Source organism: Microtus pennsylvanicus, chromosome 1, assembly GCF_037038515.1.
Source record: "Microtus pennsylvanicus isolate mMicPen1 chromosome 1, mMicPen1.hap1, whole genome shotgun sequence".
In the NCBI taxonomy this organism is placed as follows: Eukaryota; Metazoa; Chordata; class Mammalia; order Rodentia; family Cricetidae; genus Microtus; species Microtus pennsylvanicus.
Genome location: NC_134579.1, coordinates 211,657,945 through 211,938,726, shown reverse-complemented (window position 1 = coordinate 211,938,726; position 280,782 = coordinate 211,657,945). Strand labels below are relative to the sequence as shown.

The 280,782-nt window shown below is 47.8% G+C and overlaps 4 protein-coding genes and 3 pseudogenes across 8 annotated transcripts; 5 read left to right on the top strand and 2 right to left on the bottom strand.

The window, feature by feature from the left end:
• The first annotated feature begins 47,341 nt into the window (after nucleotides 1-47,341).
• LOC142842773 (U6 spliceosomal RNA) lies at nucleotides 47,342-47,442 on the top strand (annotated as a pseudogene).
• Nucleotides 47,443-84,433: 36,991 nt separating this feature from the next.
• On the top strand, nucleotides 84,434-125,958 carry Ezr (ezrin). Its single transcript, XM_075950606.1, has 13 exons — nucleotides 84,434-84,586; nucleotides 105,136-105,219; nucleotides 108,682-108,777; nucleotides 109,750-110,024; nucleotides 110,508-110,591; nucleotides 111,403-111,549; nucleotides 117,497-117,593; nucleotides 122,007-122,170; nucleotides 122,342-122,472; nucleotides 123,228-123,388; nucleotides 123,690-123,782; nucleotides 124,684-124,935; nucleotides 125,056-125,958. The coding sequence occupies exons 1-13, from the start codon at nucleotides 84,575-84,577 to the stop codon at nucleotides 125,218-125,220; spliced, it is 1,761 nt and encodes a 586-aa protein (XP_075806721.1). The 5' UTR covers nucleotides 84,434-84,574; the 3' UTR covers nucleotides 125,221-125,958.
• A 447-nt stretch (nucleotides 125,959-126,405) lies between these two features.
• Sytl3 (synaptotagmin like 3) lies at nucleotides 126,406-194,154 on the bottom strand. The gene is made up of 16 exons (XM_075959296.1): nucleotides 193,932-194,154; nucleotides 181,672-182,246; nucleotides 179,147-179,365; nucleotides 166,474-166,538; nucleotides 155,112-155,163; nucleotides 154,016-154,085; nucleotides 152,242-152,320; nucleotides 149,146-149,270; nucleotides 145,260-145,394; nucleotides 138,626-138,804; nucleotides 136,732-136,834; nucleotides 131,295-131,465; nucleotides 129,823-129,928; nucleotides 128,923-129,028; nucleotides 127,744-127,949; nucleotides 126,406-126,650 (listed from the first exon to the last, which is right to left on the bottom strand). The coding sequence occupies exons 2-16, from the start codon at nucleotides 181,779-181,781 to the stop codon at nucleotides 126,541-126,543; spliced, it is 1,836 nt and encodes a 611-aa protein (XP_075815411.1). The 5' UTR covers nucleotides 181,782-182,246; nucleotides 193,932-194,154; the 3' UTR covers nucleotides 126,406-126,540.
• Nucleotides 150,392-152,112, top strand: LOC142837802 (GTP-binding nuclear protein Ran-like; annotated as a pseudogene).
• LOC142842596 (ran-specific GTPase-activating protein pseudogene) lies at nucleotides 167,030-167,867 on the top strand (annotated as a pseudogene).
• Nucleotides 194,155-202,000: 7,846 nt separating the features above from the next.
• On the top strand, nucleotides 202,001-207,992 carry Dynlt1 (dynein light chain Tctex-type 1). Of its 2 annotated transcripts, XM_075950588.1 has the most exons (5): nucleotides 202,001-202,088; nucleotides 204,245-204,286; nucleotides 206,949-207,072; nucleotides 207,423-207,500; nucleotides 207,808-207,992. In XM_075950588.1, the coding sequence occupies exons 1-5, from the start codon at nucleotides 202,062-202,064 to the stop codon at nucleotides 207,876-207,878; spliced, it is 342 nt and encodes a 113-aa protein (XP_075806703.1). In that variant the 5' UTR covers nucleotides 202,001-202,061; the 3' UTR covers nucleotides 207,879-207,992. The 2 variants fall into 2 exon arrangements, with proteins under 2 accessions (XP_075806703.1, XP_075806711.1); XM_075950596.1 differs by lacking the exon at nucleotides 207,808-207,992 and having other exon boundaries at nucleotides 207,443-207,498.
• Nucleotides 207,993-210,768: 2,776 nt separating this feature from the next.
• Nucleotides 210,769-270,831, bottom strand: Tmem181 (transmembrane protein 181). 4 transcript variants are annotated; one of them, XM_075950570.1, is made up of 17 exons: nucleotides 270,346-270,577; nucleotides 243,825-243,928; nucleotides 236,397-236,452; nucleotides 234,129-234,219; nucleotides 232,314-232,435; nucleotides 224,655-224,765; nucleotides 223,680-223,760; nucleotides 222,037-222,136; nucleotides 221,418-221,548; nucleotides 221,146-221,237; nucleotides 219,511-219,568; nucleotides 217,474-217,576; nucleotides 217,070-217,121; nucleotides 215,689-215,771; nucleotides 214,646-214,735; nucleotides 213,606-213,672; nucleotides 210,769-212,830 (listed from the first exon to the last, which is right to left on the bottom strand). In XM_075950570.1, the coding sequence occupies exons 1-17, from the start codon at nucleotides 270,474-270,476 to the stop codon at nucleotides 212,752-212,754; spliced, it is 1,551 nt and encodes a 516-aa protein (XP_075806685.1). In that variant the 5' UTR covers nucleotides 270,477-270,577; the 3' UTR covers nucleotides 210,769-212,751. The 4 variants fall into 4 exon arrangements, with proteins under 4 accessions (XP_075806685.1, XP_075806693.1, XP_075806669.1 ...); XM_075950578.1 differs by lacking the exon at nucleotides 270,346-270,577 and adding an exon at nucleotides 259,641-259,758; XM_075950554.1 differs by lacking the exon at nucleotides 270,346-270,577 and adding an exon at nucleotides 258,946-258,991.
• Nucleotides 270,832-280,782: the final 9,951 nt, after the last annotated feature.

Here is a 280,782-nt window from a genome sequence, read left to right as displayed (position 1 = left end):
AGGTAGGGTGTTTGCTCGTGCTGGCGTAGAGCCTGGGACCTGCTGAAACTTGGTGAAAGGATAATGTTGCCCCAGTAATGCAGGCAAGCAGGCAGCTTGGTGCCCTCAGCAGTTACCCAAATGGCTTTGCTTTTTGTTATCCCCCAAATATCAACAGGACAGTGGCTTCAATGACTTGCAAAGGTGTTTACAGTCATAGTCCTTCCTGCAGGAGGTTGATGCCATGAAAATTATCAACTCTCCTTTCCCCTATACCATCTAAAACAACAACAAAACAAAACAAAACTATTTTGTCTATTTGAGTGTGGGGAGTGGGTGTGGAGTCAGCTCTTTTTCTTCACCATGTGGGTCCCAGGGATCAAACTCAGGTGACAGGCTTGGTGGCAAGTGTCCTCATCCTCTGAGCCATCTCATTGGCCCCTACCTGTGGTGAATCGTCTTAGCAAAAGCTAACACATGACTATTGACACAAACACACAAGATATGGTTCTCACCTCAGAGGAAACAGAGATGGCGTACTCTAGAGCCAATTATGAGTGGCCACCGCCCAGGAAAACTCCCATTGCTCCAAACACCATGTTCTAGGGTAGTAACAACTTCATAAAGGGTTGTTGGTATTACCGTTGTTCTAGAAGCCCTAAGACAGCTTTCTTAGAGTTTAAAAGAACAGTCCGTGAGACTTTCCTGATGGGAATACCTGAGCAGCAGCTTGTTCACTGGGTTCCTCCTTGGTTTTCTTTTGTGACTTGTTTGTTTATTTGGTTTGGCTTTTTTGTCTGTTTGTTTTTTGTTGTTGGGGTTTGCTTGGTTGTTGCTGCTGCTGCTGTTGTTGTTGTTGTTTTATTCCAAGACTGGATTTAAGAGTGTGAACCCAAGGTCTGCTTTTAAACATGTTGATGATTCTTGGAGTGGTTAATCAATGTGAGGCCCCTCCAGAATGGCTTCTAGACAGGAAGAGGAAAAAGAAATGATCCATCAATGTTTATGCTAAAACAAGAGTGGGCCTGTCTTTCTTGGTTGCAGGTCGGCACTATAGTGTTGAAACTGAGCCAAGATCACGGTACGCTATACCTGGGCTCATGAAGTTTTTATAGTAACAGAACAAAGAAAGTCATAACTCAAGATACCTTTCAAATACATTAGTGGAAACCTCAGAAAGGCAGGTTATAGCAAGTTGAGAAATCTCTGCCGTAGGTTTGATCTGCTACCCAACGACATCCTTAGCTTTTGAATTTGTGGGAGCTAGTTGGCGTCTCATATGTTCACACATCCCCCAAGGGTTTATGTGATGTGAGGTCAGACAACATGGGCAATGAACAGTTACTAAGGGAGCTGCAGGTAGACCAAGGGGGTCTGGCTCTGTATCTAACAATCCAGTTCTCCATAGTCTCCAAATTCTAATTGGTCAATCAGCTTTATAGAAGAATCCTCATTGTAGATGTGTTTTGTGTCAACTCGACACAAGCTAGAGTCATCAGAGAGGAAGGAGCTTCACTTAAGGAAATGCCTCCATGAGATCCAGCTGTAAGGTTTTTTCTCAAGTAGTGATCAATGGGGGAGAGTCCAGCCATTGTGGGTGGTGCCATCCTGGGCTGGTTATCCTGGGTTCTATAAGAAAGTAATATGAGCAAGTCGGGGAAAACAAGCAAGGAAGCAGCACTCCTCCATGGCCTCTGCATCTGCTCCTGCCTCCAGGTTTGTGTCCTGCTTGAGTTACTGTCCTGAATTCCTTCAATGATGAAAAGCAATGTGGAAGTGTAAGCCAAATAAACCTTTCCTCCCTAACATGCTTTTTGGTTATGGTGTTTCATCGCAGCAATAGTAACCCTGAATAAGATAATGTGGCTCTTCTTCCTCCTCCTCCTCCTCTTCCTCTTCTTCTTCTTCTTCCTCCTCCTCCTCTTCTTCCTCTTTTTTATCCTCCTCTTTTGTTTCTCTGGAAGCTTGAGTTCAAATGGACAAGTATTCACCAAAGAAACCCTTATTGTAAAGATCCATCTGGGTCAAATCTCTCCCCCTCCCTTGGCCTCATTGCACTTGCCACATTTCTCTGTCTCTCACTGTCCCAAGCAAGGTCAGTGTCAGGATGTCCTTATGGAGGAGCTAAAATCTCCCTTCTCGGATTGGAACCCAATGGAGCAAGGACTGTGTCCTCCGGGTCCAGGAGCCAGCCTGCCCACCCCCTCAGCCTGCTCCATCACAGAAGGGGGAGACCAGCAGTCTCAGCAGAAACCTGTTCTTTAAACCAAGGACTGCTTCAAGTAGATTTGTGTGGAAAAGAAAGCACTTCAGCCCCACCCACCCACCCCACCACCAATGGGCAGGAGAAGGACCTGTACTGACTGTCTGGCTGCCCCTGGAGCTGTAGAAAAGGTGGAATTCCCCAGACCTGCAAGCACAGCAACTGGGCAATCCACCTCACCAAGACTGCTCAGTAAAACCAAACATAAAGCTGGAAACCAATTTCTTTAAACAGTTTTTAAAAGATCTGATCGATATTCATGGGAAAGAAAAAGAGTAAATTCCTATTCCTCTTCCTCTCTTTTTTCTACACACACACACACACACACACGCCCACACGCATGCACACTTTCTAAAACAGAAAACAAAGTAGAGAAATCCTTTATTTTATCATTTTACTTTTTTAGATAGGTCTCATATAGCTTAGAGTGGCCTTGAACTATTTTTAGCTAAAGATAATCTTCAACGTTTGATCCTTTCTCTGCCTCTACCGTACTGGGGTCGCAGGCATGGGCCACCATGCCGCTTTATGCAAAGCTAGAAACCTAGCCGAGGAAACCACACACAGTGATTACGGACTCTACATCTCCAGCCCCAGGACTCTATTGTCAGTAGAGAAATTTCCAAGCAGAAATCTTTTATTCCTCACTCCTGCGTTCTCTCAGAAGCCCTGGGGTCATCGTGATGAGACACATGGCAGCCATGTCCAGCCTGGTGTCCTCAGAGTCACCTTCTGAGCCACAGGACAGTCCATACTCAGCAGCCTGCCCAATGCTTGGACTGCAAAGAAGTACCTTACAGCATGCATCAGGAAGGAGAGAGGAGCAGTTGTGCACTACAGCGCAGAGGTGGAGAGGCGGCCCCTCCCGAATCCTAACGTGATCTGACACTAACACATCTGGAGAGCCTAATTAATAGCTAACCAGCTCACACTGGGGAAAAGTGGAGTTTTCCATCAGACTGGCTAACACTATCTGATGCCAGTGAGCTATAATGAAGCTGAAAACTCAAGAGAGTGTAGGGAAGGAAGGCTAAGTGGGAAGGGGCAGAGGGCACACGGCACAACACAACATTAGCATCCTGGTGGCGCACATCACTAAAAGGCATCAGCCGACATCTTTGAAACCCAAAATTCATGAAAGCATGGCGTTCTCCGCCTTGATGGAACCACTCCATGTGAGAAGAATAGCACAGACCACGGAGAGCAACCGCCCTCAAACTCACTTCCAAGAAACCTTTCCAAGGCCTCGGATGTAAACAGCTGGACCATCATTCAAGACCCATCCGCTCAGCCCTCTGGAAACAAGACTCCTCGGGAGAATGCTCCCCTGCGCCATGGACAGGATGCAGTGTTCTGGACCTCATTTATTTTACATATAAACAGCCCTTTTTGAGAACTGTGTGCTTAGTATACACTGCTGACAAACGCCACGGTGGCATTGTTTCCATCCCAGAAGGTTCTAACAGTGCAAAGGAACTTCAGGATAACAAGCTCCTAATAGGGGCTGGAGTGAAGGCTTGGAAATCAGGAGAACGGGCTGCACTTCTGAGGACCTGGGTTTGGTTCCCACTGCCCACAGGGCAGTTCATAATCGTCTGTAATTCCAGTTCCAGGGGATTCTGAAGTCCCTTTCCAGACTCTGCAGGAACTGTATACACATGGAACACATGCATACATGCAAGCAAACACTCATACACATAAAACAAAATTTAAAAGAAAAAAAAACTCATAATAAAATGTCCTCTGCTTCCAAGTCCTAAATGCAAGCAAGGAAAAAGGGTGCTGCAAAAACATCATTAAATTCTATTTTAAGGACCTGGAGTCAGAGGAAGAGGACGTATTAAACCAAATGGGAACAATAAAACCCAGTGGGTTGGACAGCACAAGCTGGCGATGCATCTGTACAAAGAAGCCAGGCTGTATGGTTTCCTAAATTCTGTCTTCGTGGGAGAAAGCAGCATAGTGGCCAAAAGCCTAGAATGCACGCCAAGGGCAAAGGCTTGAAAGGAGGAAGACAATCGTTATGTGGTGGCTTTGACTTCGTCTTCAGAGTCCTCAGGCTTGCGGACCAGGTCCCATCTGGAGGCACTAAGCACACACGTGTTCTGACAAACAGAGATGCCGGGGACATTTTCCGCCCCTCTCCACCTTCTCCCCTACCCTTCCCTCTTCTACTTCCCTTCTCCCTTTCTATACTAATTAAATATGATTTAGCCTGAGCTGCTTTAGGTAGAGATCAGTGAGCCTTCTGTCACTGCGATAAAACATCAAGATCAAGATCAACCTGAGGAAGGAAGGAAGGAAGGAAGGAAGGGTCTGTTGCAGCTCATGGTCACAGCTGTCACCCAGGGAAGTAGGGCGGGGGCTCAAAGCAGGAAGCTGGAGGCAGGAACTGGAATAGAGGATGGAGGAACTCTGTGTACCGGCTTGCTCCCCATAGCTTGTTTAGGCTGCTTTCTTATATAACCCAGGATCACCTGCCCAGGAACAGCACCACCCACACGGGTCTGGGACTTCTCACACCAATCACTAATCAAGAAGATGCCCCACAGACCCACCCACAGGCCAATCTGATGGAGGCAGTGCCTCTTCCCAGGAATTGAGGGTCCCTCTTCCCAGGTGACTCTAGCTCATATCAAAGTGATTGAAACTGACCAGCACAGTGGTTTCCCCTGTATATACCCTTTTGGATTCAAAGCAGATGCTCTTGGGCCCATTTAATTCAGAGACCTTGAGGAAGGGCCTGTGACAGTGGCCCTCGTAAAGACGACTTGTACCATCCCTTTCCTGACTAGACCACTGCTAAGATCAGAGCCAAGTAGTCTAGGGTTTCAGATATCAGACAGGACTGGTGACTCTGTGGGTCTAAATGAAAAAAGAGACAAAAAGGGAAGGAGAGGACATGGCTGCTTCCAGGTCTGGTGGAGGAGAAAGTTCATTGTGGATGAAATGGAAAGCACAGGCAGAGGTGGAGCAGTCTGGAGGAGTTCAGAGTGGACACAACCAGGCTGTGTGGGGAGAGGAGAAGGAACCGGGGAACTGAGGGAACTGGGGCAGCAGCTGGAGGCCAAAAGTACAAAAGGGACAGGTAACCAAAATGCCTCTGGGGGAGGGCAGCGCAGCCGCTAGGCTGCAGAGTTCAGGGTAGAGGGCTGGGGAAAACCTGAAGGTCAGGTCCACTCTGATATGTTAAACAGGCACCTCAATCCTTTGCTTAGGGTTTGAAACTTAACAACACGGAGACTATGCAGGCACACAGCACATATTCACACACATACATACTCACACACACACACACATACATACATACACACACACATACACACACATACATACATACACACACACATACACACACATACATACACACACACACACATACACACATACACACTCACACACACATACACACTCACACACATACAAACACACACACACATACACACTCTCACACACACATACATACACACTCACACACACATACACACTCACACACACACATACACACTCTCACACACACATACACACTCACACATGTACATACACACTCACACACACATACACACTCTCACACACACATACACACTCACACACACATACACACTCTCACACACATATACACACATACATACACACTCACACACACATTCACACATACACACTCACACACACTCTCACACACACATATTTAATCCAATGCTCTGACCATCCCAGGTTCACATTCCCAAAGGCCCATGAGTAGGTTGCTAATGTTGCTTCACAGTGTTGCAATTTATAATAAAATAATTCCACACTAGCCCAGAATGGAGTATAATAAAGGTTTATTTATTTAGGAGTAGATTCACAGAATTGGTAGTGAGCTGCAGTCGTCTGCATGAGCGGGAAACTGGAATCAAATCCAGCAGCCAAGTACCCCCCCAACCCACCCCCACCCCCACCCCATGCAGGTCCCCCCCCCCCCCCCCCCCGCTTCATTTATAGTACATGAGACCACGCCCAAAAGTGGGCTGGTATCTTAAAGGCTATTGGCTGGAGGAGTTCCCACAGCACCACAGAACAGGTGTTCCCAAGTCTTCTCTGCTGCCGACTAGAACCAGAGACACTTCACAAACCTACACTACCAACCTGTTCCTATAGAGGTGAACTTGGCAGGCCTTGTTGGAAGCCTTAAGGGTTTGGCTGCCTCCTGGGATCAAGAAAAGGAATGATTGTCTTTTCCCTTATGGTAAAACAAAGTGTTTTAACAACGTCTCTTGTCACTCATACCTAGACTCGGATGGCGACCACGACCTTCCCTGGCAGGCTGCAACTGCTCTGTCAGTGTAGAAGAAACAATGAAGGCTCTTCAGAGTCCTCAGGACTTCTGCAACATTGGGGAGGACACTGGTCTCAAGTCCAGTCGCAGAAACAGTGGAGAATTGTGCCTAGCGCTGATGGCTCTCAATGGATGGGAGTGATTCTGACCACACTGAAGAGTCTGGAATTCAGAATAACAGTCTGGATATTGATCTGGTGTTGTAGGGGAGGGAGGATGAGGGGTTTACTTAGAATGATTGATTATCAACTGGCAGTTGATTCTGGATAAACTGACCTAAAAAGGTTCTTGCTAAATCTAAGCACTTGGACATATCTAGTTGGAGGAGCCTGGCTAGTGTTTGGCCAGGAGGGAATCTCTGTCACACGCCTCTCTCTAAAGGACCATAGCAGCAAACCTTTCTTCCTCACCTGGCTCTGGGGGCTGAGCCGAGAAGGAGAGAGTAGAAACCAGCATTGTTTCTCTCAGTAACTATCATGGACTCTACCCTCAGTTAACACAAGCAAGATTCCCCTCACCCTCTCCGCAGCACTTACAGTGCTCTGGGGTGCAGGGGCTCAGAACACAGGAGAGGCGAGATGGGCAGTCAGTAGAATGAGAAGTGATTGACAGTAACACTAGCTAGCATACATCAAGCATGTTCTCTGTGGAATGTTCCACGTGAATCACTTTGTAAATATTGACCTGTAGAATCCTCCCCCAGAAGAGCAGGGGTTTGGGCATGTCCCTCGCTCCAGGCCTCCAAGGCATGACCAGTAACACTAGGATTTGAACCTGTCTCTGTGAATGCCAGAACACAAGGAGAGAATAACAGAGGAAGGGAAATAGAAGTCAGAGAGAGAACAGGAAAAATCCAGTGACCCTGGTACCCACTAAAGACCAGTCTAGGTAGACGCAGACCTAAGCTCTGTCTACAGGACGAAGACGGAGCCTCGGAGGGGCTGGAAGATGACAGCAAAGGTGCCATCTCACGGAAGCCTGGTGGCCCAAGTTAAACTGTACCATGGAGAAAAATGTAGGTCCATGCAGAAAGAGGAGGATGGACACCTCCGCTAAGAAGCCAGACTGCACAACTGGAGCCAACCGAAACAAATGCTTTGATGTGGAATTTCACTGTAGGGCCAAATAGAAAGAGGAAAGCCACCAGGAGCCCAGACTGGGAGTCCTCTTCCCACGAGATGTAGCAGACGTCACCGGGCATGAACCATGCTTCCCAAATCTGCCTCTTCTCCAGAGCCCCTCCCGTAGTATCCTTAGAACAAAGGCCACACTGTTGGTGCTCTTGATGTCCCCTAACTGCTGCCAACATGCTGAAGCGCATTTGCAAGTATAATCTGACCAGCCGTGTGCAGCAACTCTGAAGAGACAAAGCGCGCCCTGTGACCACCGCTTTGGGGTTCCTGGGCCCCCACGGACTGCAGTCACCACATTCTGCACTGCTCCCGTGACTCCCACAGGCTGCCGACAACATGATGTATATATATAACACACTCTGCAGGGAGACAGCTTTCGGGCGCACTCCCAGCCCTCCAGACCTGTGACCTCCATCCCGATTGCTTGCTAGTCTAACGAAACGTGTACATATGAGGATGGACTTCCATCTCCCTCCCAGGGCCCAGCAGGAGGTGGGCTGTCCACCCCAGGCCCACAGCTTTAGGCAGCAGCATGACACCAAACAGGACAAGATGCCATTTTTACCAACAGAACGGTGGTCAGATTTCCCTGAGATCACCCTGAACTACAAGAAAGGTCAGGAACCAAATTCAAGACAAAGAAAGATGACTGGAGACCACGCCCGACCCCAGCCTCGGCACCATCGTCTCCTCCAGGAAGTCCACAGGCTGGAAAGATGGAGACAATGAAAGAAGAAAGCCTCAACTACAGGGGTAAACTGAGGCCTGGTTAATCGGACTCTTTGAATAAGACCCCCAGATTATCCTTGCTCCATTAAAGAGAACCGCTGTCTGGCATTTCATAAAATGGAAATGAATGGAAAGTGTGCATTCAAACATAGTTTACACTGAACGAAACTGACTGAACATTTAAGAATGAAAACAATAAAACTGACTTCCCCGATCTGTTTTTTTTTACTTTTTTATTTTTTTCTCCCTCAGCACTGGGAGGGAGATGCCAGCACTGAACTGAGCTAGAGAAAGTGTGAACTACAAAGGAGGGGAGGGAGGCCTTTAATCCCCTGTCTGTGAGAATTACTGAGCAAAGGAAAGAACAGGGGGGAAAAGGAAAGAAAGAAAAGAAAACAGGGACTGGGAGTTTGGGGCTCTGACCTAGGTCACTAATACCTGGTCTTGTTCCTCGCTGTCTCTCAAGGTCACCATTTTCCCACCTGCAAAGCCCCTTCCTCTTGCAAACCGACCTCGGGAAGGTCAGCGAGATGCTAAGGTGGCACCCTGGCCAGGTCTCTAGGGTTCGCTGCCATGGCTTTTTAGATGGTAATTCTATGGTCTACTGAAAAGCTTTGAAAAGAGGCTCTTAAGTAATGAAAGAACCCGAGGGGGTTTAAAGTCCTGGCAAGCTGACACCGTTAGGTCCCAGAAAGGGACAAAAGCACGCTGCAGAACGGGTTTGGCCTGAAACTGAAACCGCTCGGAGAAGAAAATGTTTGCAATGGAGACAGGTGTCACTTCCAGAGGGGACTCGTGAAGGGCCGGTTTCCCAGTACAGTTTATTTAACTCAAGAGGTTTCACTCAGGCGATGTCTCATCATCCCAGACACCAGAAAGAACTGCCAGAAGAGAAGGCAATATTTAAATATTTAAGATTTGTGTTCAAGCAACGGAAGTTTTCTATGGTTGCATTCAATACATTAAAGTCTGTTGTGGAACTGTTCTTAACCACTCTAGTCCACATTCCAGTCTGATCATGGGATTCTCTCTCGTCCTGTCTGGGAGACTGAAGAGTTTCCAGACAAGTATTTGCTGGTCAAGGGTTGAGGAAAAGAGGATCTGTTGACACAGTGAGCAACTGAGCTGGGAGGACACACCAAGAGGATCCTCATAGGGGCTCCGCCCAGGCTCAGATGCACCAGCCATGGGACGATGTGTTGGCATCCCCAGCCACAGCAGCTGCCCCAGCCACCCCAGCTGCCCCAGCCACCCCAGCTGCCCCAGCCACCCCAGCTGCCCCAGCCACCCCAGCTGCCCCAGCCAAGTCCCTCGAAGGCAGGAAGGGTTCAAATGAAATCTCCCTCCCTCTCTCTGCTGCACCCCTTTAATATACTTCCTCATGTTGTGGTGACCCCCCAACCATAAAATTATTTTGTTGCTACTTCATAACTGTACTTTTACTACTGCTATTAATTGTAATGTAAATAAATATCTGATATGTGACACCCCCCCAGGGGTCGTGACCCCACTGGTTGAGAACTGTGTGGGCAGAAGTGCTCACTTGGGAGAATACAAAGCAGGAGCCAGGAACTCCCTTTGGGTGCTCCTGCCTCCTGCAACAACTTCCTAGAACAACTTCTTTGAGGTGAGGAGTCCCTGCTCTGCCTGGCCAGTTTCTACTCGGTATATTCATCATTGTCTCAGCTTAGGAAGAAACCTACAATCATAGGAATCAAGCCAGAGATCAGAGTCCTGAAAACTGACCCTTGCGGCCTTCAGGCAGAAAGGCTCAAAGGCATTTTCTGTATATGGCTGAGGACATGAATCAAGGCCCTTATCTCTGAACTGGTTGTTCCTTTTCGGTCTTCTGTCTTTATTCCTTTTAATTCCTTTCTAAAGAAGTTACCAAAGCTGCCTTTAGAGAGTTAGGACAATGGTCTTTCTGGCTTCTGCAAGCTGAGTGACTGTGGCAGTTAAGTGTCCCAGTCTGTGTTTGCCACCCTAGCTCTGGCTCACTCGGTCTGCTGCTACTTGTCACTCTTCCAACAGACATCTTATCCACCTTCAAAAAGACCAACAATTCATCTGCTTCCTATTTCCCACTAAGTTACGGTGCATGAATTATTTACATTTAACCCATTCTGTTGCTTTTAGTTATTTGCTTTGCTTCAGTTGCCTTTGGTTGACTTTAAAATTTACCACCTAAAAGATGTTACACTTCTGCCCATGCAGTTCTCAACCAGTGGGGTCACGACCCCTAAGGGGGGGGTCACATATCAGATATTTATTTACATTACAATTAATAGCAGTAGTAAAATTAGTTATGAAGTAGCAACAAAAGAATTTTATGGTTGGGGGGTTCACCACAACATGAGGAACTGTATTAAAGGGGTGCAGCAGTTAAGCCAGATACTCTCAGACTACAGTAAGTATTGCTTTTTGTAAATCCTCTGACATGCCACTCCTGATGATACTGTCTTGTGGATTGTCTATGCCAACCTCCCACCCAGGTCTGTGCAAGTGGGCCATGACTTTCATGTCAAAGGGCCAAAAATTCCACCTTCCAAGTTGGGTGGGTAAGGAGGTGGGAAAGAGCTGGTGGAGGAGGAAAATCATAATCAAAATATATTGTATGAAAAATGTTAATAAAAAGTTCCACCCACTAATCATGCTAGTGCCGCCATTTTCTGAACACGTGTCCTGTGATGAGCCGTGGAGTTGGATAGTGCATGTGAAGACCATCCGTCTCTTCACATTTCCCGACCTCCAATCACCTTGCCCCACACAGAAAGCTCCCCTGCGTCTTTAGCTCATAAGTAACCCTAACCCCTGACCTTGGAGAAGCACATTTGAGACTTGCTGTCCTGTCTCCTCAGGCTTGACTCGTTCATGAACAAACCGGGTTTAGTACTGGAGCCATGACTGGGCTGTGGGGTTCTGTCATAGTGGCCCAACTTGAATAAGACCGCAATGCGAATAGTGGTATGCACTAGTAAGAGCACTGTTCTTTTTGTACTTCACTGTATGACTCCTGCGGAGCCGCAACAAAATGGTGAAGATGTCTCACTTCCTACACAAGCCTACCACTACCATACAGAACAGTGAAACAAGACGTCAGTGGGGGCTGTCTGGAGGGATGGGAAAGTCATCTTCCCAGAGAACTCCAGGGAACCTCCAGTTTCTTCCACATTCCTCCTTCAGCTAAGCCCAGGGCCATGCCAATTCCACTGCCCTCGCAAGTCCAGTGAAGACATCCCCAAAGCCATCAGCAATGTCCATTCCTGAGGTTTGCCTTGGTCTCTGTTTACCTGACTCATATGGGTAAATTTCTTCCTAAATTATCATGAGCTGAGAAAATAGCAGAAGGGATGACAAGGGAGGGAGGAAGAAAAGGAAGAAAGAGTGGGAGAGGGAGGGAGGAGATACATAGACGTACATGAGAACCCCATGGGATTATGGATGATATTTTTGTTAGTTTGTTTTCTAATTTTTAAAATTACAAACATGCATTGCTTTTTCAAGAAAAAGGAAGGCATTATGTGTTTCTCGCACTTAAACCACATGCTGTTGCAGGAAGTGCACACAGAACTCACCAGCTCTCAACACATCCTGTTTAGTTTTGATCTGGGGTCAACCTGCCCTGCTCTTGGGTGATTTAAGTAGTTTCAGATTTCATATTTGTCCATGAAGGCAACATAGGTGAAGCTCTGGAAGAGGGTGCGGGCTCTGCAGCTCTGCACTCAACTGGGCAAAGCAATGATGAGAAGAGTGACCACCACGCTACCAGGGAGCTGGCTCTGCAGACTCCTCAGACTGATTTGAAAGCACTTAGAGAGGGGTGGGAGGCCCCCAAAGGCTCAGGGTCTACGGAAAGTCTCATTTTGTGTTTCTAGATTGAACCAACTGCTTCAAGTGGTGGTGATGACGGCACAGGCGAAGACCCACTTGGTGCCATAAACTTACTTCACACAAGCTTTCACGGACCTTACCGCTCTAGATCCCACTGCAGCCTTGACTGAACTCGTGTCCCACCACGCGAACTGCTTCTGCTTCCCTGTCTCTGCTTAAGATGGCCCAGAGCTGCTGCTACGATTTTAAGTCATATAAACATTGATTAATTCCCATTCTGTACTCAGTTTATGATGATGGAAGTTACAAAATAATCCCACACTAGTTCAGAATTACATACAATAGAGGGTTATTTATTTAGGGGTAGACTCACGGATCACAGTCCTAGATCACAGTCTCTGCATGAACAGGGAACAGGAACCCAATCTAGCAGCTGGAAGCGAGAACCGGAAGTGAGAGAGCAAGTGCAGGCTTTACAGCTGCATTTATAGTATAAGAGGCCACGCCCAAGTGGGCTGGTATAAAGGCTATTGGCTGAAGGAGCTCCCACAGCACCTCCCCCTTTTGTTTAAATAAGAGAGTTCCAAACCCAATACAAAACTATATACACTAGGAACAGGTAACAAGTACAAGATTAGAATTACAACCAGTATAAACAATATTAAGCAAGGAACATATGCTAAGTGATTTAATAAACATTCTATCCTAAGGAGTCTAAGTCTTGTATTAGAAATGGCTTGGCTAGATGAGAAGAAGACAGTAACTATGACTATCTAACCTTCAAACCCATTGAAGGCCTGAGAAGGGAGCCTTCTGTATGCTGTGAATTTCATTGGTTAATAAAGAAGCTGCTGGGGCTAGAGAAATGACTCAGTAGTTAAGAGCGCTGCTTCCTCTTCCAAAGGTCCTGAGTTCAATTCCCAGCAACAACATGGTGGTTCACAACCATCTATAATGGGGTCTGGTGCCCTCTTCTGGCCTGCAGGCATACATGCATAATACTAAGAATACTGTATATATAGTAAATACATCTTTAAAAAATAAAGAAAGAAGCTGCTTTGGCCTGAGATAGGGTAGAGCAGAGCTAGGTAGGAAAAACTAACTGAATGCTGAGAGAAAGAAGGCAGAGTCAGGAGAAGCCATATAGTCCTACCAGAGACAGACACGGGATGGTGATACACAGATTAATAGAAATGGGTTAAAATGTAAGAGCTAGCCAATAAGAAGCTATAGCTGATAGGCCAAGCAGTGATTTAATTAATACACTTTCTGTGTGATTATTTTGGGGCTGAACATCCTGGAACAAACAAGCAGCCTCACACAACAAGCTTAGTAACTGGCATTGCTGTGGCCAAGTGCGACCAAAGAGATTTATTTTTGAGACAGGTCTCATTTAGTAGTCCTGGCTGGCCTAGGATTCCTCAAAATAGCCCAGACCGACCTTGAATTCATGACAGTTATCCTCTTTCAGCCTTACAGATGCTAGGATCACAGATGAGAGCTGTGCCTTGTGCCAAACAGAAAACTGAATGTGGCTTGGGAGACTCCAAGAGGTTTCCTTGAGATGCCAGGTAACAGAGTCACAGGAAGATGCAAACCACTGGGACAGACAAGACAATGGTTTGTCTAAAACTCAGAGGCAGGAATATGTTAAAAACAATCTGTCATGAGCAGAAATATTTACAAGGACTTTTTCCTCTCAGAAGCTTGATTAGATGCTTAAGACTTTGGAGAGAACAGACAGGAACTGACACTTCTGGGGTAAGACGGCCGACTGGAAGCTACCTCTTTGTGACCCAGTAAAAGAAAAGCATCAATATAATTAAAAATAGACTCCATCCCAAAGAAAGAGAAAAAGCCTCAGAAATTCATAGACTCATCAGATAGCTGGAACAGCATGCAGAGAAACAGGGCAGGGCACCAACAGAAGAAAGCCAGGCAGAACACAGCTCCAATCCTGAAGCTCCCTGAGAGGGAGTTAAGGAGAAACTTCACCCAAAAGATAAGCCAGGCAGGCCTGGTGAAGAGGACACCTTTAATGACTCAGTGACCTGAGGCTGTGGTGGGCAGGAGACAGACTGATACGCCACGTGGAGAGAGCTTGGGTATAGAGTTTATTTAATGGGTAAGGAGATTATGGAAGGAACAAAGAAATAGAGAGAGATAGAGGGAGAAACGGGGAGAAGAGGAAGGGGGAGGGAGAAGCAGTAGTTATCTCTTCAGAAGAGGGATGGACAGAGCGAGAAGGTGGGAGATAAGCTTGCCTCTGCAGGAAGGGAAAGATTGGGAGTGGGTGAGGCTTGTCTCTTAAAGGGACAGGGTACCTGGGTGAGAGGGCAGCCCAGCAGATTACAACATCACCTACAAGCCTCGAATCCAGCTGTGTTTTTTTAATATTTATTTATTTATTATGTATACAATATTCTGTCTGTATGTATGTCTGCAGGCCAGAAGAGGGCACCAGACCTCGTTCCAGATGGTTGTGAGCCAGCATGTGGTTGCTGGGAATTGAACTCAGGACCTTTGGAAGAGCAGGCAATGTTCTTAACCACTGAGCCATCTCTCCAGCCCCCCAGTTGTGGTTTTGACAAGACAAGGACTTCAAGTAAGATGGTCGCAGTGGAGGGCTGAGGCCAGGTACTTCCTCATTTTGCTTAAATATTTATTTATTTAATGTACACATGTATTTACCTTAATGAGTTTGCATACATCACAGGTAGGCAGGAGCCTGTGGGGGCCAGAGAAGGTGTTTGATCCCCTGGAGTTACAGGCAGCTGTGAGCCACTATGTAGATACCGAGAACTGAGTCCTCTCCAAGAGCAGTAAGGGCTCTTAAATGCCTAATCATTTCGCCAGTGTCTCAGGCACCTTCTGGAGAGATACCCTGTTGTTCAAAACTGAGCTATCTTGGAGGTTTGAGAATAAGGCAATCCCAAGTTGGGGAGCCTAAATTCAACCTGCCACTGTGCCAGGATGAGAGACAGCCTTAGGAGGAAGCTGTGGAGAGGAGGAGGGCCTGGTACCGACAAACAGAACAGTAAGAACAAGAGACTTGGCCTAGACACTGAGGGAGATAGGGGAAGATGGCTTCCCTCTTGTCTGGGATCAAACCTCAATGACTGAGAATTCCTCTGCAGTCTGACTGCTCTAAGGCTAAGGTCAGTGAATGGATATGCCCTCTAATTTGCCACGAGACTCACTGCTATAGAGCAAAGACTACTTGTTGTGCACAGCCACATCCCTCTAGAAGGCTGATTAACTCTATCTAGAAGGATTTGACAAGACAAAAACAGAGTCACCCATACAAACTCCCCTGCCATGGTTGCTTCCAACATTCCCAAAGCACTTGGAAGACAACTCCAAAGCTAGAACACCAGCTACCCCATGAGGTTAACACTAAGGAGTCTTGAGAGAGTGGAAGGGTCTGCCCAGCCCACAGATTTGCAAACTGAGGTGTGGTTAGCAGTGACCTCTGTATGCAAAGAAAGGAAGGTACTAAAATGAAGGCATGTTTGGCAGGCACTAGACACTTGTCTACCAGGCCTTTCTAGTGAAAACTCGTGGGGAACAACAAGAGTCCACAAGTTCCAAGGTCTCTCCTGCCCTGTTTAGGGGGGAATCCCCCATTTTCAAAGGATTAGAAAGAATCCTCTCTGATACAGTAACTTCAGTTCCTCACTCTCACCTTTATGTGCATCATCCAAACTAAAACTCAAAGGAGAAACTGAAGAATCATTGCGTCATTGAAAGACACAGAAAGGATATTTTACAATTTCTAGAATCAAATCAAAGTCAAAACACTAAAACCAGAACTTTTGAGACATAGCTAAGGAATTCTAAGAGGATAAATATGAGTGTTTACATTATAGTATGTCAGAGAGATCGCAACTAAATAACCTAATGATGCAACTTAAAATCCAGGAGAAAAAAAGAAAAAAAAAAAACAAGAACAAGCCAAATTGGAAAGACATTAGGTAGCAAGAAATGATAGATGAAGAAATTAGTGAAATGGAAACTAATAGAACAGTACTTAAAATATTTACAAAGGTGGTTTTTTAAAAAAAGCAGAAATTGACAAATCCCTTGCCAATCAAACCAAAAGAAAGAACAGGCCAGAATGAATGAAACTTATGAAAGTGGGATGATATAATCCATTCCAGTGAAGAAATCCAGAGGATTATTAGGGAATACTTTGAAAACCTAAGTTTCAAAAATCTTAAAAACTCTATAGAAATAGATAAACACCTAGAAACATATGACCTACTAAATCAAGAAACATATGACCTATTAAATCAAGAAGTTACAAACAATTTAAGCAGATCCATAATAAAGAACAAGACTGAAGCAGTAATAACAGTCCCTCAACAAAGAAAGGCTCAGGACCAGATAGAGTCACTGGTAAAAATGTATCAAACCTTTAGAAATAATGTTCTTGAAACTGGTCCAGAAAACAAAGAGGGAAGGAATGTTACCAAATGCGTTCTACAAATCCAGCATCACTCTGACATTAAAACCAGACAAATGCTGTGAAGGCTGAAGTTACATTTTAAGTTTAAATTACTGTGCTTAAGAGAGCAATAGACAGACAGATAGATTGGTATGTAGGTATGTAGATAGATAGATTGATTAATAGGTATAGATAGATAGATAGATAGATAGATAGATAGATAGATAGATAAAATGTCTCTAACCTGTAAGCCCCACTTGCCCAAGGACAGATAACTCCCCAGAATGCTGGAGCTATTGTTCATGTAAGATAACAAGTTTTCACTTCTGTAAACAAGACTGATTGTTCTAAATGCACAGGCTGTGCTTGACCAGTAGAGGGGAGGGATGTAGGCAGGGAGTACATCAACATGTATGCTTTTCCTGATTGGGTGAAGGTGGGTATTAATTCTAAAAATGGGAGGAAAAAGACCACTGACTCAAATCATCATGGCCAAATTCATTAAAGTAAGCAATTAATTAAAGCAAGATTTTTTTGTGGGTGTGTGGTTTTTCAAGACAGGGTTTCTCTGTAGCTTTGGAGCCTGTCCTGGAACTAACTCTTGTAGACCAGGCTGGCCTTGAACTCACAAAGATCTATCTGCTTCTGCCTTTAAGTGCTGGGATTAAAGGTGCATGCCACTACAGGCAGGCATAAAGCATAAAGGAAGATTTTTTTATTAGTATATATGGGCTGTCTCCCCCTAAGGTAGGGTTTGTGAGGCCAACATTGTATCTGAGGAAGACAATGCTTTTACAGCTCAGGGGTAGGGGGGTTCCAAATGGGGAATTTGGTGGGCAAAATAGGTGGGGTTACAGGAGTTAATTTTAATGACCTCCTGAAACAAAGACATGGTTGCAAGCTGGGCATAACAAGGTAGCCATAACATCAGGTAGCCAAGGATGCTCATATAAACTTTTGAAACAAAAGTAGGGTTGCAAGATAGTTTTAAACAACTTTTGAAACAAAGATGTGGCTGCCATTCTTGGAACATGCAGTATAGAACCATTGTAGCTAAGGTTACAGGTAGGGCATAGCCCAATCCTTGTAAAACAGAGGTTTAATCATAAACAGGAATGAACCTACTTAGTTTGTCTCTAAGATGGAGGCAGAATGGTTCTTCATGGGAAGTACACAGCCTTGTGAGGTTTGCCTTTACAAGCCCTTGTCTAATATAATTTGGAGCAACACTCTGGGAATCCCAGGCATGGGCCTGGCCATTGTCCATCATCCTGGCCAGTATTTAATAAAGCTTGTTCACAAATTGTGGCTTTAGTTTCACCTGGCAGGATTAACAGAAAAGAACTGTACATCAATATCCCTGATGAATATTCATGCAAAAATCCCAATAAAATCCTTGCTGTTATGCTTAGATCACAGAGTCCCCCCCCAACAAAGTCCCCCCAAAACCAACTAGGACACTGAGTCCTGTATGTAAAAGCAAAGAACCTTTATTCTTACACAAGTTTGAAAACTCCCGTCTCTCCAATGTATTGGAGTGATCAGAGAGCCCAGAGCTCAGTATAAGTTGGGTTTTTATAGTAGCAAAGATGGGGGTGAGGAATTTCTAAGGTTTAGGACCCCTGATTGGCTGACATTTGTCTAGGGGTGTCCTGGTGAAAAGAGATGGGTGTGTGCTGGGAGGTGATCCTACAATGGTTGGAATGTTAGGAATTTCCTTTGGATGGTCTGTTCCTGGGTGGAGCCTGGGTAATCTCAGTTTGAGGTCCAGGTATTGCCTCAGGGCAAACTACTGAGACTCTGGCCTCTAAGGAGCTTGTCACAGCTGGGTCCTACTCTTGCAAGTGGAGTTCAAGACATATTAAGAAGGTCATACAACACAGCCAAGGTTGGTTTTGGCACAGAGATGCTGGAAGATCTTGTAATGAGGGAACTAGACTCTACACAGGAGAGAAAGCACCTTGGGTAGGGGCAGCTTTAAAGACAGTCACTATGAAATCAGAGCCATTGAATTTTCGTGTTTAACTAGACATGAGTGGTCCACAGAAAGGAAAGAATCAAAAAGAGTGAGACTATAGACCCAAGAAATTCAACCCACCTTCCTATTCCTTTCACATCACATCACATCCACCAAATATTGTGTTGAGATTTTACTATGTGGCAGACCCTGTGCAAAAGAGCTGGAGGGAGGAACCAGACGGTGGCACACACCCTTAATTTCAGCATTCAGGAGGTAGAGGCAGGAAGACTAGGAGTTCAGACTACATAAAACACACACACACACAGAGAGAGAGAGAGAGAGAGAGAGAGAGAGAGAGAGAGAGAGAGAGAGAGAGATCTGCCTTAGAGACTAAAAGCCTAAAGAGAAAGAGCAAAGCAACAGGCAGCTGTAAATGCTCAGCTCTGAGCACACCAAGTTGTGGGCCATAAAGGAAGGTCTCTAATCCCACTTGATGAGTATTGCCATCTACACCCACACCCCTGGCTTTGTCAGCACCCTCTGGCAAGGCTTCAGAGAGCTGAAAGACTGGAAAACATTCAAGGAGCCAGGATCACTGAGGAGACGCCTCTAGGTAGATGGACTCCCTCCCGGGAGCTGTGGTGGAGGATCAGATGGCCCCAGGCACCACTAGTGTGATTACGTCTCTGCTTCTCACCTCCCTCCTCCCACTGTGCAGGTGTTGCTGAGAATCCCAGCTGGGGGAGCTGGGAATGATGATTTAGTACACACTCCCTTATTTTGCAGATATGAGACTGCCTTGGCACTGTCTTCATACCTCCCCACCTGTTCTGCCAACAAAACTATGCTGGGTCATTGGGAAGTGAACCGATAAATACTTATTAGTGTGCTAATGAAGGCACAGCCGCTGCTAAAAGCTGGTAATGAATTCAAGTGTCTTTTCCTTCTAGGGTCATTTACATTTTATAACAGAAACTTTTTCCAGTCCTTGATAACAACAACAATTACAAACCAAAACAATAGAAAACCAGGGAAGAATGAATGCCCCCAGGTGGAGAGTTTAGGTATCTGCCTATTTAGAGATCTGTCTGCTACAGGGAGTGAATGTTTCTTAACTTTCACCTCCCAATCCAGGCTTTCTTCCCTTGACCTCTAAATCCAGCTGAACCTCGGCTCAAATCCTTTGCACAGGGACCACGCACACTTAAGCTGTAAGGAGCCTGTGAGGGGTTAGAGGGAGGAATGCAAACGACACCAGAGACCAAAAGGTGAAGAGAGCCCTCTGTCTTCCTAATTCTGGGACTGGAAGCAATTTTCTTTTCTTCTTCTTCTTCTTCTTCTTCTTCTTCTTCTTCTTCTTCTTCTTCTTCTTCTTCTTCTTCTTCTTCTTCTTCTTCTTCTCCTTCTTCTTCTTCTTCTTCTTGCTTTATAAATAACACCATTCAAAATTTCCACCTCCTCTCATTGTCCTCCCACTCCCCCTTCCCTCTCCCCCTCCAGTCCTAAGAGAGGGCAGGGTTCCCTGCCCTGTGGGAAGTCCAAGGTCCTCCCCACTCCATCCAGGCCTAGGAAGGTATGCATCCAAACAGACTAGGATCCCAAAAAGCCAGTACATGCAGTATAATCAAATCCCAGTGCTGGGCTGGAGAGATGGCTCAGAGGTTAAGAGCACTGACTTTACTTCCAGAGGTCCTGAGTTCAATTCCCAGCAACCACATGGTGGCTCACAACCATTTGTAATGAGATCTGGTGCCCTCTTCTGGCATGTAGGCACACATACAGACAGAACATTGTATACATAATAAATAAATCTTTAAAAAAAAATCCCAGTGCCATTATCATTGGCTTCTCAGTCAGCCACATTCAGAGTCTGTTTTGATCACATGCTCATTCAATTCCAGTCCAGCTGGCCTTGATCAGCCACACTGTCTCAGTGGGTGGACGAACCCCTTGCGGTCCTGATCCCAGGTGTCCATGGGAATGTCTCCAGCTAGGTCCTTGGGCAGCAGAGGAGAGGGTGCCTGAACTGGCCTTGCCCCACTATCACACTGATTATCATCTTGATGGAGATAGAGACAGAGACCCTCATCAGAGCAATGGACTGAGCTCCTAAAGTCCAGTTGAAGAGCAGAAGGAGGGAGAAGATGACCACGAGGGATTGGTCCACCCACTGAGACACTGTGCCTGATCTAATGGGAGCTCACCAAAGCCAGCTGGACCGGGACTGAACGAGCCTGTGATCAAACCGGACTCTCTAAATGTGGCTGCCAATGGGGGCAGACTAAGAAACCAATGATAATGGCATTGGGACCTGTTTCTACTGCACAACCTTCATCTGACAATGGATGGAGATAGAGACAGAGACCCACATTGGAGCACTGGACTGAGCTCCCAAGGTCCAGTTGAAGAGCAGAAAGAGGGAGAAGATAGAAGCTATTTTCTAATTTGAGGAATGTAATATCTGTGTGCATCAGAGGTTGCCATCTATTGATCTGGGTCAGAAACCCTATGAAGCACTGAAAGACGTGTCTTCTGTTTCACAGAACTGGAAGCGGTGGGTCCTTGAGGAAGGTTCCCTAGGTTCCTGGTCCTCCCTAGACTGTCCAATGTGTACAGGACCTGCCAAGGGGACAGCGGGAGGGAGCCAATTCGCACTCAATTTACTGTGTTCCAAGACATGGCTAGTCAACAACAGCTCAGAGAAAAGAGCTCTGGCTTTTATGATCTGGCCAAAGGAGTGGATATTGACAAAAGAACCAACGTACACAGAATTTAGGGCCTCCTGCCTCCCTGGAGCCAGCCAAAGCCTGAGTTAATGTCTCAGGAAATAATAAGGGCCCATGTGAGATATGCTAACCGACACACATGGGTGGGTGGGTCAACCTCATCCTTCCAAGTCCTTTGCAGGGTGCCACTCTCTGCATCTCTATTTACCGTTGTACACCATTCCCACACAGTGCATTAAGGCAAGAAATTATTTTTAAAAAGGGATTGGGAGCCAGCTGCTCCTAGGTGGCTGCTTACTGTGTTGACCTAAGGCAACTGCAACACTGTGAGGACGCCAACGACCCAGCATGAACTGTGAGTTTTCCCTTTTGTAAAAGGAATTTATACCAATGAAGGACATTTTCTCTGGTGTACCAGGAAGAAGGCAGCTTTCAAACAGCTTTATCCATACAGGCTCTTGCCTGCTTTCTAGGCAACTTTGGTACACCATGCACTTCCTCCCCAAACTTTCTAATCATGTCTGTTCCTCTCTACATGGCAGGCTCACGTATAAGCCTCAGTGTCTGGTTACTCCCTTGAGTGCACAGTTTTGTCGGACTCCCCACAATGCATAACTTTGTAATTTAAATAATGCTTTTTCTGTCAATCTGTCTTCTGTTCAGTCAGTTCTTTCATAGCCACAGAACCTGGAAGGGTAGAAGCATGCTTTCATGTCCCACAAAAGAAGGGTAATGTTTGAGATGAAGGATGTGAAAAATATTTAGAGATGACATGCTTATAGAAATAGAAAATAAGCCATAATCAGGATTATTAAATAATTGTGGGGCTAGAGAGATGGCCCAGATGTAAGAGCTTTGCTGCTCTTGCATAGGACCTGGGTTCCATTCCCAGCACCCACACAGTGGCTCACAACCATCTCTAACTCCATTTCCAGGGGATCAGTGCCTTCTTCTGACCTCCCAGGCACCAGGTAAACATGGAATGCACATACATATGCAGGCACAACACTCATACACACAAAATAAATAAATCTAAAGAACGTTTTTCTTTGTTTTTTGTATTTATTTATTTATTTTTGAAGATTTCTCTATGTAGCCTTGACTGTTCTGGAACTCTCTCTGTAGACCAGACTGGCCTCGAACTCAGAGATCAACCTGCCTCTACCTCCCAAGTGCTGGAATTAAAGACCCAGGCCACCACTGCTGCTTGACTGTTCTGGAACTCTCTCTGTAGACCAGACTGGCCTCGAACTCAGAGATCAACCTGCCTCCACCTCCCAAGTGCTGGAATTAAAGACCCAGGTCACCACTGCTGCTGTGGGACAATGCTCTTGTACAACTGAAAAGATTTGTCACTCGTATTAGTTTAATAAAACAGTTTGGCCAGTAGCCAGGTAGGAAGTATAGGCAACCAGACTAAGAGAATTCTGGGAAGAAGAATGGCAGAGATGTGTAGGGCCCGGGTCTATCCCTCCTCCTGGGGTTCATCTTGAGGACAGTTTCTGGTCAGACATTTTGTTGCATTTCCCGGCTTTCCTGTGCTCCCTCTGCCCTGCCTGTTTACTCCACTTTGGGCATGGTAATTTCCCACCTGCCTGGGGGGAATTCCATTGTGCAGCAGCTAGGTATATAAGGTTTTTCCTAAGCTTGAATAAAGGGCATTTGGCTGATCTCCTCACAAATGACCCAGGTCTTGTGTGTTCTTTCCATCTCCAGGCCCTTGCCCAGCTCGCAAACAGTTCAGTGGTTCATGAACTGTACCTAGAGTAAAGCAGGCTTTACGGAGATGCAGTGGTCAGCCAGATGCAGAGGAAGCAAGATGAGAATGCCTTACTAAGAAAAGGTAACAAGCCACATGGCTAAACATAGACAAGAATTATGTGTTAATTCAAGTTATAAGAGCTAGTTAACAATAAGTCTGAGCTAATAGGCCTAGCAGTTTATGATTAATATAAGCTTCTGTGTATTTATTTGGGATTGAATGGCTGCAGGAATGGGTAGGACAGAAACCTCTGCCTATATGCTGCTTGGCAAATTTTAAAATAAATAAATGCATCAAAGTCACAGGCTATACAATGTTTTAAAAAAAAACTTGTATTTCCACATACCAGTAACAAAAACTTTAAATGAAAAACAACAATTACCGTTCATAATAGGATCAAAACATAAACATCTGGAAATAAATCTAGAGAAGCGATGTACCCAAGCTCTCCACTGAGAAGTGCAGTACATTTCTCAGAGGAATTGGAAGCCTGAGTGAAACCACCTAACTGGACCACTCTGTGGGTAGAAAGAACAGTTTATTAGGGGATTAAAGTGCCAGGCTGCCTCAGAGGGCAGAGCCTAGCAACTGGAGGGGAAAGCAGTGTCAAGAGGTGGGGTACAGGTCAAAACAGCCTGGGCACTAGCATGGGAAGTCTGAACTGGGTTAGGCTGTTTGGGTTGATCAGGAACTAAATGCCCTTGGCAGAGGTAGCTGACTGTTAGAGGCAGGTAAGGAAAGTAAGAGCCTTCCTGACAAACAGAAACCACTTGCCCCAGATCTGTGAGGATATTTGAAATAAAAGGGTTTGTTGACCTGCTCTTTCCAGATGCTAGCCCGCAGAAGGGCCAGTCCCTGGGACAAACTTCCAAGGACTACCAGCAGTCCAGGCCACGCAGCAATTGGGGAAACACCTACTGGCATTGAACTAAAGCATTACTGCAAAGAAATTTTAGAAAAGGAAGGCAAACACTCTTGCTGTGAGAAAAGAAAGCTTTGGGACAAGATGTGACCATGACCTCTGCACTGGCTGGGGTCAACAATATGTAAAGTTTATACATAAACTCAGTCAGTGACCTTGCCCTGAGTGTCATTTAAGTCAGGATCTCAACAGTCCTTTCTTTGGTCTGTAGCTGCTGACTACTTCCTATATCCCTAGGCCTCATCCTCCAACCTTTGTGATTAAACTGGGAATTTTTCCATTATCAAACATTGATAAGATATTAGTGTAAGTGAGGCTTAGGGATGTTAAGTTTTACATGCTATTCCTAGAACAACCATTAAAAATACATACAAAGAAACATGGGAAAATTAAGATGGCATACTACAAAATTATCATAATCAATAATAAGGCAAGAAAAGAGAAACTGAGGAATAAAGAACAAAGGGGATAAGTTTACAAGAAACAATAGGATAAATATAGTCTAACTCCACACATCTCAATAATCAAGTGTAAATGACATAAACAGGGACCCTAATTTTTCTTTAGAGGGCTAGATGCTAGGCATATGGTCTCTGTTGCAATTATGCTCACCTCTGCTTCTGTAGCTGAAAGTGACCAAAATAATACATAAGCAAACAAACATGACTGACTTTTATAAAGATTTATAACCCTTGGTATAAAGTAACCAAATAAATAAAAATATTTAATGAAAAATTATATGCTATCTACAAAACAACCAATCACAAGCACACATACATAACCCACTTTAAATTAGATAAGAAGTTTAAAAAGAAAAGGAGAGAACAGATATATCAAGCCAGGCAGTGGTGGCACACTCCCAGGACTCGGGAGGCAGAGGCAGGCAGATCTCTATGAGTTCGAGGCCAGCCTGATCTACAGAATGAGTTCCAGGACAGGCTTCAAAGCTACAAAGAAACCCTGTCTTAAAACAAACAAAACAAAACACCAACAGACAAGTACTAACCAAAAAAAAAAAAAATTCAAATAACTACAAGTAATTACTTGTGTATAAAATGTCCCCACAGACCCAAGATTCTGTATGTCTGTTTGTAAGATTTATTTTAAGTGCATGTTTGTGTGTATCTGTGTATGGGTATGTGCAAATGAGTGCAGTTCTCCTGGAAGCCAGAGATGGCAGACCCCCTGAAGCAGAAGTTACAGGTGGTTGTGAGCCACCCTATATGGATGTTGGAAACAGAATCCAGGTCTTTGCAAGGGCAGTACCTTGGTCCCTAGCTGGTCAGGTTATAAAAACCAGGGGTGGGGACCTTGCTGCACAAAGTAGGCCACTAAGGGCATGTTTTAGAAGTGACACCTGGTTCCCAGTCCCTTCTGTCCACTGTGAGTGGATGAGTCGGCCACATCCTCCTGCCTCACCACAAGCCCAGAGCCAACAGTGTCAAAGACTAAAAACCCCCAAACAAGCAAGCCCTGCAGATGGTCCTCTCACCTATACAGTCACACATTGTGTTCACATCCACGCAGATTTGTGGGCAAGAAAGATTACCAGAGCTAAAAAGCAGCAACACTGTTGAAAGCTGTTCTCTGAAGTCCCTCTCATTTCCGAGTGTCTTGTGACTCACTGTGGCCATGACTTCCTTGGAACCTGAATATCTTTTCAAGGATGTTTACACAGTGCACACCACGAGGAAAACATGGGCTTCTCTCCAGCAAAGAGCGGGTTTGTTTTGAATTCATCTACAGTGGCCTTCTGCCCATCATAAAACTCTGTATGGCTTCCCCAGTGTCAAGAATCCTCTCCCACAATGCACTACTGCATGGAGGTGTCATTTTGTCTCCTCTGGGTGGGACTCAAGGAACTGATACAAATGCTGACACCACAGTTGATCCCGTATGACTCATTAAGCCCCGACTTTTTCCAAATTGCTGATGTCTTTTCCAGAGCCCATGAGACTGTGGGACGATCAATGGAAGGAGCACACAGGGAGAACCCCATACCTTCCTCATTCATGCAAGCGAAAAAGGAGTCACTACATTAAGAGCCACCTGAACCCACATGCACCTAAGAGCTTTAAAGTGTCGGAAAAAGGAAAGTGGAGAGTTCATCACCCTTCTTTGAATATCAGTAAGGACACCAACCTGAAAACTGACATTTGTATAGTTCTTCAGCCAACTCTTTCTTCCCAGGGATCAATACCCAGGATGGACCATCAAAAAGAACATGGTTTCAAAAGCAATCTACAGATTCAATGCAATGCCCACCAAAATCCCAGAAAAATTCTGTACAGAATTTGAAAGAATGGTACTCAACTTCATATGGAAAAGCAAAAAAACACAGGATAGCCAAGACAATGCTGTACAATAAAAGAACTTCTGGAGGCATCTCAGTCCCTGACTTCAAACTCTGCTACAGAGCTACAGTACTAAAAACAGCCTGGTATTGGCATAAGAACAGACAGGAGGACAAATGGAACCAAATTGAAGACTCGGATATTAATCCAAACACTTTTGAACACCTGATTTTTAACAAAGAAGCAAAAAATATCAAATGGAAAAAAGAAAGCATATTTGAAAATGGTGCTGGCATTACTGGATATCAACACTTAGAAGAATAAAAATAGATCCATATCTATCACCATGCACAAAACTCAAGTCCAAATGGATCAAAGACCTCAACATAAAGCCAGCTACACTGAACCTCATAGAAGAGAAAGTGGGAAGTACATTTGAACACATTGGTACAGAAGACCACTTCCTAAATATAACCCCAGTATCACAGACACTGAGACCTCCTGAAACTGAAAAGCTTCTGTAAAGCAAAGGACATGGTCAACAAGACAAAATGACAGCCTACAGAATGGGAAAAGATCTTCACCAACCCCACATCAGAAGAGGTCTAATCTCCAAAATATACAAAGAACTCAAGAAATTGGTCATCAAAAGAACAAATAATCCAATAAAAAAAATGGAGTACAGACCTAAACAGGGAACTCTCAACAGAGGGTTCTAAAATGGCTGAAAGACACTTAAGTTTTAAAATGTTCAACATCCTTAGTCATCAGAGAAATGTAAATCAAAACAACTTGAGATTCCATCTTACACCTGTAAGAATGGCCAAGATCAAAAACATTGATGACAACCTATGCTGGAGAGGTTGTAGGGTAAAGGGAATACTCCTGCATTACTGGGGGGAGTACAAGCTGGTACAACCCCTTTGGATATAAGTGTGGTGATTTCTCAGAAAATTAGGAAACAACCTTCCTCAAGACCCAGCAATAACACTTTTGGGTATATATCTAAAGGATGCTCAATCGTGCCACAAGGACATGTGCTCAACTATGTTCATAGCTGCATTGCTTGTCATAGCCAGAACCTGGAAACAACCTAAATGCCCTTCGACCAAAGAATGGATAAGGAAAATGTGGTACATTTACACAATGGAGTACTACACAGCAGAAAAAAACCATCTTGAAATTTGCAGGCAAATGGATGGTTCTAGAAAACATCATTTTGAGTGAGGTAACCCAGACCCAGAAAGACAATTATCATATGTACTTACTCATAAGTGGTTTTTAAACATAAAGCAAAAAATAAAAACAGGCCACAAATCACAATCCCAGAGAATGTAGACAACAATGAGGACCCTAAGAGAGACATAAAAGGATCTAATCTACATGGAAAGTAGAAAAAGATGAGATCTCCTGAGTAAATTGGGAGCATGGGGACCTTGGGAAAGGGTTTAAAGGAGAGGCAGGGAGGGGAGCAGAGAAAAATGTAAAGCTCAATAAAAATCAGTAAGAAATAAAATAATAATAAAGAAAAGAAGATAGTTTCAAAAGAACTGATGTCTAAGAAATCTGGTAAGAGAAAGGTAGCTAGAAAATCTCTGAAGCTAAAGTTTCAACTGTAATGGGACCTGTCTTAGAGAGTCCCATGTGTGGGTTTTATTTCCACAAATCTCTCAAGGGCTGCAGCCCACGCAAGGAACTGCACTGAGAAAGAGGGTCCCTGTGGCACAAGCCTGACTCCAAGGCAAAGTACTATAAAAGACACTCATCCCATGTGGAGGAACGACAGTCAATCCCTGGCTTTCCTTTCTCAGAAAAAAAAAACCTTAAAGAGGGGAGGAGGGGAAAGAAGAAAGCAGGGAGGTAGGAAGGGAGAGAAAGAGGGAGGGAGGGAGGGAGGGAGGGAGGAAGGGAGGGAGGGGGAGTATGTCACATTTTTTAAGGTTGTGTCTACCTCTAGATCTGGCCTAGTTCTCTCTGGATTGTTTTTCCTTAAAATTATTCTTATGGGTGTGTGTGTGTGTGTGTGTGTGTGAGTGATATGTGGAGGTCAGAAAACAACTAGTGGCAGTCAGTTGTGTCCATCATGTGGGTTCTGGGGCTCAAACCATCCCATCATGTTTAGTAGCAAGCATCTTTCTTCACTGAACAATCTAGTGGGCCCTCCTTTCTGCTTTCTGATCCACTACCATGGGAACAGCCACCACCACAGACCACCACTTCCACAGACAGAGCCACTGGGCCCTGCCATTCCTGCTATGAGGGACTAAAACCCTCTGAAACAATGAGTCATAAGAAACCTTTCCTCCCTTAAGCTGTCCTGACTTAATGACACAAAAATCAGATAAAGTGTAAGACAAGAAATAACCTCACATAGCAATAACTCGCATGAACACAAATGCAAAGTACACATGGAATACAATAATTAAAGAATTACACATTAAGTGGAATTTATCCTAGTGCAGTATTTGAAAACCAGGATGTAGGTAGAAGACTGCTTGTTTGTTCCCAGCTGTCCAGACTATGAAATAATCACTCAAAAACTACATTATTTTCAATACGGTTTGGCCAATAGCTTGAGTGTATCGCTGGCCAACTCTTATATCCTAAAATAACCCATTTGTATTAATCTGTATATCACACATGGCTATGGCTCATCAGGTAAAGTTCCACCCAGTGTCTGTCTCTGGTAGGGCTATGGCTTCTGACTCTGCCTTCTTTCTCCCAGCATTCAGTTTAGTTTTCCCCACCCAGCTCTATTCAGCCCTATCACAGGTCCAAAACAGCTTCTTTATTAACCAATGGTATTTGCAGCATACAGAGGGGAATCCCACATCACCAGGGAGTATCTGAACAAAGACTCCATCAACTAGTACAAAAGAGACATGTGACAAGATTAAACACACATTCCTTAGTGGGAACTAGTGAGGAACTGAACCCAATAAACACAACACTCCTCAGTGTGTTAGAAGCATGGTTCTCAGTTTTTATTTGGACAGGCAGGATCTTTAAGTGGGAGGTCCTTACATGAACTGAGGCCAAAGCCTCAAAAGGGATTTTGGGTGAGATGACCTCTTGTTCTGATAAATATGATGTCAATCTCCAGCCAAACCAACAGGGTCTCCTGATCTTGAATATTCAATCTCCAAAGTGAGTTAAATAAACCCCTTTACTTTATAAATTTAGCCCACCTTGGGTATTTTCTTACAGCAATAAGAAACAGACTAATAAAAAAATTAGACTAATACACACAGTCACAAATGCCTATAACTAACATACTAAATGTTGAGACTGGATGTTGTACTCCCCAGAAGACCAGGAACAAGGAGAGACATCCAAGTCACACCTCCTAGCCAACGTCACAATGTTCCATCATGAAATAAAGCACTAAAAGTTAATATAAGTTACAAAGATTGGAAAGGAGGAAAGAAAACGATCCTCATTCTCAAACAAGGTAATTGTCTATGTGGAAAGTCCCCGGATTCAAAAAACCCTTCCAGAACAGACAAATCAGTCAACCGTGTTTCAAATATATATAAGGTCGACACTCAGAAACAAACCACATTTCTTTAAAATAGCACATAACATAACACACTTAGGAATGAAAATTAAGAAAAAAATAGAGAGAATGTTGCTTTAAAACAGCATAAATCTAACTAAGCAGGTAAAAGAACTATATGAGGAATACTTCTGAATGTTGAGTGAAGAAATAAAAGGCAACCTAAATAAATATACAGACACATTACAATCACAGAATAAAAGACTCTGTGGTTGAGACATCAATTCTTGACTAAGAGTGTAGTTCTGTGGTAGTGTGTGCTTAGACCAGTGGTTTTCAACTCATGGATTGCGACCCCTTGGGGTTGAACAATCCTTTTACAGAGGTCACCTAAGACCACTGGAAAAGGCAGATAACATGATTCATAACAGTAGCAAAATTACAGTTATAAAGTAGTAATGAAAGTAACTTGATGGTTGGGAGTCATCAGAACATGAGGGACTGTATTAAAGGGTTACAGCATTAGGAAGGTTGAGAATTAGGAAGGTTTAGACAAAAAGATGCCCTGGGTTCAATCTCTAGAACACACCACCAAGGAAAAAAATGTCAGTTCCCATATAATTGGTTTGCAAAAAAAAGATTTTTTTTTTAAAGACAAGCCTGTATTTTCTATGGAAAGCTAAAGGAAGTAGCATGTAGAAATAGCTGAGAAAGAACAAAATGGAGCTCTCTAGGAATGTCTGGAAAGCCACAGTCTTCCAGACGCTGCGGGGCTGGAGGAGGGACAGATGGACAGGTTAATGGAAAATCCCCAAAACAAATACTATGCAGTGGAGCCAAGGGACTTTTCACAAAGTCAATTCAGGGCAAGGATCACAAACGGAGACTGTTCATTTGCTTCCCAGCTGCTCAGACCCAAATAATCACACAGAAACTTTATTAATTACAACACTGGTTGGTCAATGACTCAGGCATATGTCTAGCCAGCTCTTACATCTTGGATTAACCCATTTCTATTACTTTATGTTTTACCATGAGGCACATGGTTTGTTACCTCTTTCTTCTTGGGCAGCTACATAGCCTCTGCCTCCTTCCACAGCTACACAGTGCCTCTCTGACTCCATCTCCTCTCTCTCTCTCTCTCTCTCTATATATATATATATATATATATATATATATATATATATATATATATATATATATATAATCTTTCTCTGTTTGGATTTCCTGCCTGGCTTTCCTCTGCTAAGCCATTGGCCATTATTCCTCAATCAATAAAAGCAACACATATACAGGACATCTCACATCAAAGGATGACTTTCATTAACTAAGGATGTGTGTTGCATCCTGAACACACAAAGAACTCTCAAAATTCATCAGGAAAACAAACCAGTGTCTTAATTTGGTTTCTGTTGCTGCAAGGAAGGACAGTGTTGACTTCATCTTGCACTCTGCAGTCCATCATGAAGGGAGTCAGGGCAGGAACTCAAAGTGGAAACCTGGAGCCAGGAACTGAAGCAGAAACCATGAAGGAACACTGCTTAATGGCTTGTTCTTCAGGCTCACATTCAGTTTGCATTTTCACACCTCCCAGGAAGGACCACTTGCCCCAGGGTGGTACAGCCCAATCTGTTGGAGGCATTTTCATCAACTGAGGTTCCCTCTTCAATTTGTGACAAGTTGACCAAAAAAAAAAAAAAAAAAAAAAAAAGGAAGGAAGGAAGGAAGAAAACAAAGCTAACCAGCACAGCCAGTTCTTCGGCAGGGTTGGGGGCATGGGGATGAGCTGATATGCTATTGACAGAACCCAGGGCTTGGCCTACACTCTGTTATTTGACTACACCCAAAGCTCTTGACCTGACTTTTTAAACTAATGTTAAAAGGCTTGGGCAAACCTTTTACAATGAACACATGGGGAATACACATGTGACATGGCACTCCACACCACCTGCCCTTCCAAAAACGTTCCTTAAAACCATGAAATCCCAGGCTGGAGAGCTGGCTCAGCTGTTAGGAGCTCTGGCTGCTCTTCCAGAGGTCCTGAGTTCAATTCCCAGCAACCACATGGTGGCTCACAACTACCTGTAATGAGATCTGGTGCCCTCTTCTGGCATAAAGTTGTACATGCAGATAAAACACAAATTAAAATAAAATGATTAAAAGTCATGAGATTCCCGTATGAGCCGTTAGAACGGTTACAAAGAGTGGTGAGTGACGACAGTGCTAGTGAGGACACAGTGTGTTACAGCTCTGCCCGGGGTGGGTTCCCCCATGTAAGTGTTACACTTCTGAAGAGAAAGGTGTCCTTGCAGTGGGGCCAAAGTCACATCACACAACAAACCTCACACAAGAGATTTATTGGGAGAAAAAAATGAGGAAGATGGCTGCTTCTGCTCAGGAGAGAAGCAGCAGAGAACTGAGAAGACAGGGTTTATATAGGGTTTCTTGGGGAGTGTGTGAAACTTTCCAGGGTAAAGATTTCCAGGGTAAGGAATTGGTGGGATTTCAAGCTCAGGAATTGCTGGGTTTCCAAATACTGAACTTAGGCTTTTTTACTCTGTAGGGAGAGCAAACAAAAACATGTCTTTACATGACAACTGTTTCTGGCAATTGTCCTAACTGTCATAAATGAGACTGTAATTGTGTTGCATGCCTGTAATTCCCAGCGCTCAGGAGGCTGAAGTAGGAGGGTTTTGAGTTCAATGTCCGCATAGGCTAAATATCCAGAGACTGGCAGAGTGAAGGGGGCAGGAGATAAGCAACTCGAATTTCTTTCTAAAAAATGAATGAACAGTTACAATCATACTATGGAATATTACTGAGCAACAAAGAGAGAAGGACTGTTGAAACATGAAACAGTTGACAGATCTCACAGGTATGAAAGAAGTCAGATCTGAAGTAATCACCGTCTGATACTTTTTAAAGGAACTTTCTGGGGATAGGCAAAACCAAAGCAACAAAGAGGAAACTGGTCTTTCCAAAGGCTACGGTAGGAATGGAGTGTCTACATAGAGGGGGCACTAGGGCATCCAGGGTGAAGGGCTGGAATGGCGTGTCTACATAGAGGGGGCACTAGGGCATCCAGGGTGAAGGGCTGGAATGGCGTGTCTACATAGAGGGGGCACTAGGGCATCCAGGGTGAAGGGCTGCTCTAGATTCTGATTTGTAATGACCACACTGTTTAGTGTATATGTGAAATTTCATAGAATATGCATGTCTTTTTGTTTTGTTTTTGTTGAGACAGGACTTCTCTGTGTGGTCCTGGTTGTTCTAGAACTCACTGTGCAAACCAGGCTGGCCTTGAACTCACAGAGATCCACCTGCCTCGCACTAAAGGCATGTGCCATCACCTGATTGTGCTTCTTAAAGGCATGGTTATTGCGGTAAAGTTTTAGAAACAAATTAAAATATCATAAAATGTACGGGCATGGGCTGAGGATGGTTCCATGGTGAAGTATTTGCTCTGCAAGCTTGAGAACTGCAATCGGATCCCCAGAACCCATGCAAAATGTGGGCATGGTGATGTACTAAGACTATATGCAATCCCCAGCACCACATGAAAAGTCAACCTAAAACCCTAGCACTATGGGGATTTGAGACAAGAGGAGACCATTAGGGCTTCCCACATGCCAGCCAGCTCCAGGTTCAGACCCTTATTTCAGGGGAACAAGGCAGGTAGTAATAGCCCTGAAACAAGACAACAGCCTCCTCTGTCACACACATGCATGCACACACACACACACCACAAATACAACACACTCATATACTACACATACACACTATCACCACACATATCACATCTGCCACACACATACACATACATACAACACACTCATATACTATACATACACACAATACACCACACACACCACAATCTGCCACACACACAAGCACACATATACACTACACATACACACAACACACAATACAAACATACACCACACACACACTTTCAGTGGTAATTTTTTAAATCTGTGTATTTTCACCAAGACTATATGAATGTTCACAGCATCTTTATTCTTAACTGTCCCAAAATGAATATAATCAAAATATCCACCAATGGTAGAAAGAATTAACTGTAGCTTATTCACACACTAGAATACCATCAGCGATAAGCAATCTATAAAAACTAGTGGCATATATAAACATGGTTGAATTGTAACAGCATATTGAGTAACATGAAGCAAACACAATAAAGCACATGGCTTGATTACAGTTGTATGAGGTTTAAGAACGGACAAACAGCACTGCAAGTCCGAGTAGTGATGACCTGGGGATAATGGTACTGGTGGGAAAGGAACATTGGGAAACCTGGAATGTTTTAATGGTCCAGACCTTGGTCAAGGGGCTAATTCCTTTTCTACTCCTATGCAGATGTTTACATGGCTGTCTTCTTAAGATCTGTGGAGTTTATTGTGTGTAAACTGTGTCTTTGAAAAAATAAAGATGGAGAAAAATAGAAAGAGAATGGAGGGAAAGGCTCAAAAAAAGGGGGGGGGGGGCTCGTGCAATGCCCTGCATCATTCAATTGAGTTAATGTCATTAAATATATCCAGAAAATTACAATTGCTCATAATTTCTTTCTTTCTTTTTCAAGACAGCGTTTCTCTGTGTAACAGCCCTGGCTGTCCTGGAACTCCCTCTGTATACTTCATATAACTGTAATCAAGCCATGTGTTTTAGTCTCTTTTCTGTTACTCAGTATGCTGTTAAGACTCAACCTTGGATATGCCACTAGTTTATAGACTGCTTTCGCTGATGGTATCCTAGTGTGTGACTATACTGCAGTTAACTTGAACCGGCCTCCAACTCAGAGATCCACCTACCTCCCATCATAATTTCGAAATATATTAGAATTTCACGTTGTTGGTATTCTGTTCTTTCATTTTCTTTAGATTTATTTACGTGGGTGAGTGGGTTTTGCTGCATGTGCAGTACGGTGCCTGAGGAGGTTAGAAGGTACATGGGACCACCCCTGTGAACCCTGAAATTGGAGTTATGAATGGCTGTGAGCAACGTGGATGCTGCGCGAACCGGACTCATTTACTTAACCTCTGGGCCACTTCTCCAGCCCAATAACCTATTCCTAAATATTTCACAGGCTCCCTTATAAAGACATGTTTAAATGTTCTACAGATAACGGGGGGGGGGGGGAGTTGTGAGCAGGGGCTGCGGGGCAGTGACGTCACAGACCGGATGATGACGAAGCCCAGGTGAGAAGTGAGCAGGGCTCAGGGCCTCTGTCCTTTCTCACCCTCCAGAGCTCAGGCCTCCTCGAAAGACCTGGAAGGGAGCGGGAACGCTCCCAGGGTGGAGAAGGGTTTGTCTTTCCGCAGAACCGGGGCGGGGCGCGTTCCCACCGAACGCGCGGCTACCACCCGCGCTGAAAAGCGGCCTGGATGACGCAAGGCGGCGGCGGCCTTCCCTCTGAAGCCAGAAGGGAGGCGGGAGAGCTTCGAGTGCGCGCCTGTTACTCACTCACAAACCCAAAACCGCCAGTGTGTGCAGTAATTTCCGGGTCCACGTCAGGCGGAAGCAGGTGTGCAGTGGGCGGGGCGGAGGGCCCTCACCTGCGCGCGCAGCCCCGCCCGGCGCTGGCTCTGCGCGGCCCGCTCCCGCCGGTCAGTATTTATACGGCGCTATTTTGGTCGCGTGCTCTGATTGGCCAGCCGGGGTGACGACACGCCCCTTGCGCCTAGAGGTGGAAGCGAGAGTCGCCGGACGTGTGCTTCCGGCTGCCTGGTCCGCACCGCTGTACCTTTGTGGTATGTGGGGCGGCCTCCAGCTACTGAGCCGTGTTCTCGTGGTCGTGTCGCCATAAGAAAATCTGTGTGTTCCCGGGGCCTGGCAAGAGCCAGCCTCTCCCTTCGGGGGGCAAAACTTACCCAGACATGAGCCCAGAGCTACCTTAAATCGTCTGTCTGCCCGCCGTTTTCTGCCATCCTTACTTGGCCTTTTACTAAGCCACCAGCTAATGTCCTGGCCTCAACATCTGCCAGTTGCGAGTCTTTCCCCATTTCCCTGGCCTGACGTGGCGCCTCGCGTAGGCATAACAAAGTGTTCTCATTTCTACCCCAATTTCATACGGTGCTCAGGGCAAACGGGGACTTTCTGATTGTGTTCTGCTTTCAGCCTGTCCATTAATAGGCCTTATTATGTGAGTATCAAGGCATGTGAATGTCTTTCCTGGACAGACAGGTTTCAAGTGGTGTTGAGTTGGTGACTAAGCGAAGCGCCCATGTGAGTCACCAGATATCCTTAGGATACTTCTAAAAAGCTGGTGAGATGGTTCAGTGGGTAAAGGACTTTGCTGTCCTACCATGAGGACCTAGGCGCGTCCCCAAACTCTGCTACCTCCGACTGTATGCCAGAGCTCTGAAGACAAGACCAAAGAATCCCGGAAAGCTTCAGAATCAGCTGTCCTGGCAAAGGCACCTTAGAACAAGGAAGAAACCCTGTCCCAAACAAGGGAGAAGACGAAGATAACCTACGTAGCAGGTCATCCACTGATCGCACCTCCGTTCACATAAATGCACGCGTGCGCACACAGATTTTGTTTGTTTAAGATTAGAGAGACTATTGGGTAGCCTCTACTCTATATTGGGTGGGAACTTTGCTTTAAAAACATTCTGTCAAGGAATCTTTCTTTCTCAAAATAAGAACTACCACTCAGGGGAGTCGAGCAGGTTGGGTCCTCAGGGACTTTGTGAATACACAACCTTGAAAATAATTGCATTTGAATGCAGGGAGGAAATGTTGAAGAAACATTCAGAATTTAGAACTGATGAGTATACATCATCTAAAAAATGACAACTCTTGGGACTCGACGGATGGCTCACTGTTAAGAGCAATTGCTGTTGTTCTAGAGTACATGGGATCGACTCAAAGTACCACATGGTGCCTCACAACCGACTATAATTCCAGCTCTAGGGGCTCTTACGACCTCTTCTGGCTTCCAGGGGCACTGCACACATGTAGTGGGTAGACATACATGCTGGCAAAACATCCATCCACATAAACTAAAACAAAATACCATTCTTTGTGTATTTGCACAGTGCCAAAATGATGAATATTTAATAGCCCTTTCACTTAGCTTGTAATATAGATGTTATTGTCATAATATAGATTTTTTTAAATATTTATTTATTTATTATGTATACAATATTCTGTCTGTGTGTATACCTGCAAGCCAGAAGAGGGCACCAGACCTCATTACAGATGGTTGTGAGCCACCATGTGGTTGCTGGGAATTGAACTCAGGACCTTTGGAAGAGCAGGCAGTGCTCTTAACCACTGAGCCATCTCTCCAGCCCCTCATAATATAGATGTTATTGTGTCCCTTTCCCAGAAGGGGTTTACATATCTTGATAGAAATGTCATGTTAATATGGAGCCATGCTAAGGCCTTTTGACTCCATATACCTTCAACTACTAAAATGTGAAAATTTTCTTGCTGTTTTTGTTGTTTGTTTATTTCGTTTTGTTTTCTGAGACAAGGTCTCACTATTGAGTAGTTCTGGCTGTCCTGGAACTTGATCTGTATACCAGCTGACCTTGAACTCACAGAGAGCAACCTACCTCTGCCTCTGAAGAGATCAAGGCCTGCGCTACCACGCCTGGATGTTGTCTTACTTTTTTATTTCATTGGATTACAAATACCTAGTTGCAGGCTGGAGAGTTGGCTCGGCTGGTAAGAGTACTTGCTGCTCTCAGAGATGAATAAGATTTAGGTGCCAGCACCCATGTTACACACAGCAGTCCCACTGTAACTCCAGTTTCAGGAGATGTCACCGTCATCTGGCCTCTTTGAATACCTGTATGCAATGATACATGTACACGCACGTAAAAACAAAAACATTTTTAACCTTTTAAAAACAAAACAGGTATATAGTTTGCTATCTGAGTTTAAGGCTTGAACTGTGTTTTAAAGCCATTGAACCACTTAGAATATTCTTTTTAAATATTTTCATTTTATGCATGAGTATTTTGCTTGCACATGTGCATGTGTGCCGCATGTGTACAGCTACCTCCTGCGGAGTCTACACGATCTCTCACATAGGCTGTGGCACACGCTTCAAGGAAGAGTGCCCGCAGAGAAGGTGTGTGTGCTGGGCTTCCTACATCAGAGCCCTTGCACTTTTGGCATTACCTGCTTATGTTCTAAGGAACACAGTCTGGTTTCTTCTGGAAGGGAAGACAGTATGTTTAAGTTTCCAGAGTCTACTGATGAGCCATTGCCATATACAGGAGTACATGATGCTAATGGAGGAAGATGGGTTAACATTCAAAGGAAAAAGGTTTCCAGATTTAATCTGGTGCTTAGTAAATAATGAACAAAAGGCAAACTTAATTAAGCAATTAAGATAGATTCAGCAAAGATGGGATAAGGATAGAAGAGAGAGATGAATGCCTGTAACGTCTTGAGATTGGTTTTGGGGAAGGTTTGAAAAGGAGTTAGAAATATGGAGGAGAAGGAAAGCAGAAGTTCTTCTGCATAGATTGCAGAAATATAAAAAGACTGTAGACGGTGTGACTATTAACCACAACTGATTGCTCTTAGCTCAAAATGTCATGAACTCATAGCCTGGATAAAGATTTATATCGAAACTAATGCCAAGCCATGTCTAGCATGACCAACTGCAGACTCACACTGGGGACATCTCTCTGATGAAATTTTATTCTCATGTATCTGATATAATGATTCTAAGAATAATCTGTATCACATGAAAAACAATACATGATGTTAAGCAATTTTTTTCTGTATAAATGATGTATCTCATGCCTAGTAAAGGCACATTCAGATGCAATTCCTTTGAGTTTTGTGTCTGTCATTTGCGACTCCTTACCCACCTATTCCTGAGCTGAGCTGGTCCATCGCAAAAGTGCATGCCTTATACCCTCAGAAGCTGCAAGAGAGGATCTGATCCCTGGAAATGGAGCTACAGAGGGTTGTTAAGGTCTACAAGAAGTCCCATAAGAGACCACCAGTCCTGTATGCAATCAACAAGAGTGTAGTGATGAGGTGAGCAGGCCTGCTTTTCGTCCCGCCCGGCTCCCGCACTGCTACCTTTACACCCGAAATGACAACACACAAATTGTATTCGCAAGCCCCTTCGCAGGATTAGGGGAGTTCCAGCTGTGGCGAAGTGCACTGTGAAGTGATTGGGCATAGACCCTTACTGGTACAGGAATCGTTTTATGATTAGGCATAGACCCTTACTGGTACAGGAATCGTTTATGATTGGGCATAGACCCTTACTGGTACAGGAATCATTTATGATTGGGCATAGACCCTTACTGGTACAGGAATTGTTTTATGATTGGGCATAGACCCTTACTGGTACAGGAATCGTTTTATGATTGGTTCATGACATCTGGTCGGCAACTGTGTTAGTGTCCGGGGTTGCCTGGGGTCTGTGTGACCGAAAAAAGCAAGAACGGTTCCTGCTTGTGACTGGGAAGGACCCTGATTGGCTACTGGGCTGGATGTACTCCCTGAGGGTCTGGTTGAAGCCAGACACGAGTCAACATGGATGGTGAGGTAATATGGGGCAGAGGTCTTAGCAAACTGGGTCCTGGGGAAAAAAATAAAATAAGCAAAAAACCAGTTGGCCCTGTTAGGGTCAGTCCTGTTATAAGAGGGGACAGCCGCTTGAGTTGTGAGATGCTGTGTGAGTGCTGGGAACTGAGCCTGGGTCCTCTGCAAGGGGAGTAAGTGCTCTTAACGGCCGAGTCATCATCTCTCCAAGCAATCCTATCTGTTCAATAAACAAATGAAAGCATTTTTAGTTCCGTTTGTTTGCTTACTTGCTTTTTTTTTTTTTTGAGACAGGTTTCTCTGTGTATCCCTGCCTCTCCTGGAACTTACTCTGTAGACCAGGCTAGCCTCGAACTCACAGATCTGCCTGCCTCTGCCTCCCGAGTGCTGGGATTAAAGGCCTGAGTCATCACTTCCTGGCCATCCTAATTTCTTAGAGCAGCTGGTATCTGGATTTGACAAAACGAATCCAGATCCAAACTCCACAGTCACCTTCAGTGACCATCTGTTTTCCACTGAAATGACAAATTATTCCTTTGTCTTCTTTGCAGTGGCTCCCGCCACTATAGAGGTTACAGAGAGCCCTATGCTCTGTTCAGCATGGTGCTGTGAAACATCAGAGGTTGAAGCCACGGTGGTCTTCCTTTTCTCCCAATGTTGTTCTCCTGTGCTCCCTCATCTGATTTACCTGGAAACTAAGTCCAAGGCAGGCACAGTAGGAGTTGAGATCAAGAAGACATCTGTCCCGCTGCTGATGTAAGAGGGACAATGACCAACAATATATTAAATCTGCAGGACAGAGTTTTAAAAGACCTTGGTTTCTTCTGTGGTCACAGCCTTGGAGACGGAGCTGTTTACAGAGTGACCTCAGATCCGTTTAGGATTAGGAACTAGGAAGCAAATGGGTCATGAGAATGACTTTCAAATATTCTATGCTTTCCTGCTACCTGACAGAGTTTCTGTGCTCTGACTACAATGGAGGAAGCTAAGGTGGGAGCTGCCTGGTGAAAAGCCTGTGTTTAACCCCAACCTCCCTTCTGTCTGGTTTTGTATTGATTTCCAAACCTCTGAATTTCCATTTCCTTATCTGTAGCTTACTTACTGAAAAGACTGACTGAGTGAGGCCTTTGACACTCCTAAATTAGTGAATGACATGTCTTGGCACTCACAACTGTGAGCTCTCTCTCTTGCCCTTTCCTCTGAATGATTAAGAAGAAAACATATCTGAGTTGTGACCATTGCATTTTTATTTTTTGTTCCTTCTACAGAGACACAGTCATTAATTGTGCTAGCAAATGGTTTTGGCAAATCTATCAGGCATAAGACATTTGGTATTTTAAATTAAAAGTTATATTACAGTTCTCTATTGCTGTGAAGAGATACCATGACCTCAGCAACCCTTATAAAAGAAATCATTTAATTGGGGCTTGCCTACAGTTTCAGAAATTTAGTCCGTTATCATTATGGTAGGGAACACGGTGGCACATAGGCAGACATGGTGCTGGAGAAGGAGCTGATAGTTCTATATCTGAATCCACAGGCAGCAGGAAGAGACAGCAACATTGGACCTGGCTTGGGCTTTTGAAACCTCAAAGCCTACTCCTAGTGACATACTTCTTCCAAGAAGGCTACACCTACTCTAACAAGGCCAGACCTCCTAATGCTTCTCAAATACCACTAAGCATTCAAATCTATGAGCCTATGGGGCAATGTTTAGTCAAGCTACCACACAGCTATTCCTTTATTAATGTCTGCTTATGTGTGGGGGCTGTGATGTGTCTGTAGAGATCTAAGAGCAACTTTGGGGGATCGGTGTTCTTCCTCCACCATGTGGATCCCAGGGATAGAGCTCAGATGTGAGGGCAAGTGCCGTTAGCTGTGAGCCTTTTCACATACCGTATTTGTTAATCTTTAGTAGAACTTAATGAGAACATTCTAGCCAAAGGGCCTGCTTGACAAACAAAGAGCCTGGTTTCCTCAGGAAAATAAAGGTCGCCTTTATGGTAATGCTGTGTTTTCTTTCTGTTCTGTGAGTCCAACCTTGTAACGTTTCATGAATATGACTCAATCTGGCAAGAGCAAGGACATACAAAAGGAAACAAAAATTTACTAAAAACAATACACAAAATAACAGAACAGAAAACAAATTTTAACAAAAAGTAAAGATGTTCTGTTTAGTATAAATATAAATACAAATGCACACACTTCAGAGGATGTTTTTTCACCATCAAAGCTATTAAAATTTTTTGCCAATTGATTTTGCATAAGAGATATAAAAGAACCGGGCAGTGGTGGAGCATGCCTTTAATTCCAGCATTTGGGAGGCAGAAGCAGGCAGATCTCTGTGAGTTCAAGGTCAGCCTGATCTACAGAGTGAGTTCTAGGGCAGTCAAGATTCTTTCACAAAGAAACCCTGTCTCAAAAAAGAGAGATAAAAAATTGTTTCCAATGTTGCTAATCAAAGAAGAGACTTAAGTCTTTCAACCACCAAACTGTAAAGCAGGCAGTGTCTATGAGTGGGCATGGTGAACACTGGGTGGTAGTGGAAGTTACCAGCAAACTTGACAAACTTGAGATCAAGTCTGTGGTGGTTTGAAAAAAAATGGCCCTCATAAAGAATGGTACTATTAGGATATTTGGCATTGTTAAAGTAGGTATGGTCTGGTTGGAAGTGTGTCACTGTGGAGGTGGACTTTGAGGTCTCATATATGCTCAAGCCACACCCAGAGTGACAGACCACTTCCTGTTGCTTGTCTATGAGATGTAGGACTCTCCGCTCCAGCACCATGTCTGCCTGCATGCCACCATGTTGGACCATGATGATAAGGGACTAAACCTCTGAAAATGTAAGCCATCTGAATTAAATGTCTTCCTTTTATAGGAGTTGCTGTGGTCATGGTGTCTCTTCACAACAATAGAAACCTAAAACCTTACTCTTGCTTGGTTACTCCTTTCAGACCGTGTCTTTGCTGGTGACTGCAGACCACCAGACCCTGAATTTCTTGTAAACAACTTGTTTTTCTTTGCTCTGAGAAGCCTGATGGCAGGGGAGTGGGTGCTGATGAGTTTGCAGCTGAAAGATCTGGGGCGTGGCCAGAGCCCTATATAAGCTGCCCCTGAGCACAATAAAGTGGACATTGTTATCTCAAGGATGTCCCCATGGCTCCGTCTGTCTGTCTGTTTCTGTCTGTGTGTTTTTAAATTTTCAGCCTAGTTCCCATAGCGCCTATCGAGTAGAGTATGGAACAGAACGGGTGGAGTTTTACATGTCTTGTCCTAAGTAATTCCATTTCAGAAGAGCAGTTGACTCGGTTGTGAATATAGATGCAGAAGCACAGTGACTCTGCATCTCGCTTGTGTAAGTTAATAGTCACTGTCTGTCCATGAGACACAAACTGATAAGATAGCTTTACAAATAAAAAGAGCATCAACTATGAATTTACCAGATTAAATCAAGAACACATGGGTTAATAAAACCACATCAGGAAAAAACTGGCCAGTGAATTTATTGAGCACAGTAAGCCAGTCAGCATGCAACCCCCTCAACTGGACCTGTGTAGGAAACACAGCTTATCCTGGTTATGCTAGCACCCACCGGCTATCATCAAACCATCTGGTGCACAAGTGATTGGCTCAACAAAGGCCAAATTTCCTGATTCTGTCCTTGGGGCTTCAGCTGAGCAGACCCCTTCCCTACCTGACTTAAGACTATTTGAATTGTTGTGGGTGTAGATCCAGCAAGCTTGGAGCCAGCTCTGTAATTGAGTGTTACTCAACTAACCAACTACAGTGACCTTCAACTCTCTATTCCCGTAAGCCCTCTGAGCCCTACAACAGTGGTTTCTTTTTACTGTGTATCTCTGGCTAGTCAGGAACTCACTTCTTGAATTTAGAAGACCCTTATACCTGATTCAAGATGTATGCCACCATGCCTGCCCTCCCCACCAACAGTTTTAATTAACCATTTCTAGTCATTTTGTAACCTATATACTATTGTGTAGAGTGGTGTGTTCTCAGAATTAATATTATTGATTAGGATTAGAGTAAAAGAATCCATTACTGTCAATGGTCTTAAATACTAAATGTAATCAGAAGTATTTGGTGAGTTAAGTCAACAAAATTGATGTACCTTTTGAATTTTTTTGTTGTTCTGACATTGTAGAAAGAAAAATATGCTGATTTGTGTTTCTGGCATTGCTCAGTCAGGACACAAGCCTTTACCTATCAGTGACAGTTAACCTTGCTTGTCAGCTTGACTGGATCTGGGATTAACTAAGGCACTCACATCTGGGAAGGTCTGGGGTCTGGGAGAGTCTGAGGGTATTTACAGCGAGGCTTAGAGGTGACCAGAATAAAGAGGTCAGAGGGAAAGCAGGCTTCTCCTTACCCATCTTTGCTTCCTGCTGGTGATTGTATCACCTCTGTTGCTGCATCTTCCATCACCATGGGAACCCAGTTTCTTAGGACTTGCAATGTGAGCTGAAGATCGGGAACTTTAGTGCCAGACTGTGGCAGAGGCATCTGTAGACTGAGCGGCTACTGAGTCTCAGCCTCTCTGGCATATAAACCAATCTATTAAATTTAATATTCATAATAAGCATAATATAATCCAGTCTAAATAATCCCCCCATTTAGTATATACTTTGTTTTATAAATTCTATCCTTCTAGAGCACCCTAATACAATATCCAAATATGTTTTTAGTAAACTGAACAGAAACATATAAAATATTAACTAAATGGTTTGAATGTAAGTGGAATAATTTTTGCCTGACTCAACCATGTGACTTGTACAACATATATTTAACACCCATGTGCTTATTTGGATCATTTGATTCCATCTGTTGAGCAGCCAATTCAATAGAAAAGAAATGAGACAGGCTCACTTCTTAGACTATATTATCGAAACTTTTAGTTTTAGCAATCTTGCTCAAGATTTGTATTTTAGTGATGAGAAATTAGCATCCACCATATAATAACTGACAAATAGTTAGCTACCAAAAAATAGTGACCCAAACAGAACATGAAATAAAACAAATACCCGGTGCCAATATGTCTTCATGGAATAATCTTGGTTTTCCTTATAACTCACGTCTTTGTGGGCAGTGGTTTGAGGCGTTGTTTGACTCAAGTTATTTCGTGTTTGTCATCGCTCCAACCAGGTGCTGCTGTTGAAAACCGACACTTCCTCTAATTCTTTACTGACGCGTCAAAGAAACAACATTTTGTTGTTGTTGTTGTTGTTGTTTGTTTGTTTGTTTTGAGACAGGGTTTCTCTGTGTAACAGCCCTGGCTGTCTTGGAACTCACTAAGTAGACCAGGCTGGCCTTGAACTCAGAGATCTCTCTGCCTCCCAAATGCTAAGATTAAAGGCCTGTGCCACTACTGCCTGGCAACAGGTATTTTTGTTGTTGTTGTTTTGTTTTTATTGGTTTTTTTGAGACAAGGTTTCTCTGTAGTTTTGGGTCCTGCCCTGGAACTCCCTCTGTAGACCAGGCTGGCCTTGAGCTCACAGAGATTCACCCGTCTCTGCCTCCCAAGTGCTGGGATTAAAGGTGTGTGCCACCACTGCCTGGTTTAAGAAAACATTTTGTTGATAAAACTGAGAAGTAGTAAAAGCTTGCTTTATTTTTTCCTAAGCAAAAGGACACAGTTTTCACCTTAGAGCTCAATCTACATTAATTTTTGTTTAATGTATTTGTGTATGTATACAACTTGAAGGAGTCACTTTTCTCTTTCTACTATGAGGGTTCCGGGTGTTGAACCGAGGTTGTCAGGCTTGATAACGATGGCCTCGCCTGTTGGGTCATCTTCTCAACCTCCAATCTACATTTTAAGTAGACTCCTTAGAAGCATTCATCCATCCTACAAAGGACTTTTGATCTTTTTCTGTGTTCCAGGTGTATGCTAAGGATTGTGACTTGTGGCTCCTGTTACAGAAGGGCAGGGGTTGCAGCCCATGGGGGTGAGAGAGGCAAGCAAATCACACACAAGCAGGAACTAAGTATCCGCACAACGTTGAAAGGATGGAGGAGGCAATGGAGATTATAGACAACACCATGCACAAAGCCTTGGGATCCTGAGTGTCTGTGATGAAGCAATTAAACAAAAAGTGGCTTCAGGCCTGTAGTAAAAAGGCATTTGACCTCATCCTGAAGGCAATGTGTTATCAGAAAAGTCACTTCCTGGAGACTGCTAAATGACAGGCATGGAGGAGGACCGGATGTGGTGGGCAGGGCTCCCGAGCAGTACTACTGTTCCTAGTAGCTTCCTTCCCTATGGTATTTTGATTCTCTGTAGTGTACTTTGCTCTCTACTTTAGGACTAGAACTTGAGGTAACTTTGTAGGGCTTGGGGGCAATCATTCTGCCAGAAATCATTTTCCTGAAGAGCAAGCAAATGCACCACAGCACTGGGGGTAATTATCACATGAAATACATGCAGCTCCAATGCTACTGACATGCAGACTTGGCTTTTTTTTTCTCTGACATTACAAAGGGCAAGATGACCCTTTTGTCACCTATCCAGGAACTTCACTGAAGGCTCTAGCTGTGGAGGTGGCATTACAGAACACCACAGTCACCGAGGGGGCACCTTCTAGCACTAACACCACAGGTTATACAAAGGGTTCCTTTTTAAAAGATACACCTATGGCACATCTAGATTCTCTAAGAACAACTCTCCGTGATGAACATATGCCACAGAATCCATCGGAATGAAAATCAGAGGACTCATGAAGACTCACTATGCCTGCCTGGCATGGGGAAAGCCAAAGCCCCCTTTAAAGGAGGGAGTCTGTTTGTTTGTTTGTTTGTTTGTGTGGGTTTTTTGTTTTCATTTTTTGTGTTTTTGTTTTTGTTATGTTTTTGTTTTGTTTTGTTGAGAAAGAGTTTCTCTTTATACCCCTTACTGTCCTAGAACTCACTCTGTAGACCAGGCTGACCTTGAACTCACAGAGATCTACCTGCTTTTGCCTCCCAAATGCTGGGATTAAAGATTTGTGCTACTACCACCAGGCAAAGGAGAGGATTCTAATGGAGGAATTTCCCAGATCAGATCAGCCTGTGGACATGCCTAGAGGGAATTACCTTAATTGTTCACTGACAGGAAGGACCCAGGCCATAAAGGGTGGAATCATTCCCTGGGTTGGTAGTCCTAGGTTGGATTAGAAAGCTAGCTAACCAGGAAAGGGGGGCAATGTATCAGCAAGCAGTGTTTCCTCCATGTTTACAGCTCCAAGTTCCCACCCCGATGTCCCGCATTGCTGGACTGTGGCCTGGAGTTGTAAGGCAGCATAAAACCCTTTCCTCCCCTAAGTTGCTTTTGGTCGTGGTGTTTTATCAAAGCAACTGAGATGAAACTAAAACGATCAGTAAAAGTACAAGATAACCTTAGAATAGCGTGGTAGAGTTAGAACATCAGGAAGCTCCCAAAGTGTGATGGAGATTAGTCAGGAGGACACAGACGCCAACCTGAATAATGTGCTTTCATTAGCCGAAGCTGGGAACAGTCCAAAGAGCAAATGCATCATGGGGACTGGAGAGATGGTTCAGTGGTCAAGAACACAAGAACAAGTGGTCCTTGCAGAGGACCCAGGTTCTTTTTCTAGCAATCAATTTTCTCTGCTTTCAACCATCCTTAATGCTACTTCCAGGGGATCTAATGCCATCTTCTAGACTTTGCAGGCACTGTATAAAACAGACATACAGGCAAACACTTAAAGACATAAGGTAAAAATAAATAAATCTTAAGTATAAATAGTTATATATGTAGCAGCAAAAAATTATAAATCCATTGAATATATTTGAAATCTGTGAGTGCATAGTAAGAAGATAGATAGATGATAGATACATAAATGATAAATAGATGAATAGATAGATAGATAGATAGATAGATAGATAGTCTTACTCAATCTTACAATAGCATGCCAATCAATGATCATTTAGCACATACTCTGGCAGCACATATACTAAAATTGGAATGATACAGAGAAAATTAGCATGGTCCCTGTGAAATTGACATGCAAATTTGTGAAGCATTCCATATTTTAAAAAAAAAGAAAGTCACCATTTAGTAGCCTTTGTAGTAATAATTAAAGCAAGAGACACCAGCAGATCCTAAATCTAGTGCAAATTTGATGAGAAATGGGCCATTTGCATGGTCTCAAGTCCCTATTTTAAAATGAAAAGAGAATAAGTTCATGGTGAAAAAGTCTAACCTAAAACCTGAGACAAGCAATTAAAGCTAACACTATTGTCCAGCTACTTGGGTAGACACAGCCAAATTTGGGGACCACAGCACAGCCTCCCAAATAGCGCAGAAATCATAGACAAATGGAAACCATAGAAAACCACCACAAGCAGCCAGGCGGTTGTGGCATGTGCCTTTAATCCTAGCACTCCTGAGGCAGAAGCAGGTAGATCTCTGTGAGTTCAAGGCCAGCCTGGTTTACAAGAGCTAGTTCCAGGACAGCTCAAACTGTGCATAGAGAAACCCTGTTTCAAACACCTCCCCCCCCCAAAAAAAGGAAAAAGAGCCGGACGGTACTGGTGCACACCTTTAATCCCAGCACTTGGGAGGCAGGCAGGTGAATCTATGAGTTCGAGACCAGCCTGGTCTACAAGAGGATAGGCTCCAAAGCTACAGAGAAACCCTGTCTTGAAAAACAAAAACAAAACAAAACAAAAAACAAAAGAAAGAAAAAAGAAAACCATAAGCAGTTCCTGAAAAACACATGGTTTGCCAAGAATCGGAAGGTTCCAGAAGCTATAGGCCAAGTGCCAAGGCTATGGCACTTGCCATTGCTATCCAGACCCTGGTAAATCCCAAGGAAGTCAAAATTGACAGTGCTTTAGCCACAAGTTCAATTAACTTGTCCACATTGCCCACCCCAAGCTGCAGAAGCACCTTACATCCCCATTGCATGGGTGCCTGCAGCACTAGCATCTCCAGCTCTGCTGGCCAGTGCCAAGGCCAAGAACCCTGGTCCCCATGAAGACTCTGGGACAGAGGTCTTCGCCAATCCCTGTGAGAACAGAAAGACCACTATCTTCCTGGGCTATTGTCTACACAGAGCTGTTATCCCTAAATGCTATTTGTGTAAATAAATATGAACCAGGACCTGTGGAAAAACATAAATAGCATTGATAACAGCCAGATGGAATCATGTTCCATCTGATAAACTGCAGTAACAACACCAACCGCTTGGGTGAAATTTCTACCCAAACACTTACTGACAATTAGGAAATATCAGACGAGCACAGACTGAAGAAAGGTCTACAGAATCTCTGATCTATTGTCCTCAAAGATGCTAGCGTTCTGAGAAACAAGGGGAGACCGAGGAATGTGGCGGGCTGACTCTGTCGAATGCCAGGGATCTGTGGCTTTGTTAACCAGTCAGACCCATTGGTTCAGGGATCACGGTTCACATGCAGAGAACACGCAGCAAGGAATAAAACCCCGGAGAAGAGCTGTGGACTTCACACTGGAGTCTGTAGAGTCACGTGGGAGAGCGTAGCAAAACGATGGGACAGTGTTTCTCTTATCTGTACACTGGGAAGTGTCACCTATGACCCCAATGGATGACACACTGGGTGTGTGTGGGTGCCACTGAGCTAAGTGTTACATAACTTCCCTCCTGGGAGTCCCTGGCCTCTTCCTCTGCTCCTCCCTGAACGCACTCCCCTGTAGGTCCCTCCCGGTTCCTATTGCTGGAGTTGCCATGGCTCTCAAAGGCCGTTGTTCTCTTAGTTCCTCGATGTTCACAGGACCAGGTTTTGGTTCCTGGTGGTACAGAGGGACATTCCTCAGCTAGCTGCAATGTTCCTTTTCCTTCACTTCACTGCCTCCTGTCCCCACTCCACTCCAGCCAAGCTAGTCGAGGTCACTCCCCAAAGGCCTTGCTCTTCTCTCCCCTCTCTGCTTTCTCAGGATTCTCTTTTCCTTCATGTCCCTTCCTCTTGTCTCTCTCTGGAGAGAAAAATCAACTTGCTGTCATCTTCCTCGCTTCTCACAGTCCCCCTGTCCCTTGGGCATGGTCAGGGAGCCTAGAACCCACCACTCCCATGCTCACTTCCAACACCCTTAATTTCTGTAATTTGACCCCTAGCAATCACTTCCCAGTGATCAGAAAGCAGTCAGAGGCAGGGGTCACATCCTCCTCAGGCCGGCAAACCCACCACACTGGGCTATGTCTGCTGTGGCCGGTCCTCCATCGTTTCTATTGGTTAACCTAATGGCATTGATAATAGCAACAAGTATTCTATTTACTATTTGTTTGCCAGTCCCCTATCAGGTCATTTGCTAAATGCATCCATGACTCAGGGTGAGAGGAGCAACCTACCCTTCCCTCCAGTGTGATGACATCTTTTATGGCACAAATCTCGAGGGAAGTCCATAGATGGGAGGGCCTTCTAGCGCCAGTAAACTTGGCTCACTGGAGTCACTGCCAGAGTGGACAGGGAGTTCTCTCTTAGGCGGGGCTCCCCAGGAAGGTGAGGCAGGTGTGGGGCTCTCTAGGAAGGCATGGGGTCAGGGACAACCACTGACAGGGAGTAGGGCTCTGTGCTCAGCATGGAACAGTACCTGGGAAACAGCAGTATCTGGCCAGTTCCTTAAAGATCAGATAAAGAACAGGAGCAGGAGGCAGAGAGATAGCACAGTGGTTAAAGTGCTGGCTGCTCAAGCGTGGGGACCTGAGTTCCATCCCCCAGAGCCCATGTACAAAACCAGACGTGATGGTGCATGCCTATAACCCCAATGCTGGGGAGGTAGGGACAGGAAGAGCCCTGGGGCCTCACTGGCCAGCCAGCTTAACCAAATCAATGAGCCCCAGGTTCCAGGGAGAGTCTATCTCGAAAGAAAAAAAGAAAAAAAAACCAAGATAGATTAAAGTCTCAGCCCTTCACAAAAAACTGCAGGCAGCTAAGGAATGCCAGGAGTGGGAGAAAAAGTCTTTTTTCCCAGGGAAGAGCACACCAAATGATTACCCAATACCAGGTGCTCAGCCCTGAAAATATACACACAAATAGCGTTATACAGACTGAGCAAGTTGCTTTACACACACAACAACAACAACAATGAAAAAAGAGGTCATGAATTTGAGAGGCAACAAGAAGGGATATATTAGAAGATTTGGAGAGAAGGACGGGAAAGGAGAAGTTATGTAATTATATTATAATTGTAAAAAATAAATTAATTATAGCCAGGGGTGGTGGTGTACACCTCTAATCCCAGCACCAGAAGGCAGAGGGACGTGAATTTCTGTGAGTTTGAGGGCAGCTTGGTCTACATAACAAGTTCCAGAGTAGCCATTATGTAGAGAGACTCTGTTTTAAAAACCTAATAATAATGATGATGATAAAATATAAAAAATAAAATAAAGTGTAAAGTTTTTAAATGTAAAAATTTTTAAGTTGATAAAATATAGTTTGTACTTTAAGTCTATCAAAAATTTAAAACCTATTAAATATTATAATATATATTTGTTTTTCAGGATCAAAATAAATGTTATCAATATGAAAAAAAAGAGTTTGGCTTCGGAGGTAGGACATCCCAGGTTGACCTCTGACCCCCCCCCTCACATGCACACACACAACAGACACAGTTAAAGAATAAAGAAAAGGGAGACACTTTGTCTACTACCATCCACTTAACAGACTCAAGTTTCATATACAAATACATTAGAAAACAAAACAAAACATGGAACATGGCCAATTGACCGAAAGATCGTTCGCTCTGCCCTGCTGGACAGGAAGAAAAACGTAAGGCTGAAACCTGCCAGCGAGTTGGAGAAATAAATCACTTGTGTTTAGATTCCTGTCATGCCATTGTGAGCCTGGCTGCTCCTCCCCAGCAGGGTCCGTCTGGTGCCTGATACCTCCTGGGCTGGTTATCTGTCAAAGGGAATGTTTGGAAGATGTGTCTGTCCACCCTCCGTTGCCAGCCCCTCAGCACCCTTGTTCCTGAAGCTCTTGCTCTTTTGCAGAGAGCTAAGCTGGGGAAATAGACGTTAGCTCACCCATGACTAAAGAGTCTTTGTCCTAAGCTGGGCCCCCCTCTTCTTACAGCTCTCCCGCTCTGTTTTGTGATGTAGACAGCCTGCCTTTCTGGGCAGACCAGCAGAGCAATTTAGATTGTTTTGGTGGCATTTCGTTGTTGTTGGTTGAGTGGTTTGTTTCATTTTTGGCATTTATTTATTTATTTTTGTCTTTGAGACAGGGTTTCTCTGTAGCTTTGGAGCATGTCTTGGACTAGCTCTTGTAGACCAGGCTAGCCTCAAACTCTGTAAGTAAGATAGCCAGAAACTCCTGATCCTCCTGCCTCTCCTTTTCCAGGGCTGGGATTGCCTGCTCTGATTGAGTTCTGCTCCGTGCAGAGGCAGTGGATTTCCCTTGGCCTTGGGGGACAACGCTGCTATATCCACCCATCCCAGAGTCATGACTGTCCTGCACCCCAAGAACCACAGGCAAGGAGAGGACGGCAGATGCCTCAACAGGAAGTCATGGGGTATAGAGTAGGCTGACCTAGAGCATAGAAGCCACCAGGAGACCTGCCTCTCCACACACACCCCTCCCCTTCTAGTAACAAGAGGACAACAGTCCTAACAAGGGTTCTTTCGATGGCTCACGACCTCTGCCAGGCTCTAGAGTTAGCACGTTGTTACATCACTTGGTTCAATCCTCGCCCCAGTCATTGGGGACTGGGGATTGTGTCCCTCGTATTTCCAGAGAAGGCTGAGTGTGAGTGAGCCTGCCTAGTCTCCCAGCTACTAAACAGCAAATTCGGTCACCAAGGCTTGTTCTGCCTCCTCTTCTCCTCTCCAGGGGTCTTGAGTCATCTCATCCTTGGCCTTGACAAGACAGTGACCGGCGTGCATGATGAAGACGCATGAGGTCACGTATCGGGTGACCTGGGGTATCCTTATCACCTTCTCCATGCAGTCTTATAACAGTACACCATCCAACCCCTCCTCCAGGAAGCCTTCCCTGCTGCCTGCGCACAAGGAGGGAAACCCTTACTTACCAAACCCTCCCAGGTTCTTTCTTGGCCCCTTTGATATTCAAAGAAGAGTTCAAGGCCCAGAAGCCTTGGCACTGACTGGTTGAGATACCAGACCCTCCTTGAAACACGTATCTCTTGGTGTGTACATACATGTGTGTACATGTGGACAAGTGTGTATGGAGGCCAGAGGTCGGCCTCTAATATCTTCTTCAATTGCTCTTCACTTTGTTTTTAAAATATTTGTATTACTATTGGCTTTTTCTTTTCTTTCTTCTTTCTTTTCTCTTTCTTTCTTTCTTTCTTTCTTTCTTTCTTTCTTTCTTTCTTTCTTTCTTTCTTTCTTTCTTTCTTTCTTTTTGATACACAGTTTCCCAGTAGCTATGGAGCCAGTCCTGGAACTCGCTCTGTAGGCCAGTCTGGCCTTGAATTCACAGAGATCCACCCACCTCTGTCCAGCACTACTGTCTTTGAGACAGAATCTCACTACATAGCCCTGGCTAGCCTGGAACTTGCCAAATAAAGTAGGCTGACCTCAAATCAAAATCTGCTTCCCTCTGAGTATTGGAGGTAAAGGTGTATGCCCCTACCACCAAGATATTTATATATTTTTAATTGCGTGCATGTATGCATTCGTGTGTGTGTGTGTGCACATGTGTTGTGTGCAGGTACATCTAGAGGCCAGAAGTGTTAGATCTCCTGGAGCTGGAATTACAGGTAGTTGTGAGCTACCAAACATAGGTGCTAGAAACCTAACTTGGGTCCTCTGCAAGAGCAACATCTTAACTACTAAGCCATCTCTCCAGCCCCTCCATGTTGATTTTGAGACAGGGTTCTTACTTTTTTCTGGAGCTGGCCCATTAGAGCAGGCTGGCTGGAGAATGGGCCCCATCGATGCCCCTGTCCCTGCCTGCCCAGTCCTGGAATTGCAGGCACACATCACCATATCCAGTTTTTCACATAGCTTCTAGGCCTCAATCTCTGGTTCTCATACTTGACTGATAAGCACTTGACTGCATGAACAGTCTCCCTGATCCTGAAACCGACATCTTAACAAGACTCCAGATGGGACCAAAGCGCCTTGTATTCCGAAGTCTGTTTCCCGATACACCAGAGCCTTTAACTGCCAATCCTCTGATTCCAGAGCTATCTGCTTGTAGGTCCTTCTTTTTTGTTTGTTTGCTTTTGTTCTTCAGGGACTGTAAGTGCTGAGCCGGCTTCTGCAAAGTCCGAGTCTGTCCGGATTGCATAGAGGCTAGAGCAGACCTGGCAACAGGAGGTCCTCGTCGGCGGAGTGATGGATCACAGTTCCATAGACGGCGGTATGTTGTCAACCAGACCTTGATGTCTCCAGGCCTCTCAGGTCCCACCTTCCTCTGGGTCCTGAAGGCACGTAGGCAAGCTTTGCTTTTTGTCGGGCCCTCTGAGATACAGTTGGAGTAAGATGTCACACCTTGATTTTTTTTAATGCCCAAAGAGCCCAGGCCCAAGCCTGGCCGCCTTCACTAGGGCCACCTCCCTGACCTGCTCAGGTGTCCCAGGGGCACTGAAGGGGCTGTGCATTCTTGGCAGCACAGCCCCCACTGAACCCAAGAGGGAGCCACCTCCTGCAGGCTCTGGAATTTCAGAACCCGGTTCATAAAAGACTTTATAGGAATCCTGTGGTCTCTGCCAAGCTGCTGCCTGGATCCTGCCCTATTGTGCTTCTGCCGAGCTGTCACCGCCTCTTAAACAGCGCTCCCCCTCTCCTTTTAATCACTTATTTAACGTGTGCACCGGCCCTTGTAGAGAAACTAGCTATTTGCTCTTTCTCACTTCCTGTGAGAAGGGTGGGGCCCACCGGCTGCTCGCTCCGTGACAGTTGCTATGATTGAGTGTGGGAGTTAGGCCTTCTGCAGGCAGGGGAGTGAACCGAGCTGTCTCTGGAATGCGTGTAGGCCATGCCGACCCGAAGGGCTTGCTGATAAAGGGAAGAGCACGTAGTGCGTGAGTGTGGTGTTCAGGGCACACCTGTCGTGAGAGTGTTGTGTGTGGGAAGTGATGTATGTGTGTGTGTGTGTATGTGTGTGTGTGTGTTGGGTTGTATTACGTGCCTCTGCCTTCTTCCCTTGCAGAGGTCTTTTGTGTTTCGGGTGGTCTTCCACACGGGCAGAGAGTAGACTTTTCTCTCAAATGATGAGAGTCAGCTCCTCTCCTTAGGTGCAGGGGACGGACTCTTGGTAGCTACAGTAGATTTCACGGTGTCTTTTATGGCTCCCTATGAAGTCCAGTCCCAGGCTTTAAGGATATGAGTCTTCAGGGGTGGGTCTCAAGCCAAACCCAGAGAAGATAATCTTCACCTCCGTACCATCTCAGATCAGGACAAGGTGAGTCCTGGTGTTGAGCTGGACCTGTGCACTGCCTCACATGGACGAGACCTTTGAGCCTTGGGTCATGTGAGCCATCAGGCCCATCCCAGAACAAAGTCAAGGAGAGCGCAGTTATAAAAGGCAGTCTTGATGAATGCCCTGGGAAGGTACTCCTTTCCCTTCTTGATTTAGAGGCAGAGACCTAGAAGGGATAGGAGTATAAATTCTGGACCTCACCAATCTAGAACCAAACTCAGTTCTGTCACCTACTACGTACAGAGTCCTTAAGCAATTTATTTAACCTTTCTGTGCCTTGCTCTTCATCCACAAAGAAGTATAGTAGAATCAAACGCACGCGCGCGCGCGCACACACATACACACACACACACACACACACACACACACACACACACACACTCCATGGGGCTTCTGTGAGACTCAGGGGGGTTGGCAAAGAGTTTAGAACCCCAATGCCTATTAGCCATGACTCTTGGGGACTCTGAGTCTTATAGTCCACCAATGACCTGTTAGGGCTTGCATTTTAATCCTCTGAAACCCCGAGGGTAAAATTCATCCATGGAATTTCCTACACAGCGGAAAGGAAGTAAGACCGGCACACATCTTATTTCCGGCTGTGCAGACACCTGTTCAGATGATGTGCTGAGTGGCAAAGCTCTAGCTCTGCTCCAGGAAACACACACACTGCCCGAGGGAAAGACACTGACCCTATGGACAGCCTGTGAGCCTGTGCGCATTCCTTACGCGGATGTGTGGTGTTGGGGATGGGACCCAGGGCCTCGGACATTAGCTGAGTAAGCCGTCGGCCACTGAAGTACACCCAGGGCCTAAACCTTTCTACTTTGGTAACTCATTCCATGAACTTAAAACTAAGAGAATATTCACATTCTGAATGGATACCTGGGAAGTTTCTACTGCTATTTCTACCTAAATACATGGCTTGATGAAGACAGGACAAGACAGGATCCCAAATGAAGTCTGTGGAGATTCGCTTCTTGTTGCACTCTTAATACCAATGGTCACACTGTCTCAGAGCCTCAAATCTATTTAAAGAAATCCACGGGGCCGGCGGTAGTGGCGCACGCCTTTATCCCAGAACTTGGGAGGCAGAAGCTGTAGATCTCTGGGATTTTGAGGCCAGCCTGGGCTGTTACACAGAGAAACCCTGTCTCAAAGAAAGAAAATTAATAATTAATCAATTAGAAAAATAAATCCGTGGAACTGAAACACAATACTATATTAATCATTTGTGCATCCACTCCTTCATCTAGCCAGCAATTATTTATTAACACATTGTATGTCAAATATTACGTTGGAGGGTACTAAGGTTGTAAGGACTTCTCATAGATATGATACAGGGGTTAATAATAATACATAACATTTATATTATGATAAAAATCAATACAAGAGGGCCCAGGCAGGCAATGAATGGTTCAGTGAGTGAAAATGCCAAGCCCTGGTCTCTACATAGCAGAAGGAAAGAATAGACTTCAGCAAGTTCTCCTCTGGCCTACGCACATGCGCACAAACAAATAAATGAGGAAATAAAATTGTAATTAAAAAACAAAGAAAGAAGGAATACTGTTAGTGGCAGCAGGGAGACACAGCCCAGCACAGGCACCAGCAGCTTGAGAGTTCCCTTCCCCCTTAGGGACCTCCACTCAGGAAAAGATGGAGACTGTATTGTTTAGACAGAGTGACACACAGGGAAAGAACACACAACCCTAAGGAATGGGTGTGGCTTTCTAGAGAGTCAAGCTTAGGTGTTTTTAGAATGGCTGTATATAATTGTGACATTTTATTCTTTCTTTTCTTTTTTTAAAATAATTTATTTTTAAGTTCATTGGTGTTTCGTATACATGTATGTCTGTGGGAGGGTGCCAGATCCTCCGGAACCCGAGTTCTAGAGAGCTGTGAGTGGCCATGTGGATGCTGGGGATTGAACCTGGGTCCTCTGTAAGAGCAGCCAGTGCTCTTAACCTCCTGTCCAGCTCCTCATTCTTCCCTTTAAATTGAATTTTCTATTAGATATTTAGTTGCACTCATTCATTCATTCATTTTTTTTGAATGTATGTCTGTGAACACGCAAGTCACGTGTGGAAGTCAGAGAACCACTACAGAACACAGTTTCCTCCTTCTGCTCTATCCCTGGGTCTTAGGGCTGGAGCTCAGGTCTCCTTGGCTTAGCATTCACCCCATCCCTGGGTCTTAGGGCTGGAGCTCAGGTCTCTTGGGCTTAGCAGCAGGAGCCATTATCTACTGACCCATCTTGCCTGATCCTGTGACTTTCAAAGTTACATTCCTCAAAGGATACCATTTACAAGGTTTAAAGATTAAGCAAAGCTTAAAGTTTAAAGAATAAGTAAAAATTCAGGAGTTGGCTTCAATCTGTTTTTGACCTTAGCAGCCTTTTGTTAATGAAATTGTAAGGTGGTTTTCGTGAGGAGTGCTATGTATATTTAGGGATGAGAGATGAGCACAAACACAAGAAAATTCAGGGCCACAAACAATCTCCACCTGAGTAAGTATGGCTCCATTGTCCTTAACAGACTTCTTTGAGGTACCATTAGGCAAACACACACTGTCTCTGGAAGTATGTCTTAGTTAGGGTTTATGTTGCTGTGACGAAACACCGTGGTCAGAAGCAAGCTGGGGAGGAAAAGATTTGTTTCATCTTACAGTTCATAAATCCATTAGCAAGGGAAGTCAGGACAGGAACCTGGAGGGAGGAGCTGATGTAGAGGCATGGAGGAGTGCTGTTGACTAGCTTGCTCAATGTGCTGTCTTATAAGACCCAAGACCACCAGCCTGGAGTGACACCACACACAGTGAGGTGGGCCCGCCCACACATCAATCATTAATCAAGAAAATGCTCCACAGATTACCCATAGGCCAATCTGGTGGGGGCACTTCTCAACTAAGGTTCTCTCTTCCCAAATAATTCTAGTTCAGGTGGCGTTGACGTAGAACTAGCCAACACAAGGCAATTTTGACTCTGTAAACTATATTGAATTTCCTCGGCTGTCAGTCATTAGGACAGGCTGACTGGATCCTATGGTGAGGGGCTTCAGTGCCTTCTCATGCCCTTTCTTTTCCCCACCTCAACACGCCAACACATTTACAACACACCTTCAGTCAGTGAGAGGCTCAGAGGCACTGCAGCAGCGGTTAGAAGCTTGGAGACAACCTCTCCCATGCAGGCCCCAGTCAGGCACGAACAAAAGGAAGAAGCAGCCTGTCCCCTCAGGCAAATGATTTCTATGGTGGTGATGTAAAACAAACAGAAGAATTCAAGAATAGAACAGCATTCTCTTTCATGAGCCCTGTTTACTATACTACCACAAATTCGTGTAAACTGTGTGTACTTCTTGTACCAAGAAAATGCTCAGCTTTCATTAAACAAGAAAGAACACTCTCATTCTTGAGAGGAAAGGAATTGTTTTCACATAAAAACCATTGCCTAGCAACCAAACAGCGACTCACACACCTTGTTTCCTGCCGTGGCCGCACAGCCCCACCCTCTCGCTGGCTCATTCCTGCTAACTCACAAACGTGAAGGAAGATCTTTTAATAGGATCTGTGGTGGCTGTTACTGGATTTTAAGTTTCTAGAGTAAAACACCAACCAGTGTGATCTTCTGCCAGTTCCTCCTCATGCAGTCACACGGCGCCTCTGGGAAAGCCAGGGCATAGCAAGGAGGAGGAAGGACCTTTGGGCTGGATTCCTCTTTCTGCGTTTTTTCAAAGCCTGGTGGAGGCCTTGCTCTTTGCTCTTCAGCCTGGGGGTAAGGGAATCTTTCTTTGGCTTCCTGCCTTGGTGTGGAAATGGAATCCCACACTAAAAGCACCACTTCTCAGAGTCAAAGCCCAAGTCCCTTCCAGTACCACAATCATCTCATTGCCTGGTGCTAAGAGTCAAAATGAGTAACCCGTCTCCCCTCCAAACCTACTGTACAACAGAGCCCATGGGACTCAATGTTTGGAAGTGAAGTTGCTAACCAACATTCTATAGAACAGAGTGTATCCAGCGGTGTGAGTCACAGGCCAGTCACTTCGCCTGTGGACCTCACACTGGGTGTGCCAGCTGCTGTAGGTTGACTCAGGGCTTAACCCCTCCAAGTCTGGGAAATTCCACTCACCTGCTTTTTCCACGAAGTCTCAGACACGACTGAGCGGCCCCGAGGATATCTGTAGGAGGCAGAAACGGCCAGCCAGGAAAGGTGGAAGTGCGTGGCTTACAGTTATCCCGCCATAGGTTTCCTCTGTTGGTAGGGACTGTAACGGAGGGGAAATGCAAATTTTAGCAGTTCAGCAATTAGGCCCAGCAATTAAGTGTGACTTTCAATCTAGCCATGTAGGCAGTTTTAGATTCAAGAGAGTTCAATATTCCCTGAGATCACATGAGTCATCCCACCATTCACTACCTCTTGGCTTTGCCTTCCCGTGCGATAGGCGAGCACCCTATCGCTGATACACCCTCAGTCTTGATTGCTGTTTTTATCACCGTCACCGTCATTGTTGCCATACTGGTGTGTGTGTGTGCAGTGCGTGTGCATGCACATGAGCATGCAGTATGTGAGTGTGCATGTGAGTATGTCTGTGTATGAGCGTGCAGAGACAATACCACCACGAGCAGACGTCGGATGTCTTCCTTCATTGCTCTTCACCTTATTGCCTTGAGACAGGGACTCTCACTGGACCAGAATCTAGCCACTCTGGCTAAGTGAGCTGGTTAGTAAGCTCCTGAAGTCTACTTGGGTTAGCATGCATGCATAGCCAGGCTCAGATTTATGTATGTATATATGTATGTATGTATATATGTATGTATTATGTATGTAAGTATGTATGTAGTAGAATTTGAACTCAGGCCCTCACAATTGCAAAGCAAGTGCTTTTATCCACCGAGCCATCTCCCCAGCCACTATGAACTTGGTTGCTGTTGTCAGTTGTTTATTTGAGATGGGCTGACCTAGATCAGACTCACAGAGATTTGCCTGCTTGTGCCTCCTGAGTTCTGGAACTAAAAGCTTATGCCACTCTGCCTGGCCCTGGTTTAAAACAGGTGCTAATTTGCGCTTTTGCTTGGTCAGTTTCTCAGGCCTCCAGGTCTGGGTGTTAGTTGGAGTCACGTGGTCTGCACATCCTCAGGTCTGGGTGTTAGTTGGAGTCACGTGGTCTGCACATCCCAGTCTGTGTATATCCATCCAAGTGTGTGCAGAGGTTCTCTTGTGTAAGCAGTGGCCTCAGAGTGCGTCTGACCCTGCTCACCAAAGACGCAGATTCCCCAGCCTCTTTGTGACATCATGATTGTTGTTTTCTTCCTATCTCGGGTCCCCTCTTTACGATCAGGCTGGTTGGTTTGCTTCTTTGAGAATGGGTTTCTCTATGTAGTTCTGGATGCTCCGGAGCTTGCTGTGTAGACCAGGTTGGCCCAAAATTCACAAAGATCCTCCTGCTTCTGCCTTCTGAGTGCTGGAATTAAAGGTGTGTGCTATCACACTCAGAAACAATGTAATTATTTTGGGGGGAATGGTGGGGGGGTACAGTTCAACCCATAAAGGTTGGGATAATCTATCTATTTTAGTCAAGCCTTCTCCAGAAAGTGAGTCAAGCTTGAGGAGACTCAGGAGGGATTCTCTAGTCTTTCACTCCACGTTCCAGAGCGTAGCAAACAGGGAGCTGATGGACAACTTAATTAACTAAATCCCTCTAGTTCCCACTGCTGTCACCAACATGCATAGCTGCTCCCTGCCCCACTCGGGAGAAGAATTGTGCTTCCCTCCACACCCCTCAACAGGCATATGTTAAAAGTCCCACTGACCTGTTTGGAGACAGGGTCTTTACAGCGCTCATCAAGTCCAAAATGAGGTCATAAGGACAATTCTAATCCAATATGGCTGGTGCCACAGAAGGATAATTTTGGACCTGGAGTCACACAAAGAGGAAGGGAATGTGAGACACGGGAAACGATGGCCATCTCCATGATAAGGAGAGGGGCTTGGGAAAGACACTTCCCTCAGGAAGAGACATGCTATTTGTCTGGGACTCTAGAATGGCGACAAAACAAATCTCTGTTACTTTGGCGGGCTAGCCTGTGGTACTTCAAACACTCCACACATTCTTCATTTGTTTGAGTTCATCTAAGTGGTAGCTATGGTATGCTACACCTGAGGATACAGAGGAATAAAACACATGCCCTACCGTTTGGAAGAATGGAGAAATACTGATCCTGGGTTCTAACAAGAGTTACAGCATTTGGAAAAAATAGTATAATATCAGTGAACTTGGGCAGGGTTGGTATATATGTGGGTGTCATTGTAAGAACCAGTTTTCCTGTTTTTAATTAAAAGGTATTTCTTTATTTGGAGAGAGGGGCTTCCCAAGTGTCGTCATCCATGTGTGGATGGCAGAGGACAGATGCAGAAATTGGGTCTCTCATTCCTGCCCTGTGGATCTAGGAGCCTGGATTCGGGTCATTAGGTTTGTTATTGTTATTATTATAGTTGTTGTTGTTATTTATTATTGAGTTTTTGAGACAGGACTTCTCTGTGTATCCCTGGCTGTCCTAGAACTCTCTCTGTAGACCAGGCTGGCCTCAAGGACCCACCTGTCTCTGCCTCCTGTGCACCACCATACCTGACCAGAGTTGTTTATTATTATGAGATTTTCCCTGTGAAAATCCAATTTCCTATATCACCACTAGGATGTCTCCTGAATACCCTAGTCACTGCATAATCTATTACAGATTTGGAGGGCTTGTCAAGAAATCCAGCCCTTTCTTTCAGACAAGCAGACAGTAGCTGACTGGAGACAACTACGTCACAGCGCTAAGCTAAGGATTTTCAAAACCTTAGCTTTTAAGCTAAAACTCTCTGAATTCTGAATAAGTCTGTTCTAGCTTTGTTTCTGTTGCTGTGATAAAACACTCTGGGTTTCTAAAGCGACTTAGGAAAGCAAAGTGTTTATTTGCCTGACTCTTATGGGGGGCACAGTCCACCACTGATGGAAGTCGGAGCAGGAATTCAAGAACAAACTTGAAGGCAGAAGCCATGGAAGAATGCTGCTTGCTAACTGGATCCTTCTGGGTCAATTAACAGTCAAGAACCCCACCTCACCTCGCACCCCAATATATTTATCCATAGGCTAACCTAATGCAGAAAATTCTTCAGTTGAGCTTCCCCGCTCAGGTAATTCTAAATTTCAGCAAGTTGGTATTTGAAGTCAACCATCACATGCTTTGAAGAAAGTCCAGGGCAAAAGTGCACCTTCCTACAAGGTCTGTAATTGACCTGCCAAGTGTTTAGTGGGCTGTGCTCGGATAAGGAGGATTCTGAGCCCAGAAGCCTAGGACACGGCACACACGTAAGTGTAAACAAATACTACCAGCTGCAAGATAAGTAGGAGCAGAGGAATGTGCAAAATGCTATCAACTACGCACAACCAAAGGAAATAGAAGGCTTGCACAGCTACCCCAGTTCCTCACCTTTTGGCAAGCGCAACAACTAGAGGAGGAAATAGAGGCGAGATTTACCCATTGTCCAGCAGCAGAACAATTAACTTGATTTTGGCCTTGCTGAGGAAGACATGAGTTGACAGTCCCCAAGTGATGCCAACTCTGGAGCAAATGGCATCCTGGTCTTCCCATGCCCTAGTACCTGCCCCTCTTCTGCCCACCAGCGTCTCTCCCAGGGTATGATTCTTTCGCTTTATGGATGGTCTTTTGGATTGTGTTCCCCAGGAGTGATGGGCTGGAGTTCCTAACTTCTCTGGCTTGATGGAATCTGCCATGATTTCTAACTTCCTTAAAACTACAAAACAAAACAAAAAAAATTTTTTTTAATGTTTAGAGTTTGTAGGAAGTAAGGCAATCAGAAAACTGTGATCAAAAGCTCTACTTTCCCTTTAGGTTTTAGTCCATATAATGCAGCTATTTAGAAAATCTAGAAAACCAGGTATGGAAGCACTGCAATCCTGGTACATGGGAAGAGGACCAGGAGTTCAAAGCCATCCTTGGCTATGTAGCAGACTAGAGGTCAACCTGAGACACACAAGACCCTGCCTCAAGAAGGAAAAAGAAAGAGCGGAATTTCTTTTTATGTTAACACCACCAACAACAACAAATGTCAATTCTGAAAGAAGGAGAAACCGTCCAGGTGACCTACAAGTGACCAAGCCTCTTTGGTCTTCAAATCCTTTTCCTTAGGCCACAGGAGTGGCTCCTCAGTCAGTCATCTCTGGAGTTATAGAGAAGTCAAATCATCATCCATTCACTCATCCCACCAATGCTCACAGGTGCTATTCATTCACGCATCCCACCGATGCTCACAATCGCCATTCATTCACTCATCCCACCGATGCTCACAATCGCCATTCATTCATGCATCCCACCAATGCTCACAGGTGCCATTCATTCACTCATCCCACCAATGCTCACAGGTGTCATTCATTCACGCATCCCACCAATGCTCACAGGTGCCATTCATTCATGCATCCCACCAACGCTCACAATCGCCATTTATTCACACATCCCACTGATGTTCACCGAATGTTTTCTGTTGGCAGGAGCTGACGAGGCCCTAGGGTGATGGCCAAGGATGCTCAGGCAGTTTGCCTACTCTCACAGGATGTGCATTCTAGAAAACAACGCAGAGCATGGACACGTGAGCAAGCCTATGTTCCATAAGTCTGAGAGCACTGAAGCCGGAAAGGGGTCAGGGCAGAGGGGAGCTGTCCTGATGGGATGAGCAGGGGCTTTCTCATTGGTCTTATTCAAGCCAAGAGCAACATCATTTCCTCACAGAAGGCATCGACTATTTCCCAGCTTTGGAGCGGCTCATTGCAGCCACACGAGTTCAACATGGATTTGTCAATGCAGAAAAGTTTTTGAATTATTTATTTTTTACACCTTATGCTTTCTAACAGCCAGGGTGTGTGTGCGCACGTGCGTGTGTATGTGTGTGTGTGCATGTGTGTGCGTGTGCATGCCTGCACACTCTAGGTGAGAACCTATGTAGATCTACCCAAGGGAATAAAATTTGCTGGGTGGTGCCCTGGGAAAATTTCTTAGAAACAAACAAAGTCCCTATGCTTGGGCCACTGGCCTGGTGCCCTTTCCCCTCTGCAGGCCTTAATACCAAGGTCACAACATTTCTCTTATGTAAAACACTGTGCATGCCTTAGGCTTCAACATAGCTCTGGTTGTCCTGGAACTCACTCTGCAGACCAGGCTGGCCTCGAACTCACAGACATCTGCCTGCCTCTGCCTCCTGAATGCTGGGATTAAAGGTGTGTACCACCACTGCCTAGTGGCTTCAACATTTCTATGATGGTCCAAATTTACATCCAGGTTACAATTGGCTATGGTGAACTATTATTAGTTGAGATTATTTTTTTAATTAAAATATATTATTTTTCCCTTTTCTTTTCCTCCCTCCAACCCCTCCTGTGTGATGTGGGATCTCCCTCTGTATGCTGTGATTACCATTAATGAATAAAGAAACTGCTTTGGACCTATAGCAGGGCAGAATTTAGGTAGACGGGGGAAAACTAAACTGAATTCTGGGAGAAAGGAAGGCAGAGTCAGGGAGAAGTCATCGAGTTGCCAGAGTCAGACATGCTGAAACTTTACCCGGTAAGCCACAGCCACATGGCAATACACATATTAATAGAGTTGTGTTAAATTAATATGTAAGAGTTAGACAATAAGAAGCTAGAGCTAATGGGCCAAGCAGTGATTTAAATACCATGGTTTCTGTGTGATTATTTTGGGGCTGAGCAGCAGGGAACAAACAAGCAGCCTCCTTCTACACCTGTGTGCCTCCCCACTTGCTCTCTTTCAAATCTGTGGCCTCTGGCCTCATATATATATTTCTAAATATAGAGAAACAACTTGCTCAGTTCTATAACATTACTTGTATGTATATGACGTCAAGGCTAACTACACTTAGCTAAGTTTTAAAATTTCTTTCTTCCTTCTTTACTGCCTTCCCTCCCACCTTTTTTCCCTTTCCCTCTCCCTCCCTCTTTCCTTCCTTGAGACAAGAACTCTCGCTCTGTAGTCCAGACCGGCTTCAAACTCATGGTAACCTCCTTGTTGTAGCCTCTCCGGTTTTGAGGTATTACATCAGGCCACTTAATTTTCAAATGAGCTTTCTACCATATGGCATTTCTTGGCATTACCAGGCTGACAAATTAATACTTAAGGGACTATTTCTTTTTTTAAAAAAAAAGTAGAATTGAGTCTTTTCGGAGAGCTGAGGAAGGCTGCTCAGTCAGTGTCTATGCAGGAGGATTCCCATCCACCACAGCTGGGTCGCTAGCTCAGAATTAGACCTGTGGTTCCCTTCAGCTCACACAGTCCTCTGACAGAGACTGGTGGGCAGACGAGCAGTCCAAAGCAAACACTCTTTCAGATGAAGGGGGAAGTGCTAGTCAGCAGAAAACAGAGCCTCTGTGCAGAGCAAGGTGTGCTCAAAACCTCCGAGGTTTGGCCCTGGATTGCCATTTTCCCCTCTATTCCCCACTCAGTTGTAAATTCCTTGAAAGAAGGGAATGGGGTCATTTGACTATAGTCTTTTAGGTCTCAGTTCTCTTTTGAGCAATACCTTCCAAGCACTTAGCTGGCTCTCTTTGAAGGGCTCTTGAAATGAATGCTAGGTGATACCAGCAAGAACAATTACTTACAGTAAGAGAGAGATATGCTCTATTTAGAGGCCACTAACTTTCAACTCAAACCACTTCTAAAACCCTTGGTTCTCTTCAAGGCAGAATGAGAGTCTTAAGTGTGATCTTGACATAATCTTGTGTCCGTAAATTATAAGGTATTTCTGTCTAGACTTGTCTATAGTTTGCACCCACCAAGCACAGGGTGATTAAATTTGCCTATTTTTGCCCTTAGTAACAGAAAATAGAGAAAAAAAAATAACAACTAACATTAGAAAACTGTTTGTGTTAAAAAGTGTACAACACAAAATTTATCAACTTAACTATTTGTGTGTGTGTGTGTGTGTGTGTGTGTGTGTATACAAGGGAGTACACTGACATTTGTGTATGCATGCATCTGGAACACAGAGGTCAGTCATGCATCTGGAACACAGAGGTCAGTCTTGTTATTGCTCCTTAGGCACCATCCACCAAGACAAGGGTTAGTCTTGATTATTGCTCCTTAGGCATCATCCACCATTTTTTGATATAGGATCTCTCACTAAGTGGGATAGGCTGGTGGCCAGTGATCCCCAAGGATCCTCCTGTCTCTGCCTCCCCAGGGCTGGCATTACAGGTATGTATCACAACACAGAGCTTTTAAAAATGGGTCTGGGGGGGCTGGAGAGATGGCTCAGTGGTTAAGAGCATTGCCTGCTCCTCCAAAGGTCCTGAGTTCAATTCCCAGCAACCACATGGTGGCTCACAACCATCTGTAATGAGATCTGGTGGCCTCTTCAGGCATACATATAGACAGAATATTGTATACATAATAAATAAATAAATTTAAAAAAATGGGTCTGGGGAATCAACTGAAGTGTCTGTGTGCAAAGCAAGCACTTTACCCACTGTGCTATCTCCTAAGCACCATGCTCTGTCTTTTTATGGGTACCCTGGTGTCAAACTCAGGTCCTTGGAAACTAGGTGAGAACACCCCCAGATGAGCTATCACCCCAGCATTCTATCTTAACTGTTCTTAAGTGTGCATGCCAGTAAGACTCAGCATTTACACGCTGTTTTGCCGCTGATTCATAGGACTTTCTCCTACAGAACTGAGAGTCACCACTGGTCAGTTCTTTTCTCCTGAAGGCTCCTAGCCCCTCTGTACCACCATTCATCTAAGAAGTTAACCATGGCAGATACTGAAGTGCATTGTGAAGTATCAGAATGTCTTCCCTTTGCTGACTGAAGAAGATTCTCTCCACATTCTCTCTATCCATCTAGGTATTAAAAGACATTCTGATCGTCTCTACTTCTTGTTATTATCACATATTAGTTATTTTTCTATTGCTGTGATAAAAAAAAAACCATGACCTGGGAAGCTAACAGAAGAAGGAGTTTATTTGAGCTTATAGTTTCAAAGGGTTAAGAGTCCATTGGGCAGGAAAGCACAATAGCAAGCAGCAGGCATAGCCTGGAACAGAAACAGAGGGCTCACATCTTGAACTGTAAGCAGAAAGCAGAGAAAGAAGAGAGCAACACTAGGAGTCGGTGAGGCTTTTTGCCCTCACCCACGTTGACTTACTTCTTTCAGCAAGGCCACATTTCCCAGGCCTTTGTCTTAGTGTTCTATTGCTGTGAGGCGACACAATGACCTCTTTTTTATTTTGTTTTTTGTTTTTGTTTTTTGAAACAGGGTTTCTCTGTGTATCTTTGGCTATCCTGAAACACTCACTAGACCAGGCTAGCCTCAAACTCAGAGATATCCACCTGCCTCTGTCTCCTGAGTGCTGGGATTAAAGTGCTGACCACAGGCTGACTGGTTGACCACATCAGCTCTTCTAAGAGAAAGCATTCAGTTGGAGCTCACTTACAACTTCAGAGGTTTAGTTCATTGTCATCATGGTAGGGCGCATGACCACATGCAGAGAGGCATGATGCTGGAGAAGTAGCTGAGAGTTCTACATCCATATCCACAGAGAGAAGGGGAAGGGGGAATGGAAGGAGGAGAGAGGGAGGGACTGGGCCTGGTTTGAGCTTTTGAAACCTCAAAGCCCACCTCCTAATCCTTCTCAAGTAGTGCCATTCCCTGATGACTAAGCATTTAAATATACAAGCCTATGGGGGCCATTCTTATGCAAACCATCACAGCCTTTCTAAACAGCAGCACCAGTTGGGTACCAAATATTCAAATACCAAGACCATAGGGAACAACTCATTCAAACCAAAACACATGAGGATTATACAGCACTTGTTACAGCAACCGGTTTTCTTCTTGGTAGTATTTATGGGGAGGTCAGAGATTAACTTGTGGGTTTGGTTCTCTTCTACCATGTGAGTTCCTGGGATCAAACTCAGTTCGTTATGCTTGGCAGCAAACAGCTTTACCCACCAGGCTGTCTCACCAGGCCATGGTCCATATTTAACTGATAGCTACTTTACTTCAGTCATATACAAAAGCTCTGTCTTGTATATTTCTCCTTCCAACTACTATCCATATCACAAATGATATATTCTTAAATTTGTATTTATTAACATACCTTTATGTAGTTATTTTTTAATGTTTTTATGGTTATTTAGTTATTTTTTTGACTATCACAAAAGTTTATTTAGCAAAAAGTTTCATATGGAAATGTACATGATCTAATTCTATATCACAGACAAACGGGCCCTTTGGGGAGAGATGCGGACTGCTTTGCTGAGCAGCCCTGGTTTAGACCCTTTCCAAGGCTTCTAGCCTGATGGTGCTCTTTCCTTGTGTGAGCGCTAGTCCAGTGTTATTCTGCTGCCTACTAGTTGCCCTCTCGACACGCTCATTAGTCACAAGATTCATAGAGGATCAAAGTCCCCCCCACCCAGTATTCCTTTACAGCCTGCCACCATCAATGACACATTTCTTCAGCTAGGAGGGTGGACCTAGCTCATGGCAACCCCTCAGCAGGCTCAGCATGGCAGTGGCAAAGGTTATTAATTTCTAAATTCTATACTAGAAGCAAAAGTGATTTGCACGCCACCGTACTACAGTGTTTGGTGTCTGTTTATATAGTACGTATCCTCACCACAGCTCTTCATTATTCCTGTGCTTTCCCATCGCTCTGCGAGCTTTTGGTTTTTCTTGTTTTTGTTTTGAGATAGGGTTTCTCTGTGTAACAGGTCTGACTGTCCTGGAACTAGCTCTGTAGAGCTGCCTGGCTTTGAACTCACAGAGATCCACCCACCTCTGCCTCCCTGAGTACTGGGATTAAAGGCCAGCACTGCCTGACAAATTCTTTACAAGGAAAGAATTTGTGTTTTCTGTTGACTTTTGCAGTACTCAAAGTCCGGGTATTCAGTGATAGGTGGGAGGAGGGTGGGGTGAAGGTGGGGTGAAGGTGGGATGGAGGTGGGGTGAAGGTGGGGTGAAGGTGGGGTGGAGGTGGGGTTCTTAAAGATGCTGCTGTCTCCTTCACAAATGTGTCATCTTTTCCTTCAAGGTGCCCAGAGATTCGTGCTGGATTTTCCTCCCACCGAATTTAAAGTCACACAAACCCAGTCCCTGAACTCAGCAAAGACAAATCCCAACCTTTGTGCAGTCAAAAGTTGTAAGAGCTCAGAGCCTTGAATGAGTTTTCCCTCTGTGGCTATGACTCTCGGTGGTTACACACTCCTGAGTCCTGTCAAAATGCCACACCTCTCGAGATCTTGTCACCGTGAGCCCTTGGCTGGAACCAGCCTGGCACAGTCCTCTATGTTGGCTCATTCATTCCAGAAATCGCGTGAAAGACTTAAGCAGGAGGATCGTTTGAGTCCTCGAGTTGGAGGTTAGCCTAGATAACACGGTAAGGCTCAATCTCAAAAATAAATAAATAGAAACAGAAAGAAGAAGAGAAGAAAAGGAAAGGAAGAAAGGAGAAAAGGAAGGAAAGGAAAGGGTAGGGAAGAGAAGGGAAGGGAAAGAAGGGAAGGAAAGGGAAAGAAGGGAAGGGAAGGGAAGGGAAGGAAAGGAAAGGAAAGGAAAGGAAAGGAAAGGAAAGGAAAGGAAAGGAAAGGAAAGGAAAGAAAAGAGGCCGGGGATGTGTTATAACCCAGTTGGTAGAGCGGAAAACCTAATTTTCTCAAAGTTGAAAGCAGTTATGTTATGCAGACAATAAGAAAATTTATGATCTTTTTTAAAAGTTTATTTTAGACTTCAGTGTTATAAACAAACTCAAAGGCTTGATGATAAAAATGTATTGAAACAGTTTTTATAGGAGTTCCCAGGTTCACTTGAAGTATCACAGTGGAACTGGAGAAATAACTCAAAGACCCACTGTTTGCCTAACATGGACGAGGCCCAGGCTCAATCTTCAACACTGAACCCCGAAACATTGTGATATTATGAATTTTGTAAGCGTGGGCACCTACTAAAAGTTATATCTCACCCCTCGGTGCCATCCAAGGCACAGATGAAGATTTGGGTAATTCTTAATCTGCAAACTAAATGTTCCCCATAACTTCTCATTGATGACATTATGGGATGACTTTTGCACAAATTATTCAGCCTTCTGAACGTAGAATCCAGCATTTTCCAACACGCTGTTAGGACTACATAGACTGTGTGGTTCACTAGAGGAGGCGACAGCGTGTCCCGTAGAGCTGTGTTCTCTTCACTTGAAAAGCGCAAACACAACAAATACAGGCAGAATCAGAATACAGGCATTTTGTCTCAGTTTGCTTTGTTTTTATTGAGGTCTCACTATGTAGCACAGTCTGGTCCTGTGCTCAAGAAATCCTCCTGCCTCAGGCACCTAGCAGCTAGGGCTATGGAAGACTGGGAACCCGAAGGCAACCATCAGTTTGTGAGGGAGGACCCAGAACACCAGCTGGAGCTGGCTTTCCTCCCAAGCTGTTCACCTAAACTTTGTTCTTTCTCCTTATCCGGCTGCATCTCTCTCATAGCAGAAAGGGACTTTGGGTGCACTCTTTATTACCCTCAGGAATGTCAGCTCTTTATTCTTTGACCTCATCACACTTTGGACCTCTCTCGGGTTATCTCTGTGCTTCTGATCCTTAACCCTCACTAGCTGGAAAATTTGAATTGAATAATAAACTTCCTAGGTCTCCAGGTATGTTATTAGGTTCTACCGTGCTGTTTCTGAAATGGGTTGTTTCCCATGCCACATTCTTTTCTTTAGTATGTTTTAAAAATTACATGTATTTACTTACTAAGAAACACAAATGCCGTGACATATATGTGGAGGTCAGAGGGCACCTTATGGGAGTTAGTTCTCTCCCTCCACCATGTGAGTCCCAGGGATCAAACTCAGGTCATTGGGCTTAGCAGCAAGTGTCCTTACTGTAGAGCCATCTTGTCAACTCCAGGATGAGATGATCGCACTACCACTGGGAAAATGTCTTAGTCAAGGTGTAAGGAGAACATGTGGGGTCAGAGTTTGTGTTTAAGGATGGGAAAGACTTCAAAGGAGAGGCGAGGAACTTGGGGTATTAACGAAGCATGGTGAGCTAACGGGTGACCAGTAGCAGATTAATACCAAGCCTTATGCCCTTACTTCAAGCACTAATTAGTAAATTAGTAGATTACCCACTCCCCTTCCTGGTTGTGGCAGTGGAAGCCAAAGTGAGGCTGGGGAGTGCTCTGCTGGCCTTGGCACGCTTCGGAAATGTACCGTCAGGGATACAGCTGAACATAAATATTACCAGCTGGCATTTGCATCGGGTTCTCTGATAGGGCAGATTTTATCACCCCACGCGACAGAATGGGACTGTTGTTGAGGTCACCAGGCACTCGAAGATCCAGATCTCTGATTCCAAATGCTGGGTCCGTCCTCAGCCCTTTCGGTAAGAGAATCCGGGTCTCCATGGAGAACAGGAAGACTCAGGGCTGGACAGTATACTTTGGTGCCACCTTGCAGTCCAACCTGAGACACATTCCTTCAAAAGAATGCCTGGTTCTCCTGCTCCAGTTTTCTAGGCGCACACACACGCACACGAACACACACACACACACACACGAACACACAAACACAGAGGCACACCTCACCTCTGAGAACAGACAGTAGGTAGAGTGCAGAGTCCCTGCTTGTCCTACCGTTCACATTTCCACAGAGCCAGCCAGGATTCCATGCTGTGGGAGTGGGAACCAGAATCTCACTGCCATCAAAGTAGGGACGGGCCTGTCACAAAACCACCTCGGGGATTCCCACGGTTCTGGAGATGGGAAAACGTCCCTGGGGCTTGTTGGTCACTGCTGTTTTCTCTGGGGAAACCCAGCAGCTCAGGTGTCTTGCAGCTGCCCACCTAGTGTCTATCAGAGGGAGGGACACAGACACCGGTGGCATCCAGCATATGATCGGGCACTCGCTGCAAATGAATGGACTCTAATAAAGACTATAATTCTAGGTATTGTGGTGATCGACAGGGGATAAAAGACAGCCTGCTTAGGGACCCTGCTCAAGTGTATCCGGGGGAAGGCAACTCCACATCTGCCTGATACCAAAACCACCTGGCTGCAGTCCAGGACATTGGTTCTGAGACGGATCTAGACTTACGGAACCTAGTTAACTAAAACCAGATTGTGTGGTGGGGAGGGGGTGCATAGGGAACCAGTTCAGTCAGTAAACCTGAGTTCAACCCCCAGAATCCACACACACAAAATGCTAGGCATGGAGACACACACTCATCATCCCATGGTGGGGTGGCAGAGACAGGCAGATTCCCAGGGCTTCCTGGTCAAACAACTGAGTCTTCTTGGTGAGTTCCAGGCCAGTGAGACACCTGCTCAAAAATCCAGGTGGATGGTGACTGAGAAATGACACCGAGGTTGTCCTCTGGCCTCTACACACACGTCTATATGTGTATAAGCATGTCCACATACACACATACAAATAAATAAGTGACTATCAGATGTGGGTTTAATTGTGTTGGTGGTTTAACCTCCAGGGTGTCAGAATGTGTATTTGGACACAGGGTCAATGAAGATGCTAAGGTACTGTGAGTTCTCACTAGAGTGTGTTCAGCCCTTAGTTCAATTGTGCTGACATACAGAGACACAGAAGAGAGATGACAATGAGCCACAGGGCCGTGAGTGATTGGAGCAATACTGGAACTGTCCAAGAGACTTCTGGGGTTGCCAGAAGCTGGAAGAAGCTAGGGTGGATTCTCTCCCCCACGTTTCAAAGGGAGTGTAGCCTGCAGACTCGTTGACTCCACACTTCAGGCATCCAGAGCTACGGAAAGACATAGCTATTGTTTAAGCTGCTAAGCTTGTGTGCTTTGTTATTGACACCTGGAAAACCAACAGGAGGCAAAGACCAGGGCTGCCTGGAAAGAGCTACACTGCAAGAGTGACAGGAGCTTGGGGTGGCCAGGAGAACAGGCGAAAGCGGGTGCAAGATCTGGAAAGTTGTCTAAAGGAGAAGCCAGATCCTGGACGGGAAGAGGCCGGGACCCACGGGTATGCAGAGCGCACCTGGGTGGAGGAAAGGTCCAGAAAAAGCAGAGCAGCTGGACTGTCCACAATGGCTGGGGAGAGGGAGCCCTGTGTGACTCAGACAGAGGAAGGGTGTCACAGAGGGCCGTGGGCTCTCCACAGAAGACTGGTAGGGAGGTAGGGAGTCAGAGGGCAGCTGAGAGGCTGTCTGGTCTTCCACATGGGCTGACACTTGCTCACTGTGCTGAACTACCTCATTTGGTCGCAGGACCTGTTCTGTTCTCTCTCTCTCTCTCTCTCTCTCTCTCTCTCTCTCTCTCTCTCTCTCTCTCTCTCCCCGTTCTTCCCCCTCCCTTGACTGGGGATCGAACCCAGGAGCTCACACATGCTGGTCTACCGCTAAGCTACATGTTCTGGCAGTGGTACTTGTCCTTCTTGAAGCCTGCGTCTTTCTGCTAGACAACATGAAAATGACCCACGTTTAGCCCCCATGCCGTCTGTGCTCCCCACCTCCGCCGTGTTGCAGGTACAACAGTGTGGTCCAGGGAGAGGCCTTCCATTCTTTTTGCCGGTCTTCTCAGAGGACCCACAAAGAGTTCTGCTTCTGCGCTAGAGGGTTTGACTTTGACTATGAGCCTGTAGCTGGACCTCTAGACCCCACATGAGCCACATAGACAGCGCCCATGTCTGTGTCCTTTGCACACTGGCTAGGCCTCCCTTCTTGGACTCTTTTGGTACCTGCAGCTCTGCTGTCCCTGGGTCTCTCTATCTTCAGGGGGCCAGGCTCCGTTGCAGGCCCCACCTCTTCCTAGCACCTCCCAGGCTAGGCTGCCCCAGAAGCTACTGGCCTGTGAGATGTTGCCGGAGAACAAGCAGACACACTAGCAGATCCAAAACACAGTTCCACCTGCTGAGTCAGGGCTGTTCTCAATAATAGGTCACATGGAAGCCATGCCTGACCTAAGCCAGGCACTTAGGGAACATCTGTGGGTTAAATGAATGGACCGAGAGGTGACGTGTGAAAATTAACGTGGTTACCCAGGGCAGGGGAAACGAGAATCTCCATATAACAGTCAGATACAGTCAGGGTGATGGGGGAACTTAAGTGGCTGGCTCTGTGATGGTGACAAAAAAGAGTGCTTTGCTGACTGACAGGCTAGGTCCAATCTTGGCTCTCTTGCTCCTGCCCGTGGGTCTCACGTAAGCTACTTAACCTCTATGCCCTGAAAGATGTTAATATTCACCTCTCAGAGCACCCAAGGAGAGCAAATGAGGAGCGGGTGACTTCCCGAAAGTTCACGGTGATCTGCAATCAGGGCATGGGTCATCAGGTGCAGGGCTCTCCCTAAACGCCGATTCCTGGAAAAAGGAATAAAATGCAAGCCACTATTGCCCAGGTTCTCAAAGCCCCAGGGCACCTGGGGACTGGATTTACCGAGCACACACCCTTGTGTGGCCAAGAAAACAGGTTCCATAGTCAGGGCCATCCTGTACCTTGCACAGAGTCGGCATTTAATGAGAAGGAAGAATGCCTGTGTGAGAACACAAAGGCTAGAGGCGCCAAGGACCAGATCTAAGGTCCGAGGTGAGGAGCAGATGTGGAAGCACAAAGCCAAGGCTGGGTCACCCCAATGCATGTCACAGTGAAGTCCCAGATGTCAGGTCCAGAACGGCCCTTGGGGTCTGCACGGCTCAAGCTCAGGGATGGGGGTTTGGGTCTATGGCAGTCTGGGGAAGCCGCAGTGGAGGGGTTGGGGAGCTGGAAGAGAAGAGATGGCCATAAGTGGAATTGTGAGGGATTAGCCAGGGACATGGGTTGAAGAGAGAGGAGAGAAGCTGGGTGTAGCCTTCACGAATGAGGAGCACCTACCGAGTACTTTGGGAGTGACTTGGCTCTGGGGCCTGCTTGGCAGAGGCCTCAAAGCAGGAGCATTCTTGTGCACCTCCTTGAGAGGCTGTGCTGTGGGCAAACTGCACTGTGCAGGAAGGGAACCATGTGACTCCATCACAAGATGGGCAGGCAAACCTAAGGGAGATGCCGCGTAGCTGCCAAAGGAGACAGACGCCCTGGAACCTTACCGGCAAACCACGATTCTCGTGGTAAAATACAAAACAATAGAAATGGGTTGATTTAAGTTGTAAGAGTTAGTTAATAAGAAATCTGAGCTGATAGGCCAAGCAGTGATTTAATTAATACAGTTTCTGTGTGATTATTTCAGGTCTGGGTGGCCGGGAAACAAATGAGCAGTCTTTAGCAACACAAACCCACTCATTCTCTAGGTTGCACTAGTTTGAATGATGTATGGCTATCTCTCCATGACACTCTTGTGGTCATCTGCTCTATGGAAATTCTCGAGTCCTGAGAGACATGCTTGCAGAGATGGTCTTGGCATCAGTAACCAGAGGAGTTGGAGGTAGACCCGATTGTGGACCTGGGAGGAGGGGCAGGGGAAGGGTGATAGGTGCACACACAAAGGATGATGCAGACATGATAAATAATAAATTCCATAAACCCATGGCACCATGGGTGGGCAATGAAAACAGTGATGAGTCAGGCGTGGGGAGATATGAAGGAGATAGAATCCTTCACCTTCATCATTTATATAACCCAAAATATATGCATAAAAGTTTGTAGAAGATGCTTAGGAACAAAATATGCATTAAGCTACATTAAATAATTACAACAGAAAGAGATGAACTCAATTTCAACAGGTGGGCTCTCCCAGAAAATACCTGCCGGGGATAAACATGCATGGGTTAGCTGGTACCCTAGCTCAGTTGCTCATTCATGTTTGTTTGTTTTGTTTCACTGAGTCAGGGTCCTGCTGTATAGCCCAGGCTTGTCTGCAACACTAGATACTTCTGCTTTAGCCTCACATATGTAATTGCTGTTTGCTGAGAAGTCTTGGAGCTATGAGGAGGCTCAGAGGAAAAGTGACCGCAGTGCTGGGCTAAGATGACTGAACATTCTCTGTGTCAGACATGTCTTCAAGGAGCCAAAATCTGCCTTGCCCTAGAGTGTCACTGATGTAACTAAACATACACAGGGAGATTCAGACCAAGTGAATCTGGCCTGAGAGGGTTTGAGAGCTGGTGCAGTATTTAGTGAACAGAGTGGGCGGAGGGGAGCTTAGTCCCTAAGTGGTATTTTAAGAATGGAAAGGTAGGAGTATTGAAGGTGGTGGTCCTGACAGAACATGCAAGATGCCAGAGAAAGAGGAGGTGCAGTTTAGATAAATCAGAGACAGGACTCTGAGATACCAGAACACCAGGGTGAAAAGCCTTATTGCTGGAGAAAGCCTTGAAGAAGTTTCTGTTTTCTCTGGGCTATCCTGGTTGATCCATGGCCTGGACACAGCCCTTGATGGGTAATCTTTCTTCCCAGCTCTTGGGTGAAGAGCCAGACAGAGGCGCGTGTGTGTTGCAGTTTGAAGAGGCCTAGTAGGTAATGCTGCTGCTCCTGACATCTTTCTTCCATCCCAGCTCTGACACGCGGCCCTAAGGCTTCGCTGCTGATAAGGCTGCCACTATGGAACGTGTGTAAAGGGACAACCTCAGAACTGAATGGCAGAGTGGATGAGGGTGCCTCCTTGTCAGCAGCAGCCTTGATCTCCTGCATTGCTTTGTGGGAAGTGGCAGAGGGCCGGCACCATGGCTCGGAAGACTTGAAGAGGCCAAGCAGTGCTGGAAGGGGCTAAGAGCCCTTGGTGCTCGCTCCGAAGGGTAAAGGACAGACCACACAGGCGCCAGAGGAGTCCTCCACACAGCATTAGGAAGGGGCCGGCATGCTATCCTCATGGGCTCCTTCACAGTGACCAGCTCATCTCCCTGAGGTCTTCCTCAATTAGAAGGTCTTCTATGTTGCAAGTTTTGGGAGATGATAGACAGGCTGTAGAAGTTCTGGAATGAATCGAGGCCATCAGAGCTTGAGAGTCCCATGACCCAGTCTGGCCACATTCCTACGGGCTTCTCCACCCACCGGTTTGCACGGTCCCATCGCTGTCTAGGAGGAAACCAGGAAACCACTCTGAGATGCAAAATAGCCTTTTGTTTGTGAGTGAGCAACTTTTCTTTCATATATATTTATGATATTTATGAGTGCTTTTTCTACACCACGTGCATGCCACGTGTACACCTGGTGAGAAGCAGTCAGGTCCCTTGGAACCACAGTTACAGGCAGTGGCAAGCTATCCTGCGAATGCTGGGAACCAGATCCTGGGTCCTCAGCAAGAGCAGCAGTTAAGTACTCTTTACCACTGAGCCATCTCTCCAGCCCCAACTTTATCTTTTAAAGAAATAATTTTCAAAATGAAAGCAAGCCCCAGGAAATGTGTACCCAAGGCCCCCAGTTTGTTACTGGTAGATCTAAAAGAAAAACATGTAAAAAAAAAAAACTGCTTAGGTAGGTGTGCCTTGAGAAGAAGTCAGCTGCCTGAGTGTGTTGGGCCATCATTCCGCTGGTCTCTGAGTAGGTTTCATCACTCTGCAGTGAGACAGGCAGATGGGACATGTAGCAGTCACGGGAACAGTAGCCATTGCTGCCAGTCTGAGGACACAGGTCGATCTGCTGGCAAGATACTTCTCCTTATATAGTGTTTGAGCACACAGCCCAGGTGGAAGCTGCCAGAGAGAAAGACCCATGGCCAACAGTTCAGGCTAGTATATACCACAAATGAGGGGAAATTCCATCCTTGGATATTCCTAGATCCAAGGCCTCGAATGGCCAGCAGTCTTTGGTAATGCCGAGAACAGAGGGTCTATGTACACGGGCCAGCGGCCAGCCGCCTCCCTAACCCCCAAGAGGAACAGCCCCTGCTAGTGGTGTTGCCTGGGAGTGCCAAGCATGCCCTGAGAGACACATTGGACCCAATCCACACAACAGATGCTCAGTCAGGGCTGTGGAACATACACAAAGGATGCACACACACCTGGCCTGCTCCCATGCTTCATCTGGCTAGGAGAGCACTTTGAAGGAAAACCCCAAAAGGTTCAACTCGTTGCCAACATTTAACAATTGAGAGATTTCATATAAAAATCACGGTTTCAGGCTTTTTGGGGACTTGGGACATTGGCAAGATAGGGCCCACATTCTAGCTTGACAATAGCCCTCCCAGTCATCCTGTTTCTCCAAGTCCTCAGGGTCTTCAGTCTGCCCGCGTCCTTGTCTGTCACCACGCCAGGGTCTGAAGTGCCTGCCAATACTCACAGTTACTGCTGGGGCAAGGGCCAGACCCAGTTCCTGGAGTTTTTGGGCTCCACCACCCACTGTCCACACGTTCCTGAATAAAATTCCCAGGGTCACTTGAGGCCCCAGCCTGGGGATTGCCTTGGTAATATAAATCGGCCAAGTGACAAGGCCAGTTTCTTAGAAATGCAGAGGAAATCTGGTAAACTCCAAACAGCCAAAGGCCAAACTGCAGTGACGAGTAGACTTCAGGGACTTCCCCTTGCAGCCAACCCACAGCTTAAGAAGAGATCCACATAGCTCAAAAATATTTGTCAAAGAAATACGCGGCTGTCTGCAGTGTGTTTCAGCCTAGGCTAAAGCGTTGCTTAAAATGTTAACAAAGATAAGCCAGGTGGTGGTGGCACTCGCCCAGAGGCAGGAGGATCTCTGTGAGTTGGAGTCCAGCCTGGTCTACAGAGTGAGTTTCAGGACAGCCAAAGATACACAGAGAAACCCTGTCTCAAAAAACAAACAAACAAGCAAAAATATTACGAAGATGAATTCATTCTGGAGGGAGTCCTTAGGATCTAAGCAAATCACACCACATGCAATACATGCCACAGATTTTATTTGCTGATGTGTCAAAAAGATTTTATTTTATTTTAAGTTAAAAAAATTTTAAGCCTGGTGGTAGTGGATGCAGAGACAGGTGGATCTCTAAGTTCAAGATTAGCCTGTTCTACAGAGTGAGTTCCAGGACAGCCAAAGATACACAGAGAAACCCTGTCTGGAAAAGAAATAATAATAATAACAACTAGAAAATCTCCAAGGCTGCATGTCAAGTCTCAGGATCCAGATAGCTAGCTACATGTCTGATGAGCCATCAACGGCACCACAAAGAATACAGTGTTCTGTGTTTCCTTCATTTCACAGATCTTCTGCAAGGCTCCAGGCATCAAGATACCAGGACTGATGGCCTCACCTTGGGGCTGGGGACAGAAGAGACTCACTTTAAAATCTTAATGCTTATGTACTTAATAACTTTTTAAACAAAATCTGGAAAATATTATGTTTCATGTAAACAAACCTCTTTCCATATGGATATGTCCACAGTAAAGACATGATGTCTTTAGAATACTGATGGTCCTGGTGAGGGCTAAGTAGGCTTCATCTAGAATACTTTTTCAAATCTGAAGATAATGGGATGAGATATTAGTATCATTATATCTATAAATAGTGGGCACGTATCTGTAGACTGAATTCCCTTCTGGAATTTTAAAATATTAAATAGCAAAATAGGGTCTGGAGCGATGGCTCAGTGGTTACAAGCACAGGATGCCTTTCTGGAGGACCTGGGTTCAATCCCCAGCACTTTCTGTGGTTCCAGTGCCAGGGGATCCAATGTCCCTCTGACCTCCAAGAGCACTGCCTGCACGCGATGCACAGAATAGATGCAGGCAAAACACCCATGCACACAACAAAAGAATTATTAAACAAAGGGTGAAATAGTGTATTTTCTGATAGTAGAGAGAGGGTGTATGCCCTTGTCCTGAGATCGTCAATCCACTCCCAAGCTGCACTGCCTGCCCTGGGAGCTCCTGAGGAATGCGCTGGTGGTGCCTGCGAGCCTAGGTGCTGTGTCTGTTTAGTGTCATCCTTGTGACTGGCTGTCACTACCTGCCCCGGGGAAGCAGACTATCAAGCTTATTGGAACCCAGGGGTGGGGCTGGGGCTGTAGTTAAATTGGCAGACTGCTTGCCTAGTATGCAAGAAGCTGTGGGTTTAGTCCCTAGCACTCCATAAAGCTAGGAATGATGGCAAAAGCCTGAAATCCTAGCACTTGAGAGGTAGGGGCAGGAGAATCAAAACCCCAAAAGTCAGTCTGAGCTGCACAGCAAGTTCGAGGTCAGCCTGAGCTATGTGGGACCTCAAGACAACCACAGAACAAACAAAACACAAAATGAGGATGGGGGAATGGCTTAACAGGGAAAGCACTTGGCATGGGAGTATAAACATGGGGGTTTGGACCCCCAGAACCCAGGTAAAAGTAGACAGAGTAGTCTATGATCTCAGCGCTTCACAGGAAGATGAGACACAGAGAAGACCACGGAAGCTCATAGGCAGTGTGGGCAAGAGGCCACACCTTAAGCAAGGCAGAAGGTGAGGACCAAGAGCCAAGGCTGTCCTCTGATCTTCATGTGTGTACCATGGCACGGCCACTCCTGGGCTCACACTCGCGCACACAAGATTATACATGTAGTCACACACAATGGTACCAAAAATAAGCAAACAATGAACACAATAAGAATTGTAATGCAGGGACCACAAGGGGAACCTAGAAAACCTCTAAGCACACACGTAAATTATCGTTAACAATTTGGAAAGTCAAGGTGGTTAAGGAAAGACTTCTAGTCATCACCCTTAGCAGACAGGCAGGATGGTGTAAGGACAGTAACCTAACCTGAGTCCCCAGCTTTGGCAGTAACTAGTAGTGTCTGTTCATTTGCTATGATACATTGCTTGAACATCCGCAGGGCTGCAGGTCAGCAACCAGACAGACAGGAGTGTTGACTTTGGTTGGGGTGAGAGGAAACAGGGGTAACTGCAGAGCAGCCCTGGGCTGGAAGGGAGCACTGCTTCTGGAAAGCCTGCTGGGACGTGCTCCCCAGAGCCAGGCCTTTGGGTGAAGACTGGGGGGGCAGAAAACACAAGGCTGCTAAATAAGGCTGTTTGCTGAGAAGGGGTAGGGGAAGGCTTGAGGAATGGGGACCCCTTTGGGGAAACCAAGGTCAGAGGTGGAGATGCGACCAAAGCCCTGGGGCCTGACGGAATGACCTAGGAGGGCGGCGTGTCCGATGAGGGCCTGGTCTAGGCCACAGTGAGCCAGGAAAGTCTGTGGAAGGATGGAGAGAAGAGTGAAGGCAGAGCAGAGAACAAAGAAACCCAGAAGTAAATGGAGTCTGGACGGGGGAAGTCTGCTAGTAGAAGGAGGACTCTTCATGTCCCCAGCTGGCTTTCTCATAAAATGAGCGTATCTGAACACATCTGACTGGGGATTCCTCCTTCTCCTAGTTGTACCACAGGCTAAGAAGCTAGAATATCTCTTTTCAAGACAAGGGAAAAATTATGAAAAGACAAGAAAATATTATAATATCAGAAGACCTGGTACTCTTTTCTATCAAACTTTTAATGATATTTATGCAAATTGTTAAACGAGAAAAACAGTTAAAAAACAGTGATGGGAAGCATTTTTCTTAGCAAGCGTGCTGTCAAAACTGACCCCGGACACACCCTGGCTTACTGTCCAGGAGAACTCCCTACCACGCTTTCTAGACATTAACACACACTTGGACACAGCTGAGTGGCACCCTCAGGCTGCTGAGCCACCTTCTCAGCCACTGGCTTAGAAGGGACCTGTTGCCCTTCCAGAAGCCAGAAAGGGAACTTTAATGCTATCAGGAATTTACACGAGCAGTTCCTGGGACTTTATAAGATTGCATTTCTCCACGGAACATTTAGCTAATGAAAAGCTTGCCCTGGGGTTACGTTTAAAGAAATTTCCTGGTCCTAGAAAGGATGCAATAGAAGACATGGGGGGCGCCACCTCGACAGAGTATTGCCAATGCTGGAACTCCCCTCCACAGATCATCTCCCTGTCTGCAGGCAGAGTCCCCCGTCTTTAATTTTCACCCAAGGTTAAGTGCTGAAGGAGTACCCAGATCCTTGTTTGGCCAAGGGCGCTCAGCCTGTATTTGTTTCCCTACCGTTTATTGACTGCCCTTCCAAAGCTGGAGATTGGCATACTCTCTGCAGACTTGCCTTAATTGGTTGAGATTAACCCGGCACCTGTCTGGAGACAGGCTCTCAGGTGGTTTGATACAAAGACTAAAGGGTATATCAGAACAAGTGACTTCTCAAACTACATATGGCCAAGGGAGGCCCTGTCTGGTTAGCTTTAACCTTGCTTGAGGAACTCCGAGCAAGGTGTCCTCCTGGCTCCTGAGGACGACATGTGATCAGGCCCCCATGCCTGAAAATCAGAAAACCTAAAATATGGCTTCAGTTGGAGTAAGTGGCCAGATGAATAGCTGGTGGGACAGTACCCATGAGCCCTCGCTACACGGCTTTCTCTTGGCCTTCAGAGGCACTGATTATCCTGTTATCCAAACACTACTTTCAGATAGAGTTACAGGCCCCCAAAGGGTAAAGAGCCATGTAAGGTAAGTATTTCACATCAGGGTCCTATTGTTAATATATCCTAAGTCAGAAGTTCTCAAAATTACGTGTGTATCCCAATCACCAGGTGTGGGGTGATAGGATGGTGGTAAAGACACGGCTTTCTAGGCCACCTTTCCATAGACTGCCTTGCAGTTCAGACCCCTAAAAGTGCTGGGCTGAGGGAATTCAAGTCGGATAGAAAGAGATGACCCCTGACACATCCGTCTAAAACAATCATTAGATGTAATATATGTAGGGGGAAGGAAGTTTTTCCCTGTACAGTAACTGTACGTTTTAGGGTTTATAGTAATGGGAGATGCATGAGAAAAGTATATACAAAATATGACTTGGTGATGCTAATTTATCTGAGAAAGCATATACATATGTCGAATATGCATGCGTGCTCTCCCCATGTGACTGACTCAGCAGCTGTAAGGATTCTGCAAGATGTCTACAGATGTGCACCTCTACCATAGGGATGAGGAGGTGGCCTGGACGCTGGGTTGCGTGGCTTGCCCAGTGACCAGCTGGGAACTGCTGAAGACAGAACACAGCTTTCATTGTTTGTTTCTAAACCCTGTCATCGTTTTATTTTTACTACACCGTACTGGCTGTTTTTCAAAATTTCTCTGGAGGGTAAGGTTCAGAAAGGCTTCTGAAGGCCTCGGGCCACTGCTACTTCAGACTGTAAACTGAGTAAGATCAGAACTGGATTAGATGCAGGCACTGTCAAGGCATGGGGGAAGAAGGCAGCCAGGTGGGCTGGGTCAGGAGTATGTCCAATCTGAGATGTTCTTGCTGTACGTGCTCTGAACATCCTCCATAGTTTATTATTCATGATATGATTTTCATTTTAATAAAAAAGAATTCCATCTTTCAAGGGAATGGACTGTGCTGATGAGAGGCCATCCAAGCCACGGCCCCAGTCTTTGCCAGGCCCCTGACATGCCTAAACATGCAGTCCCGAGCATGTGACCCCGCAACAGACTGTGTAGCACTAGGATTCCAGCACTAGGCTAAGTTCGTTTTCGTCTACAGCTGTCTAGGTGTTACTCCTACGGTCCCTATTCTACAAATTAGGATACTAAGTACCAAAGGACCTCCTCCCAGTCACTGTATACTCTGTCCTGGAATGGAGCTGAGTGCGTTTCACATCCAATCCATCTATTCCTTGTGACAACCTCATGGAAGAAGTGCCATAAAATAGGGCAGTTTTGCCGATAAGAAAACCAAGGAATCAACCCATCCAGTCCCCATCCTCACCCCATGCTAGCACCGGAAAGTTACCGGGGAGCAGCTCTGGTCTCAACCTTCACCCAACACCAACCACCTTCTCAACCCCCGGTGGAGCTTACTTGTCTCAGAACCAGACTTTGAGAATCAATATTTTGATCACAGCCTAACAAATGCGACAGATCACCAGGGAACACGTGCCCAGGAGTGTTATGGGGCGGGCGTGGGTGAGTCCCTTTGGGGACTACTAGAAAGAAAAAAAAAACTTTCAGAATTAGTTTAGGTCTTCAGAGGCGACTCCCCGCAGAGTCAAGTCCAGTAAGACGGCACAGGAGTTCTCTAAAACATGCGGGAACGGGGTCTTCCACGGGCGGGTCTGTCTCGGAGGCTCCGCAGGCCACGTGCACGGGGACCGGGGGCCGTGACCACTGTGAGACCCGGCCGCCCCACCCACGAACGGCCCGGTGGCCGCCGCCCCACCACGTGGAGGTGCATTTCCTCGACTCCGCTCGGAACGGCTTGGCGCACCACCAGCCCCCTCCTCTCTCTGCGCTCGCCAGCGGCCCCAGACTCCGCGGGGCCGTGAGCCAGGGCGCGCGGCGGGAGGCCCCCGGGTCCCGTTCAGTCCGGACCCGCCGGGCCGCAGCCATCTTGGCGGGCGCACCTCGCTGGGTCCCCGCCCCGTTCGGTGTCCCGCCGCACACGCTCCCGGGCGGGGTGGAGGAGGGGAGGGACCACCTGTGCACGGGGGGGGGGGGAGTAGAGTGGAGCCGGAGCCTCGGTGCGCACCTCCGTCCCGGGGCCCGGCGAAGCGGGACACGCCCCCTCCCGGCCGCTCCCAGTTTGTAGGGGGAAAAAAAGAAAAAAAGTGTTTCTCTAAAAATGTCCCGCGGTCGCGGTTTCAGCTCTAGGGCAACGGTTGCTAGACGAAATGAAACTCTCCCGAGCTCGGCCGCGCGCCCCCGCGCCCCGCCCCGCCCCGCGCCCGGCCCGGGCTGGGCGGTGACTCAGCCGGCACCGCCCGGCCGGTTCTTAAGCTCGGGGCTGCGGGGCGCGCTCAGGGCTTCCCTCCGTTTGCTGGTCCCGACGTGTCTCAGCTGCCGCCGCAGAGCCGACTTTCTGAGGACCCACGCAGCCACCAGCCAGCCAAGATGCCCAAGCCAGTAAGTCATCGGGTGGCGTGCTCCAGGCTGGGCTCCCCCCCCCCCCCCCGGGAGTCACCTCTCGCAGGCGGCTCAGCAGTTCTTTTTTTTCTGGTGAAGGGCGCCGACCGCCCTCTTGGTACCTGGGGACGCCTTTGTGGTACTCTTTAGTCACCTTTGCTGGTGCTTTTCGGTCGCTGGCCTCTCCTCCGACCTCCCCCACCCACCCTCGGGTTTTCCGACTGCTTTAAAAGTGTCTGCTAATGTAACTTCGAAGTTTCTTAACTAGTGCAAATCGCACGGAGACTGGGGTGGCTTCTTTACAACCTACACCTGTCCGCCCAGTTCCTTCGAGCGACCGAAACCACTTGCAACCCACACCTTCCTGGGCGATTTGAAGGGCATTTGGGAGGAGAGAGGCTCTGTGTCTGGGGTAGCCTGGTCTCAGCCCTTTCTGGGGAGGCGCGGCCGGGCTAAGCAGGGTTTTTGCTGGTTGCAGCAGGATCCCTATCTCGGACAGGGTTAGCCATGGGCAGATGAGGTAGTCCCAGAGGCTTGATAAGAAGGTTCACTGGGCTCTGGTTGTGAACTTGGGCTAATTAAGCTGTAAGCTTGCCTCTCTCGTCTTGAATCTGATTGTGTTGAGATTGCTGGCGGGACGGGGTTGGGGGTGGGGGAGAAACAACTAGGGTGGGTTCTCAGGGTAATATATTCCACCTGCCTTAACCCGAGGGGCTGGTGGCTGGATAGAGGGAGAGTTTTGGTGTTTTTTTTAAAGTTAAGATGGAGAAAATAAGATTAACAAAAACGACAAAGATATAAGGTATTTATTCCTAGTCTCTAGAGCTTGTGTGCTTTTGCTACTTTTCATTTTATGCTCTCTGAAAGGAGGTTCTAATCTAGAAATCTTATTCTTAAAATGATAATTGATCCGGACATTAATATAGTTTTTGGTCTGAGTTATTCATGAGAGAGTATTTTTAACCCCTACACAAAATGCATTTCAAACTCAGAGTGACTCATCCGTACCCTACAATGCCTGTGCTATAAAACTGGCCCAGGATGTCTTGCTCTGGTGGGGAGGGGGGTTGGTCAGTACATTAGTTCCCGGTGTGGTTTTCTTGATTTCATTAAAACATACAGAGATAGTGCCAGGGAGGAAAAGCCAGAGCCTGTTTCCAGTCACTCCTTTTCCTTCTCTCTTTACACACTGCAATTTCTCTTTCTCTTCTTTTTATTTTCTTAATTATAAGCTATACATAGCATATAATTTATCCTTATAACCAGTTTTAAATGCATAGGTGAGTGGCATCAAATATATTGTTAATCAACCATCACCATCGTCCATTTTTTTCAGCGCCACTATTTGACACTCCAACACAATCTCCCTTTCCCCAGACCCCGGCAATCACCTTACTAGTCTATCTCCGTGAATTGAGTGTTCTAGGGACCTTCTGTGGGTGGAATCTTGTTACTTGTTCTGCCTCGTTTCCATTAGTATGGAAACTAATTCATAATTCCAGACACTGCCCTAGGTCAAAACTGCTCACTTGTAAGGTTCTCTCTCTCTCTCTCTCTCTCTGTCTCTCTCTGTCTCTCTCTGTCTGTCTCTCTCTCTCTCTCTCTCTCTCTCTCTCTCTCTCTCTTAATGGCTGGTATGTTTCAATGTTGTCCTGGTTTAAAGGTCTTCTATGTTAAGAACTTTGGTCTGAAGAGGTAGAGAGTCATCCAGCTGAGGAGGTGTGCACTATCAGCTGCAGTAACAGAGTAACTTTTTTGAAGCCACCGCTCCACAATAGCCAGAGTTAACAATTTCCAGACTGCTGAGAGGGCTCCTTTGAGGTGCAAGGTGCACGCCTGCTGAAGGAAATCCCATCCTGCCCCCTTGCAGGGAGGGGAGGATGTGAGCTATGGACTGCGAGATTGGGTGCTGAGAATAGCCTCGTGGCCATCTAAGGCTGTTGAGGGGAAACTGGGTTTGTTAGTTTAGTTTTTTTTTTTATTGTTGTTGTTGTGAGGGGATTGTTTATTTCGTGCCTGGGTCAATGTTAAATGAAGCATCCACCAGCAAACTCTGTAGGTATGTCCTTTAAACAAAAGGTTATTGATTCTATTGAAGCCAAAAAGGAGTGTTTCCTTGGGTAGCTTGAGTGAGGAGGACAATCCTGGTCAGCTACGGGCACATCTGAATGGCTGGTTTGGGCCTTCCATGTGGTGGCTGACTTCTTCTCCAGACTGAGCCAGATAACTTTGTTCATAAAACAGTACAAATGACATGATATTTAGACCCTACTAATTCAAAGGCCGGGTGTTTCTATGACAGCAAGCAGGGTCCCCGGCACAGAGATCAACATGGTTCTTTCCCCGTGGAGACTCACAGTCTGGCTCGCCAACCACGACACGACTTAGCCACCCCCCCCTTCCCTTGCTTTCAGAGAGGGAAAGATTCCCCAGTAGAGTGCAATAATTAAGACAGCCTTCGGGTGGAGTGAGGTGTGGGGAAACCTGTGATCCCCTGGATCCACCGCAGCCCGCTTGGAAAGCTTTGTAGAGGGGTCTGGTACCCGAGGAAGGACAGCTGTGGCCTGCTGTCTGCTCTTGAATTTTCCATGGTCGCTTTGGAGCTCCCTCTGATAGGACTGAATGGACTTCCAAGGAAGGCAGTCCGGTGCTCTGCTCATCTGGTGTCAGGATTGGACGCTGTGTAGTCTCCTTGGAGACCGACCGGGTTGAGTTGGCATGAGGGGCTGGTTCAGGAAGCAGTTGCTGCCCAATCTTTTCGGGCAAGGTGGCCTGGGAGCTCCTCTCTCTCCCTCTCCAACCTGCTATCCTGGTCTGGTGGGAAGCTGCAGGCGAGTCTCAGAGAGAAGGGTGTTGCCTTTCAAGCCACCATCTCAAATATCTCAGAACTGCCTCTTTGCCGCACCAAGATGCCTCATGTCCAAAGTGGGGGTGTGGACCTTTCTAATGTAGTAGATTTACCCTTGGTTAAAACTTGAAAGTATGTTTGAATATCTACTGTGAACTAAAGCTTTCTGTCTTGCACTGCTAAGGACTGAACCCAGGGCTTCATGTGTGCTAGGCAACTACTCTACCACAAGCCAAGATAATTTCTGAGATCACCATACCTCTTTGGTAATATTGCTTTTCACTTGATATTTTAACAGGAACAGACTTGTAATGAGTAGACCGATAGGTTTTAAGTACACACGTGTATGCGTGCATATACCTCTTCATTGAGAAGAAAGCGGGCATGCTGCCCCACCCCCGTCCCTCTCACCCAGGACAGATGGTGAATTAGGTAGCTAAGGTTTTGGCGTGGGGCAGTGAGAAATGCTGGCTGGGGTTACTGATCTGCCGTCATCACACAATAAGACACCATGAATATTTATAGCTCATCCAGGAGTGAGCAGACCTTTGCTAAGTTCCCGTGAGAGGTGTTAGGGCACTGGATGGCAGATGTAACCCCAGTCATTGGGCAGACAGCAATCACAGTCAGCGCTGAGCTGTGACCCCGCAGTTGCGGGCAGGGGTGCTGAGCACTGAGGAGTGAAGGAGTGCTAAGTGGGAGCAAGCACCCTGGCCCCGCAGTGGGAGGAATTGGGGTTCCAGTTGGAGCCTGGTGTCTGTGCCGTGTCAGCCATACTCCGGCATTTTATTTATTTATTTATTTTTTAAATTTATTTATTAAGGATTTCTGCCTCCTCCCCGCCACCGCCTCCCATTTCCCTCCCCCTCCCCCGATCAAGTCCCCCTCCCTCATCAGCTCGAAGAGCAATCAGGGTTCCCTGACCTGTGGGAAGTCCAAGGACCACCCACCTCCATTCAGGTCTAGTAAGGTGAGCATCCAAACTGCCTAGGCTCCCCCAAAGCCAGTACCTGCAGTAGGATCAAAAACCCATTGCCATTGTTCTTGAGTTCTCAGTAGTCCTCATTGTCCGGCATTTTAATCTTAACTCAGGTCTTGACCTTCTGGAAGGAGTCCATGGTGCTGCAGCCTGGACTGGGGAGGTGAAAATGGAAAGCCTTATTGGTAGCTTTGGCTACACAGGATTACAAGGCCTGGGTCAGGTGGCCTTCTGGGTTCTGTCTTGCAGAGATGAATGGGTGCTGCGGGATGGTTGAGAACCTGCTTTTGTACATGTTAATAAAGTTGAAAAAAAGGTTTTATTTTCTTAAAGTCTGACCTCAATCTTATATTGCTGTTTTGGACTCTGGCTTGTGACGGAGGTGGGAAAGGGGCCCTAATTCCAGAAAGACAATGCTGGCTAGCTCTGATGCGAGAGGGCAGCAGTGACTTGGTTTCTCTCTGCATGGGGTCCAGGAGCAGAGCTTAATTTGGGGCTGGGAGGGCTTTCCCCTGTGAATCTGTTCCTTTTTCCTCTTGTTCCTTCCACACTGGCCTCTGTCAGTTGCTGTCCTCAACAGTGACATTGTGATTTCTTAGCAGAAAGTGGACTAACTAGTGTGTTTCTACCTAGGGAGAAGAGAACAGCACCACCTAGTGAGCTGAAATTCTTTTTTCTTAAGTTTTGAGACTGGAACTCCTGTGGCTCTGACCCTTTGGCGACACCTCTGGCTCAGTGTGCTGGGTCTCCTTGGTGGCTGCCTCTGTTCTCCTGTATGAAGCAGCTAGATGCACAGTCGGCTGTAGCCATCAGGAAAGCACACTGAGTCTTCTTTCTTTTCAACATTAACTACATGTGCACTTCCCATTGATTCTTAATTAGTTTTTAATTCGCGCTATCACTGTTGAGGTATGAAATGCTTGCGGAAGAGCCCAGAGGTTTGGTCATCTTTCCTTACATGCCTGCTTTTGACATGCAGCTGTTGACTTTGGAATAAAGATGACATTTTCGATGTTGGTGGAGCGTTCTCTTGTAGCCCAGGCTGCCTAGACCTTGCTTTGTAGCTGAGGATGACCTTGGAATGTCTGTTCCTCCTGCCTCCAACTCCCGAATACTGGGGTTTCAGGTTCGTGCTACCACACCTAGTGATTGCTGAGCTGGGACCAAACCCAGGACTCTGCACACCAGGCAAGCACTCTACCTACTAAGCTATATCCCCAGTCCAAGAGTTTTTTTAACTAACCAGTCGGTGGTTAAGCACACTTGCTGCTCTTGTAGAGGACCTGGGCTTGTTTCCAGCACCCAGCATGGCAGCTCACAACCTCTGTAACTCTACCTCCAGGAAAGGGGACACTGTCTCCTGGACCCCTCGAGTACTGTATGATAGGCAGGCAGAACACACGTACATATAAGATAAAGTTAAAGGACCAAGCACAGCGTTCGGTTACAGCGTGACTTAGAAAGTACACTGCTCTACAGACCTCAGTTTGTCTTCTGGAGTATAAAAGATTTTAAGTGCAGAAGATGATCCCTAGGGTAAACTGAGGCAAGGCTTGTGTTTGTGAAGTGCAAACGGCTAATCTTACATGCTTTACGCTTTGTGGCTCTCGTGTGCACTTCTCGGAGTGACTTCACAGGGAAAGAGCCACAGGAAACATTAGTAAAAACGAATCCCCTGTCTCTCACATCTCCTCTCTTCAGTGTCCCCTGGGAATTCTTGTCTCCTGCCTGTGGTGAGTTGTCAGGTGCCTCTGTGGGCCTGGCGCCGGGTGTCAAAAATAGTAACAGTGGCTTTGTCTGGGAGGAGTTCTATAGAGCAGGTGAGTGTGGGCAGAGGTCATAGGGAGTGAGGTTGCCCGTCCCCCCCTCCCCACCCCTACATTGGCCAATTGCTAGGGGCCAGATAAGGGATCTGGGTTGAGCGCTGAGAACATTTCTGGCCTCAGGCTGGTTCCACTTTTTTTCTTTGTTTAGTTCAGTAAGGCCCTTTTACATGCTATAGATAGATGGTAATACTGTTGCAAAGGAAAGGAAAACTTTATGAACACATTACCCTTTTAGTTTAATATATTTCAGAGAACAAACTTTAAAGGCAAAAACGAAACAAAAAAAAATTAACTTCAACTCTACTTTCTCTGATGGAAGTAAGGGGGAGACAGGTGTCCCTCGAGTGGGACCACACTGGTCAGCACAGGCACAGCAGATTTTTGCCTAGCTTTTGTGAACTCGAGGTCCTTCTCCACAACCGGCTTCTGTTGTTTTCCTTCCCTTTTGCCCAAGAGAAGGTAACCCAGCATTGCTTGGGGACGCTTGGCACAGCAGATGGTGGAGGTCTCTGTTCTCACTTAAGGAGAGGACAGGTGACCCATCACACACACAAGCCAGTGGTTTTTTTTTTCTTCAGTGTCACAGCTAAGAATATGTTTGGGGTTTTTGAAGCCTTGCTTTTAAACATCAGCAAGTGTGGGTGTAGATAAAGCCCTCAAAGCCTGAGGGATTTACTCTCTGGGCCTTTACAGAAAAAAGGACCAATCCCTTACCTCAGGATAAAGGTAACTATTGTCCAGCTTTTGTCAGACCTTGTGTATATTTTATGACTAGGCCAATATTTGGAAGGAGAACCGTTCCTTTGGTTCTGGTTTTTACAAAACTCTTCTCAGAAAACAAAGGACCCGGTTTTGTTATTTTTGTTTGTCTTTTTTTTTTTTTTTTTGTCAGTAGCTTCTAAGTGCGACCCTCACATGTCCTGAGCACAGACTCCCATGGGGAAAACTGTCACAGAGTGCAGGCAGCATTGGGGCTGAAGTACTATTTTAACAAGGCTGGTGTTGGTGGCAGCTCTTTGTTTCGTAGGGAAAGTGGCAGTATCTTGTGTCACCTTCTAAGCCATTGTCTGATGACAGATTTTTGGCACATGCTAAGAGCAATTTGTACCTGATATTTGAGTTGGAAAGAGAGTATCTGTAAATGTGTTGCTTTTTTATCATTGAAAACTTAAAAATTAAACCCAGCCGAAATGACAGCTACCCCTTGCCCTCTTCATTTTATTTCCTAGACTTTAGCTCTGCCTATCCTGATGTTTGGTACCTGTTTATCTATGCCTTTCCTGGCAGTACAGTGAGAGGTCAGGTGGCTTAAAAAACACTATCTGCTTCCAAAAAGACCTTTTCATTCTTGCATGATTGGCTGATACATAGGGAATAGTAGAGTCGGTACAAGCTCACCTCTCACTGGGTGCTTCCACTCTCTCTATGCCTTTAAACAACAACCTACCTGCCTGCTTCGATGGGCCAAGGAGATGTGTGTGTGTGTGTGTGTGTGTGTGTGTGTGTGTGTGTGTGTGTTTCACATACTCAGCCTTGTGTCTGAGCCTGGTGGGTTCTACTTCAACTACAGAGTTCTCATATAATCGAGAGAGTTCCTGCCCCATGCTGGTCATTCCTTTCCCTCCAGTTTAGACAGCTCACTGACCTAGGGGCAAATACAGTTTGCTTTTGCTCTTTTGCTCTCGTGGTTAGTACTGCTCACACCCCTCCAAAATACAGTGTTTGTCTTGGGGTCTCAAGTCCTGAGAATACACCGACTAACAATAGATGGCCTTCTAAGAGATTGGATCCCTGTTGCCTTCATCCCTTCCATAGTCACCACATCATGGCTGACCAGTTTCCACCTGCCGTGCACTCTAGCCTTTCCTGAATATGCCCCACCCTCCGTCAGTGGCCAAAGGCCATGGCGCGTTAGTATAGGCCTGAGATAGCCTGTCTGCCAAGAGGCCACAGGGAGCAGTGGTTTCCTCCGCCCTTCCCTAGGGTAAGGCCTACCTGCTCTCAAGAAGGGTTGGTGCATGATGGGGGTCGGGGGTGGAGAGAGATTCTTAATAAGATGTGGAAAAGCAGGCAGACAGCTACTGCCTATGTTCGGGCTTTGTTAAGGGATAGAATTACTTCTTATTTATTTATCCGCTTTTTGGGTGAAATGTCCAGAGTGGACAAGACGTGATGGCTTTGTTTGTTCTTGTAAGTCACTTGTTGTTAGTGAGCTTGTCTTGAGTGATATTCCTCTAAGACTTTGTTTTCAAACAGATTTGGTGGTGGGTGTCCATCAGCATCTTCTGGGTACCCCGAGACATGACACGTCCATTGTTTCTCAGATGCTGTGGGTCAGAGACATCGGGCCTGCGTCTCCATGGTAGCATCTGTAGAGAAAACGGATGTGGGGATGACGTGGTCAGCACAACTCAGAGTAGGATCTGTCCTTATGGACCCGTTGCTGTCCTTGCTCTCACTGAGATGCACACACAGTACATGGCTGTTGGGGTGAGCATCCCTCGGTAGCCTTAGCCAGGGAGGTAGGGCTGGGACATCTTCCTAAGCAGGGCGGCAAAATGTGTTAGCTGGACCATAAGAGAACCATCATGGGGCTGCATGCTGGGGTGGATGGGTGGATGGGATTTGAGATCCTTAAAATACACAATATCCATCCTCCCTTCATCTTCCCTTCCTCCCTCCTTTCTCCCTCTCTCCATCCCTCCCTCCCAGATGAAGCATTCCAGGGAGTCAGTGGTATCAATATGAAGGAAGAGCATGTGGAGTCTCCCTGTAGCTTTCCTTCTTTCTATCTTTTGTGACTGTTTCCGTTGTCTGTAGGAGAGTTTGCATCTTTAAAGTTTGTGACGGGAAAGGAGGCAAGATGGCTCAGCAGGTCAAGGAGCTTGCTGCCAAGCCTGAGGGTCCGATTCAAGTCCATCCCCAGGTTCACATGGTGGACGGAGAGGAGGAGTCCTCTGAGATCATACACAAGGCACACATGCATGCATGCACGCAGAGGCACACAATAGCACACTAACACTAACTAAACCTTATTACAGATGCAGATAAGGGGAGAATTCTTCACTTTGTTCCTCACCAAATGTCGGCCTCTTCTTCCAGTTGGAAATCCAAACAGCAAAGCCCCTGGTGCTGGGATTCTGTCTCTGCACATAGACTTAGCGTGCTGAGGGTTCTCTGGAATCCCAAGTGGCGTCACGGTTCTGTAGATGACCTGTGTGTGCCGCTCAAATGAATAACTGGTATCATTGCACCCGGGCCTTCATCTTCCCCTCAGCACATATATTTGTTAAGGCGATCTGTCATCAGAATTGCAGTTGGCATGGAAACCCCCAAACTGTAGGTTCCCAACTATACCGGTTTTAGAGTATAGTTTCGAGACTCGGGGCGGGAGGGAGGTGTTGTGGCCCAGCACAGTGTCCTGTCAGTGGTAACAAGGCTGCAGAGTATACAGCCTGCTGTTCTTACCCCCAGTCCAGTACCTGTCTTCACAACCCCTTTGTGGCACTCGGCTGTGACAGCATGCAAATCAGAGAGTTTGTTTTAACTTAATATAACTTCAAAACGAGAGAAGTTTTAAAAATAGAAGTTTTTCTTTTTTTAGTCTGCTTATTTTTTTTAAATATTTATTTTATTTATTTATTATGTATACAAATTCTGTTTGTATGTATTCCTGAAGGCCAGAAGAGAGCAGCAGACCCCACTACAGATGGTTGTGAGCCACCATGTGGTTGCTGGGAACTGAACTCAGGACCTTTGGAAGAGCAGGCAATGCTCTTAACCTCTGAGCCATCTCCCCAGCCCTAGTCTGCTTATTTAAGCAGATTTTACAACATACCTATTTACAGTGAGTTTCTTGCTTTAAAAAAATAAAAAGCTTTTGGAAGTCTGGCTGTAATTGCTGGAGGCAAAATAAAAGACTTCATAGGCATAAATTCAAATAACCCTTATCTAAGCCTCTTATAGAAAAAAATGTTCCCTAAATTGCAAAATATTACTGCTCGTGTGGTCTCAGAAATCACACTGGATTTCACTGTGATTGGCTTTATTGTTTCGTCCCTAGAACAACAGGTTAGCAAAGAAATGGGGCGATCTGACAATTTCATTGTTTCCCCGCCGCTCCTCCTCCACTGGACTTTACAGACTTCTAAATTTACAAAGAAAATAGTACATTCCAGGTGGGTTTGGCTGGCAGGCCTTCCGTGTCCTGTGTTGTGTTCAGTGGGGCGTGTAGTGGCCATCTTGGCTGCCCTACCTTTGTCTTTCCAGGGCTAGTCAGTTGGTGTGTGTAATCAGGCAGGTATTTCAGTGAGCTGCATCCAAGCTGACGTATGTGTCATGTAGCCAGTGAAATGTCACAGGATCCAGACTCCGCTGGTTTGATAGCTAAGAGAAAGTGCCCTTGACTGAGAATTTATTTTGTCTGCCTTGGTGGAATGAGGGATGTGTGGGTTGTGTTTCTCCTTAGCAGCAGGTAAAGTTCTTTCATTGTCTCTCTTCCCCTCCCCTAGAGGTGATCTCTGGGAATTCTTGTTTGATTCCCATGGAAACCCCAGGCTGGAAGGCTGGAAGAGATGGGCACCCACTTACGGACAGGCACGCACAAAGCATACAGATGCCAGGCACCAGGCAGCCCTGGCGTAGACTTAGCAGTTCAGAAAGTGTCCTTTGGGTTGCTCTGCCCACAGGTCCTCCTGCTCTAGAGCGAGCTGGAGGGGTGTGTGTGTGTGTGTGTGTGTGTGTGTGTGTGTGTGTGTGGTGTGTGGTGTGTGGTGTGTGGTGTGTGTGTGTGTGTGTGTGTGTGTTGCTTGTGGGGAGGGCTCTGCACAGCCTGTTCCCAGCCAGGTTTTGAGGTGTGTGTGTGTGTGTGTGTGTGTGTGTGTGTTGCTTGTGGGGAGGGCTCTGCACAGCCTGTTCCCAGCCAGGTTTTGAGGTTGTGTGTGTGTGTGTGTGTGTGTGTGTGTGTGTGTGTGTGTGTGTGTGTGTGTGTGTTGCTTGTGGGGAGGGCTCTGCACAGCCTGTTCCCAGCCAGGTTTTGAAGCAGAGAGAGCTAACCCTCTTTTTAATGGGAGGCTCAGAAAGTTCCCTTCTGGTTCTAAGGTCAGATTTTTTTTTCTCCTGATCGTAATGAGTACAAACAGGACTGGTTTGTCCGCTCTTTGTGTTTGTTAAGCAGCCTTGGTCTGACAGGAAGTGGGTCTGGGGGCAGGAAGTGGCTTACTTTCTGAGACAGAAAGGAGCTATTGAGAAGAACTTGAGATTTCGTTACATGTTCTCGAAGTTATGGGAAAGCCTTAGCCCGTCTGAGTTTGTCGCCATTTTCAGTCTGGAATTTAGTAATACAGACTTTTCAATCCAGAGGCTTAAAACCATCGACCTAGACACAAGCTCAGATAAAGCATGAGGACTATACAGATAGGAGTGGGTTTTTTTGTTTGGTTTTTTGTTTTTGTTTTTTGGAATTTTTGTTTTGTTTTTTCTAGACTGGGTTTCTCTGTAGCTTTGGAGCCTGTCCTGGAACTAGCTCTGTAGACCAGGCTGACCTCAGACTCCTAGAGATCCGCCTGCCTCTGCCTCCCAAGTGCTGGGATTAAAGGCGTGCACCGTCACCGCCTGGCTACACCACATTTTCTAAACACTGAAGAAGAGCAGTGAACTGGGAGAGAGGACTGCTTGCTCCTTCATGCAGTCAAGCTGGCTCCTTTGGCTCTAACCTCTGTGGTCACATTTTTCGCTAGTGATTAGTGCTAGGGCAGACGCTAGCCAGGATGGTGCTGAAAAAGAGGCACTGGCCTGGTGGTGGATTGGTCTCCTTCGTGCTACCCCCAGAATTCTGTTCTTCCACGTGCGGCCCACCTTGACTTCCCCTGTCCGTCGACCTTACTGTTGGGAGCCACACCTGTCCCCAAGAATAGAGTCTTCTTTGGAATTTCTGATCCTGGCCTGGGCTCCTGATGTTGCCACTAGTTCTCAATGACTTTATATTTCTGTGAGCGGTGTGACTAGCGTTCACGGTTCCTGGGAAAGTTAGAGAAATAGCCGAACTGTAGACCCGCACTTTGACCTCTGTGGAATGGCTCTCTGCTTGAGTGGCAAGTGGACTTGTGTCAGCTCTGACATTGGACTTTATTATTGTTATTACTTAGGCAATAAAAAATACATATCCTAGGACTGTGTCATCGTATGGGAATTTTATTATTCTGTGGACATGCATCTTTCGCCTTGCTCTGCTAGAGACCATGATGCATACAGACCTTACCCCTTGCCTAGCCAACAGTTTTTGGAGTAATTGACCCAAGGCTGAGCTTCCTTTTGTGTATTTCTTATGGCTATCAAATAACCAAATTCTGTACTCTGCCCACCTTGTCGGAGTTCCGGAGTCTTGCCTTTGCACACAAGGGTGGTTAAGGTTTGCTAAGTTACTGGTAATGTTTTACAGAATTTGGTTATTTGACAGCCAGCATTTGTGTAAAGTGGCCACTGTGTCTTAGCAGATGCTACAAGATGCTTTTGCAGAGACCGTTGTTTGTATCAAGAAGGGACCAGAATTCTGAGGACTAGAATGTGGGCCCCTCTGTCTCATCTACCCCCAGGGCCAGTGATTTCCATGAAGATCACAGTTAGCTGGTGCCACCTTTATCATGTCAGGCTCTTTCCCGTGAGCACACATTGTCATTGGCTTCACCCCTGAGTAGAGTTGAGTTAATAAGTTCACACACAGCCCTGTCTCACCCAGGGCCAATACATGCTACAGTGTGGCTTACACCCCAGAGGAACACTATGGTTAGTGTTCAGGTGTAGCTGTGCACACTTCTTAGACCATTGGGAAAGGTTGTGGCTTAGATTTCCTCCTCAGGTCAGACCCCATAGAAAGTGTATTTCTGCGTATTTCCTTCAGCAGGAGCAGGCCTTGGAGGCCGGGGAGTCCGTTAACGTAAGGGTGTGGAATGACCAGTATCACTGGAGTGGGATACAGAACAGAGGACCGAGTCCCTGTTTCTGTCTAGGGAGAAGCAGGACCCAAGGAGAGCCCGTCTCTCACCCCTGCCCTAGAGGGACAGACCTCTCAGTCCCAAGGGCTCCCCCTGCCACCGCCTGAGGTGGGAGTGGGGTGGAGTTGTCTGCTGCTGTGGCCGGCCAGTTTGTGTGATTGCTAGTCCTGCCTTTCCAAGAACATTTGGATTTTTCATTTAAAACTCAAAGTTAAATGTTTTAGTTTTTGAAATCAGTCTCCTCTCATCTTTGTTCCGTCGAGCTGACCATACACAGTCTGGCTCGAGTGACCTTACTCTTTTGCTGTCCTGTTTGCAGTCAATCACTGAAGCAGCGGGGAGCAAACTAACAAATAAAATGCTTACCCAGTAACTCATCCAGTGGACTGAGACAGGGATGTGTCCATACAGTGGAATGTCGTTTGGCAAGAAAAAAAAAACGAAGCACTAATACATGTTCAACAGAGATGATCTTGAAGACGTGCTAAGTGGTAGACAGGAGATTTCATCTATCTGATATGCCCAGAGTAGGGAAATGATAGAGCCAGAAAGTTATAGAGCAAGGTTTGGGGGCCTAAGAGTAGTGAGGGGAGAGATGCTAGTAAACACCATGTTGATTTTTGAGGTGGTTGAGAACATCTTCAAAGCAGCTTGGCTATGGCAGTACACACCTGGAATCCTTGACTGAGGCAGGAGGATTGTGAGCTGAGGCCAGCTGTTCTGTGTAGCAATACCCTATCTAAAAAAAAAAAAAACACCCTAAAATTTGACAACAGTGTGTATGTGTGTAATTCAGTGAATGATAGAAATCCCAAATTGCACATTGCAAATGCGTATAGTTTACGGCATGTAAATTATATTTCCTCAAAGCCTGACAAAAGCACTGACTCAACATGGAAATGAAAATATAGACGTGGCTCATTTATCCAGTCAGGTGACCTGAAACAGCAGATGAGCGATGGGGATGTTCATACATCCTCCTTCTGCGGGAGAGCAGGTCCATGTCCCTTCCTAATCAGAGCACTTCCAAGCATTTAAAAGGTCCTGCCCGAGTCCGCAAGGTTGTCCGAAGTTGCTGAAGTGGCACTCCTGGCTGGAATGTTGGACCTCAGCGCTGACATTTGCCGTGATAAGAAAGGCTGGACTCTCAGCACAATCTTGGGCCCAGACTGAGCTCTGAGCCCAGATAGGTGTAACTGGGTGCTACCTTACCACCCAATCCCCTGCCTGAAATCCAAACATTCAAATACCACTTTCTGAGTTTCCTTTCTGTGCCATGGCGTTCCTGATACTTGAATATAGATGAAAAGTCACTGGGGACAGTTCACCTGTAGTGCTACAGCGAAGTTCAGTCTGCTCCCTGAAGGCTGTGTCACGTGACTGTATGGAGGATTCAGTCTAGAATTTATCCCTGTGTCAGAACTTGTATTGATATGTTTGTGCTTACTCTGTAAAAGGGAGTGTAGAAGCCGGCCATGGTGGCGCACACCTTTAATACCAGCACTTGGGAGGCAGAGGCAGGTGGATCTCTCTGAGTTTAAGGCCAGCCTGGTCTACAGAGTGAGTTCCAGGACAGCCAAGACTACACTGAGAAACCCTGTCTCCCAAAACAAAAGAAACAAAAGTGAGTGTAGTAGAAATCTTAAGCTAAGGTCAGGTCTCCCTGTGATGCTACCCAAAGGAAACTTGAGCCACCAAGATTGATTTACCAAGGCCAGAGAAAGCCAGGAGATAATTTGACAGAAGTCAAACTCTGCAATTACACGTTGAGAGATAGGATAGATGGTACAAGGTTTCATTGTCAAGTCCATCTGTTACCCCCCGCCCCAAGACTCTTAGACATTTCAGATAACATTTTGATAATTAAACTGTAAAAATCCAGCAATTGTGTTTTTCAAAATGCGTTCTGAAAAATCCTACATCTTTGAGATGCCCCTGGGCAACAGGGACTGGGAAATCTAGCCTGGGCATCCTTGGACTTTTCAGTTTGCATTAGCTAAACAAAGGAACAGTTACTCCACGTTCACAGGACCTTAAGAAATGGCCCCACCCCTGTCTTCCTATTCTCTTTAAAAGTCCATAACTCTCTAGAGAACCCCCAGCCACTGACATGGCCAGAATACACCCAAGACAGATTTCAGACTTTAATCATGGTCCAAGTTGGGAATCACTACAGCTGGGGGAGGGGAGCGTGTGGGTAAAAGATTCTGACCTTTCTGCCCAGTGACTGAGGGACCAGCAAAGGGGAGGCTGGTTTATTTTGCTAACAGGGTAGCTGCTACTGGTTTATTCAAAGCAAAACCAGGTTGAGTGATTAAGTCTTTAATCTCTGAGACACAGAAGCAGTCCGGCCTGCTCTGTGGCCTGTCTGCCTAGAAAGGTCACCCCGAAAACTGAAATAGGTGTTCATGACCATGTCCTCCTGGCTGCTTGTTACTCGGCTCTGTTGTTACTTTTTTCCCTGGTCAAGCGATGTTATTGGCTGCCCTGTGTTCCATTTGCATGGCCCTAAGACAACAGGCCATCTGCACCCTCAGTTCCTGTGTCTCTGGACAGACCTCATTCCCCTGGACCAGCCCCAGCCAGCTGAGAACATTGACCTAGCTTGTGTCAAGCCTTTCAGATGTGAAGGGAGGCAGGACCCAGGTCCAGCCTTCTGTGGATCAGGTGACTTAGGCCCAAGGACAGACAGTATCCTCTGCTCTAGATTAAAGGACCCAGTCCATGACACCTTAATTTTATTTATCTATTTATTTTGAGGTAGGGTTTCTCTCTGTAGCCTTGACTGTCCTGGAACTTGCTCTGTAGACCACTTGACCTTGAATTTACAGAGATTCTTTTGACTCTGCCACCCGAGTGCTGGGATTAAGCACCTTCGTTCTTGCCAGTGTTCCAGTGATGCCTGCATTTGGTCTGCCCTCAGAAACTCTTGACTTGGTTTTAAGAAATATGAACCCCTGAGCACGCTGGGGGGGGGGGTGTTCAAGGCCAGAGGATCGTAAGTTCTAGACTAACCTAGGCTATATACCCAGACCTTGTCTCAAAATAACAAAAAGAAGACATAGGTTCCTAGACTCTGAGGCTGACAGGCATATAAGAAGCAGTTCCAGGGAAACTGATGAAGCCCACCTGAGGAAGAGGACGGGGCGGGTGGCTCATGGTGCCCACAGATGCCTATACATCCTCAACGAGCACCTGAGGAAGAGGACGGGGCGGGTGGCTCATGGTGCCCACAGATGCCTATACATCCTCAACGAGCGTAGGATGTGGGAGGTGCCCACCAGGAGGGTCAGGCCTGTTCATCTCCTCAGTTCTGGGAACAGTAGGTTTAAGATGAGCTAACCTAGACCAAGAATGACCCCCAGAATGCTTTGGAAAGATTTATTAAACCCAGGGTGGGTGGAGTCAGGTGGGTCAGGCCACCATTCAGTACTGATCCCAAATAAGGCGCGGCTCAGGGGTCCCCAAGAATGCTTGCCAAATGCTAGCTGCTTTTCATTAAAAGCAAAAACAAAACCGCAAATTTTCGTTTAAATTTAGTTTTTACTGACTAGTTTCACCCTTATTTTTTAGAAATGAGATTTTAGTTTTAGGCGGTTTGGTTGAAATAAAACGCTGCTCCGGGTTCTGGCAGCTAATGACGAACTGGCCCTCCCCCCGAAGTCACTCTCCGGCACAGTGCAGCTGTCAGGGCCACTCAGTAGGATCAGCGCGAAGCATATGTGTGTTTATTAGAAAACCACCATGGTATTGTCGATACCATGCTGACCTGGCTTTGTGTCCAAGACAGCCTCCCTTTAAACAGATTTTTTTAATTAAATTTAATTAATTAAAATTTAATTTAAAATAATTAAAATTTAATTAGATTGATTTTAAAATACATTTATTTGTTGGGCAGGGAGGGCGCACATATACCACTGGTGTGCATGTGAGAGGGCAGAGGTCGTGTTGAGGGAGTCTGTTCTCTCCTTCCACCGTGTGAGTCTGGGAGCTCAAATTCAGGTCAGGCTTGGTGGTGGGTACCTTTCCCTGCCGTGTCAAGGTGTTCCGAAGTTCTGACGGTAGGCGCTCTAGAGAGACTCCCTACTGCCAGTCTGGAGGGTGCTGCGCATCAGTGCAGTTGAGTGTGTTGGTGAGTGAGTTGAGTGTGATTATGTCTGGTTGCTTAGGGATTTTAACATCTTAGAACCCCAGGTATGGACTATCTTACATCAGCTTCAGGATTGGGCACACAAGAGACACATTTATGTCTCCCTCCCTACCACCCTCCCAGATAGGGACGCATGCTTTAGAGTGCTTTGGCAACCCTGGGATAAATCCTACTCTTTTTTGGATGTTGGGGTCAGATTTTAAGTGACTGAGGTGTATGTGTGTGTGTGTGCAGTGTATACATATACAAGTGATTATGCTGACATCAATATTGGTAATTCTTGGGTGCAAATCCAGGACCCCAAGTCGTAAGAGCTCCGAGCTACACCGCAGTCCTTCAGCGTTGCTCTTACGAGCAGGAGATGTAAAGTATCCAGACAGTGACCTGCCGCGAGCCCTCTGCTCCCCATCTCTGTGTGCAGTTTGGAGTTGCAAGTCAGTTGAGTTCTCGTGGGACCGTCCTCCTGTCAACGGGACATTTTAGTTCTCCTTTATTTCTGTGGCATTATTGCCATTCAGACACCAGATGCGTCCGCTTCCTCTGAGTTCATTAAAAACCGTATTCACCATACAAACCCAGCATCAGGGGAACACAATGGGAAGGCAGGGTGTCTTCGTTTGTTGAAGCCTGATTTTTCTTAGGGTCCCATAATGTGAATGTTATTAAAGGTCACATTTAAATTTTGATGGAAGTTTATGCTGTGCTGCAACATGTTTTAAAGATTGATAAACTGATAACAATCCTACCGGCCTTTTTAAACACAGACTAGGTCAGTGTGCGTAGCCTAAGGTGGTGTGTGCCACGTTTGGGAAATCTGTGTGGTTGGGGAGATGACCAGTGACTGGGAGCATAGGTGTTTAGAAACTGATCTTAAGAGACATGGAAGGATCTGCTTGCTTGGGATGGTCTCGTAGAATGACCACCATGCTGTCCAGATGCCAGCAGCGTCCCCAACAGATGCGCTGCTGGGCCATAACTGCTGAGCAGCGTGAGCTCATCAGCCGAGAGCAGTGCAGCCGTGGACAGTGAGGGCCCTGCTCGTCTGCTGCAGCCATGGACAGCAAAGGCCCTGCTCGTCCGCTGCAGCCGTGGACAGCGAGGGCCCTGCTCGTCCGCTGCAGCCGTGGACAGCGAGGGCCCTGCTCATCTGCTGCAGCCGTGGACAGCGAGGGCCCTGCTCGTCCGCTGCAGCCGTGGACAGCCAGGGCCCTGCTTGTCCGCTGCAGCCGTGGACAGCGAGGGCCCTGCTCGTCTGCTGCAGCCGTGGACAGCGAGGGCCCTGCTCGTCTGCTGCAGCCGTGGACAGCGAGGGCCCTGCTCGTCCGCTGCAGCCGTGGACAGCGAGGGCCCTGCTTGTTCTCTGCTCTGCTGCCCTGGTAGCTTCCACACACCTGGGCCAGTCTTGAGTATCAAGATTGTGGATACACCGTAGATGAATCTCTATGTTTATGTTAATACTGACTTGGCATCTTTAGGGAGGACAATTTTGTTTGTTGTTCGTCTTTTGCTTTGTTTTTGTTGTGGGTTTTAGAGACAGGGTTTCTCTGTGTAGCCCTGGCTGTCCTGGAACTCTCTCTGTAGACCAGGCTAGCCTCCAACTCGGAGATCTGCCTGCCTCTGCCTCCCAAGAGATGAAATTAAAGGCATGTGCCACCATCGCCTGGCACATTTTAAATTTCTAATAAAGTGTTTCATGTAGTTTTCAGAACGGTTGATACTAACTGCATATGTGTACATACATATGTGTGATGTGGTAGATGCGTATGTGTATGTATACCTGCTAAGGCCTGAAGTTGATGCTGGTGGTCTTCTAGATTGCTGTCCACTCTATTTATCAAGGCAGGGTCTCTCATGGAACTCCAGGCTCTCCAATTCCAGCTAGTCTGGGTACCAAACTCTGGTCCTCATACTTTTCGGCCAAGCTCTTTATCCACTGAGCCGTCCCTACTGCCCACACAGCATCTTTTTTATGGTAATGACTGGCTTTGGCTTCTGGAGATGATCTCTCCCCATTGCCCTAAGTTTAGAAAGCCTTGGTCCCGAATGTTCTCTTCATCCAGCCTGCTCTTCCTGTATTGGTCACTGAAGATCTGGTGACTTGGTGTTGGGATGTTTGTTTAGTTTATGATCTCCCAATGTCCCCTCTTTTAATTAAAAGGAGAATTGTTATCAGGAAGTGACTACCACTCTAAGTTTTAAAAATAATACTAAAATACAAAATGAAGGTTTCTTTACAGCGAATTCTAGTTCTTCAACTTGCAGATATGGGGAGGTGGTTGTTTTTGGAGGGGGGGTAGTTGGGGATTTTTCTTTGTTTTTGTTGTTGTTTTAATCTGGGGAATGATGCCTCTCTCCTGTGTACTAGAGAAGCCAGATAGCGAGGCTCTGGGCACCTGGGATCATCCTTCGGTTTGTCCAGTCTTTAACACTAGTACAAACCTTTTGTTTTCCCTCTTCCTTCTTGGTTTTTGTTTTTATATTTTAGACAATGTCTCACTGTGTAACCTTGAGACCAGATTGGCCTCAAACTGAGAGATCTGCCTGCCTCTGCCTCCCGAGTGCTAGGATTAAATGTCTGTGCTGCCCCAGCTGGAGAGAAAGCAGACAAATCCTGTTTCTACTGAAGGAACTTACATCTGGTGCTTACTCTGTACTGGTGCATCCTGTATCTACTGGATTCTGAGCTCTCTGGGCTAAGTGCTGTCCTCATGACAGGGCCCCGTGCTGGGAAGAGACCCCTCTGACTGTCTGAATCACAGCTGCTGTGTGCTGTGGTCTTTCCCCGTGGAGGGGTGATAAGGAAGAGATACTGCAGTTTCCTATACTTAGTCAGCCTAGGTATTCTCAAGTGTAAAGTATGAGAACTGTCTTTTTTTAATTAAAAAAATATATACGTGTATACATACACAGCCTGCGTGTGTGTGTGTGTGTTACCCTGGAGGTCAGAAAGGGGCATTAGATCCTCTGGAACTGAAGTGATAAGTTGTGAGCCATGATGTGGGTGCTGGGGAACTGAACCCGGGTCCTCTGTAAGAGCAACAAGTGCTCTTAACTGGTGAGCCATCTCTCCAGCTCCAACTTGTTTAAAAACAAAAACAAAAAACCCTAGTAGGGCGAGAGTAGAAGCATTTTAGGGCTTCCCCATCACTGGGATCACCTAAGCAAGGGTACCATTGATGCAGCTTCCACTGCCTTCCCCTACATCTGTCCTGTATGCCAGCATTCATAGACTACACCACCTGCCTGTCCCGGTTTTAACTTTAGACGTCATTTTCCCTTTTTCTGCTTCATAGTTAGCATCTTAAATGGTTGCCTGACGTTTTGTCCTCTTTGGTTTTGATGTTTACTTGTTGCATTGTTTTTCTGAGTTCCTAATGTTCCCAAACTATCAGGTGTGTGGCCTCTCCTCCCTCTGCATTTCACCTTGGTACGAGCCTCCGGCTGGGACTTCAAGAGCACTGCCTGCCTCAGCTGACTCTCGTGGGGGTTTTAAGATTTTTGCAAACATGCGTGTGCTTTATTGAGGCAGTAAGGCTGCATTTGAGCCCAGACCCTGTACTTGGTGTGACTTCAGTCAGCTGTCCTCGTTTAGGACCTGTGGCATGTGTTTTGTGGTTGGCATGAGGACAGATGTTAGAGAGAAACGTGTGCGGCAGCCGCGTGGCCAAGCAGCTCTAGGCTTAGGTGGGAGGTCGTGGAGGCCACCAGGGGAAGAAAACACAGGGAGATTCAAGTTTCTCCTCCTGTTTTCCAGATCAACGTTCGGGTGACCACCATGGATGCCGAGCTGGAGTTTGCCATCCAGCCAAACACCACCGGGAAACAGCTTTTTGATCAGGTCAGTCTCCGATATCGGGACAGGGAATTGACCACTCATGAGGAGTGGGTGAGGGGCCAACCCTTTGGTCTTCTAAGCAGATAGCGTGTTTTGTCACTTCAGGTAACAGATGAAAGGGGCCTTTGAGAAAGTGGAGCACTGTTTAGATCTCATCCGCCGTGACACGCCCGTGACGTCGGGTCTTTCTGTTAAGTAGCTGTTAGCTGATAACACTCAGTAGATATTGGGGTTTATCATAGCAGTACTGCTATAAACACAGTTTTGTTAAATGGTTCAACCCTTCCCAAAGTGGACTAGGAAACGATGCCTAGTGTTGTTTAGCAGCTGCGAGTCACGTGCCAGCAAGCTCTTCACAGCTCTGTTAGGTTCGAAGACCCCGTGGTCTTCATCGTAACTGCTCATTCTTTTCACTGTTACAAATCCGTGAATTGTGAGCACAGTGACCTTGTTCAGATAAAAGACGATGTGAGGTCCCCTTTTTAAAAGGGATTTCCAGAACCTTTTAAAAAAATGAACAACAACAACAAAAGCAGAACCCATTCTTACCTCGAGGACCATACAGGTGGTCAGCAGCCCAGATGTGGCATCCAAGCCAGAGCTGGCCAGCTCTTCTGCAGTTCAGACAGAGGCAGCTTTGCTAACGTGAGCATCCAACACCTGGAATGGTTCTCAGGGTGTCAGTCCTGTGGTCCCCCTCAGTTCTGTGAGGAAACAGAATGGCCTACATCTGTTTCTTAAGAAAACACTTCAGGTAGCTGGCCCCAACAGGCAGTTTCACCGCAGAACACTTGGTTTTGGAAAGCAGCTTTTCCAGAATGTTCTACATTACTCTCACATAGAATGGGGAGAAAGGGTACCTCTTGTTCCCATCTCTTGGTAGGTCCTGGGAAACCCTCTTTGCCTCTTTGTTCTCTGCCCAATTTCTTAGACTAAATGGGCCCAGACAATGGTGAGGGATGCACCAAAGATACCAGCTCACCCTTGGCATTCAGGCCCTCAGCGCAGTCTGCACAGGCTTTGCCTGGAGGTAGCAGGGCAAGCGCGTTCATGTTCCTGCGCCTCCTGAAGCTTGAGGTGGATGGGAGAGATAAATGAGAGCGAACTCTCGAGAGCAGACAGGGGTCTGGGTCACAAGGCCAGAGGTGAGCCACACAACACCTGACCCAAGAGCTTGCTGTCCCAAGTGGCCCCACTGCCCTCTGCATTCAAGGTCCAGACCTGAAAAATGAGCACTGGTGCTGGGAAGGCCTGGGAAGGGAATTCAGCACTACTGCCCACTCTCGGGCCAGGCTTTTCCGAAAAGTGAGCACAGGGTAGTGCCAGGTGGCTCTACCTGCGGCAGAACCCTGGGTGCCAGGGCGTGCCCAGACCTGTTCCGCAGGGCTGGCGGCCAGTCACCATTGTTTGGAAGGTGTTCTCTTCTAGTGAGATTTAAGATACTTTCTGCTCTGGGGTGAGGCTAGATTAAGGATGAAATCTAAAGGTCACCCCTGAAAGTTTCCCAGAGGAAGCTGGGCACAGCTACTAAGTGCCGTGTGGCCCTTGGCCTGGTCAGTTCTGGCTCTCGAGCATTGCTCGTCCTTGCTGGCAAATGGGTGGTGGGGCCACCAGCGACATTGCTTCCACAGCAGAGCAGGAAACTGTATACACGGGGAAAATGAGACTACAGTCACAGATCCGCGGAACGAGGCCTGTCCCAGAACCAGACCCTCCAGCCCAATGGAGCCAGGGGAAAGAGACCCCGAGACATCACCCCAGCATCCTGCCACTGCAGCAGCCTCTCCCCTCGCAGTCCAGGCTGCAGCCTGTCCCTGGACTAGCTGGGGCTCCATGTAGAGCAAGAGTTGGCATTGGATGTGCTGTGGGGACAGGAGGCATGGGACACAGCACTTCAGCTGCTGCTTGGTTGACTGATTCAGGCACCCCTGTCCTTGTATCTTAAAAGTCTGTCATCCAAACCCGTCCCAAGGCAGAGGTGAGGGTCAGCCCCCGAGCTACTGAGACCCTTCTTTGGCTGAAGCTGAGAGGTGAATCACAGGACCGTGAAGGCAGTGGAAATAACGACTTTGTGGGAGTGCGGGATTCCCCTATGGGAGGACCATGGTTTCAGAATGTACTGAGGGAAGGTGTTTAACCTGCCCTTGGGGGAAGCCCATCCTTTAAAATAAAACCGCAGAAGCTCATTCATTGAGAACAGTAAGGAGGGGAGTGTCAAGTCAGGGCAACTGAGAGTGGTGGCCTTGGCTACACGGGATGCTTGCAGACTGCCTTAGCCATCCACACAAATGCAGGAGAGGACTCTGAGTGGTGGCCTTGGCAGTCAGTGGAAGCCTAGAGCCCTGGAGAGGGAGGTCAGATGAACAGGAAGTTCTCACTAGCTGCACAGGACCAGGCTGAGGTTGCAGTTGGGCGGATGAACTGCAAAGGGTGGATTAGAGCCAACACCCGCTTGCTATGTATGTAGGACTTTGTTGTGCAGCCCGCGTCACCTCAGATGATAAGGCGCTGGTTTGTGCAGAGTAGGAAGTTGGCAGGGGTGGACGGAGAGTCCTCTGCACTCAGCACAAGGGAATGGGCTTCACGAAGTCCTGGGGGCAGAGTGTGTGGAGCAAGCCAAATTCCCCTCACACCATCCCTGATAGAGTCTTGGGGTGGTGCATCCCCACTGTTGTGTGGGGTGTACGAGCAAGGCAGCCCATGACAGTTCATAAGCAGAGATTCTGGAGGTAGTAAGCATTTGCCCCTCTACAGAGGAGGGTGTCAGGTGGCCAGGGTTCCTCGTTGCCCTGTGTGTATGGTTTCTCTTTTTAGGGAAGATGAGACATTTCACAATGTAACCTGTGATGGTCCCTAACTCACACCCTTCTTGCCATGCACCCCTGAAAGCTGGGATCTGGTGTGTACCATCAACACATGGCTTCCTAGGTGGTTTCTGGTGTGTTCAATCAGTCTAGTCTAGCGTGTCGTTTATACCTCCCAGGAACTCCTAGAAGGACAGGTTTAATGTTTCCTGTCATGGCGTTTAAAACTGCAACATCTAAGGTTTAGGACTTAGTTCTCTTATGTGTGGGGGTGTGAGTATGTGTGTCTATGTGGGTGGGGGGGTGATTATTTCCATGGACCACGTGTGGTGCTGGTGATTTCCAGCCATCCCCCTGCCTGAGCATCCTGATGCAGGGCAGTATGCCTAGACATTCCTGAAGGTGGGCTCTCCGTTCTGTGTGCTCATCCCAGCCAGCCCGAGCCTGCAGTCAAGGGTAAAGCTTACAGATTCAGGCTAAAATATGTCACTTATGCTTTGACATGACATCTGGGCCAGAGGTTGTGCTCGAGACTGCCTGTTTGCCGTACCAGTCAGAGTCCCGGTCTCTGGGGACTGGTGAACACATGGCGGGGGCATCCACTGGCTGGCGTTGCCTGTGTGAGGGTGTTTCTCATGGTGGGCCTCTCGTTCTCCCACAGGTGGTAAAGACGATTGGCCTCCGTGAAGTGTGGTACTTTGGTCTCCAGTATGTGGACAATAAAGGATTTCCTACCTGGTTGAAACTTGATAAAAAGGTAAGTCGGAGTTCACCATCTGCAGGCCATTAGTTAACTGGTCATCAAAACCAGAATGCCTCCACCGTGTCTGCTGTGGGAGCTCCTTCCCTCTGTCAGCTAGCAGGCATAGACCCAGCATATGTCTTTGTCTTTGTGTTCCTTGTTATTTGTGTAAAGACTTTTATAGACAGAGGGGCTGCAAGCTTTCAGGAAGGTAGAATCAGATCTTGGCACTCCTCCCCTTGAGTCCCCTGTTGGGGCAGGTAATAGCTAACTGCCTTGTTTCCCCCCTCCTGCACCCCCCATGAGATTAATCTAGAAATCATGAGTCACCTACCATATTGTCAGAACCTGCTGTTCTGTTTGAGTCTGCAGTAAATTATCTTCTAGCTCCGAAAATTTGGCAACGTCACTCATAATAATGAAAGCTAAGTGTGTTTTCTTCAGACCCTTGCAGGCTGTGCTGTTTTTCCTCCACCTCATTTTCCATGTCACTGCAAGGAGGGCGAGAGGGGTCAGTTCATGGTCCAGGCACAGGCTGGCTTGGGGCAGGTCCCAGCGTGAGGACGTGGGGTCATTCCTAAATGAGCTCTTTGGAACCGATAGCACTGACCCAAGAAATGGCAGAGGGACGAGCGGTCCTGCAGCCTAGTAGCTGGGTTTCCAACAGAGCCAAGATGCTTTAGGCTGACATCACAAGCTACAGTGATGGATTAGGGGTTAGGGAATGTGCTGAATTGGTAGAATGCTTGCCTAGCATGCATGAAGCCCTGTATAAACCAGGCATGGTGGGTCATGCCCGGAATCCCAGGTCTCAGGAGGCAGAGGCAGGAGTATCAAACTCAGGACCATCCTCCATAATGCAGCAAGTCCGAAGCAGGCCCGGGACACTCTCAGATGATAAGAACAATACTTAGATAATAGCGTTTGGATCCCTGGTGTTCAGGAATGAGCTGGAGTTGGTACTGAGAACTGCCTTCTGTCCTATAGGTGTCTGCACAAGAGGTTCGGAAGGAGAACCCCGTCCAGTTCAAATTCCGGGCCAAGTTCTACCCCGAGGATGTGGCAGAGGAGCTCATCCAGGACATCACACAGAAGCTGTTCTTCCTGCAAGTCAAGGAGGGGATCCTCAGCGACGAGATCTACTGCCCCCCGGAGACAGCTGTGCTCCTGGGCTCCTACGCCGTGCAGGCCAAGTTTGGAGATTATAACAAGGAGATGCACAAGTCTGGGTACCTTAGCTCCGAGCGACTGATCCCCCAGAGGTGAGCCTCCGCCGGCCTGGGAGGAGGAAGCACTGTCAAGTCACTTAGTCTGGGAGGCTGGGACTTTCCTAAGTGCTCCTTTAGGACTGTTCTGAGCCAGTCCGCTCCTCTGATGATAACTGAGACACTGCAGGGTCACTGTGTCCCTTCCTCTTGTGTCTGATGGCCAGGCCCCCTTCTGACCAGCCTACTTAGCTCTGCCTGGTCTACAGTAACCTGGCCTCTGGCAAGTCTATGACCCCTTTTGGAAGAAAAGTCATTTAAAATACTGTAAAAAAGCTTACAGTGGGATTGGGTTCTTTGAAAGGCTAAATCTTCAGGCTTATGTTCCAGAAAGAAAACCAGAAAGTAGAAACAACCCCACATGATTGTCTCATTCACAAGAACAGTAGGGGTGAATGCACGTAGGAAGGGGCCTCTTGGCTCACATGCCACAGCCCTCGAGGTGACAGCCCACCCTGCATCTCTCCTTTTGAAACCTAGAGTCATGGACCAGCACAAGCTCACCAGGGACCAGTGGGAGGACCGGATCCAGGTGTGGCATGCAGAACACCGAGGGATGCTCAAGTGAGTGTTGCCATTTTCCTCTTACCTTCTCATGGGACTCCAGGTAGCACTTCCAGAGAGGTCAGCGTTTGGTCTTTGTGCTTGGTGACATACAGCACAGACAAGTGGGGTCCCCTTGGGGGGGGGGAATTTTAGAGTTTTGTTTTTTTAAACAAGGCCTGGTGTTCTTGTCTGGGGTAAGAAGCAACTCAGTTTAAGCCTCAGATGCTAGCTCCAGCCATCCCTTCAGAGAAAATCCTGCAGTGAGGTCATTACCTTCAACACTACACAGAATGTAAACATGGCCCCGGGTGAGATCGGCCATAGATCTCTGAGGGACAGAGGCCTGGAGGCTTCAGGGTGCTCAGGTGAAGATCCCAGTCCCTGCTGCTGGCCTCAGCCCTCACTACTTTCTTGCAGTGTGGGACTCGGAAACTACGTGCTGCATAGTCCTTGAGTGGCCAAGAGCCTTTAGAGTCCTTTGTTGGGATCTCTGGTCATTCTGTGAATGCAAGAAACAGGGTTATCCTAGCAAGAGAATAAAAAAAAAAATCTGTCTCTTTAGAAACTAGAGCAAATCAGTTAGCTCTCCTTGAATGTGTAGAGCAGGTAAGTTACAGGGTTCAGGATCGCACAGACTCCTGTCAGGGAGCTGCTTGCAGGCCTAGCCCATCCCTACTGCCTAGCTGCCTCTGGTTGCTCCAGGCCTTGCCTCCCTGTAAGCCATGCCCCCACTGTCCTTTGCTGGCCTTTATTCCCAGCATCTGCAGAGGCTCGTGTGTTTAGTGTGATTTATTGCTAACCACAGAACCTATGTTTTCTTTCCCATTAGGGACAGTGCCATGCTAGAATACCTGAAGATTGCTCAGGACCTGGAAATGTACGGGATCAACTATTTCGAGATCAAAAATAAAAAAGGAACAGACCTTTGGCTTGGCGTTGATGCCCTTGGACTTAATATTTATGAGAAAGATGACAAGTGAGTTGAAATTGATCATTGGTTTTAACTGTGGGGTAGCAGGCCTACAAAGCCAAGGAAATGCCAGGTGTGTGTGTGCACACATGCTCGTGCGTGTGTGCGTGCGTGCGTGCGTGCGTGCGTGCGTGCGTGCGTGTGTGTGTGTGTGTGTGTGTGTGGTGTGTGTCGAACAGTGCGGTAGCTTGGTGACAGAAGTCAGTTGTACCTCCAGTCTGTTCTGCAGCACGTGGAGTCTGTGGCAAGGGAAGGCCCAGCGTGCACCAACCTTAGGACCCTGAGCCCTGTGAAGCAGAGAGGGTGGAGCTAGCTTTTAGAGGACTTTCCCCCTCCGCAGCTATTCCTAGGCTGTTGCTTAGCCAGGGTGGACTCCTGGCTCAAGGTTTGTGCTAATCCAACCAGGAATGTTGGTGATGCCAGCAGACCCTCCAGGAGTCTGTAAGCAGCAGCAGCCTGTATGTAGGAACAATTAGCTAAATCCCCTGAGCCCACAGAAGGTGTCTAATTGCTTCACAGGCATCTCGTGCAAGGTCTGCTAGCAGACTCATAGAAAGAGAGCCGCCTGGCGCCAGGAGTCTCTTGTCTGCCGCAGGTGTTCGCCTGCCCGAGTTGCCTTTTTCCCACCAGGGGAAATCAGCCGGCTTTAGCAAGGGTTGCCTGAGTGCAGAAGCTGGGCAACAGGAGTGTGCCATGGTCTTGATGTCAGCCTGGAGCCCTGAGGTGCAGACAAGCCCTGTGAAGTGTATGAGGATGTGTCGGCCCCCCCTTGTCTCACCCTGCTGCCATGTCTCTGCGCAGTTATCTAAGAGAGTGGCCCTGCTGGTAATAAATGATATGTACATAAAGCATCCAGCTAGTGGCCAGGCATGGTGGCACACACCTTTAATCCAGCATTCAGGAGGCAGAGGCAGACAGAGGTCTGTGAATTCAAGGCCAGCAGGGGCTACACAGTCAGACCCTGTCTAAAATATAAAATAACCCATTCAGAACGTCCCAGGAACCCTAGACGCGGACTGTGGAGTGTGGAATGTTTCATGCTTGCTTTTGAACAAGTGTGCTTGGTGCGGTGTTGGTAGAGAAGCAAGGGCAGTCTGAGCCACAGGCGACAGGTGCTCTCGGCCCACAGGCCCTCCTCCGTGCCAGGACTAGAGGCTGGGGACTCTGAGGCACCACCATGCCGAAAAGCCGGGCCTGGGGTCAGAAAGTGAGCACCCAACCCTGGCTGTGGGAAGCTGCCTCTGCCTTTTAGCTCCGTTTGTGAATGGCCAGATTTTGTAACAAGCCCTGGCAAGGGCTGTCCAAACAGGTTTTTCCAGCTGTAAGAAACAGCCATGGGCAGGAACTTGCTGATGTCAGCTTGTAACCAGCCTAGCCCACAGAAATGTTGCCTTTTTTTCCCCCCAAGTAAATTTTGAACTGTGCCCTACTGGGGTCCCCACCCACCCCCAGGCTCCTTCCCATTCAGCAGCCAATGCAATTCCCCTGGTGGCAGCGCTGTGACTTCTAAAGGAAGCACAGCCTCTCTACAGAGGAAAAGCATTGAGGTTGAGACCCAATCGGTTAACAGCCAGGTTTTCTCCTGTTTGCAGTAGCTACAGGAGATTGTTCCCCCCTCCAAGGGACCAGAGCTCTAAGGCCCTGAGTATTGAATTGCATCCTTCACCAATAGAACTAGTGGTAGGGATTGGGTATTCTTGATACATTGTTAATAGGGCAATTTGATACACAAATAAACATAGATATCTTTATCATAGTCTTTTTGAAATTAAATGGGCTCTGGCCGGGAAATGCCTCCCAGAGACCCCCTTCTCATGGTGTACGGCTTAGGACAGTGGGAGCATAGGTAGTGAAAGCCTGTGTGTGTCCCCCTTCTTTAATCCTTGGCTCGGAAGGAGGGGTGATGGGCTCAGAAGTCCAGCTGAGCCGGACTGTAATTGCTCCTGGCATTCCCCTACCAAAGCTGTCCTGACACGGAAATCAGTGAAAACTAGGGACACTGAGGAGTCTCCCCCCTTGGCGTCAGCATGTCAAGCCGCCTCACTCCACCATGAAGCGGTGGTGTAGGCAGCAGTCCTGACTCTTAAAGACTGGGTCCCGGGGGAGCTTGTGGACTGGTGGGGACATCAGTCCATCTGTCCGTGTGGTCACTGAGGGTGACTTCACAAGCGTGCCGCTCTCGGCTGGCAGCACCCTAGCCTGGAGCTGGTGTGTCTCACCGTGAATTATGGCATCCGTACTTGTCCCAAGAAATGAAAACCAAGATCACGTACTATGTTTTGTTATCGCAGTAGGTTTTGATAGAAGATTTAAGAATAGTAAAATGTAGACTTGTGTTTATTTGCCGACTTTTGACAAATGTGCCTGAAAAATCCCAAATCATATCAAGACGTAGAGTATTTATCATCTCAGCTGGGCCCTTGTGGCCTTTAATCCCAGCACTCAAGAGGCCGAGGCAGGTGGATATCTGAATTTGAGGCCAGCCTGGTCTACAGAGTGAGTTCCAGGACAGCATGAGCTACAGAGAGAACCCTGTCTCAAGAAACCACCCCGCCACTCCCCCCCCCCCCCAATATCTCCATTGCTGCTGATTTTGGATTTAAAAAGTTTTAAATATCCTTAAAAAAATTATTCCCAACTTAAGTTTAAAACAGTACAAAGAATTCCCCTATACCTTTTACCCATCTTCCCGCTAGGGTGACCACCAGGGCTGGTGCTCATGCGGACGGTGGCGCTCTGTGGGTCTCATTTCCACATGTCCCAGCAGCCGGTTTCTGCTTCTAACACCCAGCCAGCATCAGCACCGTGCTTCCTTGTCTCCTGGCTCCTCAGCACTGCTGGCCTGGACTTTCCACTGACTTTCTAAAGCCTTCAGCTTCGCAGGGCCAGGGTTTGCTCACATCAGATTGGAGTTTTGCCCTTTGGGCAAGAATCCCATAGAAGGGCCTGAGGCCTTCCACAAAGAGCAGCAGGTAGTGTCCGTGGGTCCAGCCCTCAGTGGGAGCCTCCACTGCCATGTCCTTCTCAGTTGGCAGTATATTTTAGGGAGATTCTGTGAGACTGAGCTTACTGACGGACTCTATGACATTCTGCTATTGATTCTGATGTCCGTGGGCGAAACCTTCATGAGATTATTTCTGTGTTATGGCAGTCTGGGGGAGGGGAGGGGAGGGCAATCTCACACAGATACACATAGCTCGAAGGAGCCAGTTTCTTTCTTCCATTTACTCGGCTCTGTATTAAAATGAAGTGTGGGTACTTGTCAGTGGTAATGTTGTTCACTTTATTACTCAGGCTGTTTCAGATTCGGCCTGTAGGGGACCTTGGCATTGGGACCTGCATCCTTTCCAAGTATCCCCATTGTGCTGAGGGTGTCCCTATCCTCTCACATCTCAAGATGCCTCAGTCCAGTCCTGTGTGTGCCCAGCATCCAGCCATCTGCAGATACTTCTGTGTTTTTGGTAGAGGCTCCCACGTTGCCATCATCAGCCGCCTCCAGTTCCAGCTTACAAGTCACCCAGGCTACCCTAGAACTCACCACTCTCCTGCCCCTCAGCTTTCCCGGTGCTGGGACTATTGGCATGTACCACCTGTTCTCTCCCACCCCTTTCTAAGTGACACATACGGGCAGTCACAGGATAAATCCATGGCAGATAAATCTCCTTGGTGAGCCATGCCCATGTGATCTGTTTGGACAGGGAGAGGCAAAGAGGGTGCTTGTAGGCTTTCGTTTTCCAACTGGTTAAGAATGAAAGGGTGTTCTTTAACTTAGAAGTGAGTCACAGCTACCATGTTTAACATTGTGCTTTGATACAGCAATTAGGCTTATGAGTGGCTACGGGATTGTCGTTCATGTGAGCTTTCAAAGTCTCCAAGGCCATGTTGGGCCCAGCCTTTGGAAAACAGGTGCCTGTTGAGCTTGGAGGCCTGTCTTTTCTGGGTCAGAGACTAGAGAGACCTGTACAGACAGGAGCTGTGGGCCAGAGCCCGGCCTCCTTGGGTTTTAAGGAGCTGAGACATTGATCCAGCCATGTGGCTAATGGGTTGAGTAGCTGTCTCCCGGTTCTTAGTGCTTCTGTGACCAGCTTTGTCCTCAGAGTCTGGAGCAAGTGCTCCAGAAGCAGCTGCTTGTCATTGCCATGTTTTAGCTTTTCTCTGTGTGTATGTGGGGCGGGGAGACACAGGTGGAGGATGCTGGGGACACACACAGGTGGAGGATGCTGGGGACACACACAGGCGGAGGATGCTGGGGACACACACAGGCGGAGGATGCTGGGGACACAGGCAGCAGATGCTGGGGACGCAGGCAAGGATGTTGGGGACACACACAGGCAGAGGATGCTGGTAGGCGCAGGCTATGGCTGTATTTCAAGTGTTTTGAGACTATATTGCTGAAAGTTACGTGTATAGGGTAACGATAAAGTGACAGACACGCCGCATTCGAGTGACATGATGCGTGTTAGCGGTGGCCGCAAGCATAGGTGACAGAGTTGTGAAGAATGAGTTTATACCAAAGGCTTCCGCCTTGGACCACCCTGGCCTGTGGCCTACATCGCTTCTGCAATTGTGCCGTGACTACTGTGCCCTGGAAGCCCTCTTGTGGCCTTCGGATGCTGCCTTTTGTTTTTGATCCAGCCTTTGCTGCCAAAGCAAAAACCCGCCTTGCCCATTATGTTGTTAGGCGCTGGATGCCACCCCAACCCCCAGCCTTGCTGTGATTGCTGAAAGTAGGAACTGTAGGGGACGGCTGGTTGATCTTTTTCCCTCCTGTTAATTCTCATTTTAGGTGTGTGTGTGTGTCCAGAAGCCAGAGGACATCAGATCAGGAGCCCTGCTTGATCACGCTCCACTTTATTCCCTTAAGACAGGGTCTCTTGTTGAGCCTGAAGCTAGTCTGGTTGCCAGTGAAACTTAGCAATCGTGTCTCTGCCACCACAGTGGTTACTGATGCCTTTTATTTATGAGTTCTGTGGATTTGAAGTCTGGCCTTCACACTTGTGTAGAGAGCCATCTCCCCAGCCCAGGGCTATTTTGAGGGCGGTACTTGGACAGTAGTTTCAGAGTCTGTCCTGTGTTGCTATTTCTGGTGCAGCACTGGAAAGAAGGGTGGGGACATAATTAAGCGAGCAGTGTGGTCTTGACATCTCTTGATGGGAAAGCCAAGATTCAGCCAGTGATGTAGTAACATTGAGTAGTAGGACCATACAGGGCTTCCGTGTAGTCTCAGAGCCACCTGGACGGACACAGGGCAGCATCTAGCAAGGTAGGAGCATGTGCTGGATGAGAGCCAGAGGCACAGAGTCCGTCTGTCCTGCCCGCTTCCATTAGTCAGTGGCTTCTCTTTGTGATGGAGGCTTATATGGAAAGCAAGGCACGTTTCTATAAAGCTAAAAGGTAACGAGGATCTAAATAACCCTGACATGGTCTGTGTCAGAGAGGGAAGGAAGGGGTCTGGGGGAGAAGACAAGGAAGCGTGTTGCCGCTCAGAACCCCATGTTGAAAGTGTAGTTTGAGAGCTGGAAGGCTACTCTCAGGTGAGTAGAAACAGTTGACATGTCTGAAGCGAGAATTGGTTGGCCAACAGGAAATTAATCAGACCAGCAGAACGGAACCAGCTGTGTGAGAGCTTGAGGGGAGGGTCGCTGTGTGGGGATTTGAGGCAGGAGGCTCCAGGCAGGGGGTCAAATAGGACAAAAGGGTATTCCAGATTAAGAATTAGCTCTTAGGCAAGATGACCAGGGTGCTGTAACACAACTTCCTGAAACTGAGAAAAATGCCGGTGTGGCTGTGTCAAGGCTGGACCTGGGATGGCAGAGACTGTTGAGATGCGGTGTTTTACTAATTATGGACTTGCTTTATGTTTTAAAGAGAGATTTGCTAAGGTCTCTCAGTCCTAGAGTGCTCATGAGTCCAGACACCTAACCAACTGCTGCTTTTCTTCTTCTATCCTCAGGTTGACCCCAAAGATCGGTTTCCCTTGGAGTGAAATCAGGAACATCTCTTTCAATGACAAGAAGTTTGTCATTAAGCCCATCGACAAGAAGGCCCCTGTAAGTTCAACTGTAGACCCGGCTACTGCTTAGAGGTCTCAGCTAGCTGGGTTTTCAGAACATTGAAGCTCCTCTGTGTCCTAGGAAGACAGTGTTTCTCAGAGTTCCCTCTTATGGAGGCTCAGAGACCTTTGTGCCACATGACTGACCACCACAGTGGGAGGTTGTTATGGAGACCAGATGTGTCCATCCAAGTTAGATGATATAATCTCAGCCTTCATATGGAGAAAAGGACAGTTCTCAGTCATTGACCTTGACCAAGTGATAATAAGCATTTCCCAAAATGACACACTTCTGCCGTGGCACACCCAACTTGCCCAATGTTCGTGTAGGCAGCCAGCCTACCCCTCATACCAACTTGTGGGTGCAGCTCATGCCAGTGTCTCCTTGGTAGCTGGTTGGGACATAGACAATGAGACTTTCAAATCCAAAGGACCAAAATGTGACTTTCTGTACCTTCTTGGGCTGAGCAGTTAAGAAGCGATCTAGCGTTTCAGAGCATGGCGGCTCCCCAGGGCTTCCACTCTGCCTCTTGTTTCTTCCTCACACCTTTCCCCGTGGTCACTCATCACATGACCTTCACTTAAGCAGGTGCTCTCTGCCCATGTGGGAGGGGCAGAGTGTAAGAACTGAAAGGATCGGTGTATTGTGGGACTTCATTTGGGTTTATTCTGTCAGCATTTAGACATTTAGCTGACGTTAGCTCAGAATATTAAAGACAGACATATAGACACAACTACAATATGGAGGAAATGGCCAGAATTCTGTTTTCTGGGTTTTTTTTAAATCATAATATTTTTTTTTCCAGAGCTTGCTCTTTTTACTACAGTTATAGATTGGGAACGACTAGGTCCCCGCATCTTTTGTCCCTAGTCCCAGTGGGAAGCTTAGGGAGGCAGGCGCAGTCATGCGATCCACTGCGGAATGGCAGACCCCCTCAAACGCTCCATGCTGCTGCCGTTGCTTTCCCCACACACGGGCTCGGCTGCGGGAGTTGCCAAGTCAGCAGGGCTCGCGGCTTGGCTCAGCTGGCGGAGGTATTTTCTTTATTGAAATGTGCCCTGCTGTGTGTGAGCTTGTGCTCCGCCTCCGCAGGCGCTCACATAGTTCTTCAAAATCAAACTGTGTTTAATGCAGACTCGGGCTCCATGGTAACACTCCCATCAGTGTGTGGTCCCACCAGCTGAGGGCTACAGCAGTTCCACGTTTTGTGGGCAGTGAGGTGGCGTGGCTCGAAGAACAAGACAATTCTAAAGGAGGTGGCTTTCCACCCAGTGTGGTGCTTACACGCTCTCAGACCTTTCATTCCAGCTGACAGGAAAGGAAGTCTCAGGGCTAGACTGTTGAAGAGTGTGTGCACCCACAAACACATATATGTTGGTCAGATTGAATTAGTGCATGCATGTTCACTACTGGGCCACCCCATGGGAAGCCTCACTTAAAGAAAGACGTAAGGAGATGACTCAGGCAGGTGCTTGCCATGCCAGCTTGAGGGCCTGAGTCTGGATCCCAGCACCTTCCTGAGGGCAGCCCCAGTGGTTAGGGGAAGGTTGAGATAGCCAGCCCGTCTAGCTGAACTTCTGAGCCCCGGGTTCACAGAGACCCTGCCTCAAAAAATAAGGTGGAGAGTGATTAAGATTCCTGATTGATGCGCCTACCCTCAACACATGCACCACCTCCGCTGCGTGCACCCCAGGAGCCTGTGTGCCGGGACTCACCTGTGGCCATGGACAGCTGCAGTTCTACACTGTGAGGGAAAAGCGGTAACACCAGGCAGAGAGTAGGACTGTGAGTCTGGCAGTGAGCGGGCTGAGGAGAGGGAGGCGCGTATTAGGGAGCTGAGGGGCAGTGGAAGAGGCAGTGTCCCAGTGACCCTCCAGATCTTACCGGGGCTGCCGTGTGGCCATGCCTTGCGTCAGCATTTACTTTGGGCACAAGAAAACCACATTTTCAAGTTAGACTTTGATGTTAAAGACAACAGAAACCCTGATGGTGAAGGAGGTATAGGATTTTTTTCCTTGTTGCAGCCTTGTGAAGGGAACCCTGGGAATTTAGAGAACCTCTCTAGAGGACCAGGCCAGAAGGCAGCTTCTCGCCCGCCAGCTCACAGAGATTTGGGGCCTCATTTTGGCTTTTGGGTGGGATCTCTGATCTTACTTCCCTTTCTGCTTGTCCAGGCATCCTGTGAAGGGCCAAAGCAGTCCCTTCCCTTCAGACCAGGTCCCCCCATTCCTGTAGCATCCAGGGAAAGGGAGAGAGCTCTCAGGCAGCTGATCCATGGCGTTTGAACTGTTAGGAAATGTCTGGACTCTGCTCAGCTGATTGCTCAGGGCAGCCTTCTCAGGAGCCCCTCTGACATAACAAGATGGAGCTTCCTGGGAGTGTAGCAGGGCTTGTCTCCTTTGCCTGACAGGATTTGGGGTGTCTTGGGTTCCCTCTTTCTTAGTCTTTTTGTGCCTGATGTCTGTTTTAGGACATGGGCTATCTGTTGTAAGAAAGCTCCCCCTGGTCTCTTCTGTTTTGCATTAAGATGCAATGTGGGGACTTGAACTCGGAAATCTTTAGCTTTGGGGACTTGAACTCGGAAATCTTTAGCTTGGAGTCATAACCTGCTTCTTTCTAAGGTACGGGTGAAATTCCCTCCCCTCACCCACGTAGCTGCCAACTGTTCTCTCTCTGAATGTTTGCTAGTGGTTTCTGGGTCTTTTTCTTACAGGCAGGGTCAGGGAGTCTCGTGTCCGCCTGTAGCTCTAACTCTTGAATCTAGGTGATGGGTGTTTTCTAAAGGGGAGTTGGTACATTTCTCTGCACGTACTTGTGAGTCACAGTGGAATGTTTTTTGGGCTGTGTGCCTCTGAAGCCATAAGCCAAGGTTGTTTCCTCTTGTGTAATAAGAGATAGGTAGGTAATAAAAATTCCTGTTTCTCTCAGCTCAGTGGGCTCCTCCCTGGGAAACTCAATGAGTTAATAATCAGTCTGAAACCAGAAGGGAGCCCCACCCAGGAAGTTGAGGGTTTCAGATGGCCTCATGCAGACAGGGGAACTAAACGGGCTCCCCTTGGGTGTGTCACTTGGCTAGTCCAGCATGCTATCAGTCTCTAGGGTGGCTGTGGGTGGGATGCACACTGCTGTGTTTCCATCACCTTCCTTCCAGATGGCTGGAGGAAGCCACGAGGCATTTCCAAATAGGCCATGTCTCCCCTCTGTCACACAAGCTATCGTGGAAGGACCAAGAAGTTAGGAAGTGAGGTTGTGTGTTGTCATTGCCCTGGTTTTAGGTCCAACAATGAATTTTCACATATTGGATGGATTTTAATTCTATTTTGTATGTTTCTAGTAACACGTTTTACGCCAAGAATAATTAGTTTGGGGTTAATCTATAACTATATAGATGAGATACTGTTAACATGAGTAACAAGAACACTGTTCTCCAAGCACAAGCCTGTCTGCAGTTCCTGCAGACAGAATTTCCAAATACCATGCTCTGCCCCAAGTACATAAGGCATAAGGCAGCTGGCACCGATAAGTAGCCACTGCGTATGGAGCCAGTGTTTACTGTCCCAGGTACTACTCGAGTCCTTTATGAACAGTCTCCAGTTTAGTCCCGTGACATTCCCACTATATCGTCACCCTCATTCCCTGACTCTGAGTGATGGGTAACTTGCTCAGGGTTGTAGGACTCAGCAGTAGTGGCGTGTATTAACCGGCTATCACCCAGCTACTATCTGTTGAGCACCGGGAGTTACTGAGTGTTGATTTGGTCCTGGGAGACAGATGAGTAGACAGCCACTGCTCTCAGGAGGGAGCTGTGGTCTAGTGGGGGTCGGATGCAGAAGTAGGCAGTGGAATTGTGTGAGTGACATGCTAGCACGGTGGCCCCGAAACAGGCCTGGGGTCACTGGGTAGATGGGGCTGGACTGACACCCCCTTTGAAGGTGCTGAGACAGTGCATCCTTGGCTCGGGAATCTGGAGCAGTGGAGATCGGGGCAGTGAGTAGTGTGTGCATAGTGACGGGCTGGGCAGGAGGCAGACAGCTCAGGACCAGGAATGGAAGGATGGTGACAGCAGGGGCTGGGGAAGCAGACACCAAAACATAATACACTAGGGGGCCCGTGATGACCACCCCCCTGCTTTCTCAGGACAGGGGAGGCCTCTTGATAGAAGGCCGTAGACCGAGATTTAGTGTGTACAAGCCCACGCTAGGCATGCCACGCATAGACCACAAATATGTATGCGAGTGGATATACACGCGTGCTCATACACAGACCACACACACGCCCCATGGGGAGTGAACATTTCTGGCCCCATCCTCTGTGGCATTTGGCCCGTTCGAGAAGGTTCTGGAAGTCTGAAGTGTGGTCTTGGGAAAGGAGGAGCTGGGTTCAACCAGGCCACCCTGTTCTGTTTCATAGGACTTCGTGTTCTACGCCCCACGCCTGAGAATCAACAAGCGGATTCTGCAGCTTTGCATGGGGAACCATGAGCTGTACATGCGCCGCAGGAAGCCCGACACCATCGAGGTGCAGCAGATGAAGGCCCAGGCCCGGGAGGAGAAGCACCAGAAGCAGCTGGAGCGGTGAGTGGCCAAAGAGCCCGGGCCTGGACAGGAACTGTCCCTAGGAACCCCTGCCACCAGTGTGTCATCAACCATCCAGGCTCCCAAGAGAACAGAGATGTAGCAGGCCGGCAGCTGTGTCCAGGTCCAGGGCTGCCTGCCTCATCCTCCCCTTCATCTTCCCTCTACCAGACAACAGTTGGAAACGGAGAAAAAAAGGAGAGAAACCGTGGAGAGAGAGAAAGAACAGATGCTGCGGGAGAAGGAGGAGCTGATGCTTCGGCTGCAGGACTTTGAGCAGAAGACCAAGAGGGCCGAGAAAGGTCAGGAGCTCGGGCTGCCCGCCCCTTCCCACCCCACCCCACCCCACAGTCATACTGGGGTTGGCCTGCAGCCAAGAGGGGACTTGATCAAGAGTGTCTGTTCAACACAACCACCTAAGATAGATGACTGTGCCGTCATTGAGATTAGACAGCGGTCCTGTGCTTTAAATGTCTGCGCCTGTCATATTTGATTTTCCACTACTTTCCTGAGACTGTTTAGTGAGAGGTAGAGGCAGCCTGCAGTCAAGCTCCAGTGAGGACAGAGATGTGGGACACATTACTCCCACACCTTTTAGACTCAGTACCACATCCCCTTAGCACATATTCAGCTGCCACAGCCAGCTTGTGACACCTCCACCATCCGTCCCTGGTCACAGGAGCAGCCCTGCCCTTATAAGACACTTAGAATAGAAGGGAGATGGTGTTTGCTGGGGCCTGCGAGATCCCAACGGGCCGGTTCTGTGTCTGAGCCAGTGTGCAGATGAGGTGGAGCTGGTGAGGGTGCTGTGGGGCCATTAGGGTGCAGCGGGTGCACCCAGGGACAGGGTGTCGTCGGTGGTCTCCACACACTTAGGTCATCAGCAGGAATGAGCCCTGAGGTGTCCCTGCTCACAAGCCCTTGACTCAGTCTAGGACTCGGGGGTTTGGGGTTCAGTTTTCACTCAGTCTCCCTCAGCCTACTGGAGTGGGAATGGAAGGCTGAGGTCATTTCTTGCCTGGGAGTCTGAGTAGTTCTGACTCCATGTTCCCTGCAGAGCTCTCGGAGCAGATTGAGAAGGCCCTCCAGCTGGAGGAAGAGAGGAGGCGAGCCCAGGAGGAGTCTGAGCGTCTGGAGGCCGACCGTGTGGCTGCCCTTCGGGCCAAGGAGGAACTGGAGAGACAGGCACAGGATCAGATAAAGAGCCAGGAGCAGCTGGTAGGATTGCCTGGTTTCAGGATGCTGAATTATGGAGAGGCTGTTCCTGGGGAGCCAAGCAAGCGACACCTGCTTTGCAAAGCTTTCGGCTAGGGCTGTAAGCAGATCTGCAGCCGCAGGGAGCGGGGTGGGCTGGACGCATGTGCATCCCCAGTCAGGGAGGTGCCGGCAGGGTCTCCTGGCCATGAAGGAGGGGGCGCAGGCCATCGCCGGGGAGGCCATTCATTCCTGTCGGTGAATGTTGGTTCACCGATGGATTCTGCCAGAAGGATCCTAGGAGTGACTCCACCCTCTCTTCCAGGCGGCCGAGCTGGCAGAGTACACTGCCAAGATCGCACTGCTGGAGGAGGCTCGGCGGCGCAAGGAGGACGAGGTGGAGCAGTGGCAGCACCGGGTGAGTCTGACCCCGGAGACCCTGCGTAGCCATGGGGTGGGGGAAGCCTTGCGAAGGGCTCTAGCTCAGCTGCAGGTCACATCACAAGCTTCTGGAACCTCTCAGAACCCTTTGCAGATGGCTTCTCTGTTAATGAGATGGAAATCTTGACCTGGTTGAAGAGGTAGAACAGCAGGCCAGCGTTGCATTGCCTTAGCAGAGGAACAAAGGCCTGCTTATTCCTTTCCTGCCTCCCACGCGCTTCAGCCTTGATCAGACACCCTAACTAGAATGAGTTTTTGATTCTAATTGCTTGGGTGCCCCCCTGCAGGGGTCACGGAGCTTTGAAGCAGGATGTGACAGTTGGAATGTCCTGAAGAACCTTGTAGGGCTCCAGGCTCCTCAGACTGGGCAGCAGCAGTGTTGTGTCCTGCCTAGGGTCAGTCAGCTATGGCTGAAAGAGTGCCTGGATCCACCTTTATCCCCATGTCCTCCAGGACATCTAGGTGATACGGTGTTTACCATGGACTCAACACTGTGCTTTGGTAGGCCCCTTTCCCACATGTCCTGCTTCTAGGGGTTCCTTTCTGGGGCTGCCCTGGGCCTGTATCTCCCATCTATACCATATATGTTCTCCAGCCCATTGCAAGCAGGTGAAGAAAGCCATTTATTTATAAGGCTTCTTTAAGAGGAAGGGTGATGGTGGCTGAGGATGAGACGCAGGCACAGACTCTCCCGGTGGTGGTGCTGCCAGGCTGGAGACTAGGAGTCTAGGTGGAAGACATGGTACTCAGAGTGTCCAGACTCTGCACTTGGGAGGAGAGTCAGGATCTCTAGGCTCCTTACTGGTAGGCCATGCCACTTCTTACAACACAGGCTGTGGGAAAGAGTTCTCATTTGACCTGTGGTCTCCTCTCCAAAGGCCAGAGAAGCCCAGGATGACCTGGTGAAAACTAAGGAAGAGCTGCACCTGGTGATGACGACTCCGCCACCTCCTCCACCCCCAATGTACGAACCGGTGAATTACCACGTACATGAAGGGCTGCATGACGAGGGTGCAGAGCCCATGGGCTACAGCGCTGAGCTCTCCAGTGAGGGCATCCTGGGTGACCGCAACGAGGAGAAGCGGATCACCGAGGCCGAGAAAAACGAGCGCGTGCAGCGGCAGCTGCTGGTGAGTGGGCGGAGGGTCTTCCCTCCTGTCCATCCGTATTCTCATCTCCTGGTCACTCCATGGGATCACTATGTTAGCATCATGACAGGTAGGTTAACAGATCCTTGCTTCATGTTGCAGACCCTGAGTAACGAGTTGTCCCAGGCCCGAGATGAGAATAAGAGGACCCACAATGACATCATCCACAACGAGAACATGCGGCAAGGTCGGGACAAGTACAAGACCCTGCGGCAGATCAGGCAGGGCAACACCAAGCAGCGGATTGACGAGTTCGAGGCCATGTAAAGGCCACGCCACACCACGACCCAGGGTGGAGGGCACCTCATGGCAGGGGTGTCACCTTGGCTCTTTAGTACTCTTAAGTCTAGAACCCCCCTTGACAGGTTCCAGTCCCTCAAAGAGCAGTTTTGGGGCAGAACTGTTCTACACCAGGTCCCAGTGGAAGCCCCCCTGGTTACTTCCAGTTGTATCATAGTGCCAAACAGGCCAGATTTTTATGACAGTTACCGAATCACTTCCTGTTTTAAGCAGGATTACAGTGGATTTCGGATACCTCTAAAGGCTAAATAACTTCAGGCTGGCCCGTGTGACACAAGGTTCACCATCAGCAGGGACCACACTGCGGCGCACACCTGGGTGCCATACTTTTTCTAGTTTTGAAATGAGCTCAAATCGATTTTGTTCTTGATTTCTATGAAGGATCCATCTCCGTGTTCTAAGGGGTGAAAATGATTTTGCAATTTGAGTCTAAAGCACGCTCCCGCACAGTTTCCTTCCTCCACACCGCTGGCAGAGTCCCCGGCGGTCCTTGAGAGCGTACGGTACAGGACCCTCCCGCTAGAAAACTTGGTTTCCGTGCTTGCTGTTAGCGTACATTGTTGGACTTCTACCTAATGATCTGCTATAGAGAATAGTATTTATATAAAATGATAATATGGGTTTGTAACATTAGTTCTCAAAAGGGAAAGTTTGTTCTGTATATTTTGTTACCTTTTACAGAATAAAAGAACATTAAGAACCGTGTACTCGAGACACTTGATCTGACATGGGGCAGTTGGAAACCAACTACTGCAGTAATCATGTCTGTACATAATGTTGGTGGGGTTTTGTGCATGTAAGTGCGCACTTCAATTTCCTGTCGGTTTCTCATTTAAAAAAATACACCAAGAGCATTCACACTCCGACCCGTCTATGGTGAGCGCCTCGTTCCTGCTTTGTGCTACCCTGTCCTTTTCAGATGTGACGTCACCACACCAGACCTATGCACAATAAAAGCTCTCCGAGGCCTTGTGTCTGCTTGCATGGGGTCTTTGGAGACATGCCCAGCACACTTACCAGAACGATGTCTTGGCAGGCTCCTTCACTGGGAGGCTTTCCACAGGAAACAGGCAGACAACACTAAGCACACTCTTTTCTCTGAGACACACGCGAAGCACAGAACTTTTGTTAATGATGAGAGCCATAGGCCGCTGCTGAGCATTTATTGAAATCAGGACACTTCTGGTCAGTAACCTCCCCAAGTGGCCATAACCACACAACTGCAGTCGGTTACTGGTGCCCCGGTGGGTCAGATTCCGCCATGATCTGTCGGCCTTTGGCTTCACCTCAGTGCAGGACGAGGGTCATGTCTGTCCATAAGTTGGGACTGGACAGGACTTTCTGCCATTGAAGTTTGGACTGTGAACAGGAGTCCGTACAACCCACAGCGCCTCCTTCTGCAATGAGATAGTAGGCGGTGGGTGAGAGCGCCCCTTTCCCCTTCCTAGCCTTTAAGAAGGGCGCTAAAGAGAAGCCCCTTCTCTCCCTAAGAGGCACCACACCCCTGCACAGGAGATGTGAGGATGGTATGTGCTGGGGTGTCCTCAGAGTGGAGTCTCCAAAGCCTAGGATTCTATGCTTGAAAGTGGTGGTTCTCAACCTGAGGGGTTATCAAAGACCATCAGAAAACACAAATACTTACATTGTGATTCATAACAGCAGCAAAATTAGAGTTCTGAAGTAGCAACAAAAATAATGTTGTGATTGGGGGGGGTCACCATATGAGGAACTGTATTAAGGGTTGCAGCGTTAGGAAGGTTGAGAACGCTGCTCTAAAGGAGAGGAAATGAACTCCAAGCTTCCAGTTCTTCTCAGTGGGAGTCATGGACCCTTAATTCTGAGGTCAAAGGTGGGCTGGGGACCCTGTTCTTTCACGGAAAAGATTTCTCAGAGGAAGGGTTTACTCTGAAACATTTGCATCCTAAGGAATGCAACTCCAGTCTCGGTTAGTAGCTCTTAGCTGGCGCTCAGCGAGAGATGCCAGTGCTGCCTGGGGAGGTCTTAGATGTGGGAGCCGCGCTGAGAGAACAGAACTTGCCCGCTCCCAGTAGGAGGCTGTCCATACAATGCCAGCAGCCCCCTTCGGGGTGAGCTGTGCTGAATGGTGCCCTTGTCTGCCCCTCAGTGACGTCCTTCCAGATGTATGTTTGGCTGGGCTGAGATATTTTTCTTAAGGAAATAATCCTCTTATGACTGACACCAGGACAAAAGTAAATACTGTCCCTTGCCTGTTGTGAACCCTAAAGCTTTTGTTTCTTTAGCTGATCCAAATCTGATTTAAATTGCAGAAATAGTTGGTGGTATTATCTTCTCTGGTGTAGTTAAACCTGGATTTGGGGATCCCCATTAATGACGGGACAGGGCAGTTTCAAAGCCAGCCGAATCGTCTACTGTTGAAATCGGTACCCACGTCGGGCAGTCACTAAGGACATAAATCTGTGATTTTCACCAATAAAGTCTGGGAGACATAGAGCCACAAAGTAGACTTACTTGTACCAAGCCTGGCTCCCCCGAGCAGGCGGTCACTCATGCCAAAGATGGCCTGGTCCCAGACAGTCAGCTCCAGGCTGGACTGCCTCAGCTGAGAGCTGCTCACACCATTGAACACGAAAGAGTGCTTCCATTGGGGACAAGCCTGCTTCTTCAGTACTGGGGACTTCACACGCAACTTTTGCTGGTTTGGCAGAGTGAGGCAGCTGAAGAAGGAAACAGGAAGTTTTAGGCCACAGCCCAGCGTGTGACCCCCTTCCTCATTGGTACCCATTGTCACCTAAACCCATTCTACGCTGAACTGGGTTAGGATCGAGGCCTGTCTCCTCCCTAGAATTCCTATTTCCTTTTAGGGCTGGATCCCACCTCAGGTATTTAGGGTAAGTTAGAAATCGGGGGGGGGGGGGGGGGAACGTGACCTTCACTGTGAGCTCTCCTCACGGCCACGCCACCATTGAAACCAATGCTGAGGGACCAGATCTCTGTATATCCATGGCTTCATTTTGTTCCAGTCTTAGGAAGATACATTCAGAAAAACTAAATTGCCCTAGGGCGTACACAGTAGTAGTAGCAAGGGGTTCTATCCTGACAAGCCACCATTTTTTCCCATGCTTCAGGGACTGGGGTTCACGCCTTTATTAGTGTTTTCCTCTGGGGACACGGACACCGGTAATGGCTGGAATGGCAGAGTGACCATGTGATGCTTAATGCAAGACCAGGTGCTGAGCTAGGGAAATGCTAACTGAACTTCACACTCAATTTCAAAACTGATTACTGGCCTATCAAGAACTGGCGAGGTCTGGGTTCCTGTTTAAAATGCGCTCTTCCCAGCCGTGCCACGCATAACCAAACCTCATCTCTTGGAATGCTTGGTCCTTAAAAATGTGCTTTGTTCGATTTTCTTTTTAATCTAATTACTTTGTTATTTTGTATGTGCATGCATGTAAGAACAAGTGCACACGCCACACGTGTTGGACACAGAACAACTTGCAGAAGCTGGTTCTTGCACTGTGTGGTTGGTTCCAGGTCTTTATTCACTGAGCCATCTCACCAGCAAGCACTATTTTAGATTTTCATAGGAAAGCTAAATAAGATGAGTTCAAATGGTCTATACTTTTTGATGTTTCCTACAGATTTTGGACCATGCTCAGTATATACTCACTGGTATCCAATACCTACCCCTTAACAAAAGAGTTTAAGGTACCATCCGAACGCACGGGTAAATTCTTGGCTCCCAGCACAACCAAACAAAGTTGACCATTAAGCGATAACTGACCTCCCGTGCCTGGAAGGAAAGTCAGAACTCGGGTTAAGCATATTTTTCCTGATATGTTAGTGTACAGGACCAACAGTCAGAAAGCGGTAGCTCCCTGAGAGGACCCACAGCCTCACCGGCTTTGCCCACACATTTCCTGAGGCAGACAGAATGGAAGAACCAGTAAAATGCCAGGAAGGTGGCTGTTCCACAGAGGACTGGGGAAACCATGGCGAGAAAGCCGTCAAAGCTGGTCGTAGCCCGTGCTTTGAGAAGGGAGCCATACGCTGCTGAGCTAGGTCCTGGCAACCTCTGGCAGGTACACGCTGCTGGCCCTGGGAGCTCCAATTCCTGCCAAAGTCACTGAACGACCCTTGGTCGTTTATGAGTCTTCCCGTGTCCTTCTCTACCCTCGGTATCTGCATACCTTATATTATCTAAGTTAAATAGTTCCAGGATCTGCCCTTCACCCACTCCATCCTGACCTCTCTCGGCCTCCAGCTCCCAGGGCCCTAGAAGCAGTCTTGGTTCCGGAATTCCCCATGTGTGCTGCTACAGTGGCCCCCTCTTCAACAGGGCCACCAGAGACTGGCGGTTAGGAAGGATGAAGTGTGCACTGGAGGCCTCGCCTATTCTGGTCACCCACGTACAGGGCCTGGAATGTGGGGCCAGTGGGCAGTGGGAAGTCTTTTGCCTACCTCAGACTGCCTGCTCTCTGAATTTTGGGCACAGTGGGAAGTCTTTTGCCTACCTCAGACTGCCTGCTCTCTGAATTTTGGGCACAGTGACACATACAAAAGCTCACGGGGCTGGAGATCACTCACCTTCTTGGGCCTCCTGGAGCTTTTTTGGCCCTGCAGGAAGGACCAGTTTGGCTCGAACAGCAAGTTCTCCATTATTCTGAGGAATATTATCTTCGTATTTCTCAGCCTGAGGGTGAGAGGCAGAGCTCAGCAGAATCTTGCCCCTGCATCTCAAAACCACCTGTGCCATGCAGGTTGTCCCACCCCACCCCGATAGACCCTCTCAAAGCCTAAGGATGGAATGGGGGTGCCTGGTGGACTAGCCCTCTGTCTCCAGATTCGTTGCTGCCACCTCAGCCCCTCAGCATGGGAGGAGCAATTCACTACCTTAGCAAGTCAGAAGCCATTGGGAACAGCGTGGCCCCAGGGAGGCCTGGACAGCACTGGGCTTGAAAACCCAAGATTCATCTCCATCCATTAGCCCGCTCTAGGTCGGTAAGGATTGGAGCTACCCTTCTATGCCAGCGCCTCCTTCGGGCACCGAGGGCAGAAAGGGTGGTAGACTGCTTCTAAAACCTTACATGAGAGCTCTGTAGGCCATGGTGTCTAGCCCTGTGAGATACCGTTCAGAAGTGACTTCTCGGGTCCTGAGTGACTGCCAGAAAGTGAATGGAAAGCCCAGAGAGGAGAGGGTCCTGAATCTGACAGCCCTTCGTCCAGGTGTGGAAAGTGTGCTGAGAGGGAAGGTCAGGGTTGCCGCCACCAGAAGCGAGAAGCAGCCCTCAGGGTACCCAGGACTTCTGGAAGCCTGCTTGGGCCAGCTAGCATCTGCACTGAAACATTCAACAGGCCCTTCGGTGCCAACTGGGGCAGGGACACTCAAGGTCTAGAAAGCAAGTCCCAGCCCGAGTAGCCTGGTGCCAGAGCCCCATGGCAGCCTGTTGACATTCATACCCCATTCAGTGACAGGGTGCTGTGCTACTCCCAGCTGGCATCCCGTGAGGTGACTTAGCGTGGCACTCTGCTGCTGGCCCATTCGCCAAAGGAGGCTGGGCGGGACCCTATGGTAGCCAGTCAGAGATGTCCTAGCCATCTTCATGCTGCCAGTGTGTGCGTGTGCGCATGTGTGTGTGTGTGTGTTATCCTTTGAAAAATGAGTTCATAGTGACTAGGTGCTCTCAGGCCCTGTGTAGTTTGAATAACAAATGTCCCGCCATAGGCTCATGAATCTAAACTATTAGTGCCTAATTGTGGCACTGTTTGGGGAGGTTACAGAGCCTTGGGGATGTGGGACCTTGATTGAGGAAGCATGTCACCGAGGTGGGCTTTGAGAGTTTAGAACCTCAATCCACTTCCTCGGGCTTGCCCTTGAGGTATGATCTCCAAGCGTCCTCCCTGCTATGACAGACTATCCACCTAGAACCACACACCAGAACCAAAACATACCCTCTGTAAGTGGCTTCTGGCCATGGTGTTTTCTCACAGCAACAGAAAGGTAACAAATACAGCCCCCAAAATACAGCCCCCCAAAATATAGCCCCCCAAAGACACACCTTGGCCCGAAGTGGATACCACCTGGCATTCTGGGTCGAACTGTCCTCAAAGTCCCATGTGGCCAGAGGAAGGATCACTTCTCCAAGAAACACCCTCCGGGCAAGGGTGCCTAGGTGCCACACAGAGACCTGCAGCCTCCGGGTCACCAGCTGGGCGAGGTCTACCTGATACTGCAGGTGCAAGAACAAGATTGTCAGCTGGGTCTTCTAGAACCACCCCCAGGCCTGCGTACGTTGAGCCCTGGGACTCAGCTACAACCAGAGTTCAGATGTAGTCAGGGTGAGCCAAGCTGAACCTCGCTTCCCCACGGTCCAGTTCTCATCCCCTCCCATCCCTATTCTCACCCATCACCCTTTCCTGTTTCCCGGATGAAAGTCCTTGCCTAGCCCAGGACTCTGGGAAACCAAACCATGACATACCCTTACACAGGACTGCACTGCCCCAAGCCAGTGTTATCCCAAAATACTAAAAACCAGACTTTTGATTTTTTTTATTAAATGCAGGGGGACCATAGCTGGGAATCAAAGATGTATTTGATACACACCAAGTCCTACAACCCATCCCCAGTAACGCAGTAAAATAAAGAAGCAAGCAAACAAAGGCAGGCACAAGATTCCAGAGCAGTATAAATCATGGATAGAAAATACTTTGGCCTCCAAGAGGACAAGTGAGGTCAATACTGTGAGTCACTTAGAAGGTAGGTGTGCCCCCCTCGGTCCCGAAGCCATCAGCAGTGAGTGGCATCGCCACCCACGTACCCAGCCCTGAGCTCTCCCTGCTAATAACCTTTGCACCCTCCTGCCAGCGCTAGCCTCGTGGCATGGTGTGAGCAGACGTGCTCACACTGAGGGGACGTGGACAGTCTGGCTGGATTTTGCATCCACTTTCCCATCTCAGCGCCTTTCTTTCCCTTTGAGGGACAAGATGGGAAGGAAATGGGGACCAAGACGCTGTGACCAATTAGCAGAGAGGTGGTGGTGAGGGGTGCTGTCCCCATCCTACCATCTTCTCTTCCCTCTGGGCTCCACACGCTCTTGAGCCACGTACATTCCCGTTCCACAGCCCCTGGCTCCGTTTTCTCTGCTTTCCAAATCCCTATTTCCTTTCTGTTGTTGTTTTCGTGACGAGGTCTCACTGTGTAACTCCGGCTGTCCTGGAACTCACTGTGCCGCCCACCAGGTCTGGCCTCTAACTCGGAGATCACCTGTTTCTGCCTCCCAGCGCTGTGATTACAGGTACAGGCACTACACCCAGCGCCCTGTTCCATTTCTCCCTCTGTCAGACAGACAACTAAATCATCCTGCTGACTCCTTCTTTCCCGTTCCTCAGGAGCAGTCGGTTACAAGCCCTGACCACAGGGCTGGCTTGCTGCCCTCTGAGAAATAAGGCTGTTCCAAGAAGAGCTAGCTAGCTACAGGGCCGTGGTGCAGTGGGTCCTCAGTGTCACCTGAGGCCATTCCCTAACGGCTCCCTCTGCAGCCCCTTGTGGGTCTCCCTGGGACACTCAGGCCTGAGGACATTTCCTGGGTCCTCACTGGCTGCTCACCCCTATCTGATAAACAGGACTGTTCTCCTCCAATAATGAATTTACTGTGTTGAACAAGAACTACCTTGTTGGACTATGTCTCTAAAGCCTGCATCAGTGGCCTGAGGCTACTGTAGACTATGGGGTCTGACACATTAACAGCTCAGAGAACATGAACAGACAAGGACCAAATCTGCTGTCTCCATCCCCTTTCTGATTCCCAGAGTCTCAAAAGGAGTTAGAAACCTCTCCAAGCCCAGAGGGCCCCAAGAAACACTCTGTCCAGAAAATGATGGCAAGTGGCTTTTAGAGCCTCAACTTTGTGTGTCTGGTGTATGTGGGGGTACACGCTGTATGAAGTATGTATACATGGTGTGTGGTGTGTGTGTGTGTCTGTGGTGTATGCTGTACATGGTCTGTATGTAGGGCATGTGTGTGTTTGGAGTGCGTGTGTGCATGTGTCTGTCTGGTACGGTGTGTGCTGTATGCAGTATGTGTGTGTTGTGTGATGTATGCTGTATATGGCGTGTGCATGTGGGGCGTGTGTATATGTGGTATGGTATGTGCTATAGCATATTATTTGTGTAGGTGCACAGGCATATGAAGATCAGAGATTGATATTAATGTCAGCCTCAATTGCTTTCATTTTTTTCTGTTTTTTTGTTTTTGTTTTTGTTTTTTTTTTTTGATTTTTCGAGACAGGGTTTCTCCGTAGCTTTTTGGTTCCTGTCCTGGAACTAGCTCTTGTAGACCAGGCTGGCCTCGAACTCACAGAGATCCTCCTGCCTCTGCCTCCCGAGTGCTGGGATTAAAGGCGTGCGCCACCACCGCCCGGCTTGTTTTCTGTTTTTTGTTTTTATTTTTGAGACAGGATCCCTCAGTTGAGCCTAAAGCTGTTTGACTAGGCTAGCTGACCAATGAGCTCCAGGGATCCTCCTGTTTCTAGTCCTGAGCACTGAAGTTACATACATGTATCACGACTGCTTTTTATATGGGTACTGGGTCCTCAGGCTTATGTGGCAGGTACCTTGCCAGCTGAGCCATCTCTCTAGCCCAAGCCTCAATTTTGATACACAGACTTCTATAAGACAGATGCAATGAGGGTAGAATGGCTGCCACATTCTACCCTGATTACATCAACCCACATTTTTTTTTCTCAAAACCAACTGGAGGTAGCTCTCACAGCCATCTCCCCTTGGTTTTACAAGCCTGCTGGATACCAGACCCAGAGGGAGGTGAAACGCAAGGTTCCTAACAGGTTTTTTAAAAATTAACCTGGCAAGCGGTGGTGGCGCACGCCTTTAATCCCAGCACTCAGGAGGCAGAGGCAGGTGGATTTCTGTGAGTTTGAGGCCAGCCTGGTCTACACAGTGAGTTACAGGATAGGCTGCAAAACTACATAGAAAAAGCCTGTCTCAAAAAAACCAACCAACCAAATGACCTGGAACTCACAATGTAGACCAGGCTGGTCTTGAACTCACAAAGATCTACCTGCCTCTGTCTCTCTAGTGCTGGGACTAGAGGCTTGCACTACCATGCCTGCAGGAGTTTCTTTAAGAATAAGTTTGGTCTGCGTTAGAACACTATAAAATTAAGACATTATTCTTTCAGATAGATCTAAAATATCCCCTAAGACCCTAAAACATGCCTAACAGACTATGATTGTGATTTCTTTGACATTGTTCATGTAACTTAAATAAGGCAAGAAAGACTTTTAAACTGAACTATATAATTAAACACTTATCTAAAAATAGTTCCCACCTCATTTCTTGAGCCTCCTCAGTCTTACATAAAATACCTTATCAGCCTTATGATGAATATTTCAATATCAACCTAAAATGTACCAGCAAGCAAGTAGCCTGCAGACTGGCTGCAGCGGCCCACACGTGGGTGGCCAGCAGAGGAGTCTGGGGGAACAGAGACTTCAGGCCCTGCCTACACCTGCTCAGTCAGAATCTGCACTTTAAAAGCAGAACAGGGGATTCCAACCCTTATGAACTCTCCAGGACAGCCTCTCCAGTGTGAGTTCCTGCTAAGCTTCCTGACCTCCCCAAGTCCAATTTCCCACTGGCAGATGGAGATTCTAATACCATCCTCAGTGTGTACATGAAGCATTTGGCCAGAGAGAGGCCCAGGGAACAATGGCTATTATTATTATTATTATTTAATGAATTCAAGGCTCTGTGCCAGCCCCCACATGGCCCCTGACTGCTACTCCTTGCCAAGAAAGGCAGACAAAGCCCTTGCCAGTGCCAGACAGCAGGGCTTCTGAGCTGCCAGTCGTGGCTGGGGTTTCCACAGGTCCAGGCAGCCCATCTGGCTGGAACAGTCACAGTCCATGCTGGGACTTCCTCTACTTCAAATGAAATTATGAGGGCTTAACTCTGCTCTGAAGCATAATTCTGTTTCTTAGTAGCACAGAAAATGAAGACTTAAATAATTCCTTTATAATTTTTTCTGTCTTTGTATATGTGTGAGGGGTGTATATGATGTGTGCACGATGGGTGTGTATATGATATGTGTGTGATGGGTGTATATATGACATATACATTATGGGTGTGTATGATGTGCACATGATGGGTGTGTATAAGATGTGTGCACGAAGGGTGTGTATATAATGTGTGTATGAAGGGTGTGTATAAGATGTGTGCGTGATGGGTGTGTATATGATGCACACATAATGGATGTGTATATAATGTGTGCACGAAGGGTGTGTATATAATGTGTGCACGAAGGGTGTATACGATGTGTGCATGATGGGTGTGTATAAGATGTGTGCATGAAGGGTGTGTATAAGATGTGTGCATGATGGGTGTGTATATAATGTGTGCACGAAGGGTGTATACGATGTGTGCATGATGGGTGTGTATATAATGTGTGCACGAAGGGTGTATACGATGTGTGCATGATGGGTGTGTATATAATGTGTGCACGAAGGGTGTGTATATGATGCACACATAATGGATGTGTATATAATGTGTGCACGAAGGGTGTATACGATGTGTGCATGATGGGCATATATATGATGTGTTACAAAGAGCATATATATGATGTGTGCACTATGGGTGTGTATATAATGCATGCATGAGGGGTGTGTTTATGATGTGTGCGTGATGGGTGTGTATAAGATGTGTGCAAAATGGGTGTGTATAATGGATTGCAGGATGGGTGTCTATATGGTGTGTGTGTGTGTGTGTGTGTGTGTGTGATGGGTGTGTATTTAAAATGTGTGTGCATGAAGGGTTTGTATATTGGGTATGTAGGATATATCTCTGCACATGAATGTATTTGTAAGTACAGGCACTTGCATGGACACCTTTGGATATCAGAGAACAACCATCTACTTTGTTTGAGACAGAGTCTCTTGTTTTGCCACTGTGTCCACCAGGTGTCCTCCACTTTTTAGGGACTCCACTGTCTCCACCTCCCATATTGCTGTAGGACACTGAGAGTCTGGCTTTATGTAGGTTCTCAAGACTTTACTTACTGAGACATCTCCCTGGTCCTATAACTGTTTTTTTTTTCATAAAAAGAAATGAAACCTATGGTTTTCATCTATTCTAATAAAGAGGTACTTCTGTGGAGAACAAAACCCAGGAATATCACTCTTGGGACCCTCTGCTGGAGAACGCCTCTCTGATGTTCAGTCTTTCAAGTCGTTCTGTGCCCAGTTGTTAGCTTGAGACCTGTGTCTTCTTAGAAATCATTAATCCAGAGCTGTGTCCGAGTCTGGCAGAGGACAAAGGCCGATGTCTGCCTTCTATCAACTTGGCACTGATTGACATGAAGAAATGTATAGATGTCTGCAATTATATTTAACTGACTCAAGAGTTTCAAAGAGGCATGCTGACCTCTGACCCTAAACCCAGCCTGGGATAGGGAAGACTCAGGAATCTCTGGCCCACAAGTACCTTCAAGGTTTCCTCGAAAGTTGGGTCCAGAGTGTTCTTTTGGACTTGTGTCTTGCGCTTCCCTTGGGATGACCTGTCAGGCAGCAGGTAGGTCTTGATGTACCTAGTGGGCAGAGGCAGAAGAACAAAGGGTGAACTCAACATGGAGTGAGCAGAGAGTTCAGGGAAGTACAATGTAGCATCAGTGGGTTTTCTGGCCTGCTTCCCTGCTGGAGCTTGAGTTGATGGGCAAGATTTGCATCCTGACTTGAGTAGAGAGGGAGAGAGAGAGAGAATGTAAGCACCTTCACATGGAGGCCAAAGGTTGTTTGATGTCCTCCTGAATTGCCCTCAACCTTATTGCTTTATTATTATTACTAATGTTATTAACAACACAGGGTCTCTCTTGTTGAACCTGGAGCTCCCTGGCTAGGCTAGGCTGTCTGGTCTGCAAACCCCAGGCCTCCTCATGTCTCCATTTCTCTATCACTGGGATCACAGACATGCGGCACCGTGCACAGCTTGTTACACAGATGTTGTTGGGATCTAAACTCGGGTCCTCATACTTGCAGAGCAAGCCCTTTACTGACCAGGACATGCCCCTACAGGCCTCAATGTGAGCGATCCCAGTGCAGTATGAGTAACTTCGGATTTACACAGCTTTGCTGAGCACTGAGTGTGTAAAGAGCCTTGGCCTTACTCTTGGGTCCTACTAGAATCTGTCCCTGTTCCTCATCTCCCGCTTCATGATGACCATATGACCGCAGAACCTGATGTTCCATGTACATGCCAGACTCCCTCTTTCCACCTCCACCCATTGCTACCCCTGGACCCTCAGAACTAAGGAGGAGAATAGAAACTCATGACTCACACTTAGCTTTGGCTCGGAGACCTCAAAGATTATACTCTTTCCCACAAAAGATCCCGCTTCTGAACCCACGTAAGAGAAACGGTTCACCTGCATTCTCTAACTTACCTCATCCCCTAATGATCATGCTGTTTGAGATTGATTCCCTCCTCCGCTTATGGAGCTTTGATCCCTCCATTTCCCTATATATCATTGTACTGTATTGATCATCACTGTTCATTAGTCTCGAAAGACTCTTTGTCTTAGTTTTTGCTATTAGAGTCTATAGTCCTGATACACGAATGCATTGGGCACAGAACTAAACATGACAGGGTACATGGTAACTACATCCCCAGCCTGTATGCATGCTGTCAATTTTAATAGAACAGGCCAAATTCGATCTCTTTAAAATAAAAGGGACTATTTGGAAGCCTGACTTGGTGGCACACGCCTTTAATTCTAGCACTTGGGAGGCAGAGGGAGGCGGACCTCTGATGTTAATTTTGGTTTTCCTCTATGAAATCAGCCTTCCAACACCCTTTACTGGGCATCATCTCTCTTCCTTGATTGGCTAGAGCTCCCTGACACACACTGAATGTTTTGCCCCTAAGTTTCAACTCCTGTGTGTTGGAACTTAACTCCCATGTGATTGTATTTGGAGGTGGTTGGGTGGAAGGATGGCCCTCAATGAGATCTGTGCTCTTAGAACGGAGTCCTCAGAGAGCTGCCCTTCCCTGCTTCTCCCATGGACTGACAGGCACCGGTATCCATCTGTGAACCAGGAGCTGGCCCTCACCAGACACCAGCTCTGTCAGCCCCTGGGCGTCTCGGCATCCACAACTGTGAGGATAAATTGCTGCTGATTCTTAGCCATCCAGTCTCTTGCCATCTGTTACAGCAACTCAAGTGGTCTAAACACCCCTTGAGCATCCAAATTCCCGTATATGCTCAGGCCTATAAAACAGGACCTTGATCCTCTATCGACCTATCTTCACCTTTGCATCAGCAACACATCCAATGTTGTAATGCCAAACTTCAATTAAAGCAAAACAAAACCCAACAACTTACGGGTTGCACTTCCTCTTCTTTTCCTCTCCGTAGGCAAGGTTCTTACAGGTCTTGATGTGTATTTCTAAAGAACGGCTTTTAAAGCAGTAACGGATGGCAAATTCGATTTCTCCAGTGACATTAGCCTTGTCAAAATTACCCATCTCCGTGCAGGTGCTGTTAATACTAATTAAGCTTCCCTGAAATCAATGGCAGATATAATAAATTAACTCACGGTTAATAAATAGTTTGCCATTCTGTTCTCACGGTAAGTCACAATTCACGCAGAGCATGCAACCCAACTCACGCTAAGCTGATATGTGCACCCGGCATGCCCACTGCTAACCCACGTTGCCACCTGGTGACTCCTAAGGTGACCAGGCATCCTCAGGAGATCTTGTCTCCTTCTGTCTCTGCCTGGCGATAAAGGTTACCCAATCTTTACCGCGGGTCACCAGGATGACGTGGACTAGCTCATGTGCCATTCTTTCACCGTAACTCTTGGGCCAGATGGCATCCACAGCTGGACGGTGTATATAAGGCGGCAGTGAGACTAAGTGACCGAGGCTAGAATCAGACAGTTAGGAAGAGGCCTACACAGAATGACTCGTGCGGACTGTGCCAAGACAATAAATTATCCTTAAGTTTTATGGGCACCTAAAATAAAAATGAAAGCACCTTCAGATATTAGCACACTCTAAGCTTAAGTGATACCTGAAGGACTGCATCCCAGGATGCTGTGCCTAAAAGATTAGGTCATCTCATCATTATTAAATTTGCTTAGACAACCGTCACCATTTGTGAGTAGTTGTGCCAGTACTGCCTTTAGAGGAACACTAAATAATTTCTGCTTCTCATACCCAACCAGCTCCTCCACACCATAAAACTCCCAGAAAAGAAAGCAAGAAAGTCTACAACAGAAAGCCATAACTGGCAGAGAGAGATAAAACCCAAACCAACTCAAAGGGCCAGGAACCTGCCTTAACTAATGCCAAGAATACAGAGAGCACTGCCACACCCAGCCCCAGAAAAATGTCGCCTGACCGTACCCTGTGATGGTCAGATGGAAAGCAACCTTAGCCAGTATACATTCAAAGATGACACACGGGATGGGAGGCGCGAGAGCGAGGGAGCGAGGGTTGAAAACGAAGACGGGAGATGTGAAGAGGGGTGGGCAAAAGACGTGAGCTGCCGAAGGAAAGAGCTGAAGAATTCTAGTCACTACGATAAAATTTTTGCTGGGACTGTAGCTCAGAGATAAAGCACTCGCCTAACAAAGCAGAAGGTGTTCTAGGTTCGAGGCCCAGGACTGGGAAAACCTCAAAAGGTCCTTTGCCTAGAACTCAGTCCAGGAGAGAGACTTTGCCCCACATGGAGTTCTCTGGAGGCGGCTGATAACCCTCCCAAGAGTTCCTTGTCTGGGACTCAGTTCTGTTTTCTCTGGAGCCAGAACAGAACTTCAGAGCAAGCAGCCAGGTGGTGGTGGTGCACACCTTTAATCCCAGCACTTGGGAGGAAGAGGCAGGTGGATTTCTGTGAGTTTGAGGCCAGCCTGGTCTGCAGTGAGTTCCAGGATAGCCAGGGCTGTTACAGAAATCTGTTAAAAAACAAATAAACAAAAACCCGAGTAGTAAACTTGAATCAACCAAAAGGTTCCGGCCCCAAAGTACAATCCAGACCTGATTCCTGTCGTAGTCACTGGTTCTGTCTGCCTTCGAAAGGCCAACTCAGGGCAAAGCAAAGACCATACACCCGTCAGTGGCCAGAGACCCCCTGAAGGTCAGAGGTCATCTACTATCACCTCAAGCTGAGTCCTGGGCCTGTCTATGTCACAAAGGTAGAAAAACTAGGAAAATGACAGCTATGGTTTTTTAAAAGTGATACATTCTGTTAGCCAAGAACACAGGGAAAATTATTACACAGTGGGTTAGCCGGTGATAGGCAGTCTTTTGTTCTGGCCTGAGCCCTGCTGGCTGTGTGGTCTCCAGCAATTTTCCTCAGTTTCCTCATTTGTAAAACCCGAATCTCTTTTATAAGGCTATGACAGTTCACAGTTACAAAACACAGAGGCTTAGAACCCGGTCTATGGGAAGCGCCCAAAGTGTGTGTGTCTGTTGTAAACTCTGCACCTTCGAGGGCCCTTTGCAAGCTGGGTGAACCCCTTCCTTTGTTCTTGTCTTCTAGGCTGTGAAGTGTATACAGCATTTAAACATCATGTGTAATGCACAAGAGTAGTTTAAAAAAAAATAACTGCAATGATCTCATCTCTCCCCACTCGCGTGCTAAGAAGAAAAAACACTGGGCTGGGAGGGCAATGGCTCAGCTGCTGCCATGAGCGAGTGTGAGGACCTGAGTCGGTAACCCTACCTCCCACATAAAGCTGGGTGCAGTAACACATCTGTAATCTCAGTGACCCTACAGGCAGAGACAGGAGGATCCCTGGGAGCCACCAGGCCAGCTAGCCAAGCATAGGCAGTGGAAACAAGAGACCCTGTCTCAAACAGTGTAGCTTGGGTGATGAGGATGACACCTGAGGGTATTCTGACACACGCATATGATGACACACACATGCCTCTGTTCACAAGCATGAGCGCGTGCACATGCGCACACACACACTCACCAGGATCTCTGAGACGCCCTACAGCCCCTCCTTTAGTTAGTCCCCACCCTTCCTGAGTACCAGCTGCTTCAAAGCTGCTTGCTCATCAACTTCATTTTTCTTTATGGTTTCATTAGTAATATCAACTCCCCTCCCAAACAGTCTGCCTTATTCTGGTGTCCGCACAGTTAAAAGCATTTCGTGTGCCCATGAACTACAGCTTGTTCTCTGTCTGGTTGCTGCCAAACTTCCAACATTGAAACAATCATAAACAGCGCTGCCCTGGGCAACCACACGTGTGGGGCAACATTTAGGACAGGCTTTAGAAGTACTTCCCATCCGTTGGATTATTCGAGAGACCCTGCAGGGGCAGGAGTGTGGCTCAGCGGTAAGGGGTGCGTTTAGCATGCACGAGGCCTGTGGCAGAAGCAGACACCTCCAGGCTTTTGAATATGTGCATGTGTCTCCAGGGAAGCTGCAACAATTTCCATTTGCCATGTGGTTTTCAGATGCCTGCCGCTCTGGGCCCTTGCCTTGCATTTTTAGACGTTATTAACATCGTCCCAAAATAGGATTTTGTTTCAGTTTTGCCCTGATTCCACTACTTGGGAGGTTAGATGATTGTTTCTATTTATTCCCTGTCTCTATGTGTAAGCGAAGATTTTACAGGCTTTTTCTAACCAACTTCTGGTTTCTCGGAGTCATGAATTTCTCCAGGAAGGGTAGGCCACATATCTGGACACGAAATAACACAGTGGTTATTTGCCTTGTAGAAGTTTGAATCCCTTAGACAGATATTGCTTCGGTTTAAAAGAAGACATTACAATTAAGAACAATCTAAACTCACCATCATAACTTTGAAGAGAATACGCCACAAAAAAAAAAAAAAATTAGGAGCCGGGCAGTGGTGGCGCAGGCCTTTAATCCCAGCACTTGCGAAGCAGAGGCTGGTGGATCTCTGTGAGTTCAAGGCCACCCTGGGCTACACAGCTAGTTCCAGGACAGCAGCTAGGGCTGTTACACAGAGAAACCCTGTCTCAAAAAAAAAAAAAAAAATTAGAAGGGATGAGAATGGAGTGGCCTACTGAGTTTGGAGTTTATCATAAGAAAAACCCCAGCACAGTGTCTTCCTCCTTAGCTCAGAGTCATGGCCCTAACACTCTTTTAAAACAGCTAAGTTTTTGTCTATGATGTGTATGTATGAACACATGTTCATGTGAAGGTGCACATGCCACAGCACATGTGTGAATGTCGGAGGACAACTTTGGGTGTCAGCCCCTGCCTTCCCCTGTATTTATACCAGGCTAACTGGCCCTGAACTTTTGGGGTGCTCTCATGTCTCCGCCTCCTATCTCACTGTAGGGGTGTTGGGATTATAGACTCATACCACAGCATCTGGCTTTTATAGGGTTTCAGAGATTTGAGCTTGGGACATCATGATTAGTTTTACTCACTGAACCATTTTCCTCTGCCCAACCTTAATACTTGATCAGCTATAGGAAGAGAAGAAAGAAGGACGGACGGTGTGGGTAAGAAAAACCAGTTCGTACTAGAACGCAACAAGCCTGTGGGTCATAGCTGCTATTCTGTGGTCCCTGGGTTAGTTGACCCCAAGTTCTACAACCCCTGCAGGACTCTAGTAAACTACCTACCCCTGAACTCTCAGGTTGCTCAATTGTGAAATGGACTAACAGTGGCCAACATACAGCCACAGGACATGAGAAGCCATCGGTGCAGGTTCTCGGAGCTACTGACCCTGTCATCTGGTGAGTGTTTACCATGAGTCGCTTGAGTGTCAGACATCGCTCCAAGGACTTGGGAATTGCATTCTAACGATCAGCTGATGAAAGGCAGGTAAGTGAGGTGGATCTCAGGTAGAAGATGCTAAAACATGAGCCAGGAGCAGGTGAGTGAATGGGAACTGACAGGGTCCTCTCTGAAAAGGAGCCTCCAAACAAAATTCAGAGAACTAGGGAGTGACCTGGGAAGTCTGTGTGTCCTAGGCTTGAGAGCCAGTGACTGACCACGTGGTTGAGTGATGGAGCAACGGGAGGAGGAAAGCAGATGGGGTCAAAGCAGAATGGGGGCAGGTGCTCAGGACCCTGTGGACCATCTCAAGTGTAGAGACATGCTGGCTCTGGAGCTGCGTGAGCACCATCCTGTTCCAGGAAGGGACAGTGAGCCAACTCTAGTGGGATGTCAGGAGCTGTGTGGACACAGCCCCTCAGGCTCTCTAAGAAGTGAGTTCAGCTGGAACTGTGTGGACACAGCCCCTCGGGCTCTCTAAGAAGTGAGTTCGGCTGGAACTGTATGGACACAGCCCCTCAGGCTCTCTAAGAAGTGAGTTCAGCTGGAACTGTATGGACACAGCCCCTCAGGCTCTCTAAGAAGTGAGTTCGGCTTTGTTCTTCTGGATCATGGTCCTTTTGAGTCAACATCAGGCTCCTGCTGGCTCATTCCCAGAGTCTCCCTGCTCCCGGGCCGCTCTCACTGCCTTGAGTCCACCATAGGAATCCATACTAGAAAAGAAGGTTCTAGAGCCAGCCTTGCCCGCCTGATCTTCATGGAGAAGTCCTCTTGACTTTCATCTTTCTAGACTATTCTAAAACACAAGCAGCCCTTGGTGTTAAGCCAGCCTCACACACGAGCACTGAAACCTATGATATGAGGAGGTGAGCAGGTTATAAGCCTTCATGAATGGGGTTAACTTAGAAAACAGGCCACAGGGAGCCCCTCACTATTTCCACCAGGTGAGCACACAGCTTGAAGATGCCTATCACAAAGCAGGAAATAGGCCCATAACAGCCCGAGTCTGCCATCGCTTGATCTTGGAATCCCATCTTCTAGAATCATAAGTAAATTTCTACTGTTTTCAAATTACCAAGTCAGTGTTGTTCTGTGATAGCAACACAGAACCAATCAAAACAACTGCTAATTGAGGCCTCAGGTTCCCGCAAAAAACTCTAGGCCTAAGTAGCATTAGGTTTGTTTAGCAAATGAGTCAATAGGTGACCCCACATGCAGTCTAGAAACAGAGTAGATTCGAAACATTATGAAGCCATCTTGAAAAAGAATACACCTTAACCTTAGCCCTCCAAACATAAAGCAAAGTTACAAACAAGACAATGTGGCCGTGGCCTAAACATAGACCTAGTCACCAGGGGACAGAGTCTAAAACAAGGATCACCACCTAAGGGTGGCACCAAGCACAAAGGGCTGGGCCCTCTTCTGGTCATTTATCAAGAAAATGTCCAATAGACTTGCCCATGACCCAGATTCATGGAGGCGGTTCCTCAACTGGGGTTCCCTCTTTCCAGATGACTCCAGACTGACAAAAACCAGCACAAGGACCAGTTACTGTCTGAAGGTATAAAATGTTCTCAACAAGATGATATTTTTAAAAAGGTGAACAGAAAAGATGGCTTCAATGTGTTTTGAGGCTTTCCCTAGCTCCAAATCGACATGAAAATCACCACCACCTCTCCGCTTACCTCCAGTGTTGACCACAGACCATAGTCTATTCCTTCCCTTGGGTCTTAGTTACTCTTCTATTGCAATCACCATGACCAAGAAAGTTTACTGGGGGCTTACAGTTTCAGAAGGTGAGTCCTTGACCATTAGTGGGGGGCCATTACAGGCAGGCAGGCAGGCAGGCATGGTGCTGGAACAGCAGCTGAGAGTTTACACCTGACCCACAAGCATGAAGCAGAGAAAGAGCTAACTGGGGATGGCAGGAGCTTTTGAAGAAAGCCTGCCACTGGTGATGTACCTCCTCCGACAAGGCCATTCCTCCAAATCCTTCCCAAACAGTTCTACCAACTGAGGACCAAGCATTCAAATATATGAGCCTATGGGGGCCGTTCTCATTCAATGCACCATGCCTTACCTACCAGGCCAGTTGGATGATGTCTGGTTGGTTTCTCTTTTCTGGTGCTGGGGATTCAACAGAATTGGGCCGTGTGCATGCTCTGCCTGTACTCTACTGCCGAGCTCCATCTCTAGTCCCTGGTGGCTTGAGAACCACACCTTTTACAAGAGTATTGGGACAAGACTCACGTGTCTCAGGCCTCCAGAAAAGACAGCGCTGTGTGTTGGACTGGACGGGAGAGTGCCTTGCTTCAAGACAGGACTGGGAGGTTGCTTGGGATCTTCTTGATGGAATGCTTTCAGAATATCGGGTGAGCTGACCTTCTGGAGAGGGTAAAAACAAACATAGCCCACTGTCTCACGTGACCAAAGAGGCCAGCAAGCTCAGCCAGCATCTGTGAAGTAATGCTTCTCACACACAAACTTCTGGCTGCTGCACAGGAAGACACACTTGTGTTTGGATCAATGCACCCTACACACCAGCAGGACCCTAAAGTAGAATCGTTAGGGACCACTGCCAGCATGGACAGGTGGGCTCCTATGAGTTATAGAAAGTACTAAAAACGTTTAAATTCTGGCTTTAATAATAATGTCATGAAATTACATAAAATATAGTATTCATACTGAAAAAATTTTTACTTCTAACATGCCCATAAAAAGAAAAAATAAGTCTTTAGATTGTATTTATTCCCTTTTGGTAATAATTAGTATTTCTTCTATCGTGTTACAGCAGTATTCCTCAATAGCCACTAACCACATGGGGGTGGAGTCGGTTCAAATCAGCTGAAGTAAAATACGATAAACTAGGTTCCCAGCAGCACCATGCTGCGAGGGAGCCTGTGCAGTGGAGACTATGAGGCCAGGACGATGGAGCCACTCTGCACTTCCTTGCTTGGATTCCTCAATCCTCACAACTCAGACATCTTCTGGGCTGGGACTGCCTGGGAGGCTCTGAACCAAGGACTCAGGCGGCAGGGGAGGGGCATCCCACGGATGCCATGTGACACCAACATTCAGAATACCAACAGTGAGGCCTAAGGGAACCTGAGATACCCTGCAGGGGGCACATTTCAAACAAGTGAGAAAAGAGCACCTCTCATGGCTGGCACTTCAAGTAGGTTTGGCCTCCTCCTTCTGACCACACTGTCCTCTGCCGGCTCTCTGCCCCCAAGTCCTCATCTTTAATGGGGACAAATCCTACAGAACTGCTCTAAAGATGAAGAGCAACATGGTCTCTCTGCAGAGGGCAGTGCCCGGCATGAGGACTGCCCTTGGTCAGCGCCACCATCGGCGCTAGCTTCGTCTGATCTGGCAAGTGTGCCATCTGGAGTTCCCTTCCTTGAAGCCTCCTCCTTCAGACCTTCCCTTGTCCTCAGGGTGGAAATGAAGCAGCCTAGAAATGAGCAATATCTGAACGTAGGCTCTACTCCTGGCACCATCGTTCCCTAGATGTGAGCTGCTGGTTGGTCGGCCTCTGAGTCAAGATCAGGTTTCTGACCGTGGTCATGAGAGTGAGTCTATTCTGTGGTTAGATAGGCAACGACAGTGCCCAGAACCAAGGACTTTAAAAGAGGACTTTGTGCTAGCCCCCACCTGCCGTGGACCCTGTGCTAGCCCCCACCTGCCGTGGACCCTGTGCTAGCCCCCAACTGTCTGTGGACCCTGTGCTAGCCCCCACCTGCCGTGGACCCTGTGCTAGCCCCCACCTGCCCATGGACCCTGTGCTAGCCCCCACCTGCCCGTGGACCCTGTGCTAGCCCCCACCTGCCCGTGGACCCTGTGCTAGCCCCCACCTGCCCGTGGACCCTGTGCTAGCCCCCACCTGCCCGTGGACCCTGTGCTAGCCCCCACCTGCCCGTGGACCCTGTGCTAGCCCCCACCTGCCCGTGGACCCTGTGCTAGCCTCCACCTGCCCGTGGACCCTGTGCTAGCCCCCACCTGCCCGTGGACCCTGTGCTAGTCCCCACCTGCCCGTGGATCCTCTGCTAGCCCCCACCTGCCCATGGATCCTGTGCTAGCCCCCACCTGCCCGTGGATCCTGTGCTAGCCCCCACCTGCCCGTGGACCCTGTGCTAGCCCCCACCTGCCCGTGGACCCTGTGCTAGCCCCCACCTGCCCGTGGACCCTGTGCTAGCCCCTACCTGCCCGTGGACCCTGTGCTAGCCCCCACCTGCCCGTGGACCTAATGTTAGCCCCCATCTGTACACTTGAAAAGGATGGCTCCAGGGAGCCACTGTGAGCAGATATGTTTGCACTTGAGAATTTTAAAGCCCTGTCAGCTGAGCACATCACAAATATTTGAGACATGTGTCACTGGAAAACCATCAGCATCAGTAACTGTTTATCTCCCAAAGCTCAGCAGAAAGGTATCAGAGACCCCACATCTCATACTCGGTGAGATCAGTGATGTGGGAGTCTGTGCATCTCACACCTAGTGAGGCCACAGTGATGTGGGAGTCTGTGCATCTTACACCTAGTGAGGCCACAGTGATGTGGGAGTCTGTGCATCTCAAACCCAGTGAGGTCAGTGATATGTCTTCATATGTCTCTCAGTGTAAAACAGGGCTACGATGGAGGAGGGTCATCTGTCTATCTGTTGCTTTCGTTGGCTAATTAATAAAGAAACTGCTTGGCCTGATAGGTCAGAACATAGGTAGGTGGAGACGACAGAACAGAATTCTGGGAGAAAGAAAGCTGAGTCAAGCAGACGCTATAACTCTCCTCTCCAAGATGGACGCAGGTTAAGATCCTTCCTGGTAAGCTACCACCTCGTGGTACTACACTCATTAATAGAAATGGGTTAATTAAGATGTGAGAGTTAGCCTGTAAGAGGCTAGAGCTAATAGACCAAGCAGTGTTTAAAAGAATACAATTTGTGTGTTATTTCCGGGGCTAAGGTAGCCGTGTGGGAGCTGGGCAAGAACGCAGCCACCGTTCCAACTACAGGGCTACATTTAATCTCCAGTTTGTTGGATTGATAGTGGTTCTCAACCTTCCTAATGCTGCAACCCTTTAATACAGTTCCTCATGTTGTAGTGACTCCCAACCAGAAAGTTATTTTCATTGTTACTGTATAACTATAATTTTGCTACTGTTAAGAATAGCAATGTAAATACTTTTTGGAGACAAAGGTTGCCTCAGGACCCATGACTTGAGAATCTCTGCTCTAGAGCAAGTTCTAGAAGGTTAAGTTCTCCACCATTACAAAAAGGACAGTCTGGGGATATCAAGGATGGACTCACAGGCATAGAAGAGGGACACGGGTCCTACAGAGCCCACAGTTAGACTGGAAACAACAGGTGCTGGCACCTGCCTGCCAGGTCACCTGGGCTGGATTGGAACCCAAGTATTTGACTCCAAAGTCAGCATTATCTGGAGTTCAGTGCACCTGCTTTTAGTTTAACCCATTCAGTAGAGGGCATTGTGATGTCCTCCCTACCTGCTCTCCTTTCCCAGTGAGCTCTCTCGCTTTAGACCCCAGGGGAGGAGCTGTGCTCCTGCTCCCTCACTCTGTGCAGAGCTTATGTGTTCACTTTCCACCAGAAGCCGAGCCCAACCAAAGGCTTTTTGCCGTGAATGTAAGTTGGAAGGCCTCCCCATGAGAAGAGACTTGTAGATCCCAGAAAATGGGAGGCCAGCCCTGCAGCTGAGGCCTGCTTTTGGTTAGCACTGAAACCAGAAAGAAGCAGCCCTGGGAGCTTGGGACTGGGTAAAAGTCTGTCGCTGATCTAATTCTCCATGGTGATCTTGAATCATCATTATTCTTTTCTTTTTCAGGGGAGTCTCACATTGTTGCTCAGATTGGTTATAATCCCTTGATTCAGACAAACCTCCTGCCTCAACTTCCCAAATAACTGGGGATGCAGGCACGGGCTAGATCATCTGGCTTGACCTCAAACTCTTGCTTCCTTTGGTCAGGTGTGTCTGAATACAGATTATACCTACTTAGGTTTTCCTGGCCGATTGAAGCTTTCTATCAATAAAAAAGCAAATGTAGAGGGCAATAAGCCAGAAAAGAGGATATGAAGAGGACACGAAGGCGCTAGGCGCAGAGGCCCAGCAGGTCAGTGCATACCCTGGAAGTAACATTGACTGCTGTGTCAGACTGGCTCCGCCTCTCCGTGTGGACCACACACTGCCTGGGATCCATAGCGAGAAGATGCTTCTCTGAAGTCATATCATTCTGGGACTTGGAGAGCTCTAGAAGACAAGGGGTGACAGTTGGGAGTATGAGATTTTGCCAAGACGTACAGATCCTGGGGGACAGGCAGACAAGAAAAGACGACTAAGCAAGGGTGGCAGGTCCACAGCAGAACAAAAAGCACTGGGTGTGACTGTGTGCCAGAGGCAGGAAGAGGAAAGGCTAGCCCCTTCGAAGGTCCACACTGGCCGCATGCCTCTGTGGGCAGCCATGGTCAAGGTGGGGTTCAGAGGGAAATTCTCGTCCAGCTTCCCTGTGCCCCAAACCATTGTATGGTCAACCACCTGTCCTGAAACAGACTGTTGGCCGAAGACTTTCTCTTGTGACTACAGGAAGGGGGAAGATTAGAGACGGCCTGAGGCTAGAAAGAGTACTCACACTTTGGGTTTCTCAGTACACTAGTGCCCAACCTTTTGGCTTCCGTGGGCTGTGCTTGATGAGGGACACACTTGGGACACAATGAACAAAGCATAAGGGAGGGAGCCCCACACAAGTGAAGGCTCTGTATTCCATCCAGATTCCTCCTCAAATCCAGATCCCCTTCCCAGAGCTCCCCACCCGTCTTCATAGCCGTACTTCACACTCTAGAGATATAATTTGAATTACTTATGCTACTTTAAAATGTTTCGTTAGCCACATTAACAGGTGACATTAACTCTGCACTTCATTAGACACAATATTCAGATTGTCAAGATAGATTGCGAATATTAAAGTTACTTGTGAGACCATCCACCAACTGTACAATTCTCTGGAATCTAGGATGTCACTCACTCCAGCTGTGCTCCTTGCCACTGTCCCCTGGGAACTCCTGAGCATCGTGTGCGCCAGCCTCCCTCTGTCCACTGGTCCACACACGGAAACATCCGGATGATCCTGTGCTACCATTGCCTGGTGGCTGCCTGCCATCCGCACTGTCCAGGGAGAGCGTGGGAGGTCTTTCCTTGACATGGATTCCTGACCTGCTTCCCGAGCCAAGGGCACCCAGTTTGCCAGTCTTGCTTCCTAGCCACTCTTCTTTGAGAGCCACACCACCCCAGCATTCTCAAGTCTACCGTCCAGAAGTATCCTGGGGGGCATCAGTTGTCAGCAACTGGAAAAGACCAGCATATGGCAGAGATCGATGACAGCCACCTGCAGCAACCTGGATGCTAAGGGCACAAAAGACTCTCAAGTCTGGCCATTGGTAGGCACCATCTGCCATCTGCCTGCTCACACTACTTTGGGGCTGTGCCTGTTTGGCCCATTTCAAGGGCCCATTTTCAAGTAGAGAAGAACCTGAGAAGTTTGGAGTTCTGACAAGTATCTCTCTACATCAGTAGGATTGGTGGCGTGTGGGCAGAAAGAAACACAGTTGGCTCCCAAGTAAGAGTCAACCCAACCCCCTGTCTGTCTGCTAAGGGGTCTCATAAAGAACTAGAATCTTTCTCCTAGGTGCTTTGGACCACACTGGCAGACAGAGGGTGCCACTCTGGGGCAGCATTCTCAAATCCTGTGGTTCCAAACCAACTTTAGCATCCTGGGCCACGAGTTCAACCCACGAGTTCATCAGGTAACATCTAAGGCCTCACAGAAGCTTCCCCACTTTGCCATAATCCAGCTCCCTGATGTTTCCACCAGTGAATTTGAAAAGTGCTCTTGATTGATGACCTTCCTTGTATTGGTACCACAAAACTGCCACGAAACCTTTACTGCATCTCATTGTGGGATTTGGGGTAACCTGAGCCACGCATCTTTGTCTGCAGAACAAACTGACCCTTATTCCCTTTGGAATGAGAGCGGTGTTTCTCACGTGGACGTGGGGAGGGGTCTGATTTAGAAGACTGTCATGGGACTAACACCAGCTTTTCAGAGAACAGACCGCTGTCACAGCCAGGCTGATATCCTCAGAGGGGCAAACAGGCCCTTGAAAGTCAACTATTTCCTCCTCCTGAAAGAGACCCAAGACAGCCCACTGCTGATGGGAAGAGCCTGGCTTTCATCTCAGCTGTGTGGTGGGGCTTGTGTGGAATACTGATGACTAATTTAAATCCAGTTGTAGTTGGCTTGGAAGCAATAACAACAATGAGACCATCACAGGCAACTGCAGAAAGTGGGCGGTAAATGAAGACAAAGAGAGTGGAGACCCTTCTGGAAGGATTGCCACGACGGCTGTCCAGGGAGAGCATCAGGTCCAGTGCAAGCTTGTCCTGGTGGGCGACGGCAGCACCAGGAAGTGCCACTTGACTGGCGAATTTGAGAAGCTGTCTGTAGCCACCCTGGGCATGGAGGTGCACCTGCTGGTCTTTCATGCCAACAGAGGACCCATCAGGTTCAACATGTGGGACACAGCCAGCCAGGAGTGGTTTGGGGGCCTGCGTGATGGCTACTACATCCAAGCCCACTGTGCCATTATAATGTTTTATATATCGTCAAGAGTGAGTTATAAGAATGTGCCTAACTGGCATAGAAATCTGGTGTGTGTGTGTGTATGAAAACATCCCCATCGTGTTGTGTAGTAACAAATTGGATATTAAGGACACAAAAGTGAAGGCAAAATCTATTATCTTCCACCAAAATTAAAATCTTCATTATGACATTTCTGCCAAAAGGAACTAGGACTTTGAAAAGTGTCTCCTCTGGCTTGCCAGAAAGCTCACTGGAGTTTGTGGCCATGCCTGCATTGAAATTCACCAGGAAGAAGAATGGACATGTGGAAGATACTGGGCTTGCAAAGCCAGAAAAGCCAAGGTTTTGGATTTTGCTAGGTATTTTGTGTTTTGTTTTCATTCCTCTGGAATCCTTTGTGCTGCTGAGCTGGGAAGGTTTGGGCAAGACAAGCAGGAGTCAGAACAAGGCCAATAGACCGAAATGGCGCCTGCTCTCCTCAAGGAGCCAGAGGCTGATCCACTGACCCACGGCTTTCCCACCTGCGGCTGCCTGGGCTGACCTGCACAGGGCTGGATAGAAGAACACATCCTGAGTATCACTTACTTCTCATCTGGGTGGTGACAGACAGAAACAAGTTTTCCACGGACTTATTAAATCCTCTGAAGTGACCAAGTTCCTGTAACTAAACAGACACGGGACAATGAGTTGTTAGGCCACCACCTGTGTTTGCCCCACCATCTCCAGGCTGCCAGCCCCCAACACTACAAGCAGGAAGGGGTGGGAAGGGGTGCAGGTGGGGGTACAAGTGTGCATGTTTGGAGGGGACAGGGCACAGCCCCCAGGAAGTAGACATCCCTGGCACTTAGCCATCTTCCTCTGTGTTTTGCAGCCTTGTTAAAGGACGGAGCGCTATCAATAGGTAGTTCACACGACGACAACTACCTCTTAGGATGACTGACATTTCATTAGCTCAGAGCTAATCAATCACTGCTTGTTTGACCTTCTTTTCCTAGCCCTCCACAAATTCTATGTAGAGGGTACAGGATGTGGGTGACATGGGGGTTGAGGGTACCATAAGAGGGAAGGTGACTAGCGTAGGGACAGAGTACTGTCTCCCAAAATGGATCATAGAAAAGGAAAAACAGTAACTTTATTCAGATCTCATCCATCCATCTACCCACTCACTGTCTACCCATCTATCTAACTATCCATCCATTCTTTATCCACCTACCTGTATGTACCCAACCACTCATCTGCCTACCTATCCATCCATTCATCCATTTATATATCCATGTATCCAATGTCTGTCAACACACCCATCCATCCAGTTTCTACTTGTCTATCCACCTGCCTCAACATTCTATGTACCCATCCACTCACCTACTCAACAATCCATGCATGCATCCATTATCTATGCTTCCATGCATGCACCTACCCAGCTACCCTTCTACCCACCTATCCGTCTGCCCACCTATCCATCTGCCCACCTACCCTTCTGCTTACCCACCTACTCACCTATCCATCTACCCACCTATCCACCTATCCAGCTACCCATCTACCCACCTACTCATCTATCCATCTACCCATCTACCCATCTACCCACCTACCCATCTACCCACCTATCCATCTACCCACCTACCCACCTACCCATCTATCCACCTATTCATCTACCCATGTACCCACCTATCCATTTACCCAGCTACCCATATATCCGCCTATCCATCCTTCCAGAGTTCATCCATTCACCCAAAAATATGTCCTCAGAACACAATCCCCAAGGTGTCTGTGAACTTGGAAAACAGCGAACATGTTTCCATCGCTCAAATGGTCATGTATATTATCCCACGTAAGACATAACTGCTCCCTCTAATGCGCAGATGGATGCAGGTAATCAAAACCATACAATTCCCTGGCACTCCAGTTTCCAAGCACACACAGACACATCCTGCATGGGAGACAGAGTTATTTCCACTTCTCAGGTGGAGAACCAAGTAACTGAGATCCCACAGCTAAATTCTTTGGACAGAACTGGTTCTGGCCCCCCTAGAGCCAGCAAACACTGACTCATCCCCACAGGCACACCACTTACACACACACCCACAACCTGCTGTGTACACATGTCAGACCCACACACACTTAAAGGCACACTACAGAGGCGGGGATGGAAGCTGTGACAAGAGCCAGGACAAGATGTCTCAGGGCACGAGCAGAAGGAGCCAGCTGAGACTGCAGATGGTCCCTGGCAACGGAATGAAAAAGAAAGCATTTTTCAGCTCCAGCTCTAGGTAAGTTAGGTCCGCTGGCACAATTCTCCAGCATCCTCCCCTGGCCTTCCTTCCCTGCTTCCCACCCAGGGACCCGCCGACAGACAAGTTACCCTGCCAGGGCTGCCGCTACACTGGCTCTCGCTGAGCGGTGGTGGCGTCGGAGGGACCACAGAGATTTTGCTGCCAAGGAAAAAGACAATAATGCCTTAGATCTATGTGAGTTACTAGTTCACATGTATTCAAATGTGTGACTTTACCATTCGAGTGCTTAGCTTTGTTTGGGTCTAATTCCCTTTTAAAGAAAATGGCCCAGCAGCACGGCTTGGCCCTGCTTTTCTCAGAGGGACATAAAGGTTTCATAACTCGTCACATTCTGAAGCCACTAGGGGACCCTGACTCCCACACTGAGCTGCTCCTGGACCCATGCTTCATATGTGGAGTCCTATCTGGACTCTGTATCCTTAGTACAAACCACACCAGCAGAAGGGCCAAATGTGAAGCGGGGAAAACCAAACAAAAAATTAAACATACTTTGAGAAAAACTGGAAGCGTGAGCTAAAAGAACCAATGGGGACTGGAAAAATAAAGTAAGAAGCTGGTGTGGTCACAGCCTGTAAACCTAGTGCTGGGCAGGCTGAGGTAAGAAGATTGCCAGAACTTCATGGCCAGGCTGGGCTTCATAGCCATGACCAGACCACGAGGCTACATGTATAGGGAAGGAAGGGGAAAGTCAGCGCCCGTGGGAATTCTCGGTGCAGCTCACTGCCCTCAGCAGGACAGGAAGTGCGACTCCTGCTGGTTCAAGGCTGCAGGGATTCAGAATCCTGCGCAGAGGTCACCATTTCTCAGAGCACTGGTCATGGGCAACAGGTATTTTCCCCCCCACAGATATATTAGGGATATTCCCGGCACCCGGGAAGATGCCAAAGGAAGGGAAATAAACACAACTGTTTGGTTTAGAAGGTCTCAGATGCACCATCAAAAATGATATTTCATTTTTTACAGCATCGCAGGAAAAGCTGAGGGGGAAACACTGTGTAAAAACAGGATTGCTAGAAGGTTCCTCATAAATCTGGAAGCTCATCTCAATCTTTTCCAAGAACTTTTGAATTTTTTGAATCGTGTTCCCAAGCAGTGACCTCTGGAGGTCTGGACTCATGAGCTCTTTCAGGACGTCCTCTGAGCTCCGCTGTCCCAGGCACTCACCTCAGCCTCTGATAAGATTGCAGGAGCTTCGCCCCAGCCGTCTCATGTTTACCTGGAGGAGAACAAGCCAAGGGCAGTCAGGGCTGAGAACACGCTGTAGGAGGCACAAACACTGGCATCAAAACACTACGATTATTCTAATTTCACTTCTTGGTATTAAAAAGAGAGAGATCCTTTTGGGGGGTGACAGAATGCTCAAAGTTGGGCTGCAAAAGACAGGTGAAGTGGCTCAGCAGGCAAAGGCCACCAAACCCACAAGGTGAGCTTCATCCCCAAAATCCACAGGGTGCAAAGAGAGACTACTCCTCCAAGTCATTCTCTGATCAGTACCCTCATGCCTGGCACATTCATGTGTGTGCATGAATACACGCACACACACGCGCGCGCGCGCGCGCACACACACACACACACACACACACACACACACTCACCCACACCATTAATCAACATAGGGCTGAAGAAATGGCTCAGCAGTTAAGAGCACTGATTCATCTTCTAGAAGACCTGGATTTGATTCCCAGCGCCCACATGGCAGCTCAAAACCATCTGCAGCTCCAATTCCAGGCGATTCAATGCCCTCTTCTGACCTCTGTGGGCACACATGCAGAGCACAGACATACACACAGGCAAGACACCTATACACAAAATATAAAAAATAATGAACATAAAAACATAATTCTAGGGAGCTGGAAAGACGGTCCAGTGGTTAAGAGAACTGGCTGTTCGCAGCACCCACATGGCAGCTCACAACTGTCTGTCACTCCAAGATCTGACACACTCACACAGATATACATGCACATCAATGCACTAATGTACTAATACACAATAAACTAGACATAAATAAATCATTTAAAATGTAATTCTGGATGGTGGGGATTATTGTGTGGCCTTCTATCCCTGGAGAACCACCGACTTGTTAACTCTCCTACACACCCCACAATCCATCATGTCTGGGACTGCTTCTATGAGACGCTAATGTTGAATTAGATTTTCTAAATCTGGGTAATTTGAAACAATCCTTTAAGTCCCCCAGTTCCTTTCCCCCAGGAAACGCTGCCTACAAAATGCCCCTTGTGATGAAGACTTAAGCTAATCTCTTTAAAAAATGTAATCTACTTATTTCTAGTTAGTGACTAATAATTTCCCAGAGCAGACCGCACCTGCCGTAGTAACCCTTTTTATTTCCTCACGTACCACTACCCCCCCCCCCCAATACAACTCTGCCTATCCGTGGTCCTGTGACCACAGTGGTTCTTAGCTACCAGCAAGGAGGGGGGATGGGAGGAACTACAGTATGGGAGCATGTTGGCAGCTCATGGAACTTTCTAGAACCTCCACGCAGCCTGGCCCACCAGGGCTCTGGGAGAGCAAGACTGCTCTTGTGTTGCCTGGAAGATTTTAATTCATTGCACAAATCTGGATAGCAGTGCTTCTTAAGGACACAACGGCAGAGTGGGGTACTGAGAACAGCGGGCAGGCAGGGGCGCCTCTAGGAGGGACAGACAACACCTAGCGTTAACCCTGATGTGAAGCTCCAACCCTCGAAGCAGAACGTACCTCCAGCTCCATATCTGTAGCTGGGCTGCCTCCAGAAGAGACTGGAATCTTAAAATCATACCTAAAGGATTTTTGTCTTCTTTTGTTTGAGACAGGGTCTGTGTAGCCCAGGATAGTCTGAGGAGATCTTGAACTTCAAACCCTGGTACAGGACTAACAGGTGTACATTACTGTCCCTGATTGTATGTAGGGTAAGGGCTCAAACCCAAGGCTTCCGTACGTGAGGCAAGCGCTCTACCAACTGAGTCCTATCCCAGCCCAAATGTTTTGAACCTCTGTGACTGTGTATATTTTGGGGCTTCATAGAAGTGTTCTAAAATAACTTGGGAGCACCCCCAAAGGCTGGTCCACCAAGAAGAACTTCTCCAAGGCAGAACAAAAGGCCTCTCCCAAAGACAGGCAGCTAAACTGTAAAGCCAGAAGGCAACATATGGAGCCCCCTCCCCCCATCTACAAGAGCTGCCTCGATGGCAGTGTCTGAGTAGAAACAGAGAGAGCCAACTTCACTGCACGGTGATGGTGGACAGGGAGGCAGAGGAGAGCAAGGAAAGGGGAGAAAGGAAGACGAGAAACTGGCACAATGCATACCCAGAAGGACCCCAGCCAAGACACAGGACAGTGAACTCCAACACCCACTTCCCCTAGCCTGGGTTACCTGCTTGACCTTGGATGGCTACAAACCCAGCCCTGAGGCACGACCTCCAGGGCTGCTGTTCTCCTACACCCCCAAATCTGATGCTATCATCTGTCGTTCTAGGCCTAAATCACAAGCCCTACGTGGTGTCCTGGGTGTTCTTGCCTCGCCTGGGCTCCTCCGTGCCCTACAGCCCTTGCTCTTTCCACTCCAAATAGCATATCGTTTCTTCCTGCCTCTCTGGTTTACCTAGCCTGCACTTGACCTCTGCCTCCACAACTACTGTGACCCCACCTCTCTTGGGGCTGCTTCCACCTGCATTCCTACCCCTGATCCCTACTGCACAGCTCTCTACTAATCCCCAGCCTGGCCCTCCCCCATCTGCTCCCATGGCCACAGGAAGTGGCCTTGCTGCTGTGTCTGGCTCTCTGCTGCCCCCTGCAGGCTGTGGCAAGCTGTGGCCCAAGACCAAATGGGAAGCACTTACTGAGGGCTTCTGCTTGGAAAAACAGCCCTGACAGTTACTGAAGGGTACGCAGCTGTGTTCTGACAAAATGTTATGGACACTAATGTTCTAATTTAATATCACTTATATGATCACAAATATTAACTTAGGGGCCAGAAAGATGACTCGGTGGCTAAGAGCACACCGAAGACCCAGGTTCAGGTCTCCGCACCTACGTGGTGGTTCACAAAACCTTCTGTAATTGTAGTTCCAGAGGATCAGATTTCCTCTTCTGACCTCCGTGGGCACCAGGAATGCATGCGGTGCACATTCACACACAATACAAAACACCCATACATATAAAGTAAAATAAAACTTTTAAAAAAATTCTTAGCTTAGCATAAGTTTGCTTCAGGTCCATGTGTCGTATGGCAGGGAAGTGGGGGGCTACCCAGAACCTCAGATCCACCCTCACTGTGGATCAGAACCTCCGTGACATGAGATCCCCAAATGAGGCTGATCAGGTGCACACAGCAACTAAGGCACATGGCCCCATGTGTGGCTTTTATTGATCCCCTGTTCACCCCCATTCCTCTCGCTCATTGCTTTTATTCAAAAACTTTTATTCACAAAGTCTTCATTCTGTTACTGTTATTGTTGTTGTTAACACGTTTCCAATTCCTGCAGTCTTCTGAGGAAATGTGTTCAGAGGCCGTTTCCTGGACCTCAGGGGAGTCGGGAGCAGCAGGACTGGAGAGGCCTGCAGCCTGCTTAGCTGCAGCAAAACCAGCTCCTATGGCCTGGGCTCCTTGCAGGACCATGCGATTGATCCTGAGGGCAGCTGACACACACACCAGTTTTAAATTAGAGGAATGTTCTTACTTTGGTCATGCTATTCTCCCCTTTCCCCAGGTAGGAAGACTATATGGAGATGGCTAGGTAGCAATGAGGCAGGGCTGGGGTGAAGCTTCTAAAAGCCAAGGACATGCCAGAGGCTGCCGGGAACCACCAGAAGCTAGACAAACACGGGGAAGTGTGTTCTCACGGTCACCTTGGTCTTTCTTGGGGTTTCAGCCTCTGAAACAACTAACAATAACTCTCCATTACTTGGAGCTATGAAAGTAACAAAGGCCTTATTGTGGTGTCCTAAGAAGCCAGTCTAGAGACCATCTGTAGTCACCACCTTCCTTTCCAGGGCCCCCTGATGCCTCTTCTGTCCCATGCACTTGGTCCTGGTCAGGTAAGCTTCCCAGACAGACACACTGCACAACACACTTCGTGTTCTTCCTGAGCGTCTCTCAACTGAAACTGGACCTAGTCTGCCCCTCCTGCTCATGTCTCACAGGCTGTTTATTTACAGCGATATGAGGACTGTTGTGTGCTGTTAGCTTTCACCTCACACAGCCCAGAGTCACCTGGGTAGAGAATCGCAGTTGCGGAATTGACTAGACCAGGCTGGCCGCTGAGCCCGTCTCTTAGCATTGCCTTGGTTATTAATTGATGTAGGAAGGACCCAGCCCATTCTGGGCAGCACCATTCCCTAATTTAGGGCCCTGGATTGTGCAACCCTGAAGAAAGCCAGCGAGGTGTAAGATGAAAACACGCGAGAATGCATTCATTTCTCTCTGCTCTTGCCCGAGGATATGACGTGACCAGCTGCTTGAGCTCCTGCCTTGACTTCCCCTCGGTGATGGTCTGTGACCTGAAATTTTGAGCTAGATAAACCCTTCCCCCACCTAAACTGATTTTGACTGTTCTATCACAGCAACAGAAATAAACCTGGAACAATGAACAACCAACCATCTTTGAGAGGCTGGTCTCTCCCAGTGGTGACAGCACAGACCCCGTGCCTTCCCCATAGGAAGTGGGTGTATGTTCATAACTGCCATTAGAGTGAGAACTCAGGAGAAGGTAGCCCATACAAGGGGTGGTGGTTATGAATATAATGTTGACAGGAACTGACACAGACTTCATAGTAATCTGAAGGCTCACTGAGTCTCCCTGACCAACAACTCAAAAGCCATAAAGAAGGGGAAGAGGCGGGTGAGGCAGGAAAGGTATTGGAGAGTGATCAGAATTATAGGCATTTGTAAAACTGCAAAAGAATAAATGAAATTGATTTTTTTAAGACAGAGTTTCTCTGTGTGATAATCCTGACTGTCCTAGAACTTGCTTGGTTGACCAAGCTGGCCTCAAACTCACAGAGATCCGCCTACCTCTGCCGGGATTAAAGGCGTGTGCCACCACTGCCCAGACTAAACAGATTTTTTCTTTTTAATGGAAAAGAAAATCAAGAACCTGCTTTGGAAGATTACTATCTGCAGACATTGGGTAAAAGCAGAAAGTTTAAAGGTCCGGGTCTTACTTTACCTATTGATCATGAAATCTGATTATCTCTGCTCTATCCAGCTTGGTAGGACCAGTCTAAAGCTCAGGGCCCTGACAGGCACCCAGCCTTCTGGGAGCAGCATTCTTAGGACCATCCCTCTGTGGTGTCGTGTCTGCAGGCTTTCCTCTTAAGGGGAATATCAAGAAAAAAAGCAATCAAACACAGGATCCTATCTTTTCTTTAATATAAGAAACAGAGGGCTGGAGAGATGACTCAGTGGTTAAGAGCACTGACTGCTCTTCTAGAGGACCTGGACTCAATTCCCCAAACCCACATGGCAGCTCACAACTGTAACTCCAAGATCTGACACCCTCACATGTGCAGGCAAAACACCAAAGCAAATAAAATAAAAAAAGAAATAAGACATTTTATCTCTGGAAAATAAATGTGATTTCACTGAAGATACTAATTAGTAGGAGTGTGAACTCATGGGAACTGTGAGTGAGTGTTACAGAACTAGCCTTGCTGAGTCTGTCTGACCTATCTGACAAATGGGGTGGGTGGGTGTTCACTGACGGAACAGAGGAGAGGACACACACACGGTCTTGAGCAGAGTTGTACACACTCAATGGAACCTATCTCTTTAAAATTCTTATTTGTTTAGTGTGTGTGTGTGTGTATGAGAGACAAAATTTGGGAGTCAATCCTCTCTGTGAGGAACTAGAGACCAAACACAGGCCATCAGACTTGGTTGTTGAACCATCTCTCCCCAGCCCAACTAACCATTGTCCTTTCTGTACAGAGATGGACCCCAGTGCCTCGTGCAGGCCGGGCAAGCACTCTGCCATTGAGATGTCTCCCCAGCCCCTCTGCTGCTCTTCATTCATGAGCCCTAGCACTCATTCTGTCTGCAGAATCCTGTGACAAGACAGGTTCTGGCTAAGCTGCCTAGGTAGAAGCACAAGACTCTTAAAAGTTGTTTGAAAAATTAAATCCTGCTTGCTACGGAAGGGGATAAAGATCCCTGCACTTCCATAATGACCAACTGCAAAACTCATCCTGGTTTGTGATTCAATCGGCTACAGAGACAGTTAGCTGAGGGAGGGTGGAAGGCAGCCACCCTAAGTCATTTTATTTCCAGGTATTAACAACAGAAGTCTGATTATTTACAGATAGCATTTACCCTCTTTTTTTTTTTTTTGGTTTTTCGAGGCAGGGTTTCTATGTGGTTTTGGAGCCTGTCCTGGAACTAGCTCTTGTAGACCAGGCTGGTCTCGAACTCACAGAGATCCGCCTGCCTCTGCCTCCCAAGTGCTGGGATTAAAGGCGTGCGCCACCACCGCCCGGCCATTTACCCTCTTTTAACTTGAGAAGAGTTAGTATTAAAGGTACTGATGCTGCTTTCTGATGTGTGTGTGCACGCACACGTGTGCATATGTACATGTGTATGCACGTGTGTGTGTGCACGCACACGCATGCATATGTACATGTGTATGCACGTGTGTATGTGTGTGTGTGTGTGCGCGCGCATGTGTTTGAGACAGGATCTCACTGTATAGTCAACCTCAGCCTCTTGAGTGCTGGAACCACAGACAAGCACACAGCCTTTCATCTATTTTACACACACACACACACATACACACGCATGCGCGCGCGCACACACACACACACAAAATACTCAAGGGGTCAGGTAGTCCAGGCTTGCATCAAACTCACTCTGTATCTGAAGATGACCTTGACCTTCTGATACTCCTGCTCCTGATGCCTAAATGCTGGGATTACAAGCATACACGACTGTGCTTCAATTTATATGGTGCAGATTCATTTTATATGGTGCAGAAAAGCTACAATTGGCACCAAAGTAAACATGCACTTCCAGCAACGAGCCAAAAGGCGGCGCCAGGAATAAACATGACTTCCAGTTTCAGATTCCAATGACTCAGGAAAATGTCCATCATGATTAACAGAGACACTTCACTAGTGGCTCTAAAACCCACAGTGCTCATAAGAACGCCCTGGCGACCTGCCTAACACGACCCCGTGAAGCCCCACCGGCCCACCTAACACACCCCAGGGTCTCACTGAACTGCACCATTAGTGTGGGAAGCCAGGAGCTGTAAACTTGAAACACTTTCAGCTGGTCGTGAAGCCAGGGTCCCAGAAACCAATGAAAAGCCTGCACGCACCAAATACTGCGGACAGCAGATCCAGAGGGAACAATGCCAAGACAGCCAGGGAAGGCTCTAAAGACACGTCAGAGCTGGGAATGATTCCGATGAGGACAGAAAACCTCAACAACACTGGAAAATCAGGGGCTGGGGAGATGGCTCAGCGGGTGAGAACACTGGCTGCTCTTGCAGAGGACCTGGGTGCAGATCCGACACCCACATCAGGCACCTCCGGTTCCAGGGGATTCAACACCCTTCTTCAGACACTATTATGTGGTACATATACATACATTCGGACATACACATAAATAATAAGTTTTGTTATTATGATTATTATTTTGGTTTTTAGAGACAGGGTTTCTATGTGTAACAGCCTTAGCTGTCCTGGAACCAGCTCTGTAGACCAGGTTAGCCTCAAACTCACAGAGATCCGCATCCGCCTGTCTCTGCCTCCTGAGTGCTGGGATTAAAAGCGAGTGCCACCACTGCCTGGCATAAATTATTTTTTATAAAAGCCACAAAACTAAAAGTTTTAGAAAATGTAGTATATCCTCAGAAAAAAAATAAGTGAGCCGAGATAACTAAATTTTTATACTGTGTGTGTGCAGAATGAGGAACTGGAGCTCATTTTTGCTTATTTTTAAACCTTTTTGATGCACACGGTCTATATACACAGTGTGTGCATGAGTGTGGGGTGCACAGGTCTATATACACAGTGTGTGCATGAGTGTGGGGTGCACACGGTCTATATATGCAGGGTATGCACGAGTGTGGGGTGCACACTGTCTACATACGCAGTGTACACATGAGTGTGGGGTGTGCACGAGTGTGGGGTGCACACCGTCTATATACACAGTGTATGCACGAGTGTGGGGTGCACACCTTGCACACTCACAGCTCTGTCAGTCCCCATCATGTTTTCCTCAGACAGGTTGTCTCACACATCTGGAGACCCGTGGCCTGGGAGCCTTAGTGATCCTCCCCCTAGTCCTGGGGCTGCAGGCACAGACACGGTCACACTAGCTTTCTGTGTGGGTTCTGGAGACTTTGAACCCAGAAGCTTATAACTGAGCAGCAAATGCTCGCTGAGCCGTCCTGCCAGTTCTCTTGTCTTTTGAGAGGTTGGCACAGTCAACGTTACCACAACCTATCTCTACCACTCTTTATTATGACTCCATCTAGTCCGCTTTCACGGGAATTTCGGTAATGTTGATCTTAAATGGCACATATCGAATAGAACCATTAAGGGAGAAATAAGTAAAGCACATAAAAAGGGAAATGGTGCTGAGGGCGTAATGATCCCTGGAACAGTAGCTAAAGATTAAACTCGGCTCTAGGTTTCCAACGATATAAAGGAAAAGCACCAAACCTTAGCCCAAGTTGTGAGCTTGTGGATAGAATACAGCCTTTATCGTCAAATAGCCCTGCCTACCCAGCCCACAATCATAACTTGGCTGAGCAAATGGTGGGGACATCTGAGGGAGGATGAGCTGTGGTCAGCAGAAACCACACGGTCCACGATGTTTAAGTATCTGGAAAATATCCTTCACGAAGTATTGCACAGAGAAATACCAGGTTAAAACGAAAGATGAATTGCTCTAATCACACGAATATCATAGAAAATTATCATCAATCATTTTTGTGCCTAAGTCTCTTGATTCACGTGGATAATTAAACATTTTAGAGCATTTTAATATAGTGTGTGGGGGGGTGTCAGAGGACGGAATTGAACTCAGGTTGCCCACATGGGGAAGGGTGGGCAGAAACAACGTGTAACAGAACATTAGCAACCATTCCCTGAGAGAAGCGGCTCTGCTTCTCACCTCGCCACCCTCCCTTTCCTGCTCCTCCTCTTCATCTCCAATCCCCTCCTGAACCCTCTTCTGATGGGAGGCTGAACTCAGGGTCCCACACATGCCAGGCGAGTGTTCTATGAAGCCTTATCTCCAGTCAGCCTCCCTTTCCGATTTTTGAATGGATACATAGTACTTACATCAAAACAGAAGCATGAATGGAATCTGATATCACGCTTCCAAGAGGCCTAGAGTATTGGGAGAAGAAAGCCGGCCCGACCCGCCAAGCACACCAAGTGAAATGGCTTCCTAGAAGGTGTGTTGACAAAACATCACAAACCACTCCTAGGGAGTCACACAGAACTGCCAAGACCTCTTTACAAGATGCTCCTCACAGTGGCCTGCCACGTGAAAATCAAATAAAAGGGTATAATGCCTGCCAGTAGGGGACAAGTTGAACCAATTGCTGTCATCGATACATTTCCGACAATGGCTGGGGTGGTTTGAAGAAGAAAGGTCCCTCATAGGCTCATGTATTTGACTAAGTGGCCCCCAGCTGGTGATGCAGTTTGGGGAGGCAATGGAGCCTTGCTGGAGGAAGGATGTGGGTGGTGAGGGTTTCTAGTCTGGTCCCATGCCCTATTTGCACAATGTCTCTCTGTTTCCTGTTTGTGGCTACAATGTGCTTAGCCACCAAACTGCCCCTGCCACTAACCATGCATTGTCATCGCTGCAATGATGACCTCCACCCACCTGGAACCACGTGCCAAAATAAACCTCTTCTCTGAGACAGGGTCTCACTGTGTAGCCCTGGCTGTCCTGGTACTCGCTCTGTAGACCAGGATGGCCTCAAACTCAAATATCGGCCTGCCTCTTATCTCCTGAGTGCTGGGATTAAAGGGTCCCACCATCACCACCTGGCCAAACCCCTTCATCTTAAGCTGCCTTTGCCTTGGTGTTTTACCACAGCAAGAGAAGTAACAAAATGTCATTCCCACCCCCAAGTCCTTGGGTCTCATTCATGTGAGCCCAGCACGCTACCACTAATATAGCCCCAGGCACTAATCTTTTAAACTGACTTATTTAACTTGTATTTAGCGTTATTATCTTTTGTGTGTGGATGCGTATATGTGTGTGGGAGCCATGCACTTGCCATGAGTGCCTGTGAAGTTGGAGGAACACCTCTGGCATTAGTCCTCACCTCTGTCCTGTTGGGAGGGAGGGAGGGAGGGAGGGAGGGAGGGAGGGAGGGAGGGAGGGAGGGAGGGACCTGCTAATTACCACTGCACACAGGAGACAGCTGCTATTGGTCCTCAGGTGTTCCCTGTCTTATTTGATGCAGTCTCTCTCACTGGCTCGGAACTTGCCCGATAGGGTAGGCTGGCTACCCAGCAAACCCTAAGGATTTGCCTATCTCTGCCTCTGTAAGGATTACAAGCTTGGACCACATGTCCAGCCTTTTTCTGAGGTGGGTTCTGGGGCCGGAGCTCAGGTCCACATCTGCTTTATCAACTGAGCCCAGCTCTAAGCTAAGTAATTTTAATTCAGGATCACGAACAAAACACTGGATGAAAAGATTTCAAAAAGATTTTTTAAAATGAAAATATAGAAAAGCACTTGCAGAGAGAAATGGAAGCGCACAAAAGTGCCTTGCAACAATCACAGAAAACCAGGCAGAAGGCAGCTGCTGCACGGCAGTCCAGAACAACCCCAGAAGCTGGAAGCCTGGCAAAGCAGAGATGGAGTGAGTTAGACTGGGCAGAGCCTCAGGCAGAGGTAACCAATCGACTTGGTTCAGAACAGGAATGCTCAGACAGATGGAAGGGACAGACCAGCTGTCAGGGCCTAGGCGCCACACACTCAAGTCCTGGGAGGTCGCTCCTGTGGTCTGAGGTCCTGTATTAGGTCCCAAGAAGCCAGATCAAACAGAAACAGAGTCACTCATGCTAAAAGGCCTAGGAAGAAGAAAGATCCCAAATAGACAGACATCCTGGAGACGAAAGAGTCCTCTTGACCCGAGTTGCATACGTCAGCCCTTACAACCCATTTACAGCAATAAAGGAACACTCACCGTGGGTTTGAGTCCTCACCAGAGTAAGGAAGCTGAAGTAACTGGGTGCTAGCCACTGAGCTTGTCCCTGCCTTGCAAACCCCACTCTCTGCCACTGCTTAGGGGTGACTGCTTACGGTGAAATCATTTGATTTTTGTACATCGGAGGCTGCCTCGGTTTATGACGTGCAAGTTAAAGCCAGTCAGATCCATCACTAAAAACACCGTCATTTCATGGTTTGACAATTCCAACACCATGAGGGTTTTTGACTTAGAAACAAACAAAACAACAGCAAGCCAACAATAACCACAAAAATAACTCAGTACCAAATACTTTAAAACTAGAAAGGATCATCTTACAGGAGCTAAGGTGTTAGAGCACTTACCTTCAGTTGGAAATTTCCGGGCACGCTCTTCAAAGAACCATTCTCCAGTTTTGATTTTCACATTTCTGAAAAGCAAAAAGAAGTATTTTCTTGAGAGCAGGCTTCACTCTCCAGCTCAAGCTGACCTAGAACTCACTGCGCAGAGCCCAGGCCTCCCGCTCACAGCACGCTCCTGCCTCAGCTGCTCGTGCTGAGGTAACAGCTGTGGGCCATTAAGACCTTACAGATACCTGTTTTTTAAACAATAGTGTGATTTTTGTATGGGCGCTTTGCCTGCATGTGTGTCTGTGTGCCACATGCGTACCTGGTAACTTCCGAGGCCAGAAGTGTCAGATTCGTGGGAAATGGAGTTAGAGGCAACTGTTAGCCGCCGGGCCTGCCCCTGCCCCTACTCTAGGTAGCCATGGACATCCAACCTTTTGGCTTCTCTGGATCAACTGAATGAACAAAAAAGGTCTTGGCCCACACATTCCGAAGTATCCAACCCCAAGGCCAGCTTTGAATGTGGTCCCAACACAAAACTGTGAACGTACTAAAAATACTCTGTGTGGGCGGACGGGCGGGAGACGCCGGCGCCAGACGCGGAGGAAAAGAAGCTGCGACCAGCCGCCCGGAGGCCGCCGAGCCAGCAACGCCTGAGCCAGTCGAGCCGCCGTCGCCGCGCCCCCATGGCGGCCACCAAGGACAGTCATGAGGACCATGATACCTCCACAGAGAATGCAGATGAATCCAACCATGACCCTCAGTTCGAGCCAATAGTTTCTCTTCCTGAGCAAGAAATTAAAACACTGGAGGAAGATGAAGAGGAACTTTTCAAGATGCGGGCAAAGCTATTCCGGTTTGCTTCAGAGAATGACCTCCCAGAATGGAAGGAGTGAGGCACTGGTGACGTCAAATTCCTGAAGCATAAAGAGAAAGGGACCATCCGCCTTCTCATGAGGAGGGACAAGACTCTGAAGATATGCACCAACCACTATATCACACCAATGATGGAGCTGAAGCCCAATGCTGGCAGCGACCGTGCCTGGGTCTGGAATACTCACGCCGACTTTGCAGATGAGTGCCCCAAGCCTGAACTGCTTGCCATCCGCTTCCTAAATGCTGAGAATGCACAAAAGTTCAAGACAAAGTTTGAAGAATGCAGGAAAGAGATTGAAGAAAGAGAAAAGAAAGGACCAGGCAAAAATGATAATGCTGAAAGGTGGCTGAGAAGCTGGAAGCCCTTTCTGTGGGGGAGGCCAGAGATGAGGCTGAAGAGAAATCTGAGGAGAAGCAATGAATCTGTCCTTTTCCTTCCTTTTTCTTTCAAAAAAATTTCCCTGCCCTTTAAGGTTTGTTTTTATTCTGTTTTGTTTTTACAAGGGACTTTATAAAGAACTGAATTCCAACCTTCAGGGGTTTTTTGTTTTCTTTTGTTTTTTTTTTTTTTAATTCTTTTCTCCTTAAGTTTTGACACCATTGAACATGACTTCAGAAATCCATTCCCCAGTCATGAAAATGTACTGTGCTAACTTTCTTTTCCATAGTGGAAACACTTATTTATAGTCATCAAAAATAGTGAATAAAAATACCTTTGAAAAAAAATACTGTGTGTGTGTGTGTGTGTGTGTGTGAGAGAGAGAGAGAGAGAGAGAGAGACAGAGACAGAGACAGAGACAGAGAGAGAGAGTTTATTTTATAATTTATTCAATGCTCTAACTGCCCTCGTTTGCTTTCTGTGCTGTGGTAAAACACTGACTAGAAGCAGCCTGGAGGAAGAAAGATTTGTTTGGCTCCCAGCCCATCACCAAGGGAAAGCCAGGGCAAGAACTCAGGAACTGAAATAGCGACCACAGGAGAACGCTGCTGACTGACTTGCTCTCTCTCAATGGTTTGTTCAGCCTGTTTTCTTAGATAATGCAAGACTACCTGCCCAGGGTGGTAGCACCCAGCACGGGTTTGGCCCTCCCATACCAATCGATTGAGAAAATGTCCTACAGACCCGTGCACAAGTAAATCCAATGGCTGCAGTTCTTCAATCGTAACTTTTTCCGTTATCCTGACACAAACTAACCTGCACAGTAGTCTTTGTAGATGGCAACGTTGTGTCCAGAAGTCACTTAAAATAAACGTACTCTTGCAACCCAAGAGCCATGGCTTGAACACTCCTGGAAGATAGTCCCTGCCTGAGGGAGGCTGGGATTATAAACATCGAACACCTGATTCTGCTTCTAGAAAGCACCAGCATTCATCTTTATGGTCTTCCACCCTCCTAATGCTGAATTAGCAAACGAGAAATAACTGTGGAACACACACGTTGTGAATTCTGGCACAGATGTTTCCTGATGGGGAAGCTGGAGGCACCTAGGAGAAAGCTGTTCTGACCTCACCGCTACGATCAAGTCGCAAATTAAATGGGCATGTTGGGGCATATCTTCCCTCTGCATCAAGCTGCTGTGTCTGCAGGTGGGGGAGCAGTGACATTTATGCTTTATGTGCTGAGAAAGTGGGCATGATGTTCCCCAGAGATGCCGAAGGTATTTGCACCATTCAACCCACAAAAAGTGAAAGACGGGTGGGGCCGTGTCTTCTGAACACTTTGAATGCCTGAAGCCGCGCATCTCTGCAGGTCTGCTCTCTGGTCAAGGCCCTGATCGCAAAGAAACCTGAAGAGCACCCCAAGAGCCCCTGGTGCCTTGCCAGATGCTCAAGGTGCAAACACTCCGAATTAAGCAGCAGGCTAGTGTGAAACAGAACAACGGGCTTCCTGTGCGGGCCAGTCCGCCCTCTAACTCCTGCTAGGAGCAGTCTCTGAACTCACCCAGTTAAAACTTTCCTTCCAACAACCCTGCAGCGAAGCTGCTTTGCTGTGGCGAAGGAAACTAGTGGGGGGTTGTCCATCTACAAGCCCAGCTGATCTGTCAGCGTTGGTCCAGGAAAACAGACAGATGTATGTGATTAAATCCTAGGCAACTATGAGAAGAGAGGAGACTCGTGATGAAGATAAAGCAATGATTTTATCACGCTGCTATCAACCCCTTCCTGCAAAACATTCACTATGTCCCTTTTTTAACCCAGGGCCTGGTGTCCATCACACCCAGAGACACACTCACAAGTCCTAGTACAGTGCACTGGTGAATATATGAATATTCCCACCTCTCTAGGGAACACTCTGAGAAGAAAGGGATGAGGTGGGATTCAAAGTGGATAGAGCCCATAGCCGTGTGCCTTCAAGGGGGTTCATGTCACCAAAAGGACTGAGCTAAGGGCACCGGGGCAAGAACCACTCTGAGTTGGCACAGCCCCAACCCAGAGGTCTGAGGAGGCACCAAAGAGTAGCTGGCAAAATGCCACAGGCAATATCCATGGAGCCTGCAAGACCAGGGGAACGGCCATGCTGAGCAAGCGTCACTATGGCAACTAGAAAGCACGAGCTGGAAGCAGCTTTCAAAAACGTGGCTCTTGCCTCTGTGCAAAAGAACCTTGACCACAGCAGGAAATCAGGCTGGAGTGAGGAGACATGGGGCAGAGCGCAGGAGACACGTGAAGGAGGTTAGGACACTGACCGAGCACAGGGAGCCCTGCTGATGCCCAATAAAAGGCAGATCCAGCAGGTAAAGGGGGCACACACCTTTAATCCCAGCACTCAAGAGCAGGGGTAGGCAGATCTCTGAGTTCGAGGCCAACCTGGTCGACATAGTTAGTTCCAGGACAGCCAGGGCTACACAGAGAAACCCTGTCTGGCAAAAAAAAAAGGGGGGGGGGCAGAACCAAATCTGCTGAGTCCTGACTGAGCTCGGCTCAGCCGCTTTCCCAGAACATAAAGGGGGGAAAAGTTGGAAATGTGGAAGAGAAGAGAACACAAATGGAGCATGAGACCAAGCTGCTTGCTGAGTTATTCTCCAGGCTGGTAGCTCAGTGGGAGAGCACTGGCCTAGCTTGTGCAGGGCCTAACTTCAGTCCCCAGTAAAAGATAAGAAAGCGGGGCACCACAAAAGAATAATCAAATTGAAGAGAAGAAAGTGTTGGCTTAGAAATGGACAAATTCAAGAGGCTGAAAAACCAAAGATTCAAAAGTATGTTCCTCGGTCCGTAAGATCAAGTGGAGAGACCCTCTTTCCCAGTCTTTTTGACTGTAAGGACTGGGAAGGGGGGCTGTGGGAATGTAATTGGCCCCATAAGCTCATGGGGAGTGGCACCATTAGGAGGTGGCCTTGTTGGAGGAAGTGTGTCACTGTTGGGGTGGGCTTTGAGGTCTCATATATGCTCAAGCCACACCCACTGTCTCAGACTACTTCCTGTTGCCTGCTGGTTGCCAACAGCTCCTTCTCCAGCACCATGTCGGCCTGCATGCCACCATGCCACACCACGATGATAATGGGCTGAACCTCTGAACTGTAAGCCACCCCTAATAAAAATATTTTCCTTTACAAGGGTTTGTGGTTATGTTGTCTCTTCACAGCAACAGAAACCCTCAGACAGGACATAAAGAATAGGTGATAAACACCTTCAGAAGTCTCTGTAGCATTTACATTCTGAAAGACAAGGAGGCATTTATTGAATTTCTTGATTAAAAGGGCGAGACCCAGATATAGAAACCCAGTGAGGTCACCACACACGTGAAAAGGCCACTGGAAGGCACACTTAAGTTTGCTGGCTTGGGAAATGCAGTCTTACGGGGGTAATTAATGTTCATACGGGTAACTATGTGAAGAACAAGCTTTTATGGGGAAGATCCAAGTGTCTTCCTAGGAAAGGGGAACATTGTTGGTTTCTGAAAACCAGAAGTATTCATTGTAATCAAAAAGTAATTCCAGAATCTAACCCAGCCATCACCAGAGCATCTCAGCGTAGGAAAGATTTCAGAGCACAGCAGCCTATGACTGGGCAGGAACCCAGGCTGCCCTCTTTCTGTGACAATAAAGAGGCTCATTCATGACAACACTGAAATTGCCGCATCAATGGGCCAGTGTGGGAGCTGAGTCACCTGCAGCTAGAACACATATGACGTCTGCTGGTTTGGGAACACACTCTGGTCTGTCTTGTGGATGTGCACAAGCTATTATGGAAATCCTTATGAAAGCATACTGTACAGAAATACCCACACACACCTGTCCAAGCTCTCAACTCCTGGCCCCCTGTGACCTGATTACCATGCCAAGTGCCAGCCCGGTAAACCGCCTCCTGTATGGTGACAGGCTCCAGCTGAAGTAAGCAGATGACAATGGAGAGTACAAACCAAAGACATAATAAAATAAAAAGCTCACTGATTCTCAAAAGGGTTTTAAAGGCAAGAACTGCAATCAAGTGCTGACCACAAAATGAGCCTGACCTTCACAAAACTGTGTGAAATCATTCTCTTTCTGGGCATGTTGGCATGAGCCTACTAATCCCACCACCCGAGAGGTGGAGACAGGAAGATTATGAGTCTGAGGTCAGCCTGAACTACCTACTAAGGCCCGGTCTCAAAAATGAGTTCTCTTTAGTAAGCACCAAAGAAGTATTCTAGTGCTGAACTCAGTGGGTCCACTCAGCGCTCGCTTCACAAGGGTCGAGAGCCGTGTTTGGCTCTCTAGAACCCACATAAAGTTAGATGTGGTAGCATGGGCCCATAATTGTAGCAATCCTATGGCAAGATGGGAGGAGGCAGAATTCTCAGGAGCTCAAAGGCCAGCTACACAGGCATATACAGGAGATCCCGATTCAGACAAGGCAGAAGGGTGGAAGCCAGGGCTGAAAAGATGCATCCTGCTCTTATAGAGAACCAAGTACAGTCCCAGAACTCAGGCCAGGCAGCTCACAACTGCCTGTAGCTCCAGCTCTCAAGGGATCTGATGCCCCTGGCTTCTGAGGGCACCAACATGTATACACACATATGCTACCCCAGACGCACACAATTAAAAATAAATCTTTGAAATAAAAAAGGTGGAGGGTGCCTGACAGAGATGGTGAACATCTTTAATCCCAGCCCTTAGGAGGCAGAAGCAGGAAGATTTTTGTGAGTTTGAAGCCAGCCTGGTCTACAAAGTGAGTTCCAGAACAGCAGCCAGGGCTATACAGAGAAACTCTGTCTCAAAAAAACTTAAAAAAAGAAAGAAAGAAATAGTGAAAGGAAGGACCAACAACTAAGTCACAGCCTCTGAATTCCACACATGCACCATGGTACACACGTGCCTATGCTTAGACACGCAAAAACGTACACATACACAAACATGCACACTCCCACGTCATAAACAGAAAAGTATTCTATAATTTTCTACAGTTTTATTTTCTGCTTTGACTTCAAAGAATATTAAGAATCTTTATTCTCTTTTTGTGCATGAGTAAAATATCATAATCCTATAAATTAAAAACAATACTCTTAAGATGAGTATACATATTCCACATGAAATGGCACGTGCCACCCTGCAAGGACTAGATATAACACTGCCCGTTAGGAGTTCTGTCTGACAACGTGAAATCCTTTACACAATATATTTCCCTCTGTATGCTATAAATATGTTTTATTACCATTGCTTAATAAAGAAGCTGTTTTGGCCAATGGCTTAGCAGAGTAAAGCCAGGCGGGAAATCCGAGCAGAGATATAGAGAGTAGGCAGAGTCTAAAAGATGCCATGTAGCTGCCAAAGGAGACAGATGCTGGACCCTTACCCATGCTGATACACAGATTAATAGAAAGGGGTTAATTTAAAATATAAGAGTTAATAAGAATCCTGAACTAATAGACCAAGCAATGTTGTAATTAGTGTGTTTCTGTGTGATTATTCGGGTCTGGGCAGCTGGGAAATGAAGCTGCTTACAGTTGAGCAAGTCATGAGGAGCAAGCAGCACCCTCCATGGCCTGCATCAGCCCCTGCCTCCAGGTTCCCACCTGCTTGAACTCCTGTCCTGACTTCCTTCAGCGATGGACTGTGATAGCTAGATAATTCGTTTCCTCCCCAGCGTGCTTTGGTTGTGCTGGTTCATCAGAGAAGTGATAACTAAGACACTTCGCTCTAATTGTTTCATAAAAATTCCAGGACACACTTATTGCTCAAATACTTTCAAACTTGAATAACTCCCCGATTTTCAGGTCTGGATCTGTTCAGTCCAAGCAGAAGCGTCCGTCCTTTAGGTATGTAGCAAGACATTGTCACCTACAAAGTTCACGCCTGAGAACCACACGATGGGGTTTTCGGTTGTTTTTTTAGGTAAAGCAATTCCATAATGCTGTAAGCAAATTTATGACTTGCTGTTTGGCAAGGAGTATCCCTAGGTCATTGACTTTCTGACGTCTAACAACCCGCTCCCAGTGTCAAGCAGTAGCAAGTACGCCGTAAGACTGTATGCGTGCAACTGCTGGAGGGTGAAGTTCAGTGGCAGAGTGCTTGATCAGCATGCGTGATCATTGCAGCCCCAAAACTGGATGGTGGCTCCGTGAGGACAGAGCTGGAGACGGGAGTCAGGAGTGTGAAGAAGTGGGCAGAATGGGGTGAGAGAAATCCTGAGTCACTAAATTAGCTTTCTTCTAACATGGCTTCATCTCCGAATCCACCTGGAGTGGCGCAATTACCACAGGTATTTTGAAAAACATCCTTATTTCAAAATAAGGAAGCTGGGGTTATAGAAAATGACATTTTGTGTACTTTGTGGGTCAAGTTACAATGCTGGGCATGATGCCGTGTAGGGCGGAAATTTCAACATAGTTACCTCCCTAGGAGATTGCCTCAGCCCAGGCCCTCTATTCTGATTTTTAGTTTGCAGTTAACCATTAGGGGGGGGGGAATGCTAAGAGTTCATCTATTTCCTTTATTAGGGTTGACTGTACGCATCAAAGTCAGGTGACTGAGTGGGGAAGAAAGTCCTTGGACCTGTGTGGAGGAGACTCGGAATCAATCCCCTCTCCAGGCCCACATCAGAACCGTGTGGCCAGGGCAGCGCATAGTCCTGCTTAGGGTTTTTCTCTTGAACTAAGAAAAGCCTGAAGGACACTGATCCAGGACAGGGAGAGATGGTGTGGGGCAAAGGAAAGGACTGGTTCAGACACAGAGAGCGCAGAGCCATTTCCATATTGTTGGTTACTGACGTGCATTAAGCCTTGCAAAGGAACAGGAAATCCAGCATTGCTGTCGGGTGGCTATACAGACAGCCCTCCTGATTTAGGAAGGGAAGCTAGATTCATGCTGCTGTTTTCAAATCTCCCGTGATCTGTTCTAGGGCCCTCCAACACGAGCGGGGATATTACAAGTTGCTTTTAGGCCAGAGTCTTTGACTGCTCATTTACAGGTTGGCATCTACCTCACACTGCCCTCTTCCTGTGAGTTCTGTGGTATTTTGTGTTTGCTCTTCTTTCAAGTGGGTGCACCCCTTCATGTCTCAAGGAACCTATGACCTGCTCTCACTTAGGACAGTGGGACTGCAGGTCAAATATGCTAATTTTCAAGATGACTTGTTCAAAGACACCACTTCTGGGCTTAAAACACCTCACCATCAACCAGGTACTGGGGCGCTCGCCTTTAGTCCAAGAACTTATAGGCAGAGGCACATAGATCTCTGAGGTTGAGGCCAACTTGGTCTACATTGATGGGGAACCTCCTTCAGCCAATGGCTGGACCAGGTTGGGGCATGACTGGGTACCAAAGAGCTGCAGTCCTTCCCTGCTCGGTCTCTTCTTCCTGCAAGCCACACTTGGATGTCGGACCCCATTCCTATTTCCTCACTGTGATCCATGAGTTTCCTTTTAATAATAATAATAATAATAAACAAAAAACCCTTAAAATCTCTATTTGAAGTTATCTTGGGATTATCTGACTCGCAACCCCCCTTGACGAGTTCTGCATCATCTGGCACACAATGCGGGGCCAAGTCCACGCTTATCGGGATACCCCACCCCTGTGGTGTTCCCCGTTCACCAGCCAGGGCACATTTCTCACCTGCCCGTGGCTCACCTGCCGCTGCTTAGGACTCTGACTCTGCCGACCTGTGGCTCCAGCTGGCACCCAGACTCAGCACACTACTGCAACCTCTCTCGTTCCACCTGCCTCTGCCTAGGACTCTGAATTTCCCCGCAGTCTGCCATTTTGCTGCGGCTCGCAACTGACGAGAAGCCACCATAAAACTCTCTCCCTCTACAGAATCACTTTAATTGTCCTTAATAACTGCTCTTAATTTGTTAAACAAAGCATATTTGTCAGTATCTAAGTAGGTAACATGAGCAAAACCAAACCAGGACTGTCCACCACTGCTTGGGTCTCTCCACCACACAGTTGCAACCATGACACTGGCTTGCCAATAAAGATTAATACACCTATTCACTAAAATTTTCTATAGGGGGTAAGTGATGAATTTAAAAGTTATAAAATGACTGACAATATTATCATTCAAAAATTTAATAACCATTTTGCTTATGCTACAGAGGGTATTCTACAAGGCTTATGTGATTTTCCTTATATATTCATTTATTTGATTTCAGGAATTAGTTTTGTTTTCCATATTATATCATTAAAATTGGTTTAATAACAGGGCCAAGAATGAGGCATTTTTAAAAATAATACAGTCTTTACAGACTAATAATAAATAGCTGTTTAAAATCCTATTAAAAAGAATAACATTAATTTGACAGACAAAATCCAATCAATATCAAAGGGTGCTGACTCATTATCTAAAGAAAATTTATGCTGTCAAATTTAGCAATCAAAATCTGTTAAGAAAGTTATGATAGCCGGGCGGTGGTGGCGCACGCCTTTAATCCCAGCACTCGGGAGGCAGAGGCAGGTGGATCTCTGTGAGTTCAAGACCAGCCTGGTCTACAAGAGCTAGTTCCAGGACAGGCTCCAAAACCACAGAGAAACCCTGTCTTGAAAAAACCAAAAAAAAAAAAAAACAAAAAAAAAACAAAAAAAAAAAAGAAAGTTATGATAGATTAATGGATAAGGTATCTCTCCATAAAGGCAATATACACACCATTAAAATTATGTCCAAGGATGAGACATTATCTTTACTGGACAGATTTCATACCTTGAAATCATCAATGAGGACATTAGAATGGAACACTATACAGGAGAGTCAGACTCTACAAAAGAGTGGTAAAAATATTTAAAACAATTGAGGAGATTATTGTACCTGATGAACATGGAGGGAAGGTACAAAAACAGGACTCAACACGGCCAGTACATATTAGAACCAGAGACAAATTCTTGGTGAGGCACTTATGCTGATCCACATAACCAAGCTCTCTATGATGAACACACCTTGTCCCTAAGCAGCACAACAGCTTTAAATGCTTGGGACAGGATTCGGGAATCAGGAAAGAGAATTGAATGATATATCAGGGTTAAACAGGGCCAGAGAGAACCCTTTAGTGACTTTTTACAAAGATTAACTAAGGCTGTACAAGTAGGAGTAACAGACCCAGATGCTAGATGAGTATTTATCAAATCTATGACTTTTTAAAATGCAAAAAGATACTTGGGCCTTTAAAGATTAGATCAGCACCAATGGATGAATGGATCCTGCATACAATGAATGTTGAGACATTTGACTATAATACTGAGGCTTGGGTAGGAGAAGCAATTTCCAAAGGTATGAGGAGACATCGAAATGCCAAATGCTTTAATTGTGGTAAAAGAGGACATCTGAGAAGGAATTGTAGACAAGAAATTCCTAAAAATAATGTCTTCTCTGAAAATGAGAAAAATAGGCAGTCTCAGCCTTCTAAAATATGTAGGAGGTATGGCAAAGGCTAACACTCAACCAACAAATATAGGTCAACAAAAGACAGACAAGGCAACCCAATATCATCAGAAAACTCCTTGGGGGCCTCTTGCAGGCCCCCATGTCAAACATGGTCCAGTCATTCCTAGTCACTGTAAAAAATATGTCTCACAAAAAAATTTAAAATCTACTGCCTACTGGATAATATTACTCAATTAATATTACTCAAGTAATATTATCTCCCTTCTCAGGCCTTTGATAGTTTTAAAGATTAGATAGATGTAGTTACCTTCCTCTTATAATCTAGCCATGCCATTTCAAATACAAGACTTAGACTTCTTAGGATAAAATGATTATTGAACCATTTAGCATATGCTCCTTGCTTAATATTGGTTATGATGGTTACAATTCTAATTTTTATACTTGATATCTGTTCTTATTGTATATAGTTTTGTATTGTGTTTGAAACTCTCTTATTTAGACAAAAGGGAGAGGTAATAGAGAACCTCCTTCAGCCAATGGCCTTTGAGAGGTTGGACCAGGTTGGGGCATGTCTTTGGGGACCAAAAAGCTGTGGTCCCATCCCGCTTGGTCTCTTCTTCCCACAAGCCACATCTGGATGTTGGACCCTATTCCTATTTCCTCGCTGTGATCTATGAGTTCCCTTTTAATAATAATTTTAAAAAAACCTTAAAATACTCTATTAGAAGTTAGCTTGGAGCTATTTGACTCACATTTTCCCCATTTGGCGCATTCTGCATCACTACATAGTGTGTTCCAGGCTATCTTGGTCTTGACTTCCAAGCCAGCCAGGGCTGCATAGACAGACCCTGTCTCAAAACAAAGCAAAACCAAACAAAAAAGTCTCATGAGAGATGGCTCACTGGTTAAGAGCACTGACTGCTTTTTCTGAGGACCTGGGTTCAATTCCCAGCATCCACATGGTGGCTAACCCATCTATAACTCCTGTTCCAGGGGATGCAACGCTGTCTTCTGGTCTTTGGGCACCAGACATGTATGTGGTTCACAGACATACAGGAATGTAAAATATACATAAATTAAAAAAATTAAAACCCACAGCATCAAATGGTTAAAATGGATGCAGAATCTGTATACAATAATAGTCACCATCTAATTGTGTGTCCACGCCCTCTTCTCTCCTTCAAAACACTCTCCTAGAACACAGCTCCAGACCTTGCTTACAACCCAGTTCTCGTTCCCTCCTACTTTCCTGAAGTGGACAAGGTCCAAGAAAATGGAGGCACCAGGCTGGGTGTAGAGTGACCCTGTAATCTCAGCACTTGGGTAGTAGCTGGAGGATCGGGAGTTCAAGATCAGCCTCAGCTACATATACTGAGCTTGAAGTCAGCCTGGGCTTCCTGAGACCCTATCCTTACAAAGAAAAAAAGACTAAGGCACTAGTCAAGAAACACAATATCACCTCAAGTCCTGGGTCAGTCCATCATCGGTCACCAAACATTCATCAATACAAATGCTATATGGCTGGGGAAAATGGCACACAGCTTTCCTTAATCCCAGACTCAGGAGGAGAGATCTGGAAATCCGAGGCCAGCCTGGTTATGAATCAGTCTGCAGACCTTCCAGAGATACGTAGTGAGATTCTAGCTCAAGAAAGAGAGAGAGAGAGAGAGAGAGAGAGAGAGAGAGACAGAAATGCTTCTGCTTCCTCAGTGATGGATAGATACCACCACCCTGCAATAAAATCATTTTTTAATTAAGATGTCTCCCTCCTAAGCAGAGAAAAGCAGCCCTAGCTGAGGCACCTGGGAGCGGCTATGGATCTGAATTGGTGTGATGATGGCTCTTGGGAACCATCTATTGGTGACCGAAGTGTGACGGCCACAGACAATGAGTTTGAAGCCAGAATGGTTTTGGACCAGTCCTGGGTCAGGGGAGGAACAGAGCACTCTTTGGAGTGCTTGTACACACACACACACACACACACACACACACACACACACACCCTAGCCATGACGCTTACCTGTCCTCAAAGCACACTGTGCACTTCCACGCGTGAGTCCTCCGCAGGAATACGCGGCACTCGGAACACACCCGGTGGCTGCAGCCCCGGCACACGGCCCCACGGTTCAGCAGCAGGCCCAGAGCCCGCTGGCAGCGTGCACAGCACTTGGCCCTGTATTCCTGGCTCGAGCTCTTCGCTCCTTTCCACCGAAGATGCTGCAGGTGCGTTTTCAATTTCCTGTGATCCAATGAGTTGAATAACGATTGGGTGGTATCATGGTTTGCTTTACCTGCTACATGGCGCCACCTTGAATCACCTGGGAAGAGCCTCCACAAAGATTGTCTACATTGAGTTGACCTGTGGACATATCTGTGGGCGATTGTCTTAAGTTAACTGATGTGGAAAAAGCCAGCCCTCTGTGGGCAGCACCATCCCCTAGGCAGGGGCAAACTATGAGAATGGCGAGATGGAGCTGGGTAAGCACACGCACACTCCGCTCTTGGCTGTGTACGTGACTAACTGTTTAAGTTCCTACCTGGACTTCCTCACAATAATGGGTGGTAACCTGAAATCATAAGAAAAGATAAACCTCTTTCTCCCCGAAACTGCTTTTTGTCAGGGTAATTTATCATAGCAACATAAAGAAGACTAAGCCAGACACAGTGCTAGACAGCCGACTAGAGGCGGGCGCTCCCACAGACCACCACATAAGGCTGCCCGAGCTGGTCTCTCTCCTCAGCTGCTAAAGCCTAGGCCCAGGGTTTTCTGTGAAGCAATGCCTGGTCTCCCAGGGTGACTGTGAGGATCACGTGACACAACACTGCATGCCTAAGTCAGAGGCGGTTCACACTCTGCTCCTCCTTCCTGATAGAGCCTTCTGACCAGCACCCAGGAACTCTGTTACTCCAGTACTGTCTCTTTATTACCAAAGAGATTTAAATCACCCCCTCAGCCTATTGTTATTTCAATGAATTAGAGTTTGCAAGTATATTTAAGGGGCTTTGAAACGAAGGAGGGACCAGGCGGGGTGACACACCCCTCTAATCCCAGCATTTGGAACAGAGGAGAACACCAAGGCAGGCAGATCTCTGTGAGCTCAAAGTCAGCCTGGTCTAGACAGGGAATTCCAGGATAGCCAAGGCGATTGGGAGAGAGCTTGTCTCAGATAAACAAATTAATGGATAAATAAAAGAAATAGAGGAACAAGGAAAAAGAACTTTGTATCTTTGCTTAGCCAAACAATTTCCCTCACTCTTCAAAAATTTTGTTTTATATGTATGGCTTTGATTTTTGCACACATGGGTTGTTTTTGCCTGCATGTATGTCAGAGCATCTTGTTCATGCAGTGCCTGTGGCAGCCAGCAGAGGGCATCGGGCTCCCCTGGGACTGGAGTTACATGATTGTGAACTACCGTATGGGTATACTGGGAAGGAAACCCCGGTCCTCTGGAAGAGCAACCAGTGCTCTTAACTGCTGAGCCATGTCTCCAGTGACTCTGAAAAAGTTCTATCAAGAACCCTGGCTTGCTCCCCTTGTTGGTACCAGGATCGACTCTGGAGTTTCTTACATGCTCAGCATGGCTCAACCGTTCATCTGCTTACTTTCAAACAGGCCTGAGAGCTAAAAGGTGATCTTGAACATTTTTTTAAATTAAAAAATATTTAGCTTTCTTTCAATTTTATATGTATGTTTTGTCTGTGCATATATGTGCACCACATGAGTGCCTGGTTCCCACAAAGGTCAGAGAAGGCACTGGGTCACCCTGAAACTGGAGTAAGAGGTGGTTGTGAGCGACCATGCTGATGCTGGGAATTGAACCCAGGGTCTTAGGCAAGATGAAAAAGTGCCCTTAGCTGCTGAGGCATCTCCTGAGCCCTGACCTTGCACCCCTAATCCTCCTGTTTCTACCTCCCAGGTACGGAGATTTCAGGTGTGCCATGAACTGAAAAACAAGCCTTGTATTTACAGAGGGAACCTTCCAGCTAACAGTGTGCCGTTCTGCTACCCAGAGCCGCCAGTAAATGCAACCTCAGACCAAACAGCCAGGCCAGAAAAAGAAGCTCCTGTTGATAAAGCGGTCAGGGAACAGGCTGAGCAGGTTCACCTTTCCTTCTTCCAAGCCAGCTGCAGGCAAAAGTGAACAAAGAGAAAAGACAGAAATGGATTCCTCCGGTTCTGTTTCTGAGCCTCCTCCTTTGTACCTCCAGCTACCACAGAAAACAAGCGTGGGGGGGGCACTCTGAACTGGAAGTTTGCACTGTGGGGGGGGGTCTGCCAGAAGACTGTCGGTGTCCCACTGGGTACCCTCATAAAGTGGGCAAGTGCACAAAGAACAAATATCACAAAGGCACCCTTTCTAAAGAATCGTGAAGTTAATTTAGGTCCATTTAGAAAATAATCTCCATCTCCACACCTTCACTGGGACCCTTCTGGGTTAGAAGTTCAGCCCTGAGCAAGCAGTCACAAGCAATCCAACAAGCCATGGCTCCAAACAGAAAAAGCCAAGCCCCATAGGACAGCCCCAGGTCGGAGTGCAACTTACCGGACCCTTTCCTCCTCTATGCTTTGAACAGCCCGATCTCGGTATAGGACCCCGAGAATGACCTCCCGTTCCAACTCCTTGAAGGACTCCAGGTCCACTTCATGGGCCATTTCCTCTCCCCACGACGGAGGGAAGAGATCCACAGTCCCGCGGAGAAGCCCGAGTCCAGCTGCTTCCTTCGATCCTGCAGGAGCCCCTCTCTGGTTTCACCAGGGACCGTGTTTGGTTTGTGACTCTTGCTTCCTTCCTAACTGTGCCATACTCCCTCCAAGAAGCAAGCTCCACGAGGCTGCCCCGCTGCCGGAGGCACCGCCACCCGGCCAGTGTTTTCACTGGGCTCACTGATGACACAAGAGCGTATCTTTTTCTGAGGTTTTGCCAGAGATTGTTATAAATGATGCATGGCTGCTAAGCAGATGACTTCTGCAAAGCACAAGTAATCGCCAGGCCGAGGAAGTTCACAGACAGCAGCGGGAGAGCACCAAAGGTTTATGGCAACAAACTTTCCCCAGGAAAACGCGTCCAGGTCCGCAGAAGCGACAATCAAAAGTCCAGCCTGTTTAATGCCTGAAAACCTGTTTAAAAGACAGAGAACAAATGAGACCAGCGTTAGTCTCCCTGGCTTGGCAGCCCTGCTACAACACTTCGGAAGAGAGAACACGTTTTTAAGCTGTGACTCAAACATTATTAAAGGAGGCATTTTTCCAACATTTCTTACAGTTTCCACACTTGGGTTTTCCTACCAAGAATTCTGGATCTTCAGCTGGGAGGGGACAAAGAGCCCAGTCTGATGTCCCGAGAGGTGAGCTGTTTAGCCATTCTGTCACCACAAACATTGGAGTTCACCAGTTTTGTTACATAGACCCAGGTGGTCTAGCCTGCTGCACAGCAGGGCATGTGTATGTATGTATGATATAGCCCACTGCCCCTGGGGCGATGAACAAAACCATACAAGATTAGATCAAACCCAAGAGCAGACGATGCCACCAGAGGTGGGAAGGAATTGGTGCCCGAGCAACAAAACACAGCAGCCTACTTGGCGGCGAGTGTCTTCTAAAAGCAGAAGACAAACACGAGAAAACACATTTTAAAATATGGAGGCTACAGAGCTGGCTACGATGGTGAACTGTTTGCCTTGGAAGAAGGAGAACCCGAGTTCAATACCAGAACCCAAGTAAAAATGCTGGACGTGGAGGCACGCATTTTAATCCAAGTGTTGGGGAGGCGGAGACAGGAAGGGCCCTGTCTTTAAAATAAAAAATCAAGGTGGGTGGTCTGAGGAACAACAGCTGGGGCCTTCATCTGGCTTCTGTTTGCATGAGCACACATATGTACTTGTACATACATGAGCAAATACACATATCACACACACACTAAACATTGTGGGGTGATAGGGCTGCAGAGGTGGCTCAGTGGTTGAGAGTACTTGTTACTCTCCAGAGGACCCGTTTGGTTCCCAGCACCCCCACTGGGCAGCTTACTGGGCAGTCACAAGGGCCTGTAACTCCAGCTCCAGGGAATAGAGAGCTTGGGCACTACATTCCCAAGCACAAATACGCACTCACACACAATTAAAAGTTAAAAAATACTATGTTCAACGCACAAACGTGTACCATGGTCATTTATCAAGTATTGTTCACACACACATAGTCTGTTCTATCCCGGTCACGTTTGTACCCAAACCACCACAAACAGGCAGAACAAGGCACGAATTTCCCTTCTCTGAAATAATCTTACAGGACCATTATGTTATCCAGCTGTTGACTGAAGCATCTTTATGGAGCACGTGACTACCTTTAACCATCTTAATTGAAAATACATTAGAGAAAGGGCGTCCGCAGCCATTGGCTATTATTTTTACAAGTATCGTCAAAACTCAAAAAAATTGTAATCAATTAGGGAAAAGTGCATACCCACAGCAAACTCAACTTATCAATTATTTATGTCCAGTAATAGCACTGTGAGCATCGCTAGGCATCGGGCTAACGTTAGGTTTCTGTTTAGTTCAAGTCAGAAGATTCTGTGTGCACCCATCTGTCAAGAGCATGTGGATGCTTCAAGCAGCAAACTTTCTGTAATGCCATTTTGATTTCCCAGCCTAGTGGACCCCTTAGGAATAAGGAGTCCTCTCGGTACTTTGGCAGCTACACTCCTTTGGAGTCCGTGAATGATGAGCAACCAGTCCTAGGGCATCGTTCTCTTTCAGCAAATGCTCCTAGCTCTTTTCTCTACTTGTAGTCTGGAGAGGTCTGTGCATTTCAATGCATACCATAAAGTGTATCGGGTTATAAAAACAATTGATCACACCAGACTATTTAAAAATTGTTACATAGTAGCATGTGTGTTCATTGATACATGAGATAACTAAGGTCTGGCAGGTATTTACTGGCTATCATAATGTCAATGTGCCAGTGATATAAACAATGCTTTGAGATATCCACAGCACACGATGTCATAGGAAAATGCTTGTGATTTCTATTGGGAACAAGGTTACAGGTTTGGCTGATTTCATCTTAGTTTCTACTTAGGTTCACAATTGAAGGAAATGCTAAACTTTAGTTAAAGATTAGTGGAACTAGGGTCTGGAGTAGTTTCTCAGAGGTAGAAGCACTGGCTGCTCTTCCATTGATCAGAGTTCAATTCCAATACCCACATAAGGGCTTATGACCAATCCCAGGGGATGCAGTGCCCTCTTCTGGCCTCTGAGAGCACCAGACACAAGCGTGTGCAACTATACCCATACACTATAATAAGACAAAACACATTTTAAAAAAGATTAAAGAAGATAAAGATACTGTTTACCCCAGACCAAGATCTGCGGCCTGAGAGACTCTGAATCTGTTGGTTTCTCCACTGTAAAATAAAATTATCATAACAGTTGTGGGGTTGCATGAACGGGAAACGTTAGAGGTCTGAAAAGGGGTTCTTGGCCTCTGGTCCCTAGTAAAGAACCCTGAGGTACCTTGTCTTAGTCAGGGTTTCTATTGCTGTGAAGAGACACCATGACCATAGCAGCTCTTTTAAGGAAAAACATTTAATTGGGGTGGCTTGCTTATGGTTTCAGAGAGTTAGTCCATTGTCGTCATGGGAGGAAGCATGACCAGCACACAGGCAGATGTGGTTCTGGAGGAGTACCTGAGAGTCCTACATCTTGCAGGCAGCAGGAAATGGCCTGAGACACTGAGAGATGTCCTGAGGATAGGAAACCTCGAAGCCCGCCCCCACAGCGCTCTAAGGAGCACGCTAATATTCGCCTCACCAGCATCCATGTGTCACCAGCTCCCCAGGCGTAGTAACCCCCTGGGCTTGCGGCAGGCTGTCTCCTCATTTGCACTTCTAGTAAACACACTGCTGAGTCGAGCACCGTTTCGTTTGATTCTCAGCTATTTTAAATGAATGTTTTGTGTCCAGCTAAAACACTGAATGCGAACAGTTGTCTCTTCTCAGTGGGATATACTCCTTTCCAGCTTCTCAGCAAAGCAGGGCCCCAGTGAGTGCCATCTTGGAAGAATGATGACAGGGTTTCCCAGTAGAGTTTCCACAGGAGGAACCCTGGTATCCTCAGGGCTCACTCAGTCGTGTGTGATTCAGCAATACAGCTATCTACAAAACACTATTCCATCCCCTTTCTGGACCAGCATCAAGAAGTGGGATCCCTGTCCAAGAAGGAGAACTCTGGCACCCCCTTGTGGCAGGAGAGTGGGGTTCATCCTTGGGTAGTCTGGAACATCTTCCAAGAATATGGCACTATTCTGGGTGCCTCCACTTGCTATGTATACCCTTCCTATGACGGGATTATAAAAAAAAGCATATAAAGAAGAGAATAAATTCAGAGAGATGTCAAGAGCAAGAAAAAGGGGCTGGAATTTTTGCCAGGAAGCTGGAATGAAACGACTTTGATGTCCTTCAGCATCAAATAGACTTCTAACCTTCCTAGTCCCCAAGGCAAAGCAACACGATAGAAAATCCAGAGGGTGCACAGAGTTCTAACAAACCGAAAGAAATGCAGAAGGGCATCCTCAAGCTGGAGCACCGGGACACTGATCACGTCCGCAGCACTTCGGAAGCCCCTGAGGAACGTAATCCACGGTTCAATGCTACATGAACTCAAAGCCGAGGATGTAACACCAGGTTTTAAATCACTGAAAAAATTTCAAGCCTAGGTCACACGCTTTTTGGTTTTCCAAGAAGACACGGATGAAATGGTCGTCTAACTCCAGGTGTGGGCCTTCCAAATCCATGTCCCTGTGGTTAGTCTCGACTCTTGAGGACCCAGATCCCAGCTTCTCGATACATTCAGCTAAATGGGAGACTTTATTTTCATTTTGTAAAATTTTAGTGTGTCAGGTACTTGATCAGCACAGAGTGTAAGTAAAGCCTTCTGTTGTTTGAAACATATATTGTTTTCTTTTTTCTTTCTTTCTTTCTTTTCTTTTTTTTATTTTTATTTTTTATTTTATTTTTCCTTAGAGGGCTTTTCTGGCTAGTTTTATTCCAACTTGACACAAGCTGGATTCATCTGAAAGGAGGGAACCTCAATTGAGACTATGCCTCCATAAGAGCTGACTGTAGGGCATTTTCTTCATCACTGATTGAAGAGGGAGTCCCTAGCCCATTCTGGGTGGTGCCATCCCTGGGCTGGTAGTCTTGGGTCTATAAGGAAGCAGGCTGAGCAAACCATGGTGAGAAAACCAGTAAGCAGCACCCTCCATGGCCTCTGCATCAGCTCCTGCCTCCAGGTTCCTGCTCTGTTTGAGTTCCTTTCCTGACTCCCTTCCTTGATGGACTACAATGTAGAAGTGTAAGCCAAATAAACCCTTTCCTCCACAAGTTGGTTTTTGGTCAAGGTATTTTTGCAGCAATAGAAATCCAAATTAAGACAGGGCCTACTTCAAGGGGGGAAAAAACTTTCAAAATAGCGACACAAACATGGTGCCCGGGTCATCCGTGACACGGGTCAGCAGAGGCTTGTGGTGCACGCTAACCTTTCATGTCCTTACGAGTCACAGGGTCAGTGTCAGGATGACCTGCACAGCAAGACCAGTGTCGGGAAGGAAAAGGACTGGACAGAAGGCCGGAGACGTTTGCTCTTTGGTTAGTGCCACACTGACTGGCTTGGTGGCTTTGTCAGCCTGTTTACTATGATTGACCAATACAGGCTTTCCCTGGGGACCGTCACACCTGGCTTAGAGATGTGTGGCTGTTCCTGTTATTATACTGATAAAGACTATCTTACCCAATGACCAGCTTTCCCAGCTTAGGAGGAAGGGCACAGCCTGGCGACAGAAGTTAACTCGTGGGAACGCCAGGGATGCTTTTGCATCCTCCGCACTTTCAAGGAAAGGAGCCACTGTGCAAACTGGAGAAGAAAGCTTTGCCCATTGTTTCCCATCTCAGAAAAGACATCACTGCTTACGGCATTTGAGTCAACACCACGACAGGCCAGCGACAGTGTGTGCGTGCAGATTCCACCATCCACGGACATCTTGTTACCTCCTCTGTCCGCTGATGTTCTTTTTGTAGAGAACTCACGTCGCATCCTGACAACTTGTGTCTCTTTATCATGATGATGATGATGTTGTGCCATTACTGTTAGAATCATTGCATGTATTTGTCGGTCATGCTGCACACGTATTAACCTCAGGATAGAAAGTGAGGCACAAAGCAGTTCCTATGGCAACCTCTGAATCCTATAGGTTTAAGGACCACTGAACTAGAGGACCCCATCAATGCCCAGATTACATCACCCTCTTGTCCGTTTTCTAACTTGCCAATGGTGTATAGGAGATTAGGGCCAAGAAAAATAGCATACGGGTTGGCTACTGTTTGGGGCTTGTAGAACTGAAGTCTGCCTGATTTCTGGGTTATAATGGAGTTTGTAGTTGCTCTTTCAGCATAAACCATTTATTTATTTATCTATCTATCTATTTATTTATTTATTTATTATGTATATAGTGTTCTGCCTGCATGCACACCTGCAGGCCAGAAGAGGGCACCAGATCTCATTACAGATGGTTGTGAGCCACCATGTGGTTGCTGGGAATTGAACTCAGGACCTTTGGAAGGTCAGGCAGTGCTCTTAGTCGCTGAGCCATCTCTCCAGCCCAGCATAAACCATTTAAAGGACTTCAACTGTAAGTCTTCAATCCTCTTGAACTTTCTCCTGCCTAGGTTGGCACTAGATACTTGGGCGTCACTTGCCAACATGGAGATCCGTCAGCTGGGTCACTCAGAACCAACTCCCGCCAGGCACTATGGCATGCTCCCGTAATCTCCGCTGTTTGGGAGGCTGAGGCAGAGGACTGCAATCTCGAGGCCAGCGTGGGGACCTCGGTGAGATTTGTCTTAGGAAATAAAAAGGTGGGCTGGGAACACAGTTGTATGTAGCATGCTTGCCTAGGATCTTAATCCTAGGCAAGACCCCATCTTAAAAATGATTATTGAATCTATAATTCCTGGTTCATAGCATACTTTTTGACAACAATTTTTTTATCTGAAAAATTGCTAGTAAAATTATTCCTAGTCAGACACAGTTAGTTAGAAAGATGCACAGGCCCACAGTAGACACCAATGCTTACAGTTTTAGCAAGATAAAGAATGTAGTCACAAATTTGATTTCTGGTCATGTGTACTACTAAGACATGTAAGACTACACTGGGGTTTTCCATGTGCTCTTAAAAATATGCACAAAACAGACACACTTCTCTCTCGTTTGCTCCTCATTTTGTGACATTTTAGAACAGAGAAAGAGAGTAAACTAATCCTGTGAAAATCCGCTTGCATGATCTTCTCACCGGCCCGTGTTCCGCACACAGGCAGGTCTGTGCTTTCCCATGCTCAATAACCCCAAGAACGTGTCCCGCACCCCGACTGAACTCACTTAAAACCACTTCCCACGAGACCAGAGAGATGGTTCAGTGGGTAAGGCACTTGCTTTGCAAGTGTGAGGTCCTGAGATCGGTTCCTCGGAGCCCAAGTAAAAGCTGATCATCACTCTACAGTGAGATGGGCGAAGAGTCAGAAGAGTCCCCCAGACACTTATCAACACTGAGACCCTCCTCAGACAAGGTGGAAAGTGAAGACTGCCAGCCAAGGTTGTCCTGTGACCTCTTCATGTGCACCATAGCATGAGCTGTCTCCTCTCCATTCTGCCTCTGCAACTACACACGTCTCTGAGCCCATCATATGCTCTCCCATCTCCACATAATTTCCCAACTCTTTCTTTTTGCCAGATAAATTTCATTTGCTCTGAGAAACTGAAAGCAATAAGAGATGTCGTCCTGTAAGTAACCCTAGTCTGTCCCTTGCTCACCATGGAGGTCTTGGGCAATTTATGTAACTTCACCCACCCAGGACTTAATACCCTTATGCACAAATCAGAGAGAAGCCCAGCCCACGTCCTAGGCCTGTGGCCAACGATGTGTAGATACATACAGAGAACTCAGCGCATGGCAGGCGGGCAGTGCCGGCTGATATTAGTAACAGGGCTTGGAAGAGGTTGCACACTACCGTGTGTGCTGGCTAGATTTATATCAACTTGACACAAGCTATAGTCACTGTCATCTGAAAGGAAGAACCTCAACTGAGAAAATGTCTCCCTAAGATCTAGCTATAGAATATATTCTTAAATAGTAATTGATGGGGGAAAGCCCAGACCATTGTGGGTGGTGCCATCCCTGGGCTGGTGGTCCTGGATTCTATAGACAGCAGAATGAATAGGTCATGGGGAGCAAGCAGTAAGCAGTACCCCTCCCTGGCCTCTGCATCAGCTCCTGCCTCCAGATTCCTGCCCTGTGTGAGTTCCTGTCCTGACTTCCTCTGATGATGAACAGCAATGCCTAAGTGTAAGCTAAATAAATCCTTTCCTCCCCAACCTGCTCTGTGGTCCTGGTGTTTTGTCGCAGAGCAGAACACTGGCTAAGACATGCCGTTAGCCTTCAGAGGCCACATGGACTGCTAACTGCCTCAGCCAATCACCCCTTCCTTCACCGTCAGCCCCTTTCTGCTCTGTGTATGTCTTCAAGGTGGCTTCAGCTTCACTATGGGTTGGGGTGCTACCCTCTAGTGAGGACCTCAAGTTACAGCAGGAGACACCCAGTGTCTCCTGAGAAACCCCGAGAACATCATGGCCTGTGGGTTTACTGGAAGCAGGAAGTAGCAGAGCGGGATGGAGACAACTGAGCATCAGCCACATACAGGAAGCAGTAGTTTCAGAACTCCGAAGCACACAGGCAAACCCGAGTCATTTCTAAACTTGAAAGGGACACTAGAAATAATCACATACGTAGAAATGACCTCACGCAGAGAGTCACAATGTCACAGTGGAAACCCTGAGATCTCTCAACCCACTTCTCTACAATGTCTATAATCTTCTTTGTTCAGGAAGGCCAAAGCAGAAAAGGAAGCCATTTCTCTAAGACTGTGGGGCACATTGTACTGTGGGCTGGGGCATTTCTGTATACGCACAGCAACCCCCGCCCTGGACTGACCAAAGCCTTCGGTGGGTGCCTGGAAGCCCAGACAGCGCCCACCCTGCGTGCAGTGTCTTTTCTGTCATATCTATCGTAAAGTTTCAGGGATAAACAGACAGAAGGGGTTAACAATAGGTGATACTGAAGTGACAGTAATGAGCTGTCCCACTTCTGTCCCCGTGATGGGCAGCCCGACAGAAAGCAGCACAGCACAGAGAGGCTTTTATTTGGCTTATCCGTTCGGGCCACAGTCCAGCACTGAGGGAGGTCAAAGCAGAAACTCACAGCCTCAGACAGAAACGGATGTACACACGTGATACCTGCTGATACGCAACTCATTTTTCTTTAATACGGTTCAGGGTCCCACTAACGAAACAGCACCACCCACACTGGGGTGGGTCTTTCCCCATGAATGAACAGCCGAGACAGAGAGTGGTGGCACATGCCTTTAATCCCAGCACTCGGGAGGCAGATGCTGGCATAGTTCTGTGAGCTCAAAGCTAACCTGGTCTACACAGCAAGCTCCGGGCAGTCAGGGCTACATAGTGAGAGCCTGTCTCAAACTCCAATAAAATAATCAGTCACTCACAGGCCAGCCTGGCCAGGGTAACTCCTGAGACTCGCTCTTCCCAGGCTGTGGCAGACTGACAGTTAAAACCAACACACGTGTTATAGTAAATTATTTAGCCCAAACATGTAAGATGCTTACTTCTAGGATTAGCTGTTCGTATGTTTGAATTGTAACTAAAAACGTGAAAGATGAAGCCGTGGCTCAGGGAGCAGACTGTGGTCCTCTCTCGTCTGTGCAGACCTACTGGATCCCAGGGGCAGGGATGGCTACCGCACCCAGCGGTCTGCTCACCGGGCGTGGGGCAATCCTGCAGCATCTATAAAAATAGTTTTATTGCCCTTCCGAGTGTCAGGAACACGTGAGCAGTTGAGAACACAAAATCAAAACCGACCCAATCTGTATTCAAAAAGCCCGAAAAACGGGGTGCGAACAAACCAATCACAGCGCAGAAGGATGCCTGGGAAGTGAGGATGCATGCTGTGATGGACACGGTCGGGAAGAAAGGGTGAGAAGAACCGGGGAGGGCTGACCTGGTCACAGAGTGGCATCTACCATGGGAAAAGTCAAACAGCTGCAAAGAGGCCTCTTTGAGGATGGCAGCCAGTTTAGGCCTTGTTTCTGATACTGTGACGAAACATCCCAACAAAGGCAGCTCAGAGGAGAAAGGAGCTGATTTCATCTTACAGCTCCCAGTTCACTGTGGGGAAGGCAAGGCAGGAACTTCGAAGAACTGGACACATTTCATCCGTAAGACCAGAGCAGAGAGAATGAACAAAAGTGAGTTCACTTGGTTTGTTTTCTGTACTCAGCTCAATCTTCCCATTTTAGTACAGTTCAGGACCTCCCCCACCACACACACACACACACACACACACACACACACGCTCTTCCCTATCTCTAGGGGATGCTGTCACCCACACCAACTCATTTAAGTAAGAGAATTTCTCACAGACATGCCCACGGACCATCACAGTGTAGACGATCCTACACTGATTCAGCCAGGGAATGCTAGGTGTGTCAAGCAGACAGTTAAGACAGTCCCAGACAACTGTCTCTTCCGCGGAGGTTGTAGCCATCTACACTCTGTGACCTTTGCACACCGACAATAGCACCACACATGGAACTTCTCAAAACTAGTCTCTGTGGTTGACACACGCCTGCATTCATTCCCGAGACGGAAACAGAAAACAGAGATTGTTGCTATCTTGGGCCCAACCGCCAACCTTGACTTTGGCCTTGAGACCTGGCAAGGGGTCAGGTACAGGAAATGGAGGACGAAGGACAGAAGAGGAGGAGAGGGGGAGGGTTCTCTGTTTACTGGCAGGCCCTTGCTTCTTCACCTACTGGTGTGTGCTCTTTGAGCTGGCAGCCACTGAACCAAAGGAAATGGACGTCAGCGCTGTGCTGGGACAACAGGACAGTGGAGTGGAGATGAGCAAACAGCAACAGCGCATGCGCATGCCTGAGACCACACTGTCCCCGCCCTGCTGTCTCACAGCCTGCAGGCCACAGCCTTGGGGGCTGCACCCAGGCCCAGCTGCTTTCCCAAGGCTGTTTTCTCAGCTTCAGTGCGAGGCCACAACGTTTCTTCTTGCAACGAGGAAATGCTGAGTGACTGAACAGACCTTGGCGTGGTCCCCGAGAAATCCCCTTCTTTACTTTTCTTGCGTAGCTTCTTGATGGAGGCTTTTGATAGCCACAAAGAAAGCAGGCCCACCTAAGGCAGATGCTTAATAAAGAAGAGCGATTGTCTCTAGTTCCAGCCCAAACTGGGCTCCCATTTCCAGGTTTCCAAGATTTTGCAGATATGGGCATTATCAGAAAGCCTTGCGTAGGAAGGGAGCTGTGCATTTAAATTAATCACAGGTGGGTTTTCTGGGGAGCCAGCGAAGCCCCAAAGCCCTGGCCAAGGCCCCATTACTGCCTTATATTCATTTTTATAGTTTCTACAAGTTGGATCAGCCACAGATCCCTTAGAAGACAACACACTGAGATGCAAGCAGTGCAGAAAGCCCTGGGAGGCTTTCCCAGTGGGGGCAGAAGTAGGGTTCTGTAGGAATCCTCTGTATCCGTGGAGCCTCATCTGGGTGGATCCTTGCCACCCAGCTCTCCTCCGCACCTCCCACGCTCTTGTAGAATCGGAGTAAAGAAAAAAAAGTCATGATTTTCCCTGTTTAAACTTGACCTCTTCACAAAGGTCAAAGATGTGAAAATTAGCCCAATGATGTTGCCATGCTACATCACTGTCAACTGTCGCTATGTCTTTTGTTGTTCCGAGAGCCGCTGTTTATTTAGTACCCTGTCTGGACCAGGCAGTTTAGTATTCTGTACGCCATGGTCACTGTGGCAGTCTGACGTCAGACACCCGCTCTACAGGCTTCGAGAGGAAGGCCGGGCATTTCCTAACTTACCTGAAGTCACACTGGGACCCAGGTCTGCTTGACTCTGAAACCCAATTTTTTGTTTGGACATGAAAGTTAAGAAGTTATAATCTCCAGTTATCATGGATGAATGGTTTTTGTTCTATCAATTCTAACGTCAGTTAAGATCTAATTGGCATTTTCCTTCGACAAACTATGTCTTACCAAGGTATCTGTTTGGGTTTGAAGGAAGCTCAATTAAAAGAAATTTAAGGACCTGGCAATACTCAGGAATCAGAGGCAGGTGGATTACTGTGAGTTTAAAGCTACTATAGCGAGTTTAAGGCCAGCCTGGTCTATAAAATGATCTCAGGCCAGTCAGTTCTACACGGTGAGACTCTGTCGAGATATATAGAGAGGTGGGATTTGAATAGATCCTGGGTAACTTCATTTCTTTATTGTAAAATTATTTTTCTTTCACCTCCAAACTAGAGGTCAAAGTTGATGAAAACACTCTCAGTGATGTTGATCGCGGACAAAACAATAAGTTGTATGCACAAGACCCCATAAGCACAAGACCCCAGATGACAATCTACAGCCTAAGAAACCCATACCACATGGCTTCTTTGGGGTGCTTCTTTGTGTTTTGTTCTTTAAATCTTAAGTGACTTTCTCCATTTCCTTTAAACCACCATTGTATTGTCAGTGTCTCCTATTCAACACACTCTCAAGACATGCTAACTTACCACGAGTTTGCTTTTTCTGCCAGCAATTCCAAGAGAGCTCTAACAATTGCAGGGTCCCCCACCCCACTCGCAAAACCGTGAGCTCCCATGCAGACACGTAGCTTCATCCTACCTTAAGCTGGAAGGTGCCCTGACGAGGAGGTCAGTCCTTCAGTCTCTGCCCTGTGTCTCCTCCTTCCTGCCGGACTGGCTGAGGCTGATGATCCCCATGGCTCTCCCAAGTCTACTTGTGGCTAATCCCACGTCACCAAGGACCCAGACAGCAGAGACATCCGGAGAGCACGTCAAGGAGCTCACACAAGCTAGAGGAAAGGTAAGTAACTTCAGTGGAAAGTCTCACCCTTCCCCAAAACGCCCAGCAGAGCCCAGTGGGTTTCCTGTGTGTGACCTCATATGTGTGACTAGCAACGCCACAAAGAACAGCTTCTCATAGACGGACATGGCCATTTCAGGGGTAATTTTTTTCTTTTTTGAGGGCTAACATGCACACAGAGCAGTATGCAAATCATAAGCAAACTTGTCACCTTCTGAATGGCTGTCCCCTCCCAAACTTATTGGGTATTAATGGTCTGAAGAGGAGGGCACAGGACTCTGCTCTCAGGCTAAACTAACAGCAGCATCCTGGGAGTGAGGGGGGCCATTAATTCAAGAGTGGGCTCCTTATAAGAAAATTAGCTTGCTCCCCTCCCTCTCTCCCTCCCTCCCTTTCTCCCTCTCTCCCCCCTCCTCCCTTCTTCCCTCTCTTCTTCCCGCCCTCTCTCCCTCCCTCCTTCCTTCCCTCCCTCCCTCTCTCCTTCCCTCCCTCCTTCTCTCCTTCCCTCCTTCCCTCCCTCTCTGCCTCCCCCCATTCTTCCCCTTATCTCCGCTGCTGCTGTGAGACGCCTTCCCCCACTGGTACCGACCTGCCTGTATCCTGAGCACTTTAGAAGAACACAAGTCACATTTACTTAGGGCCCACAAAAGGACTTCATTTTATCTTAATTAAATCTCTTCAAAGGTCCTCTCTCCAAAGAGAGTCACATTCTGGGGTGTGAATAATTTTGGGCTGGATGACATGATTCAGATATCGAGGATACATTAAGAAAATATTAGTTTTTTTTTCTTAATAGCCCAGGCTGGCCCTGAGCTTTTGGTTTATTTTCCTATCTCAGCCTCCCAGTGCTGTTTCCATGAGAGTGTCACCACACCTGGGTTATTTCTATTCATTTAAAATTTTTATTTGTAAAGCAAAGATGGGAAGATTGGGTTTTATTGTTTATTTTTAACGATCTCATTGTTATTTTTATTCATGTATCTGTGTGAGTGTATGCTGTCTGCTGAGGCCAGAAGAGGGCCTCGGCTCCCTTGGAGAGGGGGTTCAGGTGGACGAGGACTGCCCCACATGGGTGCTGGGGTCACACCCCTCTCAAAGGGCAGGAGCGCTCGTAACTGCTGAGCCATCTCTCTGTCCTGCTCTTTGTATTTTCAAAGCTAAAACCTAAACTTCATTGCCATCTAATAAAGTTTCATATTCAAGAGTATGTGACAGTGTGTTATTTAAAATATATCTTTGGGTCAAAAAAGAATCTTCCAGCCAGAGGGGCACAGTTAAGGAAGTTCGGAGACCTTCACCTGCGGCTTCCAACCATTGAGAGCAGCAGGTCAGGCGTTGGCAAAGACAGATGTGACAGGGAGTAGAAATTGAGCAGGTAAATAAGATCAGATTCCAGAGAGATCCAATCCAAAGAGGGTGACATCACACTGGCCTTGGGATCAGGTAGATTGGCAGCGGAGGGGCAGAGTAGCTGGTGGGTGATGAGACCACACAAGAGGATTTCAGAGCGCTGAGCAGCAGGCGCTGGCACTTCCAATGATGTGTGCAGAGATGACAGGTGCCACCAGAAGCAGCACTTTCCCCGGTCTTCAGGCCACCCCTCTCCTTCCGCCACCCTCACTCACTGACTACAGAGGGTTTAGCCATCAGCGCTGCACCAGCGTGGAGAGGCCATGGCAGGTCCTCCGCAGTCATGGAGGGTGGGCAATAAATCAATCCTTGTTGCCATTAGCAAGAGTCCAGGGTCCTTTGTTTCTGCAGACAACCTAGCTTGTTCAGATTGATATAATACATATTTTTCATCTACACATAATTTATAATGAAACAAACTTAAGTACTTTTGTGTATGTATGTTTGTATGTGTATACATGTATGTGAGGCACATGCGTGTGTGATGATATGTGGGGGGCCAGGGGTCTCTCTTGGGTGTCTTCCTCCATCTTTTGGATAGGGTCTCTTTCTGACTCTACAACTCACCAATTCAGCAAGATAAACTGGCCAGCTGGCCCCAGGGACCGTCTTGTCTCCGTCTCCCAGTGCTGGGATTATAGGACACACCACTGCCCCTAACTTTTAATACAGGTTCTGGGGGATCAAACTCAGTCTTCATCTTGCATGAAAAGCCCTTTACTGACCGAGCCGTCCCCACCCTGAGAGCAGCACAGTGTGATGCAGAAATGTCCCGTTCAGTTCCCATGCCAGTTGCAAGTTCCCACTGTGCCATGGGTGATGCTCTAGCTGATGGGTCTTGGGGGCTGTGTCCCAGGGAAGGGCCTGCAGAGCACCGCAGCTGAATACTGACCCCCATACAGCCTCGCTCGGCTAATCTCCGTGCGTGACTTCTCAGCCCACGACTCCCACCTGCGGTGTGTCAGCCAGGAACGCGCCTTCTCGCCCTTTGCATTGAGTTCCTCAGATGAGTATTTCCCCACTGCTGCGCCCTCTTCACCTCCTCCTCCTCTTCCCCCTCAACTTGGTCACAGCATATTTTAGGAACATACTCCTAGATGAGGGGTGGGGGATGGGGGGAGGGGAGGGCATGGAACACCCATAGCCTCCCGTCTGGACTGTGAAGAGCATGGATTTTTGCCCCACGCTTGCTAAATAATGGCACAGACAATTCCAGTCCCCGTTTCTACAGAGTGTGTATTTAAGGGACATTAAATCACAGGAAGAAGGCTGATTGCACACACCACCTGCCCATCTATGACTAACTTCAAAATTGGCAAACAAATCCAAGATTCACCCCTCAGGCTGGACCGTCCTCTTAGGAAAATGGTGGCAATGGCAGCTGGTGACACCACACAGCACACAGTCTCCATTTCCTAGGCCTACAGCATGCACATCAACAGACAGGATATTACGTCACACCCATGCGCTTCCCAACACTGCACCACCACAGCAGCCTGGAGAACGAAACTCCCGTTAGCACAAATCTAATCTTTAAAGCCTTCCTAAAGGGCTTAGGGTACACACACTGCTCTTGTAGAGGTCCCACCCAAGTTCAGGTCCCAGCACATGGGACTGCTCACAATCACCTATGACTCTAATTCCAGAGACACCTCTGACCTCTGTGGGCACCTGCACTTATGTGTGTGCACACACGCACGTGCATACACACACACGCACAGACCTTTGACTTTGTTAACTTTGAGGTGCAAACTGCCTCAGCACCTGACACGGAGAGAGTACTTGACATACGTGAGTTGAATAACTGAACTCATCGATACCATAGCATACCAACTGTCCTCCCATACAGACCCAACATGCTACACACCAGGACCGTTTAATGAATGTCTATTGACACACAGTTGGAGTGTGACAGCAGTGCACACCACCGGAGGCCATGCGGGCTCACGAACACGCTGGTGACCTTCAGCTGCACGTTGCTTGACACCGCTGCTTTAGTAACCCACAGCTTTTTAAAAGAGTTCACTTGCTCTTTCTCTTCAACAAGGTGACCATGCCAATATGCAGATCTTCGTGAAGACCCTGGTGAACAAGACTGTCACTCTTGAGGTCGAGTCCGGAGGCACCATCCAAGGCCACACCTGACCAGCAGAGGCTGACATTTGCTGGCTAGCAGCTGGAGGATGGCTGCAACCTTCTGGCTACAAGACCCAGAAACAGTGAGAAGGTAACTTTTGTTTTTAATTCTGGCGTGACAAGGCGTTGATGTCTTTTCTCATTAGCATATATGATGACACCTTTGTTCAAGGGTATCATGTAACTTGACTCTATTATTTCTTCCTCTTCCTGAATGGTACCCATTCTTTTTTCATGTCATTTGTATGTGTGGTTACACATATGACTTATCTATAAATTGAGGTCCCCACATGCCAGAGAAAACGTGGTATTTGTCATTTCTCTTTGGGGGGCTGTTTTATTTCCCTCAGCTTTTCATCCCGTTTTCCTGAAAATGACATAATTTCACTCTTGTTTATGGCCAAATAAACCCCAATGAATATATATGCATTTCCTTTATCCATCCATCAGTTTCTGGTTCCATAACGAGGCTATTGTGAGGGACAGGAGTCTCGTGGCATGACGACTTAGATCCCTTCAGGTCTATTCCAGAAGTGGGAGAGCTGCATTATATGGGAACTTTTCTTTTTAGTTTGTTTTTTTTTTAACTGATTTCCTAGTTCACACAGTGCTCCCACATCCATGCTAGCACTTGATTTATTCATTTACTTACTTATTTTTGAAGCTTCAGATAATTTGTTGGAGTTTAAAAAGAAAGTCTCATAGCCAGGCGGTGGTGGCACACCTTTTACTCCAGCAGTTGGGAAGAGAGGCAGGGGGATCTCAGTGATCTACAAAGTGATTTCCAGGACAGCCCAGATTGTTGTACAGAGAAACCCTGTCTTGAAAAACAAAACAAACAAGAAGTAAAATAAAAGGAAAGGAAAATTCCAGGGCAGGTGAGCTGTCTGTCTTCACGCTGCCCAGAAGAGAAGAATGGAAAAGTTTGGACGGAGGTGAGCCGTGGGGCACCAGGTTGTCACACAGTGGAGGAGGCACTCGGGGAAAAGAACACAAAAGTCTGAAGCATCAGTTGGGCGGTTTAAAAGTGCTCTTAAGTTCTAGTCAGTATCTGAGAAAAAAGACTGAAGGGAAGGAAAAGAATATCTGCACTTTGCTGAGCCAGGACCCAGAGGTGCAGGCAGATCCAGATGGACCTCGTGGAGGCTCGGTTCCTAGGACTGCGGTCGTGATTGATTTTAGGTTAGCTGTTCTTTTAAAATAAGATGAATACCATTCCGGCGCAGGTGAGATGGAATCTCAGTGTGGTTTTGGTTTGCAGTTTCCTGACGGCGGGGAATCTTGAGCATTTTCTTGGTGTATTTATTTGCTACGGTGAGACTCATCTGTTTATTTCATTCACCCATTTACTGATGGACTATTGGAGGCTGGCGTTCAATTTCTGGGGTTCTTTAATACTTTAGATAGCAATCCCTGTCAGATGTGTGACTCACACAAAGATCTCCCCCATTCTGTGGCTCCCTCCTCACCGATTGCTTCCTTTGAAGAGCAGAAACTTTTTAATTTATGCAAAATTTCAATCTTAATTTCCTGAACTACTGGAGTCCTTTTCAAAAGCCTTTCTCCTATGCCTATATCTTAAAAATGTTTCTCCCGAGTTTTCCTTTAGTACTTCCAGGTCTAACCTGAAGGCCTTTGATCCATTTTTCAAAGTTATTTTCACTTGGGGTGAGTGATATGGATCTAGTTTTGTTCTTGTATACAGGGATATCTAGTTCTCCCAGAACCACTTGTTAAAGAGATTGTCTTTTCTCCAATGGTTGCTTTTGCTCCTTTGCTAAAAGCATTAGGGAGCTGAAGTTTGGTCAGTTCATTCCCGAGTCTTTGATTTTATTCACCGTGTGTGTATCTGCGCCAGTCCTGTGCACTTCTGTGGCTGGGTAGTAGAACTTTAACTTAGCCATTACCACGCCTACAGAGTGGTCTTTTTGCTCAGTATTGCTTCGGCTCAGTATTTTTTTCTCCCAGAGAAATTTAGATTTTTTTCTACTTCTGTGGCAAACACTGTTGGAATTTTGATGGAGATTTCATTCATCTATAGATCACCTTCATTATTATTACAGCCGTTTTCACAATATTAATTCTGCAAACTCATGAGCATGAGAGGTCCTTTCACCTTGGGTCTACAATTTAAAGAAATTGTTTTAAAATTCTCCTTCCAGGAGGGGGGACTTGGGGAAATAGGAGGATCGGGATAAAGGAAGGTTGGATAGGGGAGCACGGAACCACAATCCTTAGTTAAGGGACCCACTGTAGGGTGGGCAGGAGAATTGACCCTAGAGGGGCTCCCAGGAGCCCAAGCTGAGGTCCCCAGTTAGTTCCTTGGGCAGCTGAGGATAGGGAACCTGAAATGACCCCATCCTAGCGCAATACTGACGAATATCTTGCATATCATCTTAGAACTTTCATCTGGCGAGGGATGGAGATAGAGACAGAGACCCACACTGGAGCACTGGACTGAACTCCCAAGGTCCCAATGAGGAGCAGAAGGAGGGAGAACATGAGCAAAGAAGTCGGGACCACGAGGGGTGCACCCACCCACTGAGACAGTGGAGCTGATCTACTGGGAGCTCACCAAGGCCAGCTGGACTATTACCAAAAAAAGCATGGGATAAAACTGAACTCTCTGATCATGACGAACAATGAGGGCTGATGAGACGCCAAGGACAATGGCACGCAGTTTTGATCCTACGCAATCTGCTGGCTTGGTGGGAGCCTAGCCAGTCTGGATGTTCACCTTCCTAGATATGGACGGAGGGGGGAGGACCTAGGACTTACCACAGGGCAGGGAACCCTGACTGCTCTTTGGACTGGAGAGAGAGGGGGAGAGGAGTGGGGGGAAGGGGAGAGGGGTGGGAGGAGGGGGAGAAGAGTGGGAGGAGAAGGAGAAGAGTGGGAGGAGGGGGAGGGAAAGGGGAGGCTGGGAGGAGGTGGAAATTTGTTTTTTTATCTTTATTCTTCTTTTATCAATAAAAAAATGTTAAAAAAAAAAAAAAAAATTCTCCTTCCATGCTAGCAAGGTCAGCATTGCTGCTCTTCACAGGACAGACCGGGAAGAGGGCAGTGTCTTTGAAGAAGTTAGCTTCTTTCTGAAGGACTCTAGTTAGATCCTAATGAATCATCCAGATTCTGGGGTCTCAGTAGTAATCCAAGTGCCAGGCACTAACCTTGAGCCTGAGTATAGACAAAGGGTCACTGGAGATTCCTGAGGCATCTATCATCTATCTATCTATCTATCTATCTATCTATCTATCTATCTATCTATCTATCTATCTATCTATCTTTATCTATCATCTATCTATCTATATCTATCTATCACCTATCTATCTATTATTTATTCATTTGTTTGTTTTTTTTTTTTGAGACAGGGTTTCTTTGTAGATTTGGATCCTGTCCTGGAACCAGCTCTTGTAGACCAGGCTGGCCTCGAGCTCACAGAGATTCGCCTGCTTCTGCCTCCGGAGTGCTGGGATTAAAGACGTGCGTGACCACCGCCCGGCAACCCTGAGGTCCTTAAAACCAGTTGTTCCCAGGGGTTCCAACAGCTAGCTTCGGGAAGTCAGGAGTGAGCCTTCGGTTTTAAGTGCATGGTAAAGAACACGCGCCAAAATCAAAGCTTCAAGCCTCCAGTACATGCAAGCAGGTGCACACACCTCAGCCCAAGAGGGGGAACTGTGGACAAGCTTAAAACAACTCCTCGTCGCCCTGGGTACAAGTAGGCGCCTAGTTCACTCTGGTTAAGAAAGCTAGGGAGTGGACAGCATTTTACAAAATGTTGAGCGCAAAACGTTTTAAAAAGTGGTTCTTAAAGGGAAAAAAACTCGCATTGATCGTATATGGGAAAACCTAACGCTTGCAAACTTCCGTTCTGATAGCTGGGAGAATCCTGAACCTAGATCCCCAAGGGGAAGCAACCAACGCGCAGTACTGGTACTGTCGGGACATTTTACAATTTGTTCCTAGTTGTTCGGACTTATTTGAAAGTTTCAATCAACTTCAACAGTGCGAGCGGGAGGGAGGGCCAGGACCGTGCTCTCGTCTTAGACTGGCTTTTGTGCCTTTGTTTGGTTTGGGTTGCCACAGTTTAGAGAGCGGTTAGGCGACTCTGACAGTTTCTTTGGCAACCACCTCCAGGAGGACTAAGCGTCACGCCCTGCTACTTGGAAATGTAGGAGGCGGGGTCCGAGCGGCGGGCGGAGCCACTGGTAGGCGGGGCGGGCGATAGGCGGTGTCCCCCCAGTGGGAGGGGCCTGGTCTTTAGAGCGTGGGTGGCTATTGGTAGTGGTCAGGGTCCCTGGCGCGGGGGCGGAGGAGTGGGCGGGGCCTAGGTGCGCCTGCGCAGTCCACTCTACTCGGCGGCGGAGGAGACGCGGTAGAGGGAAGATGGAAGACTTCCAGGCTTCCGAAGAGGTAACGCCGGGATGGGAGGCGGGAGGGTGGTGGCCGAGATCCAGGCGTGGCGCGGCCCCGCCTGGGAAGCCGCAGCTACTTCTGTCCGCGGCCACCCAACCCGAGGCTGATGAGCCTGGGTGGCGGTTCCCAGCGGGCCACTCCGAGTCTTTCCCGCGTGGGCGGTGCCCGTGCGGGCTGGTGGACTCGGTAGGGCTCTCATCCTCCGCCGGGAGGGTGACATCATCCGCCCCTTTAACGCTGCTGCAGACCCCAGCCGGGGCCGGCTTGGGAAAGTAGGGGTCCTGCGGTGGCCTGATGACACGGGCGCACAGGGCCTGCTCCCGGTCCCTGCAGTGGGGGTCTGCTGTCCTTCTGCCAAGTGCAGACGCTCAAACAGAACCTGCCTTTGTCTCGGTGCCGCACCTTGTCCTTCAGTGCGGCGCTCCCCACCACCACGGGGTACATTTCATCTCAGTTTAAGATAGTCATGAGATCGCTCATTCCTGGGGCGGGGGGAATACAAGCCCCGGAGTGCCCTAGACACTTGACTTGATGTGTTGTCAAAATGGCTTTTCCTTCGTTCTGACTTATTCAGGAAACAGCTTGAATGGACGCCCCAGTTATAGTTGCTCATTTTTTCTTCCTGAATGATCTTTTTTGAAGCTCATTAAAGTCCCATGTGTTACACAGTTTGCCAAAAATAAAAATTAAAAAAAGCCTAACATTTCCTCTTTTGACATTTCTAAAATGTAGTTCAACTGAGGGTATTCTGAGGGTCAAGAGTACGCCATTTGCATTTATCAGAGACTTTCAGTTTTGGTCTAATTTCTCAACACAAACTTTATGGCAGTATCATTCTGTGTTTGAATGCTGGTGGAATCCAACTGAGTAATCTCAGGCCACGATTCGGATGCAGCTGGCAAAGGGGCTGCCTTACCCAGATAGCAAACTGGCAGAAGGCTAAAAACTGGTTTGTGTTGTAGTCTCGGCTAGTCGAACTTCATAAAAAGGAAATGGCCCGTGTGGAGAGAAAGCCCCTAAAACTACATTGAGGTTCCAGTTTGTGCACGTGAACTGGCTAGAGATGTCTGGGCAGAGCGGTCTGAGTTTTACACGGGATGTTAGCGGCAGGAGGATGGATGCCCACTATTGTTTACCCGCAGCCTTTTCTGCCTGCCCAGATTCTCCTGAGTTCATTTATCTTTCTTGTAGCAGCTGGCACTGCCCACTGCCTTCCAGACACCTTCCCTTCGGTCTTTCTCCTGCTCTAGCTGTGTGGAGAGCTGCGGAAGGGACTTTGCTTTGTGGTTTAGGATCACTGTACTTACTCAGGAAGAGTCTTCCAACTGACTCACTCACGTTTGCACTAGTTTAGTGATTCGGTTTTGTTTCCAAATGACTTTGGGAGTCTAACAAGTGAGCTGGCTTTGGGTCATCAACTCTTGTTCCTCCTGAAGAGAAAGGGGTATTACCCAATACTAGAACAGGGCAGGGCCCACGGTGGTCAGCAGCCAGGAAATGTCTTCAACAAAACAGGACTGTCTGCCTTTCTACCAGGAAGGCAGAGGCCTTGGGGCTGCCAGTGCTAAGGATGGCCCAGAACTTGGAGTAGTTTGTTCTCAAATGAGCAGCACACGGGCAGGCTAGTGTCTGGGCAATGTCATTTTCAGGACACCTTACACCCAGTCAGATCCACTATTTTGTCAGAAGGAGACTAAGAGAACTAAACTCCTTCAGGCCCTGCTTTACTGATGGCCCACGGGGTAGAGAAATGTGACACACACCAGCCTCTTACACGTTACAGGTCCTCATCTGTTTACCTCAGGGAAGAGAACGTCCCATCTCTAAAATGGTTACGCTTCTTCAGCTAGTTTGTATGGAAGTCGAGTAACTCATAATACAAAGCCTGTACTGGTTAATGGTTCCACCAGCCGGCTACAAGGGAAGGAGAGAAAGGATTCTCGTGGGATTTTAACAGTGTTTACCTGTGCTTCGGTTCTGCAGAGCAGGGACCCTGTGGCACCAGCTGTTTTGCGTCTCTGGGCTCTGAGCAGTGCAGTCCTGTCTGGTCAGCAGCCTGGTTTCTGAGTCACGTTCATTGTCTCACTGTGTTTATTGATGCTGTGGAGAAAGAGCTTTTAAACCAAACTTATCTAAGTTTTCTTCCTTAACAGACTGCATTTGTTGTCGACGAAGTGAGCAACATTGTAAAGGAGGTAGGTGGGAACATGCCTGTCTTTCAAGTGTTTGATTGATGGCTGTGTCTTAGGGTTACTATAGCTGTGATGAAACACCACGACCAGAGCAGCTTGGGCAGAAAAGGGTTTATTTGACCTACCCTTCCCCATCACTGTTCATCACTGTAGGATGTCAGGACAGGAACTTAGGGCAGGAACCTGGAGGCAGGAGCTGATGCAGAAACCTTGGAGGGGTGCTGCTTACTGGCTTGCTCTCCATAGCTTGCTCAGCCTACTTTCTTAGAGAATGCAGGACCATCTGCCCAGGGATGGCATCACCCACAATGGGCTGGGCTCTCCCCCTTCATTCACTAATTAAGAAAATGCCCTACAGGTTTGCCTACAGCCTGGTCTTATAGAGACATTTTCTCAATTAAGGCTCCCGCCTCTCAGATGACTTTAGCTTGTGTCAAGTTGACATAGAACTAGCCAGCACAGCATGTATGAAGGAAACGCCATATGAATTAAAACGGGAAAAATCTCAACAGCTATTGAGCCTGTGTTTTGGCTTTTCAAATATTTTTACTTATATGTTAAACTTACTCTCATTATACAAATTATGTATACTGAGTCAGGAAATCTCACATGGCATTGGAAGATGTCAAGGCAGAGTCTGTAACCGTGCAGCATGGAAGATTCATGACTCTAGTGTTGGATGAAAAAGAGCAGCTGCAGAGAAACTGTAACAACTTCCATAGCTCAGGACCTGGTGATACAGCTGGGGGATGCATTATTGATACGAATCTTAGTACCTCCCTTAAACAATGAAGATGGCAGACAAAAGGAATTGGACCACTGTGATAGGGTAACTCACAAAAGCAGTGTTAAGGGAGGAAGGTTATTTTGGCTCACGGTTGGAAGGGATCCAGTCCATCATAGCGGCAGAGTGTGCAGTGACTGGTCACTATGCATCTTTGTCTAGTTTAGGTTAACGGGATGTGGGCAGCACCATTCCACAGGCTGGGGTCCCAATCCGAAGAGAAGGGAGAAAGCATGTTGAGCCCCAGCATTCACTGCCCAGTTTCTGACTACAGACTAACGTGATTAGCTGCCTTGGGCCCCTGCTGCCATGACGTTCCCACCATCATGTCCGGGAGCTAGAATTAACCCCTCTTGTTTTTGCCAAGTACCATTTGAGGTCCTTTGAAGTAATTTTGGATTGACTGCAATGTAAGGTTATTGATGTCTATTACTGAGTTGTGCCAGCATTAAAGAATCTCTATGTTGTAAGAAGTATCCAAAACCAAAGTGACGTCTCTCCTTTATGTACAGTGTTGAACATTGGGTGTGGTTTTTCTGGGAGTGTAAGTTTGCCTTTTATTGTTTCTTCAAGGTAATGTTTCCTGTGGAACAGGAGGGAGGTGGAAAGTGGTAGATTAAACCAGAGCTGGGAAAAGTAGATTGGGCTTCGTAGGGGCGACTTCTGCCTCTTGTCTTCTGCATCCACTGGGACTCAGTGCCCAGGCCGCAGGTGGTTTAAAGCACACATTAGCGGTCCAGGGGGAGTGTGAGGTGACAGTCTTTAGACTTGTCCTGCCCTCAGGCTGTTTAAAAGTGTGTGTGTGTGGGGGGGGGTGAGTGGCTCCAAAGCTAGAGGTTTCCTTTCTCCCTAGAAACTGAATTCCACAGTGCATAGCAGTTGCCCTTCTTCCTGGGCAGTATTTGCATCTGGCAATACCCTGACTAAAGCAGACCACTCACTGGTCCTTAGCCCGTGGTGTGTTCTCAGCCCAGAGTGGGCTATGGGGCAACTAGGGGCTGTGTTAGCGTGATTGGCGAGAGCCCCAAGTCTGCAACTGGAAAATCATGGCATCTATGATGTCGGTTTTCATCCTGAGAAGACCAGTTGCTGCACTTGGCCTGCAGTGTCTGACCCTGCTCCTTCACCACTGTGCAGTGAGGGCTCCCGAGCCTGTGTCTAAAACAAGCCATGGCCCTTAGTGAATGTAGATTAGAAGAGGCGGGGAGGGAGCTGCTAGGGGCTGCACTGGCGTCTGGAGTGGGGCTACTGGGGAAAGACCCAGGGGTCACTGGATGGGAAGCAGGGATAGGACAGTGAGGACACTCTGCAGAAGCCCTGGAACATGGGGGAAATGCCACCACAGCTCAAGCGTTGGGATGTGAAAGGCTGGGCAGTGCGTGATGCAGTGATGTAACCCATAAAATGAGGGCGAAAAGCACTAGACTAGAAGACTGGATTGGTTGTATATTGCCAGCTATACAGCCAGTAAAATGTCATCTGACATACACTACTAGATTGCGTATTTTATGGTTTGATAAAAATGTCTGGTATACTTTATAAAGAAATTGGCAAAATAAAATGTTTTTCAACCTCTATAAGAAAAAGTGCTGCTTATCTAGAATATTAGCAGTAGCTGAACAGTCAATCTGTTTGTTTAGTCAAAATGTTGAACACGTTTGACAGATTCTGTAAAACACAGATCTTCAGCCAGTGTAAACATAACTGGAACGCAGTGTGATGCTGAAGGAAACCACGCATGCAAAGGAGCCCCGAGCTTAAGCATAAGCTCGTGTCTTCCCCGGGTCTGTCTTTAGCTGCTAGGTGGACAGCGGGCCATGTCGGTTGACTGGAGGGTGTGGTATCTGGACTCCGTCCGTGACCTCTGTGCCTCTTCCCTAGGCTATAGAAAGTGCCATCGGCGGCAATGCCTACCAGCACAGCAAAGTCAATCAGTGGACCACAAATGTTGTGGAGCAGACTCTGAGCCAACTCACCAAGCTGGGAAAGCCATTTAAATACATCGGTAATGGATCTTCTCTTGTGTGTTTTGATACCATTCTTTAAACACTGATCAGAGGTATAGCAATTTGTTGCCTAAGCTCAAAGAAAGTTCCTGAACTTCAGGGCCAGGTCTCCTGTGTAGTGAATGAACCCTGCACTTCGCCATCAGGCTGATGGCACTGTTGCAGGACTTCTGTCAAACAGGCATTTACAGGATTTCTGGTCAGACACTTTTAGATGTTAAGATAAAGGAAACATAGGTAGGCAGTATCTATAATTTAGGAACATCAGCCGTGTGATCTACCTACATTTAAAGCAGGCAAAGTGAACTCATGTTGCCAAGGTTTCTAACACAAGTTTGTTTAATTTAAGTGACCTGTGTAATCATGCAGAAGAATGGGGCTGGGTTACACACCGCGAGTTCCTGCTTCTGGGACAGCTCTACTGACGGTAGGATTCTCGCCCTCTTGGGAAATGTTATGCCCATTGGTCCTCAACTTTTCCATAGCTCTGTGGTCCAGAGCAGTGTTCTGTGAAGTGCATGCTTAGATGACTCACATTCTCCGTGCATCTCTGTAAAAGTTATCACCGCATGGCATAGAGGTGCACACCTTGAATCCCAGATCTAGAGAGACAGAGGCAGGCAGATCTCCGAGACCACCCTGGATTGCATAGTGAGCCCCTACCCAAACATCCTGCAGACACTTGCCCATTTATCTGTAAATGAAGTCACTTTCTCTGTGTGTCTTCCCTGCAGGGAGCTGCACAGTCCGATGGGAGAACAAGACCATGTACTGTATCGTCAGTGCCTTCGGCCTGTCCATCTGACCTCGCCAGCCTGCCGCCTCCGGTGTCTCAACATTTCCCCTTCATCTTAACACCAGCTAGGGATTGCGTGAACGTCTTCCTCCTCTTTGTGTTTTGTGGCACTCGAAACGTAGAGAAAAAAAAAAAACCAAATGACTCCACCGTCACAGACCCGCACGGCGTCAGGCAGATGAGCCACCAGCTGTCACCTGAGGCTGGTAGCGCCTCTTGTCTTAACTCTTATCTTTTCAAAGGTGCTAAGAACCGAAGCCTGCTAGGAGGAATCTTTCTCTACTTTCTGAAATGATTCAGATACACTAATTTTCCATACTTTATACTTTTGTTAGAATAATAAATTATTCAAAATTAAAGTTTGGTGTTTTGTGGTCTGGAGCATCACACATGAATCTATGTTGCTGCCTTCAGAAGTATTTTTTTTAAAGGTTGCTTTCAGCCCTTTGCACGCTGACATAAAGTATGTCGGTGAACACCCTGCCCTGCCTGACGGGCTCAGAACAGGTCACGGGCCTGTCTTTTACTGTGATTGGTGAGACCTGGTGACACTGGCGGAGCCGGAGAGGCCGTGAACCTCAGAGGCAGGTTGGACACGCGTGACAAGATGAGCCTCCCTCGGAGGCATTTTTAAATTACGTTATTATTTGTGACAGCGAGACCACGAGCGCCATTACATACTTGTGGGAGTTGGTTCTTTCTCCGTCCCTGGGCAGGGATAGAACTCGGGTAGGCAGCTTGGTGGCAGCACCTTCACCTGCTGAGCCATCTCAGGTGATTCAAACCAGGAAGCAAAAAAAGCATAGGAGAAAAAAACCTCCTTGGATTCTTTGCCTGGCAACATGGTAAACATAAAATATCTTAGTCAAGGGGGAGATTGCAGCTCTGCCTTAGCCCTCCAGAATGGAAGTGTGCTGGTTTTACCTGTGGGAGCAGGAGCCCAGCCATGTGGTGACCCTCCATGCCTAGTTCCTGCTTTCTGGAAGTGAAAGGGTAGAAGTTGGACGAGCCAGTGAGCCCCAACTCCTGCATGCTTGGCTCAGCGCGGTACACTGCACCTTTTAATCCCATGTTGTTGAATTTTCACTAGCAGCCGTGTGTTTAGTACACGGCTGACAAGAGACTTTCAAGAATTACTCTGGTCACACGTAATGCAGTTGCCTGGGTATCACAAAGGGCTTGCAGCTTGTCCAATTAATTCCAAATCACAAGTCATAGTGAGGGACCCCAAAGACCAGGTTGTCTGTTGACCGCTTTGGGGTTCTTGTGGGCCACATTAGACACTATGATCGGCACTATGGCTTGCTTGGTGTGTGCATGCGTGGTCTGTGCAGGAGCGCACACTGGCAAGTGTGTCTTCTATGCTTGTCTGATTCCAGCTTATTGTCTGACTGAATGTACAGCTCACTGTTTGACTGGATTGGCTGGCCACCAAGGCCCAGGAGCCACCGGCCTCTGCTCTGCTTTCCCAGCTCGGGGTACAGACACATGCCACTGCGCCCGCTTCTACATGGAAACTGGATCCAAAGTCACAAGCACCTTACCCTCAGCTGTCTCTCAGTGCCCCAAGCTGAAGACTCTTTGTAAAGCACTCGTGTAAAAAGCAAGTAATACATAAAAGATGAAAAGTCTGAAATACATCACTGTCAGCATGAAGCTGCTACGGTTTGGATGTGAAATGGCCCTTACAGGTGCCTGTGCTGGAGTGCTATTTGGGGAGGTTCTGGAGACTTTAGAGGTAGAGGCTGCTGAAGGAAGCAGATACAGAAGCATGTCCCTGGGGCAAGGTCTCTGTCACCCTCTTTGCCTCCTGGGCACCAGGAAGTGAGCCACTTTGCCACATACTCTTGGCACCGTGTTCATCATGGGCCTATGGTGGAGTGAGCTAACCACTCATGAACTGGACTAACTGTCCTGTGAGTCATTCATCAGGTCTCTCTCTGTCACAGCAATGAAAGGTCTAATACAGAAGCCAGTCCCAAAACATGACTTTTATTGAGTTTTCTATAAATAAGCATTTATTAACTCCTTGACTGACTACCCAGGTGACTCTGCTCCACCCAAACTTAGTCCACAATTCCTGTGTTCCTTCTGAACTTAGAGCCTAGTGTCTTTACTTAACAAATATTTATAGACATTTGTAAAAAATGCATTTTTCAGTAGCAGAAAACCCTGTGTCATAAAATGTAATTACACCTGTTCTGTGTCCCGGGATGTGTCGTGGGGTAGTATTAGACCTAGAAGCACCCAAAACACCGAGATAAACTGTTTAGCAAGATGTTGGACTAAATTAGTTTCTCTTTGGCCTGAAAAAAGTTGTCTCTCTCCCCTTTCCCCCATCCCTCCAAAAAAGAAATCTAACCACTAAGGCAACGGATTTCTAAACCCTCAAATGTACAAATATACGTCAGGTGTCGGGTCTGTTCGTCACGGAGCGCTCAGAGAAGGCCCTTCTAATTCTGCCTTTCATGAGTGTGTTCTCTGTATAGTTAGTTAGTAATCATCTTCTAACCTGATACCATACCTGTGTGTTCAGTGGCTTAGCTCTTGAGCCTGGTGAGGTCTGTTTTATAAACTCTGCAGTTGGTGTCACACATGTAAACTCACTGCAATCCGCAACTGCACGGAGACCCACCTTGCGAGCCTCAGATGTATTTCACACATCCCCTCTAGCCAGTCAAATGGCGTTTGAAGGCATCGTGTCACTGCTACAATGGTTCGACAATAAATCAAGCAGACTTGCTACCCACAAGGATAACGAAGCTCCCTCGGGGGAAGCCGGGAGACGTCTCTTCATTTTCCAGGTTCCCTCAGATTGGACCAATATCAAAAATACCCAGAGACAGTAATATTCAAACCATTACCGTGAAAGAACTTGTCAGCTCTTGGAATTCGTAACTTAAATTTATAAAACTTTAATTCCCTTAGAGCAAAACAATCTTCTCATTACTATCAAAAGTTTCTGGTTAGTGTTTGACCCTAAGACCTACAGCTTCAGTCTGCCCACCCAAGTCTCTAGATCTGCAGGCAGAGTCTACACAGCTTATAATCCATGATTGTGCATGCCGCAAGGGAGGAAAGTGTGAAAACAGTCTCATGACCACTTCCCCTTAGGTGCTTCTCTGTAATTCCTATTTCCAACAACAAAAAAAATCATTCCCTTATTTTAGTTTCACAGACACGAGGATCAGTCTATAATTATACTGCAGGACAGAATTAAAAGTCTGCAAGTCTACATAAACGCTTAAAATACCTTACACTGACTGATAAACAGCATCCTAAATCATGGGGAATTTTTTATAATGATCAAAGCATGTAAACTATCACATATTGGAAGGTCTTGAAATCAGCACAAGTCAGTGTCTAGAAGACAGCAGCTGCAGTGGTCTGTTAGGAGCTGGTGTTGGTAACAACCTTCCAAGGTCTCTGAGAACACCGACTCGGGGATCACAGCGCTGCAAGTGTCGGAATCATGTAAACTTGTCACCTTGCAGCCAGGGTTTTCATTCAAAGGTTCCTATTTGTAAGGTTCTTTTTAAACAATGCACACGGAATCCATACTAAAGTACACTGACGTTTAAGAAGACGGGCAGGCAGAGTGAAGTCTCCAGGCATCACTGGGCAGTAACCTGCAGCTCAGAGCAGAAATCTGAGTTGGTGCATAGATGAAGGGAACACAGCAGCTGTTCCTGGGCCTCTGGGTTTGCAGGCGTTCACCAAGGTGTTGGTGGGAGGCTCCATGGAGTGTGACGGAGAACAGCGACACACACGGGCCTTCCAGTGTTGAACTGCACTAATGCGGGTGACATCCCTTTTCTACAGCAACACTCCAAGGACAGAACGACCGTCAAGTAAGTTCCTTCACCTGAAGGTGTCTCCAAAGCCATTCAGAATGTTTAACTTTGTCTTCATGTTAGTTCCCAATGTTAAACTGAAAACTTTTGGTAATAAAGAATTTCTGATACAGTAGTATTTTACATAGCTTTCATTAAAAACAAAAAAACCAAGCCAGAACTCTTTGGGGTTTCACAATTCAGTGGAGTTGCAGAAACTCTTGGACTGGGAAGGGCACCCTGTTTTCCATCCTTACCACAGGAAGAGAAGACCCAATCCTATCGTGTACGCTGACACTTGGACACAGACCCTTCAAAAGCACCGTGGCATAATACCTTGCATACAGGACTACTGACTTGTAGACACCTTGGCCTCCTCCAGTCTGGCACCCTCATGTGCACACACACACATACACCCCCTGACTCAACTGCTCCGGGGCAGTGGTGAACTGCCACCTAGCTACCCACCATTCCTGACAGCTACATCGTGCGTGGCTCACCAGATGCCATCAAGGCCATCATTCCAGATGCTCGGGAGTCGGTGCTCTGACCACTCGCGTCTGTGGAGATGGAGGCAGTCTGCCCACCTGAGGCAGGTGCGGGCCCAGCTCCACACTGAGGGTAGAGTGCTACAGAAAGGAGCCCTGGAGAAGAGACTGCCATGTTGGGACCATGGTCATCAGGCCTCCCACCAACTCAGAGTTAGCAAATTGCTTTTTAAGAGGAAACAGTACATAATTCTTTTTATTAAAATGGGTAATTTCTCCTCATGATCGCACACAGACTTCGTCTCGTCCAGTATCTCTGTGAAAGGATCTGCCTTTGGGTTTGCTACCAGCCAGCCTCTTGGGGAATAGTGGAGCTACCCGACAGCAGACTCCAACCACACATCTCAATCCTTTTGGTTTTTCTTTTTAAAAATATGTAAACAAATAAGGAACAGGAAACCTTTGCTTCCAGGAAGAGTCCAGACACACACAGGCAGAAGGACCAGGACACGTCACTAGGGAAACCTCCGGCCCCCGTGCTGTCCCGCCTGCTGTCAGGGCTCAGTCACTGTCCGACTCCTCCTTGTACTTGGCCCGGATGGCCTGGCCATTCTGGAGAGGCATTTCTTCATAGTCGCTCCTGCCACAGAAGAGACCTTTGACACGCTGCCCTCTGGCAGGGCTTTCCCGTGTGTGCATGTGTGTGAAAGGCAGAGGGCAATCGAGTGTCTTCCTTAATCATTCTCCATCTCGTTTTTTCTGCCTGTTTACAGGGTCTCTTACAGAACTGAGCTCACTGATTCAGCTGCAGTGGCTGGTCACCGAGCTCCAGGGACCCTTGCGTCCCCAATCCCCAGTGCTGGGACTGTAGACCCGCTGAGCACTGGGCCTGACTTTTCTTTGTGTTGTGTTTTGTTTTATGAGACAGGGTCTCGCTACATAACCTTGGTTGGCCTTGAACTCAAAGATCCTCCTGCTTCTATCTCCTAAGTGCTAGGATTAAAAGGTTGTGCCACCCCATCCAGCTCAAAATCTGGCATTTTACCGGGGGCCTCAGGCTTTATATAGCAGGAATTTACTAAGTCACCTCTCCAGCCCCCATCTGTTAGCCCTTGACTGCCTCTGTTGTCACACCGACTGCTGTCCGGAAAGAACTCCTCTCACAGCCTCCCTTAGTCACCTGACACTTGTCCCCTCTCCCCAGCGCGACTCTCCACACCTATTAGTTCAGACAAACCTGGTCTGTAGTTACCACACACGCAGGCCTTCCACAAAGTGGAATGCCACTAAATCCATGCGAAGCACACAAAACAAAGCCATAAAACTCCCTCCGCCACTCCCAGGCAACAGTCTCCAAATGCTGTCATTTCAGTAAGCAGAGACAGGCTGGAAGGTGTACGGTGACTGTGACTTACCCGTAAATCACATCATCATCAGAGTCGTTCAGCATGGAAAAGGCAGGGTTGTCTTTTAGCTGCGACTCTGAAAATCAACAAAAGCATTTTGAATGAGAGCATTTTGTGTTATTAGCCCAGGTAGGAGTCCGAAGGAACTAGGACCCAAGCCCTAAACAAACTTAGAGAGACGTGCTGTGAGACTATGACATCATAGGCACAGCACTGCCGTGTCCCGTGTTCAGCTGTGACATCATAGGCACAGCACTGCCGTGTCCCGTGTTCAGCTGTGACATCATAGACATAGCACTGCCGTGTCCCGTGTTCAGCTGTGACATCATAGGCACAGCATTGCCATGTCCCGTGTTCAACTGTGACATCATAGGCACAGCACTGCCGTGTCCCGTGTTCAGCTGTGACATCATAGACACAGCACTGCCGTGTCCCGTGTTCAACTGTGACATCATAGGCACAGCACTGCCGTGTCCCGTGTTCAACTGTGACATCATAGGCACGGCACTGCCATGTCCCGTGTTCAACTGTGACATCATAGACACAGCACTGCCGTGTCCAGTGTTCAGCTGTGACATCATAGACATAGCACTGCCGTGTCCCGTGTTCAACTGTGACATCATAGGCACAGCACTGCCGTGTCCCGTGTTCAGCTGTGACATCATAGACATAGCACTGCCGTGTCCCGTGTTCAGTTGTGACATCATAGACATAGCACTGCCATGTCCCGTGTTCAGCTGTGACATCATAGACACAGCACTGCCGTGTCCCGTGTTCAGTTGTGACATCATAGACACAGCACTGCCGTGTCCCGTATTCAACTGTGACATCATAGGCACGGCACTGCCATGTCCCGTGTTCAGCTGTGACATCATAGGCATAGCACTGCCGTGTCCCGTGTTCAGCTGTGTTGAACACAGGCTACCATTGTTCGGGCTGCCATTCACCTGCCTTCTCTCTGTCCCAGAGCCCTGCACCTGGGAAAACCAGAGCCAATGGAAATGTCTATTTCAGCTCTCTGGACACCGCCCCAGACCGAGGTGGCTCACCGTACAGCGCGTTCTTGGATGGGGAGTACACGAAGGCCAGCGTGTACAGGTAAAAGTTCAGCAGGCCGTAGAAAGACAGGAATTCCGCTGGTGGTGCTGGTCAAGGGAGAAGCGTGGGTTTGGACACACAAGCCTCCGCCTCCTCCCCCTATTCCCCAGAATCCCTTTCTGGGATGAACTACTAGTTCCTAGTGGGTCCACGGCCCAGGAGCCAGGATGCCCCAGCTCAAGCTCATGGCTAGATGTCACAAGAACCCTTCATGGTACATAACTCCCAAAGAACAGGAAGGGGATGAGGTCCTACTGACCCAGGCTCGGAGTGATCCTCACCTCCTCCACACCACAGACCCCCAAGCACCTAAGAAATCAGTGTAGAGCTTAATCACATGTAATAAAAAAGCCATCCTAAATCCTAAGACACACATGCTTCCCATCCACCTGACCACAACAGAAACCAGGAGAAACAGTATGGACTGGGCACAGCGGGAATCCAAGCTCCAGGGCTGAGTGAGCCAAACTGTCATCACAGTGACGCTGGCATCCGACTGCACCTGTATGGTGCCTCGAAGGAGCTGCTGGCACACAGAACTCCAACCATCCCTGCCTGTTCCTCGGTGCGCGCTCTCTCTCCCTCCCTCCCTCCTTCCCTCCCTCCCTCCCTCCCTCCCTCCCTCTCTCTCTCTCTCTCTCTCTCTCTCTCTCTCTCTCTCTCTCTCTCTCTCTCTCTCTCTGCTAGAGGGAGCACGGGAGCAAGCAGCTCAGGACTGACTGCCCCACTTAGAATGGTCCAGTGCAGTCAGCAGTTGGATCCAGGCTATGCAGTGACTAACCTTGGGCACGGACTCAGCCCTGCTGTGTGTGAGCTTCCTGTCTAACAAGGAGGACTGCCAGGGCCAACAGGGAGCTGAAAGGGGGCAAGGCATGCCTGAGGCCTGCTGAGCACAGGTCCTAAAGGGCTGACCCATCCCTTGTCAATGTCCAAAGCTAAGGTGTTGACCATGAGCACGGGCAGCCCGCAGGCCTGGCTCCCCTCGACAGGATATAGTTCTGGTAGTGAGCCGACAGTTCTGCTACAAAGTTGTCTTGCAACACTTGTGCTCCAAACCTCAGGTAGAGGATGACGATGCTGAAAGAGAAGGGGGAACCACGGTGTAAAGACACAGAAGTGCTCGCTCCGTTAAGACTTAACAGGACATTCTGCACACATACCTCTGCGCCCCCCATGGTCACCCTGGCTCCTGGGAAAACAACGTCTGCTACATGTTGCCCAAGCAACTAGAAAAGCAGTATGGGCACCACTGGAGGCTTTGACAGTCCCTGGAACTTATTCAAAGATACAGCTGCCTGGGGGAGGGCTTTGTGGATGGCCGCCACCTGCCCCGACAGCCCAACAGCGGCTTCTCATTCATGTCTGCTGACAGCTCACGTGGGGTTCTCTCTTTAGCACCAAAAGGGTCTTGAGGCCGAGATACTCCTCAGGTAACCTCAAAGGATGTGTTTCCTTGAGGTGGGTGACTGCTTGTGTTAGGTAGGGCTCAGATGGAGGAAGGAAAAGTGGGGCTAATGGCTTCACCAGCCAGGACCTTCAGGATGGAACACTTACGACCTAGACCATTAAATAACTGTTTTTGGTTTTGGTGTTTTGAGACAGGGTGACTCTGTGTAGCCCTGGCTGTCCTGGAGTGTACTCTGCAGACTGAGAGAGCGAACTCTCTCGAACTCAGAGATCCACCTGTTTCTGCCTTCCACATGCTGGCATTAAAGGTGTGTGCCACCATGGTCTGGCTGTTAAATAACTTTAATCAGGAGCCCTCTGAGTTCATGGATATGTGTGGCCACAAGTACCCTGAATTAACTCCACACAGGAGCTAACAGGCAGGATGGGGATATGTCCTGAGGGTGGGGAAAGGCTCCATGCCTGTCCTGTCTACAGGAGGACCTGCGTTTAGATCCCAGTGCCAGGTCAAAGCCTGGGTGGTGGAGGGTGTCTATAAGCGCTGGGGAAGTGGGCAGACTGTTGAACAGCCAGTCCAACTGTTAGAGAACACGGGGTCCAGTGAAGTCCCTGTCTCTAAAAAAGTAAGATGGAGAACCGGGCTGACCAGATGGCCCAGTAGGAAAAGATGCCTGAGGCCAGGCCTGACGACCTGAGTTCTGCCCATGGACCGCACATGGGAGGAGCGAGCAGCAGAGAATCGGCTCTGGCATCTGTTCCTCTGATCCATTCCACACACGTGCACCACCCCAACACACACAGAGAATTAGTGAATTAGTTCATATAAAATGAGAGGAAGACACTCGTGTTGACTCTCTGGCTCCAAACACACACGTGTACACACTCAGACACTCACATGCATACACACCCAAGCACACCCTGATGCACACATGCGTGCACGCCCACAGCTACACACAATAAAGCCTTACCTAATAACAAGCACTACAAAGGTCAATGCGGTCAAGAACTTTAACCTGAGGTCTGAAAAAGAAGGAGACATTCCCATTAGCAAAGTCCACCTCGTCTCTGAAAGACACAAAGACGATAAACAAAGCCACCCCTGGGCAGGCCCTCTTCCTTGCATGCTCTATGCGTGTTCTACCGTGGCTGGGGAAGACCACACACAGTGGAGCCCAACACAGTGGTTTCAGACAAAGGACCCTAAATCTTGTGCCTTGCCCTGGTCAAGGACAGTATTATTAATGGTCCTTATAGGTCTCTGGCAGTTCTCACAACCCTGTGGCTTCTTTCCAAATTGCCAATCCTTCCTGAGGCATCTCATGGCTTTCTAGGGCCAAAGGCTGCTGCCCATGCGTCCCAGAGAGACACTCACCCACGTAAGGCATGTGACGAAGCTCAGAGCATGCCCGCACTACCAAGAACAGGAGGTACAAAATGTACAGGGCAGCTACCACCATGAAGAAAACCTTCATGCCCTGGAATAAAGGAGACAGCTGAGGTGAGACCAGGCGTCCCAGTGTCGAAGCCCAGTGCGGTTAGAGGGGACCCCTCACTGCCACAGCACCAGGAAGGGCTCCCCAAGCACAGGCATCTCATGCCAAGGTCACTCAAATCTACGCACCAGTGCTTTGTCTAGAGCCTGAGGCAACTGGTGGCGGCCACCAAAGCCTTTGCCTGGGTGGGGCCTGCTGCCTGTGCTACTGAGGGCAAAGGTCATGCTGACAGGGCTGGACCCAGCTGGTCCTCATGTAAGTCTTGACTGTTCCAGGCCTTGTGTTCCCGAGAAAGGAGGGGCTGAAAGGAAGATTCTAGGAGAGCTCAGGTCTGGAAGCATTTATTCCCATCCATGGCTGAGGATGGGAACACCCTTGTCTGAGGGCAGGAGGTCAGTGGGTCCCTTGAGAGGGTGACGAGAGGGTGAGGTATGCTCTCCTCATGGAGCCTTCTTGACTGTGGGGCTCCTCGAGGTGGGAGCTTGCACCCTCTCCTGTCCTCCCTGAAGAAGAGTCCCTCTCTTATGGTCGCAGCCTCGAGGGTGGGGCAGCAGGTCAGGGGCCAGGATTCTGTTTGTTTCTGCTGTGGAAGGACCTTCAGTCTGGGTTCCTGCCTCATAGAGGGGAGGGGCAGGACCGCTGTCCCCAGCACCTTAGCTGTCTCTGACCCCTGTTGTGTCCTTCAGTAAAGGATGTGGGCTGCCCACACCCCCAGCAGAGAGCCTGGCTGGGAAGGGCTCACCAACAGTTCAGGACGGAGCCTTGTCTGTGACATTTGGCCAAGAGCTCTGTGTTCCTTGTATGATGGGGGAGATGAAGAAACAGAGTGGGCTCAGCCACCGGTTAAGCCTGTAATGGCCTGGGCTGTATACCCTTGCAGTGTAGCTCCTGACTCTGCAGCCCTTCTTCCTGCCTCAGCTTGACAAAGAAATGACGACCAGGCCAGACAAGCGCAGTGGCAACGGCACAGTAGGTCCATCCCACCAGGGCCTCCACATCTGGAAGTGTCTCTCACTCCCAACAGCCCCAGCTGCTCCTTCCTGGACCCACGCCCACCCAGAAGCCCCCTTCAAGCTCTTGTTCTGCCTATAGCTGTCACACACATGTGGATTCCCTGAGCTAAGCTCCTCCCAGCTATCCTGCCCCAGGCCCCTCATCCCAGAATCCTCTAGTCTCTCCAGATCCTAGACTGGGCTTCTCCAATCCAGCACCCTCTCTGGCTGAGGTCCTCGTGCCTGCGTGGTAGGTACCTACCAAATGGGCCATCTCCTCCGTCTAAAGGTTTACTTTTCATGTGACTCAACAACTTTCCCCAGATCGTCCACTCCTCAACTACCTATATTCACCTTTAGACAGCCACTGGGAGCTTGCACTAACAATGTGATTACAGAGCAGCGCTGCATCACGAGCTTGCACTAACAGTGTGATTACAGAGCAGCGCTGCATCACGAGCTTGCACTAACAGTGTGATTACAGAGCAGCGCTGCATCACGAGCTTGCACTAACAGTGTGATTACAGAGCAGCGCTGCATCACGAGCTTGCACTAACAATGTGATTACAGACCAGCGCTGCATCACGAGCTTGCACTAACAGTGTGATTACAGAGCAGCGCTGCATCACGAGCTTGCACTACAGTGTGATTACAGAGCAGCGCTGCATCAAGAGCTTGCACTAACAGTGTGATTACAGAGCAGTGCTGCATCACGAGCTTGCACTAACAGTGTGATTACAGACCAGCACTGCATCACGAGCTTGCACTAACAGTGTGATTACAGAGCAGCGCTGCATCACGAGCTTGCACTAACAGTGTGATTACAGAGCAGCGCTGCATCACGAGCTTGCACTAACAGTGTGATTACAGACCAGCGCTGCATCACGAGCAGGAACAAAGTGAGATTGCATGAACAGCACTTACCTGAAAGTTTCCCGTGTCAACACGGTACTGGTACATGGGATCATGTAATTCATTGAATCTAAAAGGATGATGTTGAAAATCAGATTAATAAGAAAGTTTACCCTGCATTTTATACTCTTCCGACTCACTCAGGTTTTTCTTTCATCTGAGGTTTTTTTTTTTTTAGTTTTTCGAGACAGGGTTTCTCTGTAGCTTTGGAGCCTGTCCTGGAACTAGCTCTGTAGACCAGGCTGGCCTAGAACTCACAGAGATCCGCCTGCCTCTGCCTCCCAAGTGCTGGGATTAAAGGCGTGCGCCACCACCGCCCAGCTTTTTTTTTTTTTTTTAGTTCATCTGAGTTTTTGCTTGTAAACGCACAGTACTTGTTCCCAACACTGAAGGATCTGCAAACAGCAACCCTCCAGTTTACACTGAAAAAGTTCCTAGCACTAAGCCGGGCATGTGGCGCCTGCCTGCTAACTGTCCTGCTCAAGAGTATGGTGAAGGTGCAGGATTTGTTTCTTACAAATATCCCTTATATAGTTCAAAAGTATCTCTTATACAAGATTTACTTTTTAAATTATGCATATGTGTGAGTTCCTGGGAATGATGTGTGCATGTGAGCATAGGTTCTTGGGGAGGCCAGAGGTGAAGGACCCTGGAGCTGGGGTTAGAGGTGGCTGTAAGCCACCTGATATGGGTGCTGGCAAGTAAACCCAGTTCCTCTGGAAGAGCAGTACACTAACTGCCGAGCCATCTCTCCAGCTCTAGGAGCTATTTCAATGGCATGCGTGGGCACGTGGGATAGATGAAGGCAGAGCAAGCAAAAAGAAAAGAGAAAGAAAAAAAGAAGGAAGGAAGAAAGGAAAGGGAAGGGAAGGGAAAGGAAGGAAGGAAAAAAGAAAGAAAGAAAGAAAGAAAGAGGGAAAAAGAAGTGTGGAGAACACCTTTAATCCCAGCACTCAGGAGGCAGAGGCAGGCAGATCTCTGAGTTTGGGGCCAGCCTGGTCTATAAGACCTAGTTCCAGGACAGGCTCCAAAGCTACAGAGAAACTCTGTCTCCAAAAAACCAAAACCAAAAAGAAGTGTACTATCAACTTGCATAAGCCTAAACTTCAGAATTAGCTCTGGGAGCGAGGCTGGCAGAGGAGGAAGTGACCTGGGAGTCTTGTCGGTGCCATTGTTCGTACACAAGGCATGAACGCCATCAGACCACACTGGGTCAGGGACAGAGCGGTGTCTCTGGGGAGTTGGGTGGTGATGCACAGCTCCGGCAGCAAAGCTGTTTCACCAAAGGGTACAGTCTAACCAGGGTCACGTGCGTGTCTGAGCAAAGGTCAGAAAACCTGAAGATGCAAGAGGGGACCCCAATGTCTCTGCGGGGCAGTCCTGGGTGCTGCCCCAGCAAACAACATCCTTTCTTACTAAAGAAGCCTAGGATGACACAGGCTTTCTCCCTTCCCACCTTACACTAGGAGATCTTTCAACGTGGGCCGCACAAGCCCAGTTGGATCCAGTTGTCTGACTACACGTGAGCCGGGGCAGAGGCTGTCTGTCATCTGGATGAGATCACAGGGCAGGCAGGTCCAGCCTGCCCACTGATGTCAACACTTTCCAGGGGTGACCATTTTGCACCCAGTAGCATTCATTACTCACGTCTGCCATATTCCCAGCGTAACGGAAGCCAGCCACAGCAGTCCAACGATAAAGAATTTAGGCAAATAGAAGGTTAAGCATTTTCTTTCTCCCTAATAAATAAATAAATAGTAGGAAAAAATAAGAAACAGAGCAAACAGTGACTAGCCCCTAACAGAGCACAGTAGACCCCAAACACATCTACACAGCAGCGCAGGCCAGGGAGGGTCTCACGGCACCACTCATTCTGAAGGATGACCAGCATCGGACAAGGAGATGGCCTGTCGGCTTACCTGGACCCGTATCCCGTGGTACACACACAGCCAGAAGAGCAGCAGAGCACACAGGAACAGAGACTGGAAGAAGTCATCGAGCATCCCCGGGAACCAGCTGTTCACCAGGAAGGAGAGTGGGAAGAACGGGTCTGGAAGGCAGAAGACAGAACATGGGCAAGAACAGAGCTGGCTGGCAGCCCACACAGAGCCACAGCCTCTGATCAGGGAAAGCACAATAATGAACTCTGAGCTCAAAGGTGATTTTGTTTTCTGAGTGTCTAAAAGCCACCGGGCAGACTGAAACAATGATCCTAACAGAGAGAGAGCATCTGCCCCAGCGCCGCAGCTCAGGAAGCAAATGCTTTCTGGAATGGGGACAGAGGAGGAGAGCCACACGCATGCACGGGCACCTCAGCCAAGTCCCAAGACTGCTGAGTCTGCAGGTCGTCCAAGCTCCACTACCCAGGCAGTTTGTGTCTGCTCGGGATCCAAGCATCTGCTATGGCTGTGTAACATGGTGCCTGGGAGCAGGGAGTCCCTGCGGACACAGCTGGGGTCTCTGGGACCAGACCAGCTTTGGAGATGACTGCCAGCTCTGAATCTGGAGGGGGAGCTCCGAGATAAAAGTGGCACCCACCGTTGTAGAGCAGCAGTAGCGGCAGGAGGACCGACATCCACTTCTGCTCGATGCCCCAGTCTCTCATGGAGAACTTGCGCAGGGAATGCGCAAACAGGCACTGCAAAGCAAATGGCGGGTGGCTGTGTGGTGGGCGCTGCTCCCCCGCAGGGCGAGCCTCACCCCAGCAGGGCGGCACCAGGCAGGATCCACTGAGTCATTGGTTAGAGTGACTACTGAGGTCCCACCAGTTGTCGAAGACAGCTGAGACAAAAAAACTGTGATTGCTGCATGGGGCCACAGCTGAGACACGTTGCATGCTGTTTCCACAAGGCCGTGAACTCTCTGCAAACAGAGAGCATGCCCAACCCTTGAATTTCTGCTTGGGCTGCTTCGGTCAGGCCTGTTTCCACGCAGAGGTTCGCAGGGCTTCCAGGGCACAAGCCCATCTGCAGATGCCACCAGGCCACCTACCCAGCAGGACAGTTGACAGAGGGCACCATGTACTAACGATAACATCAGGATCCCCAGGGGAAAGGCAGAGGCAAAGCCATGCCTCAGTCAGAGGCTGAGCATGTCTTCAAACACCTCCACTGTGTGTAGAGCCGTTGCGAGAAATGTCTTTAGACAGCTCAAACGCTGTGTGCATTTCATAGGGGTTATTTTTCCCTGTCATCTAATATAAACTAATAATTTCTGGGCTGCTTGAATTTCCTGGCCTGGGGCTGTTTTTTCCAGTACAGGTTATCTGCTAATGTTCAGGTCTCTTCTCCATTTAAGAGCAATCTTAGGCCTGTGATTACCAATCTCTGGGCCCCAAGAGAATCCAGATACCAGACAGCCCTCAGACCAACTATGAGGTCAGCAGTCCACTTCTTTCTCCATGGCCCAGACAGGGCACAGCCACCCTAGCCTGACTCAAGGGTCTGGGCCCTGTCTCTATGCACCCACCCTTCAGTAGATGCCCGTGTGCAGCTCTCCACTGTGGCCTATAATATGCCAGGGGTGCTGTCTGTGTCTGCAGAGACAGATGTGACCACAGTCCCTGTCAGCACGACGGTGCACAGCAGCTGACAACAGAACACGGCTGTCAGGTGTCAACCAGCCACTCAACACAGCGCACTCCGTCTCGGATGTCTACACCCCTGTTCTCACAGACACCCTTTCTGTGCCTGAACATTTCCCCCAAAGTGTGTGTGCTTGTGGGAACATTTCAGGTCCCAAATGAACCAGCAGCTTGCATTTGCAGAACCGTTTCTCTGCCAGCTTTTCCTTTAACCATCCCAAAACTCAAATATTCAGAATAATTTTCCAAACACAAAAAATCGAAAAGGAAGCTGCTGAGTGACCCTCCAACAAGGCCAACTCCTTTCCGTAAGGGTTAAGTGATGTTTCCAGTATTACAATGGGTATTTACTAGATGCCAGTGACCGACATCTCTTACACTACACAAAAACACCCAGGGAATGATTCACTATCCAGACTTTTTGCAGCACAGTGCCTCAGTGGACACAGACTGGCTAGTAATACCAGATGGACCACTAGAGGGCCTCTCTCAGAGTCTGGGTAAAGCCCCCTGGAGCTTGCTCTCTGCCCACAGGAACTTCACAGACTAGCCTCATCCCCAGTGACGGGGGACAGAGCCCCAGGCACACGGTACTCACAGTGACGATGAAGGTGAGCACCACAAACACGAAGCGGAACCAGATCTCCAGCTGGGAAAACGCAGGGTTGTACGTCTTCCACTGAAACAGGAAACAGATGTGTGTTGGGGGGGGGGTGGCGGAGTGGGCGGGACAGAGCAGGACGAGACTCAGGTGGGGTGGGTTGTGTGAGCGTGCTCCCCAAGACAACAAAAGTCAGATCTGCACCCAAAGGGAGAAATTCTGACTATCAGAAACTGTTATCCCATGGTGAGGGGACAGGGAGGCACACCCGACATTAGTAACCATCCCTGAGGAGTTCAAAATGCTTTTTCCTTCCGTTTTCTCACAATGTTACAAAATTTTAAAAATTTTTATTTTCTATTAAAGAAGAGATAAAAAAGCCAGAAGATGGTGTTGTAGCACTTGGGAGGCAAAGACGGGGATCTCTGAGTTCGAGGCCAGCGTGGTCTACAGAGTGAGTTCCTTGACTGCCAGGGCTATACAGAGAAACCCTGTCTCAATCCCACCACCAAAAAAAAAAAAAAAAAAAACCTTAAATCCTAAGAACTTTTTGAAATGGTTTTAAATAGTGAATCTGGCAGATAAATTATTCTATAATCATTTGAATTTTAAATTTCCTATCAAAAGTCAGCCTTGACAGTCTTCACTAGAAAATGCCAGTCTTTACATGAAAAGAAAACAGACTTGTGTAGCATGCATATGTGAGAAGTATCTCCTAAAATACTTAAGGAAAGTATATAAATATGAATGTGCAATCCTAACAGTCCTGTAGGCTGTACTGCAGAGTAGGCCCTGGCTTGCTTGGTCTGTGCTGCATGGCCCTGGCTTCTCCATTCTGTGCCATTTGTTTAAGCTGTTCTTGGTTCCACACACATAGAAAACTGGTTTTCCAAAGTAAGCCATAAGAGGCACTGATGTTCCCGAGTACCTAACAAGGCAGCCGCAGGAACGTGTGGCTGGCTGTGTACTCACCGTGAAGTTCATCTCCCTGATGGGCTGGTTCAGGTGCTCAAATCCCACGGTCACTGTGTACTGCGTGTAATTCAGGTAGCCAAGGTGGGCCACAATGATTTCCGCACATTTCTGAAAGAAAGGAGGTTCCCGTCATCACACAAGTGGGAAGGACCCTCCTCCCCACAAGTCCAAGTGACTCATTCCAACAGCAGATGAGCAGAACACATCATCTCAGGAGAACTCGCCAAAAGCTCGGGAAAGGCAGATGCCAGCCAAGGACAGTCCCTAGAAAGCAGGCGCCCAACGGGCATTTCGTGACTTACTGTGATCAGAATCATCCTGCTGCGGGTGACCGAAAGAAAACATATCACCCGCATAGAAAAGCTAACTACGCAAGAACACAAGCCTGGCTCGTCTGTAAACGCGCTACTGCATGGGGGACCTGCATGCTTAGCTATGGCCTGGGACAATTCTGCAATGCTGTGACCATGTGCAGTCTATGAGAAACGTATTTTTCTCTCATCGATTTCAGCCTGCCGTTCCCTACATGAATCTCTGTAGTGATATTTTACTTGTGTTTTAATAAATAAAGCTTGCCTTAAGATCAGCATGCAAAGTTAGCCACACTAGTCAGCCATACAGGCCGGTAGTGGTGGTGCACACCTTTAATCCCAGCACTAGAGAGGATTATAAAGTGGGAGGAGAAAGGAGCTCAGAGTCTCCGTCTCCGTCTGAGGATTCCAGGAGGCAGGATCGCCTGTTTTGGTCTGGGGTAGAAGTAAGAGGCAGTGGCTGGCTTCTTTGCTTTTCTGACCTTTAGCTTGAACCCCAATATCTGTCTCTGGAGTTTTATTATTTGTGCTACAGATGTCTGTCTCCCCCCACCACAAACACACCAAAAGCAAAGGCTGCAAGCAGTGGCGAGTTGATTGGTAGATGTGAATGCTTCATGGGCTACTGAGCCCCAGACTCTAGTCCTTCAGGATTAGGACTTGGGCCTGCTGCATGGCCAACCCTCCCGCCCACAGAGGCCTGCAGGCACTCTCCACCATGGCTCTGCTCCGACCCAGCCACAAAGGCCTGCAACATCTGGGTGGTCACACCCCCTCTGCAAGGGCAGTGGACCCCTCCCTGTTACTCTCACTGTGGCTCCCAACGGTAAGTCCCTCCACAGCCAGCTAGCAGGAGCCCCTTGATTTACCCCTGTTCACAAGTCAAAGCAAGAGTCAGTTGTGATGACTCCTACCCGAGCAGCTACCTCCTCCTCCTCAGTGCTGGTTGCCTGCCCTCTCCGCCTGTGTGGTTCTTACCCCCAGCAAAGCAATGTTCCCCTTCCTGCTGTGACTGTAGTCACAGGTGTCGCTAAGGACTCAGCGGAACCAGGAACAGTCAGATTCAATGTCAGTAGCGCACCAGTACACCTGTGAGAAACTGACTGACCTTCCTTCTTCTTCTTTTTCTTTTTTCCGAGACAAGGTTTATCTGTGTGTAGCCCTGGCCGCCCTAGACTCACTTTGTAGATCAGGCTGGTCTTAAACTCAGAGATACGCCTGCCTCTCTGCCTCCTGAATGCTGGGATTAAAGGAATGTGCCACCAACACCCAGCTGTCAGAGACATTTTTTACAGGTAAAACAATCTGCTGGGCAGTGGTGGTGCACGCCTTTAATCCCAGCACTCAGGAGGCAGAAGCAGGTGGATTTCTGTGAGTTCAAGATCAGTCTGGTCTACAGAGTGAGTTCCAGGACAGACCCAAAAACTACACAGAGAAACCCTGCCTTCAAAAACCAAACAAACAAAAAACAAACAAAAGAATCCTTTGTAATTTAAATGTTGAAGTGTGTGTGCACACGCACACACACCCAAAAACACCAGAAGAGGGCATCAGATCCCCTGAAGCCTGGGCTATAGGAGGTTGCAGGCTACTTGATGTGGCTGCTGGGAAATGAACTTGGGTCTCTGGAAGAGCAGCACACGATCTTCACACGAGCATCTCTCCAAGCAGAGGCATTTTTAGTAGGAGACAGAGCTCAGTTCAAATGTACTGCTATAGATGCCATAACGAAGCCGCTACCTGGTGATGTGTGGATCCCAGGGTCAAGCTATGCTCTGTCTGATTAGGAAGCACCCTGTAAAAGACCAGGGTTTTCTCACCACCTCAGGGTGCTAGTGCTTTCTGTTTGTTTGTTTTATATTAAACTAGCAATGAGAACTTGGGAGGTGGCTCTGTGGAGAAAGTGCTCACTAAGCACGAGGCCCAGAGTTCAGGTCTCCACTTCCTTCAATCCCAGCACTCTGGAGGACCCCAGAGCAAGGCTGCCTGCGGTGAGCTCTGGGCTCAAACAAGAGGACCTCACTTAATATATAAGGTGCAGAATTATTGAGGAAGACACCCAACACCAGTCTCTGACCTCTCTACCCATGTGCACAAACGTGCAAACATGCACATACACACACTCCACACAGCCACACAAAATAGACACGCATACATACACTCCACATAGCCACACAAAATAGACACACATACATACACTCCACACAGCCACACAAAATAGACATGCATACATACACTTCACACAGCCACACAAAACAGACATACACATACATACACTCCACAGCCACACAAAATAGACATGCATACATACACTTCACACAGTCACACAAAATAGACATGCATACATACACTTCACACGGCCACACAAAACAGACACACACATACATACACTCCACACAGCCACACAAAATAGACACACATACATACACTCCACACAGCCACACAAAACAGACATGCACATACATACACTTCACACGGCCACACAAAATAGACACGCACATACATACACTCCATACAGCCACACAAAACAGACATGCACATACATACACTCCACACAGCCACACAAAATAGACACGCATACATACACTTCACACAGCCACACAAAACAGACACGCATACATACACTCCACACAGCCACACAAAACAGACATACATACACTTCATACAGCCACACAAAACAGACACACACATACATACACTCCATACAGCCACACAAAACAGACATGCACATACATACACTCCACACAGCCACACAAAACAGACACACACATACATACACTCCACACAGCCACACAAAATAGACACGCATACATACACTTCACACAGCCACACAAAACAGACATACACATACATACACTCCACAGCCACACAAAATAGACACGCATACATACACTTCACACAGCCACACAAAACAGACACGCATACATACACTCCACACAGCCACACAAAACAGACATACATACATACACTTCATACAGCCACACAAAACAGACACACACATACATACACTCCATACAGCCACACAAAACAGACATGCACATACATACACTCCACACAGCCACACAAAACAGACACACACATACATACACTCCACACAGCCACACAAAATAGACACGCATACATACACTTCACACAGCCACACAAAACAGACATACACATACATACACTCCACAGCCACACAAAATAGACATGCATACATACACTTCACACAGCCACACAAAACAGACACACACATACATACACTCCACAGCCACACAAAATAGACATGCATACATACACTTCACACGGCCACACAAAATAGACATGCATACATACACTTCACACAGCCACACAAAACAGACACACACATACATACACTCCACACAGCCACACAAAACAGACATGCACATACATACACTCCACACAGCCACACAAAACAGACATGCACATACATACACTTCACACGGCCACACAAAATAGACACGCACATACATACACTCCATACAGCCACACAAAACAGACATGCACATACATACACTCCACACAGCCACACAAAATAGACACGCATACATACACTTCACACAGCCACACAAAACAGACACGCATACATACACTCCACACAGCCACACAAAACAGACATACATACATACACTTCATACAGCCACACAAAACAGACACACACATACATACACTCCATACAGCCACACAAAACAGACATGCACATACATACACTCCACACAGCCACACAAAACAGACACACACATACATACACTCCACACAGCCACACAAAATAGACACGCATACATACACTTCACACAGCCACACAAAACAGACATACACATACATACACTCCACAGCCACACAAAATAGACACGCATACATACACTTCACACAGCCACACAAAACAGACACGCATACATACACTCCACACAGCCACACAAAACAGACATACATACATACACTTCATACAGCCACACAAAACAGACACACACATACATACACTCCATACAGCCACACAAAACAGACATGCACATACATACACTCCACACAGCCACACAAAACAGACACACACATACATACACTCCACACAGCCACACAAAATAGACACGCATACATACACTTCACACAGCCACACAAAACAGACATACACATACATACACTCCACAGCCACACAAAATAGACATGCATACATACACTTCACACGGCCACACAAAATAGACATGCATACATACACTTCACACAGCCACACAAAACAGACATACACATACATACACTCCACAGCCACACAAAATAGACATGCATACATACACTTCACACGGCCACACAAAATAGACATGCACATACATACACTTCACACAGCCACACAAAACAGACACACACATACATACACTCCACACGGCCACACAAAATAGACACACATACATACACTCCACACAGCCACACAAAATAGACATGCGTACATACACTTCACACAGCCACACAAAACAGACATACACATACATACACTCCACAGCCACACAAAATAAACACGCATGCCTACACTTCACACACCACACAAAACAGACATGCACATACATACACTTCACACAGCCACACAAAATAAAAAGATTTCAAAAGCGTAAGAGGATGGCAAGTATCCATGCAACATAAAAATTCCTTGTTTTCTTGAATTAGGATAATTTCCTCGCAGCAGTAAGGGGAGAGCAGAGTGCCTAAGGAGTAGGGGGGAGATGTTTCCAGACAGTGACCAGTGTGCAGGGTGACCCACAGAAGCGCTCTGAAGGACCACTCTGAAGATAGCTGCGGGAGGCACATCCCAGGGGCAGTGATATAAGCTAGCCCCCAGATTGCTCGCTCTCCTTGAAGCCAAGAACTGAAAGTCCTGTGTGCTGGGAAATGCACAGATGTGCAGGCCAGGGCGACCTGTCACAGTGAGCAGCTGTGTGTCCCAATCTGGTGGCAGAGGGAGACTCACTGACTCCTGCCTGGGGCTAGGCCGCCTCCCGGGACCTTCACGCGTTCTCCTCATTATTCATCTGGACTGACCCTGTGCCTCCTGCATACTGGATGGTAAGGACATGGGGGAACCTTGATCCTGTCAACTTTCCCAAAACAGGCCAGAAGGGCTTAATCCCCCACAGACAAGAATATGTTCCAGATATTGGCTCAGGCTGCTTGCTTAGGAAGGAAGAGAGACATAGGGTAAGGGGCCAGCTAGGTCCCCAGCTGCCACCTGTCTGTGATGGGTATGGCTGTGGTTGCTGAGGTGAGGGCTGCTCCCCACGCCCAGTACAACTCACTCTTCTACAGCTCAGCACCCTCAGGCGGGGGGGTCTGGACCCTTTGAATTAGCAGAAAGGAACCACGAGAAGGGGGACTAGCCACTGCACAGGAGTCCTTCCCTGCTCGAGTCTCTTCTTGCAGGGAGAAATCAGCAGTGTTCTTACTGTTGGGAACTCGGCAGGATGCGTGTGGTTAAAGCCACGCAGGCTTGTGGATAAAAGAGCGCCAGCTTAGATCCTGTCCCTCCCACTCAGTATCTGTGTCAACCTGCAACAATGGCTGTGACCTCTTGAAGCCTCTGTTTCTTCTTTTCTAAAGTGGAATTGGAGAGTAGTTTCCACTCCGCGGACCTCCTGTGAGGATTTAATGAGTGGCATACAGAAGGTACTCAGTGTGAAACCTTGCAACCCACTCCAACATCCCCTGTCTAGTTAGGCCTCTGATCAACACCCTGCCTGTTCTGACCCCATCCAAGGGCGCCTGCTGCCAGGGACCTGCTGAGTCCTGATGTGGCTCCTGCCAGTGGCAGAGGTGGGGTCTGAGTTATTGGCTTCTGAACAGAATACAGTATTGATGAATAAAGGTGTGAGTTCATCCTTATGCTGGATCCCTCAGCCGTCTACCATGTCCCAGGCCAGATCCTAAAACAGTGGTCGCTGATCACAAAAAGGCCTGGGCACTCTGTCCCCCATTCACAGATGGACCAGAGCATTCAACAGCCAGGATAAACCACCGTGATCTAGAATGACCCTGAACAGTGGCAGAGGTTCATCTGAGACCTGGCCTTCCACATCGCCTACTGACTGCAACCATCAGGTGTCACATGGACTCAGGGTTCATGGCAGACTGAGTGTGCATGCATGTCTGTAGGCATGTGTGCGTGTGTATGTGTGTGATTATATGACATCAAATGTTTCTGTGTGGCAAATGAAGCGATCGTTAGAGTTAAGAGACAGACCACAGAATGGCGAGGTGGGTGAGGGTAGAGGTCTTCACCAACTCTCAGACAGGGGATTAATACTTAGACTACATAAAGAACCACAAAAACTAAACACCAAAACCTAAGTCATCCCAATCAATAAATGAGCTAAAAAACTGAACACACAGCTCTCAAAGGAAGAAACATAAATCATCAGTGCTTCAAAATGCATCCAACATCCTTAGTCATTAGGGAAATGCAAATTAAAGGTGCTTTGAGAGACCATCTTACCCTAGTCACAGTGGGTTATTAAGAAAACAGATTCCAACAGATTCTGGTGAGGAATGTGAGGAGAGAGGAGCCGGAGTCCCTGCTGGTAGGAGAGTAAACTACAGCCACTACTGACATGGGTGTGGAGGCTCTCAAAACACTGAAACTAGAACTGCCCTATGAGCCAGTTACAGCACTCCTGGGATATGCCGGCAGGACCTAAGTCAACACACCACAGAGACACGGCATATCTATGTTTATTGTTACATCGCTGACAGAAGCTGGGAAATGCAGTCAACCCAGATGTTCATGGACAGACTAGAGAAGGAATATGCTGCACATGGACTAAATGGAATTTTATGTAACCAGAAGGAAATATGGAATCATGAGGGTCATGGGAAAATGGATGTAACTGGAAGGCAGTATGCTACGCAAAATATGCCAGATTAAAAGAGACAAATACTGCATGCTTTATATGCAAAACCTAGAGTTAAATTTATGTACGTGAGTTTACACATGTGTGTATCTGTATGTGTTGTGTGTAGGTCATAAAACTAGAAAGAGGGTCATGAGAGGGAAGCGACGCTGAAGGAGGTGAGAAACAGGGGAGACAGGACACACAGTAAGAAAGCAGAAAGAGGGTCTAGTGGGAATGGATGGGTAGGGGCTGGGACCCATGGGAAAGGGGGCCAATGGGAAAGGGAACGGATGAGAACCAAGTATAACGGCATGTGTGTATGCAGATGGCAGGAGGAAACCCATTATTTGCATGCTATCTAATATTTTTAAATGCATTTTTGAAGCCTTCCCATAGCTGTGCCTGTTTGCTGGATAAGCAGGTCTGTGATAGCATTTGCAGAAGATGACTCACTGTGGGACATCAAACACACTCACCCCTGCGCATGTGAGGGTCCTCGTTCGATTGTGAACCTTGTTATGAATGTAGATCGTGGTTCCGTCTTGAGCCATACCATTGACTTTCACAGTCATGGAAAAGCTGGTTTGAATAGATGTTTCTACAAGAGAAAGAAGTTGATGAGACCACACCGGGCATAAATTAAATATCTTACAGAGAAATAGTTCTCTATTTCTGGTCAAAATTAGCTAATTATATTTTTACTATAAAAAAAAAGAGAACAGGGCTGTTGAGATGGTTCAGTGGTAGTGTGGGAGGTCCTTCTGTGTAGGTGTTGTTTTTATTGGTTAATGAATAAAGAATCTTCCTTGGTCGCTGATAGGGCAGAATAGACCTAGGTGAGGAAAACTAAACTGGAATGCTGAGAGAATGAAGACAGAGTCAGAGCGAAGCCATGTAGCTCCCACCAGAGAAAGATGAGCAGGAACCTTGCCAGTAAGCCACAGCCATGTGGCGATACACAGATGAATAGAAATGGGTTAACCAAAGATATAAGAGCTAGCTAGTAATATGCTTAAGCTATTGGCCAAATAGTATTGCAAGTAATATGGTGTCTGTGTGATTATTTCAGGAGTAAGGGCAGCTGGGAAACAAATTAGCAGCCCCCTGCCTGCTGCTAAACCCGGCCAACCACCTCAGTTCCATATCAAGGACCCACATGGTGGAAGGAAAGAACTGACTCCCTAAAGTTGTCCTCTGACCTTCTCTCTCTCTCTCTCTCTCTCTCTCTCTCTCTCTCTCTCTCTCTCTCAAATAAATAAATGCAAAAGATTTTTAAAGAGAGAGAAAGAGAACAGTTTGAAAAGATGGCTCAGTGTTTAAGAGCACTTGCTGCTGAGGACCGGAATTCAGATCTGAGCCCGTATGAGTGTCCCACGCGTGCCTGTAACCCTAGCACCGTGGAGACTGGACAGAGGAGATGAGGATGGCTGGGGCTTTCTGGCTTCCAATGCAGCTCAGAAAACATGAGCCTCAGGTTCAGGGAGAGATGGTGGCTCAAAAGAACAGGCAGAGGGTTGTACAGGAAAACACAGGATGCTCTCTTTTGGCTTCTGCACCAACACACAGATGTGTACCCCCAGCCACACACATAAACAAATATTTAAACAAACAGACAAAAAACCCACATAAAGGTGGCTTCACTGAATAATTACAATCCCACCCCAATAAGCATACTATTTTTGTGGCCATCCTTCTTCTAGACCATCTTCTAAACACACAAGTTCTGATGTAAAACTTATTTTTGCCTTTTCTCCCTTGTTTTACTATGGTCAAGGGATTGATTTTAAATTCTTTCCTGGAGTGTCTCAGCTGATCAGAGACCACCTTCACCTCTCAGCAGGATGAAGTAACCCTTGTGTCATGGATGATGCAGAAAAAGTCTTTGAAAATAATGGTACCCCGGGGCTGGGCTTCTCAGCACCCTGCCGTTCCCCACCCCCTGCTGCCCCCACTGCTGACTGGAGCAGCTGTGCACTACAAGATGTCAGTGGCAGCCCTGGCCTCTCCCATGTCAAACTGTCCCCACACATTACCAAGTATCCCTGGGGATCAAAATCACGCCTTGGGGTATCAGGACATAATTCTCTCCCAATCCGCACTGAGCTCAGCTGTCCGCACCCTGACTCCCACTGGGACAAGGCAGAGGAGTTTCCAATCTTTCCTCATGTAGCCATGGGCATTTCCTACACATCTCTGCCAGCATGTGCCCAAATACTGTAAAGTCTTTCCACCTCTTCAGAATGAGAGTTTGCATTAAACACAAGAAGCCACCCCAAACATCAGGTGCATACCTTCTGAGGGCTCCAGCTCGACCACACATGTCAGCCACAGTTGCTGGTTATATGTAGTCAGTGGGTTTGAACGTATTTGAATTTGCCTTAGCTGAAGCAGAAGAGAAAACAAAGTCATCATGTGCCCTGTTCAGAGGCCCTGAACACCTCTGCTTTTTTTGTTTGTTTGTTTGTTTTGAGACAGGGTTTCTCTGTAGCTTTGGAGCCTGTCTTGGAACTTGCTCTGTAGACCAGGCTGGCCTCAAACTCACAGAGATCCACCTGCCTCTGCCTCCCGAGTGCTGGGACTAAAGGTGAACACTTCATCTTAATGTACAAACAGATGCTTTGCACACAGCTTGGAGCACGAGCCCTGACAAAGCTGGGAGGGCTTCCCTTTGCCAAGCACCAAGAATCAGTGTCCTAAAGAAATGCGCGGCTGGGCTGCACTGCCTTCCTGTCTCTCCAAGACTCTAGGCAGCAATTCCTCCCACCAGAGCCTGCTAGACACCACAGGAAGCCACTGGAGGGAAAATGAAAGGGCAGACTGAGGAGACATGCGGCAGTAAGGGACCCCAGGGAGCAGTGTTCCTGCGTCTCCATTCCATCTCTGTGATAGCCGTAGACTGGGTATGCTGCTGGCTAGTGTCTGTTACTCTGGCATTAGAGACATCTTAGCCTACCTGCAGAGGGAAACGAGAGGACCGTGTGAGAACTGTCACTCCACAGTATCTCCTGGAAACACAACAGTGGTGTCTCACGGCAGAGTGTGGAGGGAGCTGGTGAAGGTGCCTATCTCCACTACCCAAACCAGCGTTACTTGAAGACCGCAACTGTGGAGGTGAATGTCTTGTTCCAGGCTGTCAGGGTCTTCACCAAACTTTCTGAGACCACACTTGCCAAAAGCCAGAGGGGGAGTAGAGGGGAGTGGAAGCTATTGGGTGTGTGTGGTGGTGGGGGGAGTTCTTGTCTTTCTCAAACAAGATGCTTGCATAGAAGCCCTGGGTTCCATGGGATGGCTTACTGTCAGAGAGAGAGACCCTGAGAGGCAGAGACTGGGAGACCCATGACTGTCAAGAAACTCATGGAGGTGCCTCTCCAAAGCCGACCCTCTGCCCCAGACCTCAAGACAACAGGAATGCAAAGAAACCTGGCCATCCAGAGGTCGTTCCAAGGCAGCAGCAAAGCTAGAGATACACAGCTTTTCTCTCCACCCTTTTAGAAATCATAAGGAGACCCATGCATGGTGACACACGCCTGTAATCCCAGCACTCGAGAGGCAGAGGCAGGTAGATTTCTGTGAGTTCAAGGCCAGCTTGATCTACACGTCTAGGTCCGGGCTAACCAGGGCTACCACGTGGAACCTTGCCGTAACAAACACAATGTTGTAAGAGGAGAGCAGAAGGGAGGGCGAACAATGACCCTGAATCTACAGGTGCTGTGAAAACCTGGAAGCATGCTCAGTTTACAGAGACTCCATGTAAGACCCTACCGTTCACTTCTCCAGTGGAAAGGACTTGTTCTCCATAAAGGTGGTGATAAATCAAGGTGCATTTAAAGAGGGGGAACAGACTACATTTAGGACGAGCTCAAGCAGAGCATCCCAGCCAACAAAGAGAGCAGCTGCTACTAGAGCGAACACTGAACAAGTCGTGACTTGGACAAACACAGCAAAACCGTCAGTCCGTAAAGCGCTTCCATGCGAGCATGAGAACCCAAGTTCTGCTCTGGCAACCACCAGGCTGGGTGCCACACAGCTGGAGACAGAGACAGGAGGATTCCTGGGCTCTCTGGCCAGCAGCCTAGCTGGCAAGCCCAAGTGCCAGTGAGGAACTCTGAACTCAAAACAAAACAAAACAAACAAACAGGCTGCAATTCCTGAGGACCAAACCCTTTAGTTAACCTCTGACCTTCACACACATGAACACACATGTATAGATACACAAATTAAGCTTTTTAAAGGAAGAGCCAGATGCCTACGTAATCATTGTTAAAATAGCGAGTGTGACAGGCTTTCTGACGTGAGCAGTCAGCACAGGGCACGGCATTTGGAAGTCAGCTGTAGTTTCGTCAGAGGGAACACCAACGTTCTTCCGCTGCATCCTTCTGAGGACACCAGGGACCCCAGAAACGGGAATTTCAGTGACAAGAACCTGGCTGAGAAGTAAGAGCCGCGAAGAGCTCCAGAGCAAGAGAAGGGCGGTTTATCCTCAGACTCTCCCAGCAGGGCCACGTCTCAATGACTCCAAAGTCTATAGTGACCCATCTGCTGCTTGAGGCACCTCTTACCTTTCTGCTGTTATTTAGTGAGAAATTAGCAGCAGACTGCTGGATCACTCTGGGTCCTGAGAGTAACAAAGAGAAAGAAATTAGAGCAATTAACTTACTTTATTTTTATGCGAGAAAGACTTGCTCATTAGACACTGTGATCTCATGTACTGCTCTTATGATTTCTTTTAGAGAGATTTTATGTCAGTAGGTAGAATACCAAACACAGAACAGACAAGCACTCTGTTTGACACAACTTCCATGCACACTACTAAGAGAGAAGTCAACGCGTTCATGCGGTTAACCCAGTCGTCTAGAGATAGTAAGCAGAAGTGACAAAGTGACGGATATCCTGCAGAAGCACGGCACAGGGCTTTCTCGAAAGAGATGCTTTATGAAGCTCTTTCTTCCCCGACTTTACTGCAGTTACAAAGAACTAATCATTATCAGCACATTTCAGAGGACAACTCAGCAGGATTAAGTACATCTCTACTGTGCAGACATGGCTACCCATCTCTGCAGCTCTCCTTGTAAAACCCAGTCTGCCCCACTAACCGACTCTGTGCTCCACCCCTCTGCCCTGGTAACCTTCTCCATGGACCCCAGGTGAGTAGAATCACACAGGGTTTATCAGCTTGGGACTGGTTTATGTCATCTAGTACAATGTCCTCATGACTCATGCTGCAATGTGTTTAAACTGTCTAATGTTTTCCTTTTTAAGCTTGAGTGCACATGTGCCAGTGTGCGTGTAGAGATCAGACGACAGCTCTTTACAGTTTGTGTGTAGTGTGCCAGTGTGCGTGTGGAGATCAGACGACAGCTCTTTACAGTTTGTGTGTAGTGTGCCAGTGTGCGTGTGGAGATCAGACGACAGCTCTTTACAGTTTGTGTGTAGTGTGCCAGTGTGCGTGTGGAGATCAGACGACAGCTCTTTACAGTTTGTGTGTAGTGTGCCAGTGTGCGTGTGGAGATCAGACGACAGCTCAAGATGTCCTCCTTCAGAACTGTGAGGCTTGGCAGCAGGTTGCCACTGGCTTTATTTACTGAGCCATTGTTGACAGTTTCCTGCAGGGTCTCTTTAAACAGAAAGGTCAACAACTCAAAATAGCTTCAGGAAGTCCCTGAAACTGACCAGATTCACTAGGCCTCTCCCTGTCAGAGTAAGCAATAAAAGCTGACTGGTGGAAGGGAAGTCGAGCTGTAGAGTAGATGTTGAGGAGAAAGGCTGTAAAGAGCCTGAGCCCAGACCAGCTGTCTGCCTGGAAGAGATTTAGACCACAGTCACCTGGAAAAGACCCTCCCAAACAGGCTGAGCTGCCCACAGGCTCCATGGTGTCCTCCAAGTATCTTGGCTTTTGTGAGCTGTCACCCAGACTGGGTGGACTTGGTGATGCAGCTGTCTTTAGCCATTTCTGCTCCTGTTAGTGACCCCTAGTTGGACTTTGGTGGTACCCATACTTTGGTTTGTCTTGGGCTTCCTATTGGGGGTGAGTAAACACGTGTGTTCCATCTCCCCAGGCAAAGTCTTGTCACACAACAACCTTCTTGAGGCCTCACCGTCAAGACTGAATGATGTTCAATTGCAGCACATACCATACTTTCCTTATCCATTCATCTGCCAACGGATATGTAAGCTGGTTCACCGTTTTAACCACTGTGGATAACACACTGACAAACACAAGGACACAAACCTCGCCACTGATTATTTAGAGATCCCAGGGGACGTGAGTGTTGATCATCTGGTGCTGTTTGTGTGGGATGCTGGTTTTACCCCTTCTCTTAACCGTCTGTTGTCTTGATTAGAAGAGAGGGCCTTTACAGGCAAATTACAGTCTGTGCCACATTTGTGTATGTGGTGTGTGTACACATAGAAGGGAGGTGTGTGTATCTATGAACATGTGTGTGTGCAGAGGTCAGGGAACAGCGTCCAGTGTCCTCTTCTATCACCCGCTACATTGGTCCTCTGAGGCAGGATCTTTCCCTGAACCTGGACAGAAGCCAGCATGACCCCCGTGATCCTGGCCTCCATCTCTCCTCACCGACAGTGCTGGGGTTGCAGATGCATGCTGGGATCTCAACTCAGGTCCTCGTGGCTTTGCCACAAGCACTCAACCTGAGCCATCTCTCCAGCCTCTTGGGTTATGTTTTAATCTATTCTACCTACTTCTGCCTTCTTACTGTCTGTCTGTCTGTCTGTCTGTCTGTCTATCTATCTATCTATCTATCTATCTATCTATCTATCTATCTATCTATCATTCTATCTATCTATGCATCTATTTATCTATCTATCATTCTATCAAGCTATCTATCAATCTATCATTCTATCAAGCTATCTATCACTCTAATCTATCTATCATTCTGTCTATCATTCTATCTATCTATCTATCTATCATCTATCTATCAAGCTATCTACCATCTATCATTCTATCTATTTATCTATCATTCTATCAAGCTATCTATCTATCATTCTATCTATCTATTTATCATCTATCTATCTATCTATCTATCTATCTATCTATCTATCTATCTATCTATCGCTATCATCTATCTATCTATATGGGTTTTTTGAGACAGGTTTCTCTGTACCTTTGGTGCCTGTCCTGGAACTCTCCCTGTAGACCAGGCTGGCCTCCAACTCACAGAGATCTGCCTGCCTCTGCCTCCCAAGGGCTGGGATTAAAGGTGTGTGCCACTACTACTGCCTTTTAATCAGAGAATTTACTCAGCTTACATTTAGCTACTGATTAGGGGACTCAATCCTGTTTCTGTTTTCTCTGCATTTGATTCCTATTAGCCTCACAGCTTTCTGTTCTTCACTTAACACCCAAGACCCATATTCTGCTGGACATTTATAATAGCTTAACATGGACAGTACACGAAAACTCTTTCTCATCTTCTGACTACTTAACAATGGTGACAACACATACACACGCACGAACGTGCACATGTATAACACATCATCAGGCTCAAACAGCAAACCCTTGACTTTGAACTTGCTAGGCAGTCAAGTACTCATCCACTGAGTTGCAATGACAGTCCTAATTCGTAATTTTATATCCAAAACTATAAATAATGTTAATGATTTAGTCTTGTATGCAGGAGACAGAGCGTGGACTTGCAAACAGACAATAACCACAGCTTCTGAGTGATGCACTTATAAACATGTCAGCCACCAAGGATCCAGAAACAGAAAGTGGCTTTCCCACTACTATGAGATAACGGGAGCTTTTACAGTTACAACAGCCGCCTTTGCTAGATTAGGTATATTTTACAGTTATAACAGCCGCCTTTGCTAGATTAGGTGTATTTTACAGTTACAACAGCCGCCTTTGCTAGACTCGGTGTTTCAACCTGTAGGCTCCTTTCCAGCAACCTGGAGCACAGGGCTAGTGGCAGTGACTCCCTTGGCTTTAGTTAGCCTGGGAATGTCTTACTCTCATCCCCACTTTTTCATGGGGTCTCAGTAGCCTTGACTGATGAAACAAATGATCAATCCTCCTGTCTCAGTCACCCAAGTTCTAGAAACACAGGTTGTGTGCCACCACACTCCGCCTCTCCCCTTCACTTTTGAAGAACCTTTTTGCCAGGCAGGATTCCTGGTTGGGAACTCTTCTAGCATACGTCAGCCTGTCTTCTGCCCTGAACAATTCAGATAAGCTTCAGATAAGCGCTGGCAGCCTCACTGGAGATCCCCTGTCTGAGTCCCTCCATCCTGCTGAGGGCAGGGTTCCATCTGGCTTAGGCTTCCTGCAGTTCAGCTACAGTTGTTTGGTACGAAACTGAATTTAGCCCACTTGAGCTCAGTAAGCTTCCTGGATATATTCACCCTTCATGCTGACTTTGCTGCTCCTTTGGAATCCCCAAATGTTCATTGTTTGGTTCCTAAAGGAAAAAAGGAGAGCCATCCAGGGGATGGGAGGAGAAGGGCTAGCTATTCAAACTCCCTGGTTGTTGCCTCTGCTAGACGGGACAGGGTTTACAACGATGGAGGCCCGGAGTACATCAGCAATGGCTGCCTTGCCTTGCTCCGCCTCTGTGACCAGAAGCTCAGGTTCCCAGTTAGGGAGGACAGAGTCCTTTTATCCACCTTAGTTCCTACAAGCTATATGCAGGCCGATCAGAACCGGAGCCAGCGTGGATATGAGGGTCTGCCACAGCAGTAAGGGCAGGACTGGCTGAAATCAATCACAGTGTAATGTCCAGCTGCCCCGCCCACTGGAAGTCACAAACCTCCAATAGACTCAGGCAGGTTCCGGGGGGGGGGGGGGGGGGGGGGGGGGCACATTCCTCTCGGCACTACCATCTTCCCAGAATCCCTAGCATCTCTGATTCTGTGATCGATTCTTCATGGCTTTGGCCTTAAGTGATTTTAAAATTAATTTATGGCTGGATTTGTCTAAAACATACTATTCTTGACAAGTGTGGTGTCACACGCCTTTAGTCTCAGCACTTGGGAAGCAGAGGCTGGTGGATCTCTATGAGCTCCCGTGAGCCTGGTCTACACAGCGAGACTCTGTATTTAAAATAAATTTTAAAAACTACCACTCTTGTGATGCCAATTCTTTGGGCTGCCTCTGTGGCCGCCCCAGCCTACCGCACTGATGCAGGGTCTGCACGTGACCAGCATGACTTCCTGTCTGAGTCACCTGCAAATGCCCGGCTGTCTCCACACAGGAAGGGGCCACTCGGTGGCAAGGTATGTGCCAAGTGGACTCCCATGACAGGTGGACTCTTTCTCTGGCTTCTGGGAAAGACTTAAAAACCGGCATCAGTAGCACCTGGACTCTAAGCTACCTAGGCACCCTGGGCTTCAGTTTCCCCAAACTACACCGGACTCTCTAATAGTAACATCGCTACATAAGTAATAAGGAGAGTGCTGACAATAGCTGATTTCACATGTTCATCTCAGCGGGGCACAGGTGTTTGACTAAACACTGCTCTCAGGTGTCTGTGAGGAGTTTCTGGTAAGAGTCCCCTTTCAGTCAGGAGACTCAATAAAGCAGACTGCCCTAGCTAGGGAAGGGGTCCTCTTCAACCTGCTGAGGCCTAAACAGACATGTGGAGGAGACTCTGGTCTCCCTGTCTCCATTGGTAACCTGAGTATCCCGCCATGAGACCAGACCTAGACTGGGGCTTACACCATTAGCCTCCTGGTTCCCAGCCCCCTGGGCCTGACTGATGCACTGGCTTTCCTGACTCCCATTTGCTAACTGTAGACCTGTGCATTCCTTAACCTCCCAGATCGTGTGAGTCAGTTCCCTCACTTCACATAGATATAAAAAATAGCACATATAATTATATATATACCCATAATTCTATTACATACGTAGGTCTAATAATATTAAAAATTATTTGCTGTAAATAATTTATACTTTAATATAAATACAACTGTTTGCATTATAATTATGAATATATTATAAATTATGTATTATAATAGTATACAGTAATGAGATATAATTATAATAATATAGTGGATACATATATATGCGTGTGCACATGCACGCACGCGCGCGCACACGCGCGCACACACACACACACACACACACACTCCTTATTGTTTGCTTTTCCAGAAGACTGACAGTAATCTGTGTGGTGGAAGAAAGTGATGGGATCCTGACATCACCCCTGTCTTGGCCTTGGTTTCAGAGTGAAGGCTGGGTACAGTCTGGACAAGAGCTGGCTAATACCCCACTGAGCTGCATACAATGTTAATGCCTCCCTACCAATACGAAAGGACAGTCTGAAATGTAAGTGAGATAATGGGTAAACCTGTATTGTGATTAGTGTGACTTTAGCCCCTGGTGACTCAACAGGAAGGAGAACAAGTTGGCTATAGTTGCTATGGTGACAACTGTGTCATTACCACAGGCATGAAGCATCCCAATGGCCACCCTCTGCCCCAGCCTGCTCTAGCCACTAGCGAGTCCAAACTTCAGTTGAGATTAAGAAACTAGCTTTCACCGGGTGGTGGCACATGCTTTTAATCTCAGCACTCGGGAGGCAGAGGCAGGCAAATTTCTTTGCCAGCCTGGTCTACAAGAGCTAGTTCCAGGACAGGCTCCAAAGCCACAGAGAAATCCTGTCTTGAAAAAAAAGAAAGAAAGAAAGAAAGAAAGAAAGAAAGAAAGAAAGAAAGAAAGAAACAAACAAACAAACAAACAAACAAACAAACAAACAAACAAACTAGCTTTCTGAGGCCCGAATACCTCTGGGATTTAACCAAACCATCGTTTAGATCAGATACCACAAACCACCCTCAATGAACAAGCTATCTTACTTAGGAAGAGAACATTCTCCCACCAAGGCGGGCTCCTGCTGGGGATGAGACAGAGGGGACCCCGGCCTCTGAGACCTTGTGAGGACCACTCGGCTTCTGTGGCTCTGTTTTGTGGTTGTTAGAAAGAAAGTTTGGGGTGGGCGGGGGGGGGGGACGGCTCAGCAGGCATGAGCTTGTTGTGGAAGCATGAGGAGTAAAGTAAATGCTGGGAGGTACAAGGGCCTGTCTGCAATCCCAGGGCACAGAAGGCAGCGACGGATGCCCAGAGCAAGCTGGTTGGTGAGACCAGCTGAACTGGTGAGCTCTGGGTTCAAGTGAGAGATCCTGTCACCAAACATAAGGTGGCAAGTGATAGAGGAAGACAGCTGTCATCAGCATCTGGACTCACACACAGAGACACACAGACAGAGATAGACATACACACACACATATGACAAAAACAAAATAGTTTAGTTAGTCTTCCTAGAGGATGTCAAAGCTAAAAATCGCTAAGACGTGGCTCTTCTGCGAGAACAGTTTCTACTGCCTGGCACTTTTCACACAGTCCTGAAGCTCGAGATGTCACCAGCCCAAATCCCTATGGCCCTCCTAGACTTTTACATGACCTGTCTCCCCCCTAAGCAGTCAGTGGGTTCTGCCCCCTCCCCAGGACAAAAAAGACTCTAGAAATGTTTGGGTAGGTTACAAAGCAAATTCAAAGTCAGTTTGGCTTATTTTAAAAGAAGAAGAAAGAAGAAGGAATAAAGGAGAAAGGAGGGAGGAGGGAGAAAGGAGGAGAAGGAGGAAGAGGAAGAGGAGGAAGATGAGAAGGAAGAAGAAGAAGAAGAAGAAGAAGAAGAAGAAGAAGAAGAAGAAGAAGAAGAAGAAGAAGAAGAAGAAGAAGAAGAAGAAGAAGAAGAAGAAGGAGAAGTTGTTATATGGCAAATAAAAGGCAGGTAGGAGTTGCCTGCACTGACACACTGACCTAGGCTGTTTGCCCTGGATGCTGTGACCAGCATTACCCAACTTGCCCCCTGCACCTCCAGAGAAACCACCTTGTGCCCTATGGACTCAGAGAGAAGGAACATCTCTCTTCATACTGAGGCCTGGCTAGGAGTATGAGGGCAGAGCTGGGCTGGCAGCAGCGAACCAGAGTGGCTATCCATGGGGAGATGATTAAAGGAAAGACTTACCCTTGATCCCAACGAAGACGGTCAATCCAAAACAGAGGAAGAAAACGACAAACACGAGGACAAAGTGGCGCTTGGAGAGGGTGTAGAGCCGCATGGGCGCCAGCCTGCGGAGCAGAAGCCGGGAGTGAGGACAGTCGGCTCTCCCACATCAGTAGCCCCTGCCCAGGCTAGCACTACCACAGCCACAACAGACCTGCTCCTCCTCAGCCTGTGCTGGCCCCAGAAGCACACTGCTCCTGGTAACCTCCCAAGGGTGGGCCATCTGTCAGTTTTCTGTCAGAGTCACTGCCACTCTGGCCTGCCTCACACAGGTTGAAGAATGAATGCATGGTGATTTCCATGCCAAGGGGAAATGTCACCAAGCCAAGGAAGTGACCTAACCTTTTACATAGCCCACTTCTAGCTTCCAGAGTAGAGCCATAGCTCAGACCAACAAGGAGCCTGACTCTATTTAGCCATCACTGCCAAACCCAGAGAGAGAATACCAGGGACCAGAGGCACCAGCTATTTCCACCTGGTCTACCTCATGCTCAGATTCCTAGTCCCCACCCAGGTGAAAAACAGCCCACCCTTCCCAGAGAGAGCGTCCAACCCTCCACGCTTCTGTGACCTACAGGAACACAGAAGCCCTTCGAGAGGTTGATCCCCGGATGTAACTTCACTTCCCTCAGAACAAAACATGGGGGGCAGGGACACCAGAGGGACAGTTCCGCAGCTACAATCATGTACTGCTCTAGCAAACGTCCCAGGGCGCACATCAGCGGCTCACAACTGCCTGCGCCTCCTGCTCCAGGAGACCTGATGCCCTCTTGGCCTCTGTGGGCAAAACTACACACACCCCAGAGCCCACCCCGCCACTGACACATGTGCACACACACAATTTTAAAATGAAGATAAATCTTTACAACAAAAAACTCAGGAAACTGTTTCCTGCTCAGCACTCAATGCAGCACACTGGGCTGTAAACCAGAGAACTCTGTAAATTCCCAGTCTTGCGCAACACTGGGAACCTGCAGCCTCAGAGCTGTGCCCTTCAACGTGGTCACGGTCTCACAATCACACAGCAATGTTTGTACTCCAGTTAGCTTCACTAATAAAAACCAGTGTTGACAGAAGTGGCCAACCCCAGGAAAGGGTCCTAAAGAGGAGGCTGACCCCCAGGGGAGGAGCTAGGGCAGGGGGTGGGGTCTGCTTGCTGGCTGCACTGCACATCTGGTCCTGCTGCTTAACTTGGAAGCTGAAAGCAACAGGAAGGCTAAGTCAACTGGGGGGCAGGGGTGTGGCCTGGAGACCCAGGGTAAGGTTACCCGCCTGCCTGGGCTCACAGTGCACACCCCTTCCTTCCACATGTGCCTGAGGCTCCAGATGGCAGGCAGGAAGTCAACCCTGGGGCAGGGCAGTCTAAGCACAAAGGTGAGGCCTGGGAGCCGCTGCCGCTCTGACGTGGCACCTGACGAATACCCGAGTGGCCTGGCTGACTCTCAGACCATTGTCAGTGCATTTGGTGAAAGATGGAATGAAACCTGGAGGTTTCCCGGGACTCTGGGCTGTTGGCAGGGCAGGAGAAGCTGGTGAAGTAAGAGTGTGCTGCCAGCTCAGACAGGCCCTCCCGTATCAGAGACAGAACTGCTCTGGCAAGGAGACAGGTTTCTTCGTAAACTATAGTTCTCACTCCAAAGGGCACAAGAGAGAGTTTGCTCCAAGTTAAACATGAGTGACCATGGGCCAGGCACATGGATTCATATTGATTTGATGATATCTTCCACTATTGAAGTGGTTACATCAACTTTTGTGGGTTTTTTTTTGTTTTTCGAAACAAGGTTTCTTTGTAGCTTTGGAGCCTGTCCTGGAACTACCTCTCATATACTGGCTGGCTTTGAACTCACAGAGCTCTGCCTGCCTCTGCCTCCCAAGTGCTGGGATTAAAGGCGTGCGCCACCATAAAAGTTCTTATATCAACTTTTATCAGTCAATACATTTCCCAAATACATTAGTGGAGACACCAGGCGGGCAGGTCATAGCAAATGGGGAGTCTCTGGTATAGGCTTCAGGAGCTGTCTGATGGGATTCTTAGCTTCGGGATTGGTGGGCCCTAATGGCTGCGTCTTAGGGTTACTACTGCGGGGCTGAAACACCATGACCACAGCAACTTTGGAGGAAAGGGTTTATTTGGCTTATGCATCTACATCACTGTTCCCCATCAGAGGAGGTCAGGACGGAAACCTAAACAGGGCAGGACCCTGGAGGCAGGAGCTGATGCAGAGGCATGGAGGGTGCTACTTACAGACTTGCTCAGCCTGCTTTCTTAAAGAGCCCAGGACCACCTGCCCAGAGATGGCACCACCCACCATGGGCTGGGCCCTCCCCCATCAATCACTAATGAAGAAAATGTCCTACAGGCTTGCCTACATTATCTCAGGCAAAGTTCCCTCCTCTCTGATGACTCAAAGCTGTGCCAAGTTGACATAAAAGCAGTCAGGACAGCCTGTGACTATATTGCAAAGGCTTCAGCTAAGGTAAAACAGCGATAGAATGGACACAGAGGCAGAGGCAGGGGCTGGAGAGGGAGAGCAGTGAGGGGACGCCAGCCCCAGGCACTCTGCAGAATCGTAACACAGGTGTGGCTTTTCCGGGGACTTTCAGCTCACGCCTAGGATTTACAGACAGGAAAGCTGAGATCTGGGGGTGACAGACCTGTCCACGTTGTCACAGTCACGCTTCCCTGGAGGGAGGAGGCTCTGGGAGACAGGACCCAGTTAATGCCCACCTGGAAAAGCCCTGTGGAACGTGAGTGCTGGCAGAAGAGCAGGTGTCCGCTTGTCCTTCTGTGACCCAGGCGCCTATTTATTTAGACAGACTGTTTGGATATATTTTTGTTTTAAGACTGAAAGGAAGGGACAGTTTCTAGGCAACTGCAGAGGATATTTCCACGAAGAAATCAAACTTTACACAAAGCTAAGCAGACTGGGTAGTGGAAGAAAGAGTGCGAACAGCATTAGTTAACGGCATCTCACCCGCGTTAATGATGCCAACTGAGACAAAGGTGCCGGGTCACATGAGACTTTCCTATGCTACTTTCCTATGGATTGAAAATGGTTTCTAGAACTCTCAGAGCCATTTGTGAACTATGACTGCACTATGTTCAGAGTGACCCGATCTTGCTAGTAGATCAGAGACAAAGCATCATGGAGAACTCCGTAGGTAAAGGCTAAAGCAGAGGCTTGGAGGCAGAGACATCAAAGGAAGATTAAATTTTAAACTTGTAGTTAAAAATGCATCACTTGGCCATGTATCATGGTGTGTGCCTTTAATCCCAGCACTCTGGAGGCAGAAGCAGGTGAATCTCTGTAGGTTTGAGCACAACTTGAACCACATAGCAAGTATGAGGACAGCCAGGGCTACATAGAGAGATCCCATCTCAACAAGCAAACAAATGCACCACTGATTTCCTGAATGCATGGTTACTTAGCAAACGAGAAGCCGGGGCTCAGTCCCCAGCACTGTGCCGGGAGTCAGGAGCACAGAGAGTTCCCTTGCCCCAGATCACACAGCTACCACAGAGCCGCATCAGACCCAAGCATTGTGCTTGCTTCCCAGCACAGTCCAGCCAGACTCCAGTCGAGTTCACTCACACTGTTTCCCTGATCTGAAACCTCTTCTCCCCCAAGCCACGGAAATCCTACACTCAGTCTCCAGCCTTCTCATGACACTTTCCTTAGGTACTCCATCTCTTGTGGCTGCCCACGTTGTCTCCACTACAAAGGGAACTTAGTGCCTAAAGACATCACCTGGCCTGTTGGGGCTGCAGACCCTCTGACCCTTGACTTCCTGTGACCCTTTGCCTGCTGGAGTGAGCAGAGTAAACAACCTGTTTTCCTGTGCCTGCTCTGAGCATGAGGTCCTCATGAGTTCCTGATAGTAGGGGAGTGGTTTCTGGTGGGTTTTACAGCTGAAAATCCCAAGAGCTGAGGTGTGGCTATCAGTTAAGGATCCCTATATAAGCTTCCCTGGAGCACAATAAAGTTGGCATTCTTGTGTCAAGGATGACCCGTGCTCGTGTGTGTGTGTGTGTGTGTGTGTGTGTGTGTGTTTCGATCTCTAGCCCCTTGCCTGGCATGTGAACTGTCACTTGGTGCAGGTGCTACAGGTGGAGAGACCCCCAGTGAGATTGGAAACTAGGGATTCCTGAGAGATGGCCCTCAGAAGGCTGGCCAGTAAGTAAGAGATTGATGGTGGGGGTGGACTGAAGATGGGTGCCAGTCATTCTGTTCAGGTATTGACCAGTCAATTGATAGTTGCTTTGGAGAAACAAGGCACTACTACTGAGACAGCACAAGAGTTTATTAAGACAGTTTCAGAGTTTAGTCCTTAGTTTTCACAGGCAGGGGGGGGGGGTGTTAATATTCCTGATTGGGAGCAGGTAAAAGTTGACCTTCAAAAAGCTTTAAAAGAGAGAGGGACAGAAGAATTTCCTATGGCAATATTTTCACTATGGCATTTAGTCAAAGATGCTCTTCTCAGCGACAATGTAAAAGGGAAGGAACAATTAGACAATTTAGCCAAAACCTTTGAGGAAATTCAAGTATTTGCCCAAAATATCAAAAGGAGCCACTGGGCTAATGAGTACCTCTCTAGAGTGGACATTCAAGGAGATCTCCTTCTCGTGTCGGGAAACAGGAGGAAAGGCCTGAGGACTGGGAAAATTAGACAGGACAGAGCAGGGTTGGAAAGTTTATTCTGAGGGCCACTGTTGAGCCACAAGTTGCAACTCCCATCAAATGGAGGGAGACTAGGCCAGTGTGGGTGGAACAGCGGCCCCTCAGTAGAACAGCTACTGGCTGCTCAGCAGCTGTGCAAGAACAGTTAGTCCCATCCTCTTCCCCTTGGAATACCCCCTTATGTGTTATCAAAAAAATCTGGCAGTTGGCAACTATTGCAGGGCCTTAGGCAGGTTAACAAATGTGTGGAAATCATGGGATCATTGCAGCCAGGACTGCCAAGACCTGTGGCTATCCCTAAGAATTACCACATGGTGGTGATTGACCTTAAGGACTGCTTTTTTACTATTCCTTTGCTTCGTGAGGACTCACCCAAATTTGCTTTTAGTGCTCTCTCTGTTAATCTCAGAGAGCCACACCAAAGGTATCAATGGGTTATGATGCCTCAGGGCATGGCTGATAGTCTAACTTTGTCCAGTTATGTTTCCAGAGCCTTGTGGGCCCTAAGGGAACAACATCCCCAGCTATGTCATTTATTATATGGATGATATTCTTATTGCAGTCTCAAATGAATGTGAGTTGCATACAGAGTTGCAGACTCTTTATGAGGCACTGCAATGGTCTGGTTTAGTTGTTGCCCCTGAAAAAATGCAAACTATGTTTCCTTTTCAGTATTTGGACCATCAGCTCCTACAGACTGGGGTTTGACCACAAAAGATAACTCTTAGCATAGATCAGCACCACACTCTTAATGACTTTCAACAGCTTTAGGGACACTGTAATTGGATTAGACCATCAATGGGATGAACAACAGGAGAACTAAAACCATTATTTGAAATCTTAAGAGATGACTCAAACCCCATATCTCCCAGGCTACTGACACCTGAAGGCTGTGAATGTCTTAGATTAGTCGTACAGCAGTTAGCAGAAACCCATCTGAATTATATTGATTATACCAGCCTTAGCTTCTGCTAGTCTTTGGCACAGCCTTGCAGCTCATTACAGTCTTTTGGCAGGAGGGACTTATTCCCTGTGTTCATGGACAAGCCTCTCCCAAAAGGTTGTGCAGCCCTTTTGACTGTCCTGGAGGTGCTGCACACTGCCTGCCTGGAGAGTCTTAGGACGTTTGGTAAAATCCCTGATAGAGTTATTATTCCATACACTGAGGAGCAGCTTAACTGGCTCCAGTTATTTAGCCCAGAATGGACCATCTTTTTAAACACTCAGTTTGCTGAATTTGACAAACATCTTTTTAACCACTCAGTCTGCTGAATTTGACAACCATTAACCCCCTAATAAATCAGTAAAATCTTTTTTTGAGGAACATCGGTTTGCTTTTCTAAAATTATTTTGCTAGCTCCCCTAGATTGCACCCTGAATGTATCCACAGATGGGTCCTCCAATGGCACAGCTGTGTAGTCACAGCCTGGAAGACTGTTAGGTGTGTTGCTAAGGTTCTTCCCCACCTTGGAAACGGCAGGAAATATGGCCACTGCCTCTGCAGTTCATGAATTGTTAGCTAACATTCAATTACTTTTGTGGAAATATCTCCTAAGATTTATACTGGCCACCGTCAGAACATTCTGGCTTACCTGGCACTCTTAGTGAAGGCAGTGCACAGGTTGATCAAGTAACCCGTGCTCTCTTAATCTCTCTGCCTCAGGATTCTTTGGCCTCTGGCCAGCGGGCTCATGATAAATTCCATCTTAATGTCACTTCTTTGAGGCTCAAGTATAAAATTTCTAAGGAACACGCTCTTAAGATTGTCAAAGCATGCCCTTTATGTGCAGAACTTACTCCTGTTCCTCATCTAGGAGTTAATCCTTGGAGTCTTTTGCCCAGTCATACCTGGCAATTGGATGTTACTCACGTGGCATCTTTTGGCAAACTGGGATTTGTACATGTTTCTGTGGATACTTATCAGGCATGCTCTTTGCCTCCACCCACTCAGGGGGAAAGGTGAAGGATGTCAAATAAACATTGCCTGCAAGCTTTTGCCTACATGGGGGCCCCAATATTGATTAAAATGGACAGTGGACCTGCTTGTACTATGGTTTATGGCCAGAGCACATTACTCATTATGGTGATGGGGACCGTGATCACTTTACAAGAATGTTAGCAAGGGTTCTCAGGAGTTTCATTTCCAGAATCCAGCCCAATGTGGTATAGTGTCTACCTTCACAGGATGGTATCTCTGTGGACTTCGTGACTGTTTAAACTTTGGACCCTTGGCTGTGCAGGATCCTACCTTGTTTAATAGCTCAGCAAGATGGAAAACCAGAGCCAAAATAGGGTTTCTCATGTGGCTGTCTGTGGCTAATTATACCTTGAATAATTCTGCCCTTAATGGTTCTCAAGTTTTGTGTCTTTTGAACAGCTGTTGGGCTAACGAGATGACTGCGTTGTGGCCCAGGTTCCAGGCTTGGTGCCTGTCCCTGTTGAGACTCCAGGATCTCCATGGCTGTGGTGGCTGCTATTGTCACTGCTGTGGCCACCAATGAGACGGCTGCTGTGGCTAGCAATGTTAATCCCTTAGCCAGACAGGTTGCCACTGCCTAGAGATCCAGAATTCCCTACATAATTTTCACTAGGGCATTTTCCTGTTTGACCTACAGACCTCTGATGGAGGAGGGTCATCTGTCTATCTGTTACTTACATTGGTTAATAAAGAAACTGCCTTGGCCCTTTGATAGGACAGAAAATTAGGTAGGCGGGGAAGACAGAACAGAATGCTGGGAGGAAGAAGGCAGTGAGGCAGACGCGATGAAGCTCCGGCCCAAGATGGACGTACGTTAGAATCTTCCCGGCAAGCCACCACCTCGTGGTGCTACACAGATTAAGAGAAATGGGTTAACCAAGATGTGAGAATTAGTCTGTAAGAGGCTAGAGCTAATGGGCAAGGCAGTGTTTAAATGAATACAATTTGTGTGTTGTTATTTGGGGGTTAAGCTAGCCAGGCGGCCGGGAGCCATACAGCAGGAACGTAGCCTGCTGTTCCTTCTACAGACCTCCTTTTATAAGAGCAGTTGGAATATATGGTGGCAGCTCCCTTTCCTTTCACTATATTTGTGCCACTCCTATACAGCCCAGGCTTGCTGAACAGCTAGGAACTCCTGTAGCTGGGTTTCTGTCACCCTGCCTCTACAACAGGGGTCAGCAGCAGCAGCGATGTAATGTCACTATTTGCCCAAGAGAGTGGGCTTCCTCCGAGAGCAGTATGAGTTAGCAAGCTACAGAAAGACCAGTGAGCCAGAGATGGGTTAAGACAGGAGCCTGTCACAATCAACCTAAGACAGAAGAGTCTTCCTGAACCTTCTTCTTAGGCTGCTGCAAACTAAGCAGCTGCCTTGAAATTCCGTCAAGCTTTTACTGTTCTGTGCAGCAGCAATCAGTCTCACATCTTCATCATCATCGGTAGAGTGGGTAAGATAATTGGGAATTCTTTATGGGAGGAACTAGTTAAAAGAGAGTTTTTTTCCCCACATTAAAAAATGGGAAAAACCATTACAAAAGAGGGATTTGGGTCTCTGTATGATATGCTAGGCAGTTTGAAAACATAGATGAGAGGATATCTGATTTAGATGGAATTTATGTAATGTCAATCTTTATCATCTTTATCATTTTTGTCTTATCACTAAAAAAGCTGATTAATCTGAGTGCTAAGATACAGGCCTTAGAAAAATCTAATAAAACAGATCATAGCGAGATTCAAACCCTGACAGAAGAATTTAATGGAGAGCCAATTTCAGTATTGCATTGTAAGAAAAGAGAAGAACAGCCCAAGGTTTTCAGACAACCAACCTTAATATATCCAGCAACCTTTCAGGAATTGCCAAATGGCAGAGTCTGTGGTACAGCTAACTGGACTCCTGTGCCACTGAGAGATGTAAGGAGATTCAAGGAAGCAATAGTCTCATATGGCATGCATTCACCTTTTGTGAAGCAGATGCTAAGCTCGCGGTCAATTTGTAATAGAATTATCCCTAACAACTGGAACGATTTGGTTAAAGGTGTTTTAGAGACTGATCCACAATTACAATGGAGTATCTGGTTCAGAGAAGAGACTAAGATTATTGAACGGAGTAAAGCCAGAGGTAGGGAAATCTCCCAAGATCCAATTCTTGGAGAAGGAGCCTATGGTATTTACTAAAGCAAGGCAGGCTGTATATGATGACCACACCCTGGATTTATACTTTGCAGGGATTGTAGATTCCTAGAAATAATGTTTTTCTAAGAATAATCCATTCAGAACGCCCCTCCCTTCTGGATTATGTGAAGGTGGGGCAAAGGCAGCATTGGACTAATGAATGTAGGTAAACAAGGAATATTCAAGGTAATCCTTTGCCATCGGGAAACTCCACGAGGGGCCTCTCGCAGGCCCCTATGCAAAGTCCATTCAGTAGTTTCCTGCCATTGTACCAAGTAAACCTTCCTTCTATAAATTGCCTTGCTCACAGTGTTTTATTATAGCAACAGAAAAGCAACTAAGACATATACTCATCTGCCATTACTTATTACAACAGTGTGCAGTTCCGCTAAACCAGAGGTGGGATGCCAGGGTGCAGGAAGGAATCCCTGCTTCTCTCTATACCTAGGCCATGTCAAACACACCTGCTGGCCAGCTAACCAGGGCAGGGGATGTCCATGGCCCCTGCCAGCTCTCTGCTGTCCATCATGGCACATGTGCCAGATTTCCTCTCTGGATCTGTCAACCTTTTCCCACTTGGGATCTCATAAATATGCCCTACAATCCTGGACAAGATGGGCCCCAAGGGCCCTCGGAAGATCTTCCTAATGCAACAAAACAGTCCATCCGTATGGCCTCTTTGGGCTCTGAAGCATCAATTTCATGTGCCCAAGAAACCACCCCAATGCGGCCATTATCCAAACTGTGAGCCCAGCCGCCACCTCCCGAGGAACTGCTTCCATGGGGTGAAGTCTGTGACGGCATCAAGGCAAGTAAAGCTATAGGGGTCTCCGTGACAGAGGGTCTCTCCTGGGGTACACCCTGTTCTTGCTGCCCTTTGCTTCTCTCTTCTTGTCTCTGCTCACTCCTTAGCTTGTCTCAGGCTTGTCTCAGGCAGGTGAGGGGTTTGCATCACCATCTCCATCCAGCCCTCAAGTCCATACTCCTACTAACTGCCCACTCACCTGATCCACTTGGGGAGCCAACAGACACCTCAGTGCGAGCCCTTTGCACTCACTCCCCTGGCCCGCCCATCACGTGCTCCGCCACAGTGCTCTTCACTTCAGGCCCTAGCCATTCCATCTACTAGTTGCGTAAGCCTGGATTCTGGATGCCACAAGCAGTCTGGTGCGGGGACTGGGAAGACAGATGCCATCTAAAGTCACTGCAGTCTGGTCTTGGGGAGTTGAGCCTGGCCATGTTCCACTGTGACTTCCAAAGAGGCCGGGTCCCCACTGCAGGCTAAGCCCCTTTTCACAAGACATTCTATTAAAGCCAGAAGCTTTCTGTGTGATGGGGGAAGCTTTGTTAGCCAATCATCTACAAGAAGTGGAACTTAGTTAAGGTGTGGCTTCCTGGAGCCCAGAAGAAAAAACTGGGATGGTCCAGGTGCTCGCTCTCTTTCTGGATGATTCCCACAGGACACCGTGGAACTTGGACTTTCCATTCTTGTGGTGTGAGTTTCCCCTTATAATAAGTAAAAATATAATTGTTTATCTTTGAGCTGGCCTGGTTATTCCCCAAATCTAGCTAACTTCTACACCTGTGAGTATGCTTATCCTTCCCAGATTGCAGAAAAGCAAAATTAAAAATGAAACCCAAAATACTAAGTCACTGCCCCAGCTGGGGACTACACTATCTCACAGCACCAGAACACACCCTCAGCCTTTGACTCACGATAGGCATCCCTGCCAGCAGGCCTTGCCCTTCCCGCGGCCACGGACTTATCTGTGATGGTATTTTGTTTGTGCTTTAACAAATAAATCTGCCTGAAGATCAGAGTGTGGAGCTAGCCACATTAGTTAGCCATAGAGGCCAGGCACTGGTGGCATACACCTTTAATCCCAGCACACGGGAGACAGAGGCAAACTGAGTGTGCGGTTGACTCAGCCAAAAGAGAGTCAAGCAGTGGTGGCTCACACCTTTAATCCCAGCGGTAGGGAGGTGGAGATGGGAAGTGATGTGGCTGTGTGGAGAGAGGACTATAAGGCAGGAGGAGACAGGAACTTAGGATTCAGTCTGATGATTCATAGAGACAGGATCTTGCCCCCTTGGTTCTGAGGATTTCATGGAGGTCAGAACTAGTGGCTGGCTGCTCTGCTTTTCTGATCTTTCAGCTTTCACCCCCAAATATCTGACTCTGGGTTTTTATCAAGACCAATTAGAAATCGTGCTACACCTATCAACTAGCGTCAGCTCCCAGGTACCTCTCCTGCCTTGAGTAAGAGATGCCAACCACTATTAGAAGAGCAGGCAACCTCTCATGATTTTGCTGAAAATGACCAACTGTTCACTCTCCTCTCCACCTTCCCCAGCCCAGAGTTCCTGCTGCTCACAGTGTATATCCTATGCACGATAAATGTCTAAACACTTGAGTCCTAGTCTCTACTTTCTTTGCCCTGATCTTATGGTTTCTTCCTCTGGGTTCCTCTACATTTCCTGCTATGATAAACAATGAACGACTGTAGCTGCAAGATGTGACTATCTTCTCTCTAGGTCACCTCTTAGTGGCATTTGTGGCTATTCTGTCTTCTGCATTGAAAGCAGGCAAACCAGTTCTGTGTCCCTTTGGTCCAAAGGCCATCTGACCCGGCACAAATCATCAAGGATCAGGCATGCTCAGTTGGCACAGGGAGCATCCTGGCTTAGCCAGCTGGAAAGTCCAGTCCCCATTAGCCTGACTGAGTGGCTTCTAGTCCCTGTCACCACCATTATGCCCACTAAGCACTTCTGCCTCCTACACAGGCCCCTAATAGTCCATAACCAGAGGGCAGGACTTAGCTGAGTGGAGAAGGTAAGAAAGCACTCCTGGTGCCGGCTTCACTGTTGTGGATTATTTAACTATGTAAGGATGTGTTACATTTGTTTATGCTGCATTTGTTTAACGATGCAAAGATGTGTTGCCTTTGTTTCACCTTGCCTGCCTAAAGCACTTGATTGGTCTAATAAAAAGCTGAATGGCCAACAGCTAGACAGTAGAGGGATAGGTGGGGCTGGCAGGCAGAGAGAGTAAGTAGGAGGAAAAATCTAGGCAGAAGAGAGAAGAAGAGAACAAGGGAGAAAGAGAAGGACACGAGCAGGGTCAGATGTCAAGCAGCTGCTGGCCAGACACAAGAGCAGTGAAAGTAAGATATACAGAAGGAAAGGAAGGTTAAAAACCCCAGAGGCAAACGGAGATGAAGAGGAAAAGGTCAAGTTAAAAGAGAGAGCACGAAACGAGCCTAAGCTAAGGCCGGGTATTCATAAGTCTCCATGTCATGATTTGGGAGCTGGTTGGTGGCCAGAAAGAAATCCTGCTACACTTTACCCAGAGGAGAAACCCATGTCAACTATCACCACCATTATAGTATCCCAACAACAGTCCAAACCATCACCTAAAAGGAAGTAAGTTTACTCCCAAGACTTATCTCTTCACCACTAGAATAGTAGAGAAGACTAAAGTCATGAGGCTGGAGAGGCAGCTTGCAGGGTAGAGTACCTGTCAGGCAAGCACGAAAACCTGGGCTGGGGCCACGGGCACCACCACATAGATCCATAAAGCCATGCACAGCACGGCATGCACCTGTCATCCCAGCATTGGGGAGGCAAACACAGGTGGATTTCTGGAGCTCACTGGCCAGTTCATGCTAGTCAGATCTGTGAGCTGCAGGTTTGGTGAGAGAGCATCTCAGAAAGGAAGGTGGAGAGTGAGGGAGACAGCCAGCGTTGACCTGCAGCCTGCACATGGCGAGCACCTGCACAGGCAGACACACTCATGCATGCAAAACAAGAAGACTGAAGAGTCCTCGGAGCCATCAGTTGGGTACGCGGTCAACCCAGATCCCCCATTCAGTGGGAAAGGGTTTTGAAATCCATCACCCCACTTTACATTTTACTTGAGTCTATTCCTCCCCCTCACAACACAATTGGCATAAAAACAATCTCCTTTGACTCAAGGTACTGGCTTGCTGCCCACAAGCCTGAGTCCCAACTTTCTACCATTCAAGTGACATTTTCTCCCTCTTAGGACTGGGGTAAACCGAGGCCTCAGAAGGCTGTTGTTACAGGTTGATGAATTCTCGAACAACAGGTTTAGAGAAATGCACTGAGAAAGCAGCAAAACCCCAACTATGTTAGTGAGCAGTACTGCATTTGCTCCTCTGCTGAAGGGGGGGGGCATTCTTCTGTTTGTATTATAATTTATTTATTGGTTTTCTTTCTCATGTAGCCCTGGCTGGCTCTGAGCTTGCTATGTAGAACTTTGGCCTCAAACTCAAAGATTGACCTGCTTTTTCATGGTCTGCCATACCCTACAACTTATTTCATTTTTCAACCAGGATTTTAATTTGTTGCCCAGGCTAGACTTGAACACCTGGGCTTGAGAGATCCACTCACCTTAGCCTCCCAGTCACGACCAGAGATCCAGGAATGCCTCATCATGCTCAGCTTTTCTCCTTATTTTTGAAAAAACAAAATGAAGACGCTGGCACAGTATCTCCTAAGATCCACTGTGCAAGAAGTCTCTTGCTCCTTTAGCCCCAGCCAATGAGTGGGAAAAATTGTCATTTCCTGTGCACCTGCTTGATACCAGGCTAGCCACCAGGGAGCTACCCTGGGGGACAGGTATTCCCAGCCATTGAAGCATAAAGGGAAATAGGAGGTGGGGCTGGGGAAGCAGGAGGGAGAGGCAAATCTGAACCTACAATGCACACCCGGCATGTGAGGGAGGGGCTAGCTTTGGGAAGGGGGCCACCACCCCTCACACTCTCTACAGTCCCTACCATCTTCACCTTTTAAAGAACCAGCACTTGACAGGAAACTCTGAGGGGAAAACCTGAAGGTTGAAACTTCAATCAGCTAAGTCGAATAGACTGCAAGCCATTGAGCAGACTTCAAAAGAGGCATTACGTGGCCATCCAAGGCCTAACAACATACACAGTTTAACAAACCAAGATTTAGGCTCTCTAAGGGAGCATGAGTTCAAGTATGTTGTTCCTGGGCCACAAGCCCAGTGGCTCATACCCAGGGACATGCAGGTTAGGTCATCGAACACCCTCCCAAGTCAGACAGAGGAGGAAGCAGGCAAACACTGATCACACAGGCCACGTGTGGCCCAAAGAGACCATACGCTAGACCGCTGCCAGGTTGTCACAGTCCAGAACGCGGGCAGGGAAGCCCTTCTCCACCATGGGTCATCAGGGTGACCCGGGGTGGGTCATTCTGCCTCTCTAGGATGCTGGTTCCTATAGTAACCTCCAGGAAACAGGGGATCCAAGTTGCCAGTAAAGGTGAAGCCTCATTCCCAAATACCCCTGACTGGGCACACATTAGCTGCCGGCTTTTGTCAAGAGCGTGGGCTCTGGATTTCTGACCATGGAAGCTACCATCTCAAGGAGACTTGTGAGTTATTCAGGCACTCGCTGACTCCTATACACCTGTGCCCTGCATTTGTAGCTTTGAGTAACAAGAGTAACTCCCCTACAGGAGGGTAGTGGTGGGGAAGCTCACAAAACAATGGGTGTAAACTGATGCAGCAGGGGGCGGTGGAGGGGCCAGCCAGGAGCCTTGTAGGTAAGAGCACTGGCTACTCTTCCAGAGGACCCACATCACAGCCACAGCCACCTGGAACTCTAGCTCTGGAGAACCCAACATCCTCTTCTGGCCTTTTCGGGCACTCACACGCACATGGCATATACTCACACATAAATAAAATAAAACAAAATTTAAAAAAAGGGATACAACAGTCTCTACCACACAGTTGACACTCAAGTTTTCTTTAATTTTGAGACATCAGTTTCATTCAGAAAAAAAAAAATACCCTAAGAGATACACACCACCCTTACCCTCTTGCCCATCAGAGCCCACGGCCTGCCTCCCAGACAGCACATGTCCAGAGCTGTAGGCGACAAGCCCTTAACAAAGCTGCAGTCTGCAGCCCCTCCCAGTGACCTTTTCCTAGTAATGGCTTTCCTCTGGTCTAGTTCCTTGTCCTGTACAGACTCCTGGATCTCAGACCTGGTCAAGGCCTAACTCTCTCTCACATCCTCTGCCTCTGTAATCCCCCTGAAAAGCACCAAGGATGGAGTTGTGCCACGCAGATCCGGGCCCGGGAGAACCACCCGAAGCAAGTAGCTACCACTTTGCTAGAGAGCAAAGTAACTCCTGGAGGAAGGCACCCTTCTCAAGAGGTGAGAAAGACCACCTGTGAGTGCTGTCCCCGTGCCTGGCACGAACTCACCTCCAGCTGGCCTCTAATCCACCTGAGTCAGGAGTTCCTCCGTGAGTTGGAGGGACCGAAGTCAAACTTCTAAGGAAGCCGGAGGAAAGGCGTCTTTCCACCGTAGACTCTTGCATTGAGAAAACGCTTCCCGAGTTACCCTGCTGCTCCAGAACCCCGAATGAGCCTAAGAATGGCATCCGGTCGCCCGAGGCCACTTTTCAACCTCAGTCGCCCCGGCTCCGGGCACTCCCTCACCGCTACTTCAGTGCACACCCAGGCGACAGCTGCGTCAACAGCAGCTTTAGGGATGGCGTCCCTGGGGTTCGGGTTTTCCTCGTTAAAATCTCTGCACTTTACAGAGCGACACGGGGCCCCAAGTCAGCAGATTGTAAAACTCCTATAAAACTCAGCACCCGAGAGATCTAACGAGGCTCTGCCAGGTCCAGCGTGCCCACGTCACCAAACGCCACCGAGAAGCGCGTCTGGGGGAGCTGAGGACCCCGTTCGCAGCTGGGAGTCCAGCTCCAGCCGGCGGGTGTGCGAGCCGGGGCGTCCTCACCGACTCTGGATGCGGAGCAGCTACGGACCAGCCTTCTCCGCGGGTCCCCGTTGGGACCCTCCCGCGCCCGCCCGGAGCCCCGCGGCGCGCACGAGCCGGGGTCCCCAACCTCAGGCCCCGGGACCCCACGCCCAAGCCGTGGCCGGCCACTTACGGTTCCATCTCGGAGCCCCGGGCTCTCGGCCGCCGCCGGCGCGTCCCGAGCCCGCCCGGCGTCCCGCAGCCGCCGCAGCCGGAGCCACACGCGAGGCCGAGCAGCCGGCCGCGGAAAACGCATCAGAGCGCGACGCGCGGTCACGTGCGCGGAAGCGGCAGCCCGGCAGGGAGGAGCGGCCTCCAGCAGCACTCGCGCTGGACACCTGTCACGTGGGCGATCGTCGTGGACAGCCGAGGCTCGGGTCTAAAAATCACCGAGGAGTACGATCCCAGAGACCCTGTCCAGGTCCCCAGACACCCGTCTTGTGGCTGCTTCCCCTTTCCTTCATCTCCGAAAGTGTGTTGGGGGGGGGGGGGGGAGTATGTAAGGAGCTATTAGCAGCTCTCTAAAGTTTACTGCCGTGTTAAGGCGTCAGCACGTGCCACGCTCTTGTGTCTCTCTAGCAACCATTAAAACTAATGTCCACGGGTTTCTGATACCCACAACCAGAAGCCGAGGGAGGCGAGCATGCCCAAGTGCAGCCTCACCCCCCAGCCTGCGGGGCTCAGGCCCAACTCTTCTGCCTCCTATGTCTCCCTTCACGTTTGCTGCACCAGCCCCAGTCAGAGTGAAACGGATGCTGGTCCCCGTGTGGATGTGTTATATTTGCTTCTGCTGTAGAACATTTGTTTAGAGATGCAAATTCTTTTATGTTTTAGGGTGTTGCATTCTTTTATGCTGCATTTGTTTAACGCTCTGAAGCTGGGTTGCTTGGTCCGTCTAAAACATCTGATTGGTCTAATAAAGAGCTGAATGGCCAATAACAAGGCAGGAGAAAGGATAGGCGGGGCTGGCAGGCAGAGACAATCAAAAGGAGAAATCTGGCCGCGGAGATGAAGAAACTAGAAAAGGAGAAGCCACGCAGCCAGCCATGGAGTAAGAGTGAAAGTAAGATATACAGAAGAAAAGGGAAAAGCCCAGAGGCCTAAAAGTAGATGGGATAATTTAAGAAAACTTTAAGAAAAAAAAAACCTGGCTAGCAACAAGTCAAACTAAGACGGGGTATTTATAAGCAATATTAAGTCTCTGTATGTAATTTCTTTGGGAGCTTGGTGGCGGCTCCCCCAAAAAGTAAAGAGCCCAAACAGTGGAAACAACCAACGACAGTATTTGAGGTGTGCTATTCCAACTATCCCGCTGTTACCACTTGTCACTTTTTATGTGCCTCCCCCTTCCAAGATCTGACAGCCCTGCCAGGGAGACAGTGCACATGAGCATTAAGCAAATGATTCAGGGGCACTTGCTGACTGACTAGCGATAGACCAACCTGCTTTCTAAAACTGGGAGAACTGGGGAAGCCTTCTCATGGGATCAGAGACAAGAAGGCAGGGCCAGTGAGTGCCTCACCTTCCTACTAGGGTGAGCCAGTGGCTCTGCTTGGCCTGAGCCTTCTCATAGAGTAAGCACTGAGAGTCCTATATCCTGGAAACCCCCCGCCCCCAGAGGAAGGCAACAGCAAGTCACACCTGGTCCCTGGTTTTTATTGTTGTTGGTTGTTTCTGTGAGTTACCAGGCAAACCTGTCTTAACATTAAAAAAAAAAAATGTCTTTAGCTTGATTCCCTCAAGAACAGAACTAGGGACAGTCTCCATGTTAATTTCATCAAGAACAGGGAACCTGAGAGATGACAAAGATGGGGGCGGACAGAAGAGTGCACTGGAAGGGTCTGAGGTGGCACATAGCTGATTGGTCTACAAGACAGTGCCAGAGAAACTACGAGGTGGCACATAGCTGATTGGTCTACAAGACAGTGCCAGAGAAACTACCAGAAACCACCATCTCTCGGCTTGCCCTATCTCCTGTGGCCCCTGGGTTAAGGTCTAGCCTGCACATCCGGTGACTACCCATCCCGGGCAAACAAGCCAGGGCCAGTGCCTTCAGGCACTGCGCAGCCTACCCCTCTGTCAGCACTACTGTGCCAGGGTCTGTGGTGGCAGAGGCTGGAAGCCTGGGAGTTTTCACTAGCACAGAAGAAGCAGAGTGGAATGAGGACCAGGAGAAAGGCCAAAGAAGGGACAGTACTAGTCTGAGCAAGGCCAGGTTTGAGGAGCTGGCCCTCAGATCCTGCACTAGGAAACGGCGCTGCTCTGGAAATGCGAAATGAGGCATTTGTCTTTGTGGGCTTTCTTGAGACTCCAGCTGAAGGTGGTGACCTTGTCTCCATGGTAACCTCAGGGAGTGCCTACCTGAGGGTGAATTCCTCCAGGAGAGCAGGCAACCTGAGCATTGGGTAGGGAATCCCAGTATTGATCCAAGATTGGGGGTGATGAACCCAAAGAGCAGAAGAGCAAATTAGCTTAGGACAGTGGGTCGCAAAATGTGCTGAAGTAAGACCACTTGGGGAGCTTTAAGAAACCTCAACCCAGTTAAAGCAGACCAGAGTGCAGCTTAGGATGGGTGCTTTGTGGGGTTCCCCTCCTCCCAGGACTCTGAGACACAGCAAGTTTGTTAATCAACTGTAGCTCTTCCTGGGGGCCAGCTGCATCTCTGAGCTCCGGATACTCTGTATCCCGGTGAGAAGTAAGAAATCCTAGTCATAGAGGCTGCAGGGCCATCCCTGGGGAGTGACAGTGAGTGACACTAGCTTTCCCTGGCATGGACATGGCTCTTAATGCTGGACACTATGACAAAGCTCCCTTCTCACTGCTGCGGTCCTCAGCTCAGCCCACTTCCTGTGTAACAAATCAAAGGCTGCTCAGTTAGACCATAATGTTCCATGCACTGCTGAGGTAGGGAAGGCTGAGGTGAGCCAGTCCTGGGCACAGGATGGACGTGCCCAGCTACAGGACCCAGAGTCGAGAGGAAATCCTCTGCTTCAGCCTTGAACACACAGATCCGGGGGCTTTCCTTTGGTTTCCTGACTCTGGACTAAACCAAACAACTCAAGAGCACACAGGGTAGCGGGGGATTGGGTACAGAAAATTCCAGAGGAGCAGTGACCTGGGCCAGCAAAGCCAGGGGACTTCACTGGGTGAACTTGGACTGTAAGTGGTGGTATTAGAGCCATCCACCTACAGGACCTGAGGTGGTGGCCGGGGAGAGGGGGCCTCCTGATGCGCTTTCCCAGGAGGCTGCTACGGTTCAAATGCATGAAAGTAAATTTGAAAGTTATGGAGGCATTCTTGATATTACTAAGACATTTCTGGATAGGACAAGAGAGACTATGAGACAGTTGTTATTTTAGAAAGAGACTTGGGGGTTGCGCTGATGATCCGGTTGATAAAGTGCTTGCCACCCACGCATGAGGACCTGGATTCAATCCCCCAGAATCCACAATGAACAGTCAGGCAGGGTGGCTGTGTGTTTGTCATCTCAGCTCCGGGCAGGCAGAGACAGGTGGCAGAGAGAGATAGTAGAGAGAGAGGGGCGGGGGGCGGGGGAAGCTGGAGACAAGGCTCAGCGAGTAAGACTGCCTACTATGCAAACACAAGGGCTTGAGTTTGGATCCCAACACCCCTGTAAAAAGCCAGGCAAGACTATGTGGGCAGGTCCCTGTAACCACAGCCCTGTGGGCGCAGAGATGGAGGGTCACTGGGGCTTATGGGCCACCAGCCTAGCCATGTTCAGTGAGAAATCCTGTCTCAAGGGAGTAAAACGGAGGGTGAGAGAGCAGGACAGCAAAGCCCTCTTGGGGCTTCTGTGTACAAGCATGGGTGCGCACACCTGCGCACATACAACAAACACACACACCACACACACATATACACCATACCCCCCCACACACATACACATACACCATACCACACCGGCACACACACACACACCACATACACACACACCACACCCAACACATATACCACACGCTCACACATACACCACACACTCACATACACACCACACACACACACCAAATCTGCACACATACACCACATACTCACAAATATACCACACTCACACACATACACTACACCTGCATGGTGTAGGAATCCTTCTATGTGTTGTTTTCATTGGTTAATAAAGGAACTGCTTTGGCCTGTTGATAGGGCAGAACTTAGGTAGGCGGGGAAGACAGAACTGAATGCTGAGAGGAAGAAAGGCAGAACTGGAGAGAGACACCATGTAGCCGCCAGAGACAGATGCTGGGAATTTTACCCAATAAGACACTGCCATGTGGCGATACAAAGATCAATAGAAATGGGTTAAACTAAGATGTAAGAGTTAGCCAATAAGAAGTTAGATCTGATGAGCCAAGCAGTGATTTAATTAATACAGTTTCTGTGCGTGATTATTTTGGTTCTGGGTGGCCAGGATGAACAAGCGGCCCTCTCCTTGCAACACCCTCACACATACACACCACACCTGCACACACACACCATACACACACATACACACTTCACACGTGGTGGGCAGAGGCAGGCAGATCTAAGTTTGAGGCCAACCTGGTCTACATGGTGAGTTTATTAGCCCAAGCAACATAGTAAAACTAAATAAAAAGAGAAAAACCAAGGAGGTGTCTCATGCCTCTAATACCAGCACTGGAGAAGCTAAAGCAGAACAATCATGAATTCAGGGCCAGTAGAGACTGCAGAGAGGTACAGGTCAGGAATAAGTAAACAAATACTGTGCTCACCCCAAGGCTCTCACAGAAATAATTAAATGTTATTGAACCACCAAGCAAGAGGTCTGATTGTGTGGCTTCAGCTGCTGCTACTGCAGGTCAGGAGACTGAAGGCATCATGGACGAGCGGGCTCAGGACAGGCCCTGGGGACTGAAGGCATCATGGACATGCAGGTTCAGGACAGGCTTGGACACTGAAGGCTTTATGGACGGGCAGGTTCAGGACAGGCCCGGGAGACAGAAGGCTTTATGGGCATGTCTATATCATGTGGACTATAGACACACAATGAGGTACACGGAAGAATGCAATGTAAGATGATGGGTGTTGGGTCCCAGAAGGCTCCAGTCTCAGGGAAGTGTGTTTCACAACCTGTCTAATTATTCACCTTCCTCCTGCCTCAGTGGCACGGGGCAGAACTGAGAAGTGGTTCAGAAAAGAAGACCAGCCAGGACAGTGGAAAAGGACAACAAAAGCCTGCTCACGCACAGCAGAGGGGTGACGGACCTGGTCGCCAAGCAAGCCACCTGTCCTGGGGTCTGTGGATTGTTGGGTGTACTCCACATACTTAATAGGAACCTGTATCCTATACAGGGAAACTATGTGTCCAGTATCCGTGAAAGGGGTGATCTGGAGCTGTAGTTCAACAGTAGGGTGCTTGCCTGGCATGCTTGGGGCCCAGGCTACATCCCCGGCACTGTAAAAGTCAGGGTGCACAACTTTGAGTTTGAAGTTTCTTTGTGTGTTTGGAAGTTCATGGTTGAGGTGCAGAGCACCGGGGTAAACACCGGGTAGCAGAGCTGGGGTCTCCTGCATCAGCAGGGAGTTGGTATGGGAAGTCCTTCTGCATATGTGTTGCTTTTATTGGTTAATGAATAAAGAAGCTGTTTTGGCCAGTGGCTTAGCAGAATAGAGCTAGGCAGGAAAAACTAAACTGAATGCTAGGAGAAAGAAGGCGGAGTCAGAGAGCTACCATGTAGCCTCTGCCAGGAACAGACGAGCTGGAACCTTGCCGGTAAGCCATGGCCTTGTGGAGATACACAGGTTAATAAAAATGGGTTAAATTAAGATGTAAGAATTAGCCAATAAGAAGCTAGAGGCAATGGGCCAAGCAGTGATTTAATTAATACAGTTTCTGTGTGGTTATTTCGGGAGTCTGAGCAGCCCAGAACAAACAAGCAGCCTCCTACAAGAAGGAGAGACTTCCATGTCATAGCTTCCTGGGTTAGTATGAGTCCTGGAGGAGCTTGCAGGCAGATCATGGAGTGCAGTCCTAACCAGATTCCTGCCACCGCCAAGCCTTCACCTCCTCAAGCATCTCCCTCCTCCCCGAGACATAGAACCTCCTCCTCCAATGTTTCGTGGTCTATGGGTCTCTGCACCATCAAACACCCTGTAAACTCGGTGTCCTGCCCACTTGTAGACACAGGACTTGGTTACAAAGCTCGGGTCACAGCAATCCTTCCTGTATTCTAAATAACGGTTCCTTACAAACCACAGATACGGAAAACACTCTATTCCACATGCAGAGGGCCCAGGCAAGGCATCCAGAGCTCCCGCTGCCAACATCCCCTCTTCTTCCTCCCTGTGGAGGCCGACATGGATGTCACACTGTTTCTCATTCAACTGAACAGAGAATAGAGAGTTGAAAGTTTTGCCTGGGACTAGGACTTAAATTTCACTCCCACCTGAGTGTTCTGTTTTCTAGACCCTTGCATCATTCACTGAGAAACATCTCCAGTACTCCCAAAGCTGAGCCAGCAAGCATCTATACCCTATCTCAATGCCAAAACAAAAGAGACGAACACTTAGAAGTCCTGGAATGACTCAAGGCAGGTCCATAGGCCTAGATCAGAGTTACTGTGGTACTAAGGATCCTGTTCCATCTTTAGCTTCAGGGAATCTCTGCCCAGCCTCTCCCTTTGATCTGGAAGCTAGCTGCCAGACAGGTAAGAAGAGTCACTAGTGCCTGGTTCCAATACCGTAACCCTCCTCAATTCACAATTAATGTCCCTCTGTAACATGTACAACTCACACTCACAAGAGCACCCCAGGTCCTCTCCTCCTGCAGGGTATCTGATTGAATTCACACACTGACAAGGAGACCTTGCGAGAGAGTCTGTGAAATCACACAGAGAGCAAAGAAGGAAAACAAGGCACAGGAAGTCACTGCAGCAGCAGACAAGAGTTCTAAGTCTAAGGAGGTCCCACCTCAGGGGCAAACCCTTCAGCATACAGGGCAAGGCCTGGAAGGATCCACAAGGCTTGCGCTTAGACGTTCACTCGGGACCTGGCAGGGCAGGATGTGTGTGCAGCCGGCTGATGGAAAGAGGCGCAGGCAGTGGGTTGCCCAGCCAGCTTTCCAGGGTGACACTTGGGGTTCGGGAACTGTGCGAAACTGAGGTGTGTCGACAGCTGTGAAGCGTTTATCCCCATATAATATCCAATCATGGGCTAAGTGCACGCATTCATCTCTCTACTCTGGGTGAATATTTAGTCGCCCCCCGGCTTAGAAACTTTACACTGTATCCATGTCAGCACAAACCTGTTCTGACAAGAACAGCTTCCTGTCTCCTGATGGACTCCTGTGTGGGTCCCAGGAGGAGATGCCACCCTCAAAGGAAGTGGACGCCCAGCCTTTGCAGACACCAAGCATTTTCTACAGAGATGACACCCACTTGTACCCCATGTGAAGTATATGACAGTTCTGAGTCCTTGTCAACATTTCTGCCTTCTCCACTGATGCCACCCCCTCCTCCCCATGAATATGAGTGAGAAGGAGCAGTTCAAATGGCTAGTAGCCCCCGATGGCAGTCAACTGCTACTGCATTAAAAAGAACTCAGTTATCTCCTGAATCTGCTGGACTAACAAAGTGGCCTGGCAACATTGTTCAGGCTGACTTGTGGTGCCTGTCCTCTCTGGCCGAGGACATCTCTTGTGGTGCCTGTCCTCTCTGGCCGAGGACATCTCTTGTGGTGCCTGTCCTCTCTGGCCGAGCATATCTCTGGGGTTCTCTTCACACGGAACATCTTTGTGAAGGTTGCATTCAGGGGCTTCACCTTTCTGTCTCAATTCCATGGGGGGATTCAGTGATTTCTCTAAATCCAGGGAGTTCATGAAGGGCTGACTTGAGCCTGGAACCCAGGATTTCAGCTCCCCACTTTCCCTTTCTTAATAGGGAGCACAGTTGTCATCTCCCATCCTGTGGAGATGATTGTTAGTACTCTGATCACATGGCTGCAACTTCCACCAGGGGCAGATCTTGTAAAGGACAGGCACAAAGCCACGCCAGCTGAAGGAAGGAGGGGCTAGCCATCGTTGGGAGACAAGTCATTAACAGTTGTGTTCCTTGCCTTACCCTGTTAGAGCAAACTGTCAACAGTGTGAGGTTAGTCCCTAGTCCTCTGGGGAAGTGGGGAGGGCTGGTGTGTCATTAGTCACACGTGAGGAAACCAGGACAGCGGCGAGGAAAGTGGCTGCCGACCGAGTAGTAGCAAGTCCGCCGTCTGGAGAGGCAGACCCAGCAGCCGGAACTGGAACCTGAGCATTCCAGCTGGGGTGCGAAGGAATGACCCACTGATGTGGAGGTTCAGTGGAGCTCCTGGGGAGTATTTAATGACCTATAAAACACTCTCTGCTACAGAAGTCGCTGCGGTTCGCAGCCAAGTGCTTTGCTGCATCTGGCAGTATAAAGCTCCCTGCAGTCCCCTTGTTCTCAGGGCAGGGTGCAGATTTAACCTCCGCCCCTTTCCAACTATGGGAAGTTTGTCTGCAGAACCTAACTCAAATGACAAACGATTCACACGCTTGCTAGAGGTCAGGCAGCCAAACTGCTTGTCACTTCCCCCAGTGACCCTGGGGGCCTTCACTGACTGACTCTCACTGTTCCGATGCAAGCTGTAGCTATTGGTGTGATGGTTAGTGTTAGCTGTTAGTGTGACACTTTAGAATCACCTGGAAGATGGGCCCTGGACATGCCAGAGCGGGGGTGGGTGGAGGTATTTTAGTTGTATTGTTTGAGGGAGGGACCTCTGCCCACTGTGAGCAGTACCATTCCCTAGGCCGTATAGAAGAAGAAAGGCTACTGTGTATCCATCTCTCTCTGTTGTCAGGCTATGGCTATGACATGAACATCTGCTTTGAGGTGTTGACACTTTGGCTTCCTTGCCATCATGAACTATATCCCTGTGAGCCGGAATCAACTCATCTCCCTCCAGTGGCCTTTGCCAGGGTGGTTTGTCAGTCATTTATTTTCAACACAACACTGGTCTGAGGTCAAGGCTCTAATCTTACCCATCCCTGCTCTAAGATGCTCTGTACCCTCTTGTCTCCGGTCTGCGCCCAGAACAGATCATGTGTCTAGGGCTCCAGGGATTTTGTACACCTCCTTCCTCTTCTGTAAGTTTGACCCGTGATGCCCCATCTAGGAAGCTTCTCATTCTTCTTACAGACTCTTCTGACCACATGACCTCTCCTGCCATCATGTCTCCTGGTTTGCCTGGCTTGCTTTCATGGAAACCTGAAATCCCATTTATGGTTCGCCTCGATTTAGACATAAGTCTTTGTTGCTCATGGACACATCCCCCTCACGTAGAATGGCCACAGGAGATACCCAGGAGCTGTTACAGCTGAATGTGTGGACAGAATGACCCAATTGCAGATTAACCATGTGTGTGATTTATTCTCTTTTCTGCTACCTGCGTGGAGACCACGCCCTTATTTGCTGGCTCCTTTATCAAAGAAATGTTCTCAGTGGACACTAAACAGAGTGATGGGAAACACTCAGGAAAAGAGATGGGAGATTCTCTTATTTCAACAGTGCAATTTGAAACGCCCGCCTGCGAGCTTCCTTTACCTGCCAGGTCTCTCGGGAGGCTTCATTAGAGAGATTATGGGGCTCACAGGGTCTCCGCGCCACATCAAGACACGACTAAATATTCTGAAATTTTATTGTTGTGTGTGTGTACGTGTGCATAATGTGTGACATGCAGGCACGTGTAGGTGACAGCGTGCTTGCAGGGGTGAGAGGTCACCTTTCGGTGTAGGTTCTTTCCTTCCACCTTTGCGTGGGTTTGGGGCTCAAACTTGGGTAATCAGGCTTGCGTAGCAAGAGGCTTGACCCGCCGCGTCCCCTGACCTGCTACACTGCATTTTTTAAAATGGCCTTTCCATTCATGGACATGATACAGCCCCAGGAAGCTGCTGGGCTTTCGAAATTTACTTGTGACACCGCTTTTGGCGAACAGTGTAACTATCAGCCCAGCATACGGAGTGCCCCCTTTACCACCAAATGTGTGAGCTGTTTGCATGTTAGACTCCCACCTGCAGAAACCTCGGTCAAGCTGTCCCTTCACGGACGAGGAAGCTTGAGATTCGACTCGGGTAACTCCCCGCTCACACAGCTACTCAGTAAAGCAATCAACCTAGGCCGGTGCCTCTCTGGACCCAGCGGAAGTCCTTTCCCTACAGCTCCAGGCATTAGATAAGCAAGACCTTTCGCCGCAGACACACTTCCCACCAGAAAGCACCGCGCAGCAAGGAAGGGAAAGGTGCCCTTCAGCAAGCATCCCAAGCCTCCGCAGGCTGGCAGGTTCCTGCACCTTTCTGGTTTCCACTGCAGGTGAGGGGACAGAAAGAGCTCAAACGAACCCACACCCACAGCTCCTCTGGACGCTCGCTCATACGTGGCTGCTAGGCACATCTTCTCTGGAAAGGGAAGAACCCGGGGTTTGAGACCATGTGCCAGGGCCTGAGAGCACCCCAGCACAGAGGCAAAGGCCCACCCTACTCAGGGAAGCTCAGGAGTGTGTGTGTGTGTGTGTAGGAGTGGGGGCGGCAGTTCCCCAAAGCAGGGCTTGGCCAGGCTCCTGTGGAGACAGCTAGGCAGCAAGCGTGGGAGATCGGGACAGAAGGGAGGAGCCAAGCAGGGACGAAAGCCCAGTCCTACAAAGGCTAGCCTCCCGGCTCAGGGTTCTAGAATGGAGAAGGGCCCAGGCAGGAACAGGCCGCTTGGGGCTGCCCTTGACCCCTTGCCCTGTCCCGGGCTCAGGGTTCCGGGGCTGGGGTGCGGCGGCGGGAACACAGGGCCGGGGCCCTCGGCACCTACCTGTAGTAGCGGTCATCCTTGAACGGCGCGAGGTCCTCCTTGAGCTCGCGGTACGCCTCCTGCAGCCGCTGGCAGAGCTGCTTGAGGCCGTTGCAGAGCGGCGGCTCGAAGGCAGGGTACTCCGCGTCCATGCCCGCGCCGAGCTGCGCTCCGCCCTCCCGATCGCCGCCCTCGCCCCCTCTCCTCTGCCTGCTCCAGGCGCGGGCCTCGGGCGCACTTGGGCGGGACCGGGCAGGGGGAGGAGCAGAGGCCTGGAGCTGGGGAGGGGGCGCGCAGGGAGGCGCCGGCGCCACTCCGCGACCCGAGGCCCCGTCGCCGCCCGCCTACCAGGGTTCCCGCCCGGGAGAGGGAGGCCCAGCCCAAGATCAGCAGCGGAGTGCCAACCTCCCTGGGTGCTGTACCTGGAAGAGGGACGCGCTAGGGAAACCGGCTGGAGGGCGGGCCCTGAGGCCTGTTTTGTAGGGCAAGCCCAAGGCCGGAAGCGGGCAACCGCGTTCAGCACCGCGGACAGATCCCGCGAACACCATCCCGTTATGGGCAAAGAAAAGCATTTAAAAATAAACCCCTGGGTTTGAAGAGAAGGCTTAGCAGTTAAGAGCACTTGGACCTGCGTTCGGTTCCCGGCACCTACATGGTGGCTCACAGTTTCTAGTAATCCAACTCCCTTCTTCTGACAGCCACAGGCACGCACGAAGTGCACATGCATATCAGGGAAGACATACACAAAAATGTAAAAGACTATGTGATACATGCCTTTAGTCCTAGCACTTGGAAGGCAGAGGTAGGCAGATTTCGTGAGTTCGAGGCCAGCCTGGTCTACACATAGAGTTCCACGACAGTCAAGGATACACAGAGAAACCCTGTCTTGAACTCCTGCCCCCCCCCCAAAAAAAACCCTGTTTGATTATATAGTATTATTTTTAAGGATAATGGGTTGTATCCAAGAAAGATACCACTTCCTACACTCCTTCCCTCAAAATGCTGCCTGGGGAAAGGAATCTCTCATCCCACAAGCCTAATGTGCATGATATAAACCCACAGTTAACATGAGGAATCACACACCTAGAGAGTGGTGAAGCCTCTTGTAAATCTAACAGTAAGTGCAGAGATACTTCAAATAGTATTGTGTTTCTGCTTGGATCCAGGGCAGGTCCCCATGGAAGATCAATCTTGGGAAACCTGTTAAGAATATACACTAAAGCCGGGCGGTGGTGGCTCACGCCTTTAATCCCAGCACTCGGGAGGCAGAGGCAGGCGGATCTCTGTGAGTTCGAGGCCAGCCTGGTCTACGAGAACTAGTTCCAGGACAGGCTCCAAAACTACGAGAAACCCTACTCGAAAAAATCAAACACACACACACACACACACACACACACACACACATACACACACACATACACACACACATACACACACACATACACACACATACACATACACACACATACACATACACACACACATACACACACACACATACACACACATACATACACACATACACACACACATACACACACATACACACACATACACACACATACACACACACATACACACACACATACACACACATACACACACACATACACACACACATACACACACATACACACACGCACATACACACACACACATACACACACACACATACACACACATACACACACACATACACACACATGCACACACACATACTCACACACACATACACACACACATACACATACACACACACAAACACACACACATACACACACACATACACACACACATACACACACACACACGCACATACACACACACACATACACACACACACACACACACTGTGTGTGTGCCTTGGTTTCGCTTCTGCTGCTGTACAAAATGCCTTTACAAAGCCAATCTAGGGAAGAAGAGTTTGTTAGCTCATGGTTCTGGGTTACAGTCTATCATCACGTGAAGTCATAGCACAGGAGCTTGAGACATGGTCACATTGCATGAAACAACACAGGCGTGCTTACAGTCGGCCCTGGTTATCCACTGGCACAGGTCAGGATGCTGGGCCCAGGGAATGGTACCATTCTCAGCAGAAGGATGTCCTCACCTCAGTTAACAGAACTGAGGTCCTCACAGGCCAACACAGACCCTTTACTGAGACACTCCTCTAGATTGACCCTGGACCGTGGTTTGCCTGGGTTCCCAGGCTACACAGTCCCAGGATCCCCGCGTCTCTGCTACCTGAAGCTGTGCTCTGACTCTTTCCATTCTTATTTTCATCATTGCTTTTTATTTCCTCTCTTTTAAATTGATTAACTCGCCAGGTGGTAGTCGTGCACACATTTAATCCCAGCAACTGAGAGGCAGAGGCAGGCAGATCTCTACAGAGCTAGTTCCAGAGCAGTCAGGACTGTTACACAGAGAAACCCTTTCTCGAAAAAAAAAAATCATTTGTTGACTTGCCAAGCTCTTCTCTGAGGCCTTGTAAATCTCATAACTTTTGAACATCTGTAAGAATGTTCATTCTTATAGAAAATCCCGTTTCATGGATGCAATGGCCTTCAAGTATCAACATACACAGAGGCATGTGTGTGTCTGTGCCAGCTGAGGCTGGCCTTGAATTCATCCTCCAGCTTCTACCTGCCAAGCCCTGGGATTACAGGTGTGCGTCAACATGCCTCGCTTGTCTTTTGTAGAAATTTTCCTTAGATCTCCAGTGGCAAAATGATCCTACTTCTGAGTGCAGTACAGGAACACTTGGGAGCTCTGTGTATGGGTGAGAGATAAACCGTGTTGCACTTAATAGTGTCTAAGCACCATGTGCTCCTGTGCTTTCAGTGAACGACCACCTCAGGACCAGGCATGCACCTCAGGATACACCTCTGCTGCAGCAAGGCCGCCTCTGCTCCCTGAGATCTCAGTCGCCGATGGCAAGTCTCTTGTCATCACCAGTGGGGCCCACACCAGTGATTCTGAGACAGAGACCCACTCTGGATACGTGCCGTGTCTCTGATGGAGCTGACCCTCCACCATGAATTTCATTAGAGGGCCCGTCATGCCATTTTTATACTGCCCGTGACTGAAACAGTGTCGGAAGTTGTGTCTTAGTGTGATATCTGCAATTATGAAGATTGGGAAGGCTTGAGGGAGTAGACATGCCTCCATTCCTCTTCAGAAACAGATGAACCACCTTGTACAGGTTAGGAAGGCTAGGCTGGCCCCTGCTCTGCTCCCCGTCACACTTCTGCAGTCTGTCTGTCACCCCTCCCATCCAGGGGCAGGATATGAAAGCTGGACTGGCTTTGCATGATTTGGGTGTGACACTGCCTGGACATAAAATACGACATTTTCTGTGGGCAGCCCTGTGGGAAGAGCTCAACTTCCACACTGGAGTTAACATGTGGAGAAGGACTTGGAAGATGAGAGGCTGTGTGGAGGGAACCCGGGGTGCTCACCACAACCACACCGACCACCAGGCGGAGAGCAGGGTTTTCTTCAAGGCTGAGGTGCTCTTAGCTACAGCAGCCACAGGAGCAAGACCAGAAAAAGCAAGTGTCCCAGGAGACGCCCAAATGTCACATGACCAGCCCAGTCCAGCACTGCTGTTGTCGTGGCCGATAAGCTTTCAGAATGGTCCCCGCTACAGCAGAACTGAATTTGTCTGGAGCAGTAGAAAAGGATCCTGTCAATTCCGGCTGGGGAGCGAAGGTCCAGTTGGCAGCATTCGAGGGGACAGAATAAGGCACTGTGCTGCCTGCAGCTCCCTCTCACTATTCTATCGTTCCGATGTTGGGATTTGTCCTGATGTGAAGACAGTGTTAGATCAAAATAATGGATCTCTAAATCTCTACAGGTGGAATTTAAGGCAAAAACTACTGCCTGTGTTAAAACAGGAGCTACTTAGGTAGGCGTGGCGATGCACACCTAGAATCCCAGTGCTTGGGAGGCAGGAGGCAGAGACAGGAGTATGGATAAAAACGAGATGAGCCCGATCAACAGAGCAAGTTCCAGGGCAGCCAAGGCTGCAGAACCTTCGGGGTAATGTCCCTCAGTCATAGGTCATTGCTTATTCTACCAATGTGACTGCTTCTCCATCCTCCACAATAGCGTTGCCCGTGATCAAACATCTGATAAATACCGTTTACTGAAGAATAGTGTCCCTGTACCTTACCTGGGAGCTGACATCCAACCGAAGACTAAGCAAACACATGACAATGAGTCTGTGGGCACAAGGCCGAACTATGCTTTCTATAAATGTCTAACTTGTAACAAAGCAGTGAAGTCCAGTGAATTCAGATCCCTCCATGGAGCTGAATGAATCCAGAAACATAAAACTCCACATGAAGCCATCCGCTTTGCTTTCCGCCAATCAACACTCGAGCCTCCTGCTTGGACGGATACACTTTATAAAGTAGATGTCACATACTGACGTTGATAAACAAGTATTACTAGTGTCATCAGTGAGGGCTTTGGAGGTGCCGAGGTTGGGGGCTTCTTTCCTGATTTTGATTGAACCTATTGAGTCTTCTAGGGAAAACCCCTGCCGTTCTGAGAGGGGCGCCTTCAGGATTAGGCACATGACTGGATCTGGCTAACCTGTGTGCACCACGGCTCTCAGAACCCCTGAATGGCATGAAATGATCCTCACTCGGAGTTGACATTTTAGTGCTTTGGTCACTCTGGAGCATGATTTGATGTTTATTGAGACTGAATTAACATTGACGTGCCCCATGGTTCAATCAAAAGTAGAGGAGCCGGGCATGGTCTTATCTACTTACAGGTCCATCCAGCTGCTTGGGGCAGGAGGATCACATGAGGCCAAGAGTTCTAGATTAGCCTAAGCAACACAGCCAGATTAGTTTAAAAATAAACAAACGGTCTGGATATGAGGTGCAATGGGTAAAATGTTTGCCATGCAAGTGTGAGGACTGGAGTGCAAATCTCCAGAATTCATATAAATGCTGAGGTAGTCTGTAATGTCAGCTCAAAGGAGGCAAAGACACAGGGAGTTCCTGGAGGAAGCTGGCTAGCCAGAATAGCCAGAATGGAGAGTTCTGGATACAAGACCTGCCTGCCTCAGTATGTAAGGCGGGAATCAATCAAGAAACTCAACATCAATTTCTGGTGACAACATGCATGAATGAGCACATTTATTCCCATACAACTGTGCACTCACGAATATGCAATACTTACACACACCGCACACACATATGCACAGAAATTAAATAAAAATTAAATGTGATGCTAATGGGGCTTTGAAAACGACTAGAGCTAGTAAGTCCTTATAGGATCTAAGTACATTGTTCGTCTAAATGAAAATTAGCCAATATACATTGTGCAAACAGTTTTGGTGCATCTTTATAAAGTATCGGCAGGAAAAAAGAAGGCATGAACCTGGCATCACCCTGTGCCACGTGTATGGTGGCAGAAACCATAGTCTCAGCCCCTGGGAGGGGCAGGTGGAGCAGAAGTTTAAGGGTATCCGCAGATGGAGAGAATTGAAGTGAGCCTGGGATACAGGAGACCTTGTCTCAGGAAAGAAGATGACAATATGCCACTTGGAATGAATCCTTTGCCTTTGTGTTTTTGAAATGGGAAGTCTCAGGGAAGAGCAGAATGCTCCATCTACACAGAGCCACCCTCTGGTTGGTGGCTGGATTGTTGATTACATTCTAAAGGGCATTGCTCCTCTTGAGAACACATCAGATGGAAACTGCTGCTCAGATCACTGTCATTCTCTGCGGTGAATTAAATAAGGGCAATTAAGAAGACCTGGAAAATGAGATGGGGAGGGAGGCGCAACACAAACAGCCAAATGCAATGGTTAAACTCACTCTTCCTTAGAGACCATGCAAGGTTCCTGCTTTTATGGCTCCTAGCTGAGATACTCCCTGAATGCATTTTCCACCAGCAGCTATACTAAGGGAGCAGTTTTTCTGAGCTTGTACTGTACACCTGATGCTTGGCCAGGCATTTTCCAGCACCGTCTTACTTGGTATTCTCTGCCATTTTTGAGACAGATATGATTATTATGTTTATTCTGGGACAGGTAAGGTTTTCAGAAAATTTGCATGCCAGTGTCTCAGAGTCTACCTGTATGCTGGAGAGGCTTTCCTTCTGGCTAATTCATCCCCAAGTACACTGCTGTTTCATTCTTAGATAGGACAGATTGGACTATGTTTAACAAGTATCTACAAAGCAAGTAACGGGTGTGGTATTTGAGTGTGACACTTTTTTTGTGTTGTTATTTGTATGCTTGCACAGAACTGGCTCATTTCTGATTAATTTTGTTCCCGGTGGTCCCCCAATCATCTGTGAGATGACAATGAATTTAACACAGGAAATAGAATTCGTAAGATTATTTTCTGCTGGTTTCTAGAGGTCAAAAGAGAAACAAAACAGAAAGTGAGGCCTAGTTTCCCTTCCTGATGGGGTCTTGTCTGGGTAGCAATTCAAGAGCTTGTTGTTGGGACTTGGGCTGGGGAGAAATGTGCCCTGTCTTCCCCTACCCCAGTCTTCTCTGAGGAACAGAAGGGGGCGTTCCTTCAGACATGATGCCACTCTCCGGGAAAAGCATTTGTCTCGGGCTTTTCTTTGCAGGGAGATTTTCTACTAACGACTCATGTATGGCATACAACATTCATCAGATTCATATTATTTACAGGAAGTTATGTCTGCCTTTCATTCTTCGAGTCATACCCATGCGTTCTAGTGTCGGTCCACTTTGCCCTCACTGATGGCTTTTTCATCTTGATCCCAGAGGGCTTTTTCGCCCTGGCCCACCGTTTGGGGACAATGAAACGTAAGCAGTTGGTCTTCACCAGATCCTCACCATGCCGGCATCATGATTTCATCCTTTACGCTCCGGAATTGTGAGAATTCAACCGCAGTCTTTGTGTGCTGCCCAGCCTGTGCGTGGTTGCGACTGTACTGGTGATCTTCATTCTGCAGTTCAGACACATGCTGAGATGCTCAGCACCATCCCCCGTCACCAGCAGCTGAACACACCCAAGTACACAGTCAGCTGCTGCCAGACAGGTCCAAGCTGAGCAGTACTGTAACCCTAGATGACCAAACAAACTCAAAAACCTCCACTCTGGTTGCCAAGTGGACTGGCCTGGGAAGAGAGAGTAGGCAACTCAGGGAGTGGCCTCTGCAGACGTCAGTGAGGGAGGAGAGCTACAGAGGTTCTGAGCAGCAGGAAGAGCCGGTACAGGTGGTGGGGAGTTCCATGGAACAGGAAGGAGATGGAGAGGTCAAGGGTGGTTCTTTGTTGTCTCGTTCAAGTACGAACCCTTCTACAGAGCTCTGGAATACTGGCTGGTGGGTGGATAAGAAATGACTCACCATCCTCAGAGGCAGATTAGTTGGCAACTGCATGACTGGACACTGTCTTGTTCAAAGCACAGCTGCCTCCCAAGCCAGGCTTCATGGTGGCGGACACCACATGTGTTTATTGCATGTGCCAGCTGTGTGACTTAGACTGCCTAACCAAACATGCCTTCACTGCCCCTGGATCTGAGACTGGCCTGTTCTGGTTCTGAAATACACACACATAACCTCAACTGTGCTGGAATCACTTCCAACCAACCCAGAGAGTTGGGAGTCAAATCCAGGAATCTTAAAAGCTGGCGGTGAAGCAGAGTCACTGTGAAGAACGAGAACTGTTGCTGACGGCACAGCGTCCGGTGCCCCTTGCAGGGACAGTGTGCTGCTGGAAGGGGCTCTGTTGGGAACATAACATCTCGGGCTGTTTTACACTTACTGTCGTGGTGTAGGCACGGGACTTAAGTACGAGTCTAGCGCTTTGCAAACATTAGCTAAGTCTTCTGTCATTGAGCTAGAATCCCGGCCCTTGAATTTGTGTGCCGGCCTTTATCTCGCAATCTTCCTGCCTCAGCCTCCATGGTACCTAGGCTGATGGGTCGAGTGCCAGCAGGCCCAGCTATGATTCCTGTTTTCATGGAAAATGAGCAAGGGTCAGGAGAGTTAAATGAAAACTGTGTTGTACCTGCAGCCACGCCATCAAGGATATCACAAAAATTGAGAAAACCTTATATTAAAAGTGATTATATACATCAACAAAGAAGTGCTGCTAATATCTAAGGGAGTATACAACCACATTTCAGATGTCTCACTGAACATACCCCTTTTACTTTTGTCTCATTTAAAAATGAACATAAAATTAGCAATGAACATTCATGTTGGAACTCTATCGACTGGAACCAAGGTTGTTGCCAGAAAAACGTCTGGCATAAAAGTGCGTTCTGCACCAATAAGCTGGTTAAACGGAGTTACAATGAAAGTGCGCTATATATCTTATTATTTATAACCCTGTGTTAACTCAGAACACTCACATACACGGGTAACACTCACGCTTTTGTTTGCACTCTTGATTCTGGAGTGCTGGTTGCTAAGCATTTAGCAGCACATCTGCCCTGCACTGGCAAGGGTTGAGCGTGACTTTTATTCAGCAGAGGGGACGAGTGCAGGCTGCTGCTTACTCTGTGCTGCTAGGGAATCAAACCCATGTGGATGTAAAGAAGGCACCCCTCAGTATCAACACCCACACTATCAAAGGCTTGTGGGCATGGTAACAGTCACTTTCAGAGTTCAGAACCACGGTGCTCTCTCTGACCTTATCCTACCCTTGCCCCTCACTCTTCTGACTAGTTTTATGTCAACTTGACACAAGCTAGCCATCTGAGAGGAGGAGACCTTAATTGAGAAAAGGTCTCCTTTAGATCCACTGTAGGGCATTTTCTTAGTGATTGATGTGGGAGAGTCCAGCCCATGTGGGTGGTGCTATCCCTGAGCTGGTAGTTCTCAGTATTACAAGCAGGCTGAGCAAGCCACAAGGAGCAAGTCAGTAAGCAGGCCCCCTCCATGGCTTCTGCATCAGCTCCTGCCTCCAGGATCCTGCCCTGTGTGAGTTCCTTCAGTGATTGCTATGATGTGGAAGTGTGTCGAATCCACCCGTTTCTCCTCTGGTTGCTCTGGTTAGATGTTTTCCCACAGCAACGGTAACCCTAACAAGACAAGTTGATAGCAGGAGTAGGGTACTACTGTGAAAAAAAAAACTAACGGTATTCTGGGAAGGATCGTGGAAGGACCTTGGCCTAGAAAAGCCATTAAGGACAGAGAGCGCAGTGGCCACTCTGTAGGAGCTTTGAAGACCGCGAAGCAGCACAGAGGACAGAGGCCTGAGTGTGAAGTTTCAGAGGGAGGCAAAGACTGTGCTGGGCCATTTGAATTAATAATCTGTGGCTCTGGTGAGCTGGCTGAAGAATCGGCTGCGCTCTGCTGGGACACTTGATGCTGACACTGGTCAGCTGGGGCTGAGAAATTATGGTGATTAAGAAGAGACCAGTATCATGGAGGTGAAATGACCTGGGAAGTGTTTCCTCAGGGTCAGCACTCAGAAGCTGTGTTCCAGAGACAGCCAAGGTGGTACCTTGCACTGGCAGCCAGATTCGATAGTCTAAGAGTCACCCAGGAGAGACTGGTTTGGAAGGCATGAAAGCATCGTGGAGAGCAGCGGAAGCTTGGCACTGTGAGAGGCCAAGGAGAGGCCACTGGTGAAAGTGCAGCCTCAGGAGCAGCTAAAGGCCCAGGGCTGAAGGAGTCATGCAAAGAAGTTGAGGCTTGGCACCATGAAGAAAGCCTATTAAAGGCTATCGGTGAATGTGCAGCCCGGTTGCAGCAGAGACCCCAGTGTTTTGGAGATGCCAGTACCATGGGAGGACCAAGAACAGCAGCAGTGATGGAGTGGAGCCAGCTGGAGCCTGGAAGACAAGCTGTGTGTGCTACAGAGGCCCGCGCCCTTTGGAGGAGCCCAGATCATGAGTGAATACCAGATACTGGACACTGAATTATTTACACTTTTGATTTAGTTCTGCTTTGATTTGAATTGTGACTGTGCCCTAGTCCTTCTCTCTTGAAGTAAGAAAGTATTTAAATTCTTTTTTATTTTATAGGCACCTACAGTTGACAGACTTTGAACTTTTGAAGATACTTGGAATTTTACAAAAACTTTACAAAAATTTTGTAAAATTTTACAGAAATTTTTTTTAAAAAGAGACCGAATATTTTAAAGAGACTGAATTTTTAAGTGTTTATTTATTTATTTTGATTTTTCGAGACAGGGTTTCTACGTAGCTTTAGGTTCCTGTCCAGGAACTAGGTCTTGTAGACCAGGCTGGCCTCAAACTCACAGAGATCCTCCTGTCTCTGCCTCCCGAGTACTGGTATTAAAGCGTGCGCCACCACCGCCCGGCTAAGTGTTTAAAAATTTAACGAGAGTGGGACCTTTAAAAAAGTTTATATAATTCTGATAGTCACATGTGATCTTGGGGATAAACAAGAAAGGAATGGTTGTAGTTTAACAGTGATGTTAGTCTGTAGGGTTAAGCCCAGCCTTAGGGGGTGTGTCCGCCTCGGACGAATGTTTACCTA

Coding starts and splice junctions, on each gene's coding strand:
- Ezr (XM_075950606.1), top strand. Junction 117,594..122,006: donor CCATCGACAAGAAGGCCCCT/GTAAGTTCAACT, acceptor TCTGTTTCATAG/GACTTCGTGTTCTACGCCCC. Junction 123,783..124,683: donor TGGAGCAGTGGCAGCACCGG/GTGAGTCTGACC, acceptor TCCTCTCCAAAG/GCCAGAGAAGCCCAGGATGA.
- Sytl3 (XM_075959296.1), bottom strand. CDS start 181,781: ATGGCCCATGAAGTGGACCTGGAGTCCTTCAAGGAGTTGGAACGGGAG. Junction 145,395..149,145: donor CAGTCAATGTTACTTCCAGG/GTATGCACTGAC, acceptor TACCCTCTCCAG/AAGGTCAGCTCACCCGATAT. Junction 129,029..129,822: donor GCTCCAGGAGGCCCAAGAAG/GTGAGTGATCTC, acceptor CTTTCCTTCCAG/GCACGGGAGGTCAGTTATCG.
- Dynlt1 (XM_075950588.1), top strand. CDS start 202,062: ATGGAAGACTTCCAGGCTTCCGAAGAG. Junction 202,089..204,244: donor ACTTCCAGGCTTCCGAAGAG/GTAACGCCGGGA, acceptor CTTCCTTAACAG/ACTGCATTTGTTGTCGACGA. Junction 207,073..207,422: donor AAAGCCATTTAAATACATCG/GTAATGGATCTT, acceptor GTTTAATTTAAG/TGACCTGTGTAATCATGCAG.
- Tmem181 (XM_075950570.1), bottom strand. CDS start 270,476: ATGGACGCGGAGTACCCTGCCTTCGAGCCGCCGCTCTGCAACGGCCTC. Junction 217,577..219,510: donor TTGACACGGGAAACTTTCAG/GTAAGTGCTGTT, acceptor CCTTTATTCCAG/GGCATGAAGGTTTTCTTCAT. Junction 213,673..214,645: donor ATCCAAGAACGCGCTGTACG/GTGAGCCACCTC, acceptor GTTGATTTTCAG/AGTCGCAGCTAAAAGACAAC.